The sequence below is a fragment of the Kogia breviceps genome, chromosome 1 (genome assembly GCF_026419965.1).
Source record: "Kogia breviceps isolate mKogBre1 chromosome 1, mKogBre1 haplotype 1, whole genome shotgun sequence".
In the NCBI taxonomy this organism is placed as follows: domain Eukaryota; kingdom Metazoa; phylum Chordata; class Mammalia; order Artiodactyla; family Physeteridae; genus Kogia; species Kogia breviceps.
The window spans coordinates 199,266,378-199,554,735 of NC_081310.1; the positions used below are offsets into that span (position 1 = coordinate 199,266,378).

Sequence of the window (288,358 nt, forward strand, 5' to 3'; positions counted from 1 at the left end):
GAAGGAACCAACCCTGCTGCGCTGGGATCTCAGAACTTCAGCCTCCAGGACAGGGAGGATACACTTCTGTTGTCTAAGCCACTTGTCTGCCGTGCTTTGTAATGGTGGCCCCAACACCTAACCCAGGGCCCTTCCAAAGGGGGCTCGGAGAGGAGGGAGCCCTAGCTTCCACCCTTCACTGACCGTGCTATAAGCATTTCTTGGTGTCACAAACCCAGGTGATGAAGTCACAGCCCCAGAGAAGGGGCGTTTGAGAAGTTAGTAGACTGAAGCCTGGTCTGAAGGAGAAGAGCATTTCCTCAATGTCCCCAGAACACAGTCCTGGGAAACCATTAGGTTTGTGTCCCTTACCTCCACCTCTGTACTCAAATCCACCTCCTCCCCTTCTGGAACCTTCCTCTCAGGTCTCCAGAATGCCTCTCTCTGAGTCTCTTTTTGGAAAGAAATAAATCCAACCAGGTTGTTCACACTTGATGAATTTCTCTCTTACTTCTGTTGGTAAAATTAGGTTTTAAAAATAAGAGGCAAAAATCAAAAGATAGAAAGGAAAGAAAAAGACAGCCAGGTGTACCCAAGGGAAACCTCCCCTAACTGAGGCCTTTTGGTCCCCAGGAGGGCGGAGGCACAAAGGCTTTGTGTGGTGGGTCTCCTGCACGATGGACGCCTCTAAGAAAACCCAGGCCGTGGTCTGTGGGTCAGGCTCTCTGTCCACTCAACCCTGGTGCGTAAAGGATGAGGTGGAAATCTTGGTGTTTGTTCGAGTCTGTCCGTCCAGAACGTAGGTGGTCCTTTCCTCTGATCTCTTCCTGCAAAGAAGAGTAAACACCTCAAACATCCGTCTTAAGAAAGGAATTACCCCGTTTAACCAAAGGATCCAGATTCTGATGGAAATTTGATGCCTCTCAGTGGAGACAGGCTCCCAGCTTCATAGGTCACAGCAGAGCCTCAGGACCCCCCAATTCCACCTGGCAGTGGACTGAACAATTGTTGTATCGTTGGGCATATGTTGAAACGTAAGCCCTAATGCGATGGTATCAAGTGGTGGGAACTTAAGAGGAGATTAGTGCCCTCGGATAGAAGACCGCAGAGAGCTCCCTCCCCCCTTCCACCAGGTGGGGACATGTGTCCTACAGGCTCCTTGATCTTGGAATTTAGCCTCCAGAGCTGTGAGAAATAAACATCTTGTTTATAAGCCCCCAGTCTCGGGTACTCTGTTACAGACACCTGAGTGGACTGAGACCGTCCTCCTGTTGCTGTAGCTGCAGGCAAGGGGGGTTCACAGGTTCCCTCCAGGGGCAGCGGGGAAGGGGCTTTCAGGCTGGAGTCCTGATGGTGAGGAGACAAACTCACAGAAAGTGTGATCCGGAGATCCACAGATTTCTTTGGGAGGATCAGATTTTTATTTCCTGCAGAGCTGGAAGCCTGTCACTCAGAAGTGTCCCTGACATTTATTTATTGTAAGTCTCAGCCACTTGTTCACCAGAAAGGAGGGGGTGTGGATGTCAGCCATCAGCTGGGCTTTGTGCATCTGGGACGGCCTGGCATAGTCAGCACCATCCTACACCGATTAGTGTCATCTCAGGTCTCAAACCGGTGGAGGCCAGGCATGCACGTGCGTGTGTGTGTGTGTGTGTGTGTGTGTGTGTGCGCCAATGTATGCATTTCTGGCGCCCAGCCCCAGAAAGTGTCATCTTGACTTGCCTCCCATCTGTGGCTTTGGTCTTGGGGCTCCGGTGTCCCCTACAGAGCTGTTTTACTTTTCTGCATCTCTGCCTCTGAAAAGGAATCGAGAAGCCAAGGGGAACCAGCACACAAACAGGAGGGCAGGTTAAGCAGAGATTTGCCACCTGGGAGACACGTTTGCAGAAGGTGTGCACTCAGCATCCTCCCTTCCGTGTCTGGAAACAAACGCTCAGCTCCTGCAGCCTCCCCAGAACTAGGGGGGACATTCTCAGAGTAATTAAGGCAAGACTTCCATCTTAAGTTGCAATAATCCAGCCACCTTGCAACCCTCATCACTGTGAACGGAGCTAGGGAGCTTCTCCATCGCCTCCATTTTCATTCAGCTAGAAAACTGCTGCTGGTTCAGCTGTAAGCTTTGGACTCTGTGTGTGTATTTTTTTTGTTTGTTTCCCAGAAAAGGGAAACCACCACGAGATGCAGTTTAACTTGTAATTTTATTTGCCATGGAGGAGCTTGAGCAATGATTGTATTTGCTGTGGAGTTGAAATGCATGAAGAGATAAATGGTTTCATTTGAATCAATATTAATTTAGTGCAATTTACTTCTAACTTTACTTCACAGCGAATGAAATTACTCTGCTCAGGAGTCACTCTAAAACTTTTCTTAGCCCAGAAAACTGAGCTAAGCTGACATGACCATTTGCTGGTGGAGGCACCATGCTTCCTGCTCCAACTTGCTCTGATGAAGGTGCACACGAGGTGTTGAATGATAAGAAATTTCCAGTAAAAACATGCAAGGTGTGAGCTAGGAGCCCGCCTGTGCCCCTCCCCATCCTGCTGACACAGTTCTTCACAACAGAAGGTGGGGTTTGGAAATTGGGGCAGAAAAAGAGAAGACAGCCCGTGGCACACACTGTACCCAGACACCACCCACGGCGGCAGTGTTTTCCCGTCATGGAAATGAGCTCGTATTAGTTTCCTGTGGTCACCATAAATCACCCCAGACTGAGAGGCTTAAACAACAGAAATGTATTCTCTCACATACTGGAGGCTGGAAGTCCGAAATCAAGGGGTCAGCACGGTTGGTTTCTCCTGAGTCCTCTCTCCTTGGCGTGGAGATGGCCACCTTCTCCCTGTGTGCCCACGTGGTCATCCTTCTGTGTCTCTGTCCTAATCTCCTCTTGTAAGGACACCTGTCAGATTGCATTAGGACCCACCCATACAGCCTCATTTTTACCTAATCAACTCTTTAAAGACCCCATTTCCTAATACAGTCACATTCTGAGGTCTGGGTGTTAGGTCTTCAATCTATAAATCAGAAGGAACACAATTCAGTTCATAACAGGTGTGGTACTATGGAATTTCCTCGGTTCAGATGATTTACTTCTTGGCCTGACATCCTGCCCAGTGATGACTAGATGAATTGTAGATCAACTCCTGACATAACCAGGGGGAATTTCTCCAGAATTATTGGCTATTTATTGACTCACATGAAGCCCAAGATACCCATTACCGTCCATTTTCAATATCATTGCTGAATTCAGGCAAAAATGCATAATGGATTGAAAAATTGAAAGAGAAAACCTTAGGGATCGTCTAAGCCTGGGCTGGCAAATAGGTTTTATTTTCACACCAAGTGTGTTCCTCCTGCTTGGGAAGCCATGAGAATGCATGATTAATCATGACATGATTAGGCATGTCTGCCATGGGCACAGGATAAGAATGGTAGCACATCTATCTTATAGCTCCCAACCCTGGCCTAATCCAAATCTTTGACAGAAACTGGTGGCCAGGATGGGGAAATGACAGTCACCCAATAATTTGGATGTTATTTAAAATCCAAGTTCTTAACTTGTAATGTAATGTCCCTTCTATTATAGTCACACATTCACTTTCAGTGATTAAAACATCAAAACCAAGGTTGTTCATTAATATTTTCTTGAAATCATGAGTTAAGAAAATTGTTCCAGGAGTTTGGAAATCACCTGCCTGACCCCATAGGAATTCAAGTCTCTGTTGTGCTGGGCAGTAGGAAAGATGACAGGATTACGAAGAGGAATAAGATGTGATTAAGCTCACTCTTTAAGGTGCATAGCAGCCACAGAACATGCTATCATAGAGTTAAATGTAAGCTATTTTTCTGGGGGTTGGTGGGTCAGAGAAACATTCCCAGTGGGATGTTTAGGTTGACTCTTGAGGGGTGAGTAGAAATCTTCTGGCCAAAGAAGGGGGGGAGGACTCAAGGGAGTGGGAACAAAAGAGCAGTGACTCAGGTGGGAAAGACCAAGGCTCGTCCAGAAACAGGTGCAGCAGCAGCACCCCTCTGGGAGCAGAAAAGGGGAGGTGGATGAAGACCCCTGTCATGCAGAGCTTTGCTGCTTCTGCAGCCATGCTTTCTGCCATGCCTTCTCTAGGCTTCCTCCAGAGTCACTCTGCCCTCTCCCTTGGCTAGTGATCTATGGTGTGACCACAAGAGGACTGTGCCTGCAGCATTCCCCTTTGCATAGAGGGCCCCCAAGACCCCCCAGCTTCCATGATTCACTAGAAGGGCTCACAGAACCCAAAAGGGCCATGATGCTCACAGTTACAGTTTATTACAGAGAAAGGATACAGCCTAAAATCAGCAAGGAGAAGAGGCATGTAGGATGGAGTTGAAGAGAAAGCAGACACAAGCTTCTGGTTGTCCTAACCCAGTGGAGTAGCACAGACAGAGCTGCAGGGGCCCAGCAAGGAAGTGTGACCCCATATATGGAAGATCAGCAACCGAGGAAGCTCATCACACCTTGGTGTCAGGGGTTTCCCTGGGGGTCTGTCCTGTAGGCATGGCATGCACACATGGCTGTGACCTGAACTGCCCGGTATCCAGGCCCCCAGGGGCCAAGCGGGTACTCTCTGACCCAAGGCCACTACCAAGAATCCCATTGTTCACATAAACTCAGTGGCCTGGCCCAAGACCCCAGGTAGACAGATGCTGTTATGGACAGGATGCACCAGGGGCTCAGAGATACCTCCCAAGAGCCATCAAGGGCAGGGTTGCGTGTCTCAAGTCTGCGTATTTAACCCTTCGCTGCCACTGTACCTCTCACACCCTTTCCCTCCCACCTCCCAGCAACTCCTCTGCCACGTTCCTTCACTCGCCCACCCTTCAAGGCGTCCATCCCCCTGAAGTCACTCCTCCTCTCCCCCGTCAAACTAACCCCGCTGTCCCTCCCAATCCAACCCCACTGCCTTCCAAGTCCAAACTTCTCCCGCAAACCTGAAACCGACCCATTCAAACCAATTCTCTCAAAGCTGTGTGAGATGGGAGCCCAGCCAAATTCCAGTGAATTTCGCTTTGAGCATTTTCATTGTTGCTCATCCAAAAGTTTCCCCGTCAGTGTGATTTTCAGAGGAGAAGAACGTGAAACCACACTTGGGGCATTCTGGAGGGTGGCGGAGCCCCGGAGTGTTCTGTCAACCACCCTCATCCATGGAAAACATCCTACATGCCTCCAGCCAGCCTGCAAAGCTCCTCAAACCCACACCCATCAGTCTTTGCAAGTTTATGCTTGGGCCATCCCTGAGCCAGGACCCCAGACTCTCAGGGGATGTAGAATCTCCCACCTTGTTTCACCGTGGAAATTTCCCTTTCCTCCTTTCTTCACTCAAACTTCTTCACTCAAACTTGTATCCAGTCCCAGCTCAGACATCATTTCTTCCAGAAACACTTTCCTGATTCCTACCAGTTTTCCCTTCCCTTCCTGCTCCCCCCACCAAGGCTCTGGCCTCAGCCTACCCTGACCTCTGCATTTGACCCAAGATACATGTCCACATGTAAGTGACCTGGGCCCCCAGACATGGAAATAAGTCTGTGGTCATCTTGAATATTTACTTTTTCTGGGTGAGGATGAAATATTGAAATGCCTACTTATTAAATGTCTTTGTTAAAATCCATATGTAGAGCTAAAGAGTGTATTAATCAAAATCATTGCTTTTCACGCTCATAATTCATTAGGTAGTCTTTTTTTTTAACCTTTAAAAAATATTTTTATTGAGGTATAATTGCCATATAACATTATATTAGTTTCAGATGTGCAACATAGTGATCTAATATTTGTATACACGGCAAAATTCATCGGGCGGTCTTATTCAGAGGTGACACACGACATCTTTGGGATGAAGCCATTCCTTGGGAATGGAACCGCTTCCTGTCTGACCAGTGGAGTGGTGGAGATTTGGGGATTCCAGTCTGCCCGTCATTGGAAATCACGTATGAAGCCAGAAGTTCATCTGATAACGTGAAGGTGGTGGTTTTCTTCTTCCCCTACAGGGGAATATGAATGGTATTACGTGCCAGGAATATTGCACATAATACTAATAACAACAAACAGTAAACTGATTCCTCTACCACTTCCTATTACACCAACAGTTTAGAATGTTTGTGCCCTGGATGCATCCGAGATCTGCATTGATTGAGGTCACTTCTGGCTCATTTGTCCTCCCCCTCTAGAACTTGGGGGTTCAGAATAAAGAAATCAAACATGTTCCCTGTTGCATGAGGGTCTTTGTGAGGACCTGGATACAGGGCAGCTGTCTCCTTAATGTGGGACAATTTCCTTTCGGTCTGTCTGCACAGTCCCCTCTGCCTCCAGACTGGGGGTGCTGGCTCCCAAGGATTGTCTTACCTCTGCAGCTAACACGTGGCATTGGCTGGATAAAGGGTTAAATGATGAATGAATCCTTTCCTGGGGTTGATCAGTGAGAGAAATTTGCTTTTTCTGGAACCCAGCACCCAGGTGCTATCAGACAGTGGGGAGGGTATGGAGCCCGCAGGCCACACCTTGCCTGTCCCCTGCTGTCTGCCCCAACCAGACCTTGTTCCCCAACAAGGGACCTTGTGTGACTCCACTCCACAGCTCTAAAGTCATCTGAGAGCAAGCAAACCAAGTGCTTTGAGCTTTCCGGGGCAGAGCTCAGGGGCACAAGACCCCCCCACGTCTGTACGTTCCCCAAATTAGATCAAATGGAAATGTAGCTGAGCTGCAGCCCCAGGAAGTAGCCCAGGCAAGTGGTGACGTGGTTAATAGAAGCCAGAACGCGTATGCTGTCTGTGCTCCTTGGAGGACGGCAGGTTGTTTAACAGCATTTGGAAGATGAATGCTGGAAAAAGCAGCCTAATGCCATCAGACTTTATCTCAGATAATGTCTTTCCAGTAAACCGCATTCTGAGATGCTTTTTATGGGTTACAATGATGGGGTTACCGAGAAGCAACAGGCGTGCCCCAGTAGACAGTCAGAACTGTGCTTGGGAAGGGGCCAGGTGGGGCACAGAATGCTGGACATAGAGAGAGCACGTGCAAGGCTTCCCTTCCATGGCCTTGACCTGTGAGGAGAGGGGTGGCGTGAGGGGCAGGTGGGAGCCAGGTTTAGGGGAGCTGAGAAGAAAGGAAATTGGTCACAACTCAGAAGCAGGAAAAAGCCAAATGCATCACCTGCCTGCTCTGGGTCAGGCCCTGGGGATGCCTGCCTCCCGTGATGCTTTTTCTTATAATTTTCCAAGCATCTCAGAGAGACTAGATTGTCACAGAGCAGTTACAGCCTTTGCCAAAGCCGTTCTGCGACGGTGACATCTGGGAAGCAGAGAGACACGCAAGCTGTCCTGAGCTGCCTGTCTCCCCACTTCCAGCCACAGGCTGTTTGCAAGGCTGCATCTCATCCACAAAAGCTTGTGTATCACTTTCCCGTGGCTGCTGTAATAGATTATCCCAAACTTGGTGGCTTAAAACAACACACATTTATTCTCTTACAGTTCTAGAGGTCATAAATCCAAAATCTGTTTCACGGAGCCCAAATCAAGGTGTCAGCAGGGCCACGCTTCCTCTGGAGGCTGGGGGGAGCCTGTTCCCAGCCTTTTCCAGCTTCTAGAGCTGCATCCCCTGTCATGTGGCCTCTCCCTCATCTCCAAAGCCAGCGGGGTAGCATCTTGCTTCAGATCGCCCTCCACCTTCTTCTGTAGTCATTTCTGCCTCTACATCCCTCCTATAAAGACCCTTCTGATTACATTTACCCACCCCCCAGAAAATCCAGGATAATCTCCTCAAGATCCTTAACTTAGTCATATCTGCAAAATTACTTTTGCCACATAAGGTAACACCAATTTAGGGGATTAGGACGTGGGGACATTTGGGAGGCATCCCTCAGACCCACCACAATGAGCGACCCACACTCCTTCACTCCTGGCCATTGATCTCCAACCTGCAGAGGGGGTGGGGTCCTTCTCCTCCCCCGCCATCCCTCTCCAGCACCCCCCCACTCTTGGGTGATAAAATGGCCACAGTGAATTGAAGCTTTTCTTGTGACCCCTCCTGGGTCAAAAATTATCAGAGCACAGTCAGTCCTGCTATTGTGCAACATATGTACCCCTAAAAACCATGGCTTTGTGCTAACTTGTACACCAAGACCAGGGGGTTGTGGAGGAGACCAGATGGGGGCATGAGAGTCAAAACCCGGATGGTGAAACACACGATAAGACAATAAACAGGACAGCACCTCTTACCCATGTCAAATGGCTGGGAAATAAACACTGCAACAAATACGGCTCCTCACCCTGGAAAAACCCTGCAATTTGCTTTGGATGTGGGTGAGGGAAGGGGCTGCAGCTCCTGAGCTATGCTGGGAGTAGAAAGACGGTGCTCTGAAATCAAAGGGAAAGTTCTAACTCCAGATTGGTCGGGTGTGGCTCAGAGCACGTCTGGTCCATGGAGGAAGACATCTGAGGTTCGTGTGTGTGTGTACGTTGCAGGCTGCTCCTTCCTTCGCTTCCATTCATCGCATGGTCTGTTCCTCTGTCTCTTCCAGACAAGATTGCATGTAAGCAAATGCAAAATTCAGGATTGCATGATGCTCAGCTGTGTTCCTGTCCTATCAACCTAGTTGGAACAAATTCTCCTTTGCAAAGTAGAAGTGACCACAGAGTTGGCCATAAGAGGCTGGGAATGGGCAGGAACTGAATCCACTGACAATCAGGCAGCGGGAGGGGAGAGGGCTGTGTGTGTGCTGAGGCGGGGCGGACGCTCGTGCACACACATGCACAGACACACACGTGCACACGCACATGCACTCGCCCAGCTGCATCTCTCAAGGTCTCACCACCTTCCTGCTGCCCTTACCATTCTGTTATTTATTCTGTCTGCTTATAAAGTTTCCTCCACATGTTGACATGCCCTAGAGGGATGAGGCCCTCGACGTTCCTGAATAATACGCACCCCTCCAAGGGACCCAGGCGTTGAAAACTGCAGACAGAATCAGAAATATGGCCAAGAAAGAGGGGGGCACGGCCCGGATGTGGTGGCCGGTGATTAGAATAACCAGTGTGTCAGGCACGAAATAGGAGCTCCTGATATCGACCCAGCGTCCAACATAAGGCCCCTTACATCGCCACAGGAAATAGGCAATTTTATGCCAACTCGGAGCAGTGTGTCTTGAGGTAATGGTGGGTATAATTCATGTCATTTGCATGGCCCCAGACCTGCTTGCAAAGGGAATTGCAGCCTGAGCTTCTAGGCTCCTGGCTTCTAGGTTTTAAAGCCAGACCGTTAAAATATATATATTTAGAAGAATGCTAAAATATGTGCCCTGTTCTAAGGGGGATAAAGTGTCAGTGAAAATGGTCAGATTAATGGTCCCTGGAGATAGAAGTTGCCCTCCTTCTGTCCAGATGAATCAGCCTGGACCCTGTCCCTGGTTCACACCCCCTTGTCTCTCTCTCTCTCTCTCTCTCACACACACACACACACACACACACACACACATACAGAGGTCTTTTTCGTGTTTTCACTTTTCATTCCCAATTTCTTTGCTCTGTCATATGTTTGCTCACCTGGGCAGATGCCAGCAGACGCCAAAGGTGATTCCCCAGAGCAAAAGCAGGATGCCAGTGGAGCCAGGAGACCATCCCTGAAGTGTGCCTTCTTGGGATTCCTGGAGGAGAACTGTCTCCTGGAATAAAAATGAGGAGGCTGTCTGCCACAGGAATAACTGAGAAGGAGGTCTCAGCAAAGCAATCTGAGAAAGACCATATCCCACAGTCTCTTTTAACTTTAGGTGCTCTAAAATCATACACCTTTTCCTGTATTGTCTCCATTTCCTATGATGCTTCCATGTTACAAATATACAAAAACAAAAATGAATTTTAAAAATATGACCCATAACCCCCCAAAGAGAAATAATCACTGCTAGACAACCGGTGTATGTTGTTTCACTCTATTTACTAAATATATACACACTTGCATTACATTCACAGGCAAATTCACATGCTCATGTTTTCAACTGCGATCATGCCATAAATAATTTTGTTGTCAGCATTTGCCACTTAATATTATGTTACACACCTTTCCCCATAAATTGGAAACATAGTAAAGTAATAGTTTTGCACCTAGCATCTTTTATTTACCAGTGTGTTGTAGCCATTTCCCCACTGGTTAGTTTTCAAACAATAATTTAAATGAGGACATCACTGAAATGTTAAACTGTTTCTCTATTGTTGATTATACAGGTGAGTAGCAGATTTTGTTCTCTTGAAGGATGCTGCTGTGAGAACCCATCGGTGTAAGTCTTCCTCAGATAAGAGTGTGGCTTTAGGATGGATTCTCAGCAGTAGCTTGCCAGAGGAGAGCTTTCTGCTAAATGGTCTTCTCCAAAGAGTTCACTAATTTCCATTCCCACCAGCAGGGTATGGCGGTGATATTTCACCCAGGCTCTTCAGCACTGAATATTATTTTCCTTTGTTTGGTTTGTTTGTGTTGGCCAGTATGATAAGGGAAGATTTGGTATTTCTTTTTCATTTACTTTGCTGCAGATTTTCAGGGTTTCACAGTACCTGGCGACAGCCCCCCTGCTATCCTCGGTGTGTTTCACCGCTGACTGGCTCCTCTCCCAGTGGCTGGATGAACGCCAGATGTGCTGGCCGCTCTCAGGCAGTGCCTAGCGTTTGCGAGCATCCTGGTACCTGCTGGGTCCCGTCCAGGGTCTGCACATCTTAATGCTCCTTCGAGGGCTCTGGATTCCATTTTGGGCTCTCCAGCTTAGTCACTGCTCGCCCCTTGGCTCAAGCCCCCTCTGTCCTTCCCCCGAACCTTTGCAGTACTTCCTTACCCAGGTGCCCACATCCTTCCTGGCTCTCAGAGTAGCTTTCTCCTTCCAGCTGCCCAATCGTCTGTTTAAAACACAAATCTGATTGCATTTATGACCTGCTGCAGCTGGTAATGTTTCCCATTGCTTTGGGGATGAAGATGAATCTTCATGTGGCCTCATGGTCCTGCACAACCAGGTGCCCCTTCCCTTCTCACTCCACCCTCCCCCAAACCCAGTCACCATGTCTCTCCCCATCCCCACCATGCCCCTCCCCCCACCATGTCCCTCCCCCTCCCCCTCCCCCTCCCCCACCATGCCCATCTTCCCCCACCATGCCCCCCTCCCTCCTCACCTCCGGTCCAGCGCTGCCTCCATCAGATGTCCACTCTCAGCTTTTACTCCCCATTCAGTCCCCAAGTTCAGCATGACACCTGGCAGGAGTTTCACCACTGTTGGTGAGTCGAGTAAATGAACTTCTGGCCCTGAAAACAAGGTTGCAGTGTCCACAGCTATCAAGACTAAAAGCCATTTGTTAGGGGTTGAATTATGTCCCCCAAAGGATATGTTGTGGTCCTAACCCCCAGGACCTCAGACTGTGACATTATTTGGAGATGGGGTCCTTGGAGATGTAACCAGTTAAGATGAGGTCATCCCAGAGCAGGACGGGCCTAATCCAATATGGCGGATGCCCTTATGAGAAGAGGAAACAGACCCTTAGAGGGAAGACGGCCATGTGGAAATGGGGCAGAGATTGGAGTGATGCCCCTACCGCCCCAGGAATGCTGAGGACTCCCCACAGCTACTAGAAGCCGGGAGGGGCCCTCAGAGCCTCCAGAAGGAGCCAATTCTGCCAATACCTTAAGTCTGGACTTCTGGCCACCTGAACTGTGAGAGAACACATTCCACTTGTTTCCAGCCACCCAGTTGGAGGTTATTTGTTACGGCAGCCATAAGACTCTCACACTGTGGTCCCTTAAAAAGGCCACATATGCATATCTGGGGGCAAGAAGGCCATGACTGTGCTGGGGTCCTGAAGGCGCCATGCTGGGAGGGGGTGGCCACAAGAAACGGGGCAGGAGGGCCCCTCTCTGGAGCTCCTACAAGGAGACAGAAACAAAAACCCAGCCGGTCAGAAGTAGAAGGTTGACTGGGTCACTGGGGACCCAGGGCCACTGCCTTCCAGAATGCCAGGGTCTGTCCACTGTCTCCAGGACACTGGGACCCCAGCCTGCGAGACCAGGGCTGCTTGTTCCCTCTTGAACACTGGAGCTGGCTTGGGTCAGGCTGCAGGCAGGGGGAGAAGGACAAAGCTCGTCACCTCCAGAGCCTCTCCCCCAGAGTGGGGACAGGCGGGCACTTTTCTGTCTTCAGGCATTTATATTCACAGGCATTTAAAGAGCCCATTGCAGAAATGCATATTCAACTGCTGCACACAGGATGCTTTATTGCCCATGTAGGCCCTTTGTAACATCCTCTGGAAATTCATATTAAAGGAGATTTCAAACCCCAATGACTGACTCGCAGCCCTTATGGTCCCTGTCTGCGAGGAGGCTTTATTTAATAACAAAGTGTCTTATTCAAAGTCGGTCCTGTGGAGGAGATAGCCCAGGGAGGAGCTAGCATTTTGGGAAGGCAATATTACATGTATTATTGGCCGAAAACACCACTGTGCCTCTGTCAGGCAAATTTCCCTTTCATGTTCTGGGTGCTTGAAAAACCCTTAGAAGACTCCCGTGTATTTTCTAGCAAAAATGTGTCACAGATTTCTTCCTCTTTTGAAAACCTGGAAGTCTATGTAAATCACGTCCGGAAGCAGCCCCTCAAGCTTAAAACGGAAATAATGCACATTTAGGTAGAAAGACGTGTTCTCTTAACTTAGTGCAAGACTGTACTAAGGACATGGGGGTGAGCAGGAAGAGACCGTGCCCAGTGGGCATTGGAGGGTGCCTGGATGTGGGAAAACTCCCGCACATCCAGTGTCAGAAGTATCGAGAGGAGGGGAGAAAAGCAGCTTCCTCTTACAATATGGAAGGAAGAATAGTGGGGAAGCGAAAAAGAGTTTCTAAACTGTTCCTATGACCCTGCCGTGAAACCCTGGTGCTATGGACAGAACCATATCTCTCCAAATTCATACGATGAAGCCCTAACCTCTAGTGTGAACTTGGAGACGGGGCCTCCGAGGAAGGAATTAAGGTAACCTGAAGTCATAAGAGTGGGGCCCCAACCCAGTAGGATTAGCGTCCTTATAAGAAGAGACACCAGAGGGCTCTCCCCCGACCCACCTCTGCCCCCTCCCCCCACCATGTGAGGACTCAGTGAGAAAGCAGCCCTCTGCAAGCCAGAAAGAAGGTTCTCACCGGGAAGGGAATCTACCAGCACCTTGATCTTGGACTTCCAGCCTCCAGAACCATGAGAAATAAACATCTGTTTTTTAAGCCGCTGGTCTGTGGCATTTTGTTATGGCGACGCGAGCAGACTGAGACACCAGGTCAGGCCCGCAGCTCCCCTTCCTGGGGTCCACTCACGGGACCCTGGCTTTAATCCTGACCCACATGGTACACATGGCTATCCTTGGATCCTGCAGCAAACAGAGGCCCCCAGTAGACAGAGATGGCGGGAAGGGATTTCATGATTCAGGCCTAGCTTAGCATATCCTGGAACCTCTGTTTCTCCTTTCATCTCTATACATTTTCTCCCCTGTTTGATTTAATACAAGAGGAGGCTGACATCCAGTCAATGCCCTTTCGTCCCTCTAAGAGGAGTTTATTTAAGCCCAGAGAGTCAAAAAGTCAACAAGGAAGGAAGCAGAACCAAAAGGGCATGAGGGCTGCTGGGCTCTTTCTACATTTCATGTAATTATGCAGGAAAGCAATGCCCTGGGCTTAGGCCTCAGTAGGTCCTGAATAGTTAATAAAGCCTGTGATGCACTCTCCTTTGGCTACAGTTTAAAAATGCAGAATATGTTCAATGACAGTGACCCCCTTGACCTACTCACCAAGACAAAATGAAAACAAAGTAAATGTAATAGGAACTCCTGCTAAGGCGCACGTTTTTCTTGTTCTGAGCCCAGATCTTTGCGCTCTTGTGTGCTTAGCGCTCTTTGATGAGAGTCTCACAGAGGATGGGGGCCTGGAATCCATGTGGACCCTGTAGCATCTCACTCACTGGGACCGAGCCCATGGGGCAGGTGTGGTTTAGTGCTTTACCTGCAGGGAAGACAACGGTTAGCATCAGTAATGCCATTTTAATACCAAGGCCAGGACACAGGATTGCCTGAGCACGGGACTCTAGGACATCATAAAAAATATATTTCATGTTTGTCCTTGGTTCCTGACAAGCACTTCGGATACCTTTGGACTCTCCTAAGTAATGGGAGTTTTGGGTTATGCTAATGAGGTGATGCAGGTGGGCCCCTGGATAGTTTCAGGGTAGGGACTGGTCACCAGAAAGACCAACCAAGTGAGTAAAGGATTGGGGCTTTGCATCAGCTAGACTTCCAGGAGGAAAAAGTGTCTGGAGATCAGGTTTAATCATGCGGACAATGATTTAATCAATCTCATCTATGTAATGAAACTTCAGTCAAACCTCTAGACACCCAGACTCCGTGAAGCTGCCTAGTTGGTGAACATGTTGACGCACCAATGGGAGGACACACCTGGACTCCCTGGGGAGAGCGTCCAGGAGCGCTGAGCTCCATCCCTAGACCTTGCCCTCTGGGCTGCTGTATTATGCTTCTTCCTCTGTGTATCCTTTACAATACAACTGCAGCACAGTGTTTTCCTGAGTTCTGCCACTAGTGAATTATCAAACCTCCTCTGAGGAGGGGTCTCAGAAGCCCGTGAACTCCTAGCCAGTCGGTCGGAAGAGCAGGTGCACTGGGGACCCTCCTTGAAGCTGCATTTGAAGCGGGGAAACCCAGCCCTTCATCCGTGGGGTCTGACGCTAAGTGGGGTGGTTGGAGTGGGAACTATATTACAGTCCACGCAGTAGGGGTGGGAAGAGTACAGACTCAGAGAACAAAGGAAGAAAGATAGCTCTGTGGGCATAAAACACAGAAGGGCTTGACTTCTCTGAGGGGCTCCTGCCCTTTCCATTCAGGGGTCTTCGTTCTGCAGAGAGGATGGCGTTGCCTCTGTGCCATTTAGGAAATCATCGGCCATCGCGTTTCTCCCTTGTCTGAGCCATGCTGTTAAAGGGCAGGAAAGTCTTCAAACCACTGTCACAAAACTGTCCTGGAAAACCATTTCTGCCACTGAAGGCAGCCGGTGGGGAGAAGAGAGACGGTCTGTGTGTCCACCAGCCAATGATCCTCACGGAGCTGGCCTTGGGGGCTGAGAGCCTGGATGACACTTGTTCCCGGGAATTTGGGAGTGCAGACAATAAATGCTTGCCTGAGGATTTCTTGTAGAATTTTAAAGAACAAAATACACACACACACACACACACAGAGAGCACAAGGGCAGGTCGCTGCTTCAAGCTGGGCTCACCCCTCGGTGAAGCCCAAGAGGGGAATGGGAGGGGGCCTTATTCCTGACAGCGGCTTAATGACACACAGGATGATGATTAAGCCTGTGACGTTGGAACCAGGCAGCTCTGAATCCAAGATCTTTCATTGTCGGTGAACTTGAGCTCTTGCTCTTTCATTGTCGGTGAACTTGGGCTCGCCTCTAAACCTCAGGGGCTGCCATGTCTATATGGCTCTAATGAAGTCAGGAATGATATCTCCTAGTAAGTAGTGTTGTTTCCAAGACTGGAAAAGATGATACAAGAAACTTCCTAGAACTGGCCTGGCATACAGTAAGTGCTCACTAAGTGTGTTACTTGCTTTGTTTTTGTATTTAAATTGGGAAGGCCAGATGGCAGCAGAGCTCTGCACCTCAGCGTTCAGCTACAGAGCTTGTAACTGAAATATCGAACACGCCAGGAGAGAACAGAGAGCCCCGGGAAATGGGCCGCCAGCTGCCGGCAGGAGACACTGAGAGCATCCATCAGTTTTATTCCCTCTCCAAATTCTTGCACAAACACTCCCCATAACGCACCTGCCATTCAAGCTGCAAGGCGATATTTACGGGTCCAATAAAAGCCGACAGAGTGGAGGCCACGGCAACAGGTACAGACTTAACCAGCTTCCCAGCAGTTCTGCACTCCCCCTCTGGTTATCGGCCTCGAAGCCCAGGCAGCTTTCTCACTTGACTTTTTCCCTCTGGGCACAGACAGCTTCTCTGGACAAGCAGCCACCTGAGGGTTCCTGAAACATGGCCCGGGGTGCCCACTTCACGAATTCCTTCATTGTCACCGGGGAGGGAACGTCTAATTCTTTACTACACCAATAAATGCTGTGTCTGATTTATCTTCCATCAGGCCAACATTAATATCAAAACCCCTCCATGAATCATAAATCTGTCATCCATCAAGAAAAAGCAGTGCCAGGAAATCAAAAACGTCCTCATTAGCGAAGATGGAATGAGTGCCCACACCCGCCACTTGGTCAGACAGACCATCTACAGTCGGATCGTTGTCCTAATGGGCACGAGGCGGTCTTAGGTCAGTCTCCTGAATCTAAATTGGCTGGCAATGGGCTTGTGATCACCGGGGCGCCTGGGGTGGCTCGGAAGCGCAACTATCAACACAGGAAGATGGGTAAGGAGGCGCGTGAGACCTGGCGGGCTACAGCGAGCCTGGATACACAGCACGGGAGCTTGACAGGCTCTCCACACGGGTCCTGCCACCTCACACCTCAAAGAGCGTGGCCCCCTTGCTGTGCTGGGTACCTGTGTTAGAGAAGGCCTGGTCCAGGGGGCACCCCGGTGGGATTTGCACTCTCCTAGGAGTGAGCCAGAGAAATCCCAGCAAGACACTTCCCTGGGGACCTGGAAGGAGGATGCCAGCTGTGGTCCAGGCAAGAGGTCCCCCAGACCTCTTGCGAATTTCCCCCAGAAGTCGCAGATCACTTCTTGGAAGCAGTTTCCATGACGACCGATCTTCACATTGGTCTTGTGGAATTAGACCAAGACATCCAGGCTGATTGTGGGGAAGGGTGAGTGAAGGGTCCCTGGCTTACCTGCGGGACTCATAGTGAGCTCAAAATGCAGATTCCAAGCAGAGAGTACCAGCCCAGTTTTCAGGCCTGGTGGGATTGTCTGCCAGACCTAGGACCCTTTGGAGAGTAGCCCTTGTATGTTGGGTAAATTCAATCCTGTTCATTCAAAAAGGGAGTTTTGTTCTTGTCTTGGGGTCTCCCTGCTTCCAATACCAGCTCACAAAGGTTTGGGAAGTCCAGTTTCCTCTTTCATATTTCAAAATACATAAATGTTCATCATGAAATCTCAGCAGCTACATTTACACTAATAAAAGGAAGTCAGTCACCCCTGATACTAGAACCCTGAAGAAGCTATTATTTGTGGTTACAGTTATATGCACTCCTGAGGGATCACGGCCACTGTGAGAGTTTTGTGATCCACCTTTCAAAAATGTCATATAAAATGAATGCCTTCCCGTGCTAACAAACATTTTCCCCCAGTTTTATTGAGCTAGAGTTGACTTGTGACATCGTGTAAGCTTCAGGCGTACGGTATGAGGCTTTGCTATATGTATATACTGTGAAATGTTTACCACATATGGTTAGCTAGCACCTCCGGCCCCTCACATAATGACCCTTTTATTTTTATTGTTTGGAATGAGAACATTTAGGATCTTCTATTTCAGCAACTTTCAAGTATATAATACTTGAAAGTATTCTTAACTCTAATCACTATGCTGCATCTCAGATCCCGAGAACACTTTCATCTTATAACTGGAAATTTGTACCTTTTGTCCAACATCTCCTCAATTTCCCCACCCCCTCAGGCCCTGGTAACCACCACTCTACTCTCTGTTTCTAGGAATTCAGCTCTTTTATTCCATGTATAAGTGATATACAGTATTTCTCTTTCTCTGTCTGACTTATTCGACTTAGCATAATGCCCTCAGTGTCCATCCACATTGCTGCAAATGGCAGAATTATCTTCTTTTGATGGCTGAATATATTCTACCATATATAGAGACCACATTTTCCTTATCCATTCATCCCTTGATGGACACTTAGGTTGTGCCCTTATCTTGGCTATTGTGAATAGTGCTGCGGTGAACTTGGGGGTGCGTGTATCTCTTTGAGATAGCGACTTTGGTTCCTTCATATAAATACCCAGAAGTGGGATTGCTGGACCAAATGTCTATTCTTTTTACATGGATTCTTACCCCGGGGGTGCCACCCTGGTGGCACACTGGTGATGAACACAGTTTTCGGGGCGGAGGATCTCCATCTTTCACTGGGCTATAAAAGGACCTTGTTGTTGAGATCTGCGGTGAATGTAGCTGATGGAAGTGATGTGTGAAGCACTTGTTCACAGGATAAAAGTAATGAAGACGAGCAACAAGTGCTTACTGTGTAGCACAGGGAATTACATCCAATACCTTTTAATAACCTATAATGGACTATAACCTGCAAGAAAACGGAATCACTGTGCTGTACACCTGAAACGAATGCAGTATTGTAAATCAACTCTACTTCAATAAAAAACTAAATTAATAATTAATAATAATAACAAAGAAATTGCTGAATACCACCCAGGGCCCAAGGCAGAAAGGAATATCACAGGTGAGAAATGAGGAAGGAAGTCCAAGGGAACGAGGAGAGAGGGTGAGAGGGCTCGTCTCAGGGACATTGGGACCAGGGCCTCAGGGTCGAGCATTTGACATCCTCAGGGAGCAGCGAAGTCCTTGTGCTGTGGGAACACGAGAGGGGCTCCCGAGTTTGCCCTGGAGCTGGGCAGCCTGCCACCCCTGGAGGGGGATGACGAAGGTGCTGGGCCTGTACAGTAGTTGGAAAAGTATCACCAGCAAACACTGAGACCCCCAGACTGTGGTCACACAGGGCGTGGTGTTCACATGCACGCTTGGTTCTGTTGCAAGGTTTCTGTCTGCGCAAGCAGGGGGTTATTTGTGTCACACAAGCAGCTGTAGGGCAGGCGTGGCCATGGCAGGTCATCGAGAGCCTGGCAGGATAAGGGCCTGCTCACAGACATCCCCTCGCCCACCCCTTCTGTCCGGGTCTGGTGGCCCGACCAGCAGCAGCTGATGACAGTCTGGGGATGAGCATTTTTGCCTGAACCGATTACCAGTCAATCCCAACCAGGCTTCTGCTGGTAAAGAGGACAGAGGGAGAACCCAGCAGCCCCAAGAGACCCCAAGGGAAACATCCTTGGGAAGAGGAGAGCCCAGTTCAAGACCAGAGCCCATGGGACCAACAACCACCAAATCAGCACCTCAGGAAGTGGAGGTGACAAAAAGGGGAAAGAGATTCTAGCACAATTTATAATTTCTGGAGGATGTAAGAAGTGGGGAGGACCCCAGAAAGTATGCAAAAATAAGAGCAGGCTGATTAGCCACAGACTAGATGTTACTTCTGGAGAGAGACACTAGTAGACAGAGTGACGCAGCTGAGAGAGTTAATGAGCAGGGCAGTTAGAGATGGCAGCTCAGACACAGAGTAACAGAACCTGCTAAGAAATGGGGAAGACAGGATGAGAGACTCCTGGATTTACCTAAAAATATATGAAGGACAGAAAGTGTTTAAAGAAAAGAATGGATGCCAGTTTTTCAAAAGTGAAGGAAAACGTGACAACTCAGATTTTGAAAATCCAAAAATTCCCAAGCAAAACAGATAAGACAAATCCACACATGCACACTTTATAGTAAATCTATAGAACCTCATTGATCAAGAGAAAATTGCAAAATCCTCCGATCTTTGTAGGTAAGGGGAAAATCTTAAACTTTACCAGAGGAAAGAAAAAAAAAAAAAACCACAAAAGAACAGTAATAATATTGGAAAGAAGACATCTCATTAGCAGCATAAATGATGGAATGAAATAAGTTTTTAAACACTGAAGGAAGGAACTCACCTAAATATTTTACATCCATTTATCTGCCCTTCAGACAATTTCATACACAGATTGAAAGAATTTACTGTTCATTGTTTGCTACTCGGCAACATCTTTTGAAAGAAGTGTTAAAGGATATACTTCAACAAGTAGGAAACTAAACCCAAAAGGAAGAAGTAAGGATGCAAGAAAATCTATGTAAATAGAGTTGTGAACACGTTGGTAACTCTAAATAAACAATGATATCTAAAGAAAAACTTGGAGGATTTAAAAACAAGATGATACTGAAATACTGGCCAACAAAAACATGAAGTGGGATGTGGAGAAAGTTTGGAATTGAAGTCGTCTAACTCTTGGTGACATATAGAAATGTTGTTTAATGGTGTCAGGCTTTGTTAACAGGCATGTTAACATTTAAAATTAGTAACCACTAAAAAATAAAAAGCAGTAGAAAATGTAGGTACAAAACCAATAGAGATGGGAAAAAAGAGAAATAAAGAAAACTATATCTACACAATAGGAGATTTGAAAGGAAAAGATGAAAGAAAATTACTGTTTTAAATAATTTCAGTGGTATACAGTCATCCTTAAAATGTGTTAAACAGGTTTTTATTGTTTAGTTTCGTTTTTTTAATATATCCCCTATTTTTAACAATTTGTCCCAAATTCCTGGCCCACTCCTACCCCTTAAAATGATTCTAAAGTGGGAGGGAGTAAGCAGCAGTTATTTTGTTGTCTAAAGCAGCCAAATGTCAGCCTTCATGAATCCCCATCCCCTGCCACGCCAGAGGGCCACCCTCACCCACCCGGCTGCCCTGATTTCAACATCACCCCCTGTGGCTTGGCTTTTTGGTCTGTGTATTGACTCAGCCTCAGGTTTTATTAATGACTACAAGAATGCTTTGTTTCATTAAGTGTCTCCTAAGTGCCAGCGGTGTTCACATGGCAACTGCTTTTTAATGGCTAACTGATCAGTGGAAATATATTCCCATCTTAAAGATTAGAAAACTGAAGCTCGCAAAGGATTTGCAAGGCTGGCAAGTAGTCATGTGACCTGATTCCTCCCAGGTTTTGGACTCCAGTTCTATTTCTCTCTTTTCATTACACTCCAGCTAATGTCCCAAACGAAATCCCTGTGGGTTGCCCTCAGCAGAAGGACAAGGGCATCTGCTGGTGAAGTTGAACCTGGCCTCTGTACTCTGACACCGAATTAAATCTCTGAGACATAGTTTTGGGTAAAGTAGAAAAGAATAGCTTTATTGCTTTGCCAGGCAAAGGGGGCCACAGTGGGTTAATGCCCTCAGAACTGTGTGACCTGACCTGGAGAGGGTAGTGAGGAGTTTTCTAGTCATGGTTCAAAGAGGGCGAGATCAGCTCATGGACATTCTTCTGATTCTTTGGTGATGAGGTAAGTGGGAGTCAACATCCTCAACCTGCTGGTTCCAACCAGTATGGGGTTTACCTGCTTGTGGGCAGCATGCAGTTAACTTCTTCCACCTGGTGGGGGTTCCGGTGTCTTCAAAACAGCTCAAAGGTATTGTTACACGTGTCTCTTCAGGGGGAACCAGGACCCTGCCCCAAGGCTGCACTATTGTTTCTTGACTACCCCTCCCTTGTCTCTGCATCCCCTCCTTTCCCTGATTAGCTCCTGTTTGAACTGCCCCTTGGAGTTTAGGGAAGGTCATGGAGGCTGAATGAAGCCTATTTCCTGCAATCAAGAAATGGGGGACACAGAAAGGCTCTTGTGCCCAGGAGCCCCACAGGTCCTGCTCCGTTCCACTGGGACACCAGTCAATGAGGGAGAAGCCCAGCTTGCTTCTTCTGGAGCAGGAGAAGGACTGGTGCTGCAGGGTTTCTCCTGGAATTCCACACATGGTCCTTCCCAGTCACTTGGGAGATGTCTGTCAGAAACAGGCAAAGTCTGCCCAGAAAACTCTCCTGGATGCCAGCAGACACAGGAGGGAAGGTCTTGAAGTAAGGGCTGTATGATCCTAGCATGTCTGCATTAAATGTGGGCCCAAGGAGGGGGGCAGGGGAAGGGGCGGAGAGTAAAGTTTGGGCCTGTTGCCTCAGAGCCCGGCATCCATGGGCATGGGAGCCCTGCAGAGGCAAGTCCTGTGGAGACAGTTGCTATAGTCGGCTGCTATGAAGACGTGGATTCCTGGCTTGGGAATATCCACCAATATCCACAGGTCTGCAGGAATGACCTGTCAGAGGGGGAAAAGATTGTGGCCGGCTGTGGCTGACGAGGCCCCCGGGGTCCTTGACTTGTCTTTCCCTCCCTCCCCCCACATCCCCAGCACATTCTCTGCAGTACCTCCTCCCTGGAACAGGCTGTCCCTTTGTCCTGGAGGTGCAAGCTCCCTCTGGCAGGCGTCTGCTGGATATCGGGGAGAGTTGGGCCCCAGAAGCCCCTTCTGAGCTGGCTTCCCGGTCAGCCTGCTTACTCTCTCCAGGCCAGTCTATGCACTTGCCTCATTCTTTAAGCCCCAGCCGAGCCCTGGAGAAGGGCTTAAGGAACATGGTGAAAGAAAAGTGGCAATGCCCCTGCCCTCTTGGAGCTCACACACACGGGGAGAGACACCATGAAAAGCTGGTACCAAATAAAGGAGTTGTGTGACAGGTCAGGGGCACATTGAGGCAGGGGGGAGTAGAAGGAGAAGGTAGGATGCCCGAGCAATGATGCTTTATCTATGTATTAGGCAGTTGTTAAGGATGGAAATGTGTTTCCCCCAAGCCCATATATGAAAGACCTAACCCTCAATGTGACTACATTTGGAGTCCTAATCCAACAGGACTGGTGTCCTTATCAGAAGAGGAGATTGCATGCACAGAGGGATGATGATGTGAAGGAGAAGACGGCCGTCTACACACCAAGGAGAGAGGCCTCAGGAGGAACCAGCCCTTCTGACACCTGGATCTCAGACTTCCAGCCTCTAAAACTCAGAAAATAAATTTTGGTATTTTAAGCTGCCCAGTCTATGATGCTTTGTTATGACAGACTAGACTGAGCTGCACTGTGGTCATTGAGAAGAGGGCATCTAACCCAAGACTGGAGGAAGGGAGGGAGCTGGCCAGTAGGCCATCTGGGGGGCCAAGGAAGCGAGAGCTACCCGGGCAGTAGGGAGGAGGCCGGGTGGCTGCAGAGGGGGAGCAAGGGAACCACAGGGGAGTGGAGGGGGCAGGGCTCAGCCAGGTTGAGCCTTGAGAGGCAGCCACGGAGCCACAATTATGCAGCTGTTATGTGTCCTTCCTCCCCAGAATGGGTTCCTGAGCCTCCTGAGGATGGAGACGGGACCTCCATCATCCTGACCTCCCCAGAAACATGCAGAAGCCGAGGACAGCTGAGAGAGGAAGCTGGTGGATGGATGGTGGCCCCCCCCTTACAGAGTGTGATTATGTGGCCAGGCTGGCTGGTGGCTGCAGCCACCCTGACAGTCAGAACTCAGAACCCAGAGAGCTGGAGACTGCTAGGTCCCCAGACACACAGGAGCCCTTGATGGATTGAACCTAAGCCACCTGTAGGACCCGTGTCCCCTCTCCCAGTCATCTCCATCAGCCTTGCATGTCATTCTGGTACATGTGGTCACAATGTGGGGGCAGAGGGTGGTGGGAGTCACTGGAAAGGCAGCAGCTCCACAGACGTCCTTGATCCTTGATGCCCCCTGTAACACGGGTCTCCCGCAAGGCCTCAGCTCACATCCTCCAGTCCCTGGAAACGTTCTGATTTTTGATTAGGTTTTAATGCTGTAAAGCTCACCTTTTTTTGCCAGAATCATTGTAAACACATGGATACTTAAACATATCTAGAACCATAGCTGAGATTCCACACTTACTTCTGCACAACAGGAGTTGAGATGCATGGGGCAGAGTATGGCAGTGGGGGAGGTGAGCATTGAATATCATCTTTCTCCCTGCCTGTATTCTGAACCATTTAAGAAGTGATTTAAATGATTAAAACAACTAAAAAGTGATGTTAGGATTGAGGTACTCTACCGTATTGGAGAAGGACAGTTCCACCTGTCGCATGGAAGGGAAATTCAGGAGAGAAGAAATTTCCATTACCCCCTCCCTGCAAAAAAGTACTCACCCAGGGGGAAAGGAAAAGTAGCAAAGACTCCTCTCCACCCCTCAAACCCCAACCTCTGAAACGAATGTATCAATAGCTGCTGTGGGTCATTTTATACTGATTCACTTAGATAATAAATGGTGTCTTGGGTTCTAGGGAACATCCACTTTCTCTTCCTGCCCTCAGTTGTCACATCTAGGCCTGCTTTCTCAGATGGTGTCACCTGTGGTCCTCACCAAGCATGTAGGCCCTAGGCATTACCCATGAGCTTTCCAACAAAGTTCGTGGTGATGGGTCTGTGTCCCAAGTCACTGCTGTTCCCTGCGTATGTTTGGAACCACCCACAGAGAGGTGACACATTTAATTTCTCCAGAACTTTCCACGGTGGTTCCAGGAGGTTGGTGGCTTGCCCTGTGTCCTGGGAGGATGGAGGACAGTGCCGTGCATAGGCTGGCATTCTGCCTGCATCCAGCACACAGACAAATGTGCATCTTTCTCTCTCCCTGTTCTGAGGATCGTAAAAAGGCACAAAGTCCTCCCCCATACAGTCTTGGCTGGTGTCACAGACTTGAGCAGAATCGGGTTGGTGGAGTCCTTTGAAAACTGTCTGAAGCAAGGGACTAAAAGTACAAACTATCATTATTGCTGTCACCACCATGAATCCCTTCACGGTGGATGCCGGGGATCCTGGACAGAGAACAGAACTCTGGGGTGTGGTTAGCTAAACATAGTCTGGGACATAAAAGTCTGCTGCTTTGAGCTCTGCTTTGCTTTGACAAATGATGAGCTCGGAGCTGCTGCCCAGCTTTTGATTCCGTTCCCTTGGTGGCTGAAGGAGCCGGGAGAGAATTACTTTCAGACAAGGATCTCCACTGTTTGCATAGACACACGTCCATGAGGCTGCAAAAGGAAGCTTTATTAAATTTCCTTTGAAATAGAATGCTTTGATTTAAGGGAAAGAATGTTCTCTATGCTTTAAAAATGCCTTGCAAGTTAAGACCACAGGAGACAGTCCTTGTAGGACAAGAAGCAGGCAGGACCCACCTGCTTCTTATCCCTGGACCCAGAAGTTCTGCTTCACAAACCCTACAGAGATCAGAAGGGACCTGCTGTCCTAGTGGGCTCAGGCCGCTACAACAAAACACCACAGACCAGGAGCCTGAAGCAACAGAGATTTATTTCTCACTGTCTGGAGGCCGGCAGTCTGAGATCAAGGTGTCCACAGGGCTGGTTCCTTCTGAAGTCCCTCTCCTTGGCTTGTGGACAACGGATTTCTCCCAGTGTCTGCACATGGCAATCCCTCTGTGTAGGTTAGCGTCCAAACTAATCTCCTCTTCTTATAAGGGCACTAGTCAGATTTTAACTTAATTACTTCTTTAAATGTGCTGTCTTCAAATACAGCCACATTCTGAGGGACTGGGGGTTAGAACTTCAACATATGAATTTTGAGGGATACTATCTAGCTCATAACACCTGGCATCCCACGGGGCAGAGCAGTAACAGAAAAACCCAAATCCCTCAGTGGCCTTCAGCGTGTCTACAGTTGATGTTGTAATAGGGAAGAACAAAACTGACTCCACAGTGGACCTGTATCTTTTACTTTAAACTTTGTATTCTGTTGCTTTTGCTACAAGTTAAGAATGTTGCCTGTAGGCTGAAATATAGAGGACAGCACATTCCCAAGGCTCTGGCCTTTAAAATTTAACACTTTTCCATTCATATAGAGATAAAAAGTTGCAGAACAGAGAATAACATTTGTCTTGTTGGATGTTTACAGGAACATGGTGACCTGAGCTGTGGACAGCTGCAAGAACAAAGGATTCCGGCACCCAGAAGTGTGCAACAGCCAAGTACACCCCCTCTCCTTTTAGTTGAAAAGAAGCCTGAATTCTAATTCGAGTGATAAGGTTTTTTGGGACACTAGTCCAACATCTTCTTGGTCTGCTTTCTTTCCAAGTACAGTTTCCGTTTCTTGCCCCACCACCTCATCTGTCAATTTATTGGCCTATCATGCGGTGAGCAGTACCAGCTTGGACATGGTAACAATGTCCCAGCTCCTAGGTTCTGAGGAATCCAGATGTGTTATCCTCTTTGGGGGATGTCCCATCAGGACACTGATGTGCTCACACAGAGGTGCCTTACCCAGGTTTAAATCTGTGCAGGCCTCGGTCATCCTGGTCAAGGTCATGTACAGGATGTGGGGACATGTGTGTGTGTGTGTGTGTGTGTGTGTGTGTGTGTGTGTGTGTGTGCGGACATGCACACCTGAAGGGATAGCTTCCAGGGACATTTCCATAACACCCACCTCCTCAGAACATCCATTCTGGCAGCCCACAAGTCCGTTAACCTCGTGGCAGACAAAAAGCTGACGTGGGAGAAATTCAGAGAAGAGACGCATTAAAACGTAATAACAATAATACTCTTTGATGAATGTTTCCCCATCAAACCTCTGGAGCGTAAGTCTGAGAATGTTAAGAAGGCAATTGTCAAAAAAAACCCAAAAAAACCCCTGCCACTTATCCTTTTTAAATATAAGATCCATTTAACCAATTAATTTTATTTATAAAAGGACAAGCAAACGATTTAATTTTTGTGGTTTCAGTTTTGATCATTTTTCTGCTGTTAACAGACAGGACCATTCTTCCTGATAATTAAGACTCTTATAGTCAATAAGACCCCACTATTAAATTTAACTAATATTGATGGTCAAAACAGTGGCTGCCATCTCTACCGCCCGCTGCTGGCCTCCTGCTCTCTGTGTGAACAGTTCAAGTGCAGCTTCTCAGCACCTCTGGCCTCATTAAGCATCGTGTCCTTATAAATCACAGGCTCTGGCTTTTGTGAACCTCTGGAGGAGGCAGGTGGCCGGATGCAGAGGGCTTCGGGGCACCGGGGAGAAGTGAGATGTGGATGCAAAACGCTTTTAGTCGGACCTGGAACTATTGACAAGCAAAACGAAATAAAATCCTCTGGGCCCTGCTTCTTAATCTTAGGTTTCTAATCTCTCTTCTTGCTTCTAATATCTGACTGCTCAACACATACGTGAAGGAACAGCTTTTCCTCTGCCCTTTTAGGTTCAGTGGCCAGAGACCCTGTGAATTAAGATTAATAACGGACAGATTAGCAGGAGAAAAGGCATGCACATTTGTTCATTTTCAATTTGACGTGTGCAGGGACATCGCAGAATAAGGGAATGCCCAAGGAAGGGGTGGGATGTGAGAGATTATGTGCCATTTTACTAAGAGATGAGGAGGAGTTGAGGGGCGCGCCTGGGAGAACAAATGCCTTCTTATAGGTGGGGGAGGGCACTTATGGTAACACCAATTACTGCTCTGAAAGATAAATGGGTCTGTAAGAGAACAGGTGGGAGGTGCCACAGTCTTGTGTGATTCTGATTCCCCACCCCAGGAAGAGGAGGTGAGAGCTTCTCCTGGGGAGGGGATTGATGGAGATTGTTCTTTTGGGAGACTTCTTTTGGGGAAGAAAAGGGATTTCAGGAAATCAAATGCCTTCAGCCTAAAATAATTCTTGGGCCAAAGTGGCATATTTTGGGGTGACACATCCTGATCCCCTTGATGGACCCCATTCAGTGCTTCCACATCCACGGTGATGGTCTGCATCTCACTTCCATGCCCACGCTTTGGGAGTCTCTTCCTTCCCTACCTCCTTCTCTCAATCTCCTTCTTCCTGTTCTTCCTTCTTCCACAGGTATTCACAGTACTTGGAGAACAAGAGATGGGGCAGAGGTAGACCTAACCTCACATGAGGCACACTTTAGTAGGGATGGTAGGGGTTCTAATGGGAGACGGATGTGGAAAATAAAGGGCTTTGTGTTGGGTGGATTTGGGTCTATGCCTGGCTGTGAGATGTTGAGAAGGCATTGGGCACGGAGAGGGTGAGGGATGCTCTTGGAGTTGCTAATGTGGGATTCTGTATATCCGGCTGAAGGACCTGAGCTGGTTCTGTTTGGTACACTATACAAAGTCATGTGGTGATTCTGGTAACCTGGTGGTGTGTGATATAGTCAAAGCAGTTTAGGGGGGAAGCAGTGTTAATAATTGTGAGAGAGTGCAGGGAAGAACGTTGGTGAGGAAATGACATCTTGGTGGAAGACTCCAAGGTACTGTGAAAGGAGAGGAGAATGCATTCGTCAGCTACTGGTGAGCAACAAGCATGCACAGACTCTCAGAGATGCACAGCTATGGCTGTGAGTATTGGTTCCCTATGCATTTTCAGGGCATCTAGGCTGAGCTGTGATGTGCACACTGGGCCTTGACTCCTTGCTCTACTGACTTGTCCATGCAGTGTGCCTGCATTCCGGGGCCTGGACAGAGGGAGAGCAGTGACATGGAGGGAGCAATGGCAGGGACCCAAGAGGACAGGAGGAGACACAAGGCCTCCCAAAACCAGGCTCAGAGGGAGCACAGGTCCCTTCTGCCCATATGCTCCACTGGCCAAAGAAAGTCACGTGACTGGTCCAAGGACAAGGGGTAACATCCTCGTGTTTACTGGCACCAGGTGTTTCCTGGCACCCCTGCTGAGACTGGGCCAGTAACTCTGTCTACAGCAAACCCACCAGCACTTCTCGCTCTTTGCTAGTCTGGGGTTTCCTGAGATTTACACATTATTCTTCAGGAAAATCCATCCCTGGAGACCCTGACTAGCCCTATCTCTCTCTCTCTCTCTCTCTCTCTCTCTCTCTCCCACATATTTTACGTTCCTTGTTGGAGGACTTTTGACAAATGGTGTCCATCACTCCAGAAAGTTCTCCAGCCACTTTCCAGTCAATCCTCTGCACCTCACAGGTAATTCCTATTCTGATTTTAATTCCAGTGGAGTAGTTTTGCCTGTTCCAGAACTCCATGAAGACAGGGTCATGCGGATGTACTCTTTGGCATCCTTCTCATGCTCAGCGTAATACCTGTGAGGCTCATATAGGTTTTTTGTTTGTTTGTTGTTTGTTTTGCGGTACGCGGGCCTCTCGTTGCGGAGCACAGGCTCCGGACGCGCAGGCTCAGCGGCCATGGCTCACGGGCCCAGCCGCTCCACGGCACGTGGGATCTTCCCAGACCAGGGCACGAACCTGTGTCCCCTGCATCGGCAGGCGGACCCCCAACCACTGCGCCACCAGGGAAGCCCTCATAGAGGTTTTTGCGTGGTTTGTTCCTTTCATTGTTGAGAAGTGTTCTTTTCCATGGAGTTATAATTTGTCCAACCTCTTATAGGTGGGCATTTGTAACATTTCTAGTTTGGAGATATTATGAATTGGGTGGCCATGAACATTTGTGTACGTGCCGGTTGGGATTTTTAAACATTTGTTTTCATTTCTCTTGGATAAACTCCTAGAAAGGGGACCATGGAATCATAGGGTGAGTTTGTTAGTGTTAGAGGTCATAAGAGTTTTCCAGAATGTTTGTGCCATTTCATCCTCCCAATAGCAACACAGCTCTCCTTGTCAACATTTGTGATTTCTTTTTTTAAGTATTATTTTTTTTTATGTTTCCTTATGGTTTCAATGTTTCATTGTGGCTTTAAATTGCACCCTTTTTATAATTGACGATGTTGTCTTCCCACATGTGCTGTTGGCGATTTGCACATGTTCTGTTAAGTGTGTATTCAAACCTTTTCACTCTTTCCTTTATTATCATTTTTTGGTTGTTCGTCTATTATTTAACTGTGGGACAACTCCCATTTTTGACTGTCTCTCTGCAATTCTAAAGAGCACTCACTGGAGTGGACAGTCCCTTAGAGGAGGACAGGCTGACATCACAGACCCTCAGACATTCTTCCCACTGCTGAGCTGGCAACACTGATCTGAGGGAAAACCTGTTTTATTAGATGGGTGTGGGGGGGTGTAGGTTATTAATGTTTGTTGTATATGTAGACTGTAAAGAGGTCTTCAATCTAGGGGAAGAGGTTCAGGTCCCATAACCTTATGGAGAGGAGTGGAAATTGTGCTGACACAAAAGGGAAGCAAGTCAAACAGAGTGTGAACTTAACCAACAGAAGTTGAGGACTCAGTTGTCCTGAGAAACATACGACTCGCAGCTGTCCTGACAGTCAAAGACCCTGTTGTCATGACGGCATTACAATAAGAAATGGTGGTGTTTGTAGGAGTCACATGTGGTTTCCTCAGCAACTCTCACATGTGAGTCTGGAGAAGACGAGGTGTGTGTAGGTGGAAGTTTTATACCATGGAGAGCAGTGTCAAAGAGTAAGTGAATTGAAGACTATGAGAGAGAGAAGGGAGGGAGAAAGTGCTCTACTGAGAGCCAAATCTGAGGAGATGTGCAGAAAAGCAGCCTCCAAAGGAAACAACAGCTTGTCCCAAGGCTCCGAGGCAGGGATGAAACATAGAAGCATGAAGCATAGATAAAAGAGTGTGTCTGGAGGCTGATGAGGGAGGTGAGGACGCCATGGGGAGAGGAAGGTTAGTCAGGTGCCCTGCAATGCTCAAAGCCTCCATCTCCTCATCCTGAGCAGGGTGTAATGGTACCCGTCTCATGCAGTTGTTAAAAGTTGTAAATAAGATTGTTGCCGTGGAAGCATCCAACACAAAATCTAGGCAAAAAGTATGTGATGATAAGTGCTTGTTGAATAAAATGAATGAATGATAGGTTATCTCATGATGTGATGATAGTGGGACCCTGTCAATAGGAAGGGGAAATCCTTGAGAGACGTCATCACCCTCTCAGTTTGGGGGTTCACAAAGCATCTAGGTTGGCTCTACCAAGGATCTAAGAGTCTCCCCTAGAACCCTGTAGAACCGCTTGACTTCTGGCTCCAAGACCTGTTGTTTCTTAGAGCCTAGCACTGTACATTGGTTTTTTTCACCCACTGTGATTATACTTTGGATTCATAGAGACAACATTTGCATTCTGAGGTGAAACTTTCTACAGAGCATCAATCTTTATTACGCTGTGTTGGCGGTTCCACCCAGGACTCATTTGCCACATTTAAAAAAATTTCTTTAAGCCAGGCAATGAGGTGCAGAGACGGACAGTCTGACATCTTCAGCTTCCTTCCTTCCAGGCACATTCATGAAAAAAAAAAATTCTAAAATGTTGCAATGCTTAAACTTGTTCTCTAGAAATTCCAAAATCTGCTGTGGAATGTTTGCTTGGTCCTGTCACTGAATTCGACAATGGATAGAGACCCTACATCCCTCCCTACCCTCAGCCCCTGTTGTGACTGAGATTTCTGAAAAACCTCAGAAATGAGCCTCAGAATGGTTAGGGAGTAAGAAGCCTCCTTGACTTTCCAATCCTCTCAACTGTAAAGATTCATAATACTCTCCTGTTAGAGAAGTCCTTGTGGATGCTTGGATCCAGTCTCTGGCATGTTTTTAGGATTAAGAGTGTTACCATTACCAGCATTGCTGGACCCTTGATTGCTTCCAGGAAAAACAATCAAGGCCAGCCAGGAAGTGGGTAGAGATGCACAGCAATGTGGGAGTGAGGGCTTACTAGCCAGCAATCCAGGGGAGCTGGGAGTTTAATTGTAGTGTTTCCCCATTACCTTGGCATAAATACACCCACCAAGCTACTAATTGGCTAATTCCAAGCTACTGACATGACCCCAGCATGGATTTGGGAAGAGACGCTCACCATCTATCCTTGCAAGCCCACGTGAGCTGGTCCCATCCACCACTGGGAGCACCCTCTGTCTCCAGATTCACTGTTTTGGAAACTCTCTCTCTGCTATTTGTCCCTGAGGTCAGACCTGTCCCTTTATCTGGTATCTCCCATGTGTGTAATGTCATCCCGTTGCCTCCAAGAAGCTGATAGTGTAAGTGGGGAGACAGGGAGGCAGAGCTGAGTACATTGCAGTGGGAGAAGACTTCTCAACTGTATCAGTGAGGGTGGGGTTCCTTGGACCCTCCAAAATGGGGTGTCTTTCTTAGACATGGCCCCTCTTCAAGCTGATGTGGGATTGTAGGGAAGGGGACAGGAGGGGGTGACTCACTCTGAGCTGCCCCACATTGGTCCTCCCACAGTGAAGATGTGTCCAGAAGCAACACAAGAGGACAGTTCATGACCAGGTGCTTCTGATGGTCCAAGGCAGTGCAGGGGAGTTGAGGAGGCTGTTACTAGCCAAGTACCATCAGTGTATGCAACCTCCCATACCATTCTCTTTTGGTTCTCTGGGACAGCTTTTTCCCTTTGCCAACTCTTCTCAGGCCTATGTATTGACTGCCATTCTAGGTGTTTATGCTCTGGCTCTTTTGAGCAATGAGTTGCCATGGATATCATCAGATTTCACAAAGAGGAGGGTTTCCCTGGCTCCAAGGAAATCCCAGAGACCTTGTTTACTCCGTGCCCACCAGGGTACACACTGCTTCACAGATGCATTTATTCTCCCTTCCACTTTCCATTATAAAAGGGATATAATCACAATAGAGAAAATATGGAAAACACTTTAGAAAGAATTTTTTAAATACCCCACTCTCTGACCAACCACCTTTAGTATTTGGGGCATTTCCTTCAACTCTTTTTCAATGACTTTTCACACAGCTGTGGTCATATACCTCACATAATTTGAGATCTTGCTTTTCATCCAACACCACATGGTTCTCCTTTATTATGTTATTATATAACCTTCATATTCATCAGTATTTTTTCTATAGATTTACTATTGTCATTATTGACCCCCACACATAGAGTTAATTAATTCCATAAGATCTATTGTTAAAATCAATAATCAAATTCCTGCCCATTTTCCACTCCGCAGAAGCTACCACTTTCTATTTTTTAGCAGTTTTTTTTCCCTATGTTCATAAACAATATATCTATACCTGTTAATTTTTCAACTTGAGTCATTATTGATTGGCTTGCTGCTAAGGACAAGAAATGTTCAGTCTCTTTCATTCTTCTCACTCTGACACACGTCTCTTCCCCAACCTTCAATCACACATCTTCCCATTGTGAGGATACAGTGACACCATCAGTCTGGTTAGATCCACATTCAGTGTTTACAACTTCCCATCCATGTAAATGTGAACAGTAAGGTGTGAATTCGAACAACTGGACACCAGGAGATGAGTTTTCTCTTCCTGAACAACTGTTTGTTCTCAACAGAGTAATTGTCTTCCATGCTGTCTCTTAGTTTGTTCTGTTTGTCTGCTTTTCCACATTCTTGTAGAAAGTGTCTCTCACTAGTCCCTTCCCAGTTCACTTAAATGCATCTGGTGACCTTCATCTTCTTGGAGACAACCTTCTGGTCTTCCAACCTGTTCTGGTCTGGACGCCATCCTGATACACAACCGTCGTCCTGGCTTCTCTTTCCCTAGCACCCTAGGGACCCACCTCTCTTGTGTCCATCTCCATTTCCTGACACCATGCCTTCCTTTCTCCAGTTGACTCCTTCATGTTGATGGAGTGCCCCCCACCCGAGCAGATTTCAGAGGAAAAGTACATGAGACCCAGTGTCTAAAAATGTTACACCACACTCAGACTTGACCACATGGATGAGTATAGACTTGACTATTTCCCCTCAGAATTAAAGGTGTTGCATTATTCCATTTTCTCCTTGTTACCAGTATTGCTCTTAAAATGTCAGATGTCATTCTGATCCTTGATTTATAAGTACTATTTTCTGTCCTCTCTCTTCTCTCTTTTAGTTTTTAGGATCTCAACTTTGTCCTCATGGTTCTGGAGTCCCACAATGCCATGATTTTATGAATTAGTATGGAAAATTTTTATCTACTGTGCCAGACATCCAAAGGGTCCTTCCAATTTGGAAACATCACGTCTGGAAGGCAACCTTGAACAATTCTTGAATTTTATGAAGCTCTTTTACTGAGAGGCAGTCTGGTAGAGTTCTTAAGAGGTGGGACAAAAGATTCAGTCTGTCTGGGTTCAAATCCTGGCTCTGCCATTTACCAGCTGACTGACCTTGGGTAATCAGTCTTCTAAACTCTATATGCTTTAGTGTCCTCCTTTCTAAAATAGGATAAAAATGATGTCTACTTCAAGAGTTTTTATTAGGATTACATGAATTACTATGCAATGATTCAATTAAGAGGCAATGCTGGGAATAGTTTAAGGCACATAGAATTACTACACCATCACAGTTATCTCTGCTATTCTTTGATGATTTATTCTCTTCTACTCTGTCTGTTCTCATTCTCTAACTTCTGTCTCTTGCCCCTCATCCTCCTTCTCCCCTTCTCCTTCTTCCCCTTCTCCTTCTCCTCCTCCTCCTCCTCCTCCTCCTCTTCTTCTTCTTCTTTTTCTTCTTCTTCTTCTTCTTCTTCTTCTTCTTCTTCTTCTTCTTCTTCTTCTTCTTCTTCTTCTTCTTCTTCTTCTTCTTCTTCTTCTTCTTCTATTTTCTTTTCTTTATTTAATCACTTTTTCATTTTGCTACTTTCTGTCAGATTTCAACTTTATCTTAGAAACTTTCTTCTGAGTTTTTATTTTTGCCACTATCTTTTTTGTGTCCCCAAACTGCTTTTCGTTTTGGTTTTTTGTTTGTTTGTTTGTTTCATTTTCTTTTCCATGTGCTCCTTTTCAGTGTTATCCTGTTCTTTTTTCAAAGATGTAACATCTTCTATTATAACCCTGAGGATATTATGGGCATGTTTCTTATTTGTTTGGCTTTGGTTTTCACCTTCCTACATAATTGTTTCCTTTCTTGGGTACTGTTTGCTTGTTTGGTATCTGTCTACAAGTCTTTTTCAAATATTTGGTGATCTTTTAAATTTTGCTCATATTTGATAGAGAAGCCCTAAAAATCTGAGTGGTAAACCCAAGTAATGGTGATAATTGTCTCCTGTGGTCTTGCAATGGGGGGATTTTCCTAAGATGTCACTGGGGAAACTTTTATCTTTAAAACTTTTCTCTTGGACTGGTCAGATTTCCCAGAGAAGAATCTTCCAGTCTCCTGCCTGGAAAAGAGAGGTTTAACCATCAGGATCCCAGGAATCAACCAGGGCAACATATCCATTTAATTGTCATATTTTAAACTTGGCCATTCATTGAATCCTTATGTTTTCAGTGACCCTCTGTTTTAGCATCTCCAAAAAAATAGATCTCTAGTCTCCCTCCAGAGTGTCAGAAGTCACTCTTCCAGCACACTGAGTGGGGGAAGGAAGTTCTGGGGGAGGAAGTGGTCCATACACTTACAAAAGGACTGTAAACCATATTCCTGTCTTCAGCACACATCCACATTGCTTCCACAGTTCCAACAGTATCTAGTCCTGCATTCATTGAGGGTCCTGCAGTGCCCATCAGTCTTCCATGTTTTCTTCTGTGTTTCTGTTTTTATTTATGTTTCTTATTTATTTATTTATTTTTCTTATTAGTCATCCATTTTATACACATCAGTGTATACATGTCAATCCCAATCTCCCAATTCATCACACCACAACCCCCACCCCCCACCGCTTTCCCCAATTGGTGTCCATATGTTTTTTCTCTACTTCTCTGTCTCAATTTCTGCTCAGCAAAACAGTTCACTTGTACCATTTTCTAGGTTCCACATATATGCGTAAATATACGATATTTGTTTTTCTCTTTCTGACTTACTTCACTCTATATGACAGTCTCTAGATTCATCTATGTCTCTACAAATGACCCAATTTCTTTCCTTTTTATGGCTGAGTAATATTCCATTGTATATATGTGCCACATCTTTATCCATTCAACTGTTGATGGACATTTAGGTTGCTTCCATGACCTGACTACTGTAAATAGTGCTGTAATCAACATTGGGGTTCATGTGTCTTTTTGAATTATGGTTTTCTCTGTGTATATTCCCAGTAGTGGGATTGCTGGGTCATATGGTAAATCTATTTTTAGCTCTTTAAGGAACCTCCATACTTTTCTTGATAGTAGCTGTATCAATTTACATTCCCACCAACAGTGCAAGAGGGTTCCCTTTTCTCCAAATTTCTCCAACATTTGTGGTTTGTAGATTTTCTGATGGTGCCCATTCTAACTGGTGTGAGGTGATACCTCATTTTAGTTTTGATTTGCATTTGTCTAATAATTAGTGATGTTGAACAGATTTTCATGTGCTTCTTGGCCATCTGTATGTCTGCTTTGGAGAAATGTCTATTTAGGTCTTCTGCCCATTTTTGGATTGGGTTGTTTGTTTTTTTAATATTGAGCTGCATGAGTTGTTTATATATTTTGGAGATTGATCCTTTGTCTGTTGATTCATTTGCAAATATGTTCTCCCACTCTGAGGTTTGTCTTATCGTCTTGTTTGTAGTTTCCTATGCTTTGCAAAAGATTTGAAGTTTCATTAAGTCCCATTTGTTTATTTTTTTAAATGTCCATTGTTCTAGGAGGTGGATCAAAAAAGATCTTGCTGAGATTTATGACAACAAGTGTTCTTCCTAGGTTTTCCTCTAAGAGTTTTATAGTGTCCGGGCTTACATTTAGAGCTCTAATCCATTTTGAGTTTATTTCTGTGTACGGTGTTAGGTAGTGTTCTAATTTCATTCTTTTACATGTAGCTGTGCAGTTTCCCAGCACCACTTATTGAAGAGACTGGCTTTTCTCCATTGTATATCCTTGCCTCCTTTGTCATAGATTAGTTGACCATAGGTGCATGGGTTTATCTCTGGGCTTTCTACCCTGTTCCATTGATCTATATTTCTGTTTTTGTGCCAATACCATATTGTCTTGATTACTGTAGCTTTGTAGTATAGTCTGAATTCAGGGAGTCTGAATCTTCCAGCTCCGTTTTTTTCCCTCAAGACTGCTTTGGCTAGTTGGAGTCCTTTTTGTCTCCATACAAATTGTAAGACTTTTTGTTCTAGTTCCATTAAAAATGCCATTAGTAATTTGATAGGGATTGCATTGAATCTGTAGATTGCTTTGAGGAGTATAGTCATTTTCACAATATTGATTCTTCCAATCCAAGAAGATGATATATCTCTCCATCTGTTGGTATCATCTTTAATTTCTTTCATCAGTGTCTTATAGTTTTCTGCATACTGGTCTTTTGTCTCCCGAGGTAGGTTTACTCCTAGGTATTTTATTCTTTTTGTTGCAAATGTAAATGGGAGTGTTTCCTTAATTTCTCTTTCAGATTTTTCATCATTAGTGTATAGGAATGCAAGAGATTTCTGTGCATTAATTTTGTATACTGCAACTTTAGCAAATTCATTGATTAGCTCTAGTAGTTTTCTGGTGGCATCTTTAGGATTCTCTATGTATAGTATCATGTCATCTGCAAACAGTGACAGTTTTACTTCTTCTTTTCCACTCTGCATTATTTGACTTCTTTTTCTTCTCTGATTGCCATGGCTAGGACTTCCAAAACTATGTTGAATAATAGTGGTGAGAGTGGACATCCTTGTCTTGTTCCTGATCTTAGAGGAAATGCTTTCAGATTTTCACCATTGAGAATGATGTTTGCTGTGGGTTTGTCGTATGTGACCTTTATTATGTTGACGTACGTTCCATCTATGTCCACTTTCTGGAGAGTTTCTATCATACATGGGTGTTGAATTTTGTCAAAAGCTTTTTTCTGCATCTATTGAGATGAACATATGGTTTTTATTCTTCAATTTGTTAATCTGGTGTATCACATTGATTGATTGGCATATATTGAATAATTCTTGCATCTCTGGGATAAATCCCACTTGATCATGTTGTATGATCCTTTTAATGTGTTGTTGGATTGTTTGCTAGTATTTTGTTGAGGATTTTTGCATCTAATATTAGTCAGTGATATTGGTCTGTAATTTTCTTTTTTTGTAGTATCTTTGTCAGGTTTTGGTATCAGAGTGATGGTGGCCTCATAGAATGAGTTTGGGAGTTTTCCTTCCTCTGCAATTTTTTGGAAGAATTGAGAAGGATGGGTGTTAGTTCTTCTCTAAATGTTTGGAAGAATTGACCTGTGAAGGCATCTCATCCTGGACTTTTGTTTGTTGGAAGATATTTAATCACAGTTTCAATTTCATTACTTGTGATTGGTTTGTTCATATTTTCTATTTCTTCCTGGTTCAGTCTTGGAAGGTTATACCTTTCTAAGAATTTGTCCATTTTTTCCAGGTTGTCCATTTTCTTGGCATAGAGTTGCTTGTAGTAGTCTCTTAGGATGCTTTGTATTTCTGCAGTGTCTGTGGAAATGTCTCCATTTTCAATTCTAATTTTATTGAGTTGAGTCCTCTCCCTCTTTTTCTTGATGAGTCTGGCTAATGGTTTATCAATTTTGTTTATCTTCTCAAAGAACCAGCTTTTAGTTTTATTGATCTTTGCCATTGTTTTCTTTTTAAATTTCATTTATTTCTTCTCTGATTTTTATGATTTCTTTCCATCTGCTAACTTTGGGTTTTGTTTGTTCTTCTTTCTCTAGTTCCTTTAGGTGTAAGGTTAGATTGTTTATTTGAGAGTTTTCTTGTTTCTTGAGGTAGGCTTGTATAGCTATAAACTTCCCTCTTAGAACTGCTTTTGCTGCATCTCACAAGTTTTGGATCATCGTGTCTTCATTGTCATTTGTCTCTAGGTATTTTTTTAATTTCCTCTTTGATTTCTTCAGTGATCTCTTGGTTATTTAGTAATGTATTGTTTAACCTCTATGTGTTTCTGTTTTTTTACATTTTTTCCCTGTAATTGATTTCTAACCTCATAGCATTGTGGTCAGAAAAGATGTTTGATATGATTTCAATTATTGTAAATTTACTGAGGCTTGATTTATGACCCAAGATGTGATCTATCCTGGAGAATGTTCCATGCACACTTGAGAAGAAGGTGTAATTGGCTGTTTTTGGATGGAATGTCCTATAAATATCAATTAAATCTATCTGGTCTATTGTGTCATTTAAAGCTTGTGTTTCCTTATGAATTTTCTTTTTGGATGATCTGTCCATTGGTGTAAGTGAGGTGTTAAAGTCCCCCACTATTATTGTGTTACTGTCAATTTCCTCTTTTATAGCTGTTAGCAGTTGCCTTATGTATTGAGGTGCTCCTATGTTGGGTGCATATATATTTATAATTGTTATATCTTCTTCTTGGATTGATCCCTTGATCATTACGTAGTGTCCTTCCTTTTCTCTTGTAACATTCTTTATTTTAAAGTTTATTTTATCTGATATGAGTATTGCTACTCCCGCTTTCTTTTGATTTCCATTTGCATGGAATATATTTTTCTATCCCCTCACTTTCAGTCTGTATGTGTCCTTAGGTCTGAAGTGGGTCTCTTGTAGACAGCATATATATGGGTCTTGTATTTTTATCCATGCAGGAAGCCTGTGTCTTTTGGTTGGAGCATTTAATCCATTCACATTTAAGGTAATTATCGATATGTATGCTCCTATTACCATTTTCTTAATTGTTTTGGGTTTGTTTTTGTAGTTCCTTTTCTTCTCTTGTGTTTCCCACTTAGAGAGGTTCCTTCAGCGTTTGTTGTAGAGCTTGTTTGGTGGTGCTGAATTCTCTTAGCTTTTGCTTGTCTGTAAAGCTTTTGATTTCTCAATTGAATTTGATTGAGATCCTTGCTGGGTAGAGTAATCTTGGTTGTAGGTTCTTCCCTTTCATCGCTTTAAGAATACCACGCCACTCTTTTCTGGCTTGTAGAGTTTCTGCTGAGCAAGCAGCTGTTAACCTTATGGGAGTTCCCTTGTATGTTATTTGTTGTTTTTCCCTTGTTGCTTTCAATAATTTTTCTTTGTCTTTAATTTTTGCCTATTTGATTACTGGGTGTCTCAGCATGTTTCTCTTTGGATTTATCTGTATGGGACTCTCTGCGCTTCCTGAACTTGGGTGGCTATTTCCTTTCCCATGTTAGGGAAGTTTTTGACTATAATCTCTTCAAATATTTTCTCGGCTCCTTTCTCTTTATCTTCTCCTTCTGGGACCCTATAATGCAAATGTTGTTGTCTTTAATGTTGTCCCAGAGGTCTCTTAGGCTGTCTTCATTTCTTTTCATTCTTTTTTCTTTATTCTGTTCTGCAGCAGTGAATTCCACCATTCTGTCTTCCAGGTCACTTATCTATTCTTCTGCCTCAGTTATTCTGCTATTGATTCATTCTAGTGTATTTTTCATTTCAGTTATTGTATTGTTCATCTCTGTTCATTTGTTCTTTAATTCTTCTAGATCTTTGTTAAATATTTCTTGGATCTTCTTGATCTTTTCCTCTGTTCTTTTCCCGAGTTCCTGGATTATCTTCACTGTCATTATTCTGAATTCTTTTTCTGAAAGACTGCCTATCTCCATTTCATTTAGGTTTTTTTTTCTGGGGTTTTTTCTTGTTCCTTCGTCTGGTACATAGCCCTGTGCCTTTTCATCTTGTCTGTCTTTCTGTGAGTATGGTTTTTGTTCCCCAGACTGCAGATTATAATTCTTCTTGCTTCTGCTGTCTTCCCTCTGGTGGATGAGGCTATTCAAGAGCCTTGTGGAAGTTTCCTGATGGGAGGGACTGGTGGTTGGTAGAGCTGGGCGTTGCTCTAATGGGCAGAGCTCAGTAAAACTTTAATCCTCTTGCGTATTGATGGGTGGGTCTGTGTTCCCTCCCTGTTGGTTGTTTGACCTGTGGTGACACAATACTGGAGCCTACCCAGGCTCTTTGGTGAGGCTAAGGATGGACTCTGGGAGGGCTCATGCCAAGGAGTACTTCCCAGAACTTCTCCTGCCATGTCATCCCTTGGTGTGCCACAGCTGCCCCCTGCCTCTGCAGGAGACCCTCCAACACTAGCAGGTAGGTCTGGTTCAGTCGCCTATGGGGTTACTGCTCCTTCCCCATGTCCCAATCTGCACACTACTTTGTGTGTGCCCTCCAAGAATGGAGTCTCTGTTTCCCCTAGTCCTGCTGAAGTCCTGCAATCAAATCCCACTAGCCTTCAAAGTCTGATTCTCTAGGAATTCATCCTCCCATTGCCAGACCCCCAGGTTGGGAAGCCTGATGTGTGGCTCTGAACCTTCACTGCAGTTGGTTCACTTCTATGGTATAAGTGTTCTCCAGTTTGTGAGTCACCCACCCAACAGTTATGGGATTTGATTCTATTATGGTAGAACCCCTCCTACCATCTGATTGCAGCTTCTTCTTTAGCTTTGCCTGTGGGGTATCTCTTTTAGTGAGTTCCAGTGTCGTCTTCTAGATGATTGTTAAGCAGTTAGTTGTGATTCTGGTGTTCTCGAAAGAGGGAGTGAGAGCATTACCTTCTACTCTGCCATCTTGAACCAATCTCTCTTTTCTGTGTTTCTTATACTGCTGATTGGATTCTGCTTTCTTGGATGGCTGAGTCTGTTAACACTTCTTTCTTCCTCTCAGCATCCAGAATAATGTATTGCCTCCTTTTCTCTTCTCTTTGTCCTTGTGATCTTGTGTGTTATTAAAAATTTCTACTTACCATCCTTTTTAGTAGGATTTAGGCAGGAACTGGAGGTAAGTGTGTGCATCCATAACCCGAAATTCTAGGTTAAAAACAAAAAGAGTATTATTCCTTTGAGTTATTGAGTTATTTCCAACTTTTCACTATCACAGATAAACTGGTGAACATTAGTGTCAAAGACGTTTGTGAGTGTGTATTTAGGCTCCGTCCTAGATGTGGAACCAATGAGTAAGTCACCCAGAACAGTAAGGTGAGGTGGTTGCAGCTATGTGTCTTGAGTTCAAATTCTGTCTGTCACTTACTCTCTTTGTAGCCCCAGGTCAATTACTTGAAGACTTTCTCTTTTTGTTTCTCTACCCAGAAGATGAGGATAAAGATGATGCTACACACACCATGTTGAGTATTTGTGAGGGGTACATATTCTAGAGTCTCTGCAGCACTTAGATTTCAACCTGATGTCTGGCAAATGTTAACTATACTTTTGACTAGGCTTTACAAAATCTTTGATATATTGCCCCCAAAAATCAGTTTATATACCCCCTTGTGATGAGGAAGACTAATCATTTCACTCACTGGTTACTAGGAATGTATGTGGTCACTTCTAAATTGATAGGCAAACATGTACACATTAACACATATACATTACATCACATTATTTCACCTGCATTTTGATCTCCAAGGCTGTCGGACACTTTTCTAGTCATTTGTTTGTGTTTGTGAGTTACTTGCTTGTGTCTTTGGCCCATGTATATTTTAGGGTCCTATGTTTTACTCATTGATTGGTATGACATTGGTGACATTTCTCAAAAAAACAAAACTGTCAGAGTTCACTGGCAATCCTGCAGGCTGCACTCTCTGGAAGTTCTTTTCTTTTCTTTTCTTTTTTAAGTTTTCTTTTCCTTTTTACTGCCAAGAATTAGTTTAATTAATAATTCCAGTTAACTCATTTCAACGTGAATGGTACTTTCTTTTTCATTTTATTTTAGATTACAATGTAAGATTGATTGATAAATTCCATTTGATGCACAAATAGCAAAATATTTATTTAATATAGGAGTGTATATCTTTTTTTGTTGTTCTTATAAATTTATTTATTTATTTATATTTAAGTTCACAATAGCCTCCAATGAGTTTTTTTTTTTTTTTTCTTTTAAAATTTTTATTGGAGTATAGTGGATTTATGGAAGTACATTCCCATCAGACATCCAGGGAGCAGTCCAGACACCAGCATGGACTGGAAGATCTGCGTCCACCAGCGGGATTCTGCAGACCCACTTTGGGTTGACCTTTAGTACACGAGAACACACTCAGCTTCTTTTCTTGAGGACACCTGATGAGCTTTGGAGGCCTCCAGGGCCTGGGCAGGGCACTTCCTGATTTATATAATCAGGCTCCTGCCAAAATGATAAACATCTTTCCATCTTGCTAATCTTGAGCAGATTTTCTCATTGAGATCCCAGGCACTCAACTTGTAGAGTTGAGGTGGTTCTTGTAGATGGAAAACTCACAGGGCAGGAGAAGCAGAATCGACATTCTGGGGGAGAGCTGTCTTTCTTTTTGACAACTGTTGCCATGAAGTGAAGGCAATGGCCCTTGTCTTCTGCTTGGGGGAATAGGAGGGAAACCATAGCCTCAAACAGTTAATGCAGGCCTGTTTTTCAAACCACAATGCTGAGGCCCAGGAGAAAGGCTGAAATGCCACTGATAATGGATCTTGTCCAAGTGACAGGAAATGATGGCTCTACAGAGTCATTTGCCCAGATGCAGAGATGCTGGACGGTCCAGGAAAGACGGCCATTCATTTCACCCTCCCTGTGCCATCTGTGGGGAAGAAAAGCTGATGTGCCTTTTACTCTTTTTTTTTAACGTGTATTTTCTTAGATGCATGACATTGTTCAGTTTTGTGGAATTATCAGATCAAAGAGATTTTATGGCTGCAGAGAGCCTTCGAGGGCATTCAGGACAGCATTTCCCAACCGTTTTCCTTTGGAAACCAGTGAGAAGATGATCGCATAAAAATAATGTTCTGTAGTCAAATCCACTTGAAAATCCCACATCCCAACCCTTTCCCAGCACTCATTAGCATATTTAAAGACGAGTACACGCAGTTCAAAGAGCTTTGTATAGTCTAGCGTTTGCCAAAAGGTTGGGATCCCGGAAACCTGCTTCCCTACAGCAGCCACCACCCGGCCTGGACACCACAGGTCCTCAGAGCAGCCATGGGAGGTTCTGCAACCCTGTCCTCACTGTTCCACAAGGTCAGAAAGAGGAGGGTGGCTGGGCTATCTGATTTTCCAGGACAGGACCTTGGATCTCTGCTGAGAACCTGGAGAGTCTTGGTCCAGGTTCTTTCTAATGGGAATTAACCCCTCCAGACCTCAGTCTCCTGGGCATCACCATGCAGTACTTGCCTTCCAGGACTCAGGGAGGAGCAAACAGCTAATACATGTAGAGGGGGTGCACTCGGGGCAAGGGCTTGGCACACAGTAGGTGCTCAAATATCAGTGGTTACAAAACAAGCCAAAAGCTGCACGGAGCTGAGGCCAAGTCACTGCTCTGAAACATAATGATGCAGATTTCTGTCTGACAAAGAGTCTTCCCTGACCAGGTCTTGTCAGGCCCCTCTGCACCCTCCCCCCAATGAGGCCACGACTTTGGGACTTCCTGTCCTTACAGGACTCGATTTTAGCAAGAATCCCATCAAGTTGGTTTAGCCAGAGCCCCCACCGTCCACATCTGACCACATTCTTCATCCCCCAGGTGGTAATCTGCTCACCCTGGCCTGCCTTCACTGAGAATCCTGTTAGATGAGTTCAGTGAAGAACTGCCCTTCTCCCTTAGTAAGTTTCCACCACTGACCCCACCACCCACCACTCCCTGACCCTGCTCCTTGGCTATAGTCCCCATTTCCTCCTTGTATTACAAGGTGAGTTCAATCTCTCCCCACTGCAGGGATCCCTAGACCTATCTCTCAATGATCCTGTATAAGGTCTGTCTTACTGGCTTAACAAGTGTCAGAATTTTTTTTTTAACCACATATATTTAGCATGTATTGTTTCTAAAATAACTAATTAAACTTCACCCAATTTGGGGCAGTAATCAAGAACCCATACCTAGTTCTCACCAGGCCCGATCTCGGTTCTGTAGGTACATTAACTAACTCCTCACAGCCCCGTAAGATGCAGGTTATTATTATATCCACAGTGTAGATGAGATCACAGAGGCACAAAGGAACTAAGAGACATTCCACATCTCCGTAGCTGAACAAGGAGCCGATCGTGATGGGAACTTGGGGTTCTCGGGACATGTGCGCTAAGGTCTGTGCACAATGGCCACCGCCCACCCAGCAGGAAGCTTGGTCCTTCTCCTTGAGAAAAAGTGGCAGCCATGCCAGCTGTAAGAGGGACAGAGCCAACGAAATTATTTAAGAGAATAAATGACCAGTGAGGAGGGAGTATGCAGCCCTGTAGAGGAGGAAACAAAATATTTCCTTCTTTCCTTTTAGGTTCTCAGCTGGGGTCTGTAACAGAAGGCAGATTAGTGAGAGAAAACTAGACAAATGTACGTAATGTAGGTATTGCGTGACATGACAGACTTCATGAGGAAATGAAGACCTATGTAAGTGGTGATGGCTGAGCATCGAGCACAGGTTTGAGGAAGGAGGGAAGTCATGAAAATCATGATGGAATGAAGGGCTCTGATCTCAGGGGAGGGAACCGACAGGGGGACCTAGAGAATCATGTACCTTCAGATTCATCTCAGCATCTCTGTCTTGGAGATGAGGATGCTCACGTCCTCTGGGCCTGGGGAGGACACCTCTCACAGGAGGGCCTCCTGACCTGTTTCAGGGGGAGCTCAGAGAATCCTACCTGCCCCTTCCGTTTCTCAAATCTCCTCAGTTTAAATGTTCAATATCTCAAGGTGCCATAGTCTAGGGTAACATGTTTTGGGCCCATCAGTCCACATTTTAAATAAGTGAAATTAAACCAACAAGAAAGGCACGGCTAATCCATCCGCCTGTGGAGCAAGCATCTCAGCCTCAAAGCTCCATAAGGCAGAGGCCCTGGGCTTGCCCTGTGACCCCGAATTCCAGGGTCCTCTTTCTGGCTTCTTGCCTAGGCCCCCTTGGCCTGCGATATTGGAAGGGGGGCCTCTCTCTAATCTGCTTTCCTTCTGGATGTCTGGAAACACCAGCGGAAGGGTGTCTGCATGGGGGATGCACTGGCTTTTCCATACTCTTCCCCAGGCCTTTGAGTCAAATTAGGAGAAGGTCTTGCTGCCCCACCTCCATCCCCACCCCCATCTCCATGGTGCCTCCTTGATGTTCTCACGCTGACCCCGAGGAAGAGTCTCCCCTGACCCTCCCCATGGTCACTCATCTCACAAACACCCCTTCAGAGAGAGGGCTGGCCACACGTTTCTCAGACGGCCTGGGATCAACATAAAGGAGCACAGCTCTGGGGGAGAAGGTCAGCCAGTGACCCCACATCTACACATTGGGAAGCCAGTCTGTGGAGCATCTCAGAACCCCTGGGAGGGATGTGGAAGCAAATCATGCCACCCCCAAAGGAGAGACTGAAATGCCTTCTGTTCCTGGTGAATAAGACAGAACAATACCAACTCATTAGAGTTTCCTGTCCTGCCGAGTACATCTTGGGAGGCCCTTAGGACTGAAGTTTCTGACCTTCACTTGAAGGCGGGGTCCCAGTGCCAAGTCCCTTCAGCTTAAAAGGTGCAAAAGTAGTAATTAGGGGAGATGCTGCCCTGTTTGCCAGCCCGATCAGTTCCTCCATGGGCTGATCAGACGAGCCACACTTCTAAATAAAAACACCTTTTTGCGCCTCTTCATTAGCAAGACCTTCAAAAGCATCATTCCAACTCACGTGTTAGGATCTGGCCTCTGAAACTCTCTCTAAAGGAAAAGGGCCAGATGTGGCCTCTTTGGCCTTGGGGTTCTGGGGACGGTAATTAAGGTGGAGATTCTCTGTTCTTTGTCATCCCTGAATTTCCACCCTCAATCCTTGGGCAGTGCAACCCCCACTGGGTCCCCACATGGAATCTCTGCATCCTTGTCTTTCCGTCCTCCGCTGGCTGATGGGAGAGCTGCTGTTGTACCTACAAGTGATGAATAGGGTTTGAAAATGGCTCCCTCACCCCTTTTACCCCGGCTTCTGGGCCATGTGTGGGTCATCTCCTGGGTGTGGTGCCTTCCACTGCCTTCCTCCTTGCCTTGGGGGTTTGTGTCCATCTAAGCTCCTTGAGGGTCCCTCCCCCCTTTCACCTTGCCCAGAAGCACCCACAGGTCTCCTGTGCTACTCGAAGGCCACAAGCTTGCAATTCTGGACTCTTTTTTTTTTCTTTGTTCGTTTTTGTTTTATTTAATTGGAGTATAGTTGATATGCAATGTTGTCTTAGTTTCAGTTGCACAGCAAAGTAATTCATTTACACATATACACATATATTCATTCTTTTTCAGATTCTTTGCTCATATAGGTTATCACAGAGTATTGAGTAGAGTTCCCAGTGCTATACAGTAGGTCCTTGTTTGTTATCTACCCTATATATAGTAGTGTGTATATGTTAATCCCAAACTCCTGATTTATTCCCCCCGCCCCCGAAGTTTCCTCTTTGGTAACCATGATGAGTTTTCAAAATCTGTAAATCTGTTTCTGGTTTGTAAGTAAGTTTATTTGTATCAATTTTTAAAAATTAGATTCCTCACATAAGTGATATCATATGGTATTTGTCTTCTTTGTCTGACTTACTTCACTTAATATGATAAGCGCTAGGTCTGTCCATGTTGCTGCAAATGACATTATTTCATTCTTGTTTATGGCTGAGTAATATTCCATTGCATCTATGTACCACATTTTCTTTATTAGTTTAGTGTGTGTTTACTAGGAGGATAGGCCTTGAACATGTTAACACTGTAATAGGCCAGGCCCCTGGGCTAGAGAGGAAAAGCCCATCTTCTCACAGACCAGGTCTTCATTCTCTGGTCCATCCATGATCTGTCATCTTATAGAAGCTCAGAGAACTTGGTCACTTGGGGTTGAAGACTTCTATAGAAAATCCGTTGGGATGGAGCCAGACTTAGCCTGGTGGGGGGTGGAAAATTCACAAGGATTGCATGGAAGGGCTTCACCTCTGGAGTTTTAGGAATATGGATGAAGCTGTCGATCAATGGGAAGACAAGTTCTCAGGCTTCAAGTTCCTTCCTCACCACTAATTTATTCGCTAAGATGCAAGGTGGAGTTTTGTTTGCCGTGAGTGGAAACATGCAGTGGGATTTGCACTGGGCCTCCCTCTACTCCCCACTTTCCAAGGAAGCTTCCAGAGGCTGGAGGAATGACCCAGGCTGGTCCCCTAGAACCAATGTCCTTAGAACTTGAGCCGCCGCCATCCCACTTGCAGAAGGTCTCTCCATTTGTCTGGTCCCATAAAACTCCAGGTGTGTGATCTTGTCTGGTTCATGATGAAGAACTGTGTGTCCTCTCACTATACTTGCCAAGACCTAAGTGGATTTTCCCCTTTTGGCCTTGGTGAGTGAGCTGACCTTGACCACAGGTAAATCAGCCCTGCCAGCACCTAAGAGAAGGTGGGGCACTAATGTCTATGGCAGGAGAGGGCTGCCGCCTTCTGGTCGTCCCCTCCCACCCTGAAGTTTGTCACCCAGACTCCTGGCTCTTCCCTTCCTCTCTCATAGCCCTTGGGACTTGTTTAAGAGTTCAGCTTCACTTAATAACAAACTCCTTTCCACTGCTGCCCTGTAAGACTGCCGCCAGCAAAAGTCTGGTGTCTCCCACTGACACCCCAGCAAGGAGAGAACTGCACCACAGACCACCCAGGAACAGGAGGGCATGGTCTCTAGACCAGTGATCCCCAACCTTTCTGGCACCAGGGACCAGTTTCGTGGAAGACAATTTTTCCACAGATGGGGCTGGGGGGAGGGATGGTTCAGGCGGTAATGCAAGAGATGGGGAGTGATGGGGAGAGGCAGGTGAAGCTTTGCACACTCTCCACTACTCACCTCCTGCTGTGCCACCCAGTTCCTAACAGGCCCCCAGGGGCTGGGGACCCCTACTCTAGACCACCCCTCAATGCAGATCCCACTGAAGGGCACTGCAGGTCAACTACCTTGGACTTGGGCAACCACAGCATTTGCTGGGAAACAGTCTTCAAGGATCTCCTCCTGATCCCATCACTTTGGGGTGTGAGGGGAGCCTTGATCTTGGCTTTGCCATGCCCAGCACATCCTATCATGTTGGCTGGATTTAACAACTTCCCTTTTCTCTTAAAGGAGGTTGGGTTTTCTACCATCTTCTCAGCCACCACCATTGAGCTGCCTGCATGGTGGGATGGCGGGGGGTCCGGGGATGTGGGAGAACCCCAGATCAGGACCCAGCCCTTCTTTTACCCTGTGGCTGGGGCAACCCTGCACACATTCCAGGGATCCTGACGACAGAGGTTATATCGACCTAGAACTCAGTGACAGTGTATTGAATGAATGAGTGAATGAACTAAGCTTTCCATCTCCCCTTAGGGGCTGACTCACTCACCACCCACCAGCCAATGAGCCCAGCCTGGCTGTGCTGGGCTCTGGGGACAGTGAATTAATTTTAGCTCAGTTCTAATTACCAATCAGTCATGTAAGGAGTAGGGGGACAAAGCCATTACCTCCAACATTTATAGACATGTGGACGTGGCCTGGGCCACCCAGGAGCACAGCCGAGATCTTGGGACTGGAGCAGACGTGCCATGACCAGAACACTCCATTTAAAACGGGAGCATCTCTGTGTGACTCTGCCAGCATCTCGGCACCGTGGAAGAGTCCAGACTCCATGCAGAGAAAACTCAAGTCTGAGTCATGCTCTGACACCTCAAGCAAGCCCTGAGCCTTCCCGAGGGTCAGTTCCTCCCCTGGAAACCAGGGATGATGTGTAGCCCTAGATGTTGTCAGATACGGATGAAGAAGGGGTCTTCTCAGAAGGCTTGGCTCCAAGACCAGCTCCTTTGGTGCTGCTCCCGTCCACTGGCCCAACATGTTTTGCATTTGGGGTGGAAGCCCGATGGCTTCAAACTGGAAGCATGAGAGGTGCGGAGCAGATGCCGCGAGATGAAGGCGAGCAGAGCTGCTAGATGTTCAGAGGCAGCTCCAGGTTGTGTGAGATTGACTCTCGTGGGCCTCTCGGAGGGCTTCCAGGTCTGGGAATGGTGGGTTTGCCGATGTGTCCTGCAGAGACCGAGGCTGCAGAGATGCTGGCGTAAAGTTGTGAAGGATGCGGCTTCCTCCTGTTTTCGCAGACTCTCAACAGGTACTTAAGGGTGCACCTCGCAGTGACAGAAGACCTAAACCAAACACATAAAGGGGTTGGTAAATCGCCTAACTGGGGGCCTGGTTTGTCCACAGGGCCCATCTGTGGTCCTCTTTCAAGCCCCGCGCGAGAGCCAACCAACCGTCTGTCCAGGACGCTCAGGGATGGCGCTGGCGAGCCCTGCCCCACGCTCAGGCTGGCTCTCGCTGGAATCTTAAATCTTCTGCAAAATGGAGTCAGTGAAACCATAATCCAGGGACATTTCCAAGAAATCGTTCTCTAGAATTAGCTGCAATATGGCTCTAATAAAGAGAACAGTCTATAAAACTTTATCACTTCTAATTGATAATTGGATTTTTTTGTGTTGCTGTAAGTAAGGCTAAATGCTTCAGATATTGTATTTAAATTTCTACTTTAAAAATCCAGGCAAACCCAACCAGACTCTTCCATCAGAGGGACACAGAGAGAGAGTGAGATGTGCATAATATAAACTGGAGACCAAACTAAGGAACAAAGCTTTAGCACTACAGAGCTCTTAAAAATCATTCTCACTTCGATTTCTCTTCTTAATCACTTCTGTACCTTTAGTTGACACATGCTTATTACACTGTTGTCTAAATGTGTGACAGGCAGGGTCTAATCTCCCTGGGGTTAGTTCCAGGTGGCGTCCTTGGGTTGAGAAAGGAGAAGGATGCAGGGCGCCATTTGGGGGGAAGCCTGGGTGAGCCTCTGGGCAGGTGGGCACATGGGGACAGCACTGCAGCTCGGAGGCCTGGCACCTTTGCAGATCCAGCGAGAGGACCTTTTGGAGTAAGAGTACCCATGTCAGAATCCCTGAGCTGGAAGCTCCCTAAGGAATCTCCAGCTGACTGCCTGCTTGGGTGACTGAGATGCAGACTTGAGGAGGGGTGAGGGATCAGGAGGGATGAGGAGAGGCATCGATTTTAAGTCACAAGAGAGGAAGCCAGTGGCTCGGTCAGCGGGTTTTACAATGTTGGGAGCTAGACAGGAAAGCATGCAGTCATTAAATCAAACGTTGTCATCCAGACTTCCTTGGAAATCTTCTCAGAACGTGGAATTCCCCATTGCAGATTAATTCCTTGGGTTTAGACACTGGCCTCTGCTTCACACTTGTAAACACAGCAGAAGTAATGGCATTGCCAGAGTCCACTGGAGTTGACAAGGCAGGGATATAAAACTTCAGTGACCCCTCCTAAGTACAAGCAAGGGTGTGGGGTGGGGCCCAGAAGGGCCCAAACTCCTGAGCAGGAATCGGCTTACCCATCAGCCATTCTCGGGAAAACTGACAGAGCAAGTGTGGGGACGAGCTCGGGGACTCCACAAGGCCAATGGTTCAGGGTGCTCCGAGGGGCATTGACTTGACACTTATACCGGCTCCGGGACAAGGAGACTCACGACCTTGTATGACCTCGAGTGAGCGTGCATGACCATGGCCAGGCCACTTTGCATCTCAAAAGCACAGATTTCCTTGCCTGCCATGAGAAGGGCTAAACTGAGCTGATGTGACAAAGCCTGGTCATGTGAGGACCACACAGTAAATGGAGGTGACACCACCACCACTTCTGCATCTCTGTGATTACACAGGGGTCCTGACCCCACAGAGCTGAGTTAATATCGTGGGGAGACAGCATGGAGGAAGGACAGGGTGACAGAAGAAGTGTGTGTGGAGTGTGGGTGTGCATGAGTGTGTGTGTGTGTGTGTGTGTGTGTGTGAGATGGGGTTTGTGTGCATGTGTGTCTGTGTGCGTGTGTATGAGTGTGTGCACACATGTGTGAGCATGTGTGTGGGGTGTGTGTGCATACATGTGTGAGCATGTGTGTGTGTGAGATGGGGTTTGTGTGCATGTGTGTGCATGTGTGTCTGTGTGCGTGTGTATGAGTGTGCATGGGTGTGTGTGCATACATGTGTGAGCATGTGTGTGTGTGTGTGTGTGTGTGTGTGTGTGAGATGGGGTTTGTGTGCATGTGAGTGCATGTGTGTCTGTGTGCATGGGTGTGTGTGCAGACATGTGTGAGGATGTGTGTGTGTGTCTGTGTGTGTATGTGTGTGTGTGTGTGTGTGTGTGTGCTGGAGCAGAGAGAGATACAGGTAACAAACCCTGGGTCTTCGGGGTGGTTGAAGACGGCCCATCTGTGTGTCTGTGGCAGCCACGTTCTTGGGTCTGAGTTTTAAAATCCTCTCTCTGACAGTGGAATCGTGCATCCAGGGCCACACTGGGCCAGCACAGTGCCCTCCGGGACCCCACCCTTCTGTGCAGCCCTTGCGCAGTGCTTGCATCCACCATGAACAGGCTAAGCCCCCAACGCCAGCCTCCATTCCAGCAGATTGGTGTGCTCCTTAAATTTGCCAAATTGCTAGAAATCAGTCTATGATCACTGATGTTTGTTTCCAGTTATGGAGGAAATGGATTTTACCTACTAAACAATTCATCATTTGAAATTTCCCTGGAGAAATGTCACTGACATGACAGCTCTCACCTTCCAATAGAGACCCAGGGCCAGTGGAATAGCGGGTGTGATGCACTGGGGGTGGCGGTCACATCCCTAGAAGGTGGGATCCCTTCTCTGCTCTGTGGCTGTGGGACCGAGGCCCTCACAGTCTTCATAAGATCATTTGTCTGCTTTCTTTGCCACATTGTGATGAGAATCAAAGGGAAAGCGCCGGGAGGGAGATTGCAACCCCAAGGAGATGCACCACATTCCGCGGCCTCCTGTGGAATCCCCAAGGCCTGGAGAGCCCCATCCTGGCCTGGCTGCTCACTTCCTCCCTCACCCCAGCCCGTGACCTTGTTTCCACTCCCAAGCCCGTGGACACTGGGGTGGTCATGCCCAGTGTGGGCCTTCAGCAGCTGTGGTCCAACCACCAACACTGAAGGATGAATCTCAGGATTTGTTCCGGGTCTAACCTGAATCAGACCCCAGAGCTCCCAACAAGCTCCCAGATGGGCTGCTTGAACTTGAGAAACCTGTCCTGTCCCAGCTCCAGGGGCTGGAAGTCTGAGATCCAGGGCGGATCCCCCGAGCCTCTGAGGGGGCTCCGTCCAGGGCCCCTCGCCCACCTCCCCAGGTTCTGCTGGCGTCTTCAGTGCTTCTTGGCTTGTGGACACATCACCCGGTCTCCACCTTCACGTTCACGTGGCATCTCCCTGTCTCAGCATCTGGGTCCAAGTCCCCTTTTTATAAGAACACCAGTCACATGGGATTAGGGCCTCTGACTCAAATATGACCTCACCTTAATTCAACGAATTGCACCTGCAACTACCTTATTTCAGAATAAGGTCACATTCTGCAGTCCTTGGGATTAGAACTCCAATATGTGAATTTGCGGGAGGGGGACACAATTCTACCCACAACCTAACCCAAGTCTTCCACTTGTATGTTCATCATAGAGGAGCCCAGGCAGGCTTAGGACCCTTGTGAGACGATGACCCTCTGGGGGCCATCATGGCCCCTATCTTGTGAACTGGTTCCTAAAGGGCCACCGCCTCCCTTCCCAGACATTAGCTCCCCCTCGCTCTGTCCCAGGGCCTTTAAGGGAAGGACTAGAAAGGGTGCCCCGAGCTACTGCTCTGTTTGCTGTGCTCCAGGTCAGGCCCCTGGCACCCCCCACCCAGGTCCCTGTACCACTGACCCCATGTCCCCCTGCACGGGGAGAGGCCTCCACCTTCCCCACCCGTCTGCCTGACTTCTGCCTCAGCCTCTGGGTCCCCATGGGCTGTGCCATCACACTGCTCACTGCCACTGGGGAGGACCCAAAGCCTAGAGGGTGGGTGTGAGGGGCCCGGTGCATCTCAGTCTGCTTCTGGAAAGTTCCTCACCAGGGCCTGCCCAGGGTCCCGATGACAGAGCCACCTCTATCCAGACAGGTCCTTAGGGCTGTCCCATTTATGCCACTCCCTGTGCCTGATTCCCATCCTGTCTCCTGAAGTTTCAATCCCCACTTTCACCGGTCTCCTCCTTTAATGTGGTGACAAACTTCGGTGACCTCGCACCAAGAGCTCACCGGGCCCGGGTGCTTCTCTGTCTCCTTGGAAGCCTCGGAGGGCTCAGGACCCAAACTCCACGTCCCGTGTCTCTGAGCTCTGCAGAAGTCTCCTTCCAGAGACCGAACTGGGATCCAGCCCCCCACCCCCCGGTCACTGTCGGTGAGCCCCTTAGTGGTCTCGGATGGCAGGCCCCGGGAGAGTGGCTCGTGCTAATATGGGAGCTCCTGACATGCTTTCCACTGATTAGAGACGGACAGCCCCGAGGGATTTGCCTGAGCACACGGGGCAGGCCAGGTGGCACTCGAGGTCCTGTTCCCGTCACACTAATGAGGAGGAGAGAGAAGTTTTGCAGTGAGGGTTCCACTAATGGGTGCTCAGAGCAGCCAGCTCTAAACAAACTGCCTCTCCTTCTCTTATTCTATTTACTGAAAAAAAGGCTTCCCTGGAAAAAACTGAGTTGAAGGGAATTTGTCAAAAGGCCATTACCTGCAGACTTGTCTACCAGGAGCCCCTCTGAGTGTTTGCGCATAATTAACGAGCAGGCACAGCCATCACGGTCCCTCTATAAAAGTTAAAATGCCCACTTTACCGTGCTCTGCATTTCCTTCTGAGCATCGCTGTCAGGCAGATTTCAGGGAGGCAGGTATTTGCATGTGATGCCAGGTTGGATCTTCCATAGTCACAGGCTCCCTCAGACAACCCCTCGAGTGGGCTCCATCCTCACTTTCACGTTCCACCAAAAACGTTGTGGGTGAGAGATGTACGTGAGCAAACCTCGCCTCTTCAACTCTCCATGCCTGTGTGTCTACACAAAACGATGTGACAGGGTGAGCCCACTAAAAAAAAGAAGGGGTGTTTTGGACTAAGCAAGAAGAGAGAAAAAGGAGGAAAGGGATCGGGGGCAGGAAGAGAAAGCACCTCTTCCTTTTCTAAAGATGCCAGCTCCTCTCCTCCCAGGGAAGCAGTCCTGTGGAGGAGGGCAAAGTGTGATGCTACCCTCAGCTGCTTTGAAGGGGGAAACCCATCAGGGTTGTGTTCTCTTGGAAGGAACGAAAGATACTGCAGACTGCCATTAGAGAGATGAGGAAATAGCACGAACCTTGGACATAGGCTACTCCAAGAGCAGGAGAAGGAAACCCAAGGGTGATGGGCTCCCTGAAGCATGGCGGGGACAGAACCCCCACGACAAGTCATGTGGATGGTCGGGTTCTGAACGAGGGGCCTCTGAGGCCTCTGCAAGATGTAGGTGGCTGAGCTTGGGCAGAGAACATTGCTAGGAATGGGGCTGTGATCCAGGACGAGTTGCAACAGAAGCCATCAGGCTCTGCTTGAGCGTCTCCAGAGCCCCCCATTCTAGGAGAAGGGGAAAGAGGGAAAGAGTCAACAGAAAAAAAAAAGTGAATGGTGGAGGACTTCTCTCGAACCTTGGCTGAAAATAAATGCATTTTAGAGATGGTATTTTTTAATCACACTCATGTTCCATGGAACTATTGTTGCCTGTTTACACAGGGCAATTCATCAAGGCAAGCTGAACACAGATGTAGTAGTTAGTAAAATTATTCAGATGAGAATTAAGGAAAAAGAATCCCTCCCACTTTGCACAGTTTACAGAACTATATCTACACACTTGATGCCTCCTAAACCTTCAAGCCATCTAGCAAATAGGGATGGCCTAAAATGGGGACCACACCCCCACTTTCCATATGATGAAACAGGCTTGGAGAGGCAAAATGGTGTGTCGAAACGTCACAGGTGGGTCATTGGCAACATCAGTGCTGACTCTCAAGAATAATACAGGATTGTCTCAAAATGCAAAGATCACTGGGAAATCTTGGGAAAGAGGGATTAAAAACTCAGGTGCCAGGGATCCTAGACTCAAATCCTGTCTCTGTCAGGAGTTAATCATAGGACCCTGGAGACACCACTTCACCTGTGTTTTCGCATCAGGAAAGTGGGGATGAAATGGGGATTCCCTCCTAAAGTTGTGGATGGTTCAGTAAGACAAGGGTGGAGGACAGAGCTAGTGGTGCATGAGCTAGTGCATGGGTGCATGGGCTGGTGCATGGGTTAGTGCGTGGTGCATGGATATATGGTATATGGACCAATGCATGATGCACAAACTAGTATGTGGTTCATGGGCTAGTGCAGGGGCTAGGTGCATGGACCAATGTGTGGTGCATGGAGTAGTACATGAGTGCATGGGATAGTGTGTGGGTACATGGGCTAGTGTGTGGGTCCATGAACTAGTGCCTGGTACCTGGGTAGTCATGGTTCATGGGCTAGTGCATGGGTGCGTGCTCCTAGATGGCTGGTGTTGATTTAGTGAGACACCCATAACACACCCAATACTCTGTATAGTTGATGGAAATTCTTTCCCAAATTATTTGCCCATATTTAACTTCCCAACGCACCTACCACCCTCTCCAATGGAATGAGAGATCTTCTATTCATTCCTGTGATGGTCAGTTTGATGGTCAGTTTTAAGCTGGACTTCCTAGTGATTCAAGCCAAAACGAATCTAGCTGCTGCTGTGAAGGCATTTTGTATATGTGGTTGACATCTACAGTGATGTGACTCTCGGTCATGAAGATAATCCTTGTAATCTGGGTGGACCTGGTCCAATCAGTTGAAAGCCTTTATGAACAGAACTGAGCCTTCCCTGAGGACGAAGCAGCTCTGCCTGTGGACGGCAGCGTCAGCTCCCACCTGAGAGTCCCCGCCTGCCCTTCCTGACGGCCTGCCTGCGAATTTCAACTTGCCAGCCCCATCATGGAAGAAGCCAATTCCTTGAAATAAACCTCGTAGTGTACATGTATATCCATATATTTCTCTGTTTCCCTATCTCTATCTCCATATAGATCTTTCTCTATCTTTATATCTATTGATAGACATAGATCTCTATATACATATCCATATATATATGGATATACAGATATACATATATGATGTATGTATAAGATAATCAATATAGAAATAATATATAGATAAAGATATAGAGTAGAGAGATAGATATTGTATAGATATGGATATAGATATAGAGATATGATATATAGATATTGATATAGATATAGGTAGAAAAATATGATCTATAGACACAGATAGAAAGATTTATGTCTAGATCTATATAGATATCTATATATCTATATATCTTATGGTACATATACACAAGATAGATCTTATGATATAGATATATAGATAGATATATGATATAGCTATAGAGATATAATACCTGTTTATCTTCTAATGTGATGGTATGGGTGGGGATGGGGGGTTGGGGAGGTGATTAGCTCATGAAGGTGAAGTCCTGATATAAGTGCTGTTATAAAGGGGACCCCAGAGAATGTTCCCCCACCTTCCACCACATGAGGATGCAGGAATGGGCAGTCATCTGCAGCCTGGAAGAGGGCTCTTGGCAGAACCCAACCACATTGGCACCCCAAAACTAGACTTCCAGCTGCCAGAGATGTGAGAACTAAATTTCTGTTGTATATAAACCACTCAGTCTATGGTATTTTGTTATATATAGTAACCTGAACTGACTAACACAGAAACATAAATATCAATCTATCTACATATCTGTCTATCAATATATCTTTTTTAGAGATATAAAATATATATCAATGTGCATATCCATACCTTTATACACCTCTATCTGTATCTAGATGAGGATGTGGATATAGGTATCTGCACAGATGTGGATATAGATGCGTAGATAAGAATCTGGATAGAGACAGAGAGGTGTAGCTACAGAAACGGATGCAGATGTAGCTCTACCTCCTACTGGTTCCATGTCTCTGGTCGAACCCTGACGGATACCTTTCCTAAATAAGCAAACAGGTTTCAGTGAGCTGCTCCAAGTTCAGCAGTTTAGGAGGACCTTCCTTCAGATCCTTATCACTCTTCAGTATTGGGCCCTTGAGATGCCTTTTTTCATGCTGAGTGTGAAATTGTATCTTGGATGAAACTCTTAGACGTCTCTGAGTCAGCCGGTGACCACGACACGCCCACACAACACTGAGACTCTAGGTCCGTGTTTGCCTCGATCTTCCCTCTCGGATCTGGCGGACCTATAACAGACCCTCCTGAGTCAGAGAGGAGCGGTGAGCCTCTTTCAGACGACTGGCTTTGGTTCGAAAGAGCGAGCCTCCGTGTCAAGGTGTTTTCATCAGGACCGAGTCCCTGTTTCCTGCAGGCACCGCAGGAGGCAAACTCTCGGCGTGTTTATAAACATGCATTAATCAAGGGCATACGGAGTCCTAATTACCATCAATCTGAAACCTGACAACAAGCACGGTTTTCTTCTACATTATTTTACATCTGAAAAGGCTCGTGTGTTTTTTGGTGATGCGTTCAGGCAGAAGGGAATAAAAATGCAGGGTCGTTACTAGGAATTATAATCTCAGGATGCATTGTGCTGCAAAAGATGTAATAGCGAGCACACAGGTGAACGTCTCTGGATTCTCGGCGGTGAATGGGGTGTCATCAGGGATGATAATGCCTGTCTGATTAACAATTACAGAATTTATGCCAACACAGGGCCGCACCGCAGATCTCAATCAGCACCTTCTGTGCTGTGTGCTCTTGGTTTGCGATTCCGCATCTGGCCTGATGTGGGCTGCGTCTTCCTTATTCTTTCACACTGGACTCTTCAGGGAGATGTTTGGTCCACACCATGTTCTATGTGGATAGTTTAATTAGCTGCGAATTTGTGCCACCATCATATCCCACCCCACCCCCCCGCAGGTGGTTCATGAAAGCTCTTTCTCTAGGAAACAAACGAGCACACAGCCCTTCTGCGAAGGCACATCCACGCTGAACGTATTTTCAAAGTGTTGGAGTGAGGTTCCAGGGTGGGACCATTTTTCTTTTGATGGAAAAATAAAGATTGGAAAATAGCGCATCTATCGGGGAAAGCTAACTTGGGGAAGCAGGATTGCGATCTCCCCTCTTCTCTCTCCACTTGATTGCTGCTGGGGAGAGAGTCTGTTGTGCTGTGGTTCATTGGTCATCAAGCAGCACTTGAATATAATATGGATGCCAGGGACGGAACATCGTGGAACTCTTTCATTTATAGCAGGTAGCCCCAGGCCCCGAGCCGCCCACGGCCTGTTAGGAACATGGCCGCACGGCAGGAGGTGAGTGGCGGTGAGCAAGCGAAGCTTCATCTGCTCCCTATCGCTCGCATTACCGCCTGAACCACCCCTCCCCTCTGTGGAAAAATGGTCTTCCACGAAACCGGTCCTTGGTGCCAAAAATGTTGGGGACCGCTGGTTTACAGAGATCTTTCACTTACGTTATCTCATTTACCCTCAAATCCATCCCACAGGCTAAGAAGAGGAGGCAGAGGATGAGGAGGAAGCTTGTGTCACCGCTGGCTCTGCAGACTTGGTGGATTGATGAGATGGTTCCTTTGCTGGTCCCAGTTGCACTAACAGCCCTGAGAGATGACCTTGGCTTCCTCCCTGGCCTGTCGTTGGGGAAACTGAGGCCCAGAGAGTTTAAGCAGCCTGCCCAAGACCCACACCCCCAGATAATTAAGACCAGCCTTACAAGCAGCCAAGAAGGAGACCCTCCAAGTGATCAGAGTGTGGGATTATCCTGCAGAGGGGAGATGTATTCATGGGTCTTAAAAGCCACAGGAAGAGCAATGAGCAAGTTTATCTAGAAGCCCTGGTGCCCATGACCTGTTTGTTGAGCTGGTGGTTGCTGGGCACACTTGGGACCATGATGTCATAGCAGCATCGGGTGCCCCTGGGGAAGGATTATTTGTATGCCTTCTTCTGCAATCTGGTCTAATTGACAGGGTTTTGTTAACACTACTTTCCTCATAGGTAAAGCCCTCTGTGAGGATAGATCTTAAAGTTAACTTGAAAATAGAGTTCAGAACAGAGATCCATCCTCTAGTTCACTGTGGTTAGAAGGCTTGAATTGGGGAGATGCATCCTGGTGGCCCCAGTCTTAGGCAGACCCACGCGTGGTACCATTTTTCATAAGTGAACGAATGGACAGGTCAAGATTATTCCTATCGCAGGCTTAGAGATGTGCTGGAACCCTACACATTTACACTGACCCGGAGACTGCTGCTCACCAAGCCCAGGTGACACGCCACCTTGTCAGGTTTACAACAACTCAGTGGGGTAAGGGCAATTGTCCCCTTTTACAGATGAGGAAACTGAGGCTCAGGACATTACATAACTCTCCTCCAGAAGTTTCTAGTTACAAGCATCAGAGCCCGTGTCCCCTCCCACCCCAACCTCACTTCCATCCCCCGATCCTGACTCCTGCCCTGTGAGTCACCTCATGAGCTGACTGTCAGCTTCCTTTGGGTGGAAATTGTTTCACAGCCTTAGCTTCATAATTCAGAAACCCTTACTCTGAATAGATTCCCCAGGGGTGGAAGCAGTCTCCATGGAAGCCAAGCTCAGGGGATGCTCTTGAGCTTGGAGACTTTTGAACATTATGCTGTGTTTGTCACTGGTTAACAGGGTGGTGAGTTTGACCTCTCAGCGCCCTCTGGACAGTTCTTACACAGGATGAGTGCTTCTTCCTCCAGGACCAGAGGGAGAGAAAGTGACATGCAGTCAGTAGAATTACAGTGAGTTGAGCTGGCACCATTCCAGATCATTCCCACCCCCATGTCATAATGTTACAACACGGATATGTCTCCCCCCAGGATAACTTAAATTTAATGTGGGGGTCTGCCCTTTCTCCTCTCTCCATCTAGGTCATCTGCAGGGGCACAGGGCTCCAGCCCAAGCAATCAGTCCAGGTCATTCCTCTCCTTGCCCTCTGACAGATTCAGGGTGGGAATATGACAACAGTAGTTAGCATTCACTGGGCTCTTACTATGTGCATATACTACCCTGAGCACTCAGTCTGCACAAACCTATCTAAGCCTCACATCTACCCTATTTAGCATGTACCATCCCTTTTTATAGATGTAGCCCAAAGAGGTTTAGTAACTTGCCCAAAGACACAGAGCAGAGATGTGAACCCAAGAAGTCACTCAGAGCTTGAGTTCTTAACCACCAACATGAACTTAGTGAATGGCCAGGCTCCAGGATCTACCTACAGTAAAGACTCTCATTCTTCTTGTCCATCTCAATGTGAGAGGTTGTGAGGCTGGAGCAGGCTCATCCATCCTGCCACCACGATGGGAGAGCTAGAACTCCCTGGTTGAAGCTGACAGAGGAAAGCAGGGCTAAGAGTTGAAAGCTCTGAGAGTTTTGTTTGTGTCTTGGTTATAATTATGCCTTAAGCTGAATACATGCCAAGACTTTCAGTTGCATGAGCCAATAAATTCACATTTTTGCTTAAGACAGTTTCTATCAAGTTTTGTCACTTTCAATAGAAAGAATCTTAACTGATTCAATATTTTCTCATTTTTACAACTTAAATAGAATGCGAAATCTAAAGATAAAGTTGGCTTTTTTAAAAATCAAGATGGAAGCTGAAAACAAAGAAAAACTGAACAAGATGTTCAGCATCTAGGGACTACCTCTCTAACCACAGTCAGATTATGCTGCCCTGACTGCAGCCTTGGACTTGTGCTATGCCTTTGCCTCTGGTGTTAGCTTTGGGCAACCCCAACTCTCAAATATGCAGGAGGTGGGCTGCCACTCCACATGCTATCTCCCCATAATGAAATTGAATATTTCCATTATCACCACATGATCAGATTTAGAGAAAATTTGGGGCTCTCCTCTCAGGGTTTCTCAAGGCTGCCATCCAGGTGCCAGCATGGCTGGGTTCCTTTCTGGAGCTCAGAGTCCTCTTCTAAGCTGATGTTCTTCTGACAGAATTCAGTTCCTTGCTGTTGTGGGGCTGAGGTTCATAGCCAGGCACCATTCTCAGCTCCTAGAAGCCATCTATGGTTCCTTGCCACGTGGCTCACAACAAGGCAGGGTCCTCTGTTAACGCCAACAGGAGAGCACCTCTGCGGCTTTGGGTATCTCTGGCTCCTTTTCTCTCTGATTCCTATACTTTTCAAAGGGTTCGCCTGATTAGGTCAGGCCCACCCACACTCAATCAAAGGGAATTATGAGTGGTATGCAGAGCAGGGACCAGGGATCCTGAAGACCTTATTCAAATTCTGCCTGCCACAGTCTGTCCTGTAAAGTCCCTCTGGCTTACAAAGCTTCCAGTGTGAACAGAGACTTAAAATCAACTATTTCTTTTGAAAGGAGCAACCCTCTGAAAGCCATATTGGTGGGCAGCTGCTTGCCCTTCCATCTTGATGCTGATTTAAAGCCTGATGCTGGGCTGGCTCAGAGAACCCTCAGCACCTGCAGAACCCTATAAGATCAGGAGATGTTGTTCCGTGGAATCAACGTCCAGTTCACTGCCAGCCACACAAGGCAATTCGCTGTTGAGTTTGAAAAGACTAATAAGCTCCGCTCAAACCAACCTGGGCCATTTCTCCGTTCCTTTCTCTGCAGCAGCTTGCAAAGAGAGGGCTCCCAATTTGTGGGCAGAGGAGGGAGAGTGGTGGGAGGATTAAAGACATCTTTCTTCTCCTTTCATTAAAAATGACATCTCTCGTTCATTTTGAAGGGAATGGGAGCTGTCTTGAGGTTCCTATCCTGACACCTTGTGATTTTTCTCTGTTAAGAACTTGAAAAATATGCAAATGCCCTACATAGAACTAGGCACACCGTTTTTGTTTGTTAGTTTTGTTTTTTAATGGGTTGGTTCTGATGAAGAATGATTTTGCTCAAACGTATTTGGTTTTCTTGAGCTCTGGGTCTGTTATCATTCTTCTGCCTTAAATGAGTTTCTGCCATATTTCAAAACTCTGCTGAGGGAGATCACAGGTGGAAAAGGCTTATTATGATGAATTTTCTTGACACCAGCTCTTCTATAACATTAGCTCTTTACTGGGAGCTCAGCTCCAGGTGAGAGACTCTGGATCTGGAGTGGGAGGAAGGTACCTCATTTCAGATGCTCACAGAAAGTGTCTCTGACTTGATTAATATGCACTCTGTCCCCTGAGCACAGGTGCATTGTTGGCTTTCAAAGTGGGCTCCAAAGGGAGTTGCATGACTAGTAACATGCACGTGTGTGCATGCAAATAGCAATGCAAACACATATGCATATGTGGTATGCACGCATGCACTCTTAGTCTAAACCAATAGGATCATAGCTGAAGTTAATGGGCACATCTGGCAGCCATATGGAAACCCCAGAGTTCAGTTTTTCTAGGAGAGAAATGCATCATCATCCAGAAAACAGGCTTCCTCCTTTCTCCCGTTCCTTCTTCCCTTCTTTCTTGCCATTCTACCTGTATCAGATAGGATAGGCTAGGTTATGCCGCTGCAACAAGTAGCCCCCAAATCTCAGTATCATGGCATAACCAAAGTTCTTTTTCATGCCTTAAAGGCCTGTTGCAGTATGGTGCAGGGCCCGTGACAACTGTCACCCTTCAGGGAGGGAAGCTGTAGAATCTTCATCCCAGCACAGCTCCCATAATCACGGAAGCAAACAGAGGGAATGTGGTGAGTCACACGTGGGTTTGGAAGCATCTCCCCAGAGTTCATACACACTTCTTGGCCTACATGCCTTGGCCAAGCAAGTCCTATGGTCACCCTGAACTTAAAAGGGTGAGGAAGGGCTTCCCTGGTGGTGCAGTGGTTGAGAGTCTGCCTGCCGATGCAGGGGACACGGGTTTGTGCCCCGGTCCAGGGAGATCCCACATGCTGTGGAGTGGCTGGACCCATGAGCCATGGCCGCTGAGCCTGCGCGTCCGGAGCCTGTGCTCCACAACGGGAGAGGTCACAGCAGTACGCTCCCGCGTACCAGGAAAAAAAAAAAAAAAAAAGGATGAGGGAACAGTGACCCTGCTGTATGCCCAAGAGAAGAACCAGAAATATTTGGCAAACAGCATGAGTAAGTGTCACCCCTCATGTGCTGGTATGCTAAGGCTGCTGTAACAAAGCACCACAGGATGGGGAACTTAAACGACAAAATCTTTGACTCAGTTCTGGAGGCTGGAAGGCTGAGATCAGGATGCATCACCTTGGTCTCTGTCTTCATCATCACCTGGGCTCTTCCCTCTGCTTGTGTTTCTGTATCCAAATTTCTCCTTTTTATAAGGACATGAGTCATATTGGATTAAGGGCCACTCTAATGACCTCATCTTAACTTGGTCATCTGCAAAGACCCTATTTCTAAATAAGGCCACATTCACAGGCACTGGGGGTTAGGACCTCAGCATCTTTTGGGGGGGACATTTCACCACGTAACACCTCCCAGCTTCATAGACTCTCAGTCCGTATGACATACCTGGAGGCATATCTCTCTAGATCTTGGGAATAGAGAGATTAAACAAAAAAGTTAGTTTTGTCCTCATAGAACAGTCTATGAAAACATGTGCAGACAATGACACGTAATGAGAATATAACTAAATGTCCATCTGTAGTCTGTGATCTAGCCCCAAACTTTGATCTCCAGTCCCCAGGGGTGGATGACAGATTTAGTGCTAAGGGTGTGTCCCTCCAGTCAAAGACATTGCCCATGTCTTAGGCACATGTGGGCCAGAGGCCTGGGTCTTCACAACATTGGGACCAGGGACAGATCATTGGAGTTTCCCTTGTTCTTTAAGATTCCAGGGAAGAAACATACCCAGAAGGCATGCAGTGTGTGGGGGGGTTTCTGTCTCATGGGACATAAGCTCCATCCCTTTAGCTGCAGAGTTACCCTGGGGCCATGCTCTTCAGGCTGGGATATGGAGCAGGTCTGCTGCAGAACTGAAGATCCCCTTAGCCGGTCCCCAGGCATGGCACAGGACAGCCTCCTGTCTGCCACCTGTTCACCTATTCATTCCATAAATGTTTCCTGAGCACCCGCGAGGCACCATTCTGTGTGCTGGGGAAATAACAGTGAACAAAGAAAACACAACTTCTGTCCCCGGAGCTGAACAATGACATAGGGGCTTGGATTAGTCAGAGTTCTCCAGAGAAAACCAATAGGAGACACACACACACACACACACACACACACGTATATATTATTTATATATGAAAATATATATTATATATATAAGGAGATTTATTGTAGGTATTGGATCACGTGGTGATGAAGACTATGTTCCACGGTCTTCCATCCACAAGCTGGACACCCAGACAAAGCAGGTGATATGATTCCGTTCAAGTCCAAAGGCCTGAGAACTGTCACTGGTGTAAGTACCAGAGGTAAGTGTGGGTGCCACACACTCTCCCAACCTTCTAATCTTCCTACTAGAGTGATGCAGGTAGCCACCTCCTCCCATTTGCCAAAACCAAGCCTATTTTTTATCCCAAATCCCCATGAGTTATTATTATGTAACACAAGGACAGAATTTCTAATACATCAGGCACAATTCTAAATGTTTTTTTTCCTCTTCACTCACGCAATCCTCTCAACATCATCAGGTACAATATTGTCTGTGTCACAAATGGGGCTACTGAGGCCCAGAGGGTTTAAATGACTGGGCCAGTGTCATCCAGCTAGTAGAAGGTAAAGATGGGATGTGAACCCTGGACCCAGAAACTCTCATTGAACAGTCAGGGCAGACCTGGGCCTAGAGAAAGGCTGTTTGAGAGGATGCTCTGTCTCCTTCTCCACGTTGCCTGGGGCTCCTCACGGAAAGCTGGCAGGTGCTATCAAAGACCCAATTCCAGCCTAACCAGTAGAACATGGACTTTGATGTGTGCTTAGGAAATCTCTCCACATATTATGTCCTCCGTCTCCCTTTTCTATAAATGGGGGATTCAAATACCTACTTCTGGGGGCTCTTAAGTCAGTGAAATAAAATAAATCACATAAAGGGCCCAGCGTGACCTGTCATGACAGGAGTTCCCTTCTCCCTGGAAACAGCTTCATGGGCATGTGACCTGCTCAGAAACACAAGACCTCACAATTAGAAGGGCCCTGTGTTTGGTTTAATCCCCTGCTACTTTGAAATTTTGCTAATTTATTAAGGACCCCATATTTTCCTTCTGCCCTGAGCTTTGCAGGTTGTGAAGTTAGCCCTACTTCTCCTCACTTCTCCACCAGAACATGGGTTTCTCCAGGGCAAGGACTGGCTGCTGCATTCTTGCTGTTTTTCAAGTTGTGTGTCAGGTGTGTGTCAAAAAGGCCCAGGGATGGAGGAGGTAGGGCCATGCCCATGCACCCGAAGGTGGCCTATCTGGCCAGAGGTCCCTAAGGAGGGAGGAGCTGGCCAGTGAAGAAGTGACGCTCAGTTCTGTTGTTTAGAGGGCACTGGGCCCTCTTTGTTGCCAAAGGGGCTGCTCCTCTGGGTCAGGCTCAGCTTTGAGAGCTCAGCATCCAGATCGCGGCTCATCCTCAGGACAGCCCTTCAGGTTGGCGTGATGATCCCCAACTTATAGATGAAGAAACCAAGACTCAGCACATAATCCCCAGCTCATGGTCAAGCAGTTGGCAGCTGGATCGGAGCACAAAGTCACGGACTGCAACACCCCTAGAGATGCCAATGATGAGAGACCACAGTGAGCTGGTGAATAAAGGGTCATGTGCAGGAGCCCCATGTTCATCAAAGGCTAAACAAATCTTCTCTCAGATGTCACGTAGTAGATTATCTTCAAGAAAATAAAACAACAGAAAAATTAGGAGAGGAAATGGAAGATTCGGGAATCCTGTATGATAACGAGAGACTCAGAGGAGCAAATTACGCCAGACATTCTTTATCACTAGTTTCCTCCCAATAGGATTTCAAAAAAAAGAAAAGATGATTAGGCACAGTTGGTGTTATATATTTAGACTCATAAGATGTTTGATAGCATCTTGCGGAATTTTTACTGGCAGAATTATTTAAATTGGCTGGGATCGGAACGTTGTCACAAAGATTGAAGGCTGGATTACAGCCTGTGAACAGAGGGTCATAATAAATGGCAAGGAAAGCATGTTTGAAGACTAGCATTTTGGGGTTTGCAGAAGCTCCATGTTTTAATTAACTTCTCCATCAATAATTAAAGTAAGTCAGTGTGGCTATCCTGGAAAGGAGACCACAGTGAATGCACTTGGAAACAGATACAGTCCAGATATTAACAACTTCCCCCTCGAACCCCACAACAGTGACATCACAACATCCACCACCACCATGACCGCCATCACTGCAACACTACCAAGTACCAACACAACCACGACTGTAGCAACAGCCTCCACCAACACCACCATAACAACTGCAACCACCACCTTCACCACCACCATTGCAGTAACCCTAACCACAACACCAACCAACAACAATGTCAACACTACCACTTACCAACCACCACCACCACCACAATCACCACCAACACCACCATAAGAACAACTGCAACCATCACCCCCACCTCAGTGACACCACAACCACCACCATTGCAATACTGTAACACAACCAACTACCAACACCACTAATACTACCACAACACTGTCAACAACAACACAACCACCAACACTACAACAACCACAACACCATCAACTATCAACACCAACAATACCACCGCTCACCAACACTTACACAACATCAACAATAATCACCACCACCATCAGAACAACTACAACCATCACTACCATTACAGCAATGCAACAATGTCAACTCCCACCACCACCCTAGCAACAATAACATCAACAACAATAACCACAACCACTGTAAGAACAACCACAACCATCACCATGGCAACAACTACAACCATCACAACCAGTACGGGAACCATAAGAATATTATGCAACAATAATCACAACAACCACCACCAGCATCACCATAACAACAATTATAATGACCACAAAACATCAACAGCTGCAAATACCACCACATCCAAAACAACCACTACAAACACCACCACAACAACAGCAATCACCATGACACCAATCATCATAACAAGTACTGTCTTAGGGAAGAACAAATCTGACTCCACAGTGGATCTGTTTCTTTTACTTTAACTTTTGTATTCTGTTGCTTTGTAACAAGTTAAGAATGTTGCCTAGAGTCTGAAATATACAGGACAGTCCCTTCTCAAGGCTCTGCCCTTGAAGGGTGCAAAACGTTTCCATTCATATACAGATAGAAGGTTGTAGAACAGAGGATAACATTTGTCTTGTTGGAGGTTTACAGGAACATCATGACGTGACCTGTGGACAGCTGCAAGAACAAAGGATTCTGGCACCAAGAAGTGTACAACAACCAACACCCTCTCCCCTTTTAGTATGAAAGAAGCCTGAATTCAAACTTGAGTAAGATGGTTCTTTGGAATACTAGTCCAACATCTTTTCAGTCTGCTGGCTTTTTGAATAAAGTTACTATTCCTTGCCCCAACCATGCGTCTCTTGATGTATTGGCCTGTTGTGCGGTGAGCAGGAGGAGCTTGGTCTCGGTAAGGGCATCACCATAACTAACAGCCACAACAACCTCATCAACAACTACAGCCAACTCCACCTTCACCACACCACCAACAACCACCACCACAACAAGGAGCCTGGCTTGAAGATCAGGATGGATCTGGACCTGCCCAGATCCAGCAGTGGTTGTGGTTTGTTCTATCTTTGAATCAGTCTAATGGCAGAATAAACTCCAGTCCATGACTGCCAAGCAGTGAAGAAGGGCTGGTCCAATCTGGTCTCATCTGTCTCCAGGTTTACTTCCATGACTTAAATGAGATCAGGGACTTCATGGGCCTCTTCACCTCTGTAATGCCAGCATCTGGCATGGAGCAGGTGCTCAGACATTTTTTCTGCATTAATGAGCAATGGAAAAATGAAGAGGGATTTTGCAAACGGAAGCACTCAGACAAGTGCCCTCTTGGAATTGAGGTTGTCCTCCTGGTTGGCGTGCAGTGATGAAACATGCTCTACGGAGGCTGATTTCCAGCTTTCCCCCGAACTTGAGAGCATCAATAATAGCTCAGTTCTCTAAAACACAGTGTGGTTTACAAAGCACTTCCTGTTATGCTCAGGAGTCTGGTCCTCACAACAACTGGAGGAGGTACATGGAGCTGACATTCGTACTGCCTGGTTTTACTCACCAGGAAATGGAGAGGCAGAGAGGGAACCGATTTGCCCAGGTCTCACAGGAAGTTGGGGTCCAACCTCTATCTCATGATGCAAAATCACATTCTCTCTCCCTCTCCCACATCATCTCTGAAAGCGCATCATGAAATCAAGCCCCAAACCATCTCAACAGTTCCTCCAATATTTTCTAACTCTTCACTTTTTCCCTACTTAAATAATTCATGGGTTTCTTGAGGATTGCATTTGTGGTATGTTTTTATACAATTCACAGAAAACATTGTAACTGCAACGGTTAAGCCAATGTTTCTTTCTGCTCCAGCATGCCCCTACCACATCACCTTTCCTGTCTTTGGGCATTGGAGTGGCCATTGGGATGTGGCTATAGGGCAGTCGAGCTGGGGGTACACTGGGATTAGTGGGCTGTATTTCTGTTTACAAGGCTCTGCTAGATGTGTGCTATAGGAATAGCTTCTAGAAATTCTCCTGCTGCCCAAGTGCCCATTCACCAAGACTCGTGACCTAAACATGCAGGAACAGGGGTTATATCTTGAAATAAGAATGCCTCCAAAATTACATATTTGGTGGAGGAGAAACATGATTTGGAGAACACAGAGCCAAAGCCAGAAGGCAGTGGATTCTTCCAAACACGTGGTGTGAAAATATTTGGTTCTCCTCATCCACTTGTGAAAACAGAAGCTCTCAGGAACATACTCAAAAGTGCTGTGTGTACATTTACAAACTCACTTCCTATTGTTTTCTTTCATGGTGGAAATTGCAAAGTAGATGTTACTAGAATTGTGTCTGTAAGGCATAAAATTCTAGCAGAATGTCCAGCAGCCATATTTGTGCAAAACATTGCAGGTATTATGTGTGCCAAGTTCTGTATCCAGTATTGATGTAGCCAAAGTCTCTCATCTCAACCAAGTCTAGAATTTTTAGCTGAAACAACATGCAATTCCACCAACCCAGTGAAACAGCTGATGAAATAAATGTTTCAATGACAAAGCTATACACATTCATTGATGAGTTGACCTATAGAGTATGGGATAATTTGATTACACAGTGGTGTAGCTCAATACAACATAGCAGCAGTAGTAAAATGCATTGATTTTGGATGGATTTTTAAAAATTCTTACAGAATTATGGATCACACCCAAAATTCAAATACAAGGGAAAGAAGGAGATTAATGGAAGCCAAAAATGTACAGCAGAAGGAAATGTACTTTCTTTATCTCTTTTAAGATTTCAAATGTTTTATGATATTTTTTCCATTTTAAAAAAACATCCAAGGAGTTCCTTGGTGGCCTAGTAGTTAGGATTCCGAACTTTCACTGCCGTGGCCCAGGTTCAATCCCAGGTTGGGGAACTGAGATCTCACAAGCTGTGCAGCATGGCCAGCAGCAGTGACAAAAAAATGATAAATAAATAAAATAATAAGCATCCACTCCAGGATCTAAGTTTGCATATATATTTGCACTTTAAGTACAAGAGGGCCTTAAAATTGTATGTCTCTTGCCCCCACACAACTTGGCTTTGCCTCTGCTGGTGAGGAATCTGAAGGCTCCCTGTGTCTGAAGTGAACTAATACTTGGTCAGACTCTGTTCTGCTCTCTGGACAGCTCATCGTCCATCATTCATTCATAGCCCGACTCTTACCTCTGGGCTTCCCTTGGGCAGTTAAGAGAGGCAGTGTCCATTTAAGGGACAGAATTTTGGGGAGATGACACTTTCAGGTTCAGTCACAGCACTTGCCAGCAAAGGTTGTATTCTGTTTGCCAAACCAGTTCTCCAAGTCCTTTTTAAAAAAAATTTAATTTTATTTATTTTTTTATACAGCAGGTTCTTATTAGTTATCCATTTAATATAAATATTAGTGTATATATGTCAATCCCAATTTCCCAATTCATCACAGCACCATGACCCTTGCCACTTTACCCCCTTGATTTCCATACTTTTGTTCTCTACATTTGTGTCTCAATTTCTGCCCTGCAAACTGGTTCACCTGTATCTTTATTCTAGGTTCCACATATATGCGTTAATATATGATATTTGTTTTTCTCTTTCTGACTTACTTCATCTGCATGACAGTCTTTAGATCCATCCACATCTCTACAAATGACCCAATTTTGTTCTTTTTTATGGCTGATAAATATTCCACTGACTATATGTACCACATCTTCTTTATCCATTCATCTGCTGATGGGCATTTAGGTTGCTTCCATGACCTGGATATTGTAAATACTGCTGCAATAAGCATTGGAGTGCATGTATCTTTTTGAATTATGGTTTTCTCTGTGTATATGCCCAGTAGTGGGATTTCTGGGTCATATGGTAATTCTATTTTCAGTTTTTTAAGGAACCTTCATACGGTTCACCATAGTGGCTGTATCAATTTACATTCCCACCAAAAGTGCAAAAGGTTCCCTTTTCTCCACACTCTCTCCAGTATTTGTGGTTTGTAGAATTTCTGATGATGCCTACTCTAACTGGTGTGAGATGATACCTCATTGTAGTTTTGATTTGCATTTGTCTAATAATTAGTGATGTCGAGCAGCTTTTCATGTGCTTCTTGGCCATCTGTATGTCTTCTTTGGAGAAATGTCTATTTAGGTCTTCTGCTCATTTTTGGATTGGATTGTTTGTTTTTTTAATATTGAGCTGCATGAGCTGTTTATATATTTTGGAGATTAATCCTTTGTCTGTTGGTTCGTTTGGAAATATGTTCTCCTATTCTGAGGGTTGTCTTTTCATCTTCTTTGTAGCTTCCTTGGCTTTTGCAAAAGCTTTTAAGTTTCATTAGGTCCCATTTGTTTATTTTTGTTTTTATTTCCATTACTCTAGGAGGAGGATCAAAAAAGATCTTGCTGGGCTTCCCTGGTGGCGCAGTGGTTGAGAATCCGCCTGCCGATGCAGGGGACACGGGTTCGTGCCCCGGTCTGGGAAGATCCCACATGCTGCGGAGCGGCTGGGCCCGTGAGCCATGGCCACTGAGCCTGTGCATCCGGAGCCTGCGCTCCGCAAAGGGAGAGGCCACAACAGTGAGAGGCCCGTGTACCACAAAAAAAAAAAGATCTTGCTGTGATTTCTGTCAAAGAGTGTTCTTCCTAGGTTTTCCTCTAAGAGGTTTATAGTGTCCAGTCTTACATTTGGGTCACTAAACTATTTTGAGTTTATTTTTGTGTATGGTGTTAGGGAATGTTCTAATTTCATTCTTTTACATGTAGCTGTCCAGTTTCCCAGCACCACTTATTGAAGAGACTATCTTTTCTCCATTGTGTATCCTTGTCTCCTTTGTCATAGATTAGTTGACCATAGGTGCATGGGTTTATCTCTTGGCTTTCTATCCTGTTCCATTGATCTCTATTTCTGTTTTTGTGCCAGTACCATGTTGTCTTGATTACTGTAGCTTTGTAGTATAGTCTGAATGCAGGGAGTCTGATTTCTCCAGCTCCTATTTTTTCCTTCAAGACTGCTTTTTCTATTCAGGGTCTTTTGTATCTCCATACAGGTTTTAAGATTTTTTTGTTCTAGTTCTGTAAAAAATGTCATTGGTAATTTGATAGGGATTGCATTGAATCTATAGATTGCTTTGGGTAGTATAGTTATTTTCAAAATATTGATTCTTCCAGTCCAAGAACATGGTATATCTCTCCATCTGTTTGTATCATCTTTAATTTCTTTCATCAATGTCTTATAGTTTTCTGTATGCAGGTGTTTTGTATCCCAGGCAGGTTTATTCCTAGATATTTTATTCTTTTTGTTGCAGTGGTAAATGGGAGTGTTTCCTTAATTTCTCTTTCAGATTTTTCATTATTAGTGTATAGGAATGAAAGAGATTTCTGTGCATTAATTTTGTTTCCTGCTACTTTACCAAATTCACTGATTAGTTCTAATAGTTTTCTGGTGGCATCTTCAGCATTTTCTAGGTATAGTATCATGTTATCTGCAAACAGTGAGAGTTTTACTTCTTCTTTTCCAATTTGTATTCTTTTTATTTCTTTTTCTTCTCTGATTGCCATGGCTAGGACTTCCAAAACTATTTGAATAATAATGGTGAGATTGGACATCCTTGTCTTGTTCCTGATCTTAGAGGAAATGCTTTCAGTTTTTCACCATTGAGAATGATGTTTGCTGTGGGTTTGTCATATATGGCCCTTATTATGTAGAGGTAGATATGCTCTATACCCACTTTCTGGAGAGTTCTTATCATATATTGGTGTTGAATTGTGTCAAAAGCTTTTTCTGCATCATCTGAGATGATCATATGGTTTTTATTCTTCAATTTGTTAATATGGTATATTACATTCATTGATTTGCTTATATTGAAGAATCCTTGCATCCCTGGGATAAATCCCACTGGATCGTGGTGTATGATCCTTTTAATGCGTTGTTGGGTTCTGTTTGCTAGTATTTTGTTGAGTATTTTTGCATCTACATCATCAGTGATATTGGTCTGTAATTTTCTTTTTTTGTAGTATCTTCATCTGGTTTGGGTATCAGGGTGATGGTAGCCTCATAGAATGAGTTTGGGAATGTTCCTTCCCCTGCAATTTTTTGGAAGAGTTTGAGAAGGATGGGTATTAACTCTTCTCTAAATATTTGATAGAATTCACCTGTGAAGCCATCTGGTCCTGGACTTTTGTTTGTTGAAAGATTTTTAATCACAGTTTCAATTTCATTACTGGTGTTTTGTCTCTTCATATTTTCTATCTCTCCCTGGTTCACTCTTGGAAGGTTATACCTTTCTAAGAATGTGTCCATTTCTTCCCGGTTTTCCTTTTTATTGGCATAGTGTTGCTTGTAGTAGTCTCTTAGGGTGCTTTGCAATCCTGTGGTGTCTGTTGTAAATTCTACTTATTCACTTCTAATTTTATTGATTTGAGTCCTCTTCCTCTTTTTCTTGATGAGTCTCACTAATGGTTTATCAATTTTGTTTTTCTCAAAGAACCAGCTTTTAGTTTTATTGATCTTTGATATTGTTTTCTTTGTTTCTAATTCATTTATTTCTGCTCTGGTCTTCATGATTTGTTTCCTTCTACTAACTTTGGGTTTTGTTTGTTCTTCTTTCTCTAGTTCCTTTAGGTGTAAGGTTAAATTGTGTATTTGAGATTTTTCTTGTTTCCTGAAGTAGGATTGTATTGCTATAAACTTCCCTCATAGAACTGCTTTTGCTGCATTCCATAGGTTTTGGATCATTGTATTTTCATTGCCATTTTTCTCTAGGTATTTTTTGATTTCCCCTTTGATTTCTTCAGTGATCTCTTTGTTATTTAGTAAAGTATTGTTTAGCTTCCATGTGTTTGTGTTTTTTACGTTTTTCCCCCATAATTGATTTCTAATCATAGAGTTGTGGTCAGGAAAGATGTTTGATATGATTTAAATTTACTCAGGCTTGATTTGTGACCAAAGATGTGATCTATCCTGGAGAATGTTCCGTGTGCCCTTGAGAAGATAGTGTAATCTGCTGTCTTTGGATGGACTATCCTATAAATATCAATTAAATCTATCTGGTCCATTGTGTCATTTAAAGTTTGTGTTTCCTTATTAATTTTCTGTTTGGATGATCTATCCATTGTTGTAAGTGAGGCGTTCAAGTCCCCCATGATTATTGTGTTACTGTTGATTTCCTCTTTTACAGCTCTTAGCAGTTGCCTTATGTATTGAGGTGCTCTTATGTTGGGTGCATATATATTTATAATTTTTATATCTTCTTCTTGGATTGATCCCTTGATCATTATATAGTATCCTTCCTTGTCTCTTATAACACTCTTTATTTTAAAGTCTATTTTATCTGATATGAGTATTGCTACTCCAGCTTTCTTCGATTTCCATTTGCATAGGATATCTTTTTCCATCCCCTCTCTTTCAGTCTGTATGTGCCCCTAGGTCTGAAGTGGGTCTCTTGTAGACAGCATATATATGGGTATTGCTTTTGTATCCATTCAGTGCGCCTGTGTCTTTTGGTTAGAACATTTAATCCATTCACATTTAAGGTAATTATTGATATATATGTTCCTATTACCATTTTCTTAATTATTATGGGTTTCTTTGGTAGGTCCTTTTCTTCTCTTATGTTTCCCACTTAGAGAAGTTCCTTTAGCATTTGTTGTAGAGCTGGTTTGGTGGTGCTGAATTCTCTTAGCTTTTGCTTGTCTGTAAAGCTTTGATTTCTCAATTGAATCTGAATGAGATCCTTGCCAGGTAGAGTAATCTTGGTTACAGGTTCTTCCCTTTCATCACTTTAAATATTTCATGCAACTCTCTTCTGGCTTGTAGAGTTTCTGCTGAGAAATCAGCTGGTAATCTTATGGGAGTTCCCTAGTATGTTATTTGTTGTTTTTCCCTTGTTGCTTTCAATAATTTTTCTTTGTCTTTAATATTTGTCAGTTTGATTACTCTGTTTCTCAGCATGTATCTCCTTGGGTTCATCCTGTCTGGGACTCTCTGTGCTTCCTGGACTTGGGTGGATATTTCCTTTCTCATGTTAGGGAAGTTTTCAACTCTAATCTCTTCAAATATTTTCTTGGGTCTTTTCTCTCTCTCTTCTCCTTCTGGGACCCCTGTATTGCCAATGTTGTTGCATTTATGTTGGCCCAGAGGTCTCTTTGGCTGTCTTCATTTTTTTTTCATTCTTTTTTCTTTATTCTGTTCTGTAGCAGTGAATTCCACCATTCTGTCTTCCATGTCACTTATCTGTTCTTCTGCCTCAATTATTCTGCTACTGATTCCTTCTAGTATATTTTTCATTTCAGTTACTGTACTGTTCATCTCTGTTTGTTTGTTCTTTAACTCTTATAGGTCTTTGTTAAACATTTCTTGCATCTTCTCGATCTTTGCCTCCATTTTTTTTCTGAGGTTCTGGATCATCTTCACTATCATTATTCTGAATTCTTTTTCTAGAAGGTTGCCTATCTCCACTTCATTTAGTTGTTTTTCTAGGGATTTTTCTTGTTCCTTCATCTGGTACAAAGCCCTCTGCCTTTTCATTTTGTCTATCTTTCTGTGAATGAGTTCTCCAAGTCTTACAGGCTTCCAGTCTGTTCCAGGCCTGAGTGATCACAGGCAGAGTCCTCTTTTTGCATGAGGCTGAAGCCTGCAGCTCCTCATCCATTTCCAGGTCTCTGTGCTCTGATCACCCCTTTCCCTTCTCCTCAGTGATGGCTTCTTTGGGGCCATTGGACATGGTAGACTTGGGTAGGGAAGTCTCTCCCTCCACCTGTCTGTTGTCAGCTGGAAGGGCTCTACCATCTGGCCAGAAAGTAGTAATGGGGAGGGGGGCTCTTGTGAAAGGCAGAGGCCCCACCCTTTCATCCAATCATCTGGGTTTCAAAAGCATTTGACTTTCTTAAATCGGCAAGGTCCTGCATTTCTATCCACTTGGTGGCTGGACGCCGGCAGAGAGAGTTCTCTGATCAGGGCTGCCAGCCTTTTCTCCACCACCTGCCTGTAAGAGCAGTTGGTGCTTCTCTGGGCTCTTCTTCTGCTGGGCTTTGCTAAAATTAACAAGAGGCTGGCCGTAGGCTCCAACATTCTGACTCTTCCCAACCCGTCCTTCTTGAGATGTGGGCCACCCTCACTGGTTTTCCTGGTGTTTTGAAATTTCACAGAAGGATGCACTCAGGGGCCCCAGCTTCTAGCTGGCAAGATCTGAGACCTTACTGAGTCAACCTGCACCTTTTTGGTGTAAGTATGACAGTTTCCATTCCTGTATTAATTCGATAACAGTCTGCACTGCTCTAGCCAGGGGACCAGGTTAACATGGAAGAAACTTTCCCTCTAGTGTTCTAGTTCATAAGTAAGCTCCATGGCCAGCAAGGCAGCTCTGCATCTTTATCTTGGAGCATCCACCTGTAGGTCACAGAGGCACCAGCTCTTGCTGGAAGTGGGGAAGGACCAGGGGAGGGCAGAGCTGATCCATTATAGGGAAAGAGCTCCTGCAAAGCCACACGGCTGGCTTTTACTTACACCCCTCTGACCTGAACTTATCACAGGATCTTGATATGTGCCAGTACAGGATGGGTAGAAAGTGTAGACTCTTTACAGGCAGCCATTCCCCAGCTAAATCCTTTCTCAGGGAGATGAGATGATCAATGGAAGGTGACGAGCAGCCAGCAGTCATCCACAGGTAACCCTGGTGAGCCCCCTCCCCTGAGTCTCAGGGAGGAGAGATGTAGACCCACCAGTGTCCTTGTGAAGACTAAATGAGATGATGCATGGAGAACACTCAGCAGGTGCCTGCCACATTAAAATAGCTCACAAGTCACCATTGTCATCCTCACCATCAACTCTTTCCAGAACCATCTGTTTGGGGCAGACCCTAATGAAGGCTCTTTGCACCTAAAACCAGAACTACGGCAAAGCTACCGGACTGATGGCCAGAGGCCATCACGGAGGCCCTAGGCACAGTGCAGGTGCCCAGTCTGGCTGCGTGCTGTGCAGAGCTTTCTTCTTAGTACCCTGCTTCCCTGGACTTACCTTTCATGGGGTGAGAGTGCTTTGTTTCCTATGTATCTGAGATTGTGCAAGGCATGTGTGTATGTGTGTGTGTGTGTGTGTGTTTACGTGAGACACGTGGCTACTTCTCTAGTTGAGAACCTGAAAACACCCAAGGAACCTCACTTCTCATCTGTTAAATAAAGTTGCATGTCTGTCTTCTAGCTGGAAGAGTATAAGTGAAGAGCTCATGTTTGAAAAAGGACCTTCAGTGGAAATGTAAAGACCCCTCCACCCCCCAAACCTGAATAGAGACAACCTCCCACACATCACAGATGCACACAGACATCCCCCAGGACCAACCCACACGTCCACAGTTCCGCACGTCTACTTCCTAGTGACAGACACACTCCCCATGGTCCCAGCCACATGCTCACAGGGATGTCATCACCGGCAGAAGTCGCTGCCACCCTGCCCCCACAAGCTTACAGGAACATGTTCCTACACACCCTCATTTCCATGACACAGGTGACATGGGCCCTGCCCCGCGTGTGGGCACACCCCCACCTCACACACACCCCAGGTGCTCTGCACACCCTCTTAGGCTCACAGCACATGTACCCCTGCAAATCCCCTTTGCCTTCCCTCAGCAATTGTGTCCCAAACAACTTTATCATCAAGAAGAACTGGGAACAATCCCAACCCATCAATACTTCGCTGCATTGACCTTTATGCCCAGTAGGTGTCAGACAGATGTTATCTCCTCCCAACTGACAGCAGCCCCTTCCGTGCTTCCTTAAAGTGGAGAGAAAGATGAATTAACACAAGTAGAAGGAGAAGAAAGAAGAAAGAGCCAACAGAGATCCTGGTTCCAGTGTTGGGGAGGAGCCTACTTTAGCTGGGCTCTATCAGTCTCTGAATTCATGAGTGAATGCACCTGTGGACAGGCTGCAGGGTGCCGGGTGCTGGAAGGGGTGGGAGATGTTTAACCACAATTGGGGGTACCACTGATCTTTGGTGCCCTCGGTCTGCAGTAGCTTGAAGCAGGATTTCAGTTCCCCGGCAAGAGATTGAAGTCGGGCTGTGGCAGTGAGAGTGCTGAATCCTAGCCACTAGACCCCCAAGGACCAGTGGTCAGTGACAAGGCCCCTGGCCTGTCAGCTTTGTAGAAATGAATTTCCACAGAGAGACGGAAAGTAGTGAAACAAGTAAAGTGTTTATTAGGAGGAAAAAAATACTTGTGAATAGGCACACACGGGTGGGCTCAGAGAGAGAGTCACGCCCTTGTGGTAGTTTGAATCACTTATATGAGGCATTTCTTCTGATTTGCTCTGGTCAGTCATCTTGCTTTGCTTGGTTCTGAGTCCGTATTTGGTATAACTCAGGGTCCTCCCATGTGTGTGTGTGCACCTCTTAGCTAAGATGGATTCTAGCGAAGACGTCTGTGGGAAGCTTAGCATCACCTACTATGGGGTGGTGCCCCCTACCTTTTTGACCTCCAAGGAGCCCCTCTGTGCATGTGTAGTTGGGAAGGTATCCTTGACCTCAAGAATGAGAAATATGTTGCCTCTTTATATTTTATCTGGGCAGGGCTCAGCTCCTCTTTGTCCCTGCCATTACTGTTATTTTAAAGTGTCCACTGAAGGCAAAATCCAGCTATTTACCCTGTTCCTGTTGTTATTTCTACCTGGAAGTTATTTCCATCCATAAATGTCTAACCTGGAACCCATCTGTCTCCTGCCTCACTGTCTGTGTACATTACACATGGTGAATGGGCCGGGGGGATAGGGGTGTCCTAGTGTACTTGAATGCACCCTGTTGAGTGTGTCTGTGTGTGCATGAGGGCCATAAGTCTAAACCAATAGTGGGAGAGTGCAGAATCTGCCTTGGGGTCTCCAAGTGTGGCCCCAGGGGTCAGCTTAAGGTGACAGCTAGGCTGCAGGGGGCTGAGGAGGATGGGCTCCTCTAGGCTCCTGGTCCTCCCAGGCATCATCAGGGGCTCTTAGCTTGGTACCTTGGTCCAGCCCTGCACTTGCCACAAAGAAAGGACTTGCAGCTGGCCTTGGGACTGAATAAAAAGAAGTGGGGGCTGAGAAGCAGGGGTAAAAATAGTTGTTTACAAAAGGCATTGTCTTGTTGGGGGGCTGTTACCTGTGGCAGAATCCAACTTTCCATTTTTCAAAATGATACACCAATTGTGGCTTAAAATACCCCAGATGTTCTTCTTTGCCTTAATTACAATCATTAGGCTTGAACAGAGGCTAATGATGGGTGGGTTGTGTTGCTGTTTGAGTTTTTTGTTCTTTGCTCGACTTTTATAATAAGCCAGGGGCCTCTAGTCCACCTGGACCGGAAGTGCTGTGGCCAAGACCCCTTCCTGACCAGAGGACACAGCATCTCATGCCACTGTTTCTGCTCAGGGCGTCCAAAGATCTTGGATGGCCACAGGGAGCCCTGCAGGTGTCTAACGCGAACCCCTCATTGTAAGAAAGCTGTTTCCTGTGATGTGTCTAGAACAGCACCTGGTTCAGGATAGATACTTGGTAGACGTGGTCTGTTACTTGGTCTTATTACTAATGGAACACAGAAGAGAATTTCTCTGTCACTCTTTCTCTCTGCCTCTGTCTGTCTGTCTCTGTCTCTCTCCCAACGATGAGGGCCTTCTCCCTCCTGCCTACCATCACACAGTCGTTAGGACTAAAGCTGGCTTCCCTCACAGGGGTTGGCCCGAGCCTCTGATGGGCTGGTGGGAACAGATGGTGTCTGCAAAACCCCTCAAAGCATGCACACAATTCTGGGCTAGTGTCACCTTCTATGGGCAGGGGGCCCAGGGGTGTTCTCAAATTCACAGGAAGTCCAGAACTCCCAGTGGCAAAGTCTTGCTTCACTGACCTTCCCTGGGCTTCCATTCATATGTTGAATTCCTATTATCATGCAAATATGTTAACAGGATAACATTTCTCCCCACCAGGAATCATACATTAGAATAAGAAATGAGAAGGCCCTCGAGGGGAAGAACCTGCCAGGGAGGCCTCCCCTAGCCTGACCTGTAAGTTCTCCTGACACTGAGGAGGTCATGTCCTGTCTCTGGTCCGGGCTTCCTCCATAAAACAGATGGACCCTCACAGACAAGGTGACCTAAAAGTCCCCTTTTGTGGGAGAGGCTGCAGTTACGCCTTTGTCATTGTTACAGCCCTCTTCACTCTCAGAGCAAATCCTTTGCTTTCTCCCTGGGAGGGGCTTGGGGCTCCGACCACAGGAAGCTCTGATTCCAGGTGTCGTGCTGAGTCTGGATTCTGGTTGGGAGATGAGGTGGCAGCCTCTGGAGAGCTGGAGGGCCCAGCGAGGGGACCCCTGGGAGGAGGGGGTTCCCAGACGAGGTGCTCCCTGGGGGTCCTTCTCCCATCTCTGCACTGTGCTGGGTGACCTCCTGCCTTCTGGTCCTTCCTTCCTGGTCTCTCCCCACCTCCTCATGCTTCTCCGTTGAAGAGCCTGCCTCTCCAGGCTTCAGACTAGGTGCTCAGTTCTACTCTCATGACTCCCTTTTGGGGTCCTTGGCATCTACGTGTGTGGCTCCCTCAGGCGTTGTGGGCAGCTGTGCTCAGTGGCCCCATGTGTCTGAAGCTTTCAATGACTACCCTGTATTCTGCTGACCTTAAAGCAGAATCATAAAGCATGCCGGTCAGATTAATGGGTAGTTCTAAAGCACATACCCATGTGACCGTCACCTACATCAAGACATAGAATGCTGCCTTTGCCCCAGGAAGATATTAATGTTCCTTCCACAGAGACGGCCCTAGCTTGACTGTCATGATGACTACTCCTTGCTCTCGGTATTGCTGTTGCTATGGTGACGCCACCCAGTTGTGCATCCCTAAGCACCATTATGGTACATCAGTCTTGCCTGTTGTGGAATGTAACGTACACAGAATCATGCTGTGTGTCTAGCTTCTTTCTGCTGACGTTACGTTTGTGAAATTCATCCACACGTGTCCATGTAGTTCATTCATCTCTTTACTGCTGCTTAAGTATTTCAGTGTGAGTTCATGGTTCTAGTCCACCTTTGATGGAAGTCTGGCTTGTTTCCAGTTTGAGACTAATCTCGTGCACATATCCAGGTGGGCTTCTCACCAGGTATACTCCTGGTAATGAATTCAATAGGTCAGAGGCAACATGTGTGTTTAATTTGGGTAGATAATGTGCAGCCGGGTCACCAAGTGGTTATAACAATTACTACGTGTTTCTGTTCTGTACACCCTCAAAAAACAGTAGATGATGTCAAATTTTGCCAAACCCATAGATGCAAAGGGGTATAGTCTAGTGATTTTTTTTTTTTTTTTTTTGCATTTCTCTGAGGATTAATGATACTGAACACTTTTTCTTGTGTTTCTCGGCCATTCATAGGTCCTCCTTTGTGAAGTGTCTGTTCAAGATGTTTGCCCTTTTTTATGGGAATATCTTTTAAAAACATTTTACTTGTAGGCTTTTAAAAAATTATTTATTTATTTATTTTTAGCTGCGTTGGGTCTTCATTGCTGCGCACAGGCTTCCTCTAGTTGCAGGGAGTGGGGACTACTCTTTGTTGCAGTGAGCAGGCTTCTCATTGTTGTGGCTTCTCTTGTTATGGAGCACGGGCTCCAGGTGCACGGGCTTGAGTAGTTGTGGCATGTGGGCTCAGTAGTTGTAGCTGGCGGGCTCTAGAGCGCAGGTTCAGTAGATGTGGTGCACAGGCTTAGTTGCTCTGTGGCACGTGGTGTCTTCCCGGACCAGGGCTTGAACCCGTGTCCCCTGCATTGACAGGCAGATTCTTAACCACTGTGCCACCAGGGAAGTCCCTACTTGAAGACTTTTTAGAGCCTAGCCTCTCCTCCCCTCAGCAAATCAGTTTCCAAAGCCTCCTAGTTACACCTTGCAATGATTTTTCTTGACTGTTCTCATTTTCCATGCCTTTCTACATTTGTAGTTTCAGCCCAAGTTCTCCTGTACAGCCTCTTACAATTCAGTAACCATAAGAGTGCCAGATGTGAGCATGAAAACCAAATCTCCATGTGCTCGTCCCTGATGGAACCCTCATCAGCCCATCTGCACAGGATACATCCTGACTCTTAGCTGGTGGCTTGAGGGCTTTTACATCCTGGCTCACCCACTTCCTCCCCAGTTCCTTCACACTTTTAAAAATCAGCTTCAGTTTGCAAGTATTTTGTTGAGGATTTTTGCATCTATGTTCATGTGCCCCACTGTTCATAGCTGCACTATTCACAATTGCCAAGACATGGAAGCAACCTAAGTGTCCTTTGACAGATGAAAGGATAAAGAAGATGTGTTATAAAAATACAATGGGCTATTACTCAGCCATAAAAAAAGAACAAAATAATGACATTTGCAGCAACATAGATGGACATAGAGATGATCATACTAAGTGCAGTAAGGCAGACAGAAAAAGACAAATATCATATATCACTTATATGTTGAATCTAAAACAATGATACAAATGAACTTATTTACAAAACAGAAATTGACTCACAGACATAGGAAAAAAAACTTATGGTTACCAAAGGGGAAAGGGAGGGGGAGGAATTAATTCGGAGTTTAGGATTAAAATATACACACTATTATATACAAAATCGGTAACTAAAAGAACCTACTGTACAGCATAGGGAACTATACTAAATATCTTGTGGTAACCTATAAAGGAAAGGAATCTAAAAAAGAATATATATATTATGTATATAATGAATCACTTTGCTGTACACCTGAAACTAATACCACATAGTAAATCAACTATATTTCAATAAAAATTTAAAAACACACACAGGGCTTCCCTGGTGGCGCAGTGGTTGAGAATCCGCCTGCCGATGCAGGGGACACGGGTTTGTGTCCCGGTCCAGGAAGATCCCACATGCCGCAGAGCGGCTGGGCCCATGAGCCATGGCCGCTGAGCCTGTGCGTCCGGAGCCTGCGCTCCGCAATGGGAGAGGCCACAACAGTGAGAGGCCCGCGTACCACAAAAAAAAAATAAAAATAAAAAAAATAAACAAACAAAAAAAACCCCAAACCACACACAAACACCAAAAAAATTAAAGGCAAAATTAAAGAAAAAACAAAACAAAACAAAAAATCAACTTCATTGAGGTGTAATTTACAAAAACCAAAAGCACCTATTTTAAATGCAGACTTGGATGAATTTTGACAAATATAAAGACATGTGTAACCATCGCTGCAAAAACACAGAATATCTCTGTTCTGCAAAAATTACCTTAACTTACCTTAAGTCACCTTGCAGTGACCCTCCCCGCCCCTGGCCCCTGGCCCCAGGCAAACTCTGGCCTGCTCTGTGCCTATTCTGGAATTTCATCTATGTGGAACCATATAGCAAGTGCATTTTATCACTTTGTCTCATTTTGCTCATTGGCTTTATTGTGTGCCAGTACTCGAACACTGTGTGGTGCTGGACATATTCCTCTGTGTGGTTATACCACAGCCTCTACACTCAGTCACCTACCGATGGATGGCTGGGTCTTCTCCAGGCTGGACTATGATGATTAAAGCTGTTATGAATGTCTGTGACTAAGCCTCTGTGTGCACTTGGTTTTGTTTCTATCTAGTAAATATCCAGGAGTAAATTGCTGGATTTTATGGGAAGTATATTTTCACTTCCTAAGAAACTGTTCCTCAAACTGCTTTCCAAAGCGTCCTGTACACCCAGCAATGTCTGAGCACTTTCGTTCTTGCCACACTTCCCTTTGATTTTAGCCATTCCAAAGCTATTGAGAAATTTAACTTTATATTTTCCAATAAGTAAAGAATGCTGGGAGCCTTTTCATTATGCTTCTTGGCCACACCTTTACCTTCTTTTTAAAATTTTAAAAATTTATTTTAATTAAAAAAATTTTTTATCCTCTACCTTCTTTTGTGAAGTGTCTGTTGAAGTATTTTACCCATTTCTTAAACCAATTTGTCTTCTTTTATTGGGTTCTTTATATGTTCTGGATACAAGTTCTTTATCAGGAATATGTTTTATAGATATTTTCTGCCGGTCTGTGACTTAACTTCATTTCTTAATGGTGGTGTTTTTCTTTTTTTTTTGAAAAGCAGACGTTTTCCATGCTAAATGAAGTCCTATTTAAAATCTTTTTTCCTTTTCTCTCTCAGTCCTATGAAATCTGTGCTTACCTCAATATCATGAAGATTTCTCCTATATTTTATTCCAAAAGTTTATACTTTTAGCTTTTACCTTTAAGTCTGTGGTCCATTTCAAGTTAATTTTTGAGTATGATGTGAAATAAGAATCAATGCTAATTTTTTCTTTTTTCTTTTTCTTTTTTTTTTTTTTTTTTTTTTGCATAGCGGTACTCAGCACCATTTTTGAAAAGACTATGATTTCCTCATTAAATTACCTTGTAACTTTTTTTGCTAGTTATTTGAGCATATAAATATGACCCTATCTCTTGAATCTCTATCATGTTCCATTGACTTATAGGTCTATCTCTATGGCTGTCACACAGTCTCAATTACGGTGGTTTTATAGTAAGGACTGAAATCAAGATATGGCAAGTCTCCCACTTTGCTGCTGGTTATGGATCCATGTTTGTGTTGACACCAAATTCATATGTCAGAACTCTGACCCCCAGTGCAAGGATGGTATTTGGAGGTGTGGTCTTTGAGAGGTGACTGGGTTTAGATGAGGCTGTGAGGGTGGGTCCCCCAGGACAGTCAGGGTTAGAGCCCTTCCCCTGAGAGCTTGCTTTCTCCCTCTCTTTCACCATGTGGTCTTGGATCTCCCAGCCTTGGGAACTGTGAAAACTTTATTTCTGTTGTTTAAGCCACCCAGTTTATGGCCTTTTGTTATAGCAGCCCAGAAGGACTAAGTCCCTTCTTTATTTCAAAATCATTTTGCCTGTTCTAGGTCTTTTTGCATTTCCAGATAAAGTTTAGAATCAGTTTGTCAAAACAAACAAACAAACAAACAAACTCTTCCTGGATTTTGATTGGAATTATATCAAATCTATGTATGAATTTGGGAAGAATTAGCATCTTAATGTAAAGTTTTCAGTCTTTGAATAAGATGTTCCTTTTCAATTATGTAGCTCTTTAGTCTTTTTCAGCAAAGTTATAGTTTTTCAGTGTACAGTTTTTGTATGTATACATGTATATATATATATCCCCACATATTTACATATTTTTATATAGTATATAGTTAGATGTATATAACTATATTGACTACATATAGATCCTCAAATATTTTGCTTTTTCGATGTTATTATAAGTGACACTATTTTTAAGTTTCATTTTCCATTTGTTGCTATTACAGAAATGAAATTGATTTTTATATATTGACTTTTCAGATAACTTGCTAGATTTAGTTATTTGTTCTGGTAATGTTTTTGGAGATTCCTTAGGATTTTCTACACACATGATCTGATCATCTGCAAATAAAGACAGTTTTATTGCTTCCTGTCCAATCTGTATGCCTTTTATTTCTTTTCCTTCTGTTGTTTTACTGGCTATGAGCTCCCATAAAACAATGAATAGAAATAGTATGACTAGACATTCTTGCCATGTTCCTATAAGTGTTCAGGCTTTCACCATTAAGTGTGCTTTTGTTTTGTTTTTTTATAGATTGTTTTGTTTTGTTTCATTTTTTGATGTCTTTTATCAACTGAGGATGTTTCCTTCTATTTCTACTTTGCTAAGAGTTTTTAACATTATGGGTCTTGAAATTCATCAAATGCTTTTTTCTTAATCCATTCAAATAAACATTTTTCCCCTTTTTTCTGTTAATGTAAAGGAATAGCTAATTGATTTTTTGAATAGTGAAGTTACTTCATATTCTGGCAATAAGCACTATTTGGTATTATCCTTTTATGTATATCTGAATTTGATTTAGTAAAATTGTATTTGGAATTTTTGCATCTAATTTAATAAGGGATATTGGTCTGTAGATTTTTGTTGTTGTTCTGTCTTTCATTCTCAACTCATAAGTGAGCTGGGAAGTATTTATTGTTTTACTCTGTGAAGGAGGTTATGTAGGACTAGTATTTCCTCAGGACTGTGTTATTATTCACCAGTATGAAGCCATATGGATCAGTTTTCATTGTGGAATGTCTTTAGATGTGAATTCCATTGTTTTAATACATATACAGCTATCCAAAAGTTCTTATTCTTGTATCAGTTTTAATAACTTGTATCTTTTAAGGAATGTGCGCATTTTATCTGAATTGTTGAACTTATTCTCATGAAGTTGTTTCCAATATTTCCCTTTTATTGTCTGGGGGGATCTATATCACACTTTCATTTTGATATGTTGTCTTATCTGATTTTGTTTTGTCTCTTTTTTATTAGACTAGCTGGTGTTTATGATTTTTATGGCTATTTCAAAGAACCAGTTTTTTATTTAATTAATTCATTCTCTTGTTGCTGATATTTTGTTTCATTGATTTCCACTCTTGCCTTTAGTATTTCCTTAGTTTTACTTACTTTTTAAAAATTTACTCTTTTCTTTCTAGATTCTTAAAGTGGGAAAGCTAAATCACTGATCTTGATCTTACTTTATTGAACTTTATTCTTTTCTCATATAAACATTCAAAATTATAAATTTCTCTCTAAGCATTATTTTAACTATATCACACAAAGTTTCATTTGTTGTGTTTTCATTATCATTCAGTTCCAAATATGTTCTAGTTTCCTTTGTGATTTCTTTCTTGTTTTCATTATATTCAGCTTAAAATATTTTCTAATGTCTTTTGCAACTTTTTTTTTTTAAAGAAGAGTGTTTAATTGCTAAAGGTTTGGATATAATCCAGATACCTTTTTGGTTCTTTTATTTCTAATAAAATGTTATTATGATCAGACACATGCTGTATATGACTTTAATATTTTAAATTTATTAAAACTTGTTTTATGGCCCAGCATATGGCTTAAATTAGTGAAGGTTACACATGCACTTGAAAAGAAAATATATTCTTCTGTTTATTGGAATAACTTTCTATAAATGCCAAGTAGGTCAAAGTGATTGATAGTGTTGTTCAAGTCTTCTGTAGTGCCCTGATTTTCAATCCAGTTTTCCTATCAGTAGTAAAAAAGGACTATTGAAACTATAATCATGAATATGTCTATCTTCTTTCAGTTCTGTATGTTTGTGCTTAGCATGTTTTGAAGTTGTTATTTGTTGTGTACTTAGAATTGTTATGTCTTCAGGATGAATAGACTCATTATGAAGTATTCTTTTTGTCCCTGGTAATATTTCTTGTCCTAAATCTACTGTGTCAGAAATTAATGTAACCATTTGAGCTTTCTTATGATTATTTTTAGCATGGTATATCCCTCCCCCCATTTATTCTTTTACTTTTAACCTATCAGTTACTTGTTTTTATCAGTGTCTTTATAGTGTGTTTCTTGTAGACAGTACATACATGGTTTCTTTTGTTTTGTTTTTAACCAGTGATGTGCTGAAACATGTTCATACTGGCTCATAAGAGTTGACTGGTTGATTGTTAACTTTATAGAAATTTTGCAAGCTGGTGGATGTCATGTTGCAGCTTGAACTTGGCCATAGTGGTAGTATTTGCACCACATAAATCAGCAACTAATACAAATTAGGACTTATATTCCTCCAGGGAGCTGGTCATTGAGCATTTACTAGCAGCCCACTGATTTTGCTTTTTTCCAGTCTGATGTTATCTGCCCTTAATTTAAATACTTTGACTATTTATATTTATTGTAATTATCAACACAATTATGTCCAAGGTCCTCATCTTTCTATTTATGTCATATTCTCTCTGCTCTCCTTTCCCTTCTTTTCCTGCCTTACTTAGATTATCTTTTAATATTTCATTGTATCTCCATCCCAGTTTATACCTTTTTGGTTTAATTTTTTTGTGGTTTCTATAGGGATTATCATACACATTTTAACTGATGACCATCTAACTTCATTTTTTTTAATGGTTTTATTTATTTTTTAATGGTTTTAATTGCTTTTTCTTAAAATAAATTTATTTACTTATTTTTATTTTTGGCTGCATTGGGTCTTCATTGCTGCACATGGGCTTTCTCTAGTAGTGGTGAGTGGGGGCTACTTCTTGTTGTGGAAAATGGGCTCAAGGCATGCAGACTTCAGTAGCTGTGGCACGTGGGCTCAGTAGTTGTGGGGCACAGACTTAGTTGCTCCATGGCATGTGGGATCTTCCCGGACCATAGCTTGAACCTGTGTCCCCTGCATTGGTAGGTGGATTCTTAACCACTGTGCTATCAGGGAAGTCCCAATGGCCATCTAACTTCAACTAAGTTTATGCCTTTTCATGTCTACTATAGCCACTTTACAATAATAAAAATTTATTTCTCCTTCTCACCCTTTGGGTTAATATTGTCAGATAGTTTACGTCTTTAAACTCCACAGAACACTATAATTTTTTGCTTTAAACAGTAATTTATCTTTTTAAAAGTCAAGATGAAAAGGGCTTATTTTAAATCAGCCCACATATTTACCATCATTGGTGTTCTTCATTGCTTTGGGTAGATCTGAGTTTCCTTTGATACCATTTTCTTTCAGTTTGAAAAGCTTGAACATTTCTCAGTACAAGTCTGCTGGCCACAGATTCCCTCAGCTTTTGTTGTCTTTAAAAGTTTTTATTTCCCCTTTTAAAGATGTCTTTTCACTGTCTTCTATATTTCATTGTTTTGATGAGACATGTAAGATAAGTCTTATCTTTGTTCTGCTGTATGGAAGGTGGGTTTTCTTATACTGAATATTCTTAAGATTTTCTCTATCACTAGTTTTCAAGAATTGGGTGATAATATGGCTTTTTGTTTTTGTTTTTGTCTTGTTTTGTTTTCCTCTTAGAGTTTGTGAGATTTCTTGGATCTGTGAGCTATAGCTCTATCAAATTGGAGAAATTTCAACCATTATTTCTTCAAATATTTTTTTGACCCCATTTCATCCTCTCCTTCTGGGACTCCAATTATACATATGTTACACTGCTTGATTTTGTCCTTCAGATCACTAAAGCTTTGTTTATTTATTTTTTCAGTCTGTTTTCTTTCTATGTTTCAACTGAATAATTTCTACTTCTATATTTCAATTTCACTGATTCTTTCTTCTTAAGCATTTAATCTATGGTTAAATTATTCCAGGGAAGTTTTCATTTCACATAATTTATTTTTCAATTTTAGATGCTTTTTAATATCTTTTTTTCTCATTATTTTTACATCTCCCATTAAGCCTTTAAGCATATTTATGATTACTGTTTTAAGGACTTTGAATATTAATGCCACCACCTCTGTGATTTCTGGGTATGTTTCTATTAAATAAGTTTTCTCCTTGTAATTGGTCACTTAGTCTACTTGTTCATGTCTAGTAATTTTTATTTGATGCTGGACATTTTGAATATTACAATATCTAGTGCCTGTGTTTAGTTATCCTTTAGAATACTGTGAATTTTCCAGTTTCAAGGCATGCCAATTTTTCCTCGAGGATCTTTTAAATCCACTCCCTATTCTTTATTTTGACTGCAACATAACTGGGACAGGTCTTCATCAACTAAATAATACCTTTCTAAAAGACAGACTGTGGGAGGAGGCTGAGTGATGGTACATATACCAGAAGAACAAGAATACCTCTCAGTGATCAACAGGGCTCTTCAATTACAACCTGTCTACTCCATATCCTGTGCCCTGGACACCTAAAGAGCTTTATTAATCCCCTTCACCATGCTCTCTCTCATCTCTGAATCTTCCCATACACTATTCCCTTTCTTTGGCTCACTCTTCCTTTCCACCTCTTACCTCTAACCATACTTTGCCTCCAAAGTTCTACTCATCCTTCAGTTCTAAAAAATATTCCTTCTTTCAAAACATTTTCCTCCCCTACTTTTCCACAGATGAGGTTTGGTGGCCTGGGTTTCTTTCCCAATAGAGTATTTCTCCTATTACAAGATTTTGTAACTGTCTGTATCCTCCACTAGATTCTAGGATGAGGCTCATGAAGCCCATGTATTCATGAGCTGCTATAATCACTATCATCAGTGTTTAGCACAGGACCTGGCACTTGTGGGATGCTCAATAAATATTGGTTGTATAAATGAATGTACAGATGAAGAAATAAGGGTTATGTTTACATTGAATGCTCTTGGCCCCATTAATGGAAATAACAGAATCAGAAACTTATAGGAAGTCAGAGTTAGAAAAATCCTGAAGGAACTTAGTCTAATTTTCCATTTGGTGCAACCATTCCCTTGCCTCTCCCTAGTAAATGGTCAGTTAGGCTGTGCTGAAACCATTTAATAATGGGAACTTACTCTTTGTCATGACAGCCTGTTCCATTTCTGAATCATTTTCCTGTTAGAAATCACACAGAATCTTCTGCATAACTTCCATCCATTGGCCTCTGTCTTCCCTCAGAATCTGTGTAGACAAGTGTCCTACATTCCAGTGATAGCTGTTAAGTGTCCAAAGACTTCCTGCAGCTCAGAAGTCTACTTGATAATGATAACAATTACTGCTATATCAGCTGATATTTATCAGGTATTTACCTGCTCATTTGAATTTGAAAACAATTCCCTGAGATAGTTCATATTATCAGTATCACTTTAGAGATGAGGAAACTGACACTCACAGGGAGATCACACAGAGAGAGATGCAGGAGTCACAGATGTTTGAGTCTCCTCAGCTCAGGATCTAGACTCATGAGTAATGGAGCCTTCAGAGGGTTCCAGCTCCAACTACCATCTGACTGCAACCAGGTGAGAGACCTGGAGGGAGAACTGCCCAGCTTGAGCCCAGTCCACGCTCAGCAGAGTTAGAGATAAAAAACAGAATGATGACACTTGTTTTTAGCTGCTAACTTTGAGTTGGCTTGTTATACAGCAATAGACAACCAGACCACTGACCTCATCTCTTGCTGGCCAGAGTCAGGAAAGGTTCTGTATGCTCAGTAGATGTCATCTGTTGCTCTACCATGGCCTCCAGTGCATCTATTAGAGTGGTGGGCACTGTACCTCAGACCCAATGTGGTAGGAGTACAGGGCAGGGGTGGACTAAACCCAAGTCAGGGCAGGTGTTACAAGAGAGGAGTTGGAAATAAGAGTGTTCTGAAGGAGGAGGAATTAGAGTTGAGCTAGGCTTGGAGAGTTTGAATTATTTTTCCTGGGAGAAGAACAATCTAGGCTGAGCAAACAACTTAACGCATGGACCCCAAAGAATACGTCATACCAGGGGAAATAATGCTTTGTTCCCTGGGGTTGAAGCATAAGACAAATGGCGAGGGGACCAAAAAGACTGGGAATATGAGGAGGAGCCCAACCAATGTGACGTCTTTTGAGGGACAAAAGCAGCTTCCTATTGGCAGGATATATCCAGGCTTTGGGCACACCTTCATTTCATTCTCCTGTGGTTTATCTCACCCAAGTGTCAGAAACAAGAGGAATGTCCCACCACTTTTTCTCAAGAATAAACAAGGGCTTTATGAGATGCTAACAGAAGGACTGCAGCAGTAAAGGATAAAGCTCTGTTTTGGTCATTGTCCCATGATATTTCCAGAAGTTGACGTTATAAGGTCTTCCTTGAGCAGACGTTCCTTCCGTGCTCAGCCCAACATCCCAGACTGCAGGGGGGGTGCCATGGGGTGCACGCCAGTGCTTCTGGAACACAGCCAGGAAAGAGTAAAGCAGGGGAAGGCTGTTTCTCCCGAGTGCCCAGCAAAGACCCCTGAGTGCCCAACGTTTGATTTGCATGTTTTCTGTGATGTTTGGTCTTCTTACACCCATCGCTGGCCAGAGCCTAGAACTTAATGAAAGGAGAAAAAAGAAATCCCCTTTCGGTGGTGGGTTTCACCTTGGTCAACCCTCAAACTGGGCACAGATGACAGCCAATACCTGTAAATCACTGACCTAACCACAAATAAAGTTGGGCTAGAAAACCTGGGTGCAACTGAGAAGTGAGGACCCACCATCAAGGGAAGGTAAAACAAACCCTTAAGAGAATTAGGCTTTGTCTTCTAAAATAAACATTCCCTTGGGTATCAATTTCTAAAGGTCTGCTTTTTCCTAGGCAAAAAGTGAATTCAAGGGCATCCATCCCCTGAGTGAGCAGATAAAATGAAAACCCAAGCCTTCCCTAGGACTATCACAAACACAGGCAGCAAATGAGTTTGGGAGCTCTATGAAGGCATTTGGACCAACAGAGATTTTGTGCAGAAAATATCTGAGGTCAGATCTGTGATGGGTGGTGAGAAGAGGTGAGAGGGTGGGCAGACCAACAAGAAGGTGATGCAAATGGATGGTTGAAATGGCAGCAAGGCTTGACCAGAACAACATGTGAAAGATAGCGAGTGGGGGCGGGGGGTCTGATCCATTACTGTGGAAGCAGGAAGAGCTATGGGGAGAACAGGCCTTCCTACTGATTGGGACTTGATTTCTGGGTGGCCCCCTTGCCTTCCTCAGTGCTGGGCACCCCCACACTCTGCTCAGGTCCCTGTCCTCCTTTGACAGAACCCACCCCAAGTCCTTCTTCACTCATTGACAAGTGCCTCTCCTGCCACCCACCCTCCAGGCAGAGACAGGCATCACAGTGGGCAATGGGTCAGATGTGGGGCCTTGGGGGAGAGCCTGGGAGAATGGCGTCCTCTGGTCCTGGCTGGGGTCCTGGTGTCTGCTTTCTCCCGGACCACAGCATAAACCATCCACCTCCGCCCACCCCACCACCTTTGAGGCTTGAGCCTGGAGCAGCCTTGTGTGTGGACATATTCCAGCATGGACATCTGGCTTCCTGGCCCCAGATGGTCACGGAGGTGGCTCTGTGCTCTGTCCCTCCCACCTGCAGATCCTCCCCCCAGGCCATGGGTCAGCCTCGGTGGCCTTGTCCCCTGGCTGACTGCTGTCATGTCTCCTCTCCAACCACTGGCTCTCGTCCCATTTCCCTCCAACCCACTGTCCGTGTCCTTTTATCTCAAACTGCTCCATTCACATGAGGTCTCTGCTCAAAAGCTCCAGTGGCTCGTCAACACCTGAGAAAGTGAAACTGCTCCAGTGGGGTACGTCTGCTTCACCTAGGACACTTTCAAAACCAGACCCATTTAGTCTGAATGGGAGCCACTTGTCCGCACTGAGATGGTCTAGAGCGGGACCAGACTGAGAAGGATGCAGTGTGGCTTGGGCTGGTCTCTCTCCTATTTCTCAGGCTGTATACACCCCGACACTGACCTTGGGAGACAAGTCCTATTGCCTGTTGATGTTCAGAGGAAAAGCCCCAGGTGTGACACTTCTTGCTCCACCAAGACCCATGGGTGTCTCCGCTCCACACACCCTGCAGCCTGCCTTGAACTGGCTGTTAGTTGGGCAGAACTCCATGTTGCCTCCTGCCCTCTCTCCCAGGCCACCTCCTTCCAAGCCTGTTTCCTGTGTCACTGATAACAGAATGAGATGTTCATTTGCTCTTTGAAAATAACATTCAGAACCATTTGAACAAGCCCCTTCAGCTCAGATGAATCACAGGGGACAGAATGCAAGCTTAGAGTTGTATTTCATTTACAGGAACCCCACTCTCCCAGAAAGCCCAGGGCTTCCCAGTTGAAATACAGCTTCCTCCTTAATTTCTTTCCACAAGCCCCCTGCCCACTGCCAGCTTGATTTAAGCGTTAATTCAGTCCCAAAGTGAGCAGCATCTGTCAATCGTTCTCATTATTTTTCTGCATAATGTTATCATAGATAAGGACTTGGCTGAGGGATGCTCACAGCCCAACCATTACTCACCACTGCACAAGGTCTAGAAGCCCAGCCAGAGTATGTGCTACAGAGTCAGGTGTCTGCTGCATTCTTGGAGTGATCGTGGTGTGATTTCTTCTCTCCCAGGGAGAACAAAACTCAACTAGATGCCCATGATAATGCTTCCTTATTATTATTTTTTCTCCACGACCCAAAGCAATCTAGTATAATGGAGGGGGGTCCCTTGCTGTTGTGGGGAGGGTGTGAAGTAACTCAGTTCACAGACTGAACAATACCAATGCACGACTTCAACGGCATAAAGGTGAAGTGTTCTCAAAACGCTTGGGTACTCTCCTGACTCAGCTGCTTTCAGTGATGACAGTCCCAGGAAGCCTGCTGGTATTAATAAGATGCACTGGAGGTGATTTGAGGTCCTAGGAAGGTCTAGCCCATGTTTATAGCTCATTTAGTGTCATTATCCAAAAAAAGTGCAATATCTTGTAGTTTTCCAGTTCTAGTTTGTGTAGAATGTTCTCAGCCAGCTCACTCTGGGTGACTGTCTTTAAAACTACCAGCAGTATGTCTACACACTGCTTCTTCTCAAGATGTGTTATCAAGACAAAGAGAACAAGTGAACTGACTCAGAATCTCAAGCACCAAGGAGAGCTCCGGGGACCTTCTGGGCCGGGGTTTGAGTGAAGCTTCAAGCACAAGCCTAGGACCACTGCAGACTTGCCCTGCACCTCAGCATCTCCTGACCCTTCTCACCTCTGCTTCCTGCTTTGCCATCTTTGACTGCAACCCTGGAAAATCACAGCCTCGAAGTCAGGAGATTTTGCTGCCTCATTTCTGCCAAAGTCAAAGCTGAATATTTAGGAAATGCAGAGAGAGCTGTGGAGAGGAGAGAACATAAAGTGCTGAGTGACAGATCAGAGGGGAGAGGGGTCCTTTCCAGTTCAGGTACTCACATGCCAAAGGTGAGTTCAGGGAGAGACGAAAGGAAGAGCCCACTGGATCATGAGGCAAAGTCGCCCAAAGCTTCTCTTGCCAGGAACAGCGGCTCGCTTCCTTTTACCAATGCAGCAGACACTTACGGGAACACTACAGATGCTGTAGGATGAACCCTCCGTCAGGAGGTGCGGGGCTTCCGGGAAGACATGAAACAGAAATAAGGAATCACAGATGCAAAAGAAGGAAAAAAGAAGCTACTCTCTGCCTTTGCAATTGCCCTCTGTGCAGGGGGTTATGTATTTAGAGTTCCCCTTTTTTCTAAGTTTTATTACCACATGTAATCCTGACAGCTGCTTCACCTTTATCTGGCAACCTGAAACCAAAGCAAAACAGTATTCTGGGGACAGTCACTTTAAAATGAAGTCACTTCTTTCAAAGGCCAGCTGGGCTTCCAGATAGAAAACCAGCTGCCTCAGAATTAAAAGGTGATGCCCCCACTAGGCTTCTGTCACCAGACCCCCCAGATTATATGGGGGGAGGAGAAACCTGAACCTTCCTTCTGGATTTACCCCTCCCAGCCTCCAGCTCCTTAATTTTTTTAGGGGCAGATACAGGACAGGGAAAAATGGGGCTGGATTCAATCGTAGTGACCACTCCTCACTCTGATCTCCCAGTGCTCTGGGCTGAATTCTGTGTCCCAAGTTCACACACGATGAAGTCCTAACTAACCTCCAGGATGCTGAGATGATACCTTATTTAGAAATAAGATCACATAAGCTATGATAAGTTAAAATGAGGTCATCCTGGAGCAGGGTGGGGCCCTAATCCAATAGGACTGGTGCCTTATAAAATGGGGAAATTTGGACACAAAAACACGCACAAGGAGATGCCATGTGAGGACTGGGGTGGTGTTTCCACAAGCCAAGGAACCATGAGAAGCCAGGACAGAGGCCTGGGATGTCCTTCTCCAGAGCTTTCTGAGGGAGCATGGCCCTGACAACCCCTTGATTTTAGACTTTCAGCCCCCAGAATGCTGAGACAATAAATTTCTTTTGTTCTAGGCCACCCAGCTTGTGGTACTTTGTTCCAGCAGACAATAACCCAGGTTAAAAAGCAAAAGCCAAGAGAGACTGGTTCAAGATGGTGGACTAGAAGGATATGCTCCCACTCCCACTTGTGAGAGCGCTGGAATCACAACTAACTGCTGAACAATCATCAATAGGAAGACACTGGAACTCCCCAAAGAAGATGTCCCACATGAAAAGACAAAGGAGAAGCCACAATGAGATGGTAGGAGGGACGCAATCACAATAAAATCAAATTCCATAACTGCTGGGTGGGTGACTCACAATCTGGAGAACACTTATACCACAGAAGTCCACCCACTGGAGTGAAGGGTCCGAGTCCCACATCAGGCTTCCCAACCTGGGGGTCTGGCAATGGGAGGAGGAATACCTAGAGAATCAGACTTTGAAGGCTAGAGGGATTTGATTGCAGGAATTTGACAGGACTGGGGGAAACAGACTCTCCAATTTTGGAGGGCGCACACAAAGTAGTGCGCACATCGGTACCCAAGGGAAGGAGAAGTGATCACATAGGAGACTGAACCAGACTGACCTGCTAGTGTTGAAGGGTCTCCTGCAGAGGTGGGGGTGGCTGTGTCTCACCATGAGGACAAGAACACTGGCAGCAGAAGTTCTAGGAAGTACTCTTTGGCATGAGCCCTCCCAGTGTCCACCATTAAACCCAACAAAGAGACCAGGTAGGCTCCAGTACTGGGTCATCTCAGGCCAAAAAACCAACAGGGAGGGAACACAGCCCCACCCATCAGCACACAAGCAGATTAAACTTTTACTGAGCTCTGCCCACCAGAGCAACACCCAGCTCTACCCACCACCAGTCCCTCCCATCAGTAAACTTGAACAAGCCTCTTAGATATGCTCATCCACCAGAGGGAAGACAGCAGAAGCAAGAAGAACTACAATCCTGCAGCCTGTGGAACAAAAACCACATTCACAGAAAGGTAGACAAGATGAAAGGCAGAGAGCTATGTACCAGATGAAGGAACAAGATAAAACCACAGAAAAAAGACTAAGTGAAATAGAGGTAGGCAAACTTCTAGAAAACGAATTCAGAATAATGATAATGAAGATGAACCAGGACCTTGGAAAAAGAATACAGACAAAAATTGAGAAGATGCAAGAATTGTTTAACAAGATTTAGAAGAATTAAAGAACAAGCAAACAGAGATGAACAATACAATAACTGAAATGAAAAATACACTAGAAGGAATCAATAGCAGAATAACTGAGGCAGAAGAATAAGTGAACTGGAAGACAGAATGGTGGAATTCACTGCCACAGAAAAGAATAAAGAAACAAGAATGAAAAGAAATGAAAACAGCCTAAGAGACAGCTGGGCCAACATTAAACACAACAACGTTCGAATTATAGGGGTCCCAGAAGGAGAAGGGAGAGAGAAAGGACACGAGAAAATATTTGAAGAGATTAGAGTTGAAAACTTCCCTAACATGAGAAAGGAAATAGCCACCCAAGTCCAGGAAGCACAGAGAGTCCCAGACAGGATGAACCCAAGGAGAAACATGCTGAGAAACAGAGTAATCAAACTGACAAATATTAAAGACAAAGAAAAATTATTGAAAGCAACAAGAGAAAAATGACAAATAAAATAGAAGGGAACTCCCAAAAGGCCACTAGCTGATTTCTCAGCAGAAACTCTACAAGCCAGAAGAGAGTGGCATGATATATTTAAAGTGATGAAAGGGAAGAACCTACAACTAAGATTACTCTACCTGGCAAGGATCTCATTCAGATTCGATTGAGAAATCAAAGCTTTACAGATAAGCAAAAGCTAAGAGAATTCAGCACCACCAAACCAGCTCTAAAAGAAATGCTAAAGGAACTTCTCTAAGTGGGAAACGCAAAACAAGAAAATGACCTAAAAAAACAAACACAAAACAATTAAGAAAATGGTAATTGGAGCATACATATCGATAATTACCTTAAATGTGAATGGATTAAGTGCTCCAAACAAAAGACACAGGCTCACTGAATGGATACAAAAGCAAGACCCATATATATGCTGTCTACAAGAGACCCACTTCAGACCTAGGGGCACATACAGACTGAAAGAGAGGGGATGGAAAAAGATATCCCATGCAAATGGAAATCAAAGAAAGCTGGAGTAGCAATACTCATATCAAATAAAATAGACTTTAAAATAAAGAATGTTACCAGAGACAAGGAAGGATACTACATAATGATCAAGGGATCAATCCAAGAAGAAGATATAACAATTATAAATATATATGCACCCACCATAGGAGCACCTCAATATATAAGGCAACAGCTAACAGCTATAAGAAAGGAAATTGACAGTAACACCATAATAGTGGGGGACTTTAATGCCTCACTTACATCAATGGACAGATCATCCAAACAGAAAATTAATAAGGAAACACAAGCTTTAAATAACACTATAGACCAGATAGGTTTAATTGTTATTTTTACGATAGTCCATCCCCAAACAGCAGATTAGACTTTCTTCCCAAGTGCACACAGAACATTCCCCAGGATAGATCAAATCTTGGGTCTCAAATCAAGCCTCAGAAAATTTAAGAAAATAGAAATCATATCAAGCAATTTTTCTGACTACAATGCTATGAGATTAGAAATCAATTACAGGGAAAAAACTGTAAAAAACACAAACACATGGAGGCTAAACAATACGTTACTAAATAACCAAGAGATCACTGAAGAAATCAAAGAGGAAATTTAAAAATACCAAGAGACAAATGACAATGAAAACATGATGATCCAAAACCTATGGGATGCAGCAAAAGCAGTTCTAAAAGGGAAGTTTATAGCAATACAAGCCTACCCCAAGAAACAAGAAATATCTCAAACCATCTAACCTTACACCTAAATGAACTAGAGAAAGAAGAACAAACAAAACCCAAAGTTAGTAGAAGGAAGGAAATCATAAAGATCAGAGCAGAAATAAATGAAATAGAAACAAGGAAAACAACAGCAAAGATCAATAAAACTAAAAGCTGGTTCTTTGAGAAGATAAACATAATTGATAAGCCATTAGCCAGACTCATCAAGAAAAAGAGGGAGAGGACTCAAATCAATAAAATTAGAAAAAGTAGAAGTTACAACAGACACCACAGAATTGCAAAGCACCCTAAGAGACTACTACAGGCAACTCTATGCCAATAAAATGGACAATCTGGAAGAAACGGACAAATTCTTAGAAAGCAATAGCCTTCCAAGACTGAACCAGGAAGAAATAGAAAATATGAACAGACCAGTCACAAGTAATGGAATTGAAACTGTGATTAAAAATCTTTCAACAAACAAAAAAGTCCAGGACCAGATGGCTTCACAGGTGAATTTTATCAAACATTTAGAGAAGAGCTAACACCCATCCTTATCAACTCTTCCAAAAAATTGCAGAGGAAGGAACACTCCCAAACTCATTCTATGAGGCCACCATCACCCTGATACCCAAACCAGACACAGATACAACAACAAAAAAAATTACAAACCAATATCACTGAGGAATATAGATGCAAAAATCCTCAACAAAATACTAGCAAACAGAATCCAACAACAAATTTAAAGGAACATACACCATGATCAAGTGGGATTTATCCCAGGGATGCAAGGATTCTTCAATATATGAAAATCAATTGATGTGATACACCATATTAACAAATTGAAGAAGGAAAACCATATGATCATCTCAATAGATGCAGAAAAAGCTTTTGACAAAATTCAACACCGATATATGATAAGAACTCTCCAGAAAGTGGGTATAGAGCGTATCTACCTCTACATAATAAGGGCCATATATGACAAACCCACAGCAAACATCATTCTCAATGGTGAAAAACTGAAAGTATTTCCTCTAAGATCAGGAACAAGACAAGGATGTCCAATCTCACCATTATTATTCAAATAGTTTTGGAAGTCCTAGCCATGGCAATCAGAGAAGAAAAAGAAATAAAAGGAATACAAATTGGAAAAGAAGAAGTAAAACTCTCACTGTTTGCAGATAACAGGATACTACACCTAGAAAATGCTGAAGATGCCACCAGAAAACTACTGGAGCTAATCAGTGAATTTGGTAAAGTAGCAGGAAACAAAATTAATGCACAGAAATCTCTTTCATTCCTATACACTAATGATGAAAAATCTGAAAGAGAAATTAAGGAAACACTCCCATTTACAATTGCAACAAAATGTATAAAATACCTAGGAATAAAGCTACCTAGGAGATAAGAGACCGGTATGCAGAAAACTATAAGACACTGATGAAAGAAATTAAAGATGATACAAACAGATGGAGAGATATACCATGTTCTTGGATTAGAAGAATCAATATTGTGAAAATAACTATACTACCAAAGCAATCTACAGATTCAATGCAATCCCTATAAAATTACCAATGGTGGTAATTTTGAGAGTCCACCTGCCTATGCAGGGGATGCGGGTTTGTGCCCCAGTGTGGGAAGATCCCACATGCAGAGGAGCAGCTGGGTCTGTGAGCCATAGCCACTGAGCCTGCGCATCCAGAGCCTGTGCTCCGCAAAGGGAGAGGCCGCAACAGTGAGAGGCCTGTGTACCGAAAAAAAAAAAAAAAAAAAAAAATTACCAATGACATTTTTTACAGAACTAGAACAAAAAATCTTAAAATTTGTATGGAGACAAAAAAGACCCTGAATAGACAAAGCAGGCTTGAGGGAAAAATATCGGAGCTGGAAGAATAAGACTCCCTGAATTCAGACTATACTACAAAGCTGCAGAAATCAAGAAAATATGGTATTGGCAGAAAAACAGAAATAGAGGTCAATGGAACAGGATAGAAAGCTCAGAGATAAACCCATGCACCTATGGTCAACTAATGTATGACAGAGGAGACAAGGATATACAATGGAGAAAAGCCAGTCTCTTCAATAAGTGGTGCTGGGAAAACTGGACAGCTACATGTAGAAGAATGAAATTAGAACACTCCCTAACACCATACACAAAAATAAACTTAAAATAGATTAGAGACCTAAATGTAAGACTGGATACTATAAAACTCTTAGAGGAAAACCTAGGAAGGATACTCTTTGACATAAATCACAGCAAGATATTTTTTTGATCCACCTCCTAGAGTAAAGGAAATAAAAACAAAAATAAATGAATGGGACCTGATGAAACTTAAAACCTTTTGCAAAGCAAAGGAAACTACAAAGTAGATGAAAAGACAACCCTCAGAATGGGAGAAAATATTTGCAAATGAATCAACGGACAAAGGATTAATCTCCAAAATATATAAACAGCTCATGCAGCTCAATATTAAAGAAACAAACAACCCAATCCAAAAATGGATATAAGACCTAAACAGACATTTCTCCAAAGAAGACCTACAGATGGCCGAGAAGCACATGAAAAACTGCTCAACATCACTAATTATTAGAGAAATGCAAATCAAAACTTCAATGAGGTATCACACCAGTTAGAATGGGCATCATCAGAAAATCTACAAACAACAAATGGTGGAGAGGGTGTGGAGAAAAGGGAACCCTCTTGCACTGTTGGTGGGAATGTAAATTGATACAGCCACTATGGAGAACAGTATTGAGCTTCCTTGAAAAACTAAAAATAGAATTACCATACGACCCAGCAATCCCACTACTGGGCATATACACAGAGAAAACCATAATTCAAAAAGACACATGCACCCTAATGTTCATTGCAACACTACTTACAATAGTCAGGTCATGAAAGCAACCTAAATGCCCATTGACAGACGAATGGATAAAGAAGTTGTGGTACATGTATACAATGGAATATTACTCAGCCATAAAAAGGAACGAAATTGGGTCATTTGTAGAGACGTGGATGAATCTAGAGACTGTCATACAGAGTGAAGTAAGTCATAAAGAGAAAAATAAATATCATATATTTACATATGTATGTGGAACATGGAAAAATGGTACAGATGAACCGGTTTGCAGGGCAGAAATAGAGACTCAGATGTAGAGAACAAACGTATGGACACCAAAGGGGGAAAGCAGCGGGGTGTGGTGGTGGTGTCATGAATTGGGAAATTGGGATTGACATATATACACTAATATGTATAAAATGGGTAAAGAATAAGAGCCTGCTGTATAAAAAAATATATAAAATAAAATTAAAAAATTAAAAAAAAAAAAAAAAAAAAGAAAGAATGAAATCAAAAGCCAGAAAAGAAAAAAACCAGGGAAAGAGGAGCCTGCACTTTGCTGCCTGGGATGCCGCCAGTGATGCAACCATTGTCTCCTGACAGAGTTGGTGTTTTAAGGAAGATTGTATGGTCAGTCATGGGAGCCAACCAGTGGCAGACCAGCTGTGTTGGAGGAGCAACACCCAGTCTATTAAAAGTTACCCTCTGCAGAAAGAAGGTCAATTTTAACTCCCCTAAAGCAGGGTTTCTCCATGTCGGCATTGTTAACATTTGGGTCAGATCATTCTTTGCCGTCCTCTACCTGACAAATGTGTGGCAGCATCTCTGGCCTCCACATGCCAGATGCCAGTAGCACCTCTTCCCTAATTGTGACAACGAACAATGTCTCCAGGCAGAGACCCCGTAGACCAGGAGACTCATAGGATCTAGAATCCTGTGGTCTTTTCCAACCTGTGTGGTTCATTGAGCTGCTTTCATCTTTGCGGAATTGACTTCCTCCTGAGGGAAGTGATGTGGGCCCTTAGTTCCCGGTAAACATCTTTCCCTGCCCTCCCTACAGTTAGTGGTGACAGTTGCTGAAGAAACCCTGTGTCACAGACCATGTCTCTCCAATGCTCTGAGAGGGGGAAACATCTCCAGCCTCCCGCCAACACCAAAAGGTTTCTGCTGGGCTTACACATTTGGACACCCATCATGCTGAGCTCTGCCAAGTGTATTCTTCTATACAGAGACACCATATTTATGTCCTTGGCTTCAGTTCAAAGGCAAGGGCTATACACACTAGCAAATGAACTCTAAAATCCCAATTTCCCCCTCTCACTGGTGAGAAAATTGAGTTTATTTTGATGGCATCCAGGCTGTTGATTTGTTTATATCAGCTAAATGACCAAAGTGGTATTGTTTTTTCTGCTTGTTAAAGAAAGTTATGTATCCCATTCATCAATGTGTCTCAGGGCATTAAGCCCCTCACAGACTGAGAAGAGGTTCTCTCTGGGGAGTCCTTGGTCACCAGAGCCATCTGCAGGCTCACAGCCTCAGAAGCCAACGGAGGCTCCTAGGGTGAGTGAGGAGCAAAGACAAAGGCACCGCTCCGAGAGGAGATGGAATGGAAGCGCATCTGTCCCCGCTGTGCTGGATGACGCCACACATAAATCACCTGTGGGTCCTGCAGTGGGCATGGGGTGTGGGTGGAGGAGGGGTGCCACCTGCACCCCGGAGCTAATTAGGGAAGGATGCTCATTCGTATTCGAAAGGAATCCTCTACCCTCTGCTTCCAATCTTTGGCACATCTGCATCCTTGAATGTGTTTTCCTTCTCAGAAAAGAGGGCTGAGACCTCATTTCACTAACTCTGCAGACCTTCAGTTGGGGTCCTGAGGTGCAGCTCAGCTCTTCTGTATTGCCTGATCCCTGGGACCCCAGCTCCCTGCCCCCTCTCTCCTGTCTTCCTGAGGCTGGATATTGGCCTTGGCAATGGATGTACCTAAAGAAGGGCCAGGAAACTTAGCAGCAGGTGAACTGTGCTGCAGAGATGTTTCTGGAGGTCTGTGAGGCCATGTCTGGAGGTGGGCAGATGGGGTGAGGCACTGGGTTCAGCTCGGCCCCAGCCCCTGGGCTAGGGGCCCTGCACAAGCCAGGCGAGCTTCTGGTATCTTGGGACAGCTGATGGTGTGTAGGACTTTGGCAGTGTGTTCAAGGGATCCCCAACACTGAGACCACAGCAGGTGTGTGGACAGGTACTGTCCAAAGAGGAATGCACTGGGCTGATAGTGTGATTTCCTGAAAAAGAAGACAGCCTTAATTAAGGTCCCTGCTTTCTCAGACTCAACCAGAGAGCCTGCAGCCCTGGGAGCAGGGAACCCTCTGCCGCTGAGGCAAGGGCATCCTCTTTTAATCCACATCAGTGGAGCAAGACCCATGCCCACCACCAGAGCAGAATTCAGCCTGCATCCCCTGAAGGTGAAGACAGGCTTTTCAACCTGGGCGCTGTGGACATCTGGGTCTGACTGTTGCTTTGGGGGCCATCCAGTGTGTTGTAAGATGCTTAGCAACATCCTAGCTTCTACCCACCAGAGTCCAGGAGCAACCCCTCTGCAGCATGACACCAAAAATGTCTCCAGACATTGCCAGATATTCCCTGGGGTGGTAAAACTGCCCCTGATAAAGAACCGCTGGGCTGGTGGCAGAGTCCATACTCACACATCATTAGCCTGATCTGAGTCCCGTCTTCTGTCTCTGTAAACTCTGCGTGTTCTGTGTGTCCCCTGGCTCCAAGGATGGGGGCCCTTCCTTGGCACAGATAGGCACACAAATATAAGCTTTGTGCCTCTTTTCCTCTCAGGGACAGTTTCCTCTGCAGGAAATCTCTGCAGGTGTGAGCTGGACTCAGACCATCCACAAAAGCACAATGGAGGACCCCCAGCTTGCTCTTGGGGGCAACTGTGGTCTTGGGTACAGTGTTGTGGGACTTTCCCCATTGGCACAGACTTGGCTACAAACAGCCCAGGACCCACACCCGGAGACCTGGAAACGTTTTCTTTGTGGTTGAACTGGGAAAGAATTAGTTTGGAAATAATGAATATCCAGGGAGGAAATCTTAGAATATGTGAACCATGACATAGACATGAATACCATATTCTTAGAGTAAGTTTCAGATAATACTGTTAAAAAATAAATAAATAAACAAATAGCATTTAGAAAAAGTCATTTTGAGGTCACGCCCTGAACTAATGGTGATTCTTTTGTCTCTTTTTTTCATATTATGTTTTTTTTTTAATAGCAACATCAGAGTACTAAATATACAAAGCAAAGTTGATATAGGTGCTGCATTGACAATAGTTTCCAAATTACATAGTTTTGAAATACAGAAACAACTTAAAAAAATCTGGAATAAAAGTTCACCTGTATGGAAATCACACCCAGCCCCCCAACCCCCACCCCAATATATCATGTAATTTCTGTTTATTAACATAATTATGAGATGCATTTAAAGAAAAACACAACAATAAACTACAATAATTTGTTTCAGGAAGATGATATATAAATATGTCTATAAGGACAGCTGAGGCATAGATATATATGTATAACACTTAGAGAGAGAGGCTTCTGTTTTTCTGTGGAAAAATAACAAGTGATCCATGTAAAAGTATAAATAAACAGTAAACAGTTTATTGTATCAGAAAATAATTTAGGAAAATCAAAATAAACCCAGTGTTTCTATACATGAGTGGGAGGAGGGGAGAAAAATAAAGTTCTAAAACATTCAACTTAACAGCTGTGAAAATGAGCCAGGGTGGCCATCACCATTGACCTTCTTGTCCTGTGGTTCAGGTTCATGGTTTGTGAGTTTTCTAGTTCCACGGGTGAGCTGGGGAAGAAGAGGGAGAAATGGGTCCATGTTTAAATGTACGTACTTAGACCTGGTGAATTCAAGTGTGGTTCAATTACACGAGGGGTATCGCAAAGAACATGGAGCCTCTGGTTCTCAGGTCTTTGACTCTCAGATAGATGCCCCACGTGAAAAATCCAGCCAAGAGTTTGGATGTTTCTCTGAGTATTCTGTGTATACCCCCCAAACACCCAGATGTGCCCAGGGGCCCAGGCTTGATGATGGATGTGAAAGTAAAACATCCAAATGGTTGACTGCATTTTCCACTTAGTCATAGAGGCATTCTCAAGATCAGCAAAGATTTGAGTCCATGATAAGTTAAACCAGCAAAGATGTGCTCAAATGCTAAGTGGACTAAATTTTTAAAAAACTATACATTGGAGCCAGATAGGTCAACCGTGCTTACCATGGACAGATCTCTGTGACTTGCTGTCTCTAGCTCAACCCTTCATGAACAGGTTCCACTGAATTAGACAGTAATTGAAGGGTTTCTGATGTTTCCTTTCTGTTTGGTTATTGATATTTTCCAAATGTTTTCAGTAAACATTTATTCCTTTTGAAAAAAAATATAAAAGACTTTGGAAAGATAATCAATGTGTAGTCTCACATTTCCTCCAATGTCCAGTTTAATGTGTTCTGGGTCTAAGTCATGTTCAAGGGTTTAACTCATGTTCAACAGCGCATGTGTAGAGAGACAGAACATAAGTTAATCTCTTGTCGATCCATGTATCAATCACGAGTTAAGTAACCTTAACAAAGTCATTCAAGGTCAGGTGAGGCTTGGCTGTTGTTCTGCTTTTCCTTTAAATAATTTTAACTAAAGGTTAACTGTGTTCTGGGCTCCATAGTCCACCATCTTTTTTCTCCAAGGGAGGCAAGAGGAAGAAAGGATTTCAATGGCTTGCCCAAAAAAAGCAGGAAAAAAAAAAAAAAAAAACCTAAAAAACCCACAACACTCTCTAGTTTTTAAGAAACCAATTATCCAGAACCCAAAACTGATTACAATATTTTCCCCAAATCTCAACCTTTCATTCCCAAACTTTGCAAGTTCCCACACCTCCTCTCCCCACTACTGGAGAAAATCTCAGGGAGCAGCAAATGCCATGGACGGTGCTCATCTTCCCACCAAGCAGAACACGTATGCATCTCTGAAACCTTTGCTGAACTCCAAGCCATTCCATGTCATCTTGTGCTGGGAATTCATCAAAGGATCAAATTTATGGTCAGTCAACTGAGAACCGATTTCGTTCAAGTCCTTTCACCCTTCTGGCTTCAGAGGAAGCAACCCAAATTCACATGAAAAGCAAAAGAACAAAAGTAATGAAACAAAATGTGTTTTCTGTAAGTCATGACAGTTCGACTCAAGGCGTGTGTGGCCACAGGTGGGCTCTGTAAAGCCTGCTGACTTTTCAAAACCAGCCACCCATCCCTGTCTTTAAGGCCCTTGACTGACAGTTGTGCTTGTATGTGGAAATGGCACAATACTTAACAGTGCCTTAGAAATCTCTCCTTTCCAGAACTTTCACGTCAGTTCATGTCTACTTGCTGTAAGTTCATCGTGAAAAAAATGCTCACGTTGCCTTGTACACCTTAAGTTGTAGGCAGTCACAACAACACTTGAAGTTAGAAATCCATAAGCCTAAGGAAGAGATAATACAGAGTGGAGTCCAGCCTAGAATAACCTTTGGAGGCAGAGGGAGAGAGTTCTTTCTGGTGGTAGCTGCTGCCACATGAAACCTTGTCAAGAACAATGCCATTGGTTCACTGGTCTACTGCTACGTGGATTCCAGCAACCTAAAACTTCAGAAAAACCCCTCTCTCCTACTCCAATTAATCTCCCAGAGGCTGGAAATTGGGTTTGGGGTGTCACAATGGCTTTGAAAGTGTCCCTTTTGGCTTGGGACAATGGTGGTTGTTCTTGTAGTTTCCTGCGTCGTGACTTGAAACAATTGTATTGGGGGTCCTCAGAGTGTTCCCCACCCCAGACTTTTAGTGGCAACAAGTCTTCATGGTACATGATGATGTCCAAAACTAGAACTTAGGATTTGTTTCTCCCATGAAAAATGTTCTTCCCACTTCCCTGGAAGCAATAACTTGCCACATTCAGTGAGACTGGCATGAACTGCCAGTTCACCAACCAAAAGCTATAAACATCAACACTAAAGAATTTATTGCAGAATTTCAAAAGTCTGATAAAACCTCACCAGTGTGGACAGCTGAGTTTGGGTCCACATAGGAATGAAGCTTCTGGGGAGTTATTTGGTGTTACCAATATTTGGGTGTTGATAAGAATCCAGGTCTCCTGGGGATTCTATTTTTAAGACAGAGACCACCTAGGACAAAATTAATTAACTTTATAAAGAAGGGTTTCCTACAATCTGACCTTCTCTGCGTCCATTCCATGACTCAGCAGATATTTTACTTTGAGATTCAAGATAGGAGCAAGAGTTAATTCAGCCCCAGGGGATGTCTTAGCAACCCTCTCGGCTTATTCTATTAACCCATTTAATTTATGGGCTCCATGGTACATGTGTGTTCTGATTCCTACCTACATGGAAGAGATAACAGGGCCATTTACAGGTTCACTGACCCTTCCCCCACTACTCACTAGCTATTTACATTCCCCCCACCCTAAGTGCTTATAAACCTTTGTGTCCCTGATGGCAGCGCCGGCCCAGTTTTTATCCCCCTCTTAAGCTGAGGCTGTTCCATATAAGACTTAGATTTACAGATTCATTCAAAACTACTCTCTTGATTCTATGCCCAGTAACTCTTGGAGCATTTAACAGGGAATCCGTCAAGTGGGAAATGCAATGGGGCTCCTGGAAGGACTGATGTTAGCATTCCAGCTCCAACACGGACACATATTATAACCCAGATGACCATTCTCTTCAGTTGCCTTTACAGTTGGGTGTGGGCCATGCATTTACAAGTGTGAAGTGTGGACTTGTTGCTGTCGTGGTGTCTGGGAATGCATGGAGAGAAGGCCCTCACCCCCAGCACCCCTCTGTCCATGGACTACTGCCTTCAAGAGCCCACACAAGCATCCCACCTGCCTTCTCCTTGCCCTTTTATATTCTTGGCCCCGTTGTGTGCAGAGCTTTCTCATCGGTGCAGACTAGCTGTTGAACCTACTCAACTACAGTGAAGCAGAGTGGAAGGGGTACGTGTGAGCCCAGCCCCTACCCCGGGAGGCTGGCTGCTCTGGCAGGGCTGCTCCCCTGACAAAGTGCAAATGTTACAGCTGTCCCTTTGGCATAAGGAGAGACTGGACCCATTGTTAAATTTCTTACTTGCATGCTCACGTGATGACTGATTTGAACTCTGGAGTTTAGCTATAGTAGGCTTGCTGGCTGGTATCTTTCTAGAATCATTTGTCGTCCAAAGAAGCTCAATCTTTCTGTTTGTTTAGTGGGTGGGGTGATCTAAAAAGATTGCTTCTCTCCCTACACCTCTGTTTAGCCCACTCTTTACATTCAAATGCAAACTTGAAACCCAGAAATGCAAAACTGCCCAACCATGCCTTACAGTTTTTGGAATGAAAGTCTGGGAGCATATTTCAAAACGGCAATCAATCATTTAAGACCTGGATGGAAGCCCCAGAATAACGCTGAGTGTAACTAACACAGAGATCTTGGCTCAGAGTAGACGAAAAAGCACAAGTTGGGAAGAATAATCAAAGATTCTCAGATGGTGAGAGTTTGGCTCATTTATGTGGGCTGTGCTATTTACATTGGAAGACAAACAAACTATCAAAAAAAAGTACGGCATAGGAAATTGACAAACTGCACCAAAGTAACCACTCCAAAATTACATGAATCACAGCATGTTTTGGAATAAAAGCAGATGTTGTTTAAGAAGCATGTTACTGAATATATTCTGTATTGAGGTTGAACTTTGCAAAAGGCAGCTGCCTTCTCTAATGAGGAGGGGTGGCTCTCCCTGGGGCCCCTGGTGTTCAGTGGGCCTCCTCTTTGTCCTTGAATTCCTTTGTCCTCCTTGAGACCTGGTTGACCTAATGGTGACTTGACAACCTAGGGATGGGGAGGGGACCTGGGAGAGAGGGGGACAGCCATCCAGGAAGAGAGCAAGTTCATCACCTGGGTGATATACCTCATCCTGGTCCCTTCTCTCTGTTTCCCCTGCCATGTGACTCCTTGCTAGAATGACTGAGGGGTGGAAGAGCTTGTCATGACTAGGACATCTTATTCCTTGGCACTGTATTTTTACCCAGGAAATAAGAGTAAGGTGTTCTTGCTCCCTCAATCCCAGACTGACCTTCAGGAAGCAAGTGATGATTTCCCAATTGGAAATGATGGCCAGATGAAGAAACCCAGACAACTCCCATTTCTCTTTCTTTCTTTCCTATCGTTCTGCTCTGCTGCCTTCCTATCATTCATCATTCTCTTGAAATTATTTTGTTTTCTCTGTGTCAATTGTCTTCCTCTAGCTGGCATAGAAAGTAAAACCCACAGGGGCAGGACCATGTCCATCTTGCTCCTCACTGATCACCAACATGGCAGAAGTTCAACAAGTCTTTGTTGAATAAGCAGATGGATGGACTTTCAGCTAATTGCAGGAGCCACAAAGACATGTTTCTCTCCTAAGTGCATATATGAGTAGTGCCTTCTTAAAGAACTCCCATGCTGCAGCAAGAATGACAGCCGAATCTCAACAGAACTCAGTATCTTTTCCCACCCTAGCTTGTGCAATAGCTCCTTGGAAGAGCCAGGGAAAGAGAGCCCAGTGGAATGTCAAGACTCACTTAGGCTGAGATCCCTCTGATGAAAGAGTGTCAAAATGTGGACGAAGAAAAAGTGTATACGGATGCCATTTTGAAATGAAAGGTATGAGAAGATCCAGCCTGATCATAAAAGAGCTGCTCGTCCCAGCCCTGAACCTCAGCCCCGGTTCCTCTTATTATCTTCCAAGATAAGCATCTTGAGCTACTGATGATGCTGAACCATCTGGGAGAAGAAGCAAAAGAGATGGAGTATCTCTATGGGCAATAGAGTCAAATAGAGACCATACAGGGCAAAAGGGTCTATTTTCTATTGTGTCCATTTCATGAGCTAACACATGGGAGTGGACATCCACACACAGAATTCCTGAAGACCAAAACCTGTAAGGAAAGTTCTGACTGATGTTGAAATGTGGCCGAGAAAGAGTAACAAACTTGTCAGAAGTAAGAATGTTTGAAGAGGGCAAGGTCCCTGTAGTAATTACTGAATTCCTGGTGGTCAAATTCAGAGAGGTGGCGGGATCTGCTGATGAGTGTAGGTTTCTAAGTTTAAAATGTTCCGTGCAGGACTGAGATGAACGTCCGGGAGTTGAAGGCAACACAAGAAGTCCACCCGCACTCAGGACTGGGGAGGACTGGAAAGGCTTCGGAGAAAACACGGCTTCCTCAGTGGCCTCTCCTTGGACACTGCTGGACTCTGAGTGTGCTAGGAAAAGGTCCGGAGGCTTTCCTGATCGTGCCTGGAGCATCTTCCCCTCGGCACTCAGAACTTGTCAACGAAAGGAATTACACTCGTTATTTCAACCAGATAAAAATGCCATGAAGCATACACAGAAGTGATTAAGCCTAGAAATAGACTTGACCACACAGCAGAGAGTTCCTGAAAGCCAAGCCCTGTTGTTTGAAAAGTTTTAAGAGTCGATAGGTAGGCGAGGGACAGAGGTGACGTGCCGCCCAGGGGCTGATGATGTGGGGTTTCAGACTCCCTGAGGGGATAAGATGGAGGTGGACAAATCTTTGGGGACCTCACCAAACAATATGGTGAGTACCTTCCTTTGAGTACCTTTCTTGAAGAAGAAGAAAAAAAAGCTAAAGCAAATAAATGTTAAGTACTGGGGCCCTGGAGCCTAAGAAGTTACATCTCTGAGGTTGATCACAGAGGGATCGCTGATGGATTCTGAAATCCAAGGAGCCAAGAAGAGGGAACACTGATCGACCCAGGACATCACCCCAGGGCTAAAGAAGGGTGGCCGGGTCAAACTCATCAGACAGAGATACATGAAATGCTTGGACACGTGTACACGGGGCCTGATTCAGGAAAAAAACCACGTTGTATCGTTTCATAGACCTGACTGTGGATGGAGCTGACTTTTGTAAGCCTGCTCACTTTCATTTGTTATCTCCTTGTATAGAGATCATATTTCCAGGTAACCATTAAAAAAATAAAATATAACATCTCTACACACACTTCCTCAATCATCATGAAATGGTAACTTTCCCCAAAGTGCATTTGTCTTGACAGATGTTAGACTTCCTGGTGGGGAACTGCAAGTGTGGCTTGTCTGGTGGCCGTATGTGCGTCCCCCAGCTCTGCCCTGAGCGCGAGCCAAGGGGCGTGTGTGTGTGTGTGTAGTGTGTGTGTGTGTGTGTGTGTGTGTGTGTGTGTGTTGGGGGTGGGAGGGGGTCGTTATTTTCAGGTTCCTTGGTAAGCTCGGCACCACCCGGTGCTCAGGCATCCTGAGGTCCGGGGAAAGGGCCGAGCTGCAGTCAGAGGTGACACAGTAGTCGCTGAGCTGCATCCCCGCAGGAACCCCAGGCTCTGCTGTCGGTGGTAGAACAGGCCTCTCAGCCACCACCTTCGTCTCAGAGCATCCGACACAGAGCAGGTGTCGAGGCAGGGCCCTCGGCCCTGAAGGATGCTGACAGCCCTCAGCTGGCATTCACACCAAGCTGTGCTCGCCTGAGTCAGGAAGGCCCCCGAGTCGCCCTCCAGCGGGAGCGTGACCGCAGGATAATGAGATGTGTGAGCCGGATGCCGGGTAGAGTGGAGCGCCGTGGAGCGCCGTGCAGTGAGTCTAGAGCCTGGTGGCGATGGATGTCGGGGTGGATGTTTGCAGTATCCTGTTCAAGCTTTGGGGGGAGATGGGAAGTGACAAAACGAAAACCAAAAATCCAACTTTCCTACTTTTGGAGCAGTTATCACCAATACCGATCTTAATGGGTGTGACAAAAATGAGGTTTGCCCTCCGCTGGCATCATTTTACTCTCCCAAATTTTAAAAGGTACCAAAGCCAACTTTTCAAGTACATTTCAAGGTGTTGCAGAGGGAGTCTGGTGGAAGAATCAGGTCACCGGCCTGACCAATCAGTGGGAGGGGGGTGGGGGGAGTGAGTTCCCTGCCTGCCAACCTGGTCTGTGGCATCGCAAGCCCTACCGGTGAAATCTCTCCTAGGAGACAGGTCACGTGCACCGAATCTGGGGTCCCCAGAAGGAGGACACGCCCTCTGTCTAACTGGGAAGCACGAAGCCCAGATGGACCCCCCATGCCTTACAGTGCCCCCCACTAACCGCACGATGGGGCATCAGGGCGCCTTTGTAAGGTGAGGGCTGGCAGGGACGATTTTCAATCAAGTGTGTGGTTGGAATCCTCTGTAAGGAGACTCCTGTCTGGGCCCCTATTTCCACTGGGAGGCTCCACAGTAGAATTCTTGATGGCAGAGCACACAGGTTGACCAATGGGAGCCGACAAGAGACAGCATCTTTGCCACCATGTGCACCAAAATTTAAAGTCACTCTTGGGCTCAGGAAAGAGCAGGCAACCTCTGAGTGCCAACATGTGGGAAAGAAATGCAGAGCACACGGACCCAGGGATCCAGTGCTCTTTGCCAAACGAACAGGGGAGCTCACATATTTCTGAGCTCTGCTCTGACATGTGCACACACATTACAAGGTGATATTCCTTTAATTTTTGCAACTGGAAAATTTCTTTAATTCGGTCTATGCTTGTATAACACAACGATGGCCAAGAATCCACCAGCCCCCACCAATCTGACGCTCAGGCCCATCTGTAAGTGGCTGGCCACACACGTGCGCACATGGCTATTAGGTAGCTTCTTCAAACAACTCAATGATAAAAGATCGTATTTTTATGTATATAGATTACATATATGTATGTATGTATGTAAAACCATGGCATTCTTCATTCTGGCCCAAGATAATAAACCACACATCGCGCCACTCACCGAACGCCTAGTAAACGCAGGACATGCCACTCAACGGCCAGCTGGCATGGATAGCCGTGGGACACCAGGTCACCAGGAAGAAGACGCTCGCTCGCGGAACTGCATTTCCGATGTACGCATATATATGTGCGTACGTGTGTGTGTATGCGCGTGTATGCCTGTGTGTGTTTGCAAAGTAGAAAACACCAGTTCACTCTGTTCATACTAAGCATGTTAAAGAAATCAGATTTTGTAACCGAGAACACATTGTTTTCTTTAAAAAGGAACATTGAAGGTCTTCAAAAATTGCTACAGTACAAAAAAGGGGTGTGTGTGTGTGTGTGTGCGCGTGTGTGCGTGTGTGTGTGTGTATGTCTGTGTGTCTTTATATATTTATATATGTACATTAACCAGAAATAGCAACTCTATCGGAAGAGATGCCCACTCCTGTTTTCTGTAAGATTTCTCCTCGTGGTTCGCTTGGCTTCGGCTTTGTCACCAAGTCTCTCGGGTCAGTACATGGCACATAATGGTATTATTGGCACAGGTTCAAAATCGCAGTACAAATCCCGGCTTCCGGTGTGTCCTCCTGCCCTTTCTGTGTCTCCAGCTCTTTCTCTTGGATCATCTTCTTTCTGTTCCCCAAAGAAGCTCTCGGAGAAGGCAGTTCCCCATAGGCGTCGGCATTTTTATAAAAATATATTTGGCCTATAGCGTCCTGCTCTGTGAGTTCCCCACCGGCAAACAGAAGTGGTAGGTGTGGGGACCCTCCCCTTAGATAGTTTAGTTTCAGGTTTTGTGTTTTTTTGTAATTTGTAATTTTTTTTTTTTTTTTTTTTTTTTTTTTTTTTTTTTTTTTTTTTACAGGTTCACCAACGGAATCCTGCATGGAAAGAAAACAAGGAGAAATTAAATGGCAGCAAGCTGAGGGCAGGAGGTGTCTACGCAACCCCTCTGAGCCTCCGTCACCGAGACCCAGGTGCACAGCTCCCTGGCTAGGGACACCCAAGTGTCCTGGGGATGCTAAGGCTGTCTCACTGGACCTGGTCACCAGGGGCTGGTACGCACGCTAGGAATCCCAGGGGAAACCTTGTGTTAACTACAGTAACTGATGGAGTGGTCCTCCTGCCTGCGTGGGAGGGGGTCTGGGCTTCACAAGAAGGCGCTGGGCCCACCCCCAGCATTAACTCACAAGGGGTGTGGCACCCCAGGCCTGCAGGTGACTGAATGCATCCAGCATCCTGCTCGCTCCCTTTCCAGTTCCCACTACCACAGGCAGAGGGTCCACAGAGGGGCTATGGCAAGCAACGGAGTCCATTTCAATCCACTGCTCAGCTGGACGCTCACTGAGTCTGGGACTCAGGAGAAGCTAATGGATGGCGTCAGAAAAACCACCTCCCGGATCTCCCCAAGAGGTGATCTTGCTGGAGAGAGAAAGAACGTGAACCACCATGCTTGCAGGCCAGGTCAGCGGGCTGCAAAGAAGCCGGTGGCTCTCGCCCAGCCTGGGGGTGCCACCTCGGAAAATGGGGACCCCAGAGTCATCCTGCCTCAGTGACACACCCCGAAGTCAGGATGCCCCAGGGAGTCAGAGAACCACAGCCATCCTGGGCACGGCCAGGTGAGTCGGGACGCCCCACGGCTTGGGCCGGAGGGGCTTTGGCTCAAAGCCGCAGCTCCATTATGAGGATGGGGCCATGCCTCTCTCTGCTGTCACTCAGAGCCCTCGCCTGCACCCACACTGCAGGAAATGCGGACCCTCAAACGGTATGAAGAAGAATGTCATGGCACCCTTCTTCTAAAGAGACTAGGGGGTAGGGTTCTTTCTCCTGAATCAAATAAGCCCCCCTAGGTGATCCTCGACAGGACAGAGGGCAGACGGGCATCCAGGTGGGGGGACACACCTGCTGCCCCCGCAGGAGAGCATCTGCTCAGCACTGACTCCGTCATCTTCTCCGAGGGCATCGTCCTGCCGAAGTCTATTCCACGTGGGGAGGGGGTGGCAGTGCCCGTTCCCTCTCCAGGACCCCTCCCAGTCCGGATGAGGAAGGCAGGGCCCCTGCTCATCACCTTGCCTTGCCTTTTACCTCTAAATGACACCTGTTGGGGCCACTCCAGGAGGCCAAAATGGGGCACCTACTCATCTCCCGTGGGATGGCCCGCCCTGCTGTGACCGGGGGTGTCATCGCGTGTGATGAAACGGACATCCCGTCAGATGTGTGCTGGACCCCTCTCGGCAGCATTACTCCAGCTGTGCCCCGGCCCCTCCCGCCCCCTCCGCTCTCTAGGATTTGGGGGTGGGAGGTGGTTAAAACACAGAGGAATGTCCCTCTCGTATGTCTGTTTTCTAATCTTTTGAACGTTACAAAATGTGGAGACAAATCCTATGTGATCCTCCCTTTGATGTGGTCCCTAGAGTTGTCATGGAGATGAAGAGTGGAATGCTGGGTGCTGGGGGCCGGAGGAGTGAGTGTTTAAGGGAGACAGGAAATCAGGTTGGGAAAATGAAAAGAGTTCTGGAGACGGATGGCGGTGATGGCTGTGCAAGTCATTGTGAATGTACTTAATGCCGAGAACTGTCCTGCTAAAAGCAGTTAAAATGGTCGATCTTACGTTCTTATATTTTACTACAATTTAAAAATTTTTAAAAATACATTGAAAAAATATGGGGACACTAAAAGCTGGGCCTAGTGACCATTTGCCCAGCCCTGGGACAGTCTCCGGCTTGAGCTGCTGCCCGCTGCCCCAGCAGGACGACCCCCCGGCCCCTCTCCACCCTCAGCCGGCTCCAGGGTGGGACTGGGAACCACAGGGCCTCCTTCCCTAAGAAGGAAGGTTTCCTAGAGAACTGTAGCCCGGGGCTGCTCTCCTACCCTCTCTTGTGGCCTTAAGCGGACAGATGGACAGATCGAGGGAGGGGCTGCTTCTGTTCCTTCACTGGGGCTAGCGTCTCCTAGGGGTTTTTGCAAACAGATATTATCTGCCACTTAAAAGCCTTCAGGTCTAGAGCATGGACTTGAGGATGTGGGGAGGGGGAAGGGGAAGCTGGGACGAAGTGAGAGTGGCATGGACATATATACGCCACCAAACGTAAAACAGAGAGCTAGTGGGAAGCAGCCGCATAGCACAGGGAGATCAGCTCGGTGCTCTGTGACCACCTAGAGGGGTGGGATAGGGAGGGAGGGAGGGAGGCGCAAGAGGGAGGGGATATGGGGATATATGTATACACATAGCTGATTCACTTTGTTGTACAGCAGAAACTAACACAACATTGTAAAGCAATTATACTCCAATAAAGATGTTAAAAAAAAAAAGCGTTCAGTGCTTCTATGGTGGTTCCTCAGATTCTTCAGGATGAGGTCCTGCCCCCTCTTCCCCCAGCCCTCCCTCTCCCTCTCCCCCTTCCAGGTGGCACCCTGGCCTTAAGTCACAAATCTTCTACCTGAAGCCCCCCAAGTTTCTGCTGACGGTTACCTCCCTGGGGAGGCCTTTGTGGATACCCTCTCCTTTCCGAAACGTGTTCTCTGTTTCATTTCTGTTAGAGAAGCGGTTCTATGGCTCCTCAGGCACAGGACGACCTGCACTGGTTTGTATCTGAGCATGTATACGTCACACGTCACCCAGGTGTCATAGGGTGCCTGCCAGGTCCACCTAGCTTTGCCCAGCTGCCAGCTTGGAGCCTGGCCTGGGGAGAAAAATCAACACTGGATGAAACTCAGAGAAGAGGCATCTCTGTGAAAGGAGCTTTGTCCTTCTCGCCTTATCTGCCTGGAATGACCTTCACATGTTGCCTGCCTGGGAGGATGGATGGAGGGGCTCCTGGGCCACATGGGGGCCAAGCCTCTTCCAAACCTTCCAGCATCTGCTTCTATCTGGCATCTCAGGATGAATAAAAAGGAGAGAGAGAGAGAGAGAGAGAGAGAGAGAGAGAGAGAGAGAGAGAGAAGGAGCGATGGCTCCAACTCTGTGCCTTGAGCTGCCATTGGAACAGCAGCGCCGGCTTCCTGCAGAGGTGACTGTCCCCTGCAAGAAGAAGGAGGGGTCTGAGGCTACCTGGCCCTCTTCCAGGCCTGCCCTACATTCCAGCTGAAACCCTGCTGCTTTACACTCAGCTCGCGGGGGAGGGCTCGGGTTTTTCTGCTCCAAAGGCTCAGAGCAAGAGCCTCTCAGCCTGGCGATGACCCTGGGAGGGGTGGGAGGGGGAGGGGCGTCCTGCTTGGAGAAGGGCACCGGCGAGGGTGTGTACCCGGCGAGGGTGTGTACCCGGCGAGGGGGTGTGTGCAAGACTCTGGGCCAGAAAGAAAAGCTGTGGCTGCTGTGAGAGCTGAGCGATGGGATCCCGGATGAATTCTGACTTGGGAGAAACCAGTGCCCTCTGCTGCCCAGAAGGGGATGCTCGGCTCCTAGGCCCGCCGGGCTGCGAACCACACAGGGGGTCCTGGGCTTAAAGATCAGCATCAGCTTTTGCCGAAGAAAGAGAACAGGGAGAAGGCAGCGAGGCTTCCTGGAGCGTGGAGCCTCTAGTTAGTTTCTCCACTTCCCGAAAAAAGCTCCTTCCCCATCGGTTTCCTTGGTGCCGGTTCTCAGCTTGGGGAGAGAATGGTCTGCAGGAGGGTCTGGATGTTGCTTTGAAGCAAATGTTCCTTTGATTTACAGAAGCTGGATATTCTGTTTATGTATTTTTTAGAACAAAGTGGGAAGGCTCAGGTGTGTTCCTTGTTTTTCTTTTATTAGTTATATCTTTGGCTTGTTTTTGAAAATAATAATAACACATGATTTATTTCTCACTTGCTTCAGAGGCAAGAGCTTTTATGACTTGTCAGGCTGGGTTCGGAATGAAGTGGCCTTGGCAAACGGAAAGATCTGAACACTGATGAGGTTTTCTCGCTCCATGAAAAATGACAGGAAATTAGCCCAAGAACCAATGACAGGTGGGAGTCCAAGGTCCCTTTCCTCGGAGCAGGAAAGGCCACCTCATTTTGTCTCATCCAGAGCATTCAATCAGGCTCCACCACGGAGGGGGTTTGAGGCAAGAGTTTGCCGCAATCTCTCGTAGAGGTTGAATCTAGGCAAACAGGCTTAACTTCTGCCCAGGCTGGGTCACCTGTGCTCACAAGCCCCAGCATTGCTGTCAACCCACCAGCAGGGAAGTGGACTGGGCGGGGCTCAGGTCCCAGCTGTACGTGTGGGTTAGCGTGAGCATGCAAGACAGTGTGGTAACAAACTGCTGCAGCATCATTAAAAATGCATTTGGAGAGCTTCCCTGGTGGCGCAGTGGTTGAGAGTCCCCCCTGCCGATGCAGGGGACATGGGTCCGGGAAGATCCCACATGCTGCAGAGCAGCTGGGCCCGTGAGCCATGGCCGCTGAGCCTGCGCGTCCGGAGCCTGTGCTCCGCAACGGGAGAGGCCACAGCAGTGAGAGGCCTGCGTACCGCAAAAAAAAAAAAAAAAATGCATTTGGAGAGGCTTAACAGTTATGCAAGAGATAAATATCTCCGCTGGCTCTTAAACCTTAATTGAATGTTTTAGTATTAATTGCTATTTATTTAAGGGACAATAAGAACCCCAGTAAATCTGAGCCATCTTCCTGGCTCTTCACCACTCCATCTTCATGTCCAGGCACTAACTGTCAGCGTCAGGGATACTTTGAATCCAAATGCTTTCCTCCCAGTGAGTGATAAACAGTCCGTCCGAGACACAGCGAAGGGATGTGGAAGCATTTATCAAGGACTCACGCTGCTCGCGGGGTCCTCCTGGCCCGTGTCTGCGGAACAAGAGGGCTGGAGGGAGCCATTGCCCCGAGTCTGCGGGCGCGGTGGGTGTCTGAGCGTGGCCAAGCTCCCAGTAAGTCCCGTCGTCTCTTCTCACCTCCCCAAACCGCCCACCTGAGATCCACGTGAGTGGGTTGAACTCTTCCAACACAACGGTGCCCCCTCCTGTAGATGGGGGTGGTCCTGAAATAGCTCCTTGGGTGGAGCTGGGAAGTGGGGTCCAGACACCTTCCGGAGAACATGGTCCCCGGGGCCATCTCGGGTGGCACATGGGGAGCGCCTACCCCACTCCTTCTGTGTCCCACGCTGCTGGAGAGAGAAACAAGCCAATGGGACAGGAAGGTCTTCCGGAGCAAAGGCATGAATAAGAGCACCTTTTCCCCCCCAGTTTGATTTTCTTTTAAAGCCAGAGAGGTGGCTCCATATTCTGATGCGAATGAGGAGGTCCTCGGCCCAGGCTTTTGGAGGCTCGGGGGCTGGCCTCCCACCTGCTATGTCCCTGCCCTGCAGAGTCAGGCTGAGTGTCCCCAGCAGGGATGCCAAGGCAGCTGGAAAGCCCACCCTCATCTCCCACCACCCAAGCCTCTTCCCACGTGGGGTCGGGCCGGGGACGGAACGGGCAGAGGCATCCACGAGGGATGGCAGTCAAGGCTCTCTGCCCGGTGGTCCGAGCACGGCCCTGGAGCCAGGGGACCCGGGGTCACGTGGCCCTACCACTTACAGCCTGACTGGCCTCAGGCAAGTCGCCTCCCCTCGCCGGGCCTCAGCTTCCCCTGTAAGATGCACCGCTGAGAAGACCGAGTGAGTCTCTAGACATCAAGAGTGCTCCAGTGAGCTGCCACGTGAATGTCCCATTAGGGAGCTGTCCCCAGCCCGCCCCAGGTTGGTGCTACCTGGAGGGGAAGGCACGTCCACCTGCAGGGCCGCAGGCCTGCAGCTCTTGGAGGCAGAGAGCACAGGTCTTCGATGCGCACGGCTGGCATCTCCCAGGTCAATGCCTTGTGCCTTTATGCATTTTTGAAATCCTGACGGGGATGCTGGTGCCCACCTGGCCGCCCTGCAGAGGCCTCATCAGGCAGGAACTCCGCAGCTAATAGGCAGGCTCCCCATCGCTGGCCTGGTCAGAACCCCAAAGGGAGCTCACCCGTGGCCTTAATGAGGAACCACATCCAGGCAGACAAAGGCACACATTTCTGGCGGACGAGCCGTGCCCAGGGCATCTGGCCCTTGAATGCTGGGGACAGACCTCCTCTTACCTCTGCCTCACCTGCACATCTCAGCAAAGGCCTTTGGGTGGGGAGTGCCACTTTCCCTTTTAATCTCATTATATTCCTTCATCCATCAGCTGAACATAGAGCGAAGTGGATCGTTTTGGCTTTGGGACAGGAAGTGAGGGCTGGAGATTTGATTTGGAGTAAAGAGGCAATTCACTAGGGCTGGGATTAGGGACTGATTGATTCACACCTGCTTCTCAAAGCAGCTGGGCCCCCGGACCCCAGCTAAGTGTTGCAAGCAGAGGCCTCTGAGGGTCCCACGTGCACCCCAAGAAGACACCACCCTCGCCCCAGGCCCTCCCCTGACTCTGACAATGGCATTTTCCGCTCAGTCCCCGTATCAGAAGATGAGCAAAAGTAAGGAAAAAAAAAAAAATTAAATATCAATAAGCCTAGAAATTGGGTTCCCTACTCCTGGAAGGGTTCTGACGTCGCATTTAGAAGGAATATCTGGGGGGGAAAAGATGCTCTCTGTGGATGAGCAAGATGTCATCCTTTGAAAAACCTAGCATCAGAAGAGAAAAAGAAAATAAAACAAAAACCCTGGTCGCCTCTATTGACTGTGCATCTAGAATGTGCCGTCATGGGGTGAGACGCTCTTCCCCTCAGCAGCTCACGTGTTTGGGAGATTCGGCACAGAAGAAAGCAATTTAACGTTAGCATCAAAGTCAATATCATTGAAAGCAAACCAAATGTTCCTATCCAGCAGAGCGTGGAAAATTCATCCTGTTTTGGTACCAGTCCCTGGCTTCAAATTAGTAGATGTCTCAACTCTTCACTTCCTTTCTTTATCATTTTCTTTCTTATCTCTTATATTTATATTTCAGAACTGTATCTGAATTCCACTCTGTGTTCTCCCACCCCTCCCCGCCATGTAAACATGTGATGGAGGCATGACGTCTGCCCACTTGGCTGGGGCCCTGATCTCTTCTCGTTGTGGGAAATGGGAGGTGTACTTGTCGCTCGTTCCCAGGTGCTCCCTGCCCTACAGGCCACCCTAGGGGATGGAACGGCACCGATGGAAATGGCCAGGGCACCAAGCAGGGGGTTCCTGAGTCTGTTACTCCCTTCCGCCAGGACATGGGACATTTCTAAAGAGTGCGGCAGGGAGACCACAAGCCCAGCCCCCTCTGGTTTTGCATCCAGAATGGTGATGCCCTTGGAATTTCACCTGCCGTGTCCAGAAGGGCTCCCAGTTACCCCAGAGGCGAGACGGGGGTGGGAAATGGGGAGGCCAAGGGAAAATGAATCAAGGTCCAATAAAAGAGGTACGTACCATAAAACAGACACATGGCGTCTGCCCTGCCCCCAGGAGGTAAAAAAGCCTTCGGCCAGTCAGCAGGAGATTTCAAACCATTTCTCAGACACAAAGGCCACAGGAATAAGATGCCGATCAGAAGAAGAGGGTCTGCAGCAAAAGCAGAAAGACGGGCTCACGAGGGCTGGTACATGACACCCGACAGGCAGGCCGGCTCGGACGTGTGGCGGAAAACTGGCTTCTCGAGTCAGAAAGAACCCCAGGAAGGTGGTGCCCGGCCTGGACCCACTGGCCTCCCCGCCCTGTGCTGCCCAGGGCCCCCTCTTCCACCCTGGAAGGCCTCGGAGGACACGCGGCTTGAGGGATCCACACATGGGAGGAATTCGGTGCTCAGACCCACCGTGGGTACCATCTCCAGATTTCAGTTTTTGATTTCCAGGACAATGCAGAGCTCTGGGTCTCTGCCTCTGAGGGCAGAGATTCTACCCGCTTTACTGCACGTTCTAGAGAGGGCAGGGCCTGATCCCTAAAATGCGCACACACACACCCCGCCACCAGGGGTGTCATCCCCTTTGAGACCGAGCTACCATTTCCCAAGGCCAGTGAGAGCCACCAGAACATCGTCTTCAGCCCGAGAGCGCGAACCTGTTCCATCCAGTGCTTCCACACCAGCCAGCTATGCCCCCTGCATGTGGACAGGGCTCTCCTATGACACAGGCGCAGAGAGAGGGACACAGCGAGACACCAAGACCCAGCCACTCCCTTCCCCTCCTTCCCCCGAAGCCTGAAGCACTGGTTGGCCAGCACTGACATCCAGACAGGCACACACACATTCAGTGAAATGGTTTGAAAATCCTTTTGCCAATTCTTTGTGAGCTCGTCCTTCTGGAAGGCTGGAGTGCAACCCACGAGCTCCCCAAATGCTGTCGAGTAAAAGCAAAGTCATTTAGAAGGATGGTCCTGAGGTTTCTCCACTCTCCTCCTCTGGGGAGGGCGCATCTCAGAGAGACAACACGGCAGAGTCTGGTGTGGAGACACAAGGACAGGAGAAGCAGGTGTTTAAGGAACACCCAATCGCTCTCCAGGACAGGACAGAGTGACATTAACTACGGGCACAACAGCTGAAGGTCCCCCCGAGTCTCCTCGACCTGGGTTCTGGGAGAAGCCCCATCGGGCACCTTGGGCCGTGTCCCCAGCCGCCACTCCTGCCACTGACCGTGGGCCCCTCAAGTCAGCCTGGTGTCCTGCTCATTTCTTCCTAAGATCTCCGCGTTATTGGAGAATTCTTTTCCTTTTAATTTACAAAACGATGCATGAGTGTGTGCTCACTTAAAAAAAAAATAGCTATTGATGTTTTAATCTAATTCCGGATAAACCTTCAGAAGCTGACTCAAGGGTTTCTTACATATTCCCAGGGATGGTTTTAGAGGCATGTCTTCTTTGAGGGATTACATATGATTCATAAAAAAAGAGTGTTTAATAACCAGGAGTCTGGTTGGTATTTGATATCTTTGCGAGATTTGCTGTTGACATTTTAGTGATGGGGGTTCAGAGATTTTGACCGGGGAGGGACCGATCATCATTTGTTGACATTCGGGAGGCTTGAGACTGAGGCTGGCTTTGGATTCTGCACCATAAGGCCCGTTCAGCCTCCACCATGCCGGGATCCAGGGCCGGCTAAGACAAGCCCATCCACCAAGCGCAGGGGTCCGGAAGTGAACCCCGGCTGCCGGATGTCTTAGCACCCTTTTACGTCTACTGTGCCCCTCTTGTCTCATCTCAGCAAACTTAGCTGCCTGCGTTTGCTTGGACCATCACAAAGAGATGGGGAGGCCGCCTGACACAGAGAAACAGCCCCTGAATCCCCAGGAGGCCGGGTCTGGCCCAAGGCTGTGCTTACCGGTTCCCGTTAAACGTGGATTTGTACTCCCCGGCTGGGTGCAGCGTCTCGTCGGTGTACACGGGCACGGACGCCCGGACACACTCGTGCGAACACTGGAGGGTCTCGCTATAGGCCGTGAAGATGTCCAGGCTGCTGGGCACCCGGGCGGACGTGAAGTCCGTCAGGTTCTGGCAGCTCTCCTCCTGATGGTTCGCCTTCCGCTGGTGGCTGTTCCTACGAGGGTTCCCGCTCTGGGCGCAGCTGGAGGAGAGAGAAGTCAGGGTGGGAGTGGGGGGATGGGCAGACGCCGAGACCCACAAACATCTCCAGCGCTTACACTGTGGAACCTTTATCTCCAGGCGTTAATTATACATCGTTTAATATTAAATGGTAATTCCCAGCCTCTTCAGAAAGATCAACCACAATCAAGCAATCAGCTTTTTTTCAAAAAAAAAAATAAAATAAAATTTGAATTTTAAATGCGGCCATGATCGCAGGGAGGATTAGAAGGTAAGGGGTTGACCTGTGTTATCGGAGAGCGGAGGCCTGGTTTGGCCAAAGAATGCCAGCTGGGCAGAGGCGCTGACTCCGTTTCCCCGGGAACACCTGGATGGGATGGAAACTGCGATGGGTGCCCATGGGGAAAGCCACGTGCACAGGTTGGGGTGGCCGTCGTTCATTTGGAATGGACCATGCAATTATCTCTGGGGAGAGTTAAACCTGGGGAACGCTTATCCTCAGCCCCTCCTCTGCCCAGGCTCACAAGCTGGAAATGAAACTGGATCATCGGGATCTACGGAGAGAACTGTGCTTTGTGCCCCGTGAGTACCCACCTTAATTCCCTGTCCTTCTGGACCACAGACGCTTCCAGACGCTGTGTAGACCAGACACGGGGGGCCCACCCTTGTTGGCCGAGGGATTTGATGGGGAAGGTACGCAGGGACCCCTCCCAACCCCCGGAGGGGCAAGTTCACAAGGATGGAAGGAAGCGCTATCCCCACGGAGGAGGGAAGAGAGGAGGAGACACCTCCTCATCAGGACACCAGTTCTCCTCCTTTCCCCGCCCCCCCGTCACGCTCAGAGCCTTTGCGAAGCGCGGGGGTTCTGCAAGGGGGCGGGAGTGTGAGCCCGTCTCCCCGTAAATTGTGTTAACTCCCTGCCTTGTCTTCCCAATGAGAGAAATTCTGATTGCTGGTGGGGAGACCCACCCATAAATGAAGGTAAGGAGATGGATGTGAAAGCCAGGGCCCCCCCCCGCAAGGTCACAGAACCACTCATCCACCGCCCCGAGTCATCCTTCCCAAAGGACTCTTTGAGGGTTTGCCGTAAACCCCAAAGTGTGGGCAAACCGAGAGGAAGCTTGCCTGCCTATTACACAGTCACAGAGTCCGAGGCCTCCTTTGGGGGAGGGGCTTTCCCTCACCAAGATGGCCAGTGTGGGGCTGGACCCCCGCGACAGCCGTGTGGTCCAGGGCTCCGCAGCCCCTTCTCTGGACAGCCAGCCTTGCCCGCGGTGCCCTGCTGGGAGCTCACAGATACCCTCGTCACCTGCCCCAGAAAATGCCCCGGGGCCTGGGATTGCCCGCCGCCATCGGGAGCGTCAAGGCCTCGCTGGTCTGTTCTGGGGTGATGCCACGCCCCTCCCCATCCTCTCTAATCCTGGAGACGGCTCTCTCTCTCGTGCATTTCCACGCATTTCCGTTACCTGGAGGCTCCAGGGCAGCTCCCTGCCATCAGCCTGCCTGACTTCCTACCACCGCTCAGCAGGGGGACGGTTTGGGTGTTATGACTCTACGAGGGCCGTTCCGCTTCGATGTTAACAGGAGCCTCCTTTGCTGGAGGAGCGAGTGCAGGCAGACAGGGGCCTGGGAGGCGTGCGAGCGGCAGGGTTACCGCCAGAGCTCCCCGATTTTCCCAGGGGTGTAGCAGGTGTGTATGCCAGCCAAGGCCAACCTCAAAGTAGGCCAACTTCCAGGAGGAACTAGGCAAAGACAGGCCGCCTGGAGCAAAGCAGTAACCTAGTTCAGCAGACACAGAACGGCTGTCAGAAGAAGGCAGGAGAAAGAGACCAGGACAGCCCAGGACAGGGAGGGCCAGGCAGGGAGGCAGCCCGGGCTGCTGGTGGGAAATAAGGAAAAACGCGCTGGGAGGGTGACATTCAAAGGGGCACCGGAATCCAAGGGATGGGCTTTGGGAAGGGGACACCTGCCGCCTGAGGAACTAAGTCAAGGAGGCCGGGCTCATGAGCTGCAAAGAAAAAGCCAGCAGAAGGGCCGTGTCAGGGAGCGACCCCCTCTCACCAGCCAGCCAGGCTGCCCGGGGCAAAGGTGAGCAGGTTTAGCAGATCAGGAGCTGCATGCTCTTCTCCATCCCAAGCAGAGGAACAATTCCCCGGGCTGTGAGCCGAGATCGTGTTTGAAGAGTAAGGACTTTCCTGTGCGTGCTTCCCCGGGGAGCCCTACTGATCCCCGTTTCCAGGCCAGAAGGGCCGAGGATCCTTACCAGTTTTTTAAGACAAGAGTTGTAATCAGAGCAGCTATGACCATGATGAGGGAGACGGTGATGGTGATGATCTGATGGACCGCCAAACCTGGAAACAGAGAAAGGGGGAGGGGTGCAATGAAACCAGGGGCGTGAGATGAAGGGGCCCAGGAACGGGGGTGTGCCGACCTGTCCCATCAATCCGGCTCTGAATCCCGGGTCCACCACGTGCACACACCCTGGCGGGGGGGGCCACGCTGACAGGGCCTGCCAGATGCTGTGGGTACCGGGGCTGCTCTCACCTGGACTCTCTCGGTCCCCGAGCTATGACCCGGCCCCTGGCAGCTGTGTCCCTTCTTGCATCTGCCGCGCCCTTCACCTGGCACAGGTAAGCACTGTCACCCCTCCTTTCTCTCCTCCCAACCTAGTCAAGTCCTGCTCCTCAAGCCTGGGCACCAGGGCAGCTGGCCTGCAAGTGGGAGCAGGGTTTGGCCAGACCCAGGAGGAGCCAGGATGGCCCAGGATCTACTGGGAAGGTGGGGAAGAAGGACATGTATGTTGACACCCTTATAGACTCAGGCACTTGGATCACTGGGGAGCATCTTCCCCTTTCCAGAATACTTTCCAAGAAGTTCACTGCCAGATGAGCTTCCGGGGAATAAAAGATCCAGGCCCAGCAGCAGATGCTTCCCGAAGTCCCAGAAGAGGATCTGCAGTCTGGCCTCGCGCCTCCGTCTCCACTTGTGTGTGTATACGTGGCGGGGGGAGGGGGCAGGGGAAATGGCAGGACAGGGACGGCAGGACTGGCCACTCCGGAAGCAGTCAGAGCCCTGACCGAGAGCTGTCTGCAAACCCCACATGAGGACCAGGCTGGCAGAGGACAGGAATTCTCTCCTCTGCCCCCCTCCTCCTGCATCGTCTTTCATCAACCACAGATGCAGAGGGAGAGAGAAAAGACAGGCCGGTAACACCTCTGGTCCCCTCCCTGGCTAGGTTCCTGACAATTCATCTGTTACATCCTTTCTGGGATGTGGACACTAGGGCTGAATCTGATGGTCAGTGAGGGACACTTGAAAGGTCCAGGGCTCTGGCCCCACCCTCCTCCCGTCAGCAAGAACCACACCTAAGGAGCTGGGGGCTAAATGCTGTGAGGGGCTCTGCAGAGACCCCAGCAAGGGGCAGCACCCTGCCCCCTGGGAGTGCTGACTCTCCATGTGCTTTCACCTCCACCATCAGAGCATCTGTCTCTCTCCACTCCTGACATCCATGTGCAGAGGCCTACCCGTCACACCTGAGAACCCGGCGTGTCCTGGGGTGAGAACACCGCACGTGCATGGTCCGGTGTGGAGGGTTTCAGAGTGTAAGGTTTTTCTGGCGGCCCCTCAAGGACACAGTCTCACAAACAGGTGTTATACCTCTCTACCGAATATGATCCTCATGGGGGGGGAGCTGTTAATACATGATTCAAAGTTGGCATGACCAGAAAACAAGCTTTCTCTTCCTGGCGGCCTCGCTTCCAGGCTATTTCTGTTTGTCCCAAGGAATTCCCTTCCCTAGTCCACAGGATAAGGCACCACTCGGAAAACTGGAGAAAATCCATGAATGCCATGGGCCTCCCTTCATTCATTCTTTTATCCACTGATTCAAGAATAGTTTACTGAGCACCTATTGCATGCTAGTCAGTGACAGTTTTGACTAACTCAGCCATGGTGTCCACCCTCAGGAACAGATTCTCTGGTGCCCATTTTTTAAAGTGGCAAAGCTCACTGTTGGTTCTGGCCAATGGCTTCCCATGCACCTGTGCCCAATATGTGGTGATTATGATGGTAGTGATGTTGATGATGGTGGTGATGATTATGATGATGATAATGAAAGTGGTGATGATGATAATGTTGATGGTGCTGTTACTGATGGTGATATTGATGATGGAGTTGGTGATAGTGGTGATGTTGAGAAAGTGGTGATGATGGTGATGATGGTGATGATGATGGTGATGGTGATGATGGTGATGATGGTTGATGGTGATGATGCTTGATGGTGATGATGGTGATGGTGGTGATGATGGTGATGGTGATGATGGTGATGATGGTTGATGGTGGTGATGGTTGATGGTGGTGATGATGGTTGATGGTGATGATGATGATGGTGGTGATGGTTGATGGTGATGATGGTGATGGTGGTGATGGTTGATGGTGATGATGGTGATGATGGTGATGATGGTGATGGTGATGATGATGATGGTGATGGTGATGGTGATGATGGTGATGGTGGTGATGATGGTGACGGTGATGATGATGATGATGGTGGTGATGATGGTGATGATGGTGAAGATGATGGTGATGATGGTGATGGTGATGATGGTGATGATGGTGATGGTGATGATGGTGATGATGGTGATGGTGATGATGGTGATGATGGTGATGGTGATGATGATGATGGTGATGGTGGTGATGATGATGGTGATGATGGTGATGGTGATGATGGTGATGATGATGATGATGGTGGTGATGATGGTGATGATGGTGAAGATGATGGTGATGATGGTGATGGTGATGATGGTGATGATGGTGATGATGGTGATGATGGTGAAGATGATGGTGATGATGGTTGATGGTGGTGATGATGGTGATGATGCTACTGATAGTGATTATAATGATGAAAGTGGTGATACTGCTGCTGCTGCTGATGGTGATGATGATAATGGTGATGGTGGTGATGATGATGGTGATATGATGCTGGTGATGGTGATGATGGTGGGAGTGATGATGGTGGTGATACTGATGGTGATAATGAAGGTGATCGTGATCATAATGATGTTGGTAGTGATGATGATGATCACAGGGACGCTCAACAAGTATTAGCAATTGTCAGGTGTGTATTATCCCATTTATTCAAGGCAACAACCCTCAGAGGCAGATACAATCATCATAAATTATGGAAGTGAAAATCATCTGGGCAAGTTTGTGTAAATTCCTTGGGTCATATAGAACGTGCTGGTTCCAAAGCCCATACTAAGAGCAGTAGTATTGTATGATTTTGAGCTCAGACTTTGTTCATCTCAGTTTTGGCTTTGATCTGGGGTCCTTGCATCTTCCAAGACAGAGGCTGGCACCTCTACCCTCTATATTCTTGAGGAGAATAATCTTCTAAATTATGGAGGCTGGTGCTTGAGCCTAACCACCCCTTCCATGGATAGATCTCTTAAGGAGTGCTCCAGGCTCATTCCAAAAGCCTCTCGGCCATCTAGGCAGGTCACACCCTCAAACTCCATGGCAAGAACTAAACCATTGTTTCTTGGGCTAAACATGCCATCTTCTAGGTCAGGACAATTCAACATCTATGGAGTGTTAAACGAGCACACTGAATGTGAATGAGCCGACGCGAGTAGTAGGGATTTGTCCAACTTCAGGCCAAGCCCAGCTAGAGGCACTGAGAGTTCCCTTGGAAGAGCAGGGCACTCTGTGGTCCATGCCCTAATGTCTTCAGGGCCAGAGAAGGCCCAGGCCACCACCAGATTTTTGACTTCACATCTTGTTACCCAGGTAATTCTTCTGTTGAGTTGAGTATTTGCAGTGACCAAAGTCCTTGGAAGGGAAGTGTTCCATGAACAGCTGTATCTTAGATGTTTAATTCTCTCCCACTCCCTCTGTGGGTGAGGATGGGAAAGCATTGATTCTTTCCTTCTGGTGGGTGAAAGAAACTGAGGCCCAGAGGAGAAGACAGTTGGCTCAAGGGACCCCCTCACTGACAACTGCAAGTATATAAGACCAGCCCTTTGCCTGAGGTTCTCATGAATCTTTGAGGACCTTAAGAAAGAGCCAAATCTTCACCATCTTTATATTCACCCCTATACCCCCGCCACACACACATAATGCCTGACACAGTACCTTAACAACAGTAGCTGTGTGGCATATTATTAAATTGAAACCTGAAAAGTAGAGAATAAAAAACTAGAGGAGCAGGGAGAAAGGTAATGACATAATTCCAGTATCTGCCTTATTCTGGAGGTCCTTCTCCTGCCTTCTGTGTGAAATTTCTCCATAGGACTTGCCAAGTTAAAATTTGGGAAAAAAATGATATGTAGGTTAATAACCAGCTAGGATCATCTGGGAGGAAATGCAACAATAATATAACAGCTATGCTCTCTGGAAAGACTTCTCTATGCCTGTCTTCACACCTGTGATCAATTTAATCCACTGCCCATCCTGCAGAGCCAGGACACAAGGCAATTCTCTACACTGGAGTTCCAGGGAAAAATCAAACATCGAACTCCAGATGAACAAATCTGTAACCACATTCTTGGTAATAAAACTGGTTAGAGGCAAACTCCTTACTGCTCCTCACGTACTTTTCTTGCAGAGCAAACAAACAGCCTTGTGCTTCCACGCCTGGCCCATGAATTTTGATGGGTCACTGGGCCCCAGGCATAAGGAATCGATGGCTACAAGAAGACCCCACAACCCCATAGTCATGAAAGTTGAACAAGGACTGGGTAAGAATGATATTTGTAGGAAGCAGATTGGAAGATGGAAACCCCATAAGAATGCCTCATCTTTTCCTCTCTTCGGGAGGTCGCTCCTAAGAAGATAATAGAACCACTCATGAGAAGCTGGGTAGTGTTTCAAGCATCTGTCCTATCCTTCAGGCCTCCCCAAATGCCAGGAGTTGTTTCCCCATCTTTGTAAGTCCCTTAAGTTTGTGTGGATCCTGGGTAGGCAAACCTTGACATGAAGAGCCAGATAGTAAATATTTTAGGCTCTGCGGGTAGTATGGTTTCTGTTGCAACTTCTCAACCCTGCATAAGAGAAGCCGTGGGTCATAGGCACACCAATAGGCATAGCTGTGTGCCAATAACACTTTATTCACAAAAACAAACAATGGCCAGATTTGGCTCCTGGGCTATAGTTTGCAGACCCTGATTTAGGTGAATAGCTGAAGGTGGTGTGGACGATCAATTAAATAGAATCTATTTTGAATGGTTGGTTAAAGCTGGGACTCAAACTCCCAACTTTTGGTTCTGTAGAAACTTCCTGCTCTACAATCAAAGGTCTACAGTCTTCTGAGATCTTCACTGGCCACTGTCAAGGTAATTTCAAAGACAGCCAAGCCTCTGTCTTATCAAGTGGGTCCATAACAACCAGCAGTGGGCAATTTCACCCTACTGGGTATGTCCATGTGAAGCCAGCTTGAGAATAGACCACTCTGTGTGATAATCAATAACAGGATTCTTGATTTTTTAGAGAGTGAAGATCAGTGAGAATCTTACCAATTGAGCCCCTCCAATGGCCCTCAGAAATAAATCAGCTATGTGTCTATCTCAATTTTTCCATCAGGGTTGAAAAGAAACCTAATTAAGACAGTAAGGACCTACTGTATAGCACAGGGAACTCTACTCTGTACCCTGTAATGACCTATATGGGAAAAGAATCTATAAAAGAGTGGATATGTGTATATGTATAACTGATTCACTTGGCTGTACAGCAGAAACTAACACAACATTGTAAATTAACTATGCTCCAATAAAAATTAATTTAAAAAATGTTCAGATCATAGAATCCTTGCATTGAGAGAGACCTTACCCCACTGGTCTATGGACAGGGCTTTCCCTGCCACAGATGGGACTGTTCTTAAGAGGACATCCTCCAAAATTCTCTTCTTCTTGAATAATTTCTCTCAACACTCACACCAGTTGTTCCCTCTGGTCAGCTCTTTGGTGCTCATTAAATAATGCAGACAGGAACATCTGTGCCATAAACTTTACTGATCCTGGGCAAGGCCATCCTCGAACAGCCTCTGTGCCAGCTGTTGGGTGGGATGTGATTGGGTTGACAAGGTGGTTACTTTAAGGGAACGTGCACTCTAGACCCCTAAGAAAGGGGAAAAAACAACCCACTTTCTCCTCTCCACCTTCCAAGGTCAATATTGAATTAATCTTCAAACTCTTTGCCATTCAGACATGGTTCCAGAACACACAGCAAGCTGTGTGGGGAGTCTTGCTTCCCTTTCCTGACAGGTGTGATTGTTCCTGCTAATTTAGGGGTTCTTTCTGCTCCTGGTAATTGCCACTGTATACTAATGTGCTAGGAATCAGCTGCCATGCAGATAATGAAAAATTATACCCAGAATAATGGATGACGACAGATGGATTACCAAGCGCTGCATCAATCAATAGGGCTTTTATGGTTATATTTGTGGTGGTTTGTAATAAGATCAGGTCCTGAAGATTGATGGGGAAATTGGTAATCCATCTCTGGGTCTGGATGAGTTTCTTACTAAATGGAGCCGAATTCACTGCCCATGTGAGGAATCAACCCCTGTAGGACCTTCCCTCCAGTCCTGGAGGGGTGGCCTAGGCTCATCTGGTGGTGGGTACTCTTGGATGGAGGGAGGAACAAGGGCCTGGAGTTGAGGTAAAGAGATGGCATTTCTGGGTTTATAGTGGCTCATTTACAAAGCAGGGCTCTCGTGCGCCTGCATTATGGAAACAAAGACCCATTGACAAATGCATCCAAGAATGTCTGTCTCCAGGAGTTGGACAGGTGACAGTGAGTGCCCGCAATGCCAATTCCACCGCAAAGAGACCATTCCTTTTCCACAAACACTGCAAAATTTTGACTGCACAGGACGTCTTTGACAAATGGTCTCTGGGAACATGGTGAAGCTCTCAGCGTTCATGGAGGGACAGGCGAGAGGCCGGCCCCATTTTCTTGAGGAAGAGGCACCCCAAGGATGAGGGGCTCTTTCTGAGGCAGTCGGCCACCTGGGGGGTGGGGGACAGGCTGTTGAGGGAAAATGCACCTTCTAAAACCAGAGCATTCACAGAAAAACAAGGGCACCTGCTTGGTGGTGGGGTCACAACGACACCATTTTCTGAGTGAGCCTGAAGAGCCTTCCACGGGGTGAGTGATGGACATGCTTGAAGCCAAGACTCTGCTGAGATGATGTGTCCACCCCTTGGAAGTCCCTCCAGCCTAGGGCAGGACATCAGTGGAGAGAACACAGGCTCACCCAGGAAACAGCTGTGCTGACACCTCAAGGAATCACCCCATAAGGACCTCAAAGCCAGGCTGCCACCATGGTGGCAGACACCATGGTGTCTGAACATGTCAGAAGGCACAGGGGATGGGGGTGGTCCCACTGGCATCTAGTGGGTAGAGATCAAAGATGCTGGCAGACATCCTACAATGCACAGGACGGCCCCATAAGAAAGAAAGATCTGGACCCAAACATCAAAGGTGCTGAGGCTGGCTGCTAACAGGAGAAATGCATGAACAACAAGAAACGGGCATCCACTCCTCAAACCCACGTTGCACCATCTGAACTGACTTCCCCAGACACCATCATTGAGGTAGCATGAGGTTGGTGGGTCAGACACATCCTGAGATGACACCCTCTGTGGCTGCAACATGAGAAATATGGTCCTTTCCCTGTTATGCCCCCTCTTCTCCCTTCAGCCCCATCCTCACTAATAGCAGAGATGGGGCTGAGGGCAGGGGTGCAGGACTGACTCACGGGCCGCAGAGCCAATCCATGCAGTGAAGTGACTCTAGCTGGCAGTGATGCCACCCGTGGTTCTCAGTGAATTAGTTCACATGTAGCTCAGCACCACTGAGTGAAGTGGGTACAAAAATGCTCCCCGTTTCCACAGGGAGGTTGCCCAGTGCAGCCTGGGAGGTCTCCAAGGCCACTCTCAGGTTCAATAATTCCCTAGAAGGACCCACATCATGGAACAAAGCTGTTATACTCCAGGTATGGTTGATTACAGTTAAAGGCTACAGATGAAAGTCAGCAACGGGATGAGTCCAGGAGAGATCAGGAGCTTCCAGCCATCCTGCCAGTGGAGGCATGGACAGCACTAATTCCTTCCAGTGACCATATGGTGACAACATGCCATGGGTATGGCTGGCCACTGAAGCTCCCCTGAGCCTGGCTGTCCGGATTCTTGGTTGGCGCTTGGTCATGTCCACATGGCTGACTTCCCACGTGGCTGGCCTTGGTTTCCAGCCCGTCCAGAGGTCGAGCTGACACAGTATCCCAAGGTCCCCACCGTAAATCCCCTTATTAGCATAGACTATGTGCCCTGTCCAAGGTCCCAGGTAAACAAAGACCCTCCTATCAGGCAGGACATTCCAAGGGCTGAGGGGTTACCTCCCAGGAGGTGGGGTCAAGAAATTTCCTTTGAGGGCTTCCCTGGTGGCATAGTGGTTAAGAGTCTGCCTGCCAATGCAGGAGACACAGGTTCGAGCCCTGCTCTGGGAAGATCCCACATACTGTGGAGCAGCTAAGCCTGTGCACCACAACTACTGAGCCTGCGCCCTAGAGCCCACGAGCCACAACTACTGAGCCCACATGCTGCATCTACTGCAGCCTGTGTGCTCTAGAGCCTGTGCTTGGCAAAAAGAGAAGCCACCGCAAGGAGGAGCCCGCGCACCGCAACGAAGAGCAGCCTCCCCCTCCCGCCGCAACTAGAGAAAACCTGCGTGCAGCAACGAAGACCCAACACAGCCAAAAATAATAAATTAAAATAAATAAATTTTAAAAAAAGAGAAATTTCCTTTGAGCAAGCTTAACCCTTTATGCACACACAGCCGAGGCTCAGCAAACACGGGACCTGAACCCAAGCAGGCTTTCTTCGGGCCTGCGCTTTAGCTGCTCCCCTGCATAGCCCACCGGAGAACCGCTGTCCTTTCTCTGCATGCATTGGCCAGTGGCTGTGGAACCATGGTCCTGGGATGATGACATGCACTCTGCTGTCTACAGCCTCCAAAAGGGACTTGAAGTTGGATAACGTCCCCTGACATTAGGCTCAACTCACGCTGTCCCATCCCTGCGTTGGCCACATCTGGGGGCAAGTTCCTCAGCTGAGAACTTCCTTCGCTTTTGGAGACTTGAACTTGAGAACCCAGTGCTGCAGATGAGGAGACGGAGGGAGACTGGGGCCTGACACGGTCACACGGCAGCCAGATCTAGACCCCAGCGGATGCATCCAGCTACCTTCACTCTTCTCAGCACCGTCTTCTCAGCCAAATCTCAGCTCTGTCCCTTCTCAACCCGAAGGGTAAGCTCTGCCCATTCAGACCTGGGATCTTAGGGAGGGTGGGGTGCGGGGCACAGAGAGCTTGGGAGACCCCCACTTACGGGCAGCAGGGTTTGCTCCACGTTATGGGGCTGAATTGTGCCCCCTCACTCCAAAGGCAGATGCTGAAGCCCTGATCCCTAGAACTCGAACGTGTTTGGAAATAGGGTCGTTGCAGCCATAATTCGTTAAGATGCAGTCATGCTGGAGGAGGGTGGCCCCTAATCCAATATGACTGGCGTCCTCGTCAACAGGGGAAATTTGGACACAGACACACGCAGGGAGAAGACCGGAGCGATGCCGCCACAAGCCAAGGATCTACTGGAAGCCAGGAGAGAGCCCAGGACGGACGCTTCCCCAGCACCTTCAGAGGGAGCACGGCCCTGCCAACACTGGCCTCCACTTCTGGCCTCCAGAACAGACAGAGGATAAACTCTGTCGTTTAAACACCCCCAGACTGTGAGACAGTATCATGGAGGCCCCAGGAAGCTACTACACCTTCTGAGCTTTGTGACACTCAGGCATGCCAGGGGGTCAGTTAGGGTCGGGGGGCCCAGAGCCTCCCCGCTACATTTGTAAAATCACGATCCACCTCACAGCTGACTTCAGAGCCACAGTCTCTTTTTCTTTTTTTTTTTTTTTGCCTCCCTCACCCTACAACCTTCAGCCAGTCCTCCAACTGGGCCATCACACTGGGAGGTGGCCGTGCACTCAGAGGCTTGGTCTTAACCGCACACTTCACGAGTCCCAGGACAGCCGACACTGGGACACGTGACCTGGTCTCTCTGTAGTGGATTGAACAGTGTCCCCCCCAGAATCCACGTAAGCCCAGAACCTCAGAATAAGACCTTATTTGGAAATCGGGTCTTTACAGATTTAACGAATGACTTAAGGATCTGGAGACGATGTTATCCTAGATCCAGGGCGTGCCCTCAAGGCACAGCCTGGTTATCCCTTATAAGGCACACAGGAGAAGAGGACACAGAGAGGACAGGGAAGAAATCCACGTGAAGATGGAAGCAGAGGTCAGAGAGATGCGGCCATAAGACGAGGAACTGCAGGTGCCAGGAGCTGGAGCACACAAGGAGGTACCCTCCCTGGATCCTCCGGAGGGAGCGCGGCCCTGAAGACACCCTGACATTGGCTCCTGGTCTCCAGACCTTTGAGAACACATCTGTGTAACTTTACACCCCCAGCCTGTGCCCCAGGACACAGACACACTCGCTTTGCCTCAGTTTCCTCATTTGCAGAAAGATCCCGGGGAAGGTTTATTCGGGGAATACAGGCAGTCATTAGCTGCTCTTTCCTTAAGGGCAGGCATCTTCCTTGTGCAACTGTGAGGCTGGTCCTGGACAGCCCTGCTTCTTCTCTCCCCCATGGAAACGAATTCCCGCTGGAGATGGTGTTAAATGCAGACCCTGACTCAGCCGGCCTCCCGCCCAAGAGGCTGAGATCCTGCGTCTCACCTGCTCCTGGGGCCACTGATGCCACATTCAGCATAGCAATGCCTTGAAGCAGAGGTCAGAAAACTGGGCCACGTCCCGCCCACTGCCTGACATTGTAAATAAAGTTTTATTGGCACACGTCCATTCATTTCCATGTTGTCTAAGGGTGCCTTTGTGCTACAAAGGCAGAGTTGAGTGGTATGGCCCAAAAGCCTAAAATATTTTCTGTGTAGCCCTTTATGAGAAAGTTTGGGACCCCTGCCCTAGGGGACAGCACCAGAGTGCATGTGGCACAACTGGAGGGGTGGGTGGGCAGCTAGGGAGCGTGAGAGGGGACCTCTGTGACCCTGCCCACCCTCTTCTCATGTGCCTCCCCTGCTGCATGACCCCATGGGTCAGAGGGTAGAGCCATAGGGTCGCACCTTTCAGAAAGTGGCAAAGGCTCGGGAGGGTTTCTGAACTGCATTTAATGGCTATGCATGTGGGTCACCCATGGAAGCCACACCCCATCCATCTGGCTGCTCGCTTGGACTCCGATTCAGTGGGCAGCAGCAACCAGGATGCTGAAGGGGGCCCAAGAAATGTGCCCCCAGCCTGGGGCCCTGGCCACCCCAGACATGAGGGTCAGATCCGCTCATTAATGGCAGTATTGTTTCCGGCAAAAAGGCAAGATCCTTTTTGACCCATCTCCTAGAGAAATGGAAATGAAAACAAAAATAAACAAATGGGACCTAATGAAACTTAAAAGCTTTTGCACAGCAAAGGAAACCATAAACAAGACCAAAAGACAACCCTCAGAATGGGAGAAAACAGTTGCAAATGAAGCAACTGACAAAGGATTCATCTCCAAAATTTATAAGCAACTCATGCAGCTCAATAACAAAAAAACAAACAACCCAATCCAAAAATGGGCGGAAGAACTAAATAGACATTTCTCCAAAGATATACAGATTGCCAACAAACACATGAAAGAATGCTCAACATCATTAATCGTTAGAGAAATGCAAATCAAAACTACAATGAGATATCATCTCACACCGGTCAGAATGGCCATCATCAAAAACTCTAGAAACAATAAATGCTGGAGAGGGTGTGGAGAAAAAGGGAACGCTCTTGCACTGCTGGTGGGAATGTAAATTGATACAGCCACTATGGAGAACAGTATGGAGGTTCCTTAAAAAACTACAAATAGAACTACCATATGACCCAGCAATGCCACTACTGGGCATATACCCTGAGAAAACCATAATTCAAAAAGTCATGTACCAAAATGTTCACTGCAGCTCTATTTACAATAGCCAGGACATGGAAGCAACCTAAGTGTCCATCAACAGATGAATGGATAAGGAAGATGTGGCACATATATACAATGGAATATTACTCAGCCATAAAAAGAAATGAAACTGAGTTATTTATAATGAGGTGGATGGACCTGGAGTCTGTCATACAGAGTGAAGTAAGTCAGAAGGAGAAAAACAAATACCGTATGCTAACACATATATATGGAATCTAAGAAAAAAAAATGTCATGAAGAGATTGGTGGTAGGACGGGAATAAAACACAGACCTACTAGAGCATGGACTTGAGCATATGGGGAGGGGGAAGGGTAAGCTGTGACGAAGTGAGAGAGTGACATGGACATATAGACACTACCAGATGTAAAACAGATAGCTAGCAAGAAGCAGCCGCATAGCACAGGGAGGTCAGCTCAGTGCTTTGTGACCACCTAGAGGGGTGGGATAGGGAGGGTGGGAGGGAGGGAGACGCAAGAGGGAAGAGATATGGGAACATATGTATATGTATAACTGATTCACTTTGTTGTACAGCAGAAACTAACACACCATTGTAGAACAGTTATACTCCAATAAAGATGTTAAAAAATAATAAATAAATAAATAAATAAATAAATATTAAAAAAAAAAAAGGTCAGTCCCCGAGGGAAATGCAAACCATGCAGAGGGGATGGAGTCCTAAACTTCCAGGCAGTGTGCACATCCGGGCGTCTTAAGTGTGTCACCGTCCCCACCTCTCCCGTGTTGCTTGCTGATGCCCCCCCAGAATGTGCAGGCTCATATAGGTACACACGTGCACACGCACACAGGGCATGCACGCTCACATGTGTGCGCATACACTTATCCCCTTGAAGAACAGAAGCAGCTGATATTCAGCTTTGAGCTCAGTAGCCAATATGGAAATGACCCATTTCCTTCGCTGAACTCCCAAGAGCATTTGAATATTTCAACAAAGGAAGGCAGGCTGGGGAGGGGTGGGGGGGCAGCCAGTGGTATTGCCTGATGCTAAGGAGAGGTGGTGCGGTGGGGAGGGGGTGGGGGAGGGGAGGGGGCTGCAGAGGGCCACACACTGTGCCCCACCAGCCAGCACTTCCAAGAGCACAGGACCTTCTGCCGTCAGAGCGGCATGGTCCCGGGCCCCCGGCAGCTGGAGCTCTGGGTCCCACGTGTCAGCTGCAAAGTCTGTGACTAGATTACTCGTCATCAGAACCGGCCCCCACCATCGGGACGGAGTCTATATTTAGCCCATAGAACGGTGAATGGCTCAAACCTCTAGGCAAAGAGTGAGGCCTGCCCCCCTCCCCGCCCCCTCCCCCGGAGCCACCCTCACGATGTCACCTTCAGGTTCCCGTTTTGCAGGCCACGCGCCCTGCGCTGCCAGGGCTCCGGACCAGGAGGTGGCGCACAGTAGGTGTGTGGAGGATAGCGGCTCACATCCTGGTGATCGTGACCCCGGAGTCTGGGCAGAGGCTCAGGCTGCCTTCCTGGCACAGGAGAGGGCTGGGCATGCCGGCTCAGAGCGTGGCCCAGAACAGACTCCCTATAAACGTGCTCCAAATAAACAGAAGGACCAGTGCTGCATCCGTATCAGAAAGCCCCAGGGGGCCGGGAACGGTGGCAATCACGGGACAGCGACAGGTGTAATAATGAACTCCGCCACGTTTGGACCTGGCTGGACTTGCATTCCGACCTCAGCTCTGGAGCTTCGAGCTTCCTACCTTCGGAATTGCTCTGAAGGTTGCGGATGACCCACTAGCCTGGTGCCCACTGCAGTGCGGGTGCCACCGCTGCTCCTGGCCCAAGGTCTTGGGTACAGGGAAGAGCGTGTCTGGGACTTGGCTCTGAGAACATGATTTCAGATGGAAGCTGCCCGCTGATTCCTGCATCCTCCAGGGTCACTCATGAGAACGCCTTCTGCGCTCAGGCCGTCGGGGGGGCGGGGAAACACCGTCATCAAGCAGTGGCACGTGATATGCCCTTTGATGAGCGAGGCAGGATGGCGCCACGACTCTGTGCTCTGCCTGCAGGACCTCAGACGACCACCCATCATTTCCCTGGTCCCACGCAGGCCCTGACCGGCCCCCAATGAGACAGGATCGAAGGGTGACACCTCATCTGCAGGCGGTCCCTGCTAGGTAGGGAAGTGCCACAGGCACATTCAGGGGCTCTTTATTGAGGAGCTACTATGTGCGGGCACTGGGCTAGGCGCTAAGCTGCAGCTGGGGACAAAAGCAGGCGTGTACCCACCCTGTGCACACTGCAGTCAGAGACTGAGGGGGCAGGTGTCACCCAACACGCTCAGAAATAACTGTGCTCTGTGACAAAGGCTCCAATGACAAGACGTACCGTGAGGGCCTATCATGAGCCAATCCAGGAAGGCACAGAAAGGGTCCCCAAGAGGCTGAGACCCCCAGACTAGCCCCCCGGCTGTGATGTCACCATGGTGGCCCCAAGTGTTCCTCCCTCCCTCCATCTTTGTCACTTGGAGTGCTCCTGTCACTCCCAGCCCCCAATATGGTGACCTGCCACAGCTCTCACCTCTGGGCTGGGCCAGTGATGCAACAGAGGCTGGACACGGGTTTATGTGCGAGGCTGGCTCCTTTGCATGTTGTTGTTGCCATGGGAATATGCCCAGGACACCACTGGGGGATGGGACACAGGTGGAGCAGAGCTGACAGCCTCAATCATGGGATGGAAGCCAGCCCAGATCAGCAGACAGAGCAACCCCAGCCATGTGCACGAACCCCAGGAATTTCCTGGTATGGCTGCATTCCCTGAGGTTTGGTGCTGTTTGTTATGTGGCACCTCTAGAGCCATGACTAACTGATACACTCGGTGAAGAGGGAAGGGGATGGTTCTTCCTGGGAAAGAGGAGGAACTGCATGGGTGAAGGTCAGAGTGGGATTTCCTGGGAGGCCTTGTGGCAGGAGTGATGAGGGGGATTATAGCTCCCTGAGGGGTGTGGTCGTTTCCCGTCCAGAGCTCAGAGAACCAGTCATCGGAGATGCTGCATCTAATTAATGCTCACAGACTTGTTCACTGTGATCACATCTCCGAAACAACTTATTATACATGAGCCTCAGGCTCTCCCTCCATGAACGCCAGGCTCTGACACACAGAATGAAGGGTGAGCACATGGGAGGATGGGTTTGATTTGCTTGGTAGAGAGAAGGGTGAGGGAGGGGGCCATGGGCCTCCTTAAGGCAGCCCACCTGAAGGGACCACCTTGCCTTCCCCAAAGGCTCTTCTCCGTGTTCCAAAAAAACAAGAATTCTGTGCGTGCAGCTTAGGCCCCTCCTAGAGATTTGTGACGCACAGGTTCGAGCATCCTCCAGAAAAGATGCCAATTTCAGAACGCTGGTTTAACCCAGCCTTCCCCAGATGCTGAGGAAGCTAAGTATCCACGGAGCTCGACAGAACGTGGGCTAAGGAGAGGAGCACGCACCCCGTCTTGTGGTTCTGCTGCTTTTCTCCAAATCCCGCTCACTTGCTGCTGCACCCTCGGCTGTCATCAAATGTTTGTGGGTGGAGACAAGGAACTCAATGTGGGAATCGCTGATCCATGGGGGACGATCTCTGTTGCCTAATCTTGGCTGGGACAAGCTAATGCTTTGGAGATTAAAAAGCCAGAGAAGTGCGTTCCGGGATTCCTGTCCACGACAAACCCGCCCAGAGCATCTGGAGCACAGGGTCCCAGGCTCCAAGCCAGGCAGCCATACATTCAGCCCTGGCTGAGCTGCTTTCTTCTTGCTTCTCCTGGTTTGGGGCCCTGCCTGGGCCACTGCTCTATTTCTACATTGAGAATCATTCCATTGATGTAGGGAACAAAACCCCATCTGTGACAGCCTTTCTGTGAGTTCTCAGCCAAACTTTCAGGGTTAGACTGAGCCTGAGGGGCAGGGTGGGAAGGTCTGGCCCAGTCTCCATGTAGCACTGTGCTAAGCTTGCAGACAGAGTCCAGCCCAGAGGCCCAGCTGGCTCTCAGGTCTGCCTTCAAAACCCACTGACAGTGTCATCGGAGCCAGCAGGAGAGAGATGGTCATCCCCAGGTTCCATTAAAACCTCTTCGTAGCCAGAAAGTTTGGGGAAATTCCAATGCAATGTTTTTTTTTCAATTTAGAAGATATCATTTAAATTTTTTTAACATCTTTATTGGAGTATAATTGCTTTACAGTGGTGTGTTGGTTTCTGCTGTATAACGAAGTGAATCAGTTATACATATACATATATTCCCATATCCCCTCCCTGTTGCGTCTCCCTCCCACCTTCCCTATCCCACCCCTCTAGGTGGTCACAGAGCACCCAGCTGATCTCCCTATGCTATGTGGCTGCTTCCCACTAGCTATGTATTTTACGTTTGGTAGTGTATATATGTCCATGCCACTCTCTCACTTCGTCACAGCTTACCCTTCCCCCTCCCCGTGTCCTCAAGTCCACGCTCTAGTAGGTCTGTGTCTTCATTCCCATCTTACCCCTAGGCTCTTCATGACATTTTTTTCCCTTAGATTCCATATATATGTTAGCATACGGTATTTGTTTTTCTCTTTCTGACTTACTTCACTCTGTATGCCGTACTCTAGGTCCATCCACCTCCCTACAAATAACTCAATTTTGTTTCTTTTTATGGCTGAGTAATATTCCATTGTATATATGTGCTACGTCTTCTTTATCCATTCATCTGTTGATGGACACTTAGGTTGCTTCCATCTCCTGGCTATTGTAAATAGAGCTGCAATGAACATCGTGGTACGTGACTCTTTTTGAATTATGGTTTTCTCAGGGTATATGCCCAGTAGTGGGATTCCTGGGTCACATGGTAGTTCTATTTGTAGTTTTTTAAGGAACCTCCATACTGTTCTCCATAGTGGCTGTATCAATTCACATTCCCACCAGCAGTACAAGAGTGTTCCCTTTTCCCCACACCCTCTCCAGTTTGATGGGGGTGGTGGGGGGTATTAGAGAGCAGGGGAAAGGCATGCACTCCCAGCACCAGCTGCCCACTTTTGAAAGGCTTCTCCGTGGGGAATATCCTTAAATCCAAATAGCTGGCTGCTGCAGTCTTTATGCTGCTAACTACCATTCTGTTAAGACACTAAACAAAGAGCCACATTTAAAGGGCCCCATACCACCATCTCCACCCATCAGCCCTGCCCAGCCCTCCCGCTGACCTCAGGTGGTGGTTTGATGCCCGTCCTCCCACCAGGATGGGAGCAGACCATGCCTGTAGTATACTGCAGGGAGGGGCACTAGGAGAGAAACACACCCACCCAAGGCAGGGCCACCTGCCAGTCCTGCTGGGAAGCACCTGGCCCAGGTTGGGCTAGGCCTCCCTCTGCATCTTGCCTCTCTGAGGTTGCTGCAAGGTCAGGACATAAAAGGCCCAGGCAGTGATGGCTTTGGGACCAGTCCCCGTGATGCCAGGGGAGCAGGGAGGAAGGCCTTATGGTGGGAGGCCCGGGGGAGGGGAGGAAGAAGGAAACTGATGGGAAAACAGCAGTTCTTGGCTTTGCTCTGGGGTCCCTGCAACATTCCAACTCATGGTTCTCAAGACAGGCTTTCAGAGCACAAGCCTGAGGCCCCATCAGACAGCACAAGCAGAAACAGAAAGATGTTCAAGTTCAGTCTGTGAAGCCAGAAGCCAGGAATTTCCTGAGAGTTCAGAGAACAGAAGAGGCATTATCCTCCCACCTCCCCAGATGACAGCTGTTTGGAGTCAAGGAGGCATCTGTGGGCTACAGACATAACAGAGGCTGAAACCTTCCAAGTAGGATGGCTTTCCAGAAAGATGGTAACCCGGCTTCCAGTCTCATGATTGCAACCTTGCTGCCTGAGGAAGAGCCTCTAAGCAGGGGTCTGCAGACACTTCCTGCAAAGGGCCAGAGGTTAAAGTTTAGGCTTCGTGGCCCATATAGTCCTCACTGCAACCATTCACCTCTGCCATTGTAGCTCAAAGCTGCCTCAGACCAACGCAAGCAAACAGGTGGGGCTGTGTCCAAAGAAAAAGTGGACACTGACATTCACATTTCAGATAATATTCTCATATTATGAAATAATATCTTTTTGATTTTTTTCCCAACCATTCAAATGTGTTTTTAAAAAAACATTCTTAGCTCCTGTAACGTACAAAAGCAGAAAACAGGTAGGGTTTTGGTGCACAGGCTGTAGTTTGGCAACCTCTAGTCTAAAGCTTCAAATGATCTCTATAGCTTTTCAGATACAATGTCCAGCATCTAACACAAGATTACCAGACACAACAGGGGATAGGACCCAATGCACAAAAATCAAGAGAGAAAAACAAAATAACAGACAGAAAAAGTAGTCTCCTAGAATATTCAGGTTTTGTAGTTATCAGACACCACATTTCAAATAACAGTGACTAATCTCTTATTAAAGAAAACAGATTACAAGATGGAGCATTTCAAGAGAGAACTGGGTAAATACTAATATCTTATATATAAAGAATGCATATGAATAATTTATATATTTATGCACAAATAACACATGTGAATTTTTTTGAAGAAAACAGAATATACTCCTGCTAATTCCTATGTGATCGGCCTTGGGCAGCTCTTGCTTCCTTTTGGGGTCCTGGTTTCCCCATCTGTGTAGTGGGGAACTAGGCCTACACTGTGGTCCTTATCCAGATGTTCTTCTGAGCCTTGACACTGTACCTTCTAGGGGGTCGAGAAGGATGAATAAGGAGGCTTTGGGGTCCCCACTTCTGTTCACACTGTACTGCTCCCTTTCAACCCGTTCTCCATACTGCAGATAGTAGATTTCACTAAAAAGCACTTTGAAAATTTTGGGTTGATTAGTGCACGAGGGTCTTTCCAGAAGCAAAGAAGTATGATTCTGTGAAAGGAGGAGATGCAAGATCTTCAGAGGCAGGGATGTGGGACGATCAGAAAAGGCCATGGAAAAGGACCTGTTGGGTGGCCAGAGCGAAGGCCATGTGTGGCTAAGGAGCCCCCAGGTCACTGGTGGCAGGAAGTCTGTGCAAAAGGCATGAGGAGCCCTGGGCAGAACGGGACCCACTGGCACCCCTGCATCAGGATGTGTCGTCCCCAGCTCTGCAAGTTCTCCCTCTACCCTGAGGACCTAGCCTTTGTCTCACGCCTTGAATTCCACCCTTTAGCTCCTGGGCTTTGACAGGCAAACCCTCCTTGGAAGACTGAACCATGCAGGTGACTGTGATTGGGTGGGGCATGGGGGGCGTGGGAGGTCAAGGTCTTTTCTTAGCGACACAAGGGATTCGGAGAAGCAAGAAAGTCCCGGGTCCTGATGTACCTGGCGATGTCGAGAAGCCGAGGAAGGATGGGGGCTGACCCTCACGGAGAGCTCCACGCCAGGAATCGCACCCGGCTCCTTCCTACTTATAGCCAGTGCAGACGCTACCACATGACAGGCGGTCCTCCTGGTTGGTTGAGCACCTGCTATGTGCCAGGTGGACCACCTAGTCCTCCCCGCTCTGCAGGACGGCCAACACAGGGCGCACGGAGTTTGCGTGGGAGCCCTCCCTGGCCAACCCTGGCAGGTCTCAGCACCCTGATCGCCGTCTCCACACCGACCGTGCTGTGGCGCCCTCTCTTACCGAGACCCCTCACCTTCTACATTCTTGCCTCTGCTGGGATCTCCCTGGGGAAGTTCTGAGCCCCTCATGCACAAAACACACCCGTCCCTTCCTGCCCCTCCTTTGGACACTGACACACTGTGGCTTCACCTCTCGTGTATCTCGTGGCGTCTCCTCCGCCCACCGAGCCCTGCACTCTGCCTGGTGGCTTCCCTGGCTGGCTCACCCTGTCACCCTGCGGGCACTGATCCCCATCCAGCAGGACAGCAGCAAGCGGGGGCAGGAGTAGGTCTGTTCGCATTAGGGGCCAGAGGGCGGCCGAGTCTGGAAACTAGGCCCCCATCCAGCCCCACAGCCACTGTGTCCAGAGTCACCCATGCACTCAGCTTCTGCCCAGGCCGGGCTGGCGTGTCAGGGCCCAGGGACCGGCCCTTATCACACAGGAAGTGGGAACACATTTTTCAGAGAGCAGGGATGCTTTTCCCTTGCGTTTTGTTTCAACTGCCTTCCGCCCTCCTGGGTGAAATACCGTCCTCTCTGCTGTCCAGGAGCCTGCTCCGCTCTTCAGAGGAAAAGGCCAAGTCCAGTGTAAAGCTGGGGAACAGACACCCCAGACAGACAGGCAAGGCCGCAAGTGTGAGCCGTGTCCAGACTGGCACTCCCTGGCGGTGGGCGGGTCCCCGCCCTGCCGGCTCCTGCCCGCACCCCCAGGAGAGAGCGCTGCATCCCAGGCCCGTCACGTGACCCGATTTCTGGACCTGAATGGAATTAGAACACTCGTTCACGGCTGCCCCACGTACTGCGCTGGACGAAGCTGGCAAAGTCCTTCTCTCTCTCTCTCTGTGTGTGTGTCTCTCTCTGTCTCTCAGAAGGTCAGACCCCCTCCCTCACTTCCTTTCGATCCAATCAGACTTGACAGCAGGGCTCCTCCCACGGTGACGGAGGACGAGGCTTCTCACGGGAGGTTTGAGGCTCCCTGCGTCCCCTCACCCTTCACGGTGGCACGCGCCCCGCTTCAGCCACCCCCAGGGACCCGCTACAAAGGATGGGGCAGGTGCCTCCGTCCATCGGCACGACGGCTGCCATGTGTGCCGTTCACTCCAGGTTTGCTGGAAAACCACTTGAGAAGTTACAAGGATGATGAGGTCAGCTGTCGAGTCCCTTTGGTCACCTCCTGTCTCCTCCGTCTTTGGCGCAAAAGCCTGGAGGGCAGCGAGGCCACCAGGCAGCCCTGCCTTGACGGCTTGAGGTGCGTGCACGCTTCCAGCGCGTCCCCCTGGCACACGTGGGTACGCGCACGGGCAGACAAGGCGCAGCACACGCACGACGGGCAGGAATCAGAGTTAACGGGGTTGAAACAGCAGAGCCCTTCGGGCGGCACCGTGTGTGGTCGTGGGTGCCTGGAACGTGACGCGGGTTGAGAAACGGTGCTGCAGGCTGCATGGTGCCCCCCTTGGAAGACAGGGTGAGGTCTGAGCCCCCCGTGCCTCGGAATGAGACCTTATTCGGAAACAGGGTCATGACAGAGGTAATCGGCTACGAGAGGGCACACCGGAGCAGAGTGGCCTCTGATCCCATGGGACTGGTGCCCTTACGGGAACAGGCGAGGGCGCACAAAGACGCACGGAGAGAAAATGGCCGCGTGACCACAGAGGCAGCGATCAGAGTGTCTTGGCTCCGAGCCGAGGGTCACCTGGCAGTGGGAGAGGCAGCGTCCCCCGCTAGGGCGCTCGCAGAGAGCACGGCCCTGCCATCACCTCCATCTTGATCTTGGCCTCCGGGCTCTGAGAGCCTGTCTCTGTCGTTTGAAGCCTCCCTCGCCCCAGCCCCGTCCGTGGCGCTTCGTCACGGAAGCCACAAGAAACTAACGCAAACAGTGAAGGCTGGATTCTGGCCTCAGGCAGCCAAGTGTCCACGGAAGGGGCTTCTGGAAAGAGGCCCGGGATGGACCTGACACGGACATGCTCGTCTGCTGGCAGCACGGAGCAAAAGCCCCTGCTACCCTTGGCCCCATACGCAGGCCCTCCGCCCCAGCAGCACAGCGACCACAGGGACACAGCCCCTCCCGACATGGCGCAGGGTCACCCACGGCCACCAGCTGCCTCATCAACCAAACTCCCCATGGGGGGAGGCAGGTTCTCGAGCTGGGGAGCATTTCCAGAAGCCAAGCTGTGACCAACCAAACGAACAGGCAAAACGAATTCTGGGGTTCATTCCGTTCAACCACTACCACCCCAGCCGGGTGCCCACTGAGCTGCAAAAGAAGGGAATTCGGTGGAAATAGTTGATGCCAAATATGCCGATTTTCCTCCGAAGCCATAAAGCCTATTTTCAGTCACGGTGTGAAATCAGCTTGCTGGCAGACTTGGAGCGGTCAGTGTAGGACAGGTTGGGTCCTTCCGCAGGGGACAGTGATGAGCTTCCATTTGCGGGGTCATGGCTGCACGCCAGGAGCTGGGAGGCAGAACACATAGCAGTGCTTCTTCTTGCAACAACGATCTTACAGAGTAGGTGTGGTGCGTTGAATGGTGCCACCCAAAGGTATATCTAATTCCTAAATACCTCTGAATGTGACCTTATTTGGAAACAGTCTTTGCAGTTGTAATTAGTTGAGGATCTCTGTCATCCTGGACTTAGGGTGGGCCCTAAACCAATGACAGGCATCCTTAGAAAAGGAAGGAGAGGGAGATTTGGGACAGCAGAGGCACAGGGAAGAAGCCCTGTGAAGACAGACGCGGAGATTGGAAAGGTGCAGCCACAAGCCAAGGACCGCCTGGAACTCACAGCAACTGGAAGAGGCAGGAAAGATCGTCCTCTGGAGCCTCTGGAGGGAGCCCAGCCCTGCCCACACCTTGATTTAGGAGTTCTGGCCTCCAGAGCTGTGGAATGGTACTTCTCTGTTTATTTTAAGGGCCCCGTTTGTGGTGACTTGTCACAGCAGACTTTGCTGTCCTCGCTCTGTAAGGAGGGAAGGGAGCAGGGCCCGGTTGTTCCGACTCAGCTCAGCATGATTTCAAAACCCAGACTCTCTCCACAGGCCCTCAAGTCCCAGCCAAGCACTGAGCAGGCCACTTGCCCAGCGGCAGAGGGGCGTGGGGCAAGGACTTCATCTAAGACAATGAGTTTCCCAGGACCCGAGGCCTCTGCTACTGGACTCCCCCTAAGGTGCAGGAATGACCCGCCGACTCTGGACTCGGAGCCAAAAGCAAAAGGGAGGGATGCTCACAGTTTTTGGCGGCAGCGTTTCGTCCCCCATCCTTTGCGCTCCGCCCGGGCGCTCCGGGAGCTCCGAGACATGCATAACTCATTCCCCGGGCGTAAATCAATCGTGAGACACACAGCTCACGGGCAGCAGGAGGGGCCCAGCAGAAGGAGGAGGGGCCCCCCTCACACCCCTTTCTCAGGGTTGTACTTTATTATTTCCTAATCAAAACACCCAGACCTGTACCTGCTGTCAAAGTTGGAAGGCAGGGGCTGCAATGCCTCCAAAGGCGTGGAGAGAAGCCTAAGTTTCAAAATAGGAGAGAAAACAAAGAAGCCAGAACACCTGCTCCCAGCTCAGAAGAAGGAGGCCGAATCGTCCCTGAGCCGTTTCCGTACACGTGAGCTAAGCGGAGGCCCCGGAACAATTTAGGAAATCTAAGGAGTCTAAGTCACCCTAGACTCTCCAACCAACTCCAGACCTTGGAGGGTCTCTGACGACCATTTGTTATCATTACACATTGTTATTTAGCCCGATTGCCTGTGATTATTCTGATTATTTCAATTCCAGCAGCGGAGGGGAAAAGCAGCTGCAGGTTCCACTGGGATTGCCTCCTTTTTTCCTTCCAGGGAGACTCTGAAGTGTTCTCTCCCTGGTGTGGTGGCACCAGCTCAAGGTGGGGAGATGGGGTCTGGACCCCAGGCCCCACCCAGGTCCGCCTCCCCCGAAGTCCCTGTGACCCACATGTTCTCTTTCCCACCACGTCATGGTGGCGCCTCCACCCTCGGGCAAACCACTGTGCTTGGCCAGAGGCTGCAACCTGTCTTTGTGTGTGCACAACGTGGGTGCCGGTGCACGCGTGCCTGTGCGCACTGCATGCCTCTGGCTGGGCACACCAGCGTGCACGGTGCGTGTGCACACACGTGCCTGCATCTGCATGCGGATCCGCACTCCCCTCTCTGCGCAGCTGGGGCAGGCCTGCGTCCATCTCCAAGGGCCCTCAGCACCACGCTCTCTGATAGAGTTCAATAATTGCTCTGCTGATTGATTCATTGACCTTGGACAAACCACTTAAATTCGCAGCCTACTCATCTGCCGGAGGAGAAAATGTGTGAGAGTCCTTTAAAAATCACGAAGCATTATACAGATATAAGGATTATACTGGGGGCTGGGAACGGTAAGAACGGCTACAGCCAGCAACTGGGAGCCAAGGCTCCTTCTGGGTCTAAACCCACATGCACGTAACCGCCCTGGACAAAGTTACCGAGGTCCTCAGAGGGCCCATTTGGTCCACACACTCTGCTGTTCCTCGGGGACCCAGTGGCGTTGACCGGAAGCCGTGTGTCTCTGCACTGTCTTCTCCCCCACTCTCCTCAGCCTGTCCAGACAGATCCCAAATAAGACAGCCGACAGCTTCACCTCCCGTCCCGAGACGCAATCCAGCCTCCAGAGCGCTCGGGGGACCGTCCAGCACTCCGCAGCCCCACCTTCTCCCGTAATTATACCATCAAGACTGAATCAGCACACGAGCATTATTGAAATCAGGAGACCAATTATTCCCAAATCAAGTTTGAGTAGGTAAGTCAGGAATTGTTCTTGGCGAGGCCTCCGACACATGGGGTTGAACCAACCTGACCTTCCCTGTGCGAATCCGCCCCAGCTGCCCAGAGCACTTAAAGGTTCAGGTCAACACCTAAAAGACAAACTCTTTGCAGAGGAGAGGCTGGGGGAAGAGTTAGAGGGAACCATTCGGGCCCACCTATCCCGAGCTCCCTTCAAGACCTCAGCATTTGCCCAATGGCCTGCTGCTAATGAATGAATGAGCGAACACATAGACACATGGGAGGGTGGGTACGTGGGGAGGGCAGGTACACGTGCCTGCGGTTTCCGTAACGTTTGTTTTCCCTGTTTTTCCGCCCTCGCGGAGCCCTCTTCCCCTTATTCCCTACACCCCCAGACACCATCTCACGGCGCCATCACGGTCCTCCTCCCCCAGCCCTGCGTCTGCGCCACCACACACAGGCTCCTGGCGAAGCAGCGCTGGGTTTCCGACCTTCGCTTGCACCACCTCTGTCCTATATGCCCTGTTGCCCCAGGGACTCTGATGACGTTCTGATAACCCAACAATGAGAAGCCCAAGTGACCCCATGGGTCCCGCAGCACAGAACACATTTCTTCTTTAACAAGAGCCTCTCATGCCTGGCCTGGGGCAGATGTCACCGGGGACGCGGGGACCCCCTGCAACCGCCGTGAAGCCACATTTCAGGACCCCCGAGGCACATTCCGGAGGCAACTACGGAACTAGTATGGGGTCTCCGGGCACACGGGACCTGAGGGGCACCTCCCAGAACATGCCAGCACACCGATCTACCCTGTCTTTCCCGTCATTGCCTCACCTTTTGTGTGTGTTTTCCTATAAGGATGCAGTTACCAAAGGAAACAACTCATGTGGGAACGGCCTCTGAATTCCAGGGCTTTTAGCAAAGAGTAAAAGTATGGTCCGTGGCTGTGCTTTAACTGGGGATGGGTTCCCCTTTATGCCTTATGTTGATTCTAGTGGCAGGAACTTTCTTTCTTGTCTGCTTCTGTGTGCACATATGCAGGGAGAGGCTTGGGGAGGAACTGCAAAAGGTGATAGGCTTTTAGATTTAGTTATTTATTTTACTTTGCATTTTGAAACAATTTCAGACTTCGAGGAAAGGCTGCGAGGACAGGACAGACACCTAGGTGCCTTGTGCCCAGAGGCCCCGGCCAGCTTTGCCGATGGTCCCGGCACAATCCGGTCCTGGGCCGCACATCCTTTTTGGTTCTGGCTTGTGTCTAGTCCCCTTCAACTGGGAACAATTTCTCAGTCTTTCCTAGAATTTCGCGACCTTGGCATTTTGGAAGCTAAGAAAAATCAGGCATTTTGTAGCATGTGATTTTGATTTGCCCGATGTCTCCTCCTGAGTTGTGGATCTGGCGGGGGCAGGGAGGTGGGTCAGGGGGAATCAGAAAGTGAGGCTGTGTACTCCATGACTCCTATATCTGCCAGAGCAGAAGTTCCACGTGTCCCTCCCTGCTGGGGCAACTAGGACCACTGGGCCCAGATGGTGTCCGCCAAGCACCTTCATTGCAAAGTTACTTCTCCCCCTTTGTGAAAATAAGCATTTTCTGGGAGACAACTTGAGATGGAAAGTCCCATTGTTCTCCCAACTTTTACCCACTCTTTTTATGGTCTGTCGATATTTCTTGCCTGTATTAATTATCACTGTGAAGGTGGCAATTGTTTAATTCTGTCATTCTTTCTGCCTTTATTAGGTGGCACCCTACCGTCAAGAAGGGGGGTCTCCTCTCTAAATTTCTTTATCCAGTCAGTCACCCCTGCTTTACTCAACTGGTTATGCCATCATTTCTTATTTTGTACCTAACATTGTTGCAGATTCGGTCAGCGGAGGCCCCTTCAAGCTGGCTTCTCCATCCTTCAGACACATCCCTGTAGCTCTCTGAGCACTTCCTTACTCTCTGGCACAAGGTGTTCCGGGCCGGGCTTGTTCCTTCCCTGCCCCAGCCCTGCAATCAGCCATCTCCTCCAGGAGCCCTTGCCCTTCAATGGAGAATTCAGGATTCAAGATGTGATTAAGTTAAGACGAGGTCATACTGGGAAGGGGTGGGGGCCCTACATTCGGTGACTGGTGTCCTTATAAGAAGAGGACATACAGACACACATGAGGAGATAATGCCAACGGAAGACAGAGGCAGAGATTGGAGGGATGTGGCCACAAGCCAAGCAACAGCGTGAACCCCCAGAGCCTGGACGAAGCCGAGAAAGATCATCCCCCAGAACCTCTGGGGGGAGCTCAGCCCTGCTGACGCATTGATTGCAGACTTCTGGCCCCCAGAACTGGGAGAGAATGAACGTCCATCGTGTCAAGCCCCTGTCCCAGTTTGTGGCACTTTGTTGCAGAATCCTCAGAAAACCAACACACCCTCCAAATGCAAGCCACACCTTCAGATCACCCTCACTTTCCCCCTTTCCTCATCTGTGCCTCCTCTTCCCCAGGAGAAACTGGGCTCCCAGCACATGCTTGCCCGTCTACTTAGCTCCGTCCCGTGCAGGAGGCCATCTCTCAACCCCGCCAGTCACTGCCCTGATCTGACGCCCCCTTGAATGGCCTCAGCCATGTGCATTGGAAGAGGGACTTCCCTTTCTTTGTGGTCGTGGAGTCTGACGGCAACTCTGCAGTTAGAACCTCCAGAAAGCCTTTCTGTTTCCTGTGCTTCGCACGAAGTTCGGGGCCAGAAGCAGGACACTCTGGTCTTCACCCTGTTTGAAGCCATCAGGGTTTTTTTTTTTTTTTAATTTTTAAAAAGTTGTGATAAAAATACACATAGCCCAAAATTTACCTTCTCCATCTTTTAAGCGCCCAGCGCAGTGGCATTAAAAGCACATTCACGCTGCTGTGCAGCCATCCGCACCATCCATCACCAGAGTCTTATCCTCTCCAACTAAAACTCTGTCCCCACTAACACTGACTCCCTATCTCTCTCTCCCAGCCCCTGGCCCCCACCCTTCTATTTTCTGTCTCTATGAGTTTGATGAGTCTAGGGAAGCCATGCAAGCGGAATCGTACACGATTGCGTCTTCTTGTGATTGGCTTATTGCACTGAGCATAGCGTCCTCAGGGTTCATCCATATTGTAGTAGGCGTGCTTCTTTTTATAAGGCTGAATAATATTCCATCGCGTGGTGGGACCAGTTTATCTGGTCGTCCATCCATGGCCACTTGAGTTGCTTTTACTTTTCGACTGTTGTGAATCATCCTGCTGTGAATATGCTGCCCCGTCAGATCCTGTTCACCTTCCAAGTTGAATGGATCTGTGCTCTGCGTGGGGACGCCCACGCTGGGGGAGGGTCTGCGTGGGGACGCCCACGCTGGGGGAGGGTCTGCGTGGGGACGCCCACGCTGGGGGAGGGTCTGCGTGGGGACGCCCACGCTGGGGGAGGGTCTGCATTAGGGGATCCCTACACCCCAGTAGTTATCCAGGTGCCAAGGACTCAGGAAGAGATGCTGGACTCTGGTGGGGAGGCAGAAGGAAATGTGCCTTTGACCAAACACACAACTCAGAGGCAGAGATGAGCCCTGCCGTGAGCCTCCGTGCCGTCCAAACACACAACTCAGAGGCAGAGATGAGCCCTGCCGTGAGCCTCCGTGCCGAGAGGAACAGAAGTCACGTGTACAGAAGAGGCTGCTGCCTCCTCCCCATCCTTAGATGGCTTTCTTCTTTTAAAAATATGCTCCGAGGGTCATTTCTGCGCAGTGAGAGAACACGGAAAATACCAACAACTCGTGTGAAATACCAGCCAAGATGACTCAGTAAGAAAAAATAAAATGCAAATTGATCTCTGCCTCTTGGGAACTGATTTAAGAATCTGCTCAAAATCAAATTAACTTTTTGACTTACTTCCCCAGAAAGCTCAGGAGGCAGCAATGAGACTTCAGGTGAACACTCACCCGGGAAACACGGGGGTGTCGGGTGATGGAGTCACCTGGTTTCCAGGGCCTGTCACCTGGCTGTCGTGTGTATGGAGGGGAGAGGCTGTGCCGGGATGGACCAGTTCCCCAAAGCTGGCAGGACCCAAGCCCGTGGCCAAGCAAGATCCATTTGCTAGATGGGCACCTCGCTGGCACCCTGTGTCATTCAGCTCCCGGTGTGTACCAGCGGTCTCAGGCTGGTGATGATGGAGAATCTGTCCAGCCAGAGGGCTTTCGTGCAGGTCCTGCTCATCTTCACTTCCCCTGAATCCCTGCACCGGCACCCCTACCTGGCCTCCTGTTCCCGCGTTTCTCCGGAACACAGCAGCCAGAGTAAACCACGAGAACAGAGGATGGATCTCGTCGCTCTAACCCTCCAGGGCTCCTCCTGGTCTCCGGATCCCGGGGAAGTGCTGCCCGTGGTCTGAACGCCCTGCTCTTCCCCTCCGTCCTGCACACTCGGCCCCCCTCCCCACGCACTGGCTCTTGCACCTCTCCGAGGACCCCGTGCTGCTCCCATGCAGCCCCTGGGGCTCGCCCCTTCCACTGCTGCCTGGTGACCCCTAACCACTGCACCCCTCCCCAGCCACACTGACCCGCCATCGGAAGGACATTCTTCTTCTGGAAACTCAGCCTCGGTGTCCGGTGTCCTGCACGCTCACCAAGGTTTGCAACATGCATTCGAGTGAATCCCTGTATAATCCCCCTTCCTGCCTAAGGAGAGCAGCGCCCCACCTCTCCAGGGCCTGTCACCAGGCTTGTGCATAGTAGGTCCACAAGATCTGATTCTTGGTGAATAAAGTCTGTGCTCCCTGTTGGCTTTGACCTTCTTCTACTCCGGGGCAGACGTCCTGGCTCCAGGCCATCCTAAGTATGATGGTGCAGTGATTCTAGGACCCTGGTGTTGGGTCTAACTGCACCTCTGCTAGATGACAAGGAGAGAAACACCACTTTTAGGGTGAAGGAGTAAAATCTGTCCTCAGTACTGGGTGAAACCAGGGCTAGGAGCTCTTGTGTCCTCAGACGGGCTCCCTGCACATAGTAGGGGTCTAACCAGCTCTTGGGATGCGGGTTCTGGGTTACCCCCAAACACACACGGCACCCCTGACCTCGAGTCCACGGCTTCCTCTTTTGGCCTCCGGGCAGAATTATACTGAGGTGGCTGGCATTTCTTTCCTTCTTCCCGAGCCCAGGAAAATGGCTTCGGGGGGCCGGGACCCAGCAGCCTGGACCTGACTCCATGCGATGAGCTGACAGCCACGTTGACAACAGCGTAAAGAGAGAACAACGTACCCGCCCCTGCCAGGTCCAGGTCATCGTGAATACTTGCAACTTATGGGCTTGGCCAGGGCGCTGGGCAGAGGCCAGGAGCAGGCAGGCCTCCCCTCTTACCCCAACCTGTGGCTCTGCCTTCCAGCCCCTCCCCGCCAGTACCTTGGCTCCGACCAGAGACCCGGGGGCCCACGTGCTCCATCCGCATCCCGGCGGTAACTACAGGCTGCTAAGGGACAGGCGCCTCTGAAGAAGGAGCTCAGACCATCCCCGCTTTGCAGCGATGCAAAAATGGGTAATAACCCCATTTGCCCAACACCAGCACTGCTTGGGTCTACCTGGCCTATCCCTTCCTTCCCAGGATGCTGGATCAAACGAGCCTCCTGCCCGACGAGGGCCTGCAAACGAGCCCTCACAGGACAAACCACCCAGGCCTTGTTCCACACCCAGGACCTCTGGGACACCCGTGTCCCCGCAGAGACCTAGGCGGATCCCACCTGAGCTCTGCACCCCAAATACAGAGGGGCTCCCCCGCCTGCACCCCCAGCACACACGGCTGGGGGGCAGGGGGCTGAGAGACAGGGGAGCGCTCTTCATTAGAAAAATCTTCTGGGAGATCGATTTTTAAGAAATGGACTGGAGGAGGGGAGGGATAAATGAGGAGGTTGGGACTGACATGTACACACGACTATATATATAATAGATCACCCACAAGGACCTACTGTAGAGCACAGGGAAGTCTACTCGATAGTTTGTAATAAACTATAAGGAAAAATGATCGGGAAAAGTATACATATATATGTGTTTGCTATACACTTGAAACTAACACGATATTGTAAACCAGCTATCCTTCAATAAAAAATATTTTAAAACAGGGCAAAAAAGTCCTCTGTTCGTTTACTTATTTGATAGATACTATGGAGCACGGTGGGTGCAATTACTCTCGATATATGTTATATAGGGCGAAAAAAGAAAGCGCTTATCAGGGCTCTGCTCGGAGTGGGCTGGGGCTAACTGGGGAGGGAGGGCCTCGGTCCAGTCTTCTTTGGCAGTAATTTCTGTAGCACAACAGGGAAGGCGACCTGAGCACAGAGGGAAGGAAGAGGCTACTTCTGGCCACATGGGACTAGAAAGAGATTTGCGGGAGGGGAGTGTTTGTGGCCAGTGGCTCTGGAACAGGGCAAGTACCGGAAGCAGAGCTAAGGCCCTGGGAAGGAGGAGGGTCCCTGGAGGCCATGTGTGGAGGGGACCACCGCCTTGAACCCGGTTAGGGAGCACGGACTTTTCTCGCATACAGTGAGGAGCCATTGATGATTCCTGAGCAGGGGAGAGGCAATGTCAGATCTGGCCGCTGCATGCGGACTATGAAATGTATGGAATTTTGTGAAATGTATGGAACAAACCCCCTTATAGTTCCTCCCGTGCGCCAGGCGTGTTCTGAGCGCCTTCCAAGTATTAACTGCTGTCGTCCCCACAACACTATAAAGAAGGCATTTTTCGTATCCCAGTTTCACAGGTGAGAAAGGTGAGGCAAGGAGCAGTCAGGCATTAGAACAGGGACGCAGCGGAGCTGCTTTTCAGACTTGGCCCTCTTCTCCTAAGCTCTGGTTCCCTGGCTTGGCTGCGGGCGGCCAGGGCAGAAGACAGAGAACTAGGGTCTTTAGGAGACAGGTCAGGCAGAGTCAGCCGCTGACCCAGAGGCACCGGGCGGCCGGCCTCCCAGCACAACACGCCAGCCTTGGAGCGCCTCCCGGGCCGTCTGCGGGCAGGGTGTGTGGCGGGTGACAGAGCCCCAACCCCGGGTCCCCAGCCGGGACCCTGCATGCCTTACACCGTCCCTTCTGGGAATCACCCATCCCCTCTCCCAGAAGTGCGAGTCAGGACGGGAGACAGGCTGTCGTCTAGTCTGAAGTGGTTGGAGCCCAGACTTCACCTCTTGGCTTCTCCATCGAGCAGGAAGGACCCCTGGATCCCGCCGGAGGCCTGGGGGGATCCATACATCCACTGACCAGCTGAGCTCCCTCCACTCGCCCAGTGAAGACGGGCGGCAGCTCAGACAGCAGACGTGGACAAGCCGACTTGTGACGGGGACACGGGGGGTGGGGGGAGGCGCGCTTGAGGGCGCTGGGGGCCGAGGACACCCCTGGACCTTGGAACCTGCGCAGAAGGAGGCTGACCCCTTCCCCACCCCACCCCCACCTCTGGCTCCCCCTCAGGGCTGCCTCTTTCCTTCCTTCCAAGAACGCCCACAGAGAGCTCACGCACCGTGCGGTCACGGTGCGTGACCGTGGGTCATGCATCACCCCTGATGCATCCCCCCTGTGGGTCCCTCTGTGCAGTGGGACGTGAACTGAGGTCACGTGACAGCAGGGCTGTCGTTAGTTCATTGCCCGAGGACATCGGGCTGGGTCCCCAGGCAGCTGGGGAAAGGGAGGGCGTTTCCCAAAGCTGATGCAGGGGTGTTGCTACGTCGGGGTGCGGGGGCTTTCCTGCCCCTCTCATGCGCCTTTAGCCCCCCTCCCTTTCCTCAGGTGCTCTAACGGGCTTTGCTGGGACCTCCCAGGGCCTACACCTCCTGGGGAAGCAGCAGAAGCTGCATTTGGGCTGCAGAGTGAGCAGCTGAGAAGGGGCTTCCCAAGGACGTCGGAACAGGTCAGGAGGAGGAGGCAGGCCGGGGCCCCACGAGGGGGGATGGCGGGGACGGAGGCTCAGCCAGGCTGGGCCAAGGCATGGCTGACTCCATACGTGTGCGTGCTCAAAGGTCCAGGGTGCTGGGAACAGGAGGCCTTTGGGGCCAAGCAGTCTGCGACCGTCACAGACTCCTTGATCTCATTTAGTCTCTATCTCCTAATCTGTGCGACAGACTCCAAAGAGTTGTTGAGAAGATGGAAGGAGATAAAGCCCAGGGTAGTGCAGTGCATTACAATAACATCCCTGAAGCTTGGAATCCTGACTCCATCCCTTATAGGCTGTGTGACCTTGGGCAAGTCACTTAACCTCTCTGTGCGTCTGTTTTTGCCACTGCCGAATAAGGAGCAGAGGAGTGTCTGTCTCCCAGAACTGCTGTGCCTCTTACAAGATTTAATTCCAGCCAAGCACTTAGAACCTGGCTCTTGGTGGGTATGAGATACATCTAATTATGAAGAGTGAAGGCAGGAGTTGCAAACTGACCCCCCTCCTTCATTTTCTGGGGCTCAACTCATGTGTTGCTTTCTTCTAAGGAGGTGCAGCATCCCAGCTGGCACCTTTCTTCCTGCCGCCCAGAACAAGTGCCCGGGGGTTCAGGAGATTTGCGGGTCTGTATGTGGATTTTCATTGTCATGGCTGAAAAGGGCCTTTTGCAAGTTGCTCCCGTTTTTTCCCTGGGCTGAGCCCGGTTGACACTTGGCCCTGATGGGTTATAAATGCAGCTAATTGGAGCACGGGCAAGGCCCAGCTCGTGCGGCACAGCCCTCGCGTGAACTGCTCTGTTCGGCTCTCCCCCCCATCTCCTTTGATCCACACTTTGTAAGGGCATCTTGCCCTAGAATTATGAGCACAGAAATCAGAGCAAGAATCTTCCGCCTTCTATTTCTGGCTCTGACACAGACGATGGCGTGTGGGCAGATCACAACACCAGAATCTTCTCTGGCATCTGGGAAATAGCACAAGTCACAGTGGCCTTGTCCGGCCGTTGCCCTGCCGCCAATGGGGGCTGGGGGAGGCTCATCCCGGACCACTCTCGGGCAGGTCAGGACACCCTGGAACTTCCCCACAGGCCATGCCCAGTGGATTTCCTGTGCTTGGGAGCCGGATTAGCTCTCCTTTGCTCTGCTCTTCCAGAACAATGAGAGCAGGCTTCTCGGCACAGGGAAGGCAGCTGCTCAGTTGTATTGGGTTCCCGCTGGACTAGTCACGTGCTTCACGGGGACGGGGGCAGAGGCTATTCCGACGGCGGGAGGCCCAGCTCCTCGCACAGAGCCAGGCACTCGATATATTCTGGTTGGTTGAATGAATGATTTATGGAAGGAAAGAACGAGCAAATGGGGTTCGCCTGGGCATTTTCTCCCTACTGGATGACCTGCTTCTACACCCAAGATCTGGTGACGGTGGTTCTCAGGGCAGCTGGGAGCTTGGGCAAGTACAGACCCCCATCTCCCCAATGGAGGCAGTCTGAAGGGAGCATTTCATGTCCGTAAACAAATAAATCAAGTGAAAACCCTGAGCCAAGCCCCGTGGGGCCCTGCTGCCTCCCCAAGGGCCTCCTGAGAACGCCGGGGAGATGAGGACGGCACACCGTAACTCACCCAGAGTTCCAGCATCCGTTACCCACGTGCCGAGGGAGGCCTGGCACGGAGGTCATCCCATTTTACAGACGTGCACACAGAGGCCCAGGGCCCCAGGCCCACCCCAGGTCCCGCAGGGGGCCAGTGAGCTATATCTCAGTGCTGTGCTGCTTCTACGAAGCTGCTCTTTACCAGCTGGCATCGGGCACCTTGGGGCACCCGGGGTGGGGGTGACGCTCTTATTTATAGAAGGTGCTAGCATCGACGAGGCTGTCTGTGGGCAGAGCGTGATTCGGAGTGGACTCCCCGAGGAGCCCCAGCCATGCGTGGCACAGCTTCCTGGGCTCCAGGGCTCAGGTGAAAGCCGGTGGACCACTGTGCCAGCGGAAGCAGAAATGCCAGGCAAGGAAGCCTCCCTCCAGCATCTCTGTGCTATCCCTCCACCCCACCTCCTCCTGGGAGGCTGCACCTTTTTGCCCAGGTCGGCCACGTGACACCCTAGCAGGGTCCTAGGGTGAGATGTCATTAGGGTCCCCTGGACCTGCACGGCCTCTTCGGTACACTCTGACCCCAAGGGTCCTACATCACCATGCAGCCCCCTTCCTCAGCCTCTCTGGGGAAGAGGGGGACACAGCTGTCCCCAGACCTGTATGCTAAGGGCCCTCTGAGTGGAGGTTCTGGCTGAAAGCCTTGTCCTTGTACCCTGGGAGGCTGTGGAAATGCACCTCATTGGCCCCAAGAGGGAAGGCACGTTCACATTGCTCCCTCCCAGCGGGGCCTTTCTCCCTAGAGGGCACTTCCCACGGCCATCCCAAGGCTCTGGGGGCTCCCTCTCTGTTACTATCACAGCTGAGATTAGGAGGGGGTGCCCTGACCTCCAGGGAGGGGTGTTGGAGGATGGGCTGCGTGGAGGGGATGCTGCTGGTGAGGGACACCCCAGACCCCTTCATGGTGAATGCTGAGAACCCTGGCCCCCTTGGACGGATCGGACCCGAGAAAAAGCGGGGAGCAGGGCACCATCCCAGAGCCTGGCTTCGGCTTTTCTCTAGAAGCTGCCAGCCTAAGAGGCTACTGTGCGAGCACCTGTGCCTTCGTCCCAGGGCGGCCGGGAGCCTGTAGAAGCTGGTCCTTCTGGAAATCCACGCAAACAGCACCCCGTGTCAGAGTGACCTTGCCCCGTGGGCCTCCATATGCCACCAGCTAAGCTTTGGGGTCACAGTCCCTTAAACCACCTGCTTCTTCCTCCTTCTCAAGCTGACTTCACATGATGACTGGCTGACCAGGCCCATGGCCCCTCGGCCTGCCTGCCTTGCCCTGTACTTTTCTTTTCCTTTCCTTTCCTTCAGCTTTATTGAGGTATCACTGACAAATAAATTTATTTAAAGTGTACAACAAGATGCTTTGATATCCTGTACTTTTCTTAGCTCTCGGGGGGCACTTAAAATGCCAAGATGAGGCTGCAGCTCTTTCCTGGAGATGACATCTTGAAAGACTCTGAGCAAATGTCAGCTCTTCAGTTACTTCAAAAAACAATAAAATGTTCTCATGGTAAAAGCATCTGCAATCTCCTTTTAATTTCGGAAGCTGAATCTATGAGTGAGACTAAGAAGAGATACCCAAGGGAGAAGGACATACTTTCTCCTTGGAGGAAAAGGAGGAGTGCAGGCAAAGTTTGATCCAGCCAGGGAGGGGACGAGACCTGCTCAAGGACCAAGCGTCAGAGGGGGGCTGGAGTGTCTGTTCCTCTCTGTGCAACTCTGGATGCCCAGCTCCACCCTGCCCCTGACAGGTGCTCCAGAAATGCTTGTTGCTTCAGGAGGACGGGGCTGCCTCCATCTGGCAGGTGTGGGCTCAGCACCGCAGGACAGAAAGGGTTGGTGTTTTCCTCCTGGGGAGATGCGTCCTCCCCTCTGGCTCTGGCCTGAAAGGCGGGCCTCGGGTTCTGCGGTGCCATCTCCAGCTGCAGAATGGGGGAGGCCCCGCATCGTTCCTGCTGTGTCTGGACCAGCGGGAAACACGGCACACCTTCCAGGAACTGACACATCCAGCAGAGGAAACAGTGGCCGGGGTTTTTGCTTGTCTTTAAAATTTGTAAGAATGAGAAGAGATCAAGAGGAAGGTAAGCATTTCCCCATCATCCCGCTTCTTCTCTAGGTGAGCTGCAGATTAATCCCAGCTTCTGGAACAGCTTGGGCCAAGCTCGCTGCCCAGAATTCTTTCAGTGTCTTGTAGAGTTGTTTTTCCCCCAAAGCCAAAGTCAACAACAAAAGCAGCCTGGACAAGAACCTCTGCCCGAAACACGCTGCAGACGTGTCTCTCTTCCTCCCCGTTCCTCATTAAATAATCCACGTGTGGTTGAGGAAAACTTCCAGAAACTTCTGTCCTCAGGGACGAAGAGCCCCTTCCCTCCGCAGCCGTCTTACCAAACACCCGCTCCTCAAGGATTTGCTCTCATGGGGCTACACACAGACAGGAGAGAGGAGCTGTATCTGGTTGACAATGGGGGGTAGAAAGAAGGGGGTACTTTTATGGGTTGAACTTTGTCCCCCCCCCAAAAGATGCTGAAGTCCTAACCCTGAGTACCTGGGAATGTGACCTTATTTGGAAAAAGGGTCTTTGCAGATGTAATCAAGTTAAAGATCTCAAGAGGAGATCATCCCGGATTATCTGGGTGGGCCCTAAATCCAATGACAAGCATTTTGAGTGGACTTGTGTCCCTCACAAAAGCTATGTTGGAGTCCTAACCTGCAGGACCTCAGAACGTTCCCTTATTTGGAAATAGGACTTTTCAGAGGTGATCAAGTTAAAGTAATGCCCAGCCCTCATGCTCCAGCTGGACCACCCAAGTGCCCCGGTGAACGTAGTGACACCCACGGGGACACAGAGCCTGTCGAGGGTTCCTCCCACTCTGACCGGATTTCCCGGCACAAGAAAATGGAGATCTTGTCAGCGTTGAGGTCAGGAGCCAGGCCATTTATTCATTCACTGGAGGTGCTATTTACAAGTGGGAAGCCGAGATGGCTGGGTGTGTTAATTAAGGATCTATCTCTAGGTGTTGATGTGCAATTTATTTCAATGATTTTTTTTTTTTTCCCCAGGACACAACAGAACAACAGGCTCCAAGCTGGCCAGGTCGAGAAGGAGCGGGAGACTGGGGGCAGCACCCTTAGGTTCCACAGGTCCCACGACCATCGGGGGCGGACGGGGAGATTGACGGGGTCCTCAGGACAGAGGCAACAGGCCCAGCAAGGCTGGTTCTGATGACAGAGAGGCCACAGGATAGTGGGCTGGGGGAGGGGAGGGTCCCAGGCCCAAGGCGGAGAGGAAAACTCCATGAAGGGGTACGGTCCAAGATGGACGTCTCCAGGAACGTTGCTTCTGTGGCAGAGCTGGCGCTAAAATCCGTGTTTCAGGGGAGTTGAGTGAGTTCCCTGGGATGGGGGACTCAGTCTCACGGCCACGAGGAAGTGACGCCTGGAATGAGCTGCATGTGGGCCCTTCCCTAGTCGGGCCTCCAGATGAGCACCTGGCCCCGGGGGTAGGAGGTAACCAGGAGCCTCAGAGCAGTGAGACCTCTGCTCCCAGCTTGACACCTCTGGAGCCCAGAGCCCATGAGACCCCGAGCAGAGGACCCAGTGAAGGACCCCCAGAAACTGACAAGTGGGTGGTGTTAAGCCCCTGAGCTTGCAGACTTTGTTACACAGCACAGCTGACTATTACAGCCTGGAAAGTGGGATGCCTGTAAGTGGGCCTGAACGAGTGAGGGCATAAACGAATGACCATCAGGGTGACGGGTCCAGGTGGGCCGTCAGACATGAGGCCCATCCTTCCATGGCCAGTGGTTCCCCTGCCTCACCCCATTCAGAAAGAAACATCAAGCCCCTGGAAACTTCCATCCTGGGCCACACCTCCTCATGGAGATTTCCTCTCCACCTTGTGCCCAGGACCCTCTCCTCCCCCAGGAAGCTCCTGAGGGACCGGACCCCAGGAGGTCCCCTCCCCCCCCGCCACCCTCCCAGCTGCCAGGTTCCTAACTGAGGAGCAGAGAGGTGCCTATCCACCTCGGCGGGATGGACAGGGATTTTAAGTGTCTCGACGGCGATCAAGATTCCAAGGATAAACTGCAGATGGGGAGAACCGATATCGGGGGATGTGGCCAGGAGGACGGTGGGCACGAGGCTTCAGGATATCCCCGGGATGTAAAGCCTCCCTGCCCCCCTCCACCTGCTCCAGGTGGGGCTCTGCCTTGCATGGCACCCACCCCAGGGAAGCTCATGGCGGTGGCAGGGTAGATTAGAGTGTGTTCATTGCCTGGATGCTTCAGTTTTCCTAATAATGGACTGGAGGCACCAGCCCGTCCTCAGCTGCTTTGCTGAGAAACCAGAGGAGCTGAGATGCTGCTGGCCTTGCATCTTGTCGCCCTCGATGGCTCATTGTCTCCTGAGCCTCTGAAAACACTCTGATATCCACTGATGTGTCAGCCCTTCGCTGGCCAGAAGTGCACCCCAGTCTTGCCAAGCAGGCAGCTGACCACTGACCACTGTTTTGAATGCAGCACCAGCCCTGGGCCTGGGGTCCACACACCTTGAATGTCCACCCACGTCCGGGGACAGAATGTGATTTCCAATAGAGCCTGGGCCTCAGAGGCAAGAGTGAGGGACTCGTTTCTAAGTCTGGGTCCGAGTCTCAGCCAGGAGCAGGGCCAGTCCTGGTGTGGATTAGAGAAGACTGTTAAAAGGTGCACTCCAGACCGCCATTCTGTGGCTGGCAGGGCGTCCAGCCTCAGGCAAGGCTCTCACAGAGGAGAAACTGACGCCTACACCTGGAAGGGGCTGACGTTTTCATCGGCTTCGAGGTGGAAGCCAGCAGAAAGAGCCCGGATGCTCTATGAACTTGGTGACGTTTTCCCAAGAACTGGTTTGACTGGGCAGGTGGAGGCTGCAAGGCCCTGGTAGAGGGGATGCAGGAGTTGGTACAGGGTGGCAGCTGGGAGGTACCCTTCCACGTCTGCTGACCCGCAACCTAACCAGGTGAGGACACCAAGGTTACCTCACCAGGTGAGGGGCCACAGGTGGGGTCCGGGTCACTGCCAATGTCAGTGTGGACAGAAGCTAGCTTGCACATTTGGGGGTAGTTCTCCCGTGGCTGCTGCTGGAACTTAGAGAAACATCCAAACCTGCTCTTGACCAGGACCTCCACATCCGCCCCCCCCTTCCCTGCACGGGCTCCAGCCCTCAGCCCCGCTTCAGCTCTTCCCACACTCAGCCTCACTCCTGCCAGGCGGCCTCCGCACTTGCCCCCGGAAGGCTCGGGCCCACATCTCCCACCCCCCAGACGCCTCCTTCCCGCCAGCTCACACGCCCCACCTCCATCCGAGCTGATCTCCGTGTGCACCTGCCCACCGTCTGTCCACGCCTGAGGGGGCAGAGCCTCCTCTTCACGTCCCTCAGGGCCACTTCCCACTCGCGCTGGCACAGGTTCTCAAGTTAAAAGGGGGGGTGTCCCTCATTGGGAAAAGCAGGGCTTCCCAGACCTGCCTTTTCCCGTTATCACCTCCGCTCTCTCTACCGAAGCCCAACTCATCCGCCCTCTCCACTGAGCGCAGACGTCGGCCTCCAGCCACCAAGGCCAGCCCCTCGTCCTTTAAGGACCTTGCCTCCCCAGTATCTCTGTTCTCTCCCCACCGTGAGTGTTCATTCTCTGCCCGACCACTCACGCGGCCAGGCAGTGTGCCTGAACGCTCCCTCATCACAAACAGCAAAACAAGACAGCAAAGTCCTGTGTCACCGCTGTGGCCCTCCCCCCTCCGCTTTCCCCCTTCCCTTGCAGCCCGGACTCTGCACAGCATCTCCGGCTCCACCCTCCGCCTCCACTTGTTCACCTCCCCTCTCCCCCTAATCCGCTCCGCCGGGGCGCCTTCTCACCAAGCCTCCAGCCGTCCACCCCTGACCTGACACAGGACAAGGGTGACGCTCCCTTGGTTCTCACCTCCCTGGCCTCCCAGGAGCTCTGACACCGGACCACGTTCTCCTCCCCCTCTCTCTCCTTCTCTCCCCGCTCCCTCCCCTCACTCCTCCCTCTCCCCCCCTCCAGGCTTCCACGCACCACCCTCCTGCGCCCCTCCCCCCACACCTCCTCCTCTTCCTCGCACTTCCCGGACTCCCCAGGGCCCTGTGTCCATCCCCGTCTCATGCTATCCACGCTCCCTCCAGGTGATCTCAGCCCTCCACACCCAGGCATCGGAGGCCTTTGAGTCTCCGCCCCAGTCCAGACCTTCCCCAGCTGGAAACTCACAAGTGCAGAAATCCGCAGACGTCCCCACCTGGACGGCGCACACGGCATCTTGACCTCGACACGGCTAAAGGGGCTGACATTCCTTTCCAACCCGGGCCCGCCCAACGCTGCCCCGTCTCAGTCAGAGGCACCACTTTGAGTTGAAGACACGAGCTGCTCAGACCCAACACTTGGAGGCCTTCCAGGTTGTTCTCTCTCCTCACTTCCCCGTCCGATTCTTCAGTAAGTCCACCCACCCCCAGCCTCCCGTCTCCACTGGGCTGCCTCCATCGCCCGCGCTCCTGTCCTTCCCCTACGGTGGCCCTCCAGGAGGCTCTGCGAGACTACGGCGCTTTGTTCACCCCATTACACTCAGGATAAAACCCAGGACCCTTACGGCCACCCCCAAGCACCCCGCAACCTCGCCCGGCCACCCCTCTGACCTGCCCGACTCCAATTCGCGTGACCCACCCACTGGGGCCCTTCTGTCACTCATCACGTCACACGGTTTCCTTTGCCTCCACCTTCCATTTCCCCGTCATTCCCTCCTTCTCGTCACTCGGGTCCTCGGGTGGGGAGGCCTGCCTCCCTGGCCACACTCACCCACCCACCCCACGTGCGCCCTCCTCGCGCGCGTTCGTACGTGGGTTTCCTTGTTTGTGTTTGTACGTGTGTCTGCCTGTCTGCTGCCCCCGGAGGGGACACAGACCGTGTGTGTGTTGTCTTCTGATGTCACTGCAGAGCCTGGAACATAGGAGGTGCTCAGTAAACACTTGAGCTGAATGAACTAGTGAGTGAATGATGATCTACAGGGATGAGGCCAATGGGAGCTCAAGCATTTTGATCTCTGACTTGTCTGTGAAGCTCAGTTTATACAAAGGAAACTTGCTCCAAGCCCCAGTGGCTCCCAGGGCCTCTGGGCAGCTCTGGCCTCGTGGGGGAGGGGCAGTGAGGGTTGGGCTAATGCTCTCCCCCACCCCCACCCCCCCACAGGCCTGCCTACCTCTCCAGCAATGCCAGGACTGGGGGCAGATGAAAAAAATCTGCAATTTTCCCTGCCTCTGCAGGAGAAAATCCCCAGGCACTGCCAACCCCAGCCAGAGCTAGTGAAAGCTCCTCCTACTTTAGTGGGTTCAATGGCAGCCTCCCCCCAAAGACAGCCATGTCCTAATCCCTGGAACCTGTCAACATGACCTCATTTAGAACAAGGACCTTTGCAGATGTAATTACATTAAGGGTCTCAATATGAGCCCCTCCTGGATTACCAGGGTGGACCCTAAATACAACGACGGGTGTCCTTAGAAGGAGAGACACAGACACAGAAGGCATAAGCCATCTGAGGCCGAGGCCGAGATTAGAGGGGCGCGGCAACAAGCCAAGGACGCCGGAGCACCCCGCAGCTGGAAGAGGCAGGCGGGATGCTCTCCTAGAGCCTGTGGGGGGAGCCCAGCCCTGCCCACGCCTTCATTTCGGTCCTCTGGCCTCTGGAACCGGGAGAGAATGAACTTCTGTGGTTTTAAGCCCCCCAGTTTGGGGTGACTTGTGGCTGCAGCCCCAGGACACTCACACACAGAAGAAAGCGTCTGTGTGCGGCCCGCGGGCGAGGGCGAGGCCCAGGAATGCCGAGGACGGCAGCCAGGATTCCCTGGGGGGGCAGGGGCATCTTGGAATGCGGGGACACATTTGGTTGCCACGATGACCGGCCTCCGCTGAGTAAGGCTGCGATGTTACCCGCCCTGCAGTACGGGGGACAGACGTGCTCCCCCGGAGGCGGCCCTCTGGCCTGTGTGGCTGCGAACGTCCTGCCACGCGTTCAGGCACGTATTCTGAACGCTCTGAGCCCGCAGACCCTCCTTCGCCTCCACGTACAGACCCAGCGTATTCTCTGCATGGTTTCCAGGAGCCCCGAAGGTTCCCAGAATGCAACCACCACGCACATCAAAAGGAAGCTGTATTAGTTTTGTCCCCAAGGCTGCAGAGAGCTGCTCACCATTTCAGAAAGTCACCTGCCCTCAAGGCCCAGAAGACACACCTGTCTCGGCTCGTGTTGGCGCCGTGTTCCTGGTGATGCGCCGGGGCGGGGGTGGAGGGTGCCTTTGACCACCTCCTTACGCTTCCCAGTGAAGATGTGCACAGACCAGCCTTTATCATAAGTAACCTTCCTCTGTGTTGCCTCTAAATCACACTCGGGGCACCACACGAGCGTTTACAAACACTGCTTTCGGCAGGCTGTATTTTCTACGAAAAGGTAGGTGCGTTGGAAGTGAGTTAAGGGAGCATTTGCAAGAGTGTATTTGGAACTCAGGCTGTGCGTCTGGATGGTCAGGGGGCCTCTTCCCTAGAGCCCTGGCACTTCCTTCTCCTGCCCCCTGGCACCCTCTTCCCAGCCCAGCTTTCTCCGGCTGCCTCTGTCCTCCTGGGTGGCTCCTCCTGCCCGGTCTCCACAGAGGATGCTGGCGCCCTCCTTCATGCGGATGGGGGAAAGAGAAGAGGACCCAGGTGTGCGTCTCTCAGGGGCTCTGCCCTCGGCCCAAGGACACACCCCTGGAGTCCTGGCCAGGGCCCTAGCTGCTGGCCTTTTGGGGCAGCGTGTGAAAGCACACCGTGTGGGCATCTGACCCTTCCACCCCCGCCGGCCTAGGCTTTGCTGGTGGAGACCCCCCACTCCTAGAGCTTCTTGAAGGCCCAAGAGGACAGGGAAGGTTCTTTCATCGCTGAACCTCACACATGGCCCAGAAAGTGCAAGCTAATAAGACAATCGGCTTCCTCTTGGACTTAGGACCCCTGTCCCCACCTCACTCAGGATGTCCTGAAGCTTCAGGCAACAGGGGTGTGTGGTAGGGAGGGTCCCCCCGGAGCCACGGAAAGGGCCCTGGCCTGGGGGTGAGGAGAGCTGGGTCGGGGTCCACCTGCCCCCCGACTCTCGATGGCTGAGCCTCCCTCAGCATCAGCACCACCCCCTGCCCCCCAGGCCAGTTTTGGGAACGTGGAGAGTGAAGCCGAGCTGGGAGCATGGCGAGTCCTTCCTGGGCTACTTATTGGGGGAGGGTTGTGTTCCAGGCGGGCCTAGAGAGAAGCAGGCTGTCCTCGTGCAAAGGATGCTCCAGCTTATGACCTCCCCGTGGTGTGACGCCCTCCAAAACACGCACGGGGCTGCCGATGCGGCTCGTTAGGGGGTTCTGCTGGGTTTCCGGGGTAGGTCTGATTGTTGAAAGCCTTCCAGGAAAGAGAAAGGTCACAGAAGAGCTAGAACAATTCTGGCTGGGTACTGGCACATCCTCATCCCGATACCTTCGGGGAGCATTTGAAGGACACAAAATAAGTAGCCCCTTCCCAGCACTGGGGCCATTCCAACCCCCGAGGTAGCCACCAAAGGAGGTGGACTCCACCATCAGCTCTGCCCCGGCACTGCTGCAAGCTCCGCGCCCCACCGGGGTCAACACGGTCAAGTCTCAGGACGGTTTCGCGAGGTGGAAAGCATTCCCCAGTTCTGCAGGCAGCGAAGCCGGGACTCCCCGAGGCCACGCGCACAGTTGAGGACATGCCACTGGCCCGCAGGCGGGCCGCCAGGGTCTGGGGCAGGTCTGGTCAAGGCAGGGGCTCTCCCCACCAGCCCCAGCCCTGTCGCCCACACAGCTCCCCAGACAGACTCGGCATCCCTGCTGCCAAAGGAAACTTCTGGAAAGGGAAGCTGCATCCTCTACTATCACTGATCATCACCTCCTAACCACAGACTTCGGGGCAGAGAGTCGCTGAGCCACATCGAAAGCAAAGACCGGAGGTCTGGTCTTCCTGTGTGACCGTGTGGCACGTCCATCAGCCGGCAGTCGGGGCTGAGTCTCCGGAACTGGGCAGGGAGCTCTGGGGGGCCCCGACCTTCACTGGGAACCTACCTGCTGCAGAGGTGACGGCACTGTTTCTTCCCCAGGTGTAATCACTTGGGCCCTTTCACGTTAGTCACTGTAAACCAGGACCGCTCCAGGGCAGGGGCGGGGGACAGAACGGGTGACGTCTCACCCCAAACAGAGGCTCTGAAACCCTGCCTCCAGCAACCACCCTGCTGACCCCAGAGCCTGCCTGCGCCCAGGAACTGCTGGGCCCACTGCCTGGCCCCCGGCTGGCTGGCAGGCTGTTGACGCTGTAAGCGGGGAATATGCCAAAGCTCTCCAGGGCTCTCCTGTCACTGATGACAAAACGGGAGGGAAACGGCACCAAGGCCGTTCTTCCGGTGCTTTTGGCAGAAGGACACATGCCTCTCACGTTGCTCCGTCAGTTCAGAGCTCGACTAGGGACCCCAGGGGTTTTCTCTTCCAGATCCTCTTCTAGAGGTGAGAAGACAGTCCCGGGGTCACCCCCTCCCCCGCAGGCTCCCTCTACCAGGCAGGCCTCTGGGCTTCCAGCAGCGCTGGTCTCCCTGGCCTCTGCCCCTGTTCGCCCCCCCCCCCCCCCCCCCCGTCCATCAGGGCTCTCCTCGTTCACCCCTCCTCCCCCACCTGTGTTTCCAGAATAACACCTGAGCTATTATTGACTATTGTGACATTTCCTCTCGTGCCCGTAACAGTCATCTGTCTCTTGTGCCCTTCCCTGTCTGGCTTTCCCAAAGAGATCTTTAAACTCCTTGTAAAGAGGACACAGGGATGGGTTTTCCACCCCCTGGCCCCTCCCCGCCCCAAGGTGCAGCATTTAACGTCAACTAAGGAGTGGATGGTTCGCTGTGCAATTGACCAGAAGCCAGAAACTCTGAGACTAGTTCTCTTAACATAGTCAAATAAAAATTCTAAAAATGATGTTCTGTCTAATATTTAATTTCAACACTTAAAATCATTCCCCTGTGAGTGGATGAAACCATATACCGCCGTATATCAAAAGCATCTGTGAGTGCAGTTCCCGTGGAGGGGAGATGCCTCCTACAGGCGTGTGTCCCCTACAGCCCCCCGGGCCCTGGATCACGGGCAGCCCCACCGGCACCCTTAGAGGACACTGGTTTCCAGGTAGAGGAGGCATCAATTCAGGTCTCTTCCTGCATCTTCTGAGGGCCTGGGGAGGACAACAGCCCAGGGTGGGTGGAGGGCCACCGCTCACAGGTAGAAAGCGCAGAGGACGGCCACCATGGTTTGGGATAAGGATTAAAGAAACAAACAAACAAAAAAGAATTAAAGAAACTTCCCGATCCCACCAAAGTGCTCTTAGAAGGGGAATGAAGCCCTGAGGGAAACAAAGAGCTTAAGAAGCACTAAATGCTGTAAGTTGGAGCAGGAAGCATGTGGAGGGAATAAAAGGAAGCCGGTGATGGAGTCATCTCCAGGAGAATCCGAGGCCGGCTTTACTGAGTCAGCTCATTTATCCACTTGGTGTGAACACAGCTTTGCTCAACAAAGGCAGGGAAGCACTCAGGGAGGCTGGACAGGTCCCGGCGCCGTCAGCAGACACACACAATCCCGCCTGGGGCAGAGGACGGGGTCACCCTCCAGAACCAGAGCTGGCAGGACGAGGCACACCGCGTCCATACGGGAAGTCCCAGTGAAGACCCCAAAGAGCAGCCTCGCTGTCTACAGAGTTTAGGATGTTTAGGAAAGCTCCACAAGCTCACTTGTTCGTTGATGCTCTTATCCCAATTAAGCCACTCAGAATTTTGAAGTTCGTGAGTCATTTGCTTCAAATATCTTTAAACTAAGGATGGATTCATTTCCCTGGCAGCAAACACCCAGCAAGTTAATTAAAAGGGGCTCAGCATTTAAACTGCCGTCGCGGCTTTAAACAGAAGGGGAGGAACATGTCTCTCTCCGTTACATCTGCTTCTCTCTCCCTTCCCCTCCGATCCCGGCGTTTAGAAACAACTCCATCACCACGGGACTTGATCCCAAGGTCTCCCGGCTCCCAGTTCAGGTTATCTGACCATCAGGGTGAGAGAAGAGGACACCAGCCCATCCCACCAAGAGGACACTGAAGGCCCCCTGGTGACAACGACAAAGCAACCTGGAAATCATCCTTGGAAACGCATGAGTGGATTCCAGTGTAAAAACTACCAGACAGGAACTGGGAGGACATCGGAGCCATCGCATCCTTGAGCTGCTGGGTGTCACAAATCTGTCACTGATCCGGATGGGGACAAATCTCGAATGACAATGGGACCTTGGCCCTCCTGGGCAGTGCACCTTCCCGGAGTTGTGAACAAAGGCAGGTGGGGAAAGCGTCAGATGTGTCTGCGCAGGCGGGAGCCGGGGGCAGGCAGGCAGGGTCGAGGAACGTCAGGTCTGGGAAATCTCGTTACTGAGCACTGACTGCGGGCCGAGTGCCCAGGAGATCCCGCAGGGCAAACCGGGGACTGAAGGCGGCTGGCTGAAACTGCCCACAGCTCCCTTTACGAGGTTTAAGATTAAAGCCCAGGAAATGACTTTCCGTTTTTCCGTTTTTCTCCCAGGAGACACTGTAAATCCAGACTCAGAACACAACCAGCAGGAGAGCTGTCACTGGAGAACAGCACTTCGCTGTGGTGAGCCCTCTTTTCCCGACCTCAGGAGAAGTGCTGACCGTCTGGCGCGCAGCCTCTGCCAGCACCGTGTGAGGCTGCGGCTCAGTGCCTTGGTGAACCTGAGCCAGGTGACTTTCCACCCCAAGCAGTTCCTGGCTAAGCATCATCTACACCTCTGCTCACAGCACCAACGTCGGGGACGAGAGTGTGGGAACCTCATCAAATGACGTCACCATGGAGCGGTAAGCCGGGGACAGCAACTCATCACAAGGACAATAATCATCATTGTCATGACCATCGCCACCAGCACCAGTACCACCAGCACCATCATCACCATCATCATAATTACCATCGTCTACATCATCCCCATCAAAACCACCACCATCACCGTCATCATCACCATTTTCATCATCACCACCAGCACCATCATCTCCATCATAATTATCATCGTCTACATCATCTCCATCAAAACCACCACCATCACCGTCGTCATCACCATTTTCATCATCACCACCAGCACCATCATCTCCATCATCATAATTACCATCGTCTACATCATCTCCATCAAAACCACCACCATCACCGTCGTCATCACCATTTTCATCATCACCACCAGCACCATCATCTCCATCATCATAATTACCATCGTCTACATCATCTCCATCAAAACCACCACCATCACCGTCGTCATCACCATTTTCATCATCACCACCAGCACCATCATCTCCATCATCATAATTACCATCGTCTACATCATCTCCATCAAAACCACCACCATCACCGTCGTCATCACCATTTTCATCATCACCACCAGCACCATCATCTCCATCATCTACATCATCTCCATCAAAACCACCACCATCACCGTCATCATCACCATTTTCATCATCACCACCAGCACCATCATCTCCATCATCATAATTACCATCGTCTACATCATCTCCATCAAAACCACCACCATCACCGTCATCATCACCATTTTCATCATCACCACCAGCACCATCATCTCCATCATAATTACCATCGTCTACATCATCTCCATCAAAACCACCACCATCACCGTCGTCATCACCATTTTCATCATCACCACCAGCACCATCATCTCATCATCATAATTACCATCGTCTACATCATCTCCATCAAAACCACCACCATCACCGTCATCATCACCATTTTCATCATCACCACCAGCACCATCATCTCCATCATCATAATTACCATCGTCTACATCATCTCCATCAAAACCACCACCATCACCGTCATCACCATTTTCATCATCACCACCAGCACCATCATCTCCATCATAATTACCATCATCTACATCATCTCCATCAAAACCACCACCATCACCGTCATCATCACCATTTTCATCATCACCACCAGCACCATCATCTCCATCATCATAATTACCATCGTCTACATCATCTCCATCAAAACCACCACCATCACCGTCATCATCACCATTTTCATCATCACCACCAGCACCATCATCTCCATCATCATAATTACCATCGTCTACATCATCTCCATCAAAACCACCACCATCACCGTCATCATCACCATTTTCATCATCACCACCAGCACCATCATCTCCATCATCATAATTACCATCGTCTACATCATCTCCATCAAAACCACCACCATCACCGTCATCATCACCATTTTCATCATCACCACCAGCACCATCATCTCCATCATCATAATTACCATCGTCTACATCATCTCCATCAAAACCACCACCATCACCGTCGTCATCACCATTTTCATCATCACCACCAGCACCATCATCTCCATCATCATAATTACCATCGTCTACATCATCTCCATCAAAACCACCACCATCACCGTCATCATCACCATTTTCATCATCACCACCAGCACCATCATCTCCATCATCATAATTACCATCGTCTACATCATCTCCATCAAAACCACCACCATCACCGTCATCATCACCATTTTCATCATCACCACCAGCACCATCATCTCCATCATAATTACCATCGTCTACATCATCTCCATCAAAACCACCACCATCACCGTCATCATCACAATTTTCATCATCACCACCAGCACCATCATCTCCATCATCATAATTACCATCGTCTACATCATCTCCATCAAAACCACCACCATCACCGTCCTCATCACCATTTTCATCATCACCACCAGCACCATCATCTCCATCATCATAATTACCATCGTCTACATCATCTCCATCAAAACCACCACCATCACCGTCGTCATCACCATTTTCATCATCACCACCAGCACCATCATCTCATCATCATAATTACCATCGTCTACATCATCTCCATCAAAACCACCACCATCACCGTCATCATCACCATTTTCATCATCACCACCAGCACCATCATCTCCATCGCCATCACCACCACCATCATCATTATCGTATTAACAGCAGCAAACATGTCCTGAGGCACTTTTATGTGCCAGGCACTGAGCACCTGGCATGTACTATCTCACTGAATCTTTACAACATTATGAGATTTTTAATTCTGTAATTCCCACTGAGGCACAGAGATAAGAAGCAAGCAGCCCAAGCTCACACAGCTAATACAAATGAAGCCACGAGTTGGCAGGCAGGCTGTGGCACTCCCAACTACCACACTAAAACTAGGAGAGACTTCCCAACCGCTTTACGTGGAGCGTGATTCCTGCTCCACGTCAAGTGGGCCCTTAGACAATTTCAGCAGCTTTTCCATATAATGTTAGCTCCTGACAGATTTCAGAGTGCCCCCAAATCACCAGCCACCTGCCCTTTCTACACCCACCAATGCCTGTGCTATGGACAGACAGGAATGTTTAGACATTCCTCCTCTAAACATTTCTCTACAGAAGCAAAAATAAAACAACTTCCCAAATCTGATTCCAAAGACACTTCTTTTGACCACAGAATTGACTTATCATATTCTTCATATCACTTCCTAAAGCCTTAATTCCAGACTTTGGGGCACCACCCCAGCTGTGAGTGGGCAAATCTGGGCTTGTTTGTCCTTGACACCTGTAACCCTCTCCTCAGAGTCACTCTTGCTGGGTATAAAAACATCTGGTGAGGACAGAGGATTCTTAGTTGCCAGGCACCATGTTTTGTACTTGGGGTTGATTTACTGAGACTTCACAGCAACCATTTAGGAGAGATATTTCTAAACCTTCGTAAATGAAGAAAATGTAGCCAACAGAGAAGAGAACTTTCCCAGGGTCAGCCAGCTACGCGCAGCAGAGCCCAGACTCACACGCAGATCTGCAGCCTGGAAGCACGTACTGCTCACCGTGGTGTGCAAGGCCCCCCAGACCACAGCTCTGGGATCCCCAAGACTACCCTTGCTGCCTTAAATCCTGTCTGAGAAGTATGAGTAGCAGTCATACTCCAACGAGTTGGGAGGCCTGGGTCTACATCTGCTGACTAGCGGGATTTGCAGGACCCCTGCCTGGGCTCTCAATGCGCTGGGGCTTGGATCTCTTATGTAGCACCAGCTGAGCTTTGATGGGCCCAGTTAGGGGGATCAGCATTTCCTCTCTTTCCTTTGCCTTGAACTCGAAGCCGAGGACCACTGTCTGCCCCTACTCAGCATCCAGCATCACTTCCCAGAATGAACCTTTCTCTGAATTAGAAACAAACACACATACTTTCCTCCTTTTAAATCTGTCGTGCCTAACAAATTAATCTAGCAGCAGATTATATTACGAAGAACCATAAATCTTTTCCAAGATAAGCATCTGTCAAGCTGGATTAACAATATCCAACGTACTATGAATTAATTTGCTAAGCCTTATAATGCTGTCCCGGGCATTTAACTTTAGTAATAACAAATGTAATTTGGAAGAAATGGGAACTGGTTTTCTCATCCATGTCTATATAGTAAGTGACGTAGGCAGAGGAGATGACAATAAATGAATGCACCACTAAATTCTATTATGATGATGGCTTGCGAGTTTATTGAGGTAAAACGAATGCTTTGTAAACTGCTCTTGGGCGCCTGGCAAGGAGAAGGTGAATGGCAGGGTCTGTGTGTCTCTAGACCCCAGAAGGGGGCTATGTGGAAGACAGCTGAGGCACAGCCCTGCAGATCCTCTCCCGTGACACCCCAAGCTCACAGCCTCCGTCCCTCCATCCCGGCCCCCGGCCCCTGGCGTTGAGATGGAGCTTGGCTTTGCTTCCACAGATATGTTGCTCTCTAGGGAAGAATCACGCAGAATAAAAACTGCAGTTCTCTTATCCAGGTGAAGGAAGGAAGTAGGTCATGGAACAAAGGCCATCCATTCCATGGAAACCTGTCCAACTACTGACCATACCCTGCCTGCCGGCCGGGATACAAAATCTGGTGCCCACACAGGGTGCAAGGGACAGCATGGCCACCTGGCTGCAGAGGGACCCTGACGAGCACTTCTCTCTGTCCTCTGGGTTCTGTAGAGGATCCGTGTCAGGTCCAAACACTGAGGAAGCGGAGAAGCAAGCCGGGGGTGGAGGAGGCTGCACGGTGTGCCCCCACCCCTTTGGGCTCATGCCCTGGAACTTGCACCCTGTTTTGCAAGTCAGCAAATACTGCTGCTAGTCTAGGATGTGGAGGCACGGACACAGCGTGTAAGCCTGGGAGTCATGGTGGGGCATGGGGCCGTGGCTTGTTCACAGAAGCCAAGGATGCTGGCAGAGGGTGGGAACACAGGGGTCCAGGACTCTGGCTGTCCCCTGGCCGGCCTGAAGCTGGGTACATGCAGGGGGCCTACCAGCGAAGGGACAAGCTTTGGCCTGGGAGATTTTCAAGGGCTGCTCCTTTCGAAGCAATTGGAGGAGTTACAGGAGGAGAAAGAGCTACAAAACAACAACGTTGCAGCGAGATATTCCAAAGCCAAGAAATGCTAGTTGTCTGCACACACCTAGAATGACACGGGCAGAAGAACCAAAGCCATTTGTCTGATCTCCATCCTCCAAATACCTCCTAACCCATCTTCAGGGGCAAGACACCCCCCAACCTGAGTCAGCGCGCGAAGCCTCAGCTAACACCACAGGGAGCTAGCTCCTCCTGATACATGGCCTCAGGCTCTCCTGCTGTTTAAGGTAATTGCTAATTCTAGGCCAGTCTGACAGTTGCCCCTCCTCAGGGTCACTCCCTTGAGGGTTTTTGAAGACGCCACATACCCGGTCTCCATCAGCGGATGTGCCCACATCTAACTCCCAGGCTGGCCCAGGAGCTGAAGCTCTGCCATTCAGGAAGATGTTTCCCTGTGTCTGGTGGGGCTCAGACACCCCTACACAGGCAGGGTGGGTACAGTGCCCGCTTCAGGGCCACCTCTAAGGAGAGACCCTCTCCCTGCTCCCTTCCAGCAGCTAGAAGAGCCTGGCCCTTCCTTGCAGAGCACAACCCAGATCTGCCAGGACATAGACATGTGCAAGTTCACAGACACACAGCGCCCCATCTTCCCGTGAGGGGCTATGGCTTCAGGTTCCCTGCTGGGAAATGAAAAGTCTCACAAAACAGCATTACCCGGGCACAGCTCAGCATCCCTCCTAAGCCACACCCCCACCCCCGAAAATATCCCCCCAACCCAGCCCCAACCAGAAAAGAGGTGGGCGTACCTGAGGTCTCCCCCAGAACCCGCGGGGGCTTGCTGACTTTGCCACTGTCTCTGCTGGGACTGCTGGAAGGCTCCGCCGTGCTTACCCCAACCGGTTTCCCACTCCTGGGGTCCAGGGCCTCAGTGAGCCCCTGAGTCTGCAGCGTCACGGAGGTGGCCGTGGTGGCTGTGGCGGTGGCCGTGGCGGTGGCCACAGCTGTCTTCCGTGTTTGGAAGATGGAGACCGTGGTGGGGCCATAAACGCCTGGAAATGTATTGGATCCCGGGGCCTCCTCCTCCCCCGTGGGCCCCCAGGCAATGAACTCCGTCTCCGTGGTGGGCCTGCTGCCTTGAAAGTCAAAGCTGTTGAAAGCGGGCCCCTGCAGGTGCCTCTTCCCCCGCCGCAGCAGGGCCTGCTGGTCCGTGGGAGCTCCACTGCCCGCCGCAGAGGAGGAGGAGGAGGAGCCCAGGGAAGGGCTGGACTTGGCAGCAGCTGCGGGCTTGGCCGGCCCCGCTTTGGGCCCCAGAGCGGCGGCCACCTCGTCCCTGGGTCTGTGCGCCCGTCGGGCCCGGGGACTCGGCACCTGCCCGTGGCTGTGACCGCGCTCCAAGCGGGGCGGCCGGGGGCTCCACACGGGCGCTGGGACCCGGGCGGGCTGTCCGCTCTTAAAACTCCACAAGCGGGGCGGCCGGTGGGGCAGCCGGGGCAGCAGCCGGAACTCGGGGCCCGGGCCCAGGGACTCACACGCGGGCAGATCCAGGACGAGCTGAAACATGGCTATAACGATCCAAGCATGGCTTCCTAGAGAGCAGCCGGGCCAGCGGGTGAACATGGAACTGCGTGGGAAAGAGAGAAAAGCATCAGTGGCGGGGGCCTCTGCCCGGGGGGGGGGGGACTCTCCACCCCCCACCGGAACGAGGAAACGCTCTTCTTGCAATGCGCGCTAATCTCAGCTTCCAAAGGGGAGTGAAACCCTTCATTAGCTCACTTCAAAGGCCGACTCGAGCGCGGTCTGTTAGCATCTTAGAAGCACGGGCCGAACCGCATGCGCTCAGGACCCGGCTTCACCTCCGAGGAGCGTGCCTGCACGTGGCCGGCTGGGGACAAAGCGTCCGCTTACAGGAGGGAAACCGAGTCTCCACCGCCCCCATCTGTCAGCTGAAGAGACGACCTCACGGGGCTTCCATCCCCGCTTTGCTCTGACCCTTAGTAAAACGGAGGCACCGAGAGGGGAGGAAACGGCAGGGCTGGAATGTGGTCCACACCCTGGGTCCAAGGCCCCGGCACCTCCCTCTAGGTCACAGACGTTCGCGGTCCGAGGTGGGTGGCGCTACGCCTGCAGCCGGCAGAGCCGAGGTGTGGAGGGACGGGGCTTTCAGCCTGTGGGGCTTCACGTGGGGCAGAGTCCCCGCATCTACTGCTCCGGGCCACGCCCCGCGCTCCGCCAACCCCACCCTCTGACGCCTTTTGCATCTCAGTCGAATGTGCCGATTTGAAAGCCGGCTCATGGCCTCAGATGCCGTTGCACAAACGCGGGGAAAGCTGCTGGTTTGTGGCCTCCTCTGGATCTCGCTCAGGAAAAGACGCGCTGCGCAGAGGCTGAAAGTCCATCAGGGCGCCTACTCTGCCCAAGTGCTTTGCTCTGCTGACGTTTTCCTCCCGTGCAGGCGCCCTTGGGGACCCTGTCCTCTGCCTCCGCAGCGCGGGGAGGCTGGGGAGGGCGCACCCGCACGGCCTGGCGAGGACAGAGCACGTGGAGGGTGGGGGGACCCGGGGCCCCGCGCCCTGCCACCGGCCTAGGTACCCTGAGGACCTGGGACGGGTGCCCTTCAAAGTCAGAGCTCGTCAGCAAGGCCACGTCTGCAAATTGACACGAAGCCAGAACTTAGGGACGGTCGCAGGTGGGGGTGGGAGAGCACGTGCGTCGCACTGAGTCGCCGGCCCAGAAACACCGTGGAACCAGGCCTGGGGAAGCGGAGTTTGGCAGGTTTTCTTCCGAGGGTGTCACGTGACTTTAAAAGGGACTGAATTGGTCCGTGTCTGTGTGAGTGTGTCCGCGTGCCTGGGGCTGGCTTCTCCCTCACTGACACTTACGAACGTGCTGCCCCCCCAGCACGTTGAAAGGAAGAAACTTGTATTAATGAGCGCTAATTGCCGAAAAGGACAAATCCTCCAAATAATACGGCCCCAGTGTTTCAATCAGAACGAAAGTGCTTGGCTGCAGAAATTGGGAACTGCTCGTTATGCTAATGCCTCCGCACCGAGAGGCTGCCGGTGCGCGGCTTCTCTGCACCGCCAGCCCCGCGTGGTGCAGGGCCCAGGCCAGCCTCGCCGCACACGGAGATTTAGGTCAGCGCGAGGTGCCCCCGGGCGCACCCCAAGGGCGGCTCCTCTGTGGCCACAGGTGGCTCAGGGAGGGGGATGCTCTAGAAGCTCAAGTTCTCCCACCTCCCTGTGCATTTGGACTCGAGTCCGGCCCTCAGGGAAATGAAATGCTGCTTCCAACAGGTGTGGTGCCTCGGCCCGGAGGGCACCACTGGCCACCATCAGGTACCACAAGGCACTGCTGAGCGCCCCCAGGTCTCACCAGGTTTCACCATGCCCCACCAGGCACCCCCATGCCTCACCATGTCCTCCTAGGCTTCACCAGGTCCCACCACCTCACCAGGCCTAACCGGATCCCGCCAGACCCCACCAGTTACTACCAGGAACCCCAGACCTCACCAGGTATTATCAGGTTTCACCAGGTAGGACCAGGTCCCTCTAGGCACCCCCAGGCCTCACCAGGGCCCCCCTGGTACCACTAGGCCTCAACAGACATCCCCAGGCCTCACCATGTACCCCCAGGCTTCACAGGGCACCACAGGTCTCCCTATACCCCACCACCCCACCAGGTCCCACCATACCCCACCAGTCACCACTAGGCTCCACCAGGTACGACCAGGAACCCTCAGGCCTCCCCAGGTACCTGCAGACTTCACCAGGCCTCACCAGGCACTCGCAGCTACCAGCATCACATCGGGCCTCACCAGGCCCCACCCAGCAGGTAGTACCAGGCTCTGCCAGGCGGGCTGAAGGAACAGCAGTCACACACAAGCCTGCCTGCCTGCAGCCACCTGGAGCAACATGGCCCCAGGAAATGCAAACAGCAGCACCCCCGGAGCCTCTGCCTGCCTGCCCCGCGCAGCTTCACATGCGGGATCTTTCTGCCATTTCCCACCAATCATGAGCTGTAATTGGTTACCATGGAAACCCTTCTTTTTCCACGCCACCCAGCTGTTATGCAGAAAAGCCAAAGCGTGGCAACAGCGGGGAGAGCTAGACTTGTTTTCCCTCTTCAAGTCCATTTTCTTTCTTTTTGAACTGGTAGATTTGTTCACACAGGGAAAGTAAAGAGGCAGGTGAACAGGTCAGGACAGAGGCTCCACCCACACCCAGGAGCCAGGAAATGCAGGGCCTGGGCAGGGGAGCAGAGAGAGACCCTCCCATAGGGAGGTCAGGGGCCGATTCCGTGGCCTGCAGGGGACCCATCACTGGTCTCTCTACGGGGGCCAAAGGCCCCAAACCCTCTGCTCTGTCGCCAGGCCTGCTGCCTCTGTGCGCGGTCTGGACCTTCCTGGACTCCTGTGTGGGATCCCCTGGGGTGAAGACGCATCTTGGTTGTGAGAGGATTCAGCCGCATCTGCGAGGCCCGCGTGAGGGGCAGCCTGTGAGCTCTGTCCTCATCCCTCCAGCTAGTCCTGAAACCAGGCAGGAGCCCAGGAACGCTCTGCAGTGTCCCTCTGACACTGCTAAGCACAGGGCTGGGAAGCCCCCAACTCCACACTCGTTCCATGGTTAAGAGGCTCTTGGAGGACCACTCACAGATCCTCTCACCCAGGAAGGCATCCGCGGTGCCATCAGCCGTTTGTCAAGATGGCTGAGGACCCCACACATCTGCAGGGGAGGCCCTCAGGGCCACTAACCATCAGAGCCAGCAGGTGACACGCCAAGGAGGGCAGAGCGTGGCGCAGGCCGGGTGCGGCCGGCTTCCCCCAAACCCTGGGGCATCCGCAGACGCCTGACGAAGGTGCCACCGCTTCAGCCCCACGAGGATGGCTACAAGCGAACAGAGGGACAATTCCGAGTGCCGGCGAGGATGTGGAAAGACCGGAGGTCTCGGGCATCGTTGGTGGGAATGTGAAACGGTGCGGCCATCAAACAGTTTGGAAGTTCCTCAGAGTGGACCCAGAAATTCCACTCTTGGGTGCAAAAACGCGTACACGCACGTTCGCAGCAGCATTATTCATAACAGAGGAAACTGGAAACAATCTCAGTGTCCGTCAACTGAGGAGTGGGTAAAGAAGGGTGGTCCAGCCCTACAGTGGAACGTTATTTGGAAAGAAGTGCTGATATACATCACCACGTGGATGGGCCCTGAAACCGTCACAAAGAAGCCAGTCACAAAAGGCTACAAGCTGTACGATTCCACTTGCAAAAAATGCCCAGAAGCAGTCAATCCACAGGGATAGAATGTAGATTGGTGGCTGCTGGGAGGTGGGGGGCAGGGGCTTAGGGAGTGACTGCTAACAGTCACAGGGCTTCCTTTAGGGGTGATAAGAGTGTTCCGGAAGTGATGGTGGGGACAGTTGCACAACCTTGTGAATACATTAAAACCACGGACCTCTACACTTCAAAGACGTGGATGTTAGGGTATGTAGTTTGGATCTGAAGAGGTGGATGTGCGCTGGGGTAGTGGGTAGACAGACTTGGGGCACATTGCATTGCGTCCTTATCCTGTTCTCTGTCCCTGGCAGGTGGGAGGAAAGAAAGGATGCTGGGGCCGGCGGCGGCCTTGGCAATGGACGTGCAGTGGAGACTTTAGATTTGTCCACACGATCCTTGCTCGAGGGCCCGGCTGCCGCGTCTACACCCTGTGACAGACGGGCCCCGGATGTCTGCCCCTCGGCAGCACCCCAGCCTAGACTTTCAAATGAAGAACAAAAGCCCCCAGCCACCCCCACCCGATTGCTCCCAAATTGGGAACCTCTTCGTCCCACTTTATTTTCCAGTTGGCAGCCTTTTTGCTTCTCTCCCTTTTAAATTTTTATTGAAATATTTTTTTTCCCCGAGAACAGTGTAATAAGATTCAGCAAATTGAGATTCAATTTGATACCTTCTGTATATTTTCTTCACTGAAGAAAATCACTGTCAATTAAGGGAGACAAAGACATCTCTTCCACTTAAGGGTGCGCTTTTCTCTGAGCAAGGAGTTTGCAGGGCTGCCTTCTGCAAGCAGCTGGTATCCACTTGCCAGAGCACTGGGGCTGGGCCAGAAGTTTATGCAGGAGTCTGCACGGCCCAGAGGCCATCCCGGAGTCTCCAAGACGGGGCAGAGCCTGAGCCGTATCTGACAGGTGGCCAGCCTGTCTCAGCCCTCCCACTAGCAGCGACAAGCACCCCATGTACAACGCCAGCACTGTATGACTGAGGAAGACCCCCACCCGTGATGTCTCTCTTGGGCTTGCCAGCAGCTTGTCTGGGGGACAAGCCACAGTGGGAACAATTCTGTTTGAGGCTGGCCTCAGCATGGGCTTGTTGCTTCCACTCCGCAAGCCCCAGGTTCCCATCCTTATACGAGATGGTTGGAGCAGGTGGCACTGAGGTCTCCTCATCTTCTAAGGAGAACCGTGCATCTGTGATCAATAACGGACAGGGTAGCGCCTGAAATGAGTCCGAGGATGCAGGTGGGACAGACACAGATGTGCTTCCTCCAGCACAGAGCTCTGGGGGAGTCGGTGTTCCTATGTGGACGGGGGGGTTGGTGAACCCCCTGCAGACGTGGGCATCCCTTCACCTGGGGCCCCTGCTGAGTCTGCCTGCCCTCCTCAGCATGACCCTGTGTCCCTACTTCTGTTGGTTTCTTTGTTTAAATGAGTTTTTCTTTTTAGAGCAGTTTCTTAGATTCACAGAAAAATTGCACCAGGGCACCGAGAGGTCCTGTGTACTCTTCTCCCGGATGCCTCGATGTGAACATCCTACATCATCATGGCGAATTTGTCAAAACTAAGGGAAAACACGGGTCCGTGATCATGAACCAAATTCCATACTGTATTAGGGTTTCACCAGTTTCTCCCCCAGCATCACACATGACATTAGTCATCACGTCTCCTCTGGGCTGTGGTGGAGGCTCGGACTTGCCTTCTTTCGATGACCTTGACGGTGCTGAGGAGGACAGATCAGGTAGTTTGTAGGCTGTCTCTCTACTGGGACTTGTCTGGTGTTTTTCTCCTGGTTAGACTGGGGTGATGGGTTCTTGGGAGGAACTTCAGAGGTGCAGCCCTCCTGTCCCATGGTATCGGGGTGCCTGATGTCAACACCACCCACCTCTGCTGATGACCTCAGCCACCCGTGGTGTCCTGTCTGCCGGCCGCCTCCACTGAAAAGTGATGACCCTCCCCTTCTGCACGCTCATCTTAGGAAGCAGGACCCCAAGCACAGCACACACTCTGGGGGGAAAACCCACTTGGTTTTTAACTCCTCAAAGCTCACCAGTTTTGCAGTCAAGCCACGGGATGGGACAAATCTAAGGAAGCCACTGTCCCAGACGAAGAGGATGGTGGGTGACAGGCGGGACTTTCCCTTCCTTTAAAACCTACGCTCCAAGTGAGTTCGGGGTGTGGGCCGGCAGCGAGAAGCTGGGGTGCTCCAGCCGTGGGATGTCCACTCAGGGAGCTAGAGGGAAGAAGTCATGAGATTTGCTCTCAGGACGTTCAGAGATACCCCCTCTCCCAGAGCCTGACGGAGTGATGCTGCTCTTCGCGAAGACCAGAGACCAAGGGGCGGCAGGCGTGGGGTCCGGGATGGATGGAGGAGGCAGCAAGCCTTCTGAGGACAAATCCTGGACCCCAAAGCCGTGACTAAGGGGAGACGGCGGCCACACTCAACTCTGACCTTTGGGCAAAGTGAAACTCCCAGCAGGTGAGCCTTTGTTTCACCACCACGTCTTCTCCTGACAGAAGGCACACACCCCACCAGGAAGAGACATTCGGTCCTAGGTGAGAAGGGAGAGCTTGGTGCCCAGTGGGGGAAGGTCCTGGAATCCCTGATTCCGTGTCGCCCCAAGGTCTCTGCCCTGGAGAGGGCGGGACGTGGCCTTCCAACACCATGAGATATCCATCTCCCCCGACCCTCCGTACAGGACCCTCTGGTGCCCAGGAGCGCTCGGGGGGCCTCCTTCCAACCCGTGTCCCTCAGCCCCCCATCGCCAACAGGACAGCGCGGCAGGGTCTCCGGCTACGCTTCAGGAGCGGAGACCCGCCCTTGACTCTCACGGACACAGGTGGCTCGGCCCCTATCCCCCAGCACCAGCTCAGGAAGGGGGCAGAGCACGTGCTTTCTTCTGGAAAGCAGTAACTGGTTCAATTTTCCTAGTGAGACAAACGCAGCTGTGAATCGCTCGAATGGTGTTCCCAGCCCGATGTCACTGTGATGTCCTGTAGGAGCAGCTCCACACTTGGCCCCAGGTCTCGCGGGGATTAAAGCCTCCCTCCCTTTCCGGAAAGGCGCTCTGGGCACCTAGGTTTGGGTCATCCGTGGCCCCAGTGGATGTCGTGCGCACACGTGGTTTCTGACACGGAGAAGGAAGAGCTCAGGAAAGAAACCTCTAACATGACCAGATGTCCTGGCTTCTCTCCTTCTTGGAACATGGGGTGAGCCCCGGGGGCTGGGGTCCTCCCGACACCCTCCTACTCCTGGGCGCCTCGCAGTGGGTGAAGCACAGGGAAGCCGGTCTCCTGACGGACCCCTTTGTCCTGCAGCATCTGTGGGTGGGTGTCTTCATCCCAAACCCTCATCACCCAGGTGTGGACAGCAGGAGGCCCACAAATGAAGGGGCCTGGCTGGGGTCACCACGAGTCCAGGGCTCAGGGACTTAGGATCTCTGTGCTCAGAAACTAGGCCCCAACACCCCTAGACCCGCGGGGCCAGGGACACACTAGAAAAAGCAGAGCAAGGACAAACCCCCTATAACTTGTAACCACGGGGACTCCTCTCCCTGGACAGTCTGCACAGAGGCTCCGCCCACGGGGAGGCGGCTGGGTGGGTGCTGGACCTGAGCAGGTGGGATCCACGCCCCTCCCAACCTCATCCAGCCGTCAGGGCCCTGCAGGTCCCAGGGAATTACTTCACAAGCGCTTGCAGAAGACGATAAGCCCTGGCATGTCAGTGGCGCTGCACGGTCCACACAGTGCATTCACGCCATCGGTGCTCGCACGGGGGGAGTCATGTCCCCACAGAAGGTTCGGCAGGTCTGGAGACATTCCTGGTTGTCAGCAGCTGGGGATGGAGGCCCTGCTGCTGGCGTCTAGTGGCCAGAGGCCAGGGAGGCTGCAAAACATCTATGTGCACAGGACAGGCCTCCACGAAGACTTATCCAGCCCCAAAGGTCCACAGGGCTGAAGCCAGGAAACACTCTTGCACACGGACGGTCTGCTCCTCCTGGGGCCTGGTGAGGTGGGAATGACCATCTTTCTCCCCAGGAGGAGAGAGACTTGGAGAGGACTAATCCACACAGTCTCCAGAAGCGGCCTTGTGTGGTGGGGACCTCAGGGGCTCAGGGCCGGCTACCTGACTTCCAGCCTGCTAGCCGCGTGAGCTTGGGCGATCAGTGGAACCTCTCTGAGCCTCAGTTTCCCCATCTGTAAAATGGGGTGAACATGGGTAGCCACACCACAGTGTGTCACGGGGACTCCATGGTGAGTGCTTTAGGCTCGGCCCCCAGCCGTGGTCCCTCCGCTCCCCCTGTGGCTGTGGATGGCACCCAGAGGCCCATCTTCCTTCCCCGGGAGCTCCAGAGTGGGGCGTCTGCAGAACTCGGAGCACGGGGGCTGGTGCACACAGGCTTCACAGGTGCTTGGAGGAGACTGAAGGATAGCAACGTGCTGGCATTCTGGTTGCCTGGGCAACGCGCCCGCAAGCATTCCGGAGGAGTGAAGTGGTGACAAGCGGTGGGTGGGTAGCCCTGTGGGTGGGAACGCTCTCTCCCCGGGAGAGGGGAGCAGGGCTCCTGCGTGTCTGATGCTACAGCCCCTGCCGAGGTGGCCAGGTCCCCACTGCCCTCTTGCAGCCCTGCTGCTGCGGGACAGCAGGCAGGCCATCCAGGAACGGCAGTCCCCAGCCACCCAAGTGCCCCCAGCCCAGCTGGTCCTCTCGGAGGCTCAGCTACTGACCCCCCAACATGGTGTCTCTTCCCTCTCTGGGCAGCACCCAGGATGTGAGCAGCAGCTGCCCCAGCGGCTGGGCAGCCTCCTCGGGTCTGCCAGCCCGCCTTGCCAGCTACCCTGGGCCATCCCTCCCATGCTTCCTCTGCAGGTGGGGGCAAAGGTCTGAGACAGGCCCCCAGCATGAGCTGGTCCATCCCGGGGTCAAGCCTGTCTTCTCCATATCTCTCTGGGCAAAGGCAAACAGACATGAGCTGGGTGAGAAACCGCCCCCACCAACCAAAGCCAACTCAGAACAAGGTCTAGAAGACCCTGGAAAGGCAGAGTCAGTTCTGCAAATTCCCGCCAGTGATTCTCAGCCCAGGCCTCACATGAGAACCACCTGGTTGGAGGAAAGGATGGTTACAAAACTCTGAGCCTCAGCTCCACCGCGGCAGACCCACTAATCAGCATCTTTGGGGAGGAGACCCAGCATCAGCAACGTTTTAGGAAGCTCGCCAGAGGCATCCACGGCTGAGAGCCGAGGAACGTCTCCTGTTCCTCACTGGGACCCAGTTTAATCCTATTTTATGTCCATTTTTAACAAGAGATATAGGATGGGTTCGGCGGGGCAGAACGGATGCTGTAGACCAGTGACCCTTCAGCACACAGGTCCCGGGTACCATGTGCCAGGACTGTCAGGCCGGAGAGATGCTCACGGGAAAGTTCTTACACAATCACGTGAAGAGATAAGGGCCACGGCACAAATGCATATTTATGGAAACAGAGCTGATCATGGACTTCACTGGGTGCTTTGGAAGCTGGCATCATTTACTCTCGAGTCCACTGTTTAGGGACAAGGCTATCAGTAACGAGCCGTCTATCACCAGGAGCGCTGTCTGAGATTACACGGAATGTTCTCTACGGGGAATGCATGTTTCCCAGAGCCAGAGAGGCGATGGGACAGTTCTCAAAACCTGAAACCTTGGAGGAACGCATCCTTCCCAGAACCAACTTCCCTCCGGGGCTGAATATTTATCTCCTTCAGCATCAGCTGAAGGAAAGAGCCGAACAGAGCTGATCATGGACAGAAAGGGCAGAGCAGGTGCCAGAACCATCCCCCACACGGACCAAGCACCAGCTCTGCGCGGGGCTCTGGGCTTAGCGCTCGACACGAATTGTCTCACGCTGCTTGCACGGTAAGCCTCTGAGAAAAACGGCTGTTACTCTCATCTTGCAGAAGAAAAAAAAAGCACAAAAATAGTAGCTGTGTTTTTCTCTGGAAAGAAGTCTCTTAAAAATACAACTGGAAGCAGCTGATGCTGAAGGAGATAAATATTCAGCCCCGGAGGGAAGTTGGTTCTGGGAAGGATGCGTTCCTCCGAGGTTTCAGGTGTTGAGAACTGTCCCATCGCCTCTCTGGCGCTGGGAAACATGCATTCCCCGTAGAGAACATTCCGTGTAATCTCAGACAGTGCTCCTGGTGATAGACGGCTCGTTACTGATAGCCTTGTCCCTAAACAGTGGACTCGAGAGTAAATGATGCCAGCTTCCAAAGCCCCCAATGAAGCTCCTTTTTCTCACGGGGAAATATATATTTTAGTTGTGTTGCTATTGTTACATCATATTTACGAAGCTCATTACACGTGCCTGGCACTTTGTAAGCCAACCAAGAAGAGTGGAGAACAGTGGAGGCACCGCTGCTTCTCAGAGCCTCAGAAGCAGGGCTGTCGTGGGATCTGCAGGGATAACGAAATGATGCCCTGACGGAGGCGAGGAGGGCGGGGCATAGGGAAGGAAGAGCAGGATGGCTGAGGGAGAGCTGTGGGGTCAGGCGGATTTGGGCCAAAAGCCCAGCTCCATCGCCCGCTCACCCAGTGTATGGGATGGGGCAGGTGCCTTCACCTCCTCTGGGCACTGTCTCCTGAGGTGCTCATGTGCTCCTCTTGTGCAAAGCGGAAGGGGCCGGGGGGGTGTGTGACAATGACAAGATGCTGGCAGAGCTCTCGGCAAAGGGCCCAGCTACGTGGCTTAGGGGTCAAGAGGAGGCTGGACTCACACCACAGGAGGCGAAGGCAGAGGAGCTGTGTGTCCAGGGACAAAGAGTGGTGGACCTCCAGAGGAGCCCCAGGGACTAGCTCAGGCTGTGACCCCCTAGTTCTCTCCAGTGGTCTCCAGGCCAACCATGCCCATCTCTGACCTCCAGAACCCCCTTAGGGAAAGCTGGGGCCACTGCTCAGAGGGGCTCAGTGTGGCTGAAGCGTGGTGGGTCCTTGAATATCAGAAGATAAACCCCGAGGAAGACAAAATCGATAGTTTAAGAGTTTGGAGCGGGCGTTATGAAGGAGGTGCAATTACAGAAGAACCTGGAGAGGTCCGGAACCTCGCAGGAGGCTCCGGTGTTGGACCAGGAGCATCACACAGAGGAAGGATGCCAACAGTCAGGCAGCTGCGGAGGGTCCCCTGCAGCCGATGGGGGTGGGGGGAGGGCAGATGACCTTGAAGGTCCTCCTGAGTCTGTGAAGGGAAGATTGCAGGGAGGAGGGAGAAGGAGGGCCCTCCTCACGCAGTCAAAAGCAGACCCAGCCCACTTGAGGGGACCCGGGGAGCCCAGTCCACAGGCAGCAGTCTCCACGCCTGGCTGCAGCCACGCTACCATCCTCAGTGTTTAGTACCTGAGTGTAAATGAGGCTGAGGTGAAACGGGGCCTTTGCAGGGGATGGAGGGACCCATACGGTGGCCTGCATGGGGTACAGGGTCCTGAGAGGGGGCCTGGGGGGCAGGGGATGGTTGCGTCTGTGGATGGGGGAGAACGAAAATGGTAACGTGGAAACGAGCCGGCCCTGCCGCAAGTCCATGAGGTCATCTGTGCAAATCCTACAACGTTAGGTCACGGTTCTGTCTCCACTACAGCAAGTTCCTGTGTCCCCATCAGGAGGCCACTTGCCAAGAACAGAGGCTCTGCTGCCGATACCCCACCCTTGCCCAACCCCACCGAGAGGGGGAGAGCCTAGACCCAAGTCTCACTGGGCTGCGGGCGAGGCCACGGGAAGTGCCGGGCGTGATGGTGGACAGCCAGGAGCCGAGCCTGGGCCAGCCCCCCGGTCCCCGTTGGGCTGGCCGTTTACCCCAACCACACCCCACTCCGCCACCTTACCCACGAGGGGATGTACGTTTCAGAGGTGTCGGCGCACCTGCCCCAGGTAACCAGCCAGTGGGCGGTGCCTTGGGGACCTGACCCACGCCTGCAGGACTCGAGCCCACACTGCAGCCGCCTGGCCTCACCTCCCCCAGGGCCCGGGTGCAGAGTGAGGAGGCCAGGCTCCAGCCTACCGCGCGGGAAGACAGAGCCGGGGCACATCCTGCCTGACGGACGCCTCCGCTCTAACCGCCGCCATCCACAGCTTCCCAGCCTCAGCTTGAACACTAAGGGTGACGGGGAACTCACTACCTCCACGGAGCACTGAGCGGGTGTAGGACGGGGGCTTGGGCAGAGAGCCTCCCCGGGTCATTTCCACCTCCCACCCCAGCTGTCCTGCTGGGAATCAGGACTCATCCAACCCCCGAGAGGCACTCCACGTGCAGGCCACACGAGCCTGGACCACACACGCACGCCCATGGACACACACAGACACACACGGACACACAGGTGAACACGCGTCCCCAGCCATCCCTTTTCCAGTTCACCCCATGTCCCTTCCTGTGGCCCAGCTGTGAAACCCGCCATCCCGGGTTTCTCGCCTGAATCTCCAAGTCGAGTGTCCAGAGCTCGGCTGCAAACACAATTTGGCATAAAGCTGATGGGGCAGCCACCACTGGCAAAGGGGACAAAACAGTCTTTGGGGAAATTCTTCCCGGAAGAACCCAGCAGAGCTGAGTGTCGAGATTGGCAGAGGGGCTCTGCCATCACCAGCTGTTTACCGCCGCCCCGCAAGCAAAGTCTCCTCTTGGGGTCAACCTGCCCCCTCCCCGAGGAGGGGAGGCCGAACTGTGTGCCCCCCCCCCAGATTCATACATTGAAGTCCTGACCCCAGTATCTCAGAATGTGACTGTGTTTGGAGATGTGATCTTTAAAGAGGTAATTAAGGTAAAACGAAGTTATAGGTGTGTGATCTTAATTCTACTTGACTCCTGTCCTCAGAAGAGAGATCAGGACACAGACACACACAGAGGGACAGCCATATAGAGACACGGGGAGACGACAGCCATCTACACGTCGAGGAGAGAGGCTTCAGGAGAGCCAGCCCCGCCCAACCCTCCAGGGCTGGGAGAGGACAAAGGTCTGTGGTGGCTGTTATGGCGGCCTGAGCTGACCAGGACAGGGACCCCTCTCTATGTGCTCCCGCCCGGAGGGCTCAGAGCTCAGTGCCTGCGGCGGGTCCTCCTTGTCCCTCTCTCCTGGGGACCCAGCACCACGGTTCCAGATACTGTCCCTGCAGGGGTCACTCATAAGCACAGCCCCACCTCACAGATCTGGACTCAGTCCAGCCCCTGCTAAGCCCCCGCCCACCCCAAAACTGCACACCCATCAGCGCAGCCAGGGGGCACCGCCGTTCACCAGGTAGCACAGCCAGAACTCTGCCCCGAGAGCACGCCGCCCCTCCCGCCCACCAAACGTGTGTTCAGCGGGTCCTGCCCGTCCCTCCCTCCCACGCAGGGGTTCTCAGCTTCCGCACAGGGACATCTGGGCTGGACCACTGTTTGTGGGAGGAGCTGTCCCGGGCACTGCAGGACGTCTGGAGGCACTGCTGTCCTCTATCCAGAAGATGCAAATGGCACCCCAAAGGTGTGACAAGCATTCTTGACATGGTCACATGTGCCCTGGGGTCGCAAGTGCCTAGGTACCAGGTAGGCAACAACTCCCTCTCTCGGTTCCCCGGCGCCCAGAGCACGTGTGGCCAGCCTCATTTGGAGAACGAAGGGCCCCTTTGCAGCTGGTGGGAGTGGGGGCCCTGGCGCTTCTGAGGGTGTCCTCTGGGCCGTCTCCTCCCCACCACCTTGAGGAAGCCGTCCACGACTACCTCTCACCTTCCTCTCTCCCGAGGTTCCTCTGAAGCTCAGAGCCCATCTCCCCCAGTGCCTGACCATGGCAGCCGGTGACCACGGCCTGCCCCACAGCCCCACCCCGTCAAGCGGGTCTCAGCACCCCGGCAGCGTCACAGACGCTTCTTGGGTTTCTTCAGACGCTTTCCCCCCACGAAATGGGGGAGGAACGTGACCCCACCGAGCTGCCAGAGTCGTGATGAGGGAGGGAAACTGCAGCCTGAGGCGGACGCTTATTGAATTGGATTCTTAATTAATATTAGTTACGCTTTAGTACTAATGCTAACGGGGCTTGTTAGTTTTTGTTTTTATCCAATTATTGCACAACCCTTGATTACACAGCTACGGTGATGGACACTGGGGATCTGGAAACAAAGAGAGTGTCCCCACCCTCTCTGATCAGTGCACACCTTAGGGCCTGGCTCACAAATGCACGTTCATTCATTCATTCATTCATTCATTCAGGGAGCAAACAAATAAATGAATGGATGAATGAATCAGGAGCTCGCAGTCAGTCCACTTGGAAAAACAAGGGTTTTACCTGACAGATAACCCACAGGCAAGGCAGTCAACCTGTTGGGGCAGATTCAGCTCTGTCTGGATGAGCCTGGAGGGCTGCTCAGAGGAGGTGACAGGTCTCTAATGCCATTCGACGTTTACCAGGGAGGAGAGATGAGGAGAACAGAGGGAATGCCGTGGCTTGACCTCTGGGGTCCACTCGGGAAGGCCCAACAGCAGTCAGGAGGGCTGCCAAGGAAAGTGCTGGGGGTTGGGGGCCTCCCAGGACCCGTGTCCTTTCAGGGTGTAGAAAACCCCTCTCAACAGTCACCGAGCACTTCGCCTGGGGCAGGGATGGGGCCGGGCTCTTACATTCACGAGGGACGGATGATGGAGGGACAGCCGGCCTGCCCAGCCTCAGTTTCCTCATCCGCACATTGGGGGGAGGTGACCTTCCGGGTGCACACGGTTCAGACCCTAATGGCCCAGGGGCACCACGGCTCTGCTATCTGCCTCATGGGTGCGGAGGGTGAAGAGATGCAGTTGGCGAGTGATACCTGGAGGAGGACTGGGGGAGACACGTGGAAGCCCTGCAATCCCGGTGAACCCGTGTGGTGGTGGCTCCCGGCCCTGGGGTCCCCGGGATCTGGCTGCGTTTCTGTCGACCAGGAGACCCCCCCTGCTCCCTCGGTTCGTTTTATTCCCAGGCAGCCCTTCCTTGGGACCTGCCCACCAACGCACTGAAAAGTCACCCTGACCGTGCATCGCGCGGACGCACTTCCCTCCAGCGGCCCACGCCCATCGCCGCCCATGCCCATCGCCGCCCAGGTGTGGGTCTGGGGTCAACAGGAGGGAAGGTGCTGAGCGAGGACGCGGAGGAGGGGAGAGGGCAGCGACCCAGGCCCAGGAGAGACGACCCAAGTGCCTGGCAGCCCTCTTCCCAGGAGGGACAAGCGCCAGACATCTCTGGGGCTCACAATCCAGATGAATCAGGAGAGCCGGCACCCCACCTTCCTCCCCGGATCCCCCCTGGCTGGCCCCAGACGGGTGCCCAGTAACTCCCCGGAGCCCTGCTGTGTGCCCCACCCTCTCAGGGCACGTGGGCAGCCGAGGACCGGGGAGGCAGAGGAATCCGTCCACCCGCAGCACCAACCCCTGCTGACCGACCCACACCGTCCACAGACCTGCTGCCCAGAGGGGGGCCAAGGGAGGTGGCCAGTGGGCCCTGCCCAGCTCCAGCCTGAGAAGGACGGGGGAGGGAGGCATGGATGCCGAGAGCGGCTGGACACTCTCAGCCCCGGGCATGCGCCCTGAGGAGGAACAGAGTCGTACAGCCTGGGGACTCTCCCCTCCCACCAGACATGGTTCAAGGACCTCGAGTGTCCAGAGAACTTGCAAAGTCCCATTTCTCCTTGTGGACTGTGCAGCCCTGGGCAATGGTTTAAGCTCTCAGCGTCCCCACCTGTAAAACGGACAGAATGCCTTCGGTGAGGAGTAAATGAAACAAGGTCAATCTGGGACCTGGCCTGGGCATATGCTCCATAAATGGGGAGGAGCCTGCCTCTATCAACCAGGACTGCGTCCAGCGCCCGCCAGGCCCGCTGGTGCAAATGCAAAGAAACAGGGCCGTCCTGCCCCCGGGGGCCTCCTTGGGGTGCCCGGGGCAGCTCCAGGTTGCAGATCCCTGAGGATGAGAGGATGCAGCCACGAAGGCAGCCGATGGCTGCTCGCTGGACCCCCATCCTTAAAACAAGAGGTCATACCCATCATAAAGGGCTGGAAAGCTCTGGACACCTTTGCAGACACAGCTCAGCACCCCGGACCCCAGAGGTGAGGGCAGGGTAGTGGCCAGCCCTGCCCAGGGAACAATGACAGGGGCCGGAGCCTGGAAAACCGCCTGTGGGGTCTTGCTGGGTACAGTCCCTCCTCGGGCCTCCCAGAGGAATTTGGGCACACTTCTGTCCTTGGGCAGTGGGGAGGCCCCCCCTTGACTCTGTCCTCCTCCAGGGAAGGGCCGGGTCCTGTCTGTCTCTGTCAGGCAGCAGGAAATATATCCGTGAGCCCTCTTCCCAGGAGGGACAAAGCGCCAGACATCTCTGGGGCTCACAATCCAGATGAATCAGGAGAGCCGGCACCCTACCTTCCTCCCCGGATCCCCCTTGGGCAGTGGGGAGGGCGATCCACTGGGTGCCACCTGTGCCCAGAGCTGGGGAGGTTCTGTGTTACAACCTGGGGCAGCGGTGAAAGCCGGATGCTGCCCTCGGGCCAGGCAGCCCCCCTGAGGCAGGCACCCCTCTTCTCATTCGAAGGAAAGGAAGAACAAAGCTCTTCTCTGACCTGCCTCTGCCAGGGCTCCCATCCCACCCCCCCACAGGGATGCTGCCGCCAGCCCCGTTTCTCCGTACCCCCTCCACCCTTCGCAGCTGCCCTCCGCGGAAGCCCGGCGCTTTGCTGCACGGAAAGCACACGGTCCTTCACGCCAACGCTGGACCCTCACAGCCCGATCACGTCTCAAGACTGAGGACACTGAAGCTGGAAATCCAGACTCATCCAGGTGCAGCCCCCTGAAAGGAGCAAATCCAAACCCCAGGTCTCGGGGGCCCTGTCCTCATCCTGCATCCTGGTAGCTTCCGGCCGCCACCCCTTTCAAAGGGAATCTACCGGACGGTCTTCGGTGATGGAGGGTCTGGTCCTCACCCTGCCGCATGCGCGGAATCTGCCGGGAACACCCTCTACCTTCTGTAGGGAAGGCAGCCTGGGCCTCTGGTCCAGCCTCCACCCACTCCCGGGGGCTCTGCCAGGCACCACTGTCATCAGCTCGGAAGGTTAGGTATTTCAGGTGTAACAGGCTGCTGGTTTGGCGGTTAATCGAGCCATCCTTTGGCAAAAGGGCACACAATTTAACCGCCTCGATCAGTTGGATTCATACTGGGAGTGCTGTTCTGGTTTATCGGGAACTGTGTCTGAAAACCTCTCTGGGCCAGAAGGGTATCGGGGTGCTTCTCTCTCTCTTTACTCTGCCAGGAGCTGTTCTGGACACCCCGTTCCCTCTGCGTGGTCTCGGGAACACCCCACGGAGAACAGAGAGTGTCCTGGACCAGGGCCACTGTGCCAGGTCAGCCAGGAGGCCTAGTCTCCCCCAGACAGGTGGGGTGACAGAGGACTGGGACCTCGTCTCCCACCCTACTCGCCAGAGAGCCTCAGGCTCCCGTGGGCCTGAGGCCCAGCGAGTCTCTCCTCCCCCGATGGGTACGTGCCGCCTGCGCGCCCGCTCTGGGTGGGGGTCCTCGGAGCCTGCGGTGCCTCTGTGCCTCGGTCTCCCCACCTGCGGAGGGGAATGACGCTCTCGGGGACGTCCCTGCACTTTGGGAGTTGATGTGATCCCAGTACGCAGGTCACCTCCGCAGCGAGGAAAACGAGAGAAAGCATCGGATCGGGGCTCTTTTTTGCCCCCAGAATCCAATCCTATTCTCAAGTTAATCACCTGTTTGTTTTTAAGTGAGACGCTACACCTTGATTGTTTTCACTAAATAAGTCTGTGTTTGGATGTATTTTTAAATTTCCCACGTGTTGCATTTCACCTAAGGACATCTCTCTCTCCCTCTCTCTGTCTCTCTCTCCCGCTCTGTCTGTCTCCCTCCTTTCCTCCCCCCCTCCTCTCCTTTTTGGACCCACAGTCCACCGACAAGCTAACAGACACCAGCCAGACCAGCTCCCTGTTGGACCCTCCCGGGCCTCGGCCAGCACGTGCCTCCGAGACCCGGGCACGCTGGGCTGGCCCAAGGCCTGAGCGGACCCTGGAGGGACCACCTCCTCAGAGCCTGAGAGTGATACAGGGGTTGCGCGGCCACGCCGCCCCTCCCCCCATGCGTATGTGGTCTCTCCGAGAGCACGTGACGCTCCCACGGCTCGGCCAACACCCGGGCCGCACGCCATCGACCCCCAACCAGTCTCCGCGTGTCCCGCATCCGACCCTACGGGTCTCGCGAGGCCGCTCTCGGGACGCCTCTCCAGCCTCGTCCAGCAGAGCCCAGCCCCACCGCCCCTTTCCCGTCCTCGCCACCGCTCCTGCATCCTCGGGCCTAGGCGTGAATGCCTCTTCCTCCGAATGCCCTCCTGCATCCCCGGGAGAGGCCGGGCCCAGAGAAACCTTCTCGAGGCACAGCCCTCCTCAGTACCCACTTAGAGCGCATCCCTTCTCTTGGCCGGGGGCCCCTGAGGCTCTGGGCTCTGTCCTGGTCTGTACCCCAGCCCCCCCGATGCCCAGCACACAAGCATCAGGTGGGCGGATGGACGGACGGATGGAAGGACGGATGGATGGATGGTCCCTCTGCGGGGGGCCTCCCTCTGTTTTCTGTCTGCACGGACCACCCAGGCCCTGGGGCTGAATGACGGCCCCCTTCTCTGAACGAGAGCCCCGTTCATCGCATAATTCAGTTCCGCATTTCACAGCCGTGGCCCAGGTGGTTATAATCCACACATGAACGTCCTCTTTTCTTAAAGAGGCCTTAGTTACGGAGGACAGAAACTCCTGCTATCACGCCTTCAAACTTTGTCCACTCTCTGCCCAACCTGGTACCATTTAACCCTTGACCCCCACCGTCCGCTGATAAACGCAGATAAGATGTTAGGCCCTGCATTTCCAATCAAAAAGGAAACCAAGACCCACGTCCACCACATAAACCCCAGGGGTCCCGGCGCCCACCCGGAGCTGCCCCTGCCCAGGCTGGCCTCACACGGGGCACGACGTGTTATGGCTGGATTGGTGCGTTGAGGCTGACGGAAGGTGCGCCGGTGTTTCTATACTTTTCCACGTTGGGTTTAAGGGAAACCTATTTCTGAATTTCAGCTGAGACAGCAGATGATTTGGGGAGAGACTGCAGAAACGATCCATGGCTTCCCCCAGTTCCCCCAGGATTCTGCTATACGGTGAGCGCCCACATGGATTCCATGAGGTTTTCAAGCACTCCATCCTACATTCTCACTCTGATTGTGGCTCTAAAAGTCAAATACTTTTCTGTTTGTGGAGTGGATTCTACAAAGAGAGAGAGAAGAGACACAGACAGACGTCCATCAGTCTTTCAGGAAGAAGATGCCATGCTAAAGGCTCTGGAGGGAGGGACCGGGGCTCCTGGGTCTTGTCGCCATCCATGTTCTTGGTCCTGACACACCCGGGGTGGGGGCTTCCTAGCAGGGGACCTGGTTCACGGATGACAGGCAGCTGCCCTGATCAGCTCAGCCCAGGGAGTGGGCAGCAAGGATACCTGTCCAACTTAGGGACACTACCTCTTGTCTACCCTGATACCTCTGCAGAAGCAGACTACCTCCTGCTTGAACAGAGAAATCCTGAAAGCAGGGCTGATGCAGCCAGTGAGACACACTGAGGGACCACAGGGATCGGTGGCTGCTGGAAGGCCAAGGGGACACACAGACCAAGGGGCCCATCTTGCCCAGAGCCAAAGGCTGTGGCCACTGGTCCTGCCTGCTGCTGGAAAGAGCAGACAAAACGTTCCAGAAGGATGGTCTGTCCGCGTTCGCATCTAAGTGAGTCTCCTCTTTCATCTGCAGGCTTTGAGGAGGGCAGAAGAGCGGCGAGGGGATACATTCCTACTGGTGCCTCCTGACCAGAAAGGCCCAGTGGGGAGCTGGCCTGCTCCTCCAGCATCGGTGAGGGATCTATAGGGCGATTGGGGTTCATCACTTCGCCTACTTACTGAGGCTGAATAACTATGCGTGGGGCACTCTTTTGGAGATGGGGTTATGCTGGGGGCACAAAGGAATTAAGGGTTCCCACTCTCAGGGAAGAAAGAAATCTTGACCCCAGCCCTGCTCAAGGCTCCAGGTGTGGGGAAGGGAGGCGGTCCTCGAGGTAGGAATCTGGCCCGTGAAGCCCAACAGCCCTGGGCTGAAGGCCGGCTCAGCTGCTCGCTTCCTGGGCCAACCACACAGCCTCCATGCATCTGTCCCTCTGTGAGCCTCAATGTCCTCGCCTGTCAGTTGCAAAGGACAGAAAGTTCCTGGTAGGGTTTCAGAAAGAACAGGGGCGATGGATGCAATGTCTCCAGCACACAGCAGGAGCTCAGTGTGACAGGGCTGCTGCAGAGGCTGAACGGTGCTCCCCCAAAAGAGATGTCCGCCTCCCGACACCCCGAACCTGAGCATGTGGCCGTATTTGGAAAAGGAGTCCTTGCAGATGTGATAAGTTAAAGACCTGGAGATGAGGTCATCCTGGACTAGCTGGGTGGACCCTAAATACAGTGACAAGTATCCTCGTAAGAGAAAGGCAGCAGGAGACTTGGGGTGAGGAGGAGAAGGCCATGTGGAGGTGGAGGGACATGACCACCAGCCCAGGAATGCACGGGACCACCGGGAGCCGGAAGAGGCCGGAAGGATCTCCCTTAGAGCCTCTGGAGGGAGCACGGCCCTGCACACAACTTGATTTCAGACCTCTGGCCTCTAGAACTGGGAGAGGATATATTTCTGTTGTTCTGAGCTCCTTAGTTCTGCGGTTATAGCAGCCCCAGGACACTCACACAGGTGTGATCACTTGATAAGGGGGCACTGAACGGAGGAGACACTCCCTAGCAAGAGTTTTAAGGAGGAAGTAAACACGAGGCTAAATTGTTTCATCACTTCAGCAACTATCAACCGTCAGCTACCTGACACGTGCTTTTGGGGTAAAGACCCCAGAGGGGCAGAAAAGGTCCTGAGATCCAGGCTACAGTTTGGGTTTCCCTGGGAAAACAGGAGGCGATCCCTGGAGAGGGGTTCTATCAAATGTGGTGTGTGTTTCAATGGCTGCCTGGGTCCCTGTGTCTGTCACCTGACCCTTCCTGCCATCTCCAGCCTGGCAGAGGTTGCAATAACCAAGCAAACAGACCTTCAGCCCTGTAGCCTCAGGTTGACCAGATGGCTGATGGAGGGCCACCCACAGCACCTGCCCCTGCGGTGGGGGGAATGCTGGGGTTGGGGGGCAAGGGGAGGCCCCACAGTGCACGTTAAGAAGGCACCAGGGTGCGGTCTTCATCCCGCCTGTCCGTCCCCTGCCTGGGGAGGGGGCTGCAGCCCCGGAGTTCCTGGTGTCGGGAAGGAGCGCCTGCCAGCAGCATCTTGCAGACGGAGATGCCGCGTCTGGTGACTTGTCAGCATTATTAGTTAGCATCGCGGCTGCCACCAAATTGTGAAACACAAATTGTTAGCAGCTTGAAGACCGTTTGCAAATAAACCCCGGCAGCGAGGCATTAAAAGGTCCCCTAAATAAGCATCTTCATGCAAGGCAGTGAGGTGGGAGCTCGTTCATACCCTTTTCTGCTCGACACTTGTTCCATCAAAGGAGGCCTCATGCGGCCTGTGGAGGGGCTGTGCAGGTAGCACTTAGAATGCAAAGATCTGCTGATGTTTCCTACAGAATTACACAAATGAAACCGCTCTTTCATTTTATGATTGAATTGGGTAATGTATTGATGGTGTGGGAAGAACCAAGGTTATGTCCTTGTTTTTCATGATTTATGGGCTGCGAGCATTTCGCAGCTCCTTCTGGACACAATCGCGCTAACACGGGCCTTCGGAACCCAGGAAAACTGGATGTCACACAGACGCGGGACGGCGGTGGACAGGCTCTCGGTCACTATCACACCCTGCAGAGAAGGCCTGCTAAGAGGGGACACTCCAGCAGCAGGAGGCTGGCTTGGCCATTCTGCCTTTTCCCCCCTGCCATCATGATGACTTACAGTGACAGAACGCTGAAGACAATTGCCTGGGACCCGGTCTGAGTCCATCTCCAAGGCCACCAAGGAGCCCTGCTCTCCCAAGGAAGAACCTGGCTGGCTCTCCAGGGGCAGGTGAGCTCACAAGATGGTCTGACTCCACCTCTGTTCAATCGTTGTACCTGCTCCGCCTTTACTAGCTGCCCTTAGACAAGTTGATATCCCCGTGCCTCAGCCTTCCCATCTGTGAAATGGAGAGATGCCCGACTGCCTCCGATGGTTAGGATGTAGCTCTGTTTGGAAGCAAGTGATGAGCCCCAGGTGCCTGCAAAACCTTCTCATCCCAGGATTCTACCCAGGAAAGGCAATGTATCTGGAATGTCTAAGAAGCAGGAGGGAAAGAGCTCCCTGAAATCAGGACATACAGGGCATTTGTTCACATTGCTGCCTCCCCTCCCCTCCCCTCCCCTCCCCTCCCCTCCCCTCCCCTCCCCTCCCCTCCCCTCCCCTCCCCTCCCCTCCCCTCCCCTCCCCTCCTCTCCCCTCCCTGCTGCTCCAGCCCCTCCAACCCCACCCTCTGCCTCCCACAGGCAGGCCACTGAGCTGCCCTGGGTCTTTTGCGCCCCTGAACTCTGCCTCCTGCCGCTCATTAAGCTGATGGCTGGGAAAGCCGCACTCACAGAGGTGGCGGGCAGCTCCCTCACCCCAGGCGCGAGGCAGTCTCCTGGCCCCCTCCTTCCCACCGGCCCTGTGAACTTTTTTTTTTTTTTAAACGTCTTTATTGGAGTATGATTGCTTTACAATGGTGTGTTAGTTTCTGCTGTACAACAAAGTGAATCTGCTGAGCCAGGAGCAAATGAAACGGAGAACAGTTTCCACTGAGGACAATTATCAGCTCTTTAACAGCTGCCCCCGAATAGCCGGGATGCACTCCCCACCCCGCACATGCGGAGGGCAGCACATTTTCTGAACCCTGGAGCTCTACAGAGACAGGAAACTAAATCTGTCCAATGAGCCCGGCCAGCCCAGCCCTTGCACACCCAAGGGCCCCGCCCTCCCTGGCTTTATGGGCTGCTCCCCGAGGCTCCCCGCCCACCCCGCATGCCCTCCTTGGGCCCCCAGTCCTGTGCATCGCGCTCTCCTGGCGCTTCTCCGAGGTACCTGTCCAGGTCCCACCTGGGGCTTTCCCAGGCAGGGATGGTCTTTCCTGCCCCTGTGGCCCCATCTGTACCCACTCCAGAGCTGGCACAAGGCAGGGACCTCAAATGGCGGCGGAACGAATGAGACAAAGGGTGAGTGACAACTTCATCTCGTCCTGAGTCTCATGGTGATTTTGTAGCTCTGAGGCTGGGAGATGTGCAAAAGCCGCGGGCACCCAGTACAGGAAGCCACGTCCCCCAGAATGCACTGAGAAGCCATTTCCCACATCTCTTTGCTCTCCTAAGTTCGTGGAGTCACTTTGCCTTCCGCACACACCAAGGTCACAGAAGATCCACTGCAACGGAACGGACCGGCTCCGAGGCTCTCAGAGTGGGTCCCTGGCAAGCGGCACCAGCATCACCTGGGAACTGGTAAGAAATGCAAATTCTCAGGCCCCAGTCCAGACCCACGCAATCAGAGACCCTGGACCTAGGAATCTGTGTCTTCACAAGCCCTCCAGGGACGGGGGTTCCGAGCTCTGCGGCCGAGCGGGAATGCCAGCGGCCCTTCACGGAACAAGGGCTGCAGGCAGACACTGTGCACAGCACGGTAAAGGCCTTCATTGACTCCTCTTGTGGCCCTGAAGGACAGATGCTGTTCCTAACCCCCTTCTACAGATAATGGGAATGAGGCACAGAGAGGGTGATTAACACACCTAAGGCCACACAGCAGGTAAGAGTCCAAGTCTGAGCCATCTGACTCTTACAATTAATGCAGAACTGGGTCTCTGGCAGGTGGTGCAGGTGGAGCCCACACACCGCCCACTGGGCTTCACAAGGCAGAGGGGACCTGGCCTGACAAGGGGAGCTTGACAACGATGCAACCTTACTCCTTACAAAATCGTCATCATCACACCCCCGTCCAAAGCCCCACGAAGGCTCAGCATGGCTCTGGGCGCTGTGCGGGTGGGGATACAGGAAATACACAAGGCACCTTGGGTTTGAAATCATACAAAACCAGGTCGATGCTCTGTAGGCACCCAGGAGCCACCTGGGAGAGGAAGCTGGGAAGGGGCCCCTGACAGCCAGGGCTGGGGCAGCAGGGACAGGAGCTGGCCTCTGAGGGCTGATGTGGCCTCGAGCCCGGGGAGCAGAGGAAAGGTGGTCCAGGTGCAGGCACAGGTGAGGGTGGATCTGGGCGGGGTGGAGGGAGGGAACTACACAGCGAAGGTGGAAGCAGGACAGGTGGCCAGGCTGGACCGGGGCGCGGGCGGGGCATCCCCGAACGGGGAGAGGCCAGTGTCGCAACGACAACCTCGGTAGTGACAGTGGGTCACCGTCCACAAAGACCCTCATCAACCAGCCTCCCATCCCTGCCACACCAGCACCTCCATGACCACTATATCCAAAGACAAAAGCTTCCTGCACGTTTAGCATCTCCGAATCCACAGCACCACAGCCCTAGTGGGCCGTGGCGTTACCCACGGGCCCTCAGCCAGACTCCCTAGATCGATCCCCGCCCTGGCCCCTCCTGGCTGTGTGGCCTTAAGAATTTTCCCTTCTCTGTGCCTCAGTGTCCTCACCTGTAAGACGCAGGTCATCACAGGGGTGCTGAGGACTGACCAGCATGGTGTCCAGCGCTCAGCAGGCTGACAGATGCTGTCACCATGGCTACTGCCACCCTCATCATTTTGCAGGTGGGGCGGTCCGGGCGGAGACCCTGACAGACTTGCCCGGAGTCATGAGCTGACAGTGTCCCCGCTCTGGTCTGTCAGATCCCAAGCCCACGGCTTCCTGGCCGCGGCCTGCCTCTCCTCTGCAGGGGACACAGCCAGAGATGCCAATGCAGGATGTGGCATTTCTAGAGAGGCCTCTTCTCCACACCCATGATGGGGCGCAGGGATTCCTCAGAGTGAGCAGCTCCTGCCCCAGGGTCGCCTCTGCGCAGCCACGTCCCCTCTGCCCCAGCGGACCTGTCTGGTGAGAAGCGAGCAGACGGCCCGGAGCAGCCCCGCCTCAGGCGGCCCCCAATGGCCCTGGCACCTCTTCCTGGAGGCCTGCCCGAGGGGAAGGCCTGGCTGCATCCCAGCCTGACTCTGGCAGGCGCTCGGCCTCCTCTCCTTGGCCTGTGGCTGGCACACGGGGGTGCCACCGGCGAGGCCCCGTGGACACCCCTCTCTGTTGCAGAGTCTGTGGCAATTTCGCACACTGTCCGCGGTGCTGAAAACACGAGCTTCCAAGAGGCTTTTACCAAACAGTGCGGGCATTCAGCAGACTGCTGGTTAACAGTGGGCATTTCATCAAAACGTCTGAAATAACACTTGACGTTTGTCCAGTCTAGACAAAGGGATTTTGTATGAGTTTGGCTGTTTAATCTAAAAACTGCACCTGTCTCTTTGATTTATTTAATTCTTCCCCTGAGGATTTTAAGCCAATAACGGGTGCTGGAAAACACTCCCTTTCAAACAGAACTTGCTCAGAAGTTTATCTTCACAATGTTTCCAAATCCACCCGAATTCTAATGTCACAGACCTATTATTTAGCTCATATACTGTATACGTTGTAAGACACTAGACTATAATCCTGCAGAGAAATGCTCCATTTCTACTCCCCTTCAGCCAAAAGTCCATCTAAAAACACATCTAGAAAGACGCTTGTGCTGGGACCCGAGCTCCTAGGTAGCACCGCTACAGTGACTTTGCATTCTTCCTGGGGTAGAAACAAATTTTATTTGTCTAGATAGAAAAACTCCAGTGCACCTGAAAATACAGCCGTAATTCTCCATCCCCAGGTGGCCGTCTCTGCCCGGCACGTGTACCAGCCTTGAGGGTGGCTTTGTAAGGGAGTGAAATGGACAGTGGAGTCTGGATGGTGGCCAGAACCAGGGCCAGCAGGGTGACGCCTCCAAGCGGTCTCGTGATGGTCATTCCCACCCGAGCATCTACTGAGGAGGAGGCCGTGGGCCCAGCACACCCACGACTGAACTCCTTCCTAGATTTTGCCTCCCAAGGGGGTATAGTGGGGTCAACAGCGTATCCCAAATTCACGTCCACCTGGAACCTCAGAATGTGACCTTATTTAGAAATATGGTCTTTGAAGATGTAATTAAGATGAGGTCATGCTGTATTATGGTGGCCCCCAAATCTAATGACTGGTGTGATGTGTAACTTTATGTGTCAACTTACCTTGGCCAAGGGGTTTTGGCTAAATGTTATTCTGAGTGTGTCTGTGGGGGGGGGCCTCTGGATGAGATTACTATCTGGATCAGTAGACTGAGTAAAGCAGATTGCCCTCCCTGCTGTGGGTGGGCCTCGTCCAATCAGTTGAAGATCTGAATAAGACAAAAAGGCTGAGTAGGAAGGATCAGTAGAAGGTCAGTAGACAGCTACCTGACCTCTTTGAGCTGGGACGTCAGGCTTTTCTGCCTTTGGACTTGAACTAAAACCTTAGTTCTTCTCTGGGTCTCAAGCCTGCTGGCTTCTGGACAGGAACTTACGCCATCGGCACTCCTGGGTCTCCAGCTGGCCAAATGCAGATCTTGGGATGTGTCAGGTTCCAGAGTCATGTAAGCCAATTCCTTATAATAAATCTCTTTTTATGTGTGTATATTAATATATATATATATATATATATATATATGTATATTCTTTTTGTTCTGCTTCTCTGGAGAACACTAATACAACTGGTGTCTTTATAAGAAGCAAGTGGAGGCACACAGCGACACAGACAAAAGTAAGCCACGCTAAGGCAAAGGCTGAGATTGGAGTCATGCAGCCACAAGCCAAGGAATGTTAAGGATGGTCAGAAACCGGAAGAGGTGAGGAAGGGCCTTCAGAGGGAGCGAGGCCCTGCTGACACCTTGGTCGTTGATCTCTGGCCTCTAGAACTTTGATATTATAAACTCTTATTGTTTAAAAACCCCACCTTTGGGGTCCTTTGTTATGGCAGCCAAAAAAAAACTAATCAGCTGGTGTCACTTATGATCTGAGGTTCCTACCAAAGAGTCCAAGACATGAGGATCTTTCATTCATTCATTCACTGACCCATCAAATATTCATTGAATGTCTGCTCTTTGAACGTCTCTGTTCTGGAGTCTGGGGACAGGGGATACAACTCTCTGACCTCGTGGGGTTTACATTCTGGGGACAGGAGACAGGCAAAACACAAAGCAAGTAAACAGTATGGTGAAGCAGACAGTGAAGAGGGCTGTTGGGAAATGACTGCGTCAGGAAGTGCCGTACAGAACACTCAGGAGGGTGCTGTCTGAAGTCAGGCGGTGTTACCTTTAAGACCTGTGGGAGCTGGGGATGCAAGGCATAGAGCTGTCCCCCAGGGTCCTAGTCAGCAGCTCGTTCTCGGCCTTCAGGGGTGAAACAGGTATGGGTGTGCACACTTGACCTCAGATACCTGCTGTGGGTCTTTGGGCAAGTTACTGAACCTCTCTGAGAATTAGTTTTCTCAGCTGTTAGAAGGGGATGATGATAGGGTTGTTGTGAGTATGAGATGTTTCAAGGTAGGTGCACCTTGCCCATGGTCCTATTATGTTCACAAATGTCAGCGATTATTTGGAACCCCCAGCAGAGCAGTTTACCACAGTCGTGGACCATCCTCATGGCCTCTGCCTCCTGGTGTCCATGCCTTATAAAATTCACTCCCATGAGTGTGGGTAGGACCTGGGACTCCCCTCTAACCAAAAGGCGGTGACGTTGCTTCCGGGATAGCATCACTTAAGATTCTAACATCCCTCTTGCTGAGGGACGCTCCCTCTCACTGGCTTTGAAGAAGCCAGCTGCCACGTTGCAGGCTACCACGTGGAGAGGGCCACAGGGTGAAGGGTCAACAGCCAGCAAGAAATGGAGCCCTCGGTCAGGCAGTCTTCAAGGAGCTGCAACAGCCAGGGGCTTGGCAGTGGGTCCTTCCCCAGTGGAGCCTCAGAAGGGACACAGCCCCAGCCTACAGTTGACGACAGCCTTGCCCAGAGCCCCGCTAAGCCAGGCCAGGCTCCAGACCCACAGAAAGTGGGAAATGAATCATACATGTGAATTGTTTTAAGCCACTGAGTTTGCGGCGCTTTGTTATGCAGTCACGGATAACGAATACAAACACTGCTCATCGTTAGAAACAGGCCGGGCACTGCAGTGCACAAAGCTGGACCAGATTCACTGATGTGAGTGATACCCGCACTTCCTGTTCCAGGCACCTTTCTACGTGATTCGCAAATACACACTCTTCCTCAACTGAACCCGCAAAACCCCCATGAATTGGGGGTCACAGGGAAGATTCATAAGAGGGAGAATTTGATGTGGCCCCTAGTGCTACGGAAAGGGTCATCCCTTTACAGGTTGCAGGAGACGCTTCAGTCGGACCCACTGCGGGGGCTGCTGAGGCCACCACTTACTGGTTCCCTGCACTGATCCACACTCACCAAGCCCCCTACAGGAAGAAAACCCACTATTCACGAGAACAACAGAAGTACCACACTCCACGTTTATATCATATTTGGCCACATGCAGCATGGCTTGAGGGATCTTAGTTCCCTGACCAGGGATCAAACCCAGGGCTCTGGCAGTGAAAGCTTGGAGTCCTAACCACTAGGCAGCCAGGGAATTCTCTAATATTTCTTCTTTTTTTTCACATTCTTTATTGGAGTATAACTGCTCTACAACGGTGTATTAGTTTCTGCTTTACAACAAAGTGAACCAGTTATACATACACATATGTTCCCATATCTCTTCCCTCTTGCTTAAAATTAGTGAATTGGCATTCTGATTTGAACCAGTAGCTGGCTCCAAGGACCACCACGGACAGAGGAAAAAAGTGGTTCATTTTCATCATTTATGGGATAGATATATTTACTATTGGCTCTTAATGACCCGAACATGTACTCACACATACATTTCTTTTTTAATTTCATGTCGTTTTCAGTGGGAATATTAGCCAGTTCCTTCTTATGAGGCCAGTCTCTTCCACCCCATGTGAATCTCCGCCGACTGACTTGAAAAGAGTTTCTCCTGCAAACCACAGCTTCATGCCCACTGCAGGCCAGCTTTGGTTTCAGATGTTAGGTTTGGGGTTTATTTTTTTTCTTTTTAATCTTTCTTTCCCTTCTTAACCCCCTCTCTGTCCTCCACTTGGCAAAGCAGAGTGGGTCAGGAGAGGGGGTGGGGTCCCCTCTGGGAAGAGAAGAGAGAAGCCACTGGCCATCTCCTGTGGAGACTCTCCTCTATTTGAACAGCTCACTTACTACAAATAAAAGCAATTAATCTCAGCAGCAGGCTCGACAGGGGCCGCACCCACTAGGCAGCCTCTCTTTTAGGGGAAGCAGGGGCGTGAGGTCAGAGTCCTCAGCCTTTGGGAGCCCAACAAGCTAGAACGCATCTGAGATCGCAGCCCACCCCGACTGTCTACTGGGGTCTCCCCTCTGAACCGTCCCTGCCACCTGCCACTCGGCCCGGACTTACACACCTCTCCTAGCGGGGAGCTCACTCTCTCCATGAGCGGGTGATTGCATCACTGGACACCTCCTGCAACAATGATGTCATTGTTTACCTTGAACTAATCTCGGCCACCCTGGGACTCCTGCCCACGTTTCCATCCAGTCACAGGGTCCACACATGCTCCTAAACAGCCCTGCTGACTGGGAACCTCAGCTCACACAGCACAGGTCCCCTCCTGACTCTCCCAAGCCTTCCCTCCTCCTAGATGAACAAACCGCTCCAACGTGCCCATGTGTTCAGTCCGTCTATCGCTCACCCGTCCACGACTGGGTCAAGCACCCCTGTGCAGACACCCGCTGAGGATGCGCCAGGACTGTGCTGGGGGCTGGGACCCCGCAGGGGTGAGACTGACAGAGCTCTGCTCTCCTGGAGCATCTGTCCCAGCGGAAGGAACCCGAGGGTCAATGAGGCCACGTTAGGTGGTCCCCAATATCCTACAAACACGGAACTGTGGGATGGGGTCTTGTGGGGGGAGGTTGGACACGGACGGCCAGGGACATACGTCGGGACAGAGGTCTGGGGGTGAGAACAAACAAGCCAAAGAAAACGCTGGGTACTGGGACCCTCCAGATGGTCACTTCTACTTCTGGAAAGTTCTCTCCATGGTGTTGGATGGGACAGGCTCAGCCTGGTCATCTCTGTGATGGAACAGGAAGGAGGGTGGTGGGCATGGGTCAGGGTCTCTGCAGTCACCTTCTGACCTGCCCCCCGAGTGTGGGCAAGACCACCAGCAGGGCTGCCTCTTCGCAGGCAGAGCCTGGCACCGTCTTCTCCGCAAAGGGCCGGGACAGGTGGGCGGGGCTGGGAGGGCATAGCGGTCGGTCCCAAGAAGCCAGCATGGGTCAAGGAAACAAAAGTGGCTGACAGCCACTATGGAGAATGGTATGGAGGTTCCTTAAAAAACTACAAATAGAACGACCATACGACCCAGTAATGCCACTACTGGGCATATACCCTGAGAAAACCATAATTCAAAAAGAGTCATGTACCACAATGTTCACTGCAGCACTATTTACAATAGCCAGGACATGGAAGCAACCTAAGTGTCCATCAACAGATGAATGGATAAAGAAGATGTGGCACATATATACAATGGAATATTACTCAGCCATAAAAAGAAATGAAACTGAGTTATTTGTAATGAGGTGGATAGACCTGGAGTCTGTCATACAGAGTGAAGTAAGTCAGAAGGAGAAAAACAAATACTGTATGCTAACACATATATATGGAATTTAAAAAAAAATGTCATGAAGAGATTAGTGGTAGGATGGGAATAAAACACAGACCTACTAGAGCATGGACTTGAGGATATGGGGAGGGGGAAAGGTAAGCTGTGACGAAGTGAGAGAGTGGCAGGGACATATACACACTACCAAATGTAAAATAGATAGCTAGTGGGAAGCAGCTGCATAGCACAGGGAGATCAGCTCGGTGCTTTGTGACCGCCTAGAGGGGTGGGATAGGGAGGGTGGGAAGGAGGGTGACACAAGAGGGAAGAGTTATGGGAACATATGTATAACTGATACTCTTTGTTGTAAAGGAGAAACTAACACACTATTGTAAAACAGTTATACTCAAATAAAGATGTTAAAAAAAAATAAAAAAAAAAAAGTGAGCTGGTGCTTCTGCAGGTGGAGACTTTTACCACCTCCCTCCCTTCCCCACCAAAATCGAGCCCCAACCCCCAGGGCTGGGCGAAGGCCTAACCTCCTGCTCACACCCAACAGAAAGCAGCTCACAGTGGCAGTTTTGCCCATTGCTCCCTTTTTTTTTTTTTTTTTTTTTAACTTCTGGAGCCAACACCACTGCATTTATATTACCCACTCTTAGCACATTCAATAACGCAATAGCCCCACTGGCATCTAGAGGCTAAAGTCCTCACGTTGTCCTTTTCTGGTGCCTGGCCCTTGGCGAGACACTGGAAGACAAGGCCTGTTTGAGGGCTGTGTCATCCCTGAAACCTGGATGACAGACGCACAGGGGACCCAACGATCCCAGGTCTCCCTCCCTTGGCCCGTCTGTGCCACCCCCAGATCATGTCCAGGGAGTCTCTGGGCCGCGGTTCCCAAGAAACTGCCTTCCTTCTTCTTTCTGATGTGTGTATTATTTGAAAGCAGACTTCACAGGGTCCCTTTACTGTCTCTGAGAAGGGCTGGTGCAGAAGTTGACCTCAGAGACCCCAGGAGGACAGAAGCGAGGGTCAGTTTCACCAGCCAGCTGGACCGGAAACTTCACATACGACGGTGACGCAACAAGACCCATCTCGGGAGCCAGTAGCCTCTTCTGGAATTCTTTGCCAAAGTTTGAATTTGTCGTAAATAAACTCAATTTTCACTCCCTTCACACAAATCATCTTTTTTTGGAACTGGCTTAAAAAAAAAAAAAAAACCACGAGCAAGTGCACAGATGAGGGAATCGGAGGCGAGTGACTAATGACAGGCACCAAAATGAAACGAGGCAAACACACGGTGCCCACTGATCTCGGCAGCACGAGAACCAAGCGGCAAACGGTCCTCTCCTGAAAGAGGCCGAGCATCCAACAGCCGCAGAGGAGGAGGGGAGCGGCGAGTGACCGACAGGGCTGCCGTCCCTGGGCAAGGACACAAGCTTCCTCTCCAGGGCAAGTGTCTGAGGCCCTGCAGGAAACAAGGCAGCTTTGATGCTGCTTCTTGCAGCAACTTCACTGGACACCCCAGGACGTCCTGCTGATTCAAGGAGAAACCACTCTCCGTCTGTTATTCTGCCCAGAAGGCCTTCAGGGCAACATGGAACTGGCTCTGGCTACACCACTCTCCACAGTGGGATTATGTGGGACCCTCAGACCCCAGTGTCATGCACGCTGCGTAGTAAAGGTTTTAACCATGACCAGAGGGGTCTGCCCTTTGCCTATGGCCACTGGGAGGGGGGTCCAGGCCCTGGGAATGTCCTGCCTGATAAGAGTGTCTGTGTTTTCCTGGGGGCTTGGCCACCAAACAGTCTAACAGTCTGATCTGGGGGCGGGGGGGGGGAGGTTGGGCCTCACAGTATCTGCTTGACCTCCCACGGGACTGGAGACTGAGGTCAGCCACGAGGGCAGTCAACCAGGTGTATGTGACCAAGCCCCAGAGAAAACTTTGGACACCACGACTCAGGTGAGCTTCCCCGGGGGACAACACTCCACATACACTGTCACACAGTGTCACCAGGACAGCGAGATGTCCTGACTCACGGGGAAGGGACAGCTGGGAGTCTGTGTTTGGTTCCTTCCTGCACTCCACCCAGGCATCTCTTCCCGTGGCTGATTTTAATCTGCGTCCTTTCCCTGTAATAAACCTTAACTGTTAGTATAAGAGCTTTTCTGAGTTCTGGGAGAGCCTCTAGCAAATTACTGAACCTGAGGGTGGTACTGAGGACCCCCAAATGCCACAGTTGGTGTCGGAAGTGGGAGTGGCCCTGGGACCCCCAAACACCAGACCCCATGTAGGAAGTGACGGGGATCCTGGGGATAGGACCCTCTGGCTCTGCATAAACATGCTCCCATCGCTGGCCCCGGAAGGGCTCAGGAGAGGGACGGTGGCTGGAGAGGAGGGCACAGTATGAGCTCTGGGGCCTGCCCCCTCCCTCCTGTCCTGAGGCTCTGACACCTGGGCCCCATGGGGGAGGGAGAGCGTCCTCCAGCCTGCAGGACTTGCTGGAGCCAGCACCCCAGACAACGTCTCCATGGCCACATGGCAACATGATTCACGCCCTGTGCAGAATCTGTGTTTGAAAACGCTGAATGTCAAGAAGAAGAGCAGAAGAGCAGGCAACGAGACAGAAATAGGCGCATGCAGATGAAAGGAGGCTTTTGTTTGCACGGAACTTTCTGCCAGAGACCCCGAAATATGGAGATGGGAGGCAGAGGAGGGTGTAGCCTGCTTACTCCACCCTGTCCCCTGTGCAGTCAGAACTGGGGCTCTGCAATCTTCTCCTCAAACCTGAGCCCCGGACCAGTGTCCAAGGGCTTCTGCCCACTGTGTGCAAAGCCCCGGCCAGCTGCCCTTCTGGGCAGAAAGTACACCCTTGGGTCTGACTTCAGTCCTTCACTCCACTGCCAGCACCTCTGCTTTCCCTCTGTCCTCTGAACTCACAGCAGGGATCAGCAAACTGCTTCTGGAAAAGCCTAGAGAGCAAGTGATTAAGGCTTGTGGGCTGGGTAGGGGTCTCTGGCACAACCACTCAATCCTGTTCTTTGTAGCATAAAAGCAATCACAGACAATACGCAGGTGAGTGGGTGTGGCCATGTTCCAATAAAACTTTATTTATAAAATCAGGCAGCAGTGGGATATGGCCCTCAGACTGTGGTTTGCTGGCCCCTGACCTACATAATAGGTCCTAAAGCCCAAAGGTTCTCACTGAATCCTCTCTCCAGTGCCCTCTCCCTGCCCACTGTCCTGAGCTGCAACCCAGGCTCTCAGCCTGTTTGCAATCTCCAGGACTAGGGCAGCCAGATTTAGCAAATGAAAATACAGGATGCCCAGCTACATTTGCATTTCAGAAAACCAACAGCTCTTTCTTAGTATAAGGATATCTTGTGTAAAACTTGGGACATACTTATACCAAAAATGTATCTGTTGTTTGTCTGAAATTCAAACATAACTAGGCATCCTGTATTTTATCTGGCTGCCCTATGTGGGGTCAATGTAGTTCAATGCAGTCCATGAAGGCCCCAAATTATCTGCTCCTGACTCAGGAGTGGAGCCTCTCCTGAACCAGTAATTCTGAGAAAGCCTTAGGAGAGGGACGGAGAGAAAGGAAGAAAGAAGGGGATGGGGAGAAGACAGAGAGGAGGAGTGGGGCAGGGGGAAGAAAATTGGACATCAAGGGCACCTCGTTACCTAAGTCATTTGTATCAGTCAGCTACACTGCGTAACAAATTGCACCCGTACTACCAACTTAGCAGCTTGAAACACCACAGAACCTCAGTTCTGTGGGTCTGAGTCCAGAGTGGCGTGGCTGGTCCCCTGCTCAGAGTTGCACAGCTCACATCAAGGCACTGACAAGCTGTGTCCCCTTCTGGAGACCCCGGGGAAGGGTCCTCTTCTGAGGTCACTCAGGCAGCCAGAAGAATCCAGTCCCCATGGTTACGGGACTGAGGTCCCCGTTTCCTTGATGGGTGGCCCTCTCCATATCCACACCACGTCACACCCTTCTAATGGTTCGAATCTCCCTGCTCCCCTGCTGCATCTCTCCATCTTTCTGTCTCAGTATTTAGGGGCGTGTGTGGTCACAATGGAGCCACTTGGATAATCCAGGATAATCTCCCTATTTTAGGATCAACTGATTAGCGACCTTAATTACCTCTGCAAAGTCCCCTTTGTGCTCAGGTGGCATATTCAGGGAAAAGCATCACATCATAGTCACAGACCAGTACCTGCTTGGGAGCCACAATTCTCTCCCATCACCCACTGGGACATACACCACTAGGGACCCCGTAATGCACCAGACAGACACGGCCCCTTCCCTGGAAAAGATCTTGGAGAGAGCTGGCGTTTGCAATGGAGGCACCTCTGCCCTGGGTTCCGGTCCCCGGAAATGGTTGCTTTGGGGCTATCTGAGGAGTTTCTGCCAGACATCCCGCTCCCAGACTTTCAGGCTTAGAGGCTTTACCGTCATCAGAAGCACAGTGCAGGGTGCCAAACAGAAACAGACTCTACCCCAACAACCATATGGGCAAAGCTCCTACAGAAACAGTCTTGCATCCCTGTAGAGCCCCCAAGGCTGGAACATCTGACTGTGTGCGGCCCTGTGGCTCCTGGAGGTGAGGCTGTTTCATTTGTCTTCAATGTGTGTGGAGCCTTTCATGCTACAGTGATTTGGGGTCCAATAGCCCTGGTAACATTTGGCAGAGACAAAAGGTCCAGCCGTGGAAGGTCCGAGTGACCCCGACCGCCCCCTCCACCCAGTACAGACTGGGCTCCACGACCACCCGCCATCATGGTCCACACCCGGGAGACTGCCAGTACTTAGCTTAAATTACACGTCCTAACCATTCCCAAGCAGCTCAGAGAGCCTCAAGCCACAGACACCAGGGATGGTGGCTGAGGGGTTCTGAAAGACTCCACCAAACGGGGGAAGGACAGTGCTCTGGAGAGCTCACTTCCCAAAGTATCATCCTTGCCGCAGCACCTGCGTGCAAGTGGGAGGTCTGCACTGCAGGTCCCCACTTAGACCATCACAATGAAAGCAGGCTCTAACCAGCTTCCCTGTGAAACTGTGTTCCCATTAATTGCATTTTCTGGTTACCTACGGATTCAATTTTGTTCTGTCTGCCGATCTACAAAAGCAGGAAAAATAATGGGCCAATTACCTTTTAGATTTAGAAGCGTGGCTAACGAGGTTTCCATGTCATCATATGCCAACGTCCTTGGATGAACGGGGATATGACGTGAACACAGAATCGGGAGGGCATCTGGAGGACTGCAGGGCCTGGGAGAGCTCCTTCCCCTCCACCTCCTGGGCTGTGATGGGGAAAGGCGGGCCTGTCCTGAGCCCTCGGCCCCGCACCTGTTCGATGGGAAGACCCAGGTTCCGACGCTCCGACGGGCATGGGTGTTAAGAAAGACGGTGCATTCATGCTACGTGATACATCGTAAGCTCCTGGTAACAGTTGCCTGCTATTTTTTATGAAGGCTGTCGTCCTCGTATCAGTATTATCATCACCATTATGCTTTGGACCTGTTTCTTCCATGTTGAAATGAGCAGAATCACCCAACTTTATTCATGACTGTGAACAAGTGAAATGATGCCTATGGGACGTGTGATGCAAACTCTAAAATACCAGCAAGTGTTACTATTACCATCACCTCCACCGAGGAGGAATGGTGAATAAGGTTCAGGACATTTTCTCAAATGATCTCCACGCCAGGACATCCCTTAAAAGACGTTTTCCTAAAACTTTTAAATCCCCCTATTGACACGGTGGGCTGTTGTTTGCTTTTTCCCTTCCTCTGAAAGGGAGGGGGCAAAAGAACATTCTGGAAAACCATGTTCCAGTTAATTTGGGATTTTGTTCCTGATCTCACACTTTTCCTTCACACGTCACCCAGCAGGTTCTTAGGACTGGAAACCACAGATGGATGAGGTCGGGGGGTGAGACCTTCACCGGGTTGCTTATCAGGGACCTGGGCACTGGACCAGAGGGGTGGCAGTGTCCCAGGAGCCAAGAGCAGAGTGGACAGCGCACTTCTGTGCTAGCAAGATGCAGCTCTCAAGGAAAGGCAACAGGCTCAGGAAGCCGGGTCATCACCAGGGAAAACTCCAAGACCACAGCCCATGGCTGGGTCCCAGAGGTCCCACCTATAACTGCGGGACCCAGGCTGGCATCTCACTAAAAGGACAGATGTCGGCTCAGGTGTTTTTCAATAGACCACGTGGCTCAGCTCTGAGGTCCAGAAAGTGGGGAAAGCCAAAGCCACCGAGAATAAGATTCATCCCAGGGGCAACTGCTTCAGTCGGCTCCCCACATGGCTCATAATCCCCCTTTAGTATAGCGCTTATAAAAAGTGCTGTTTCTCACCCGAGCCTCTTCCCTAGGGATGTGTTAGGAGTAAAGATGAAACAGCTGCTCCGTGCCCAGGGCTCCAGCACTGGGACCACAGGCTAAGCGGAAACCTGGCTGCTCTGTGATGGGGTAGGGGCTGGGGTCGGCTCTGTCACTGGGCAGCCAGGCGCTGGGCTGTGTTTTTCATGCAGTGACCATCCTCCCAGCCGCACATGGGGTGACAGCCCCATCCTTCACATGAGGAGACTTGCAGGGACCATGGGAACTGCCCAAGATCACACAAGCGGTGCAGCTATTCCCATCCCAGGCAGGTGAGGATGAAACTCGTGTTTGGGAAGTGCTGACACGTAGGCACACACCCCAAAGAATCGAAAACAGGGTTTGAAACAGACACGTGTACGCTCGCGTTCATAGCAGTACTATTCACAAGAGCCAAAGGTGAAACAACCCAAACCACCGCCAGTGAATGAATGGAAAACAAAATGTCCATCCATACAGTGGAATATTATTCGGCCATGAAAAGGAATGAAGCAGTAACTCGGGCCACATTTGGATGAGTGAGATAAGCCAGACACCAAAGGTCACATTCTGTACGATCTCATTTATATGAACTGTCCAGAATAGGCAATTCCACAGAGACTGAAAGCAGACTGGTAGTTGCCAGGGGATGAGGGAGGGGAAACGGCGAGTGACAGCTAATGGGTGCCAAGTTTCCCTTTGGAAGATGAAAACAGTTTGGGACGAGCTAGTGGTGATGGTTGCACAATACTGTGCTTGTACTAAAGGTCACTGAAATGTACATTTTATAACGGTTAATTTTGTTATGTGAATTTCACCTCAATTTAAAAAAAAAAAAAAAGAGTGTTGGCTGAGTCTGGGTCCCTCCTGTGAAATCCAAAGATTCCCTGTGGCCACTGACATAAATTCTACCTGCTTGTGACTCAGTAGGACTCTGGAATTCCCACACAAGAGGGGGTCTTAGAATGATGGGAGGGACTGAAGGAGATTATGGAGGGGGCTGGTTCGAAGTCCACCCTTCCCATCACCTCTAGGAGCTGCCATGGACATCAGCCCTGGAGGCACCCCGTCTCCCAGGTGGGGGCTCCCGGCTTCAGGACATGCACAACACGCAGAACAAGAGGAGGATGTGCTGTGCTCTCCCCGGTGTCCCCCTCCCAGGACTGGGGCTGGACAGCTGGCTGCCCGGGAGTCTGGTCAAGTTCCTTTGCTGACTTTGCAAAAAGACCTCAGAAAAACTGCTTAACCTTTTGCTCTGCCTCAGTTTACCCATCCGTGAAATAAACCTAATGATGTCTCCTGACCTTGGAGAGCTGTTGAGAGATTTTGTCAATTAGTTTTTGAACTGTTTGGTAGCTGATGGATGAAAAGGGCAAAGATTTGTTAATTGGGGATTTTCACGTCCACTGATGCCTTACACCCACTCCCCTATACAACACACACGTACCACACACACCCCACAGACCCAGATACAAACACACACACACACCTACACGTACACACCCCTACGCACATAGAGATGCACAAAACCTAACATACACCTCACAATCATAGACACACACACACACACACACCCCACAACACACAGACCCCCGCACACACCTATATACATACCCCCTACATACACACACCCCACACAGATACACATCTCCACCCACACACCTACACACACACACACACACACACACACACACCAGCTCTCTCCTTAAGCTACTTTAAGAAGAGGTCCTTCATCTTTTCTGATACACAGGTTTGGACCCACATGTGGGCAAAGGAAGCAGTGACCGCGATGACATTATTTGAGGAGGAACCAATCTCCCAGTCTTCCCTTTCCTACTAGAAATTTCCACCTTGACTCGGCACAGTTGGCGGGTCACCGGGCCCTGCCCACTCCTGGCACCTGTGCTCCTCCTAGGGGTGAAGGGGCATCCTCACTAAGTCACTGACCCTTAGGTGTCCCCAGGCCCCTGGCTGTGAAGCACATGCACCATAAGTGCTCCTTGATCAACAGCAGCCACCCTGCTCCCGCACCCTCCTCCTCCTCCTCCTCCTCCTTCCAGATGGGGGCCAAGTGCCACCTCCTCCGGGAAGTCTTCCCAGCAGCTCCTGCTTCTTCCTCTCGGCTCCTGCAATTCCACCTGCACCTCTGCTCCCGCTGATGAAAAGTCCCTGCAGGGCCAGAGAGGGTCCCTTGTCTTCGTGGCCAGCACATCACAGAACCAGGGGCAGGCCACCATGCCTGCTGAAGGAAGGCTGCAGGAGAAACGCTCCTTGGGCCCCATCAGGCCTGGAGCCAGCCTGAGCTGCGGTCCTGGGGCAGCACACCCTCGGGACGCCACGTTGTGGCTGGTGCAACAAAAACACAGCCCTGATCTCCCCGGTGACCCTGGAGATGCGAACCTGGGAAACGGATGCCAGCTGCGTGAGCTTGAGCCTCAGGTTTTCTAGAGCATCAGGCTTCTGTGAAGAGACTCAAATTAGCCTGAAAATGCTAAGGGAAGGAGGAAGCTGGGGACAGAGTAGTAACGGGCAGTAAATTAGCCCAGGCCCGGGCTTTCATCGGGGGCCTGCCAGCAGCCCCCGATACCCGCCCCGTGTGATACCACAGCACTAGGGGCCGGCGCCTAACGGGGCCATTCCATCAACGTTTTCTGGGATTTTGAAATGTGGTGTCATAAAAATAAACATGCTTACTCTTGTCTTTGCATAATTGGCTCCCTAAAGAATCCTTGCGTTCTGAAAGCCACCGTGTCCCTCGGCAGGAAGCACAGCTTTTTTCAGCATCTGGGTACAGTCCTGCATTTTCTCTTTACAAAAAGGAGGGGGGTGGGAGGAGTGAGGGAAACAGACTCCTGGGTGGATCCTTCCCCCTCATCACAATGCGCTCCTTGCTAAGCATGAGAACGTGGTCTTCAGCTGGTCTGCAGGCTGAGGCTTTTGTCATAGTCTGGTCCCACGGCTTCTGGAGGTTCCTTGTAAGTATGCAACATATAACCCTACGTAGTCACCGATTCTTATTTAGCGAAGTCAGTTTTGTAAAACAGTGGCTGCGCACCGATGAAGCCCATCAGCCATCCCCGGGTAATTCCTTTTTGCCTAAGATGGCTTTTTGCATCAGTCTGGGAGATTGGATCCACAGGAGAACATTCACTTTTGGTCCTGGGTGCAGCCAGGCCGGGAGGGCAGTAATGAGACTCGTCAAAGTGAGCCGTGCTATTCAGGTGCTCGAACAGGACCATAAGGGAGCCCAGCAGAGCTTCACCCAAAGGTTCGTTTAAGGAAAGAGAATCAGGTGTGCACCCACCCTGCTCCATCTCCAAAATCATGGCTGTCTCCCAGGACCATCCTTGACCTGTGTGAGGTGACGTTCCCAACCCACCCCCAGTAGGTGGGCGTGGTCTGGAGGTTCTGCGGCCAACACAGCAAACCCAAAAGCTCTGGACCCGCACTGTCTCTTTCATTCGACATGATAGCTGTTATTGGAAGATGGTCCATGAGGGTGGATTTCCCTAAAATGGCACCACGGCCCCACTAGAAGAAAGCACAGGTTCCCAAATCAGCACAGCTGCCCCCCTTAGGCTGCCTCAGCTATGCCGGCTGAGTGCAGGAGGATGCTTTGTGGTGGGGAAGCTTTGTGCAGGACCACCTGCCAACCCCCTCCCCTCCACCCCCAGGCCACAGGCTGCCTCCATCCAGCCATGCGAGCCAACCCCAGGCCAGCTAGGAGCCCTCGCTCCAATGAGTCAAAATGTTCCCCTTCACAGTAGCTTTGTACCAAGGCCGAATGGAAAACTTTGTCCTGGTCTTTATCTCGCCACAATGCAGCGCCTTGGGGGGACACAGTCGACACTCAGTAAACGTGCATCACACGAAAAATGAACAGACAAACATTGGCTTCTGTGTAGTCAGCTCTTCTCTTCAGAGCAAAGGGGAGGAGCAAATCCAAAGCCAGAGGTAGAATCCCGGACACGTGGCTTGTGCATTTCCACTCAATGAATAACACACCAAGGGCTTCTCTGACCCCCACCCCTGCCAAAGCATTTACATCGATGGCTACCAAGTACATGGGGTGGAGAAAGAAATGGAAACAATGTTCACAGCAGTGTTATTTGTATCAGCCACAAAGTCGCGACAAGCCAAATGCCCATCAAGAGATGAATGGATAAACCAAGTGCGGTACGTCCAAAAAATGGAATGCTACTCAGAAATAAAGCAGCCCACAATATAGACAAACCTCGAGAACACGGTGCCAAGTGAAGAAAACCCAACAAAAAATGTCTGGTTCCGTTTAGAAGAGATGCTCAGAACAGGCAAATCTACAGAGCCAAAGTCAGATGAGGGGTTGCTTGAGGCTGGGGGTAGGAATGGGATTAACTGTGAAGAGTACAAGGGATCTAAGTGGGGTGCGGGGGGGATGGGCACGTTCTAAGATGACTACAATGATGGTTGCACACACAGTAAGTTTACTAGAAGTTGAATTGTATACTTAAAGTGGGTGAATGTTGATACATAAATTATACCTCAATAAACGCATGCACGCACGCACGCCGTGGTGGGCAATCCTTTTTATCCAGACTCTAATAAGTTACGTTAAACCCAGCTTTCTCAGTGTGGTCATTCATTAATTCCCAGTTTAATTTCACAAGAGCTTCTCTCTTCAAGAGAGGCTTCCTTGGATTTTTAATTATTAAATAGATTGAATAACTGTATCTGTAGCACAGGTATGTTTTCATCAATGACATTTTATGAATTCTTTGCTGCAAAATCATCTCTCACTTAGACTACAAAACGTTTACCTAAAATTGTGGGTGCCTGAAGGACTTGTAATGTCAGTCAGGGCTAGATCCACAAAGTGCTGACCTGACATCACAACATCTGGGTCCTTCTCGGCTTTATGTTTGGTTTTGTTGAAATCTTATTGTGTTTCTCTCAGAAGGGCAATGTGTGACTTAATCAGGGGAGTGAGAAGGAGATTTTATATAAAACATGGGAGCCATAGGGGACAGTGGGAAGAGCATGCATGGACCCTGGAATCCATGAAACTTGGATTCAAATCTCAGCTCCCCTACTAGCCAGCTGTGTGACCTTGGGCAAATCACTTAACCTCTCTGAGCTTCAGTTTCCTCCTTTGTAAAACGAGAGCAGCAACACCTGCCTTGCAGAGCCGTCAAGTGGATCCTGAGGACAGACTGAAATGGTATAGATTGGCTGGGTCACTTAGTGTAAAGCCGGGCTATGGAAAGGTCTGGAACTACTGTGTTTCAGTGCCTCCTAGCTGAACATAAAAGGACAGAAAAAGAGAAGTAACAGGTCTGGTTCATGGGATCTCAGAGGCTCACAGTCAAAACTGACATAGAGTTTCCCACTGCATTATCCAACTTCATTCCACAAGCATCAGTAAAGCGCATATGTGCGTACACACACACACACACACACACACACACACACTCCAGTTCTTTTATCATAAAGACCAAATGAAGTGAAAACAGCAAAGACACAAACAAACACTGTGCCTTCACAAACTTGAGGCTCTTGTCTTACTGATCTAGAAACAAGAAACCAACTGTTCTTGTGTTTCCTTAGAGCATGGTCTTGATGCCACCCTATGTGCCAGGGCAGGAAAGTGGGGCTGTCCCCAAAAAGGCTGCACTATTTTCAGAGCTGACCTGATTTATGTAAGGATCTGGACAGCTCTTCTTATCCAATAATTATGCATCAGGTCATTCATTACTATCATCGGTAAAGGATCTCATCACATGAGCAACACAGCATGTTCATATGCTGCTGCATTTTGCATGCTTTAAAGTGTGGCAGAATCAAAACAGCAAATTTGGTAAATTTTTTTACCCCTTTCCCCATTTCCACATCACCTATGACTGTCATTAAATCCAAATACATGGTGCCTAAAGAGGGAACACACACACATACACACACACACACAATCAGATGTTAACCTTTGACAGTGAGATAGAGAATACTAGCTTAATGAAACGTTTTATTTTGAGTTAATTATAGGTTCACAAGTGCTACAAGACATAACACAGAGAAATCCTGCACCCTTACTCAGTTCCCCTAGTGGTAACATCTTACAACACCACAGTACAATGTTATAAGCAAGATACTGACAGGGAGGCAGTCAAGACAGAAAGCTTCCCATTATCACAAGGGTCTCTGAGGTTGTCCTGTTACAGCTATTCTCTTCCCTTCTATATCTCACTCTCTCTCTAACCCGACAGCTAGGACCGGGTTCTCAATTTCTATAATGTTGCCATTTCAAGAATGCTATGGAATCATCATATAGCACGTAATCCTTGAGGTTGCCTTTTTTTCACTCAGCGTAATTCTCTGGAGGTTCATGCAAAGCTGTTGCATGTACCAATAGTTTCCTCATTTTTATTGCTGGATACTATTCCATGGTGTGAAGGTACCATGATGTGTTTAGCCATCCACCTCCCTTAAGGGCACCTGTGTTGTTTCCAATTTAAGACTTTATTTATAAAGAAAGCTGCTATAAACATTCACCTACAAGTTTTTGTGTAAACAGAATTCTTCATTTCTCTGGCATAAAGAGAAAGGTCTTCATGTATTTTTGATACTAGTTCTTTGTCAAATATGTGGTTTGCAAATAAATATTCCCTCCTCCTCCTTCCCTGAAGCTTGTCTTTTTATCCTCATTAAAAGAGTCTTTCACAGAGCCAATTTTAAAATTTTGATGACTTCGAATTTATCAGTTTTTCCTTTTATGGATTGTGCTTTTGGAGTCAAGTCTAAGAACTATTTGTGTAGCCCCATATCTTTCAGATTTTCTATTTTTTTATCCCTAAAAGTTTTATAATCACATTTTAGATTTAATTGTGTGACCCATTATGGGCTAATTTTGTATAAGGTGAGGATTTTTTGGGGGGGGCTATGAATGTCCTTTTGTTCCAGTACCATTTGTTGAAAATGCTATCTTTCCTCCACTAAATTTGTACCTTTGTCAAAAATCAACTGTGCATATTTGTGGGAGTCTATCACTGGATTCTCTATTCTGCTTCATTTATCTGTATATCTACCCCTTCATTGATACTACACAGTCTTGATAATGGTGGCTGTATAATGTCTTACAGTCAGATAGATGGACCCCTCATTTTATTATTCATTTTCAAAACTGTTGCAATTATTCTAGTTCCTTTACGTTTACATAAACATTTTAGAATTAACTATATGTGCAAATATTTTGCTGGGATTTTGATAATAATTGTGTTAAACCTCTATATCAATCTGAGAAGAAGTGACATTCGTACCATGTTGAGTCTTCCCATCCACGAACATGGTATGTCTCTCCACTTATTTAGACTTTCTTTGATTTCTTCCATCAGCATTGTGTAGTTCTCAGCATACAAGTTGTCAGCATAAGTTTCGTTAGATTTACACTAAGATATTTCATTTTTTGAGCAACTGTAAATGGTATTGCATTTTTTCATTTCAGTGTCCATGTGTTAACTGCTAATAGACAGAAATACAATCCATTTTTGTACATTTATCTTGTATCCTGCAACCTTGCTGAATTCACTTATTAATTTTAGGAGGTTTTTGAACAGATTACTGAGATGTTCTATGTAGACAATGATATCCTCTGCAAATAGGAAAAGTTTCATTTCTTCCTTTCTGTATGTCTTTTCTTTTCTTTTCTTCCTGTTTCACACTGGCTAGAATTTCCAACATTATGTTGAATAATAGTGGTGAGAGTGGACATCCTTGTCTTGTTCCTGGTCTCAGGGGAAAAGTGTCCAGTTTCTCAACATTAAGTGTGAAGTCAGTGGTAGTTTTCTATAGATGTTTTTTATAAAGCTGAGGAAGTGCTCCTCTATTGCTTTTTCTAGGAGTTCTTATCATAGGCATAGAATTTATCAAACACACATGATCATGATTTTTCTTTTTTAGCCTTTTCTTATGATAGCTTGCACTGATTGATTTCCGAATATTGAACCATCCTTGCATCCATGGAATGAACCCCACTTTGCCATGGTATACACTTCTTTTTATATATTGCCGAATTTGCACATTTGTTAATACTTTGTTAAGGATTTTCTTGGTCTATTTTCACAAACCATATTGGTCTATAGAATTGAGAATGTTTGTTTTTGGGTTTTTTTTATTTGTTTGTTCTTTAATAGCACTTTCCTGCTGCCAGAACTTCTCCACTGAGACCTTCCCTTCCTCCAACCTAAGCATTCTTTTTAAGGACCAGGGATTCCATGAAATAGCATGAAAATTCCATGCAGGGCCCTGGTATACTGTGGCCCATCAATCACTACTGAACTCCTGAGATCCCACTCCTGGAGACACTGCTGATTAGTCCTTCTTCACCTTTCTTTTGCTAGAATCTTCACAACAGCTGACAAAGCATTATGTCCATTTGAAGAAGCTGCACCATTGGATTTGGTCAAAAGAAGGCATTTGATCTGCAATTCCGTTGCCCCAAAGTTCCCTAAGATTGAATTTAGGGATCTTACAATGAACCTGTGCCCTGCTTAACTATATCTGTGCATTCACAAAGATTTAGATGAGATCAGAATGGGAGCTTTCTCAGAGCTCAAAGAGTTTACCATTTAATTTAGACAGAGCTCCCAAATTGTGGAATTGTCCCACAATACAGATTCTTTATTTGTACTGTGTGAAGGAAAGGATGGCCACTCAGGGCACCTCAGCAAAGTACACTCTCTTCACAAGTCATGCCCCACTGCCAGGAAGCTGTGCCCAGTGCTGAGGCCTTGCACTTAGTAAGTGCCCCATCAGTGTTTTCTGAAGGCACAGGGTGGGCTGGTCAATGCAAGGGCGCTCCCTCCAAATCCCTTCAAGAGCCCCGTCACACCCGTGCAGCACTGGTAGGCAACTCACCAGCCCCGTTGGAATAAGCTTCCTCTCTGCACATTTGTCAGAAGCCAGGTCCTAATGTGGCATGTTCCGGGCTTCCTCATCCAGACCCTCAGTCTGGTGAGCATAGCAAGTTCCCTCCTACAGGAGTTTTGTTTAAAACCTGATCTCTTCACCTGGAGCTGGAGCTCCTGATAATAAGTGCTTTGATGCCCACTGGCCCCCAAACTCCCCAAAGACATACCCACTCCACCCACACCACACACACACACGCGCATACACACACACACACACACACACACACACACACCCCTACTTCTACAAAGTTCCTGAAGGTCTTCATTGAAACCAGGCCTTGGTGATTCACCATCTCTCCTCCTCCCATGGGCCCGAGGTGTCACAGACTCTCCGCATTGGTAACAGATGCTGGGGGGCAGGAGGGAGGATGGAGGCGCCTCCCCCAGGTCAGGTCCAGCGAATGTACGCTGCTGGAGCTAGGAGAGGCCACCAAGATGCTTGTCATCCCAGGGTGTGTTCATTCCAGTTGCTGGCTCTGGGGCACATTTCAGGAATATCCCTCCAGGAGGTCAGCTCTCCTTTCTGACAGGTGACACGGCTTCTGAGTTTAGCAAGCTCTTTCACTGGTCTTTCCTCTCCATCAGTGGACCCCGGCCCGTGACACCTATGTTACAAACGCCCTCTTCAGTTCTCCAAAAGCGTTTCATTACAGTATGGGACCCCGGCCGGTATGAAGGACCTGCCCGCACAGCCCAGCTCCCTCTCCAGACCGAGGGCCCCTGATGGCAGCAGCCCCTGCCACCCCCCCACCCCCAGCTCATTGTTCTGCCTCTGGCCCTGGCACTGACCCAGCACAGAGCTGTCATCAGCAAACACCCACTGATGAATTAGGAGGGCTGCTAGCCAGACAGGCCCTCCTCGGAGCTCTTACTAATGGAGCAATGGTGCCAATATCACACACTGGCTGGGGAGGTGGTGGTCTCTAAACATCTACTTTTCTCACTTCTGAATTTCCGTAGGAAAACGTCCAATATGACAGCTTCGTACCCACGGGTCCACTGAGCCCACTAAAAGTGACTAGTTCAGCAGGAGATGTGCTGTGAAAATAAACCACACTCCTGATTTCCAAGACTTAGAGCAGCAAAAGAACAAAATGAAACCTCATTAGTACAGCTTTAGATTGACCACGCCTTGAAATGATATTTTGCGTATATTGGAAAAATTAAATATGTCATTCAAGTTGATTTCACCTGTTTTTTTTTTTATTTTCTTCTTTTAATGTGGCTACTGGAAATTTTCAAAATACCAATGTGGCCCGTATAGTATTTCTACTGAACAGTGCTGATCTCTACTCCGATAAGAGTATTTTTACCCCTACACTTATTTCCCCCTCCATTATTGGAGTGAGGGGTCTTTAGGGGCAGAAACCCGCTCATTTCCTGGTCTGCACGGCATCTGCTTAGGGTCAGGCAGCCCTGGGTGCTCGGGAACTGAGCAATAAACTGAGTGAGTGATATGAGTGAGCGCAGAGATCAGGGCATTTCTCTACGTTTTACAGACATTTACAGCAGACGTGTTTTCTGGACTATAGTCATCATGCTGTACATGACATCCAGGAAATAAATCAGTCCTTCCCAGGACTGATTTATTTTATTACTGGCATTTGTACCTTTGACCCCTTAATCCATTTCACACCACACCACCCCCACCCCTACCCCTACCCCTACCCCTACCCCCACCCGTGGCAACCACCAATCTGTTTGCTGCATGGCATATTTGAAAGTTGTTGAGTAGAACTCAAAAGTTCTTTTCTGTTTGTTTTTTGTTTTTTTAAATTATTTAATTTTTTTTTTAAATTGAAGTATAGTTGTTTTACAATGTCTTGCTAGTTTCAGGTGTACAGCAAAGTGATTCAGATATAGATATAGATGATATAGATATATTCATTCCTTTTCAGGTCTTTTTCCCTTATAAGTTATGACAAAATGCTGAGTCTACTTCCCTGGGCTATATGAGTAGGTCCTTGTTGATTATCTCTTTTATATACAGTAGTGTGTATCTATTAATCTCAACCTCCTAATTTATCCCTCTCTCCCCCTCAAAAGTTCTTATCTTAAGAAAAAAATCTGTAACTATGTGTAGCGATGGATGTTAACCAGATTTACGGTGCTGTTCATTTCATATGTATGCAAGCATGGAATCATCATGTTGTTCACCTGAAACTAATATAATGTTTATGAAAGTCACACCTCAATTTTTTTTTTAAAGCATGCGTATTTTATCCAAATACAGTGCAAATTCCATAGCTCGCATTTCAGACAGGAGCAGACCTGTCAAGGTGTGTGTGTGTCACTAACTTTCCTCAACATACTCCACCGGCCCACCTGGACTCATACTGACCAGAACCTTCTCTTTCAGGTGAACTAGCCCTGCCCCTAGTTAGTCCCTAGTAGGTACGTAAACTGTCCCAGTTCCCCCAAGAAAGCCGACGGGGAGTGCAGACCTCAGCCCACTATAAGGACAGTAGGTTTGCCTTTTGCCCCTGATCTGCACCCCCCCCCCCGTGTCTCCCGGTCCTCCCTTGGTGATACCTTAGTTCCTCCATCCTACTGCTGGACCCGTGCCACCTGCCTTCGTGTTCTCTTCCCTTCTACACCCACCTTTCCTCTCAGAAAGTTACAAAGTAGATGCTCTCACTCCTACTGAACTGCTAATAACTGAAAGCACTCAGTGGGATAGTTTTTCGTGAACGTGTCTACATTCCACTTGTGACTAAAGCTCAGGCCAAATAAATGAACCTCTAATGGTGGAATTGTGAGCACTGGTAAATGAGGTTAAAGAAGTACTATATTTATTGGGGGCAGGACAGAGCCTCAACCTAAGGCCAGCCCTGGCTGAGCATTCCGTTCCTGAGTCTCAGTTTGTAGTCAGGGATGAGTTACCACAAGGGCAAGACTTGTAAAGCAAGGGCAGTGTGCCAGGCGGCAAATTGACTCATTCACAGACAGCTCCCGAGCATCGACGAAGCAGCAGCACTCTTCTCAAGAGGTGACGAAGGCTGAGACACTCCCTGCCCTCACGAGCCCACAGTCCACAGATCCTCCCTGCTGCCGACGAGGGAGCCCGAGCATAGGTGCACCACTGCCAGCTGGAACCCTGAGGTCACACACACGCCTAAACACCAGCCCCTTGGGGAGGGCAGGCAGGGAGGGCTCACTGGCCACACGGTCCAGGCCGCCGTCCATTCAGGCCTGGAAACGGTGGGAGAGCAGATGCAGCGAGCTCTGCACGCCACCCCTCCTTGGCTGGCCACCAAAGAGAAAGTGCACCAAATGGCAGAAGCCCCAGTGAGTAGACAGAACCAGCACATGAACGGTGGACAGGGAAGACTGAAGTACTGATGTACCCCGCACGGCTGCCACCCACCTCTTCTTGGGCGGGAGGGGAGGAAGAAAGAAAGTGACAGCCTCTTGCAAAGTGCACGCATGGGATGGAAATGCAAACACAAGCGCCAGCCCCTCCTCCCCCAGCCCCCTTGGTGCTGCAGCAGGACCCTATTCTTTGCCAATACACGACAGACACCCTGGTGGTACCCAGGTCGGTGGGCTGGGGCCGACAGGGCGGGATGGATGCCACGTTCCCACCGTCCTCGACTCCGGCCTCTCTTTGGGTCACGTTGGAGATATTTGTCAGCTATGAAGATCCCCACAGGTGAATGGTGGGTTTCTGACCTCTCACCATCCACAGGGCCCTTTCCAAAGAGAGAAGCATCACTCACCACCTAGCCACTTCCTTGCACCTGCTGGGGCATCCAGTTAACTCAGCTGCCCCAAAGGCTGCTGGGAGACAATTCGGTGGCTATAGCCCCTGCTCGCTGCCCTGCCCACCAGCAGCAGTAGGGGTGAGTCCTGCACGCTCTTCTGTAACCAGGACCCAAGGGCCCCCAGAGCTCTGACGTGGGTGGACTGCAGCCTCTGGCTTTCTATGAACTGAGGGTTAATCCAAGGTATGTAACCAGCACTCCCCACTGGGAGGCCTTCTGCCTCACTGGCTCCTTAGGACTCCAGGGGGTCTCGGAGAGAGAGAGAGTCAGGGGCCAGCGGGGTCTGTCTACTCCAGCTGCAGCGCGCCCTCCTCCTGCCTTCCCCTCCTGTCTGACTGGCGTCGGGCAGGAGAAACCCTCTCGAGCCAGACTTCAAACATGAAAATCTAGATCAAGGATATATTTGGCTTTCCAAGCTAATCTCTACATCAGTTTGGTCTCTACTGAGTTGTAGCCCTTTGAAGAAAACTTGGCAACTACGTTTGGAAAAGCAGATGACTCTTACGTAACCCCAGGCAGGAGCCCAGGGGCTCTGGGAGGCTCAGCAGGCTGGTCGGCCGGGTCGGGGTTGCGTGTTCACCCACTTCACCGTGACCCAGGGTGCAGCTTCGCCCCACCGTGCTCTGGGCACCCCGTGGTTTTCCTACGAAACAGCCGGGGAGATGAAGGACTGAGGAAGCACCACCAGCCCACACCTGCCAAACACCTTGATGGTACCTGGGTCGGTGGGCTGGAGACCGTGAGGGCGGGACGGGATTCCAGCGTTCTCGCTGCCGTCTGAGGGACCCCCTCTAGGAGGACGCAGGATGAGGTGGGGAAGCACCTGCTCCCTCTCCAGGGACCACGAGACAGGGAGGTGGAGAGCTGTCTCTGCTTGCAAAGCTACCTTGCCCTGCTCCCCACTTCTGCACCCTCTTTGATGCACAGAGGAAGAGGAAGCAGATGATTAAAAGAAGTCAACCGAAGGGACAGACTGGAAGGAGGCCACTGCCCCCTCCTCTGCTTGGACAGTGGATTCCCTGGGTCGGGGTAGGCGTGAGGGGAGGGGGACGTACCCACGTGGCAGGAAGGACGTGAGCTGCCTCCTAAAATGGTGATTCATTCCAGCAATATTGTCTCGGAGGAGTATCACGGCCACTGACACTCAAGGGATGCCAGTGGCAATCAATCTGGTGGTACCAGCGGCTGGAAGTGGGCGCAAGCCAGGACTGACCAGGAGGGCAAATATCTGTGGATGGAGCCTCTGACTCCATCCTCGAAAGCCTGGATGCACAGCCCCAGCTGCTGGAGGACTTTACAGGTGGGGATGGAGACAGCCAATCCGCTGGGACTGTTCACTGAGGCCTGAACGTGGTACCCCGTGGCCGGCAGAGGCCCAGGGAGCTGTGAAGCGCCCAGTGAAGGAAGAGAGTCACGTTATGTTGCTATAGACCCACCCCCACCCCCCAGGGCCTTCAGAACAGAAGGGGCGACAGAACCTTAGGCTGGAAAGACAGACAGAGGGACAGCAAGGGACACAGCCTGGGAGGAGCACGGCACCGGCTAGCCTTTGCCCCCCTGAGGATACCTCAAGGCAAGCATGCTCAGGCAAGTGTCTTGCAGGCTCCAAGCCCCAAAGCTGCGACGCGGAGGGCCGGGACCTCAGAGGCCACTCACAAGCCAAACTCCAAAATCTGCGCTGCCTGCTGAGTAAGCATCCCCTCCAAGCTGCTCCTAGAACGAGCTCTGACGCAGCTGGCCAGGCTCTGGATCCACCTTCAAGAGATACCTTTATCTGAGCTGACAGACGGTATTTTTGGAGCTTTGCTACAACGACCACCAAAAAGGCATAAAAACAGCTCCACAAGACTCAATCTGTTCCTCCTCCTTGGAAGAAAAGGCCCCACGCACAGCTCATTTCCAACACAGGAGCAAAAACCCAAGCCCAGACTTTGCCTCGGAAGTCAGAGCTGAGGGCCCTCACTCAGGTCCCGCCCAGAACTGCCTTCTGTCACCTGGGCCCCAGGTTCTGTGTTTGCCTGACCTAATCAGGCCTGAAACCGGGCAGCAGGACACCCAGCGTTCACCTGCGGAGCCATGGAGGGGCTTGGGAGCAAAGGTGACGGGCTGTGTTCAAGGAAAAAGCGCATTACCGGGCCTCAGGCAAGACACCCCTGGCTTTCAGTGACCGTTACTCTGTGCCCGGTGAGATGCAAGGGCACAGACCCTCCAAGCACGGTCCCTTCTCCTGGCCAGGGGATGGCTCTCAGGCATGACAGAGCTCTCTCCTGTCAGCCTCCCAGAGAGGTGACAGCCTGTCCTCAGAGGCACATTTACAGAAAATCTATTGTGCTAACACTGAAGGGAAAAAAACAAAAGGTCAAACTTCAAAATCACCAACAGAACTATTTCCTGAAGCAAAATCCCAAGTAGATCTCATTCGGGGATGCTTCAGAGGAACTGTTTTAGTGAATTTTGAACGTGCGGAGAGGTTTTTTTTTCTGTGATATTTACTCTCCTCTCTCTTTATCAGAATGTACTAATCTTTCAATCTAGCAAGTTAGTAATAAAAAAAGACGTCAGTTCAAATAACTTGCCGGCAGTCAACCAGGAAGGCAGTGCCAGACAGCAGCTCAGGAGGCCTCTGGGAGCTGAAGGTGCACACACCCTCCTCCACAAAGCAGGGACCCCTTTGATCTTCCCAAAGGCCCTGGGGTCTGGCCGAGACCCGGGAGGCAGATGGCAAGGCACCTGGAAGGGGTCACCCGGGCAGAGCGGCCCTCGGTCCATTTACTCTGCATCCCAGAACGGCTGAGCCTACACCTTATCTAGTCTGAGCACAGGACGTCGACTCAGGCAGAGCCAATATCCAACGCAATCCGCTTCAGGATTAACCTTTTAAAGCCCAGCCCACTGGGCTTTAAACACGACCCAGCCACCAAGACAAGGAATGCCCCTTTCCAGAAAAACGCCAATGATAACATTTGCCAGTTTTCACTCGATGTTTGAAACAGTCTTCTCCCCAGGAGTGGGGAATTGTCTCATAGAACAAGGGTAGCTAGGAAACGCTTGGCGGGCTCCGTCCTCTTCCAGTTTCTCAAAATCAGGACGCGCATTTGATTCTCCCTTCAGCTCGCTCCCCCCGAGCTTTTATCGGGTGGCGATGGGGGCGGCTCAGGCACCGGCTCCGGCAAAGACCGGCCCCTTTCTCCCCAACGCAGGAGCGCAGTGCATCCCAGTGGACAAACTCGAGAACGGCACTTGCTTTCCCTGCCTCCGCCTGCGTCCTCCTAGGTCTCCGATGCAATCCGGGACCCAAACGCACCAGCTCCGCGGAGCCCCCCGGCAGGAGGGCAACGGCTTGGAGGCACTCTGCCCCGCCAAGGGGACAAACGCCCTGTTGGGTCCCAGACCTCTCGAGGCAGGAGCCGAAAGCCGAGCACCACTGGCAGGCGCATAAAGTTTGCCGAAAAGGGTCTCCCTGGGTACCCCCACCGGGGGCTCCGAGCTCGAGCCCCCTCTTCCAGCCGGCCCTGGAGTCTGGGACACAGACAAGCCCCCGGGGCGCTCTCGGGGTGTTTGCCTGCAGGGGCGGGGGTGCCCGCAGGGAGTGCCCGCCCGCCCTCCCCCAGAGCCCCAGCTGCCCGCCAGCTGTGCGCGCCCGTCGGGCCCGGAGGTCACCGGCAAACAGCTGGATCGGCAGCTGGGAGCCCGGCAGGGCCCTGCTCAGTCAGCCACGGGGCCCCGAGGAAGGCGAAAGGCGGGCGGCGTGGCTATCAGGCTTTGGTTTGCCCCAACTCCGCTTGCCAAGCTCTCGCCGGGAGGCCGGAGCTCTGGCTTTCCCCGCCAGCGCCGGCCCCCGCCCTGGGTCCACGGCCCGCCGCGCCCAGCGGCCCGCGCCTCGCCTGGGCCCCGGGGAGAAGGCGCGCCGGGGCGGCCGGCCAGCACACTGCGCTGCTGGCGCCGGGCGCCGCGGGTGCGCCCGGCCGGCCCCAGAACCCGGGAAACTGGAGCGGGGCGCCCCTGCCCCGACCCGGACGCGCGGAGCCCGGGAGAGCCGGCCGCTCCTGGCGGGGCCACGGGGGCTCAGAGCTCCGGACCTGAGCCCCGACACGGCTCCAGGGGCCCCGGCTGCCCGTTCGCGGGGAGCGGAGAGGGGGTCCCTTTATTCGCAACAGCGAGCAAAGCGCCGCTTCAGCCCGGCTCGGTACCCACGCACCCGCGCGCCCACACGCTCCCCGGCGCCGGCCGGGTCGCTCACCTGAGTCCTAAAAGCTGTTGAATCCACATGATCACGTTTCGGGGAGCAGAGCCTCAGATCTCGCTCGCCCCGGCCATCTGCGCGGCGCCCGCGCCCGCTCGCTTCCGTCCCGCGGCGCCGGTCTCCGGCTCTCGGTCCGCCGCCGCCCGCTGCCCGCCGCCCGCCGCCCGCCGGCCGCGGGGCGCAGAGCGAGTCAGAGCGCGGCCGCGCGGGGCTCCATGCCGGCCGGCGCGCCGCCGCCGTTGGGGCGCATGGTTCAGGCGGGGCGGCCCGCGGGGGCGCACATCCTCCGGCCCGGGCGCGGAGCTCGCGGCCCCCTCCGGGGGCGACCCGGCGAAGGCGGCTGCGAGGCGGGGGCGCCCGCTGCCGGCCCGGAAGGGGCGCGCTCCAGCGCCGCGGCCGCGCGGCGAGGGTCAGGGGAGCGGCGGCTTCGCCCTCCGGGGCGGCGAAGAGGGAGGCGGGCGGCGCCGCCGCGCACGGTGCGTGTCTCGCGGCGCGGCTCTAGCACCGGCCCGAGCCCGGCGCCGAGGGGCGGCGAGGTCCGGGGGTGCGGGCAGCGGCGACGCTGGCGGCCGCAGGTCTCCTCCGCGCGCCACGGGGCCGGGGGGCTGTGCCGGGGACTCCGCCGCCGCTCGGCGCCGCTCAAGTTGGCCGGGGGCTCCGTCTGAGCGCTCGCTCCGAAGACGGCCGCGGCGCGGGAGGCCAGCAGGAGGCGGGCGCGGGAGGCGCGCGGGGCGAGGGCGCCGTGGAGCGCGGGGCGTGGGGACGCGCGGCGGCGGCGGCGCCGCGCCGAGGAGGCGCGCGGGGATCCCGGGGCCCCGCCGCCCGCGCCCACCGCGCCCGCCGCAGAGCCGCCCGCGCCGTTTGGCCGCCTCCACGCGCGCTCGCCCCCGCCTCCCCGAGCGGGTCCCAACTCCGCCCGCCCGGCCCGGCTCACGTCACCCTCTTCCCCGCCCCTCAAACTGGAGCCCGAGCCCCCTGCCCGGCCCCGGCCGCCGTTCGCCGCCCCGCCTTGCGGTGGCCTGCCTCGCCGCACGGGGCTGTGCCCGGCCCTGGTGACGCCGCAGGCGGGGCTTCGGCCACCCCTTCCCCAGCCCCGGCCTCGTCCCGGTCCCCACCTTGGGGAAGGCTCGAGAGAGGCAGCTGGCTCGGATTGGACCGCCGGGCGTCGCCGGGTGGTGTTGCCACGGTAACCGGAGGGCATGCGAAGCGGTTCGAGGTTCTGACCCGGTTACCGGTGCTCCCAGTGCACCGGGAGAGCTGGTTTTGGGCAGGGGGCGTTCCCGAGGAAGCACTCGGGGGGGGGGGCGCTTGGGGCGGGGGCTGGGAGAAAAGTTTCCTACTGGCGGAGCTGCTCGGAAAAGGCCGCGGGAGTCTGAAGGAGGCGGGGAGGGTCCGCTGCTCGGGATTCCTCTCTCTCCGCGGCCTGGGCGCGTGCCTCGGGCCCTGGCGTAAGAAGTCTCTGTGTCCCTGGTCAGAGCTTCAGCACCTTCTGCCCCCCCCCCCCCCCCCCCCCCCGCCCAGCCCGGTCGGTCCTGCATCCCGACGCTGCAACAGGCCCCGGGCTGGGGTCCGGCAGCCCCGGCTCGCGCGACTGCAGCTGCTGCTCGGCCAGGCCCTGGAGGTGGACTCCTGCGAGTTCCAGGACGCCGCGCCCCAGACTCTTGGCCCAGGAGTTCCCCTGGGCCTACATGGTTAGGCTGTACTTGCAAGGCCTTGACTACAGGAGAAAGGGCCCTTGGCGGGGTCCCTTACGCTGAGAGAAGTGACTAGAGTGAAACTCCTCATTGAAGGCCAGACCTGCTGACTCCGTGGGACGCCGCGGACAAAGCCCTGCTTTCAACTCTCAGCGCCCTCGAGGGAGGTGCAAAATCAGAGGCCTTAGAAATCAGCTCTTGTGCTGCAAGTGTGGATGTGGGGGTCCCGGGAGGGGAAGCAAGAGGTGTTCTATGCAAGTGCCTCCCCCAGTGAAGCTCTGTAACCGCCCAGCCCACGTGAGAGACCCTCCGTAGCAGGAGAGGCCTCCCTGGGGAGGGCGTTTGGGGTTGGGGGGAGACGGTTGTGGGGCAGAGCCAGGCCCAGCGCCCCTGGACCCACAGGCAGGCCCTTCATCCCTGAGCCTCTAGGTCCTTGAGAGCCGTAGGGGTCTCCTCCACCCAGGCAGGAGGACAGAGGGGGGTGACCTGCTTCGCCAAAGGAGAGGGGCAGGGGACAGGGAGGTGAGGTGGCCCGATCACAAGTGTTGACCCGGGCAGCCCAGGGGCCGCTGTTCACTCACTGTGGGGCCCTGGGCACATTATCAACCTCTCCGGTCCTCAGTTTTCACGTCTGTGAAATGGGTTCCATATTCCCTTCCACACAGAGGTTTTTGTGGGGGTTAAATGAGATTGCCTCACACACGGTTTCACTATTATTGTCCGAAGAAGCAGCAGGCTGAGTCAGCACTTGGCCTACCTGGGCACTCCTGGCTGGTCTTCCCCTGGAGCCCTCTCTCTCCCTGAGGGCTTTCGGGGGCCAGATCCCAGAGGGACGTCCTGGAACAAAGGGCTGAGCCCCTGCATCTGGGAGAGAAGCGGTGCCCTCACTGCTGCCACCTAGCGGGACGAGGGGGGTTGCTGCACCAGGGAGGCCACCAGGAGCCACTATAACCCTGGAGAAGGCTGAGGGGCCGGGTGGGCCTGGGGGGACCCCGAGCCCCTCTACTCCAGGCACCCCTTCGGCAGCCTTGTGCAAACCCACGGACCTTGCCTCAGAACGTTTCTAAGTGCAGAGACGAAAATGCACAGGATTTTTAGGAAACCAAGTGTATTGAAACACGTTATCAAAATATTAAAACACATTTTTGATATAGCAATGTACATTCTTTTTATCATGTTAGGGAACGAATTGCCACATCCAAAATGTGCCACAATTTGGGTGTCCGGACACCTAGCAGTAGTAGTTTGGGCTGTGTCCACGATCGTGGCGATGCATGAGGGAAATGGCTGCAGTTTCTGCGTTTAGTGGCCACTGGTATGTCACACCACTTCGCTTTGCTGCCTACATTTATAACAAAGAAATGTTGGGTTTCGGGTGTGATGTTTTTCCCCATCCAAGTGAGAAGACTCCTTGAATTCTACCCACTTACCCTGGAGGATTCCCCAGACCTCAGGTAGGAACCTCTGGGTTGAGAACACAGTAAATAGAAGTGTTTTCGGGAAACAGCTGTGAGGCCAATCAGTGACGAGTCAGGAGGGGAAGTCACACAGCAGAGGTGCACCAAGATAGCCCTGGCTGCCTCAACCCCTGGCGGAGGGAGGGCAAGGACCCGCTAGTTTCTATTACCCTTGGGCACTGATCACTCCAACTCCTCCAAAGAGAGCGACCGTCTTTTATTCGGTCTGTGTTTATTTTTTCTCTTGATGGGAACATTGTCATTTTTTACAGGCTGACCGGTTCATTTTTCTCCTCTTTGGGGAATTTGGGAAGGAGAGTTATAAGTCATCACACACACACACACACACACACACACACACACACGCCTACCAGCTTCAGCAAGTGCAAAATGAAAGTTTTCAGATGTACCTACTGTGGAAAGATCACCTGGTCCCCTACCAGGAGAAATCTGTGCCCAGGAACCTGGAATCACAGGCTGGCCCCGGCCCTCCAGGAGCCCCCTTGCCTCTGCCCTGCCCTATTTTCCCAAGAAAGGAGCTGGCTGACCCCCCAGGAGGCCCTCTTTGAAGCTCTCTTAGGCCATTTACCTAATGGCCTTCACAGACTTGACTATTTTTAAAACCCATCCAAAGCCAAATTGAGCTGCCATTTTTCATTTTTCTCCCAAGGAGGTAAATGTGTCTTAAGCATGACATTTGATTAAGTAGCTAAGTTTGTGATTTTAAATGGAAGGGAAATGCTGATTAAAATTATTATACATTTCTTTAAAGCATTCATACTATCTTCTCTGCACCCTGGCCTTACTAGTTTCCCCTACCTATTAAAACGTGCGATGGGGGGGGAGGGGCAGGGGCAGGGGGAAGCGGGGAGGACCTCCAAGGCACTTTTCCCTCTCTGGGGACGGTAAGTACCCTGACTTTGGAATCCTGCCATTACCCCCGCCCACATCTGAGTTGTTCCCAGGTGGGTCTGCACACAGCCCTGAGCTCCACCTGAGGGCGAGGGTGAGGCTGCGGGTGGGGGGGTGGGGGGGTGGCAGTGTCTGAGGCTAGGAGGGAAGCTGAGACTTCCCCTAACAAAATGACCCGCAGGACAATCATGAAGCACCCCAGGCCTGGCCAGAGGAAATGCCAGGTGTCTACTACTCATCCAAATACACTTGTGTATCTGAAAGAGAAAAAGATGGCCCCTCCCCTTCCTCTGAGCAAGTGATGGGTTCCTACCGCAGGTGGAAAGAGGGCTGTCTAAGAATTTGATCTGGTCTGGGATAGAGAAAAACCCTCCTTTCAAGCCTTTTAGAAATTCTCTGTGATGACATATTTGCTGATCCGATTTAGATGGACAAGGGAGAGGAGGATGAGGGTTTATTTGCATCGCAAAATAAAGGGACAATTTGGCCGCACTCCTTCGGCATTACGGGATCTGGAGGTTTGGGGCATGAAGCCGGAGAGGAGAGGGTCTGAAGGGTGGGCAGACACGGGCCGGAAGGCAGTCAGGGCTGGGCTGTCGGGGGGCTGGGGCCGTCCCGTTGAGTCCTTACACGTTCTCATATGACTGAGTGCAGAGTCTGAGGTTTTTGTCCTGTGTGGCTGTTCCGCTCTGGGTTAGTGGTGCTTGAGTTGAGAAGAGTCAGGGAGTGACGAGCGGATGGTCTCTGCTGCGGGGCAGGTGGAGGTGCGGGGAGACCACAGTAGTCGAAAGAACCAGGAGGAAGAACTGGGACGTGGTGACTAACTCCAGAAGAGATGTGAGGAAAGGGCCCTTCCTCCCTCACATTCCAGAACACTCCGCGCCTTGGGTGGTTGGGGGCTGTGGTGGCAAGAAGCGCTGCCTGACTTCACAGAGTTCTCTGGTTGGAGCTCTAGATGGATTATCTGGGGATTAAGGAAAAGCGGGGGGTCGGGGCTCAGGGACATGAAAGGGTCAGGCCCCTGGTTACACTTGCCGACCTAAAAAAAAGGCACAGTGTGTGAGTCGTGAGTTAAGTTTCACTTGGGGAAAAATGAGGAAGCATTTCAGATAGCTCTGAGAAACTGCTGCAAAGATGTAGGGGGGAAGGTCAGTATATATGTGATTTTGGTGAAGGAGGAGTCCATGCAATCAAGCACATATTTTTTTTTTTTTTTTGCAAAAGGTTTCTGCTAGTCACAAGGAGCAGTCATCACCGTGAAGGATTTTAGTGCTTTTCTAGATACGAGGAGGTAGAAGAATTAGGCTCATAAAATTGGCTCCTGAAAATCTCTAACTCGCTGAAGGCCTGTTCTGCCAGTTTTTCCCAGAGCACAGAGGGCCTCATTTCTGCTCTTCACCCTGAGCTCCTTTCAGGGGGTGTTGAAAGTCAGCAGCTGCAGCAGCAATGATTTAATCCCTGTAGAGGTAGATGGCAAGTACCAATTTGTAGCTGACACAGTAACCAATAAGGTGAGGGGCCTGGGGGACATCTCTCGCTGGCCCCAAAGGTCCGACTCCTGCTAGGAGGAGAGGTGAGAGGATAAGGAAGCCCTCACCGTGTTGACCAAGCCCTGAGGGTGCGCAGGAAAATAACAGTGAGTGAAGCTCCCCGGGGAAACAGGGGATGCGGCCTCACCCTTGAGTGGTCACTGCTACTGGCTGGTCCAGGGACCCTTGGCTCCAACGAGCTGGACGCCACTGATTCCGGGCTATTGGTGTCTCTTCCAAGTCACTTCAAAATCTGCATCGGTCAGCTCAGACTAGATGATGTTGCATCAGCAGACAACCCGCAGAGCTCTGTGGCTGAACCCAATAGAGGTCGATTTCTCACTCACGCTCAGGACCACCGTCTGCCCCATCAGCCCGTCTGCACGTTATCACCATTCTGGGGCCCAGCCTGAAGGAGCTGCTCCCACCTGGACACCCCATCACACAGCGCAGGGCAGAGTCATGGCGGAACCTCACTGTGACCCTTAAGGCTTCCCCGGGAAGGGGCACGTGACACTTCCATGAAGGTTTCACTGGCAAAAGCAAGTGGCATGTCCAGGCTGACACCAGTGGGCTCGGGAAGAAGAAACCTCACACAGGGAGGGACAAGTGACACCTCTACAGATGAGTAGGTGCCAACAATTCAAGAAGATGTAATATCTTGTTTTCACAGACCCCCTCAAGTTGGCAATGCCAGCATGTGTTCAAAGGGAGGCGGCATGCTTTCTGGCAAGCACGCTGCGTTTGCGTACCCTTTTCTATCCCTGAACTCTAGATGGACCTTTGAATCTCCAGGCTGAGAGGATTCTGGTCTCAACTTCATCCCCCACCTAAGAGTCAAAGTCACCCGACTAATGCTGGACATTTAGAGGCAGACGCTTGTCAACAGTGGTGAGGGTGATTGGCTTTTACCCCTAACTGTACAGACGGTCAGATAATGAGTCTTTGGGGGCGATGCTTCTATCTAGAAGAGAGAGCTGTGATTAGTCAAAAAGGGTCGCCATCATCACCACCATCAGCCACGTCCTCATCTTCTTTAAGGTCCTTCTATGGCCCCCTTTCTCAGCTAGACATTCCTGGACCCTGTCTTCCCCCCACAGCAGCTCAAGTGACCTCTGGGCTTCTCTCAGCCAATCTGGCGAGTAATTGAGCAGAAAAGCCGCTTCTTCCTCTAGCCATGTCTTGCCCGAGCTGATACCCTCCGCTTGAGGAGGCTCCAGAACATGCCAAGGAGGGAGGAAGACTTGTTGTTTACGGAACGCCCCAGCGCAGAGCAAATGCCTAGCTGGTTCACGCCAGTGTGGCCTGAAGGTCACCCCTGTGTATAGGCATCAGCCATCACGATGAATCTTACATCTCTGATCTCTTTTCAGTGCCACAACAACCCGGAGAGGTTGGTGATATTATCACACCTGGGCTTAGTATTGAAAACATCCTGACACTGTGCAGCTTGGGTACTGGGATAGAGGTTGGCTGCAGCCACAGGGCCAGGCAGGGGTTCTGGGAGAGGACCGGCGGCAATCTGGGAGGGGCTGGGGCGTTGGGGGCGGGGGGGGGCGATGCTGTTTCCAGCTGGTGGGAAGATATTTCAATATTGTAATAAATCTGGCGCGGCTGCCCCCTGCCATATGCAGACTGAGTACCCGGCCTGATCACATGCATATGCATAAGAAGTTCAAAGTGGATTGTCCAGGATCCCCCAGCAGGGGAAGGATGACTCGGTGATGCAGTCTTGGCCAATGCAACGCCAAGGCTCTCTCTAGTGTGACATATGAAGGACGCGTCACAGAAACCCATTTCACTGCCCGCTCTCTGAATATGTTAAAAAGCAGAAGCCCTGGTAGGCCACGTGTGTTCGAGACAGTGATACCCAACTTCTGCAGATTGCTGCCCTAGATCGTTATTTTCCTATACACAGTAGAGCTGGTCTCTGCATAGTCAATGCTGGTCCCGAATTTCACCTTTGAAACTGTGCTTTTATGAAATGTTCACTTTTTTGTTTGTCCTCTAGAGAATGTGGCTGCAGTTACACACTGCCAGATGACCACCCAATATCTACTGTCCCCATCCTTCTTACTAACAGAACTTTGGTGGCGGCGGTGGCGGGGGAGGTGAGAAATGTGCCTGGCCAAAAGTTTATACATTCCAGCCCCTCTTTTACCTAGGGTGGCTTGTGATATAGTTCTGGCCAATGAGATGTAAGCAGACTTGCTTGATGGGATGCCTGGCAAAGTGCATTAGAAGGGAGTTGACCTTTTAACATCTGCCTTTTGCCTTCCCTCTTGTCCTTATTTTTTCCTGGAATGCAGATGGGATGCAGGAGATGGGACAGCCATGTTGTGACCACGAGGTGACAGGTATGAGGGTGGAAGCTGCATGCCAAAAATGCCAGAGCAAAGGGATAGAAGGAGTCTAGGCCCCTGGGGGCATGGTGGACAGCCACATGCGTCCTAAATTACCTGCCTACAGACTACCTGTTAGGCAAGGAAAATATACCTCTCGTTAGCTCAAGCTTCGGTTGATCCCAGTTTTCTATAACTTTCGGCTGAGAGCAGGCCAGCGTTTACCTGTAAGACTGGTAAAACTCAGGTGTAGGCCTTCATTTCTTCAAGATTCTCAATTTTCTGGGATAGAATTTTACCAACTCCTACTAAAGGTTATAATCAAAGAGGATGACTGAGATCAGTCTGGAATCAAGAGTCTAAATAGAAACGTAAGACAGGGGCCTTAAGTCTTCACATTATCCCCTAAACATCTTGATCTATGCCTGTTTCACCAACGTCACATCTTTAGCTGAGTTCTGCCTTGGGGTGGGAGTGGTAAAGCTAAGGAATCCATCATCTGTCTGTTTCTGGAAATTTCACTGAGCGAGGAGGTACATGTCTCCCGGGAGACGGTGACTCCTGGCTCATCTGGGTTTCGTGTCTGATGCTCTGAGTTCTCCTTTGTTGCAGGAGCCAACAAAAGGTTCCAGAGAAGGCAGCACGGGTCTGTCGTGCCTGGAGCAGGTGTTTAAAAGCTGAATCAGGCCCACGGCTTCCCAGATGAGCTTGAGTTTCGTTTCCCCAAGCTATATAAAGCAACATCAGCAATCCAGGGTATCTTTTTGAGGAGCGATGCTACTAGAACTCTTCCTCCTGCCCCCACCTCCGTAATCAGCAGGGACATTTGTATGCCACAAAAGGAAGCTCACCGTAGTCAGAAGGACACAGGTTTTGTTTGTTCCTTTTTTTAAGAATCAAACACATACTTTCAAGTGTTGCCTCCACCCCTTCCCAGGTCTCAGACTAGTTATGTCACTTCCTTTACTGTGGTTCTCACATCTTTCAAATGGGAGAGGAAAGGGCAAACTTCAGGAGGGTTAAATCATAAAACCTGGGCAATGCTCCTGCCAGTGTTAGATGCTCATACATTGTGGCCATTTTTAGGAAGGGGCTGCTGTCAGTGAAATTGCTATACATCTGAGGACAGGCATCAGCTATTAATTTATTCTTCATGCAGCAAACATTTATTGTGCATGATCCTAGGTGCCAGGTAAACTTTGATAAAAGTTAAACACACCTGGACTCTGTCCTCATAGGACTTACAGTTCAGAGTAGAATTCAGGCCATAAACAGATATCTAAGCTAGAAATGCATAATCGTCCACTGAAACATTTCTGAAGGTCACTGGCTGCCTGTTGTCTGGTACTTGGCACCATCACCTCCCTTCTGAGCTCTCTCCTGCTCTCAGGCGCTAGAAGCCTGCAAACTACGTTCCTAGCCTGTCTTCCTGCAGAAGCAAATGTGAGTGGCTGTGGAATGATAGTGTCTGCATCTCAGAAGAGAGTAAGAAACTCACACAACGAGAAAGCCAGGGCGACAGCCATGCATATTCATGAGAGTAATAAGCTCCTCAACAGGGACAGTAGGACCTGCCATAGGCAAGGGTCTGCCGAGCGCTGTGAGGGATGTGAAGCTGCCCGCGCCTCTGAGCACCTTTGCTAGGAAACCAGTGGTGCACAGACATCAGGGTCACCTTCTCTCCAGGCAGAGCAGCCAGCAGCTTAGTCAACCGTCCCTCCATTCATGTGTTCATTGAGCCCACGTGTATTCTGTGACTGCTGAATCAGACAGATGAGGTCCCTTCTCTCAGGTTGTTCTCTAGTTCAGTCTAGTGAGTTTCGAAAACATAAGCTGAACGAAAAATCCCATTGGAACCCAGACTTGGGATTAGGGGCTGACGAGCCTCGGGTTGTTTTTCTGCCCAGATCCCTCGGGTCAAGTTCCAAACCACAAACAGCCAGGTGGGAAAGTTAGTAAACTCTCTGTGACTGGGGCATCACAGACTCATTAAGCCTTTGCTTGAAAACTGGGAAGGGGGCAGGTAGCCTCGTCTGCATAACGCTTAAGAAGGTGATTGCCATCCGGGGGGACATGGGTGTCCAGGGGCGTGGCTCTTGGCAGGCAGAGTGACCAAATGTCCGAGGGACCGTGTCGTCCAGGAGTAACCATTCCCACTGCCCTGTCTTACTCTCAGCGTGTCCCGGGTTAGACTTTGAATTCTATGCTGACTTAGGCAATCAAGTACTCCCACATCCAAAGCTTCCAGGCATTAAAGAGAGACCCCCCGGGGGATTGAAACCACCAGTGGTCTTCAGACTGAGAAGTGAAAGTCCATCCAGAAATGTGTACATGCAGGTTCATAGCAGCTTTATTCAAAATTGCCCAAATGTTCAAACACCGACAAACGGATAACCAGATATGGGCCCTCCACACAACAGAAGATTATTCAGCCATAGAAAGGAGTGAGGCACTGACACGTGCTACAACATGGGTGATCCTTGCAACCATGAAGCTAGTGAAAGAAACCAGACAAAGGGACATGTATGGTTTATTGATGAGTAATGTCCAGAATAGGGAAATCAAGAGACAGGGAGTAGATTACTGTTTGCTCAGGGCTGGGGTGGGGGTGGGGGGGATAGGGAATGATAGCTAAAGGGTACAATTTCTGTTTGAGATGATTTAAGGTGATGAAAATGTTCTAAAACTGATTCATTGACTATGGCACATATCTGCAGATATGCCAAAACCATTGAACTGTACACTTTAAATGGCTGAATTGTGTGGTATGCGAATTATATCCCAATAGAGCTGTTTAAAAAATCATGCATGGGTAAAAGATCCATTCGAAGCAAGGTAAACTAGTGGATTTTAGTGTAATACAATACAAAAGTCACGGATATAGAATTCCAGTTTGCAACTAACCGTTAAGAAACCACCACTTGTCAAATGTTCACGTAGTATCACAAAAGATACCCACAGTTATCTGAAAAAGCTATTAAAACGCTCATCTCTTTTCCAACTACACCGATGTCTGAGGCTGGGTTTTCCTTAGATACGTCAACCAAAACGACATATTGCAACAGACTGAACGAAGATTCAGTTGTGAGGGTCCAGATGTCTTATGCCATATCTCTTTAATTTGGAAATGTTATTTTTACTAAAAACGTTAGTTACATTAATAACAATAATTTTTTAAATGAAGAAGGAGATGCAGACTCTGTGGCTGGCTGAGCCTATACAATCGGCACCGGGCTGTTGCTAAACTTATATAGCCATTCACCCCTTCATTCAAAAATTCATCAGATGGCCACTCTGTGTCTGAGGGATCATGATGTTGATGATAATTATATTAATTCCAGCTAACATTATAAACTACTTATTGTGTGTCAAGTGCTTGATAAATTTGTTCCATTTCTCCCAACAGCAGCCCTTAAAGTGAGAATATTATAAGGCCAGGCAACTGCTCCAGGGGGCAGCCCAGGGGCGGGTCTGCAGGGCGTGTCCTGGAGCCTGGTTCAGCCCTTTTCTGGCAGGCAGGCCTGGATGAGGATCATAGCCCTTCTGCCCTTGTGGCTAACACACAGCTCCTCCCCGTGGGGCGGGGTGAGGTGGGTATGTACACTGCAGCCATGTCGTTCTCAGCAGGGTGTGGAGTCAATGTTCGGGGGATCTTCCCCACGACCATTATGGGGGGACGTAATACCTCTCAATGACCTGGTCGGCCAGCCTCAGGATTGTTGCGAGGTATGATGAACCAAACATTTGTGTCCCCTGAAAATTCATATGTTGAAGTCCTAACCCCCAGTGTGATAGTATCTGGAGGTGGGTCCTTGGGGTTTAGATGAGGTTACGAGGGTGGGGCTCCCATGGTGGGATTAGTGCCGTTATTAAAAAGTTGATGAGACCGGAGCTTGCTCTCTCTCTGCCAGGTGAGGACAGTGAGACGGAGGCTGTCTGCAAGCAGGAAAAGAGCTCTCACCAGGAGCAGAATCACGGGTTTCCAGCCCCCAGAACCGTGAGAGATAAACGTCTGTTCTTTAAGCTGCCTGGTCTACAGTATTTGTCATAGCAGCCTGAGCTGACCAGTGCAGGATCATGTGAAGTCTCCCCGCCAGCCCCCATCAGATGCTAACTGCTCCTCTCATTGGTTCAGAACCCCAGAGGATGGTTAGGGATATCCAGGAGCTCTGGAGGACCAAATCTTCTGTTCCTACCAAACTATTGACCACAGAAGCCTCCGCCTGCAGGAGAGCCCAGTTCTGTCCACATCGAGATTTCCAGTGCCCAGTCGATGAGGCATTTCAGAAGGGTTTTCTACAAGGTTGGGAATCCAGATGGGATCTTTGTCTCTTCCTCTGTTTAACCAGACTATTTCCAAAGCCAAGCCCTCCTGCAGCCTCTGGTCACCCTGCTCAGCCAGGGTGACCACCTGGTACTCACTTGAGTGCTTAGAGAGCAAGGCACACTCTGCTACTTTTGCTCCCACCAGGGTCAGGAAAGTCGGTGAACCCGTTTGGCCCCAACGGCACCCCATTATAGGATCTGTCTTAAAGAATCCTGTCTTTTCGAGCCTCATTCCAGAACCTCTGACTCATGAGCATGTGGTGCAACCCCAAGGATCCTTTGCTTTGGGGCCTGTGGGATGCTCCCCACCTTCCCCTGCACAGGACTGGGAAGGGGTGGCCATCGGGGGCACCTAAGGTTGACATGCATAAAGGGAAGCACCACCCGGCCTGTTCTTTGCAGGTCACTCCCTCCGGTGAGCATGCCTGAATGAGTTTCCTCACTGGAGGTCACATATCACTTCCGAAGGCTCCGTCCTTCTCTCTTTGCTGGTGTTTCCCTTGTTTTTCTGCAGCTCGATGGGGATGGTCCTGTGAAGAGAGCAACTTGTGACTTCATTGCTGGCAGCTTCCTGTCCTCCCAGCAAACGGTGGAGGAGGGCAGCATAGGGGCAAAGGGCATCTTAAGTGATTGGCCTGACTCTTCTGCCCAGGGATGATGGTTCACTGCTCCCCTTCCCTTACTCTGGGTATCAGTAACTCCAAGCAGGCAACTGCCTCGTCCAAAAATGAGGGATTTCCCTGTATTTGGGGCAGAACAGACATTACTACCTCCTGAGGCCAGCAGTGCAGTTTGGGCACGTGGCATGAGCTGCTGAGAAGTGTTTGTCCTGGATCCAAATATTTTTAAGTCACTGGTGGTCCCAGGGGTTCCTGCTGTGACACTGAAGCATCTCTGCCGGATCTTCGGAAGGCCTGGGGCAGGGACGAGAAAGCCCAAGATGAGAGCCCTATTTCTGCATGTGCCACATTCCTTGGCTGATATTCTTCTTCCTGTGGGAAGGGCAAGGCTCAGGTTTGGAGCATGACGTCAAAGAACACTAATTAGCCCTCCCCCAACTTCAAAATGAAAATCCAGGTACCGTACGATGATGGTAATTTTTGTGACTGTTATTACCATCACTCCAATCACTGGGGCTCCAGCTTTTTCATCCCAGGATTTCAAAGCAGAATGCCTTATAAGGAGATGGCTATTCATTTGTACGAGAGGCATCCTTTGAAACTGGGGCTTTCAGACTCTTGATGGAAAAATCTCTGATTTCTACTCAACATGATTAATAGGCTGAGGAGGTCCCCGAGAGTGGATCTGTCTGTCAAATGGGGTCCAGGCATTGATGTCGGGGGCAAAAGGTCCCCCCACACTGCAGAAAGCTCTTCCTTGAGTGTCTAAGCTTCTGAGACTCTCTTCAGCCAACTCTGTCCATCTAACGCCCACCCTCTTCCCAGGAGCCATGGCATCAATCAGAGGTCAAGGGCAAACCAGATCTGTGTTGCAATAGGGAAGCACAGCTAAGATGCAGGCTCTGGCCAGACTCCTTGGGTTCAAACCCTGGCTTTGCATCGGAAATCTCAGCTGTTGGTCTTCGGACAAGTTACTTAACATTTCTGTGCTTCCGTACAACGAGGGTAAATAATAGTTTCTACCTCTTGGGGGTTCTAAGTATTGTATGAGGCATCACAGATCCAGTTCTTGGAACAGTGTGTCATGCATAGCAAACACCCAGCAAACTATGGAGAAGTGGATGATGGTGATGGCGATGTCACTTCCTGGCTTACAATCCAACAATGGCTCTCAAGTCCTCCCGTCCAACAGGGACCCTTGACACCGCACCCCACAGCACCCGAGGCTCTTCAGGGCCTGGCCCTTCTCTCCCCTCTAGGTACCTTCCTTGGTACTCGTCACCACGCCACCCACCCGCCCTAGCACCGCCAATGCTCTGTACATCCCGAAGTTCTCTGCACCGTCTCGCCGGCCCTTTGGCTTCTGTGTTGGCCAGTGGACCCCCTTGGAGAGCTCCTCCTCCTTGCTGCCATGTTCCTTGGCCAACTTGCCCTGCTCCTTTAGGACTCAGCACAGTCTCACCTCCTCCAGGAAGTCTTCCCAGCCTCCCAGTTGGATCAGGTGTCCCACCTCTGTGTGTCCACAGCACCTCCCGTGTCCTCTTTGTTGCCATAATCCATGGCCAGTATCCTCTTCCCCATCCTCTTCCTCTGTCTTCTTCCTTCATCCTCATCCTCATCTCCATCCACATCACCTTCTGTTCCTCCCCCTGGACCATCATTTCCTCCAGGGCAGAACTCGAACTGGCCATCTTAGTAACTGGTCCTTGAGAATGCCCAGATACTGCCCTGGGAAGCCCTGCCCAGCTCCGCCAGGAGCGCACAAGCCTCAACGTGTAGTTTGGTGTTTGTGAACAAAAGCAACATCCACACTTCTTAGAAAGCTCTTTCCCTTCCACCAGGCTTCCAGGAGACATAGAATGATAGCATAGAGGGACCACTCAAAGCCTGGCTCAGTCAGGTGCCGAGTAGCTATGTACTGAGTGGGTGGGTGGATAAGTGGGGTACAAAGTGTGAAGGCGGGCACCGCCAGTCATCCCAGCCGAGGCTGGAGCAGCGCTTCTTAAACCCTCTCTGGCCTGCAGGATGGCCCCTGGGGTCACCTGGCATACTCCCTCCCCTGTGTTATCATAAAACCCTCGGACAAATTAAAGGATGTCATTTCCAGAGAGGCCCCCAATAAGTAGACAATTCCTTTCACTGTTGTTAAATAACGTAAGTGATGGATTCATTCTGGAAGCATATGACACACAGGAATTCTGCTGAATGCCGGGCTCTTGCCTGCACTTTGGGTTTACCTGGCTGAGAACAAGAGGTTGGTTTAACCAAGAGGAGATACTGGATGAGAGCTGCTTGGAAATAGGGTCTCCACGCGGTTCCTCCTTCTCTGCTATCGGTTCTGTAGAGACAGGCAAAAACTCATAAATTGTCTTTACATGCCCAAGGGAGATTATGTAATTTGGGGCTCTGGAGACTTTTAAAAACAAATGAAAAGCAAAGCAAAATAGCTCAAGACGTCTGACTCACTCAGAAAGGAAGCAGGCCCACCTTCGAGCTGGGGATCCTGGTGGGAGGACTGGCCGTGGAACCACGGGAAAGGAGGTGGAGATGGTTGCTTATCTCCGACAGACACGAGCCCACCCACAGCGGTCCACGCTTCTCGTCCAGCTCAGGGCCTCCCTGGTGACCTGTGAGCAGTGAAGCCGTACCTTCTGGGACCCGAGAGGAAGCAGATGGGACTGGAGGGGCCGGGCACCCCCAAGCCCTCTGATACAGCCTGAAAACTGCTTAATTTGAGTCTCTCTCTTCTCTCTTCCTGATATGAGGCTGCAAGAGGGGCCCAGGCACCCGCACACCTGAGCCCTTCCTATGGTCCAGGTACCCGGACCTGGTCTTGGTGTTATTTGTGGCTCACAGACTCCTGGTTTGAGTAACAACCCAGGGTGGGGGAGAGCCTGGGAGAGGGGGTACCCCTCCGTTCTGTGTCACGCTACCAAGGGTGGGAGAACCTGCCCCCACGGTGGGTTGGTGACCTCCTGCAGTGCCCCTTCCCCGGGACCCCCCGCCAACATTTCTCAGAGGCAGGGTTGCTGCGTCCCATCTCCTGGATGTGACCCGCCAGCCCCCATGGTGGGTTTATCCCTGGCCGAAGCTCTGCAGCTCCCAGCGCATGGAGCAAGGTCTCAACCCTCCCTGGTCCCGTGCGCATTGTCTCTCTGATCCTTCCTAAGACGCCCGGTGACAGGCAGACAGCCAGCACTCCACCGCCTCTCACACTGGATTCTCTCCTTCACTTCATGCATCTGGACGGACCCCTGACCATGTGCGGGGCACATAGTAGGACCTGGGGGCGCAGCTGTGAACAAGTCCCTGCCCTCAGGAGATGTCTAGTCTGGTGTGGGGGTGGGGGCAGACAATTAGGGCAGATAATGAACAGACACTGTTAGATATAAATAATATATGGATAACCTCCCCCATGGTAGGCTGAATAATGGTTCCCAATGATGTCCATGTCCTCACGCCCAGAATCCGTGAGTATGTGACCTCTGCCTGCAGACGGGAGTAGATGAAGGGATCCTGAGATTAGGGATTGTCCTAAGAGAACCCAGTGCCATCACAGGGTCCTCAGAGGAGGGAGGTGGCAGCGGGTCAGAGTCAGAGATCGGAAGACTCTGCCCCGCTGACCTTGAGGATGGAGGGACGGGCCACAAACCAAGGAATGCCGGCGCCTCTAGAAACTAGAAAAGGCAAGAAAGGATTCTCTCCTAGAGCCTCCAGAAGTCGGGAAGGCCTGCTTCCTTGATTTCGGGACCTATGGTGTCTAGAACTGTAAGAGAATAAATTTGTGTTGTTTTACGTCTCCACGTTTATGGACTTTTGCTGGAGCATCAGTAGGAAACTAATATCCCCCCCCCCCCAATAAACGTCTATGAATGAAATAAGCCAAAGTACTGGGCTCAAGAGCGACTGGAGGAGGAGGGGTGGGCTTGTGGCTTCTTTGGCAGACAGCCAGGGAGACCTCACCGTAGAGGTTACCCCAGACGGGAGACTGAGTTGGTGACGAGGGACCAGCCCAGCGCTGCTGAGGTCAGAGGGCAGAGTCTCCAGCCAGCAGAGGCAGCAAGAGCGGGTGGGGGGTGGGAGGGGGGCGGATGGGGGCACAGCTGCGGCGGGGGGCGGCTGGGATGCCAGTCTCCACCCCCTGCCCTGGTTCAGGTACGTTCATCCATCTTGTTTGGCACCAGACGGCCCCCAGGCCTCTGTCCACAGCCGGGTCCCTGGACTTCACAGGCTCTTTCTCTGATGGTCCTGAGCCCCTCCTTGCCTTGGGTCCTTTAGAGAGAGCTGTAGGGGTGTGGTCTGGCCTTGGTGAAGTCCTTCACTGGCCCCCGGTGAAGTCCTCTGTATAGTACAAATTTGGCCTTGCCTAAAGAGTGGTCTGGCCTTTGCCTTAGGCTTCTGGAAAGTGACCTGATCATCCTATCAGGCTCATCAGGAGGGCCTTTGTTGAGGGTGGGGCTGGCCACGCCGGGAAGACCACCCATATGACTTGCTGATGGATGCTTTGGGTCACGTCGTCTCAGCCAACCTGGCGACTGCGACGGACCTTGTGAGCAATCAATCAGTTGATCACCAATCAATCAATCGTCGATCCATTAGGCCTGTCTGACGGAGCCCCGAGAGAGCTCAGGACGCTGCGCTCAGGAGAGCTTGCTTGGTTGGTGATGCTTTGCACGAGTTGTCCACCCTGATGCTGGGGGAGGGTACGTCCTTACCCCACAGGGAGAGAACAATGAAAGCTTTGTATCTGGAGCCCACCAGGCTCTGCCCTCGGTTGGTTCTGACCCGTATCCCTGCCCGTAATAAACCGTAACCGAGTGAACAGTTTTAGTGGGTTCTGTGAGTCTTTCTAGCCAATTATCAAACCCGAGGGTGGTGGGGGATTGCCCTCCACAGGTGTTGGTGTCAGAAGTGAGAGTGGTCTTGGGTGAATACTGGGGTCCTCCGACCTTGGCAGGCTGCCGAACTCTGGGTCCCCCTGCTCAACGTTGAAAGCCACACCCCTCCCGGAGGGATGTCCAGCTTTTACCCCAGGCCCCAAGCACTGGGTCCTGGCCCAGGGCCGACGGTGCTAGGACCCTCAGCACCCCCTACCCCAGGGAGGGCTCCAGCAGCTGCTTTCTCATTCCAGGTCCTTTGCCACTCATGATTATGGCTTTCGGCTCCATTTTCTCTCTAAGAAGTGTGCATTAGAAAAACAGCTCCGCTGGCTGACCACCTTGAAAATGCAAATCGGTATAATTTCAATCAATATATGCAGCACTGAGCACTAAAAATGCAAATCTCCTGCTGTGCAGAGAGCAAGAAAGAGCAGTGCCTTGTTTGGAAAGAGACTCCGATGGCAGGAGGACCTTTCTGGATCCCCTGTGGAAACGTGGATCTTAATTGGGACAGAGGAAGAAGCAGATCTGGGTGATGGGAGAGGCTAAGGCTGCACCAGCTGGGTCCTCCAGGTTATAGAAATGGGCTGATGGCCAAAGCCTGTGCCTACGGGTCCCTTTAAATTAGAGAGAAAGTGCTCATCTGCCTTCTTTATTCACTGCCTTCCGCCTTCCCACCCTCCCCCTGCTTCCCCTCCTCAGGAGAACTTGGTTGTTGGAGGGCTTCCAACTCGCAGGTAGAAGCAGAAGTGGCAGGAGACCTGAGTTAAAGCCCTGGGAGGCCACACCCCAAGGAGTGCCTGGCCCAGGGGAGGGGACACCTGGGGGACTGGCTCCGAGCCAGCCTGCACCCTCGGTGGATCCAAGGGAAGGTTCAGCTTCATCTGCTCCGTGGTCGATCTCACCAAGCCGCTCCTTCCTCTGGGAAGCACGACCCCCAGGCCCCCAGCATGGTCAGTTCCCTCCCTGCACCACAAGTCCTCGATCACCTAGCTCGGTTGCCACGTGTCCGCATGCTGACATCGGATCTTCTGTACCTGCGTCTAAGCCGCTTGAGGGCAGCACCACCGGGTTTTTCTCTAACACACGGTTTGCACAAAATGTGTTGAAATGAATGAATGAATTATGCCCACCTTCTAGTCTGTCCAGAGACATGGAATAGTGGGTTCTAGATTCCAAGGGCGAGCAGTCTGGTGCACCCTTTCACCCAGACGGGAAGTCCCCACCCAACACACCTGTCAGGTGGCCACCTGGCCGTTCCTCGAGCTCGTGCAGGGAGACGCACAGCCTCTACTGTGCGTGACGATCACCGCGAGTTCGGGGGCTTAAACAACATCTGGAAGTTATCTCACATTTTCTGTGAGTCAGAGGCTGGGTCCCGGGTGTGGTCTCACGAGGCTGCCATCACGGTATTGCCGGGGGCCGGGGTCTCATCCGAGCTCTCAGCGCTGTTGGCAGAAGTGAGTTCCTTGCAGCTGTAGAACTCATGGTGGCTTCCTTCCTCACATCCAGCAGGGGGCAGAGTCCCTAACTCGGGAAGGGCCCTGGTCCCTCTTGTAAGGACCTTCCCCTGATGGGGTCAGGCCCACCCAGGACAACCTCCCCTTTGATGAGCTCAAGATCAGCTGATTGGGGGGAACTTAATTGCATCTACAAAAGCCCCACGGTCCGTGGGAGAGCAGCAAGTCACCATTCTGGCTGGGCCCCAGAGTGAACCTCTATCATGGGACCACCTTGGAATTCTGCCTGCATGTCTCGCAAGGCAGCCTTTCCATTATCTGCTGGGACCCCTGGAGTTTCCCTTCCCGTGTCTGGGTCCCGCATCAAGGTTGGCAACTCTGGAGACTGTGGCCTGATCCCTCCTGTTTCTTCCTCTCCCTGACCCAGGACGCTCTCCAGACACGGTTCAGCCCAACACCTCCCGCCCCACCCCACCCCCAGGGCACCACCCAGGCTGCCCAGGCCTCCCACCCCAGCTGCCTTCAGGGCCCCTCCCAGCACCCCCAGGGCCTCGTTTCCTGTACACCAAAGAAAAGTCCTCCCATACTTGGCCCCCACCTCCATCCCCATCCTGGGCACGGCCAGCACTCTCTTCCCCAGGCTCTGACTCTGGATGCTTCTTTGATTCTGGAGACGCTTCTCTCGAGCCTGTATCTTTGTGGTGTTGCTCATATCCAGGGCCCCTGCCCCCTCCCTCTTCCCCAGGCCGTGATCCGGTCCCCCAGCCCCAAGGCGTTAGCTAATGGACATCTTCCACCTCTGGCCTGTCCCTGTCCCCATGTGGTCACCTGGCTTGGCTATCTGGTGGTCTCCCGTGCATCTGGGACACAGGGAGGACGCCAAGACCTGGGCTCTGCCCCAGTGTCCTCTGGAATCATCCTGTCTCAGCAGGTGGACACTGTCTGGGGTGGGGTGGAAACAGGCTCAGAGAAGCGGAGGCCAGCCTGGGTCGAGGGCTGCAGGATAGAGTACAGGACCAGTTAAATGTGAAGTTCAGGTAAACAAGTAATTTTTTACGAATATATGAGGCATGGGCTGTCTCTGCACCAGAGTCTACATGGTTTATCTGCAATTCGTATTTCGCTGGGCGTCCTGCATCACGCAGCTGGGAACAAACGAGGGAACAGGAATGGGAGTTGGGACCTGGCCCCAGAGACCGGGCTCCTCCTCGGCTTGAGGACAGGACATGTTGGCATCTACCAGCTGCTTTCCCCTCCCTGCAAGCGGAGCCCACTACCGCAGCCCTGGGCAGCCTGGAGGCACAGCCAAATGCCAGCGGTGAGTTGGGTGAAACAGCACGTTCCTGCCATTGGGGGTTATGGGATGACGTTCCTGCAGGTGTTGTCCTGGTGACCGCCAGTTGCAGACTGAATGTCTGTGTCCCCAAATTCATATGTTAAAGCACTGTTTCCTGGGAATTCCCTGTTGGTCCAGTGGCTAGGACTCCACACTCTCACTGCCGAGGGCATGTGTTCAATCCCTGGTGGGGGAACTAGGATCCCACAAGCCTCGTGGCATGGCCAAAACACGAATTAACGAATTAAAAAAGAAAAAGAAAAATTTTTTTAAAAAAAGCACTATCTCCCAATGTGATGGTATTAGGAGGTGGGGCCTCTGGGAGTCTTGAGGGTGGAGCCATCGTGATGGGATTAGCGCCCTTCTAAAAGATGGGAGAGTTGCTCTCTCTCCACCTTGTGAAGACAGCGAGATGAGGGCTGTCTGCAGGACGGGAAGCCGGTCCTCGCCAGATAGCACATCTGCTGGTGCCTTGATCTTGGATGTTCAGCCTCCAGAACCATGAGTAACAAATGTCTGGTTCGTAAGCTCTCAGTCTGCGGTATTTGCTATGGCAGCTGGAGCTGACAGACCTGCCACACCCCTGCAGAGGCTACACCCCCCTCCCTCCCCCTCCCCCTCCCCCTCCCCCTCCCCCTTCCCCATCCCCCTCCCCCTCTCCCTCCCCACTCCCCATCCCCCTCCCCCTCTCCCTCCCCTTTCCCCTCCCCCTCTCCCTCCCCTTTCCCCTCCCTCCCTCCCTGCCCTCTCATCCTCCCCCTCCCCTCTCCCTCCCCACTCCCCCTCTCCCTACCCTTTCTCCTCCTTCCCCTCCCTCCCTCCCTCTCTCCCTCCCTCCCTGAAGCCTCACCCCCACTGGGCCTACTTCTCCACTTGAGCTATTTATCAATGCGGGGCAGGCCAGTTCCATTAAACCCTCAAAGGGAACCTTATGGGCATAATCGTTTCCATGGTCTGTCTCTGCTGAGAGTGGGGCAACTTTCGCCCCCTGCCGTGTCACTGGCCATCTTGAAATGTCATATATACTGAAATGATTAAGCCGATGAACAGTTTTATCTCCTCCAGCAGCTGACAATTCCAGAAAACGGAGAGATTTTAATTTCAAGTGGCACAACAAAAACCTTCCTTGTTGCTTCGAAACTCAGTGAGGAGGCTCTGAGGGGAGCCCTGGGGCTCATTTGCTCGGCGTACGGGGGGGGGGCTTTGGACTCGGCGTCGGGGTGCAGGCGTGGCCCGGCCCACCTGGACCGGTTTCTGCTCTGCCCAGAGCCCCTGCCCTGTAGCCAGCGGTCAGTGTCCCCACCCCCCACACCCCCACGCCCACAACTTTTCGCTCTGCAACAACTTAGAATCCAGGCTGTTTGGAGACGCAGAGCTGATTTTTGGAGTGTTTTCAATGTCCATGTGCTGTTGATGCTGAAAACTTGGCCTCTGTGTCCCGGTGCCAAATCGAATCTCTGAGATCGGGTTTCAGGTGAAGTAGAAAAGCATAGCTTTGTTGCTCAGCCAGGAAAAGGGAGACACAAGGGGCTCCTGCCTCAAAAACTGCGTGTCCTAACCCGAGGGGATTTGTTGAGGAGTTTTACAGCCATGGTTCAAGGGCGGGGTTGCTGTTAAGGATCAGGGTATGTGCAGGGCCTGCACTCCTTTAATCTGGCCTCAGGTGGTCTCCTCCCTTGTCTCCGCATCCCCTCCCTTCCCTGATCAGCAACGGCTCGAATCTGCCCTTTGGAACCCAGGGACAGTCATGGAGGCTGGAGTCTATCCCCTACAAACCAGAAACGGGGGACACAGAAAGGCTTCCGTGCCCAAGAGCACCACCGGGTCCTGCTCAGTTCCAGTGGTGGGAAGGTCTGGCCTTGACACCTGCAGCCTGTCCAGCCCTCCCAGCTGACCTGTCCCCCAGCCCAGCCATGAAGGCACTGGCGCCTCTGTGGAACTGATCACTCCTGTCCCCACAGAGGAAGCCCCAGCGGGACCTCTCCCGGCTGCACCCCACAGCCCCTGCCAACCTGCAGGAAATGGCCTTGTGGCTGCACGCGGGCCCCGGCCAGCCTGCACCTTGGGCTGCGGTTCCTCCATGAGTTGGCCTGGTCTCCTCTCCTTGCCAACCACCCCAGAGACTCAGCCCCAACGCAGCCCTCAGGCTGCAGTTCCCCACATCCGTCCTGCCCACCCCCCCGGGGTCCCGCTTCGTCCTCCTTGCTGGCAAACCAGCTGGAAAAAGAAGAAAAAGGACCAGTTTTGTTTCGCTGTCTTTGCCGATTCCCATGGTGTCAATACTCCCAAGGGGGCCGATTTAAGCTACGAACTGCAGAACAACCCGCTCACAAAACTCCTGAATATCCGACAATCGGCTCTCCCGAGGCCCCTGCACAAGCATGGCGGGTTCTAAGTAGGAGCCGAATTGCTGTGTTTGTGTTTGTTCCGTGTCCGCCTCCAGAGGGCAGGGCCCACGTCCCCTCCATCCGCCTCGGCACCCACAGTGCCAGCTTCTCTGTCCTCCTGGGCGACATGTGCTGGGCCTGCCTTCCCCATGGCCCACCCCAGACTGGCCTGGCTCCCGTCCTGCCCAGACCAGCCACCTCTTGGCCAGATCGAGGCCCCCCAGCCCCACACAGACCCCAGCGTACCCTCTGCCGTTCACTTGATAATCCTCTCTCGTGCTTCGCCTACATGAGCGGCCGTGGCTCTGGCCTTAATCATTTCTACCCACCAGGAAGCTGGGTGTCTGGACATAAGAGGGCAGTAAACCTTTGTAGAATGAAAGGACCGCAGACATGACTCTGGGGCAGCAGGAGACCCCCTAGAGGAAAACCCCAGAGCCGCCGGTCTCCTCCTCCCCAGGGTCAGGCTCCTCCTTACATTCCTGCCCCAGACCTGCTTGGACGGACCCCGAAAACGCTGACAGTGTGTTTAGCTATGTTGGGCACTTAGTAGGTGCTCAATGAAAGCAAAATCTGTGGCTGAATGAAGAGCAGGCTCCTACAGGAGTGTTCAGTTTCCTAGTTCATTGCCAGGCCCGGGGACCAGGGAGGGGAGGGAGTGGCCGTCCCCTCTGCATCTGTCATCCTTCCTGTCACACAAGCACCTGGAATTCAAGCCTTGCCATGAAGTGCCGTGGATCCGTCTAGAGCGTCTTCCTTTGGACACATTGCCCTGTACCCTCTCTCGGTTCACGTGGGGTGCCAAGTGGCTCGGGGAAGGGCTGATTTCTTTTCTGTTGTAAGAGAGACTAGCACCCTGTAGGAGGTTGCTCCAGGCACAGGCGCTGGACCTGGCCTTCCCCGAGGGCCAGCGGAGGCGCTCCAGACACAGTCCACCTCCAGACGGGGCTCCTGTGCTCTGTGAACAGCCTGCTCTCTTGCTTGTGTGGGAGGGGCCAGGAGGGAGCGACACCTGGAGGTTACCTTCCTCACCTTCCCTGGTTGTGCTGGGGAGTGGGGGAGGGGGTGCAGGGGGTGAGACGAATGAGCAGAGCTTGGCTGCAAGCAGAGGCGGAAGCTGCCCAGTCTCGGGGTGACCTCCACGTGAGCTAATGGGGTTGAGCAGGTAGAGTCAGACGCTCACCTGGACACGGTTGCAGAAGTCAGACACACCTGGGTTCAAACCTCTACCCTGAGCCAAGCAGCTGTGTGATTCTGGTAGAGACAGAGAAAGACTCTGGGTTTCAACCTGCCCATCTTCAAAAGCTAGGGGGATGGGGGTTGTTACCCACAAAGGTGGGTGATATTTGTACATCATCCCTCCCTCGGCAGCCATGTACCCCCCATCACTCTGGGTCCTGATGAGAGCATCTGTCCGGTTGCATCCCTGCCATGTGGAGGATATATGTCTGGAGCAGGGCCTCTGGAATCTCTCCAGGCTGTGAATGCAGACCAGAGAGGACGACACCCCAGGTGGATGCCACCAAGCAGTCTCTTCATTCATGGGACCTCATCCCCTTTTGTTCGGCAGGTGCAACCAGCTAGGTTTCCCTTTCTGGAGACGAGGTGCGTGTCGTTGAGCAGAGCAGAGAGAGAGACCCCGCCTCCTGGCCCAGCTTATCACACCGCCGAAAGGAGCCCCCTCCCCAGGCTTTCCCGTTTTGCGGGATTGGGATAGAGAAGGGCCCTGGCAGAGTCGGTGGTCCTGCTGCTGGAAATTCTAAGGTGGACGATTTGACCAGAGTTCTGGGGTGTGTGTTAGGGAAAGACAGCAAGTGCTGAACACTGTGCTTGTCCTGGAAGCAGTGGGGTAGCAGGGGCTGACAGTAGGTATAGGGTCAGCTCCCCTGTCCAGAGGGGCTGGAGGAGGAGAGGGTCTCAGCCCCTGGGGCTCAGGGAGGCCAGACACTCCTGGGCAGGGATGGTTGGCTGTCTCCCAGGAGGGGGGCTGTCTTAGTCCATTCGGGCAGCAATGACAGAGCACCACAGACTGGGGAGGTTAGAAACAGGAGACCTTCATTTCTCACAGTTTTGGAGCCTGCATGTCCGAGATCAAGGCACCTGGTGTCTAGTGAGACCAGCTTCCTGGTTCATAGATGGCCATCTCCATGCTCTGTCTCCATGTGGCAGAAGGGACAAGGAAGCTCTATGGGGTCCCTTTTACAGGGGCACTAATCTCTTTCATGGGGCCTCCATCCTCATGACCTGATCATCTCCCAAAGGCTCCACCTCCTAATACGATCGTATTATGGGTTAGGATTTCAACATATGGATTTTGGGTGGACAATATTCAGTCCAAAAGAGTGACCTTTGTCCCAGTTTGGACATGTTGCCGAGACACCCATCAATTTGGCATTTGTGCCAGATTTTTTCATTTTCAAACCAAGCATTATGATGAATGTTCATGTTGAGAGCCATGTGGTCCAGCAGATGCCAGCTTTTGGCCCCCGGTTTCCGTGAGGCTCTCATCTCCTAGTGCATGAGAGGCAGGCAGCAAGCCGTTTTAGTTCCACATTGGGTTAGGGCTGAAAGACCACTGATGATGACAGACCAGGCTTGCTCTCAACCTTTTCCAGACCCAGGACGTCTCACCTGCCTCCATGTGGGGACCACCACTGGGCACTGCTCGGGCATGAGTGACAGTGAGCACGCCCTCCGTCTGGCCTCCCTCCAGCAAGGGGAGAAGTGTCCCACGTTGCTGCCCCACGCCGGCCAACGGCCAGTGCCACCACCTGAAAGACCTCAAAGCCCCCGAAGGGCACTCAGTGGGGCTGGTGGGACCTTATGTGCAGACGTGTGTGAAGCCCGGTGAAGACTAGAGGCCAGCAGTCCTGCTTAGAACAGACGGACAGGAGCAGCCATAGGTTCAGCTACAAACTAGCCTTTCTTTATCATCAGGACAAATACACCACCAAGTATTTATTTTATTTGATATTGCTTTTAAAATTTTATAATGAACTCTTTGGTCAGCAATGAGCTAAAATAATGAAAGTACACATTTAATGAAAAAAACGAGTCCTGAATTTCCATTGGTCATTAAAATTCTGCTGAAGACACAGCTGGCACAGAATGCTTTTCCATGCAGCCCCTCTGCCTGTGGGTAGCAGGAAGGATGCTGACCACACAGCGGTCCCTTCTTCCAACTTCAGCGGTCATATTAAGAAGGTTTTGCTCGAAGACAGGGACTTACCGTGTGTGGCTGCAGAAGGCTTCTTGCACGGGGCTCCAGAAGGCCTGATTTTTCATTTAGATCAAACACCGATTTTTTATTTAGATCAAATGCTGTTCTTCCTGTGAAAGAAAAATATTGCCTGCCATATCAGTAAACAAAGGGTGTTGCAGCCATCAAGCCATCACATTACAGCTGCCCAAATAGTAAGCCCTGAGGGAACTCAGGATGGAGGCAGGATGCCACCCCCCACCCCCAGCAGTTAGCTGCTGCAGCCACCCCCATACCATGGTGCATGCTGAGGGGATTCACCATGAGAAAGCATGGGATGCTGGCCCCAGAGAGCTGAGGTGCATATATCAAAGGAATGATTTCAGTGAGCCCAGAATTTGCATCTTCCCATACATAGAAAAATCTCTAAATGCGTTAATTGAGATGTCTGGTTTTCTTTAATTAACAGTCATCTTTTGATGTTCTGACTACCTGGTCTTTGGTGCAAAACTCCTATATATCCTGGCTCTGCCCTCTCCTCCTTTCCTCTTCAGAACAATTTTCTCAGTGTTATCTGAGATGCTGTGTCTGGGACCTAAGTCCTCAGAAAGTCCGCAGCATAAAACATAACTCTCAACTTTCAGATTGTGCATTTGGTTTTCAGTCAATATTCACAAACTCAGGCTGCTCGATTCAGATTTTCAGTTTTCTTGGGCACGAAGTAATGATCAAGAAGTTAGCTATGGATGTGTTAGGGCCACTGGCAGAAGAAAGATTTGCAAACCGGAAAGGAAGCCCATTTGAAATCATGACATCTGGTACTTCCGGTACAGAACCCGTGAATTCCAAGACTGGCTCGATATTTCCTAATCCAATCGATGAACTAAAAATACAGCTTTTAGGATTCCATTCTGTTGGAAGCAAAATGCCTGAGACTATGGTGAGCGCTATTGCAAATTAGGTTGAAAATTCCACATTGAAGGTAAAACTGGTTGGTTTTATTGTGGTGGTGAGTAAAAAATGCTGCCTGCCTTATCAGCAAACAAAGGATGCTGCAGCCATCAAGCCACCACTTTACAGCTGCCCCGAAGGTGAGCCCTGAGGGAACTCAGGACGGGAAAGCACAGGATTCTGGCCCTAGATAGCTAAGGTGAAAATCAAAGGAATGATTTCAATGAGCTCAGCCCCTTATATTTTCCCATACAAAGAAAAGTGCAAAATTCATTAGCTTGAGATGTCTGGTTTTCTTTATTTAACATCTTTTGATGCTCCTACTACCTGGTCTTTGCTGCAAAAAAACCCTGTACATCCTGGTTTCTCCCTTACCTCTTAGGAGCCGTCCCTCAGCGCGATCTGAGAGGCTGCATCCCGGGCATAAGTCCTCAGTTTTGTCTCTGCCAAATGAAAACCTAATTCTCAACTTTTAGGTCGTGCATTTTTTTTTTTTTTTAGTTGGCATGGTGATGACATGTGCACATATTTGATACGAGTTTCAGGGTAAAAGCCATATTCTTATTAAAGTAAGAAACATAGGAAGCAGAAATGGAGGAATGTGTTGAGGGGCACAGGTAGTTCAAACTTGTGTCTGAAAGGCTGAGACAATCTAACAGTCAAATGATCGAAGTGATAGTTGTCAAAAATTTACAACTGTGTATCTGTATACACTTAGAGTAACTGGATTGCAACGTTTGAAGACAAGCAAATATTGAATTTTAAAAAGCCCTTCAATGTGGCAATATGGGTTCTCTCTTGCTGCTCACCTGGAATAAGATTCTAGAAATGCTTTGAGCCTTTGAAGAGCTTCTTTGTAAATCAATTTCGAACGTCCTATAATGGCATCAAACCCTCTTGTAAATAAATCCTCTGTGTTTTGTTTGCATCCAATAATCCAATGACTAGAGTAAAAACAACAACAAAAACTTCAGCTTTTGAGGCTTTGGGAAAATTATAATTATTGAAAACAAAGCGTGCAAACAGGAAGGCATTGCCTTTATCCCCACATAAGCAAGGGAGGGAGGGAACCAATGAAACCATGTGAGTCCTGACAGCCTAGGATTTAATTTAGAAATTACATAATTGTGCTTTGGAATATCTCAACTAGTAGAAAGCATCTTTTAATGAAACCCTATTTTTAATTAAACATTTATATTCCATACCGGAATGGAACCAAGTTAAAAGATGTACAAGTTTACAGCATCTAAATTGGGAGAAACATTCAAAAAGAATCATATACAGAAATGACTTCAAAACAGACAACTTATTTGATGAGTTTTATCTTGTAAGACTGTTTGTCAAAGAAGTGTTCTCAGCCTCTGTAAATGCACTTGGGTGAAATATTTACACATTTCAGCGAGGAAGAACAAAACCCGTGAACATACCCTCTGCAGAGCAAAGTTTGTTTTGAGCTTACCAGGTCCCCCTGCACCTGTGGAGAGATAATTGTCTCAATTAAATATGTTATGGTCTAACAAAGAGGGGTCCGTTTAAGGGGTCAACAATTTCAAATGTATTAGCAAAAGAAAAATAAATGCGACTTAGATGAAAGGCCCAAGCAATTTTACGGAAATTTTTTAAATGTTAAGAGTCTATTGTAAAATACTTGTTCTTCAAAAACAAATCCAATGGATCTGTCCATATATTAAAACCCACTTATCCAAAACTACTTCAAAAATATAGCATTTTAATTGTGTTTAAGGCCCTCTTTCACTCTGAAGCGTGTCCCACCTTGGATGAAAGGTGGAAGGATCAGCCAGCATACCAACCGAGCTTCAGCACAGACGTTTTCAAAATCTAGACTATCCTGGCAGCTTATTTTGTTCTGATGCGGGCGATCTGACACCTGTGTTGTGGCTGTTGTTAGATCAAGCTATAAGTTACAACACAGTGAAATGCAAAACTCTTAGGTGTGCAATAAGCTGTGACATACGTGCACATCTACGTGACCAACACTCAGCCAAGATAAGGAATGTCTCCCTCACTCCAGAAAGTTCTCTGTTCCCTGCACTGTTAAGAGGCAACACGTTTCTCGTTGACTGAACTCAGAAGGATCCGGGTCCTGGCCCTGGCTGAGCCACGGACCTGGGAAGTGGCTCAAACTTTCCGAATATTGGCTGTCCGTCTGTGGAACCGAGCCTGGGGTTGCTGAGAGAAGCCATGAGCTGATAAGGTAGAGTGTGGGCATATAGTTGGTGCCGAGTCAACAGGAGCACAGCCAGTGGTTAGTGAGGAGAAGAGGTTTCCACGTGTGTAGGATTCCATCACCATGGATGGTCTGAAAGGACACAGTTCCACAGTCAGTTCTGTCAAGGTATCCTCCTCTGCCCTATTTGTCTACCATCTGTCTTACCTGATGCCAGGTGTTCTACCTGTATGCCTGGTATCCTACCTACGTACCAGACATCTTATCTCTCTGCCGGATGCTCTACTTGTGTACCAGGTATTCCACCTGTCTGCCAGGTGTCCTACCTACCCACCAGGTGTCCTATCTCTCTAGTGGGTGTCCTACTTGTGTGCCAGGTACCCTACCTGTCTGCCAGGTGTCCTACTGTGATCCAGGTGTCCTACCCATCTACTAGGTGTCCAAGCTGTCTTCTCCTATCTGCCCACTGTCCCTGTAACCTCCCTTCTTCATACAAAGATTTGTGACCATCCCCCCTGCCTGGAGTTCTTTCTTCTCCCTGAAACTCTTCTCCCCTGACACTCCAAGAGGGATCCATGTCCCCACCCCTCAGACACGTGTCTCCCACCCCTGGCCCCTTCTCATGGCCCTCCGCATATGCAACTCTAGTCACCCCGTAGGGATAAGCCTGATGCCACTCAGCTTAGTACTTGACACAAACCCAGAGGTGACAAAAGTGAGCTTTAGTGAGAGGAATGAATCTGCTCTTGGTCACCCAGCTCAAGTGACGGGAGTCGGCGTGCTCTCCTTCACTGTAAGTGGTTAATAACACTGCAGAGTTCAAGAGCATCTGGGAAGGGCTGTTTCATAAACTGAAGGTCAAACCGTCCTACGCTGTAAAGCCTGATTATGCCCATTTTACAGATGACAAAACTAAGGCTCGGGAAATCTAGGCCACCCACAGCGCCCAGAGAGAAGGTGCCAGACACAGCTTCTGGTGCTGCCACCTGGCTCTGTCCTGCCTGGCCCGTCGGTCATGTCGGTGTGCACATCCTACCTGGGCTTCAAAACCACCTGGGAGGACTTCCCTGGTGGCGCAGTGGTTAAGAATCCACCTGCCAATGCAGGGGATATGGGTTCGAGCCCTGGGCTGGGAAGATCCCACACTCCATGGAGCAACTAAGCCACAACTACTGAGCCCGCATGCCACAACGACTGAAACCTGTGTGCCACAACTACTGAAGCCCGCACGCCTAGAGGCCGTGCTCCGCAACAAGAGAAGTCACCGCAGTGAGAGGCCCGTGCACCGCAACCAAGTGTAGCCCCAGCTCACCGCAGCTAGAGGAAAAAGCCCTTGCGCAGCAACGAAGACCCAACGCAGCCAAACATAAGTAAATAAATATTAAAAAAAAACCCACCTGGGAATATTCCTGGCCCCATTCCCAGAGCCCCATGTGCAGCAGTTCTGCCTTGAGGGTTTGCTTGTCTGCAAGTTCCCAAGTGTCTAAAGCAAAGGGTGCAGGGGTCACCAGCCTGTGGAGCCCACGTGCTCCTGACATCATCGGAGCCCTGTCCCAGCTCAGTGGTTCACATCACAAACACTCATTTCCTACCTGAGCCTCCACCACGAAGGAGAAAGAGAACAGGGCTCCCGCGTCCTGACTTCCTAAGCCTCCCGTGCCCTGGACCCAGCCCCTCAGGGCCGCGCGGCTCCAGCCACCACCCCTTACGCCATGGAGAGAAAGGACCCAGAGCAGCAAATGTCTCACCCAAATCATCTCACATCTGTGCCTCACAATGCAAATGCAGAGGGGGTTATTTTTACCTGCAAGTGCTTGTGGAACGTGTCTGATAATGTATTTATAACGGCCTGAGAAACTCAGCTAGTAACAACCGTCCTGAGTGACAAGGAAGATTGCTAGAAATTGTTTGCTGTAAAAATAATGAGCCCCGCTGAAATGAGCCAATCAAAACAGCCTCCTGATGGCTTCCTGTACAGCCAGGTGTGGCAGGAATGGGGGTGGGGGTGGGTTCTGGTGGAATGCGGGCCTGGCTCTCTGAGCCAGGATCTGCAGGAAGGAGTTTGGGATGTTGAGTTTCTCGACACAGATGCCCCTTAGCCAGCAGCTGAGTCCCCTGGGCCTGCACCCGAGAGCAGGAGGCAAGGCAGCCCAGAGGGAGGCGCAGGGGGTTTGCATCACCTGGAGGGTGACCCAAGTCTGTGTCTACACCTGAGACCAGCCCACCGGGAGTGTCCTTCCCCGCCCTCCCAGGATGCTTGGTCCCCCCCGTGCAATGCAGTCCAACCTGACGCCTGCCCAGCCGCTTCCTGACACTCGGGAAGTCAACTGTTCCTGCCGCCTCCCTCATGGCCTCTGCCAGAAGCACCCCTGCACCTCCTTCGCCCGACTACAGTTACTCCTGATTCCTCTCATATTTCACTTAAATGGCAGCCCCTTCGGGAAGACCCCTCCTTGGCCCCCAACAGAGCCAGCCCGGGTGTGACCAGAACTCAGTGCTCGGTCTGTGGACACCTGTCTGTGGACCTGTTTCCTTTGCTAGAACAGGGACCTTCTGGGGCCTGTGGGCTATGTCTTCATTCCCCAGGTACCTGGAATTGGGTGCGGTGGAGAAAAGGTGTTCAAAACCTGGGCGGGGACTGAATGAATGAGGGAGGGAGGGAGAGCAATGGAGCCTGAGTTTGCAGAATCCTGTAATGAACATATGTCATCTCTGTGTTGTGATCCTCTATCACACATTCTGTGGTGTATATCATGATGTACATTTCATCTCTTTCTCCTCCTCATCCCTGATCGTCAATGGTTGATCCTGCAGATCTTGCCCTGTAGCTCTGTCCTTAGTCTCCCCCGAGTCCCGCTTCAACCCCTTCGGGCTGGGTGCAGGGCTCATCAGCTCTGCCTGCCCCTCTGCCCTGTCTCTCTGCCTCCCATCTGCCCCTGAAAGCTCCCCGACTCGGAGCCCAGTCGGAGCAGACGCTGCTGCTCTCTCTCTGGCTCCGCTGCGGCCCTCCAGTGCCGGGTGATGGAGGCCGACCTCCCCGACAACGCTCAGAGCTCTCCACGATCGCGTCCACCCCTCCCCTGCAGCCCGGGCTCTTCACTGCCAGCTTCAGACGTGATGCTCCATCACAATGAGCCCTTGCTGCGGTGTCACACATCCTGCGGTTTCTTACGGGGTGTGTGTGGGGGGCGGGGGGCAGTGCCTTGGTGCACACTGTCCTCTGTGGCCCAAATGCCAGCCTCATCCTCCCCCCAGTGTTCCCGCCTTGTCTATATTCTCATCGCTCTTGAAGACCCAGCTCCAGGGTCACTTCCTGGGGACCCCCTTGCACTCCTGTCCCCACACCCCACCCCTCTGCTCCCTCCTGCTGCGTGTGGGTCCTCACAGCGCCAGCACGAGGCGCTGTCCCCGCCCTCCTGCAGGAATCTTCTCTTCCAGGGGTGTGGTCCGCGTGCCTGAGGAGTGAGCCAGAGACCCTGCGGCTTCACCTCTGAACCCCCGGCGCTAGGCCTACCTGCACACCGGGTTTCTAGGTAGGTGCCTCCACAGGCTGGCTCTGAGCTCACACGGGAAGTACGGCAGCCACGGGCCAAGCCCTGGTCACCGGGCAGGTCTGACACGGACCCGGTTAAATGAATGAAACCTTGGCCACACTTTGTCCAAATGCGTCCCCAGGACGACGGTCTGCCGGCACCTTGTCGCCTTTCTTTCTACAGACAGAGAACGTGACCTCGAGGCGTCAGGCTCCCATAACCCTGGTTCTCACAGGCTCCGAGATGCCCACTGGCTTGGCAGTGCCCCTGGGGCTCCGTGAGGTCTGGGCACGGAACTGCCAAGGAAAGGGATGCAGCCGATAGGGACCAGAGGCCACGCCTCTGGGAGGCTGGGTGACTGTGATTGTGAGGCTGACAGTACCGTCTGGGGGCCGGGGCTTTGCTTCTGGGTCCAGACATCTTGTATCCATCAGGGTCCAATCAAGAAGCCATGCAGTAGGTGAGCAAGGACAGTTCAGTACAGAGAATGGCTAATTAAGGGACCAGAGTCAGGAGGGCTGGCCTGCGCAGGTGCAGAGAGGCGGTGCAGGGTGCGGACTCAGTGGGAGAGGAAGTTGCATGACTCGGTGCCCAGACGGGGACGGGCCCCCGCTCAGAGTCTCCTTCCCTGAAGTGGATCCCAAGCCTAGAGGAATAACAGCCTTTTCTCCGCCTTCGCCAAAGAGACGCAGCATCTATGTCCGCTCTTTGTTCGAGCCGAGTCGGGGTTGGGAAGAATTGGATCATTCTTCGTTTTATCAGTTACTTCGAGCGCCATCTAACAACTACATGCAAACCTGATTTATAGCAGAACCGCTAATTCCCTGCCCCCTCTTGCGCACCAGACAAGTTGTGTGTTTCCAGGCGGCATCCTGCCCCCCCACCCCGCCCCGTGAGTGGGTTTAACATTATCTTTCTGTTCATTGATAGGAGAACCCTTCGAGAGGATGAAGCCGTCATGGAATGAAAGCCACCAACACTCCAAATGGTCCGTGCTCTATCACGTTGCTGATTACGTCGGGGACCATGCAGGCACCTGGGAGCCAGAGCCGGGACTGGCTGAGGCCCTGGGGTGGGGTCAGGTGGGGACAGTTGGAGGCTGAAGGGAGAGACCCTCATGGGAGCGGCCTCCGCATCGCCCCCTGCCGAGGCCCCATCGCCTGGACCACCTGGGCCGTGCAGGTCCCCCTGCTGGCGGCTTGGCACCTGGGAGGTGGGCTCCTCTACAGAAAAGGAGAGACCTCAGTATGGCCTTATCTGCTCTGTCCAGGAGCTCCCCCACCCCGATGTTCTCAGGGGTGGGCTTCCAGTGTGAGCAGCCCAAGCTCTGGGCAGGAGTCTGATTTCTCGCTCCAGACTGTCCCTCCGCAAAGTACACCCTCCCTATGGCTTGGGACCACCCGGAGACCCAGCAGTGCACAGCCCCAAGAAGATTCTGACCTTGGTTGTCGAAGCAGCTGTTATCCTGTGCTGATCCTACAGACAGACGCAGAGCAGGGGCAGAGGAGAGCCAGGTGGCCCATCAGTTTCTGGGACCCCAGAACTTCAAACCCTGGCGAGGACCACCTGAATGCGTCGTCTATGTCTCACCGTCGACCCAAACAGGCTCTGCAGCTGGCCTGGGGGCTGCTCTCTTTCTAACGCACCCATCCTGGTCACAGGGGGCCCGCACTGCGAGGCCACTTCCCCCAGATCTGGGCTGCGGATTTACCACCTTCCCACCTTCCTGTGTGCTTTCTCTTCTGGTTGAAAGCTGGTGAAATGACAGTTCTTCCGCTGTTTTATTTATTTGGAAACAAGGGAAGCACTTCACATGGGATAGGGAACAAAGCAGAATTGATAACGAGAGCCCCTCAGGCCCTTTGAAAGACAAAGCCAGGTCCCTGATTAGCCACAGGGGGTGAGGTAGAGAGGCTGGATGGGGTCTGGAGTGTCATTTTGTTGTCTCTGCTGGCAGGGCTCCTTGAATTGCCATTTGAATTATTCAGGTGTTTAAGCACCATTTGATTCCTGGTACTGTCAGGCAGGAGCATTTCAGTGGTGGGGAGCCGTGGGTGGGGGAGTGGTTCCTCCCAGCAGCTGGACACACTCTCTCTCGTGTTGTGTGAGGGAGGGTGCAGGTCTGGTGGCATTGGCTTGGTGTCATTTTGCAATGATGAAGGGAGAATCGGCCTTACAATGAACCCCGGAAGCCGTGAGGAGAGACCAGGAGAAATCGGGCAAGGGGTGGGTGTTGATGTGGGTTGAATGGTGTCCCCAAATTCATGGCCACCTGGAACCTCAGAAGGTGGGGTCTTTACAGGTGTGACTAGTTAATGCATTTATGCGGGAGCAGGGTGGGCCCTAAATCCAACATAACTGGTTTTATATGAAGAGGAAAGACACACAGAGATACACACAGAGGGAAGAAAGCCATGTAATGATGGAGGCAGAGACTGGGGTTCAAGTCGAGGGTTGCCAAGAGCCACCAGGAGAGACGCACAGAAGGGTCCTTGGAGCCCCCAGAGAGAGCGCGGATCTGCTGACACCTTGATTTCAGACTTCTGGCTGCCAGAAACGTGAGATCACAAGAATGTGTTCTTTTAAGCCACCCAGTTTGAGGTGCTTTGTGACAGCAGCTCTTGGGAACAAGTCAGAAAATATTGGGGAGCTGCTGGGTGTTGAGGCTCTTCCACCTCTGGCCATGGGGTTAGGAGAGTGCATAGAAGTCCCGCTTTGCTTCAGCTGGTTTGAAGTGGGGTTTTGATCATTTGTGACCAGAAGATTCTTAACTGACAGTCTCCAAAATTAGCAAATGCGCATGTCTGGCTGGGCAGAGCAAGGAATGTGCGTGTTTTCCCAGAGAGACGTGTGCTTCACCTCACTGCAGTAAGTCCCAGGCACTTTCCCTGGAGCCGTCACGGCCCCAAATGATGGCCAAACAAGATCCCACCTTCAACGAGCTCAGTGTTGCAGACAGAGGAAGACAGAAGCCAGGTAACTAAACCACAGGTCAGTACAGGTACACAGGTCAGAAAAGCCCCTACAGGAATTCACGGAGGGCTTGACCCTTCTGGGCTGGTTTGATCATTGAAGGCTGCATTTAGAAAGTAAGACGTTTCAACACCTCCTCTTAACTGATGGGGGGAAATATATATCATTTCTGAGCAGCATTTTAATGTACTGTAATATTCCTTCAACTTAAGTTAGTAAAGCTCATAAAATTGAGTTCTTATGGATGGAGAAGAAAATATTCGGCTCCCTACTGCTAAGAGCAAAGGACCACTTTTCAAAGGATGGGGCTGCACTTGACTACTCACTTCTGTCATTTAACTCTTGGTTTCATTTAGGAAAGGAGGAAAGACTACTGTTTTTGAGTGCTTATGTGCAAGTTTGAACTGTGTATTTTCAGATTCAATTTTTGTAACAGTCTGATAAGGACCCTAATACTTGTTTATTTCAGCTCAGGGAATAGAGTAATTAAATATTTTTCCCATGATCACATGGCAGGATAGTGTTTGAATGCAGTTCATGCTGTGTTTTTTTTTTTTTGTCCGTTTGGTTTTTGTTTTGTTTTTTTCCTACCATATCATACTTTATCTTTAACATAAAGGAAAAGAGGTCCAGTGTGGTTACAGCCTGATCTCAGATTGTGCAGAAGTTCTGGAGCAGAACTGAAGGAATAGTCAAGGACTCGCCTGGTTAATTCCCACTCACCATCTGTGTGTACCTCCATCTTCCTTGTATGTTCCAAAATGTTCCACAAAAATCTTATATGTGGAAGTGGCTTTCAGAAGACTTATTTGCATTTTGCTTTTCTAGCAAGAGAAAAGAAGTGAACATTCACTCTCTCTCATCTTTGGAGGAGCGAAGCTCCAAGAAGGGGTGGGATGGAAATGTGTTTGCATTGCTGACGGTCTGTCCTTCTTACTCCCGGCAGGATAAACGGACTTTTATTTTTTTTAATGTCTCTGATTTGAGCTTTTTCTCTAGGGACAATCCATGCACACCACAGTTGGACCTGCTGGGGGCACTAAGGAGGGAAAAGAGGGCCTCTGGGTCCCAAGAAAGCAGACAGCTGAGCCACATGCTGGCATGCATGCCCAGGAGCTGTCCCAGGAAGACGGCGACTGTCCCCAGCCGCCCAGTCAAGGGGGAACTGGAGGCATCTGTCCTTGTTGGGGCTGGGTTGGCAGTTAGGTCCATGCACCCCTCTCCGGATGAAGGGAGAGGAGGACCCTCTGATGCACTTTCTCCCTGTGGAAACACTATGTATTTTCCATCCAGAGGCTGCTGGCTGGCCCCTTGAGGTCCTCTCCTTCAAACTCTGTCTCTCCAGTTTCCAGCTCACCCCATCCAGGGGAAGACCACCCCGTCCAGCAGCCACACCCCCCCCACACAGGGCCCTGCCACCTCCCCTCCTGCCCTGAAGGACGGAATGCTATTTTCTAGACAGACACCAAGTTCTTGCTTTTTCATGTTGAGAATATCCCTGCAACAGGCAGAAACACTGCCACAAATGTCATGCTGCCTAGATGGGTGCTTGGGCCTGCCTGTAAGATATGCCTGGGCCTGTGGGGTCCAGGGCAGGCCACCCCGAAATATGCCTCCATGGCTTAGGATTATTTTGAGTTAAAGTTGCTTAAGAAAAGGGCAACCCAAGAGGGACACTCTTACTCTCTTTTCTGTTTCCCTGAAAGCAGGAAATACATCTCCCACGTGAAAGGTGCACTCCCTGAATCTAGAGGTACAAGGACATTCTTATCACCAAAGATGGGGAAATTGGGGATGAGAAACTTATATAAACAAACCTGTGACTTCTTTCATGTGTTAAAGCCCAAACTCTGTTCCGATTCCTTGCGAAATGAGCACCAAAAAAGTTTCTCTGTCCTATCACTCTTCATAAATGTATTGTGTCTTTGTCTAAAAAGTACAAAAGCCATATGTTTTGTCCACTTCTTAGATCCCATTTCAATGGGACCCCCACGCGCATGAAGTAAAATGTGTTTCTTTTTCTCCTGTTCCTCGGTTTTGTGTCAATTGTATTATTAGTCCCACCACAAGAACTCAAAGGGGTAGAGGGGGAAATGTCCCCCTCCCCCACAGGCCCTTCCCTTTATCCACATGGGAAGAGGCCCCTGTTCAAGAAACTCATAGGACAGAGTAGCGGGCTGAATGGTGGCCCCAAGATATGACCACGTCCTAACCCCAGAACATGTGAATGTGACCTTCTCTGACAGAAAGACCCTGAGAGAGGAGTTATCCTAAATCATCCAGGTGGACCCTAAATGCAACTGTGTGTATCTTCATGAGCGATACATGAGGGAGGGAGGGAGCTTGACACACAGAGAGGAGAGGCCACGTGAAGAAGAGGCAGAGATTAGAGGGATGTGGCCACAAGCCAAGGAAGCCTGGAGCCCCCAGAAGCTGGACAAGGCAGGAAGGACCCTCCCTGGAGCCTTCAGAGAGAGCGTGGCCCTGCCAACACCTAGATTTGGGACTTCTGGCCTCCAGAACTCTGGGAGAATAAGCTTCTGTTGTTTCAGCTCCCCAGCCCGGGGTACTTTGTGATGGACGCCAGAGTAGACTGAGACTCAGGCATAGGAGAGGGTTTCCCTGAGAGCCAGCTGCAGGGAGACAGTCTGCAAAAGGTGGGGCAGGGCCTTCCAGGGAGAAAAATGGCCGCCTCCCCCTAAGGAGCCTAAAACGCCCCAAGGCTGGGGGCTAGTGCCTCGCGGAGGTGCAGAGACCGGTCCACAAGGGGTCATGTTGCTCTTGCCAAGGGGTTCAGGTTTATTCTAAATGCTCAGACATTGTCAAAGTGTTAAGGAGGAGAGTGCTGGATCTGATTTAAGGAGAAAAGCACTGAGTTCAACCAAGCCTGCTCTGGAGGAGTGTCATGGAGAATAGACCCGGGACATGCAGAAGACCCAGCAGAGGGAGAGGGGCGGGCAGAAAACAGGGCCCCTGTTTGGATAGGTCGAGCTTGAGATGCAGGGTGCATTTGCAAGTGGAAAAGTTAAGGAAGCAGCTGGATGTACAGTTTGGAGCCCCAAGGGGAAGACAGAAGATGCTTGTGAATCATCATTTATAGGGGTTGTTTAAAGCCATGGGGCTGATGGACAATTTGGGATGGGGACAGATAGAGACTAGAAGAGATAAGATGGTGACCTGGGGGGCTCTGACCTTTAAAGATGGGGCCAAGGAGCAAGAGACAGTGAAGTGGATTGGGAAGGAGTGGGTGGGGAGGTGGGAAGGGGCCCAGGAGAGGGTGGGGGGTGAGAGGAGGGAAAGTTTCAAGGAGGAAGGAGGGTCTGCTGTGCTAAGGCTGCTGAAAGCTCTAATGGGATGGGGACTGACATCTCCCCTATAAGCAGCAACGTGGAGCCCTTGGCAACATAGGGAAGGTTAGTTTTTAATGGTGAGGATGGAATTGGCCATGTGCCAGACAGGTTGCTGCTGGTGAGAAGCAGAAACAGTTCCTGGAATCCACTTAGCCCGAAGCTTGGCAAAACATCTGTTACACCAGCTACCCTTCCTGAGAGTAAGTTATTATGAAGTCACACTTGAGATTCTTCTAGCCTTGAGGTCTCCTGTAAGTTCTGTGCGAGCACAGGGACCTTTCTCCCAAGTGCATGTGTCCTCAATTTTACCCAGCAGTTGCTAGGTACTCACTAAGTAAATTCGCTGGGCCATACAGGAAGTACATAATCAACAAACTATTTCTTATTTCCCAGTACCCTTATCAGCACCTGGGCCCAGAGAGGAGGCTCATTAAGGGCTTTGACGACCCAGGTCACTGTTTTCCAATCATTGGGGTCTCATCCTGTTATAAAGAAAGATCCCCTCGATGACACATCTGATAAAGGACCGTGATCCAAGATATGCAAAGAACACTTAAAACTCAACAATAAGAAAACAAACAAATCAATTAAAAAATGGGCAAAAGATCTGAACAGGCACCTCACAACAGAAGATATACAGATGGCAAATAAGTATCTGAAAGGATGCTCCACATCATATGTCATCAGGCAAATGCAAATTAAAAAAACAATGAGGCACCACCACACACCTGTGAGAATGACCAAAATCCGGAACACTGACACCACCAAATGCTGGTGAGGATGTGAACAGCAGGAACTCTCATTTGTTACTGATGGGAGTGCAAAGTGGACCAGCCATCTTGAAAGATAGTTGGGCAGATTCTTACAAAACTAAACTTACTCTTAACATACAATCCAGCAATCGTGCTCCTTAGTGTTTACACAGAGGAGCTGAAGACAGGTTCTCACAAAATCCTGCACACGAATGTTTATATCAGCTTTATTCATAAACTGTATCTGGACAGACAGTGAGATGTTATTTAATGATAATAGAGAATGAGCCTATCAAGCCATGCAAACACATGGAGGAACATTAGATGCATGTTAGTAGGTGAAAGAAGCCAGCTGAAAAAGCTACATGCTGTATGATTTCAACTCTCTGACACTCTGGAAAGGGCAAAACCTTGGAGACAGTAAAAGGGTGAGTGGTTTTTAGGTGTGGGGGAGGGAGTGATGGATAGGAGGAACGCAGAGGGTTTTTAGGGCAGTGAAACTTCTGTGTATGATGCTACAGTGACGGGTGCCTGTCATTATAAACTTGTCCAAATACACAGAAAGTACCACCAGAAATAAACCCTAATGTAGACTATGGCTTTGGGTGATAATGAACCTGTCAGCGTGGGTCCATCGATTGTAACAAATGCACAAATGCATTGCATTACCCAAACTACGGACTCTGGGTGATAATGAACATGTCGGTGTTGGCCCATCAATTCATTGTAACAAATGCACAAATGCATTGGCTGTTGATGGTGGGGGAAGCAGTTGTGTGTAGGGCAGGCATACATGGGAAATCTCTATACCCTCTGCTAAATTTTTCTGTGAACCTAAAACTGCTCAGAAAAATAAAGTGCATATATATAAGATACCCTAACTGTGTCTTTTCCAGGATGGCTGGAGTTGCCCCTGGACCCCCATTCACTGCATTAGAGACCGGAGATCAGGTGTGCAAGCCACCTGGAAGCAGGAACCCAAAGTTGCTAAGTTCCTTTGCAAGACATTCCTGAGGGCCAGTAAATTAAATTTAGAAGGACCAGCAGGCTCGATGGATTCCTCATCTCTTGCTTAAATATGATTATTAAATATTATATATACTTATATTATGTTAATACAATTCTATGCATATGGATTTGCAAATTCCTAATTCTGCCCATGTGCAGTAACTGACTTCCGAACCAAAGGTTTTATTCTCATGTTCTCTTCCTTGACTCCTCTAATCCTGAAAATATCAAACTCACACAAAATACAGCTAGATTGAACAATAAATTCTGACACTTTTCTGTCTAGGGCAGATGATAGAACCTTCAAAATCAGGAAAGGAAACCCCTCCAGAGGGCAGTGTCCATGGCCCCCAATGAGTACTGGGCTGCGGGGAGCTGTCCTTGGTGGAACCCAGGCATGCCCTCCCTGCAGCCAAATTCCATTCACACAGGGAAACACACGACACCGGGAAGGCAGGGTTTGCTCCCCAAACAATGACACTCCTTGTACCTATAAGACTGATATCCACACTTCTGACCTCTATCCAGAAAACCGCTTCCTATGATCCTGCCTGTTAGGACACAGAGCCTCTGGAGGCCCTGCTTTTCCTAGAACAGAAGACAGATGACTCTGAAATCGGGGGTTGGACCTCTTCCGTGAAACCCTCCAGGCAGTGAGTGTCTCGCCTTGTCTTGACCTGACCTTCCCATCCTCTGCCTCTGCAGATATCCGGCCCCTATAGCCCTGTGGGCATAAAGAATAAGGCGAGAAGCAGGAATCTGAGCTTCCTTTGCCAAAACTCTCTCTGGAGACAAGTCTGACTCTTGACTCTTTTCCCCCTTCTCTGGCTGGAGGACGGTAGGACTTCTCCTCCTAGTGGGTGCCTGGCCCCCTGCCAGCTGTGTTCCATTAGGGCAGGGCTTCCGATTACCCCTTGAGACCCCAGGGCTTGTGTAGAAACCTGCATGCAAGAGGCCTTGGAAATCATCATTCGGTGGCTCGATTATTTAAAATAAAATTTGCTAAGTGACCCACCCAGTCTGCCCGGCACTCAGCCATTTATCAGAACAGTTGCCATTCAAAACGAGATGTTCTTTTCCAAGGTTTTGACCAGAAAGGCATTCCTTTCATCTGAGTTTTAGTGTTAGTTTCTCTGTGAAGGTGCCCGGTCGGATCTCCCTGGTGGTCCAGTGGTTAAGACTCCACGCTTCCACTGCAGAGGGCGAAGGTTCCAGTCAGGGAACTAAGATGCCACGAGCCTCGCGGTGCAGCCAAAAAAAAAGGTTCCGGGTCAGCTCCAACCACCCTTTCTTTGCCCATGCCTTCATTCAAAGCCGTTTTCACGACCCAAAACTCGCCCTCGCCGCCTGCATCTGCGAGCCTGTATCCGTGAAGGCTCTGCCATGAGCCATCTCGACAATTTCCATTCTCAGCCCTTAAAGGGGATTGTGTTTTGCCAGCTGATATGCTGGGTTTACGACACCCCTGGGTACACTCCCTTTCCCTTCCAACAGAAGATTGTTAAAAGCAATTGGAAACCTACCAGGCTGACAAGTGTGAAAACAAATAAAGCAGAGGCAGTACTGACAGAGCTTTAAAGGGACCCCGGAGACAGGATGGGTCTGGGGTGGTACCAAATCGAAGCTGACACACCTGGCCTGGCCTTTGACACCTCCTCCTGGACCTCAGCTCCGGTAACCGCCCAGTGAAGGAACGCCATTCTCAGGAGAACTCTGTCCCTAAGTCTGGGCTTAGCCAGGACAAAGCCTACTTATGGCGCAAAGGCTGTGGGTAGGGGCAGGGAGCCGTCTGCTGCTTGGTTTGCTTTTGCTGAGAAAGACTGTATGGTGTGGGAGGAATGGGGGCTAGCTGGGAAGGCTGCCCTTCTGTGGCCAATCTTTTTTTAATTATTATTATTTTGCGGTACGCGGGCCTCTCACTGTTGTGGCCCCTACCGTTGCGGAGCACAGGCTCCGGACGCGCAGGCTCAGCGGCCACGGCTCACGGGCCCAGCCGCTCCGCGGCACGTGGGATCCTCCCGGACCGGGGCACGAACCCGTGTCCCCCGCATCGGCAGGCGGACTCTCAACCACTGCGCCACCAGGGAAGCCCTCTGTGGCCAATCTTTATGGCCTCTGTGTCCTGTAGAAATTCTGCTATTGGGAGAATTAAGATTAAGATGGAAATCCACGCCTGTGAAAGTTATTATTGTGGTCCTCTGGGAGCCCTTGTTCTCAGAGAGTGGGTGAGGCTATTCTGTAATTCTAGAACTCTCTGGGGGAAAATACTGTGGTCCCATCGGCTTCTGGGGAGCCTCGAGGTGGCAAGAGGTCAGGCTGTGACAGGGGTCCCCTCTCTCATTCAGGCAGGGCGTGTTGCTGAGCCTCCAGGGCAAAGCGGCCCCTAATGGGGACAGTATTATGACAGCAGAGGATGCAGGGAGGGGTCCCCAGCCAGCACAAATCTCCCTGAGCCGTACAGCTTCTACTGAGACCCTTGGGTTGCCAGGTTGAATGGGGGGAGTTCCACCAACACACCTGTCCCCCCGCTTCCCTTACTCCTGGTTCCAAACAAACACGTGTTGACCCCGATCCCCCGGCTTTCTCGGCATTGGCGGTAACGTCCACCCGTGACGTGTTTCCATCAGCACCCACTTCCCCCAACAGCAGTAGGATGATGGAAACAGACTAGGAATCTCCCCATCAGCCACGGGACGTGGATCAGAAATGGGGGGGTGCGATTTCCTCCATTTGCTTCAGGACGAAAAGGAAGAGACAAAAATGAATGGACAGTTGCATGTGGAAGAAGACGATAGAGCCAAGCTCTGCAGCTGCTTTGTTTCCATTAACTGGCTGGGATGGGGAGGGGCATCTGGATGGAGACGGAGGGTCCCGCACCCGGGAACTCACACACCTGCAGCACCTTGCGCTGCACCCCCTCCCCTTGGCAACGTTCAGAAGTGACTTGGGAGCCGTGCAGCTGTCGCTGCATGGAAGACATGATGTGGGCAACGGAACAGCCAAAGTGGAGCGTCTTTTCTTTTTTCTTTGCCTTTCTGCAAGGTGTTTTGGTCAACAGAGGGGCAGCCCCACTTCACGCCGTGCCCTGAGTTTGCCTTGAAAAAGGCCGAGGAAGATCACAGTCCCCGTCTTCCCCCCGTCTGCTGGGGGTCATGGACTCCCCGGCACAGGACGGTGAGTGTCTGGTCAGCACGGGCTGGAACCTCAGGTTGGAAACCTGTGGAGCCCAGCTGGAGGTGGCAGGATGGGAGACAGCAGGCATGTGGCCTGGGAGGGCAGAGGAGCAGAGAGCAGGCATCTGGGGCCCAGAGAAAGCTCTCCTTGAGGAAGAGGGCTGGCAGGGGCAGAGTCTCTGGTCCGTCTCTCTTGGGCGGAGCCTGTGGGGTTGGGCGCAAGGGGTGTGGGGGCTGTGGAATCAGGAGAACCTAGATTTGATGCGTTTGCTGTGTGTTCCTGCGCACGTGGAATAACCTCTCTGAGCCTCAATTAATATATATATGGGACCTGTGAGTCTCAGCACCAAGTACAGCCTCAATAAACACCCCGTGTGCTCTCCAGGCCGAGGCTGGGGCTCCGGGCCTGTGTCACCAGGCAGAGCACCAGGCAGAAAGATCCCAGGACTGGCCACACCTCCTCGGCCCAGACCAGGCCCGCAGGTGAGGAGGAGACGCTTTCTTTTCCTCTGTGTGAGCGTATGTGTGAGGAGTCTCAAAGATCCATGAGCCAGATTCGCTTAATCCTAGAAATTCCTTTCGTGGAATTGCTTCACTCACCAGCACAGACGTAGGTGGTGTCTATCCTGAGCCAGACATTGTGATGGGTTCCGGGTTGAACTGGATTGTTCCAGACCCTCAGTGGGGAGAACCACTGACTGAGTGCCCGAGGCCCGGCCACGGCCCCTCCCTGGATCCCCGTTTCATCATCCCTATGTCTGGGGGCCAGTCTCAGCCACTGGAGACGCTTCCACATGTGGCCATTCCAGGATCTGGCTCTGGAAATGCGGGGCCGGCGGGGGAGGGTACGGGGCCGGGATGCTGTGACGTCAGCCACCTCCTAGGTCTGAGCTGGATCTGCCTCCCGCCCTCTCTGGGCTGATCCTGAGGCCCGCAGTGGGCAGACTGGCTATAAGCTTTGGATGACGGTACCCACCATCCTCACCAGCAAAGCTCCGAGAAAGCTGCAGACACTTGAGAAAGAGGCATCGTCAATTAACTAATGGCGTTCATCACGTGAGCCCTGAGGCTGGTCTTCGGAGTCTCAGGCCAGCCCTAGAGGCGGAAGCACAGACTTGCCCATCGGATCCAAACAGACCCAGCTGAAGCCCTGGTCAAGCTTCTCACCCTGCTCCTGACCGCCCTCGGAGCAGCTCTACGCTCAGTGCGGAAGAGCCAGAGTGGGTTCCGGGTTGAAATTCACAGATCGCTCTGTACACCCAACTCCCACATCTGGGCCGAGAGAATTGTCATATCTGCCTGGCAACCTTCCCAGGGCACTTGAGAGTCCACTGAGATGGTGGTGAGCTCCGTACATGTTGAAGGGACATGTAGAGCATGAGTTACCACAGACTCATCACTCTACCCCGGGCCCCTGCCCCATTCGAGCCCTTTCCGGACTATTGTGAAAGCATCTTGATAGTAAGGGGTGGGGGCACTGGCTGCAAGCTTGCTCTGTCCCTTGATGGTCCTCATTTCACTGATGGGGAAACCGAGGCTCAGAGAGGTCAAGCCATTAGTCCAGGGCACACCGGGCGATAAACGACGCCCAGGGTAGAATCCCCATCTGTCCAGCCCCAGAGCCTCCCTGCTATCCTGTCCTAGCTACACTTCAGCCACACTCATCCTGCTCTACCAGAGCTTGGACCTGGTGATTCTCTCGTCTCATCCTTTCTGAAGCTGCTTCCAGTGAAGGACCAAGGGTTTTCCTGGGTTCCAAGGCCCTCCTCGTGACACACAGCTTTGCCCCCATCTCCCGGCTTTCTCCTCCCCTGCAGCCTGGCCACGTCCCCTGGACCAGGACACTCCCCATCCTCCTTTGATCTCCTGTCCATCTGGCAGTGCTTGACCACATCTCCAGGCTCAAAGATGTCCGGGACAGCCCCTGTCCTCGCTAAGTAACCTCCCCTCCTCTGTGCCTGGCACAGTGAGATACAGACACGGGGGGTGGGGGGGAACAACACAACAAAACAATACGCAGATGATTGGTTCTACAACAATAATTTTGTAATTTTGTTAGGATTTGGATTTAAGTTCTGGACGGTGAGGCGGGGGTGGGAAAGTGAGTTACTTAGCTCAGAAGTGAGCCCAGTAGACCATCAAGCACCCGCTTATGTAGGAACCTGGTAGGCACGATTTAAATACTAGGGATTTACATACATAGCAGGTATTTAAATACTAGGTATACCTAGCATTTGAATAGCTTTTTTTTTTTTTTTTTTTTTTTTTCTCGGAACGCGGGCCTCTCACTGTCGCGGCCTCTCCCATTGCCGAGCACAGGCTCCGGACGCGCAGGCTCAGCGGCCACGGCTCACGGGCCCAGCCGCTCCGCGGCACGTGGGATTTTCCCGGACCGGGGCACGAACCCGCGTCCCCTGCATCGGCAGGCGGACTCTCGACCACTGCGCCACCAGGGAAGCCCGCATTTTTTAGTAAGTATTTTTATTGGAGTATAGTTGACTTACAATGATGTGTTAGTTTCAGGTGTGCAGCACAGTGGTTCAGTTATATATTCTTTTTCAGATTATTTTCCCTTATAGGTTATCACAATATATCGAGTAGAGTCACCTGTGCTATACAGTAGGTCCTAGTTGTTTATCTATTTTATATATAGCGGTGAGTATCTGTTAATCCCGAACTCTTAATTTATCCCCCCTCCTTTCCCCTTTGTTCACCATAAGTTTGTTTTCTGTGTCTGTGAGTCTTAAATAGCAGATATTTAAATACTCAGTATTTAATAAGGAAGAAAATACCTAGTAATTTTCTAGGTGTTGCCTAGAAAACCTGATGACATGATCAAAACATTATTTCTTGGTGAAAACTGACTCTGGAAAGAGAGCCAGCTGCTGGTGTCAAGGTGCCGAATTGGTGGGGAGCCCGTGCCTTTTGGCATCAGTCCAGTGGGTGGGCACGTGTGGACATGTGCCCTCTGTCCCGAGGGTCCACTAACTCTCTGAAGGGGGGCAGGGCTTGATCCCTGTGGCCTGTGACCTGGCCCAGGGCTGGAGACATTTAAGACATGACTGAATCAATAAAGACTTCCTGCAAAGTTTCTTTAAATAATACGACTCCTAGGACAACTAAAATGTGATTTTATTTACAAACATTATGGTTATATTGAGCACTCGCAGACTTGAGTAGCTGAAGCAAGGGTCTCCTGTGTGTGTCGCAGCTGACTGGCGTCGGATTGCCTGGAGCACGGCGGGTTCCCACGTGGGACATGGATGCCCAGCCGATGACACAGAAAGTAAAGGTTTTCGGGGACTGGCCGGCCACCTCCCGTGCTCAGGCAGCTCACACACGTAGCACACACATTCACACGCGCACACATGGCTCTCAGCGCCCCGCTGGGCTCTCCTCCGGGACCACCAATGGGGAGGCATATGTGAACCGCAGGGGAGAGGCCTGGTGACGTGGGTGCACTGTGGCTCTGTTCCCGGGAGCCTGCCGAGGCCTGTCCGTCCTCTGATCCTCGGGACCAGCTCTGGGCCCATCTGGCTCGTCTGGGTTGGGGTCTGCGGGGCTCTAACGCCCCCCAAGAGAAGAGGAGAGCCCGAGGTGCACCCACTGACTCCCTGTCCTGGGAATCGGCACCATGTCCTGGGAGGGGAAAGGCCAGGAGCATCCTGGGGGCTGCAGAGGGGCTGCCCGTTCAGTGCCCAGCTAGGGGCAGAGTCCAGTGGCTCTGGGCACCATTATCCCCATGATCAGGTTCTTAATGCCTCCGGGGTGGCGTTCTTTTTAACACAAATCTGGGTGATTCAAGGTTTTCCTGTGACCATGTCTCTCGGACTCTGAGCCTGGGACACTGACCAGAGCATATGTCCCACAGCTGACCTGGCCTGGCTCTGCCTGGGACAGACCCTGAGACATCCCGTTGTAGGGGTGACAGGCTGGCAATGCATCATTTGTCACTGGTGGGAGGCGGTCCCAGGCTCTGGGACCTTAGAAATGGATGAAGCACTGATGGGGATCCAGGGGCGTCCCCAAGACCAGCGATAGCCACCCCGGGCCCTGATTATAACACAGCCTCCAGTGATCCTGGGACTCGGTGTTCCAGCCCCACTCGGAGGGAGGGGTGACAGCCGCCTCCGCACTCCTGATGGAACCACTCCTCCTGGCAGGGAGAGTCCCTGGCCTCTCCGCCAGTGGGTGAGGTTCTGGAGGGCAGAGGCCCGCCTTGCTCATCTCTGCGTGGCCGGTGCTGTCGATGCTTCAAGACTGTGTTGAGAACAAGTGCGGTCAGTTGTCACCAGGGCTCACTTTGTGCCATCAGCTGAGATTCGGATCCTTAGCACAGTATTTCTGAAACATCTGGTAACTCTTTTTGCAAACACAAGTGTATTCATGAGTGAAAGCTCCATTCTGCAGAAAGGAAATCTGAGGCCCAGAGAAGCTATCGGTGAAAGAGCTGCACGGCCGATGGATGTCAAAGAATCCTGCAGTTAGATTCCAGGACGTCAGGAACCCTGGTCGCCACCACCCCCACTCCCCAACCCGGGGCTGTGGGCTTCTCCAGAGACCACGGAACAGTCCTTCTAAAAATATCTATCTTGTAAAATATTAACCCGAAAGAGTGTCAGGCCTTCTTCCAGGGGCTGCGGGCGCGGCAGTGATCGAGCATACAGGCACCGCGCCCTCCCGGGGCTACCGATCCAGCGAGGCTGCTGCACCTTTCCTTGGAGGTTTGTGGTTACATGTGGGTACAGTGGGATATGTTTCTTAAACTTTGCTTCTGGGGACCTTTGCCTGCTCTTCTCCAAATTCCAGAATACACATGTGGACCCCTGGGCACCTGCTTCTTGAGTTTCTCTCTTTTGTTTTGTTTTGCTTTCTTCTGAACGAAGAGCTCGCCACCCAGTGAGATTGTGTCCTCAGGCCGTGCCTGTGGGGTCGGGACCAGGCGAGGGTCATGGGGCACAGGCCACCCTGTTTCTGGGTGTGCCGGGGCCCTGCTCTGCGTGAGGAGGCGTGGCCGCCTGGGAAGTGGATGCGTCCTTGTGTGCTGGTGCCCAGACGTGGGTTCTGGGATGTGGAGGCGGGGTGGGGTGAACCTCTGTCTCCCCCAGAGATGCCAGAGCTGTATCCGTCACAGTGCCGGGAAGTAGCAGGGCCCCCATTTTCCCACCCAAACTGGGTGTTCCAGTGAGACCGAGACCCAAGGGATCCCGATGGAGCAGGTGAGGGGTCAGCCTGGTGGGGGCCCACAGGAGCAGGGGATCACTCAGCAGCAGGAGGGGGGAGGCACACGGTAGCCTCTGGTCTCCGATGGCCGCAGTTTCCACTAGAGGGCTCAGGCTCACAGGCCGCGGTCCCCAGCTCCGGCAAGAGGCCCGGCACAGCCGTGCTCCACGCCGGGAGCTGAGCAAGGGTCCTGGCTGGCCCACAATGCCCCGAGCGTGCTCCAGAGGCATTCGGGCCACGTAAGATCCCCCCACTGCCGCCGCCCCCCTCTTCTCCACTCTGCGCTCGGCGGACGCATCCCCATCCAAGCACATCACCACAGGGCTTTTTCTAATACTCTTCATCCTTTCTCTTTCCCCTTCTTCAAATGCCCAAGGCTGCTTGTAAACCCCAGAGCTGTTTCTGGAACTCTCTCACCGGGGTGAGGGTTGGCGAGCAGCGGTAGAGAAACACACGCAAAGCCCGGCCCCTCGGAGCCCAGGAGTGGCTGGATGCCGGACCCCTGTTCCTGCTCAGCACCAGACCAGGTCCCCACCCCGCCACGACGCGGGAGCACCAGGAGCCTCCGAACCCCCTCCTGAAACGCTCACACACTCATCCAGTGGAGGGAGCAGAGGATCACCTGTCCCGGGTATTTGAAATACTAATGGCCGTGGGCTTCCCCGGTGGCGCAGTGGTTGAGAGTCCGCCTGCCGACGCAGGGGACGCGGGTTCGCGCCCCGGTCCGGGAGGATCCCACGTGCCGCGGAGCGGCTGGGCCCGTGAGCCGTGGCCGCTGAGCCTGCACGTCCGGAGCCTGCGCTCCGCAACGGGAGAGGCCGCAGCGGTGAGAGGCCCGCGTACCGCAAAAAAAAAAAAAAAAAAAAAAAGAAATACTAATGGCCTCTATCAGGATCGGGGATCAACGGTGGATTCCACACTAGGCTGAAGAGAGTGTCCCCTAAAGGTATCCACGTCCTAATCCTCGGGCCTGCGGATACATTACTTTACATGGAAAAAGGTCTCTGCGAGCGTGATTAAGTAAAGGAACTTGGGACAGGGAGGTGGCCCTGGCCCATCTGGGTGGACCCTCGGGGCCATCCTAGTGTCCTTACAAACGGGAGGCCGGGGGGTGACACACAGAGGAGGGAGGGCCGCGTGAACACTGAGAAAGAAGCTCATGACTTGAAGGTGGAGGAAGGGCCACAAGCCAAGGAATGAGAGCAACGCAGCCCTGGGAGGCGCAAGAGGCAAGGAAGAGACCCTCCCCTGGGTTGCCCCTACCCACGCCTTGATTTCAGACTCCTGACCCCTAGGATCTGGGAGGATAAATGTGTAGCTTTAAGCCGTGACATTTATGGTGATTTGTCACAGTGGCCGTAGGAGCCTGATGTGGGGACAGCTCCCTCCTGTTCTTTCTAGCTCAGCTCAGACCTTGCCTCCCCCAGGACGCCCTCCCTGCCCACCAGTCCTCCTGCTCTGTGCTCAGCGCCCTCCATCTTGCTGTGTCGCTATCCGCCTCTGTGATCAGCCGTGAGCTCCTGGCAGATGCTGAGCACCCCATAACTGCACTTCTGTGAAGGAACAGAAAAACGGTCCTTGGTCCCATAAGTACCTCCAAAGACTTTAGTCTCTAAACTTGACCGCTGTACCAATGACAGTGCAGTGAGGAAGGGATGGAGCCCCTGCAGGGTGAGAAGAGGGTCTCCTTCCTGGAATCCCCATGGGATATTCACTCCCACCCAGTAATGCTCTGCTCTCTTTCCCCCTCCATCTCCCGCTGGTCCCTTTCAAGCTCCTTAGTTGGCACCAGCCAGTGCACATCCTTCCCACCTCCTCCATGAATCTTTACCAGCACATCTTTACCCCAAGCCCCACTTGTCCTCATACCTCCTTTGGTACCCAGTCCTAGCTTCACTCCTCTGGCAAAGCTTCCTCGGAACCCGCTTGCAAATGTGCCCCCCCAACCCTGTGCTTTACACACAGCATATTTTCCCTTTTCCTTTCTTTTTACAAATGACAGCACAACACTCATCTAGTCTCTTAGCAAAACCTTATTCTCCTTGAAAAGAGGGACATTATTTGTCCTCATGTGGCCGGTACCTACATCATGTCTGATTCACAGTAGGTGTTTGAGACTCTTGTTGGTTTAATTGGATAGTTAGGCTTCCTGGATAAGAACACCCCCAAAGACCATGTCGAGTGGAAGGAAGCCCTTCTCTGGACCCCAGAGAGGGGGTGGGGATGTGCACACAGCAGCGAGTTTCTCTCACAGAGCCACTTTGTTGTGGATTACTTGTTCTCAAGAGGCAGCAATCCACTATTTCATCATCTGCACATTTAATTTTTCTTAAAAAAAAATCTGATCAAATATTTCTGTGATAATAGGAAAACCTGTCTCAGATTTTTGTTTTTTTCCTAGAAAACAAGTCCTAATAATCTTACAATATCTGTAAGTAGCTCACTCAACTAGTCCTTGCCTTGGTCCAGCGTTCCAACTGGGATCAGCCTAGGGCCTGTCCCTGCTGCTGGCCCTGATCTGGCCAGGACCTTCGTTTGGAAATTTCCCAAAGGAATCCCAGACAGCAGAGAAAGAAGGAGATGAGGCTCTGACATTTGAGATAAAGCATTTTTCTGGGCTGGACCACAGGGGAGGAGAGGCAGAGGCAGTTCCGATTTGTGCCACTAGGGGCAGGAGACCGGGCATGTCACACAGACATTTGAAGTGTAGAGTGGTCATCTGTGCGTGAATCTTCAGATTCTGTTCCCCTTCATGCATTTACACTTCGGATCCTAACATGGAGTGGCCACAGCCTGTCTGCCCTCCTCCCCGTCCCCCTGGCTGTGTCTCCTTCCCTCCTGGCCAGTTCCAAACACCCATTACCAAGCAGGGTTCCTGCCCCCCTGATTCACTAGAAATTGATGAGGCCAGACAAGAAATTCAGGCAAGTCTTTATTGGGGCCCCTGCTGCAGCAGGGGGGATTGAGAACAAGTAACAGTTTCCCTTGCTCACTTGCTCCCCGAGAAGGGTGTGAGCTGGTCCCTTATATGGGGTGACTGTAGAGGCGGGTCTGGGGGTCAGGCTTGATGGGCGGCTTAGGTGGTCTTCCCACCCCTGCGGTGGTGTTGAGAGTGGGGGGCATGTGCAGTGCCTACTTTTGCTCCCAGCACCCTGATTTTGCTCCCAGCTCTTCAGAAGTGGCAGTTGGGTTTTTCGTCTCTTTGTATCTTCTCATCCATGATTTGCCCCACCTGCACATGCACGCAGTTATTTTTAGTGCCTTATAGTGTCTTTGTATTTTGTTGCTGAAGGAGACATTTGTCCAGGTGCAGGCACTGCAGCAAAGGGTCCCAGGCCCCAGGTCCCAGACTCTCTCACACCCACCTGGGAAGTGGACAATGTCTTTCCTCCAAAGTCTCCTATAAATATCCGAGAGAATGTCCTCCTTCTCCCTGAAATGAAGAGCTGCATCTTCAACTTCTATTTCTTCAAAACTGGTAAATTACATTTTAAACCCATTTTCATCATCTGATCATGGCTTTTCAAAGATGTATTGGGGGGAGGGGAGAGGTTGGGAAGGGTTCAGGGGAGACATTTGTTTCAGCCCAGCTTAGAGAATGGGTGAAAGCAAAATATTTACATTCTTTGTACCCAGGTGGGTTTTCCCATCTTCCTTGAAAACAGGAGGTCAGAGCACCCATGAATGAACAGATTGTTAACTTCTACATCTGAAAACACCCAAAATATCTCCCATTAAGTCCCCCTGTTCCACTCTCTTTGTTCTGCTTGGGCAGAAAAACGCTGTCTATGTTCCAGAAACAAAATTTCAAATTAGATTACTTGAATAAAATCAGCAGCTGTTGATTCAGAAGAAGTGAAGGGCCAGTGTCATCAAATCTTTGATCAAAAAAAGTTCTCAAGAGAACATCTGGCCCCATTTCCTGCACAAGCCTGTGGGTGCCCAGCTAAGCCCAAATAGGACAGATGGTTTGCATCCTCTTAGGAAGGTCCCTGGGGACAGATGTCACATCTTCCCAGGCCACCTATTACTGTCTGGCCATTTATAGAAACATTTGTTTGAGTTGAGCTCCTGTTTGTAGGGAGTGAGAGTTTTCAGGGAATAGTGTTTGGGTGGAGAGAGAGAGAGAGAAAGAGTTTCTGCTCAACTCTTGGAAGTGGTTGGTGAGCCCCAGCAAAGCCCCAGCACAGGGACTCAGGAATGAGCCAAGGACCCTGCAGGTCTTAGCTCTCAAAGGCATCTGTACTTAGGGTCTCAGACACAACCCTGGGAAGGTTCACTTTATGTGTCAGCTTGCTTGGGTCATGGTGCCCGGGTGTGTGGTTAAACATTATTCTGGATGTTTCTGTGGGGGTGTTTGGGGATAAGAGTAACATTTAAATCAATGGACTTGAGTAAAGCAGATTATCCTCCATAATGTGGGCCTCATCCAATCAGTTGAAGATCTTAACAGAGCAGAAGGCTGACTTTCCTCCAAGCAGGAGGGAATTCTGCAGCAAGCTGCCATCATGCTTTGTCTGTGATGTCAGCTCCTCCAGGTTCACCAGCAGACAGCCTTGGACTTGAACTCCAACTCCTTCCTGAGTCTCCAGCATGTCATTCTCTCCCATTAGCCTCCACACTCAGGTGCCACATTCCTTTCCACCTTTTTCTCTCTTTATAAATCTCCTATGGGTTCTGCTTCTCTGGAGAATTCTGACTAATACAAGTCCCAGGATGTAGATCTGAAAAAAACGTATCAGGGAAGATGGTTCAAGAAAACAAAACTGCAGTATTTTATATGTCTCAGAAAAGAATCCTTCGGTTTGAAATATGATTCATTTTTATATTTCAGCGTCAGTATTTTCCTACTCTTCTGATATTTGAGAATACATCCTGATTGCAGGATTATTCACTTAATTCTACCTTCAAGATATCCTACCACTGTCTTCACTCCTGCCACCTTGTGTAAACTCCATGCCCGTGTCTTGCCTTAATGGCTGCAGTTGGGTTCTGGACTGTCTTCTCATTTGCTTCTCCACAATTCTTTCTCCAGGTGGCAGCCAGGAATTTTTTTTTTTTTTCCGTAAAATGTAAATCTAATCATGCCTGAGCTAGGACAGATCATGGGATCTGGTTTGAGGATGGGGAGATAGTAACTTGAGTCGGTTCAGGTTTGATCCAAAGCTTCCCAGAAACCACACAAAGACCCTGTGGTCCTGATTCCTTCCCTTGTTTTGTCTCTGAGATCAGCAACTCCAGCACCCTAGTTCTGTAACTTGTTTCTCTCCACCTGATGAACCGAATACACAAGTCTAATTTTTCCATGTACTTACCACACTTCTTAAAGATACAGACATGTTTTGTCCACTGTGGGAACAATTATCCCTCTCTCTTCAACTGTCAATCACAAGCCCCTCCAGGAGGCTAATGATTGTCTTCTCAAAGAGTAGGGAAAGAGGGAGGGGATGGACCCAAAACAAGTTCATATTTCTGTTACATAGTCTTATAACACCATGTAATTTTTCTTTGTTGTTCTTATGGTATTTTCAATTATTTTGTTCTTTATGCTATTTATTTCTTGTATGTCTTCCCTGCTAGAGAGTAATCTAGTGGGCATGGGGCCGTTTCTGGGTTAATTATTACTATATTCCTGGGCCCAGCAGGATACCTGCCTTGTAGGTAATGCTCAATAAATACGTGCTTAAATGGATGAACCATCATGAATCTCTAGCTCCCTAAGGACCTCATCAGAATCATGATCAAATAAGTTAGGATCTTCCCCATAAATTTTCATTTTTACTCTTTTTAAATTAAAAATTTTGGGACAGAGGCTCAAGAGGGAGGGGATATGGGGTTATATGTATATATATATAGCTGATTCACTTTGTTGTACAGCAGAAACTAACACAACATTGTAAAGCAATTATATTCCAATAAAGATGAAAAAAAAATTGGGGGAAATTCCCTGGTGGTCCAGTGGTTAGGACTCAGTGTTTTCACTGTTGGAGCCCAGGTCTGATCCCTGGTCAGGGAAATAAGATCCTGCAAGCCACGTGTCTTAGCCAACAATTAATTAATTAATTAAAATTTGAAAGCTAATTATCACTAGCAAGGAAAGGAAACATAATTCTCAATTTTGCTAGGAAGCAGTAGGCATTTGTCATTCTTTGTTGGCTGCCTGGCAACTGTACCCTTTCCTATGTATGAAGAATTCCCCACCTTTATGGGTCTTTATGGGATGATAAGTTATTTCCCATTAGAAAAGCTGAAAATGCCAGATATTCATGTCATGTAGGCTCTATCAATCAGATGTGTTCACATAACCTAGACCTGGGAGCTAGTGACACATAGAAATGATTGTGTAAGGATGGTGTGGCAGTGGTGATTGTAGGAAACTTGAGTTCCAAGAGCTGTTCTAGTAACATTCATGGTATAAATAGCAGCAGCTAGTGTTTGGCAGTGGTGTCTTCACTAGAGCAAAGACCTGGAATGAAGATGTTTGGGAAAAGTCTGATTAATAATAGGACCCTGAGTCACTGAACCTCATTGACCCTACTTGCCAGCTGAAGCAGCTCCGCTTCCCCTTTCTGAAAGAGTAGTCCCCACCTTGGTTGAAGATGCCCTAATGACCCTGCCTGAGGACCACTGTGAGGAGAAGCTTTGACTACATGGACCCTTTTTTTCCTCCAGACCTTTCAATCTGGTATATCCATGGCAGGATCAATGATAACCAAAATACCAAAGAATTTGCACGTTTTTTTTTTCATTTATACTGGAAAAAAATACGTTGCAACTCTAACCTTGACCAATGAAACCAAGGCTCACAAAAAAGACATAAAGCATAGAACCAGTTATGTGTCAAGCTGAAGGCAT

The 288,358-nt window shown here is 50.3% G+C and overlaps 1 protein-coding gene across 6 annotated transcripts; it reads right to left on the reverse strand.

Moving 5' to 3' along the window:
• Positions 1–104,828: 104,828 nt before the first annotated feature.
• On the reverse strand, positions 104,829–233,456 carry AJAP1 (adherens junctions associated protein 1). Of its 6 annotated transcripts, XM_067018708.1 has the most exons (7): positions 233,326–233,456; positions 177,687–178,501; positions 125,727–125,814; positions 123,243–123,485; positions 121,361–121,492; positions 113,060–113,921; positions 104,829–105,055 (listed from the first exon to the last, which is right to left on the reverse strand). In XM_067018708.1, the coding sequence occupies exons 1-5, from the start codon at positions 233,409–233,411 to the stop codon at positions 121,420–121,422; spliced, it is 1,305 nt and encodes a 434-aa protein (XP_066874809.1). In that variant the 5' UTR covers positions 233,412–233,456; the 3' UTR covers positions 104,829–105,055; positions 113,060–113,921; positions 121,361–121,419. The 6 variants fall into 6 exon arrangements, with proteins under 6 accessions (XP_066874809.1, XP_066874819.1, XP_066874803.1 ...); XM_067018718.1 differs by lacking the exon at positions 113,060–113,921; XM_067018702.1 differs by having other exon boundaries at positions 104,829–113,921.
• Positions 233,457–288,358: the final 54,902 nt, after the last annotated feature.

Excerpts from the sequence above, each read along its gene's own strand:
- AJAP1 (XM_067018718.1), bottom strand. The coding sequence starts at position 233,411 with ATGCCCTCCGGTTACCGTGGCAACACCACCCGGCGACGCCCGGCGGTC. Across the intron at positions 125,815-177,686 it reads GGTTCTGGGGGAGACCTCAG|GTTTGGCGGTCCATCAGATC; the intron begins GTACGCCCACCT and ends CTCTGTTTCCAG. Across the intron at positions 123,486-125,726 it reads ACTCTTGTCTTAAAAAACTG|CTGCGCCCAGAGCGGGAACC; the intron begins GTAAGGATCCTC and ends TCTCTCCTCCAG.